Source organism: Eucyclogobius newberryi, unplaced genomic scaffold (genome assembly GCF_026437365.1).
Source record: "Eucyclogobius newberryi isolate DKJ021-1_F unplaced genomic scaffold, fEucNew1.0.hap1 SCAF_19, whole genome shotgun sequence".
NCBI classification, from domain to species: domain Eukaryota; kingdom Metazoa; phylum Chordata; class Actinopteri; order Gobiiformes; family Gobiidae; genus Eucyclogobius; species Eucyclogobius newberryi.
The window spans coordinates 14,726,321-14,941,257 of record NW_027315823.1 but is presented as its reverse complement, the minus strand read 5'-3'; the positions used below and the strand labels follow the sequence as shown (position 1 = coordinate 14,941,257).

General features: G+C 40.7%; 11 protein-coding genes across 14 annotated transcripts; 4 read left to right on the top strand and 7 right to left on the bottom strand.

Annotated features, from left to right (window-relative positions):
- The first annotated feature begins 44,955 nt into the window (after positions 1-44,955).
- On the top strand, positions 44,956-76,006 carry eya2 (EYA transcriptional coactivator and phosphatase 2). 2 transcript variants are annotated; one of them, XM_072451812.1, is made up of 14 exons: positions 44,956-44,998; positions 45,176-45,303; positions 45,388-45,504; positions 51,428-51,504; positions 51,596-51,776; positions 52,549-52,685; positions 52,794-52,877; positions 60,690-60,779; positions 68,896-68,954; positions 71,026-71,186; positions 72,008-72,122; positions 73,083-73,204; positions 74,063-74,163; positions 75,100-76,006. In XM_072451812.1, exons 2-14 carry the CDS (start codon positions 45,201-45,203, stop codon positions 75,178-75,180), a joined length of 1,428 nt encoding a protein of 475 aa, XP_072307913.1. In that variant the 5' UTR covers positions 44,956-44,998; positions 45,176-45,200; the 3' UTR covers positions 75,181-76,006. The 2 variants fall into 2 exon arrangements, with proteins under 2 accessions (XP_072307913.1, XP_072307914.1); XM_072451813.1 differs by having other exon boundaries at positions 44,963-45,002; positions 45,190-45,303.
- A 1,104-nt stretch (positions 76,007-77,110) lies between these two features.
- Positions 77,111-88,279, bottom strand: tgm5l (transglutaminase 5, like). Its single transcript, XM_072451816.1, has 14 exons — positions 88,192-88,279; positions 87,933-88,115; positions 86,622-86,855; positions 85,954-86,072; positions 85,015-85,143; positions 84,005-84,182; positions 82,861-82,996; positions 81,728-81,831; positions 80,943-81,182; positions 80,794-80,856; positions 80,022-80,240; positions 79,115-79,272; positions 78,372-78,508; positions 77,111-77,532 (listed from the first exon to the last, which is right to left on the bottom strand). Exons 1-14 carry the CDS (start codon positions 88,241-88,243, stop codon positions 77,379-77,381), a joined length of 2,106 nt encoding a protein of 701 aa, XP_072307917.1. The 5' UTR covers positions 88,244-88,279; the 3' UTR covers positions 77,111-77,378.
- Positions 88,280-92,319: 4,040 nt separating this feature from the next.
- Positions 92,320-94,315, bottom strand: pxmp4 (peroxisomal membrane protein 4). Its single transcript, XM_072452830.1, has 4 exons — positions 94,137-94,315; positions 93,894-93,956; positions 93,607-93,805; positions 92,320-92,836 (listed from the first exon to the last, which is right to left on the bottom strand). Exons 1-4 carry the CDS (start codon positions 94,247-94,249, stop codon positions 92,573-92,575), a joined length of 639 nt encoding a protein of 212 aa, XP_072308931.1. The 5' UTR covers positions 94,250-94,315; the 3' UTR covers positions 92,320-92,572.
- Positions 94,316-94,663: 348 nt separating this feature from the next.
- LOC140365405 (E3 ubiquitin-protein ligase Itchy-like) lies at positions 94,664-111,812 on the bottom strand. Of its 2 annotated transcripts, none has more exons than XM_072451814.1 (24): positions 111,686-111,812; positions 109,264-109,324; positions 109,031-109,172; positions 108,586-108,710; positions 108,301-108,432; positions 107,440-107,479; positions 107,179-107,357; positions 106,392-106,620; positions 104,191-104,286; positions 103,903-104,077; positions 103,761-103,833; positions 103,595-103,679; positions 103,377-103,505; positions 103,221-103,293; positions 103,072-103,143; positions 102,907-102,995; positions 102,574-102,733; positions 101,382-101,515; positions 99,752-99,892; positions 98,720-98,840; positions 98,478-98,582; positions 97,478-97,574; positions 97,307-97,379; positions 94,664-96,716 (listed from the first exon to the last, which is right to left on the bottom strand). In XM_072451814.1, the coding sequence occupies exons 2-24, from the start codon at positions 109,286-109,288 to the stop codon at positions 96,617-96,619; spliced, it is 2,595 nt and encodes an 864-aa protein (XP_072307915.1). In that variant the 5' UTR covers positions 109,289-109,324; positions 111,686-111,812; the 3' UTR covers positions 94,664-96,616. The 2 variants fall into 2 exon arrangements, with proteins under 2 accessions (XP_072307915.1, XP_072307916.1); XM_072451815.1 differs by having other exon boundaries at positions 103,761-103,827.
- Positions 111,813-112,519: 707 nt separating this feature from the next.
- Positions 112,520-115,054, top strand: bloc1s1 (biogenesis of lysosomal organelles complex-1, subunit 1). The gene is made up of 4 exons (XM_072451827.1): positions 112,520-112,735; positions 113,254-113,326; positions 113,800-113,932; positions 114,825-115,054. The coding sequence occupies exons 1-4, from the start codon at positions 112,669-112,671 to the stop codon at positions 114,933-114,935; spliced, it is 384 nt and encodes a 127-aa protein (XP_072307928.1). The 5' UTR covers positions 112,520-112,668; the 3' UTR covers positions 114,936-115,054.
- Positions 115,055-116,923: 1,869 nt separating this feature from the next.
- On the top strand, positions 116,924-121,419 carry rdh5 (retinol dehydrogenase 5 (11-cis/9-cis)). The gene is made up of 5 exons (XM_072451821.1): positions 116,924-117,070; positions 117,136-117,458; positions 118,291-118,549; positions 120,121-120,284; positions 121,112-121,419. The coding sequence occupies exons 1-5, from the start codon at positions 117,039-117,041 to the stop codon at positions 121,330-121,332; spliced, it is 999 nt and encodes a 332-aa protein (XP_072307922.1). The 5' UTR covers positions 116,924-117,038; the 3' UTR covers positions 121,333-121,419.
- A 1,639-nt stretch (positions 121,420-123,058) lies between these two features.
- gls2b (glutaminase 2b (liver, mitochondrial)) lies at positions 123,059-139,288 on the top strand. Of its 2 annotated transcripts, XM_072451810.1 has the most exons (19): positions 123,059-123,242; positions 123,447-123,682; positions 124,035-124,134; positions 124,224-124,345; positions 126,219-126,348; positions 126,458-126,537; positions 128,048-128,211; positions 128,894-128,952; positions 130,559-130,591; positions 130,670-130,728; positions 131,817-131,883; positions 132,109-132,159; positions 133,169-133,345; positions 133,438-133,569; positions 135,071-135,163; positions 135,236-135,297; positions 135,374-135,450; positions 137,264-137,327; positions 138,621-139,288. In XM_072451810.1, the coding sequence occupies exons 2-19, from the start codon at positions 123,519-123,521 to the stop codon at positions 138,763-138,765; spliced, it is 1,779 nt and encodes a 592-aa protein (XP_072307911.1). In that variant the 5' UTR covers positions 123,059-123,242; positions 123,447-123,518; the 3' UTR covers positions 138,766-139,288. The 2 variants fall into 2 exon arrangements, with proteins under 2 accessions (XP_072307911.1, XP_072307912.1); XM_072451811.1 differs by lacking the exons at positions 123,059-123,242; positions 123,447-123,682 and having other exon boundaries at positions 124,035-124,138; positions 138,621-139,284.
- A 7,327-nt stretch (positions 139,289-146,615) lies between these two features.
- Positions 146,616-150,298, bottom strand: LOC140365413 (elastase-1-like). Its single transcript, XM_072451825.1, has 8 exons — positions 150,198-150,298; positions 148,841-148,941; positions 148,282-148,382; positions 148,066-148,191; positions 147,836-147,972; positions 147,626-147,768; positions 147,245-147,394; positions 146,616-146,704 (listed from the first exon to the last, which is right to left on the bottom strand). The coding sequence occupies exons 1-8, from the start codon at positions 150,235-150,237 to the stop codon at positions 146,693-146,695; spliced, it is 810 nt and encodes a 269-aa protein (XP_072307926.1). The 5' UTR covers positions 150,238-150,298; the 3' UTR covers positions 146,616-146,692.
- Positions 150,299-150,565: 267 nt separating this feature from the next.
- LOC140365414 (elastase-1-like) lies at positions 150,566-154,293 on the bottom strand. Its single transcript, XM_072451826.1, has 8 exons — positions 154,187-154,293; positions 153,740-153,840; positions 153,339-153,439; positions 152,425-152,550; positions 152,214-152,350; positions 151,849-151,991; positions 151,394-151,543; positions 150,566-150,665 (listed from the first exon to the last, which is right to left on the bottom strand). Exons 1-8 carry the CDS (start codon positions 154,224-154,226, stop codon positions 150,654-150,656), a joined length of 810 nt encoding a protein of 269 aa, XP_072307927.1. The 5' UTR covers positions 154,227-154,293; the 3' UTR covers positions 150,566-150,653.
- A 2,702-nt stretch (positions 154,294-156,995) lies between these two features.
- On the bottom strand, positions 156,996-161,796 carry LOC140365412 (elastase-1-like). Its single transcript, XM_072451824.1, has 8 exons — positions 161,657-161,796; positions 161,205-161,302; positions 160,347-160,447; positions 159,873-160,001; positions 158,525-158,661; positions 158,144-158,286; positions 157,191-157,340; positions 156,996-157,100 (listed from the first exon to the last, which is right to left on the bottom strand). Exons 1-8 carry the CDS (start codon positions 161,694-161,696, stop codon positions 157,089-157,091), a joined length of 810 nt encoding a protein of 269 aa, XP_072307925.1. The 5' UTR covers positions 161,697-161,796; the 3' UTR covers positions 156,996-157,088.
- Positions 161,797-163,136: 1,340 nt separating this feature from the next.
- Positions 163,137-169,292, bottom strand: LOC140365402 (elastase-1-like). The gene is made up of 8 exons (XM_072451809.1): positions 169,166-169,292; positions 168,714-168,811; positions 167,846-167,946; positions 165,574-165,702; positions 164,864-165,000; positions 164,290-164,432; positions 163,332-163,481; positions 163,137-163,241 (listed from the first exon to the last, which is right to left on the bottom strand). The coding sequence occupies exons 1-8, from the start codon at positions 169,203-169,205 to the stop codon at positions 163,230-163,232; spliced, it is 810 nt and encodes a 269-aa protein (XP_072307910.1). The 5' UTR covers positions 169,206-169,292; the 3' UTR covers positions 163,137-163,229.
- Between the last annotated feature and the right edge of the window lie 45,645 nt (positions 169,293-214,937).

The following is a 214,937-nucleotide window of genomic DNA, read 5'->3' as shown; positions in this document are numbered from 1 at the left end:
CTCCTCTGTCCTTCCACGCCTCTGTTCCTCCTCTGTCCTTCCATGCCTCTGTTCCTCCTCTGTCCTTCCACACCTCTGTTCCTCCTCTGTCCTTCCACGCCTCTGTTCCTCCTCTGTCCTTCCACGCCTCTGTTCCTCCTCTGTCCTTCCACGCCTCTGTTCCTCCTCTGTCCTTCCACGCCTCTGTTCCTCCTCTGTCCTTCCATGCCTCTGTTCCTCCTCTGTCCTTCCACACCTCTGTTCCTCCTCTGTCCTTCCACGCCTCTGTTCCTCCTCTGTCCTTCCATGCCTCTGTTCCTCCTCTGTCCCTCCGTGGCTCTGTTCCTCTGTCCTTCCTCTGTCCCTCTGTTCCTCCTCTGTCCCTCCAAACACCTCTGTCCCTCCACACACCTCTGTTCCTCCACACACCTCTGTTCCTCCTCTGTCCTTCCACACCTCTGTTCCTCCTCTGTCCTTCCACACCTCTGTTCCTCCTCTGTCCTTCCACACCTCTGTTCCTCCTCTGTCCTTCCATACCTCTGTTCCTCCTCTGTCCCTTCGCTCCTCTGCCCCTCCTCTTTAAACTTGCTCCGCTCCTGATCATTTGACAAAAAAGCCATATCTGAAAAATCTGAGAAGAGAATGCGTGTGCGATCGCTTCCTTTCCGCTTTGATCCCGTGAGCTTTTTAAACGTTAAATGTGAAAGATAAGTGCAGAGGTCAGCACCGCGCAGAAAGCAGTCTGAGTGTGACACTAAAAATAAGTGTCATTTAGCCCGTTTAAACTCGAATTATTTCAGGCTGACTTTATAGTAGCTCAAAGCTTTGGGGATGTGGATACATTTTTATGTTCCAAAGGGGGTGCACCCGAAAAGGTTTGAGAAGCACTATGTTATTGCACTAAAGTCAGGCAAACTCAATGTTTCTTTGTACTAATCTAATATACTTATTAGTATATACTTATAATGGCACGTTAAATGTGTTTTGTGTTTGTATGAGTTGCTGTTGCTGTTGCATGTGACTTTTGTGCGCTCGAACAGATCAACTTGATGCAAATTCGTCTCTGACTCAATTTGGGGAATCACACTGCCAATATATCAGCCTGCTTCCTCTTCATACAACCGTCTCCTCTGTGTTTCAAATGAGGTTGCCCCCGGGAACCCTAAACAGTATTATCCCACTAAGCCCTCACCTCTGTCACCCATTTGCCGTCCCATCACTCCCGTCCTTTGGCTGGATACAGACAGCAGCCGTTCATCACACCAGTCACCTGAGAGCTCCTGTTTTTGTTTGGCTACAGTATCATTCTGTAAAGATGTAGTGTGAGAAGTACGTCCGCGTTCATGTCGCCTCCCAGTACTTTCTTTGAAACAAAAGTATCACAGCCCAGGGACAGGGACCGGCCACTCAGCTCCAGTGTTGTCATATCACAATGCACTGGAAAAAGAGATGTACTTATTGTGCTTCCCTGAATCTATAGTAAAGACAATGTATGAATTACAATGTTGTGTGCATTGTACCACATGACAATTTCAGTTTTGATTGAATTTGTAAGGTATAATTCAGCAATTGTCTTTTTTTTTCATTAAAATGTATTTGGAGTAATATATATCAACCAAAAAAATATGGCTTAAACGTGTTTAAATGAGCACAAATTTCAGATTGTTAGAGTGAAAACATTTTTATTTTTCACCTTAGCCTAAAAGATTATGACTATTGTAGCATTATGTGATTATGAGCAATCTCCCTGATCGTATCAATAACACGGTCAGATTCTTCTTTAGAACAGAATATCTACTTTATACACAAACAAATGTATTCAATATAGAATTAGACATTTAGCAGGCGCTCAATATGTCTGTGTTGTTAGGGGAAAATGAAATAAAAATATACATGGAGCATATGGAGTACATACTTAAGTCTTCTGCTCCCATCGGTGTTACATAAAGTCCAATACATCACACAAATCCTCCCTGTTGTTTTAATGCCCGTCTCATCCATCTCTGTGCCACGTTACAACGATGCATACAAAATTCTTTATCCCTGCTCCCAAATACAAATAAGAGCATGGACAAACCCTGCCGAGTGCGTGGTGAGACTGGCACTAAAGAAAACAGCCAACTTACGCCATGACAAATGCAGGATTATGACCACATCTTGTACTTTTTTCTCACACTTCTCCTCTTTCTGCAATATTACGATCTTCCCGCTGGATACTATTGTTTTGTGGGCACTTCAAGTTTGACAGCAGGTTTATGAGGCCATCGTAACTGCTATTTCTGCTCCTTGGAATCCCATATTGTAAATCACAAATGTGTTGGGAATTAAAAAAAATATCCCTGAAGGAAAAGATGTGTCTGATTGCAACAGGAAAGACTGCTGCAATCAGACAAATCTAATATTTACAACCATTAAAACGTTTTATTGTTGCTGTTATTTTAAGCTGTCGTGGTATAATTTGACACGACACAATTTAAAGGTTATTATGATATAAAATAACCCCAAAGGTAAGTATATTGTTATGGGTTGTGGAGTCTGTGTTCTGTCATCTTTTATTGCAATATAATTCCAGTACTTCACATATGTAAAATAAATGAAAATATATGTTCAGTGGTTTCTGAACTATTGCACCTAGACCCAAAAGTCGCAGCAAGGTTTAAATGTGATTATGAATGCATTATAATGCTAAAAACAGTAAATAAAATAAAGTTGTACTGATAATTTAGAAAAAATACTTTTGGTAGCGTTTGTTTAATATAGTATCCCCTCATGTCAGTAGTGTAGGAATTAACCATAAAATGACTTATTGACACAGTGAGGACTAAAGTCATTTAAATGTTAAAATAGCTGTTCATGTTGAAGTTGCTAATAGTTGGAACAACAATTTAGTAATCACAAAGTAGATTAGCTGCAGTGCCATAATCAGGATGTGTTTGCTTAAGGGGCATGGACTTGAAAAACAAAAAGGAGCTTCACCAGATGACATTAAGAGGTGGAGGTGAACATGCTGAGCTCTGGAGAAAGAGAAAAACAACATATATTTGTGTTTTTATTGTTTTGGTATCTTTTTTTGCTGTCACATTAAGTAGATATCTTATGCTTTTTCAGGTATTGAACTTAGTATTGAAATATAGCAGTTGTAGATCGTCAGTTTACATTTAGTATACTGTATTGTGAAACAGCTTAATAATAGAAACAGGTCTATTGACTTCCTGTTCAAAACTGCGGTACTGATGAGCAGTTTTCAGTCTTCAGAGTGGATATGTGACATATTAGAACCTTATATGTATCACTCGAACCTCAATTTTCAAATAATCATTGGGTGTGGGACAGGGGATGTGGGCGGGGATAGGGGGTAGGTGAAAGCAGGACTATTCCGAACACTCAAATCTCAGTTGTACATCACTCAAACATACATGAATCAAGCAATCAAAATACAACTTTGAGTCGAGAGATGAGGATACACTGTTGTAACAAGGGTAAATGCTCATTAAAGTTGATTTTGCATATGTCCCCTTTAATAATGAGCTATTAGTGTGAAAGAAAAAAAGTGTTCACTCTTGTTTGGTCATGTTGTCAGTAATAACAATGATGTTAATAACATAGCCTAATCATAAAATCTGGATTCTTCTTCTCACAGTAACCGTAACATTTGTAATTGTGACATCTCAATATGCAAAATAACTCAAAACTCAAGAAATGTTTTGGATGGATAAAACAACATGACAAAGTAAGTTTGAGCATTAAACCTCTCGTGTTTTGTGTTCAGATCAGGTCTTCCAGATATTAAAGCACGCCTCTCCCTAAGACTTGCAAAACCATGTCAGGACTCATGTAGTTGTGGCTGCGCTGGCAAGCGTGAGCGTGTCAGAGGAGGCAGGAATAGCAGCGGTGGAAAAGGACTAAATGAAAAAGTGGGCGGTTTTGGGGTTCCCCGTGCATTCTGCATTAAGCTCAGAAAACAAATAGCAGCATAACCGCATGAAGGCCACATACGAACTGTAGTCCAAGACCTCGCTTTCATCTAAGGTAGAGCAAAGGGTGACAAGAAGTGTTGCCATGTTCACACTGGAGAGAAAAGAGTTACAGATACAAACCAGACCATGCACTTGTATGCAAGATGGGGGGAAATAGTTGTGGGACCTATAGGCCAAAGAACTTTTAACTTAGATTATGGACTATAGCGTATGGACTGAGACGTGTCTGTGCTGCATATACGATAGAATGCCTGATGATATCCATTTTTGTTTCACCAGTCTGCCAAGTTTGGACAAACATGTAGATGGTGTGTTTGTCCTCTGTCAGGAACACTCCATGCAAATGTGTGCGTCGCTTGTAAGTATATCAGACAGCAGAGGCCAAAACTACAATGTCAACTTTACAAGACATTTGTTTGTTCTTGTTTGTAGTTTCAGAAGCAATTTCAGTTTGAACTGGGGTTCATTTTAGTCAGGCGTTTTAGGGAAAACCAGCTTGAATGACGAGGGGATTTTGACATTTTCCCTCTGCTTTTGACTCATCTGTCAGGACTACGTCAGTGGGAGGATTTTTCCTTTATGTTGTGTATGTTTTGTGGGTTGATGGGGAAACCAACCCACAAATGTTAATTCATATTTTACAAATTGACTTATAAAAACTTTTATCCATGTTATTATTGTTTTTGCCTCTCATTTAAACACTGAGAGTTGTTTTAGAGTAATTCAAGCATGAAATATCTTGTGACTGTGAATTATCCTAGGATCATGATGACATTGCTCCACAAATTATATTTATATCACTGTATGTATGTATGTATATATATATATATATATATATATATATATATATATATATATATAAAAAATAAAAACATTAGTAATTGTAATAGTTTATTAATATTCCACAGTGAACTGCTGCATGATCTGGGAGAGCAGCACATTTACTTTTTTCATTTACTTTATTTTGATTTAATTTAATTTAATTTATCTATTGGGACAATTTACAAATACATTGAGCATGAAAGGAGAGATATGTGTCTATTGTATAAAGTCATGTTAGATCATATTGTAATTTAGATATCCAAAATACGAAAAAGGAGTCATAGATTTACAACTATATAGCAGACAAAAGCATAACATGTCTTCCTTCACGTCAGTCCTCGGACACTAGGGCTGTGTTCAAAATATCGATACGGCGATATATCGTCACGGGCTCCGAATCGCCGTATCGATACTTTTCAATAACGTTAATGTATTACAAATTGTCCGGGCAGCCGTTTAGAAGCTCCCTCCTGTAGAGGGCGGTAAACAGTGTGGAACTACTGAGACAGACACACACCGTGCACCAGCGTGTACACAGGCCTGAAGAAGAGCTTTTGGCTCGAAACGTCGCTACTGTTACACGGCTCCATTTTCCATTCTATTTGATTTCCTTGTTCATTGATTTCATTCCTTTCACCCCATTATTTTATACAAATTCAACGCAGCCCCGGAGCTAACTTAGCCCCGAGACCGCCATTTTAGCCTCGGAGCTAACACAGCCCCGAGGCCACAACAACAGCCGAACCGGAGGCAAAGAAACCTGACACCACACAGATCTTCCCTACTCTACACTACATAAACCGAACGGTTAAACAATAAAAGCGAGCGGTTAAACAATACAACTATCCAACAGGGCCCCGCTGAGCGCCTGTTAGCGTTAGCCGCGGCCACTTCCGCGCTAGCGTTACTTAGCTTAGTGCCGAGCCCGACCCGAAGAAACGGGATTTTGAGACCAAAACAACAACTAAAAGACACAAACAGAGGGTCAACAGACTCACACACATTACACTCCTGACATACCAGAAGGCTAATTAAGATAGCCATGTTTACATTCATTCAAGTTACTGCTATTATTTATTTTGTTCAGACCTTGCCAATTGTTTGGCAACTTTACTTGAATGTGTTCTTTGCATAAGCTTTGTGGATAAACATGAAAATTCATGCATTTTCTTATCCGGAATAAAGCAAATGCCCATTTGGTAAACTTTTCGGGAAACGTATCGTAATGAGGGAATTGTATCGGGACATACAAGTATCAGGATACGTATCGTATCGCGACCCCTGTATCGGGATACGTATCGTATCGCGAGGGTCTTGGCAATACCCAGCCCTATCGGACACATGCAGGTTTTTGAACAAAAATGCAAAAATCATGCAAAATCACAGACACAACATGCACGCCCATATCTTGAAACACATTGAAAACTCTTGCCTGCTCCCCTTATTGCTGGTGACATGGGCCTGGGACGCTGCAGGAGCCCCTCACCTGACCGAATTATCTCACTGGGGCTCCTTTATTATGAACTCTGCAGGATTATTATTTTTATTATTACCGGCCGCTGTTTTGGTCCCCAGAATGCCAGGCTTCAGTGCTCACAGCTGTTTCTCCTCAGCCCTCATGTTTTCTTTACTTAAGAGGTGCTTTTGCAAAATGCCGCGCACATATTTTTCTTCCTCATCCCCCCTTTCGCCCGCTGCCTATCTTTACAATGAACCGGTTCTGTCTATTTTCTCCTGGATTTGGACAAGTTTAATGACCATGTCTCTAGGTCCAAGTGACGGCCTCATAAAATTATGTTATGTTATGAATGCAGCGGGCCAGATAATCATTAAGGTTAGAGTAATGTAGGTAAGAATAATAAATCCACGTTTGGCTGGTTTGTTTCAAGCAAATTGTCAAAACACAAAATTACTCCACTATTATATGTTTAGGAAGCCAAAAATAGTTATATGTCATTTTTTTCTAGGGCATTTTTAAAACAGGCTTTTCTCCTAATATATAGAATTGCACTTCGTAAATGTTGCCAACTATTATAAATGTAGGATATTTTTTTCATACAGGCAGAATACAAAAAAAATACATTTCCACACTCAAAGTTGCTTTATAGTTTTGGAAATTGGGCAGTTCATTCACTCTGAATACTTTGCACTACTTCAGAAGCCACAGCTGCCCTGGGGTAGACTTTGCCTGGTCAGCCAAGACTAAATACTTTTAGAAAACTTTGAGACGTTCGGATCTGGAACTCTCTCTTTCTTATAGCAGTGATTGAAAAGTAAGATAAGATAAGATAAGATATTCCTTTATTGTCCCACATGGGGAACTTTCATTGGTGCAACGCAGGTAGATACAGAGGTAGATACAGAAGAACAGATCACTTATAGGAAGTATAAGTGATTTAACCAATGATAGAAACGTATTGTCCGTTCGGTCAAAACAATGAGTAATAAAGGGAAAGAAAAAACAACAACAACACACACAGAGAGGATCGAGAAACAGCACGGATTTCTGCAGAATCAACGAGCGAAGCACTGAAAAGAGGTTCAAGGAAGTTCAAAGTAAGTTCAAAAATTATGTTAACATGAAAATACTGTTAATTATGCTAAGGAACTTTGAGCGACAAATGTATATGCTGTACTGTACTAAAAAAAAAAAAACATAATATAAAATATTGAACATGAAAGTGGTTGAATGATTTTGTAAATTGGACTAAGATGATGCTTGGTGAGGATAGGGGTTTATGAAAACAGGGACAGATTCTGTTACTTTTTGCTCATGTAATATAAATTGTATGTGCTAGGACGAATGACAGGAAAATAATTAAACGGTACAGTCCGTGCTACAATTGGAACGTCACAAATAAAGGCAGTTGTTTATGGTCTGGTTCCACATCCTTCTACATTCGAACAGAATGTAGAAGGGACTGGCTGGCCAGGCAAGGATAGACTGAAGGAAGCAACGATGCCGATCTGTGCCAACAGCCTTTGCCCACACTCATGTGTCCACAACCTTTTAAAATGTGTCTCTGCATGTGATTATTTATGTTACAGTCAGTGACCCAGCAGGTTGGAACGGGTTAGACTTAACACACTAAGGATGTAATGTTTTATTTTGTAGTGTATTTTCTATCAAACATTCACCAGTTCTCTGTCACTAAAAGTGCTGTGAAAGAGACATGAGGCTCTCTATACAGCAGAGGGAGTGTGATCAATAACACAGCTCATGTTTCCACTACTGAGGAGCACAGAGTGAAGAAGCAGCTGTGAGCAGCGCCACTGATCACATTTAAGATACGCACAAGTGAGGTCGTCAGGACCAGCCACTCAGCTTCAGAAAGCACTGTTTATTCAACTGTTAACACATTATTTTAAAGCCCTGCACACAATGTTATTACTATACATTTGAATTATTTCGACATCTAAGGTTAAAATGTAGGTAGTTCCTGTTTTCTGCTAATTTCTTGGCAGTTTTTTCCATCTCATTCACCAGTTTAAGGGTAGCTTTCGCATAGTTGTTGGAAAGATGTCTGTGTAAGTGAAGAAGCTACTTGGATGACTGGCAAAATATCTTCACACTTAAAGCTTTTATACTTCCTGAATTTCCTCTTCATTTCATTGTAACAAGAAGAGGATTGTTTTATTTTTGAAAAGGGGCCTACAGGACATTTTAGAACTCTACCTGTCTCATTCGGAATCTAATTTTCCAATGATCAGAGCTAAGTACAGGGATGTGGGCGGGGATAGGTGGTGGGTGGTGAAAACTGGATTTTTCTTGAGTATTCAGGCCTCAAATGCAGGACAATACAGGATTATCTCAAACATGCAGGAATTCATCAATATACAACTTTGAGTAAACTAATTATAAGGAAGCAAGGTTAAGAAATATATATATAGCATCATCTTTCCTCTTTAAGACTGAAAACTGCCTTTCATGCTTCATTAAAAAAAATAAAGCATATAATTTGATGTAGACTCTTAATCGCTCAAACATCTTTTCTGTGTGCGGCCTCTCCACATCACAAAAGAACACATAATATAAAAATATGATCTTTGTCCCACAATGGAAACATTATTGTTGCAACAGCATCCTTCTCTTTCTAGCACCGGAAGTACCTCCATGTCTCTTAACCTCTTTCACAGCTATTTATTACATGCTAACACTTTCATTTGCTCTGTCCAGGTCTTACTTAACAGGCTGATGGTGGTAAGAGTACACTTGGTGAAAAGGAGGCTGGACCATCAGTCACAGAAACACTTAACATCTGTGTGATTGGGCCTCCAGAGACATGGCTCCACTTTCCTTCCTGCTGCTTTATCAATACAGTGATTAGCCTAATAGATAGAACAGGGCCTTTTAAAAGCCTTTATAGTTGTTCGTAATTAAATCAGCCAATAGGCCCACTGTTCCTGATCACGTCCATGCATTATTGATGAGTCTCTGGAAGCGCTGTCCGGTGGGCAATGGTCATCAATTATGCATAAAACAGCCTCTGGATTAATAGATTTAACTTGTCTTCTTCACCGCGTCCCTCTCATTCATGGAATATAACCAATTCTGATTCTGATTGCCCCAAAATAATAAAAGCTAGTCGGAAACACGGTTAACATTATCTTTCTAGTCAAACAAAAAGAGCTAAAACTTGGAAATGTATATAGATATATGAGATGTTTTGGGGTTTTGTTCTCACAAGACCAGAGAAAGAACCATGTTTAAGCAAAAATTGTATTAAACATAAAACAGCATCAAGAGTTGAAGATATTTTGAAGGAATTTACAAAACCATTTACAAAAAAACATTTAAACCGAAGGCCACGAATGGGCCTAGCTGAGATCACTCTTTTGACAGACCACAAATTGGGACAAAGTAAATAGTACATGAATAGAATGCATGTTTGGACTGAGTTGGCCAGAGTTCCCCCCAGTTTTGTGGAGTGTGTCCTTCAAAAGCCATTGTGGGTAATAACAGGGCTGTGTAGTGAGTCAATGCTCTCATTAGCTGTGGTCCTGAGTGCAGACACTGTGCCACTCAAATGCATGCGTGTATTAAGGAGAAAGAGATAAGTAAATCACAGTAACGTTACTTGTGAGAAGGTTTCAAAGTAGTCATCTAGTCCAAAATGTTGCAAATGCCATCCAGAAGTAATTTTCAATCTGAAGGTACTGGTCTGAGAAGCTTAGTTTTACCCTAAGGAAGGAGTTGTATGCTAAAACTGCTCTGCCTTTGCTTACCTGCGAGCTTAGGATCGTTCTAACCTCCATCTTGTAGTAAGTACCCGATTAGCATTTGTCTTACTGTTGTAAACATTTCTGTTCTTTTCCTTTTTTTATGTGTCCTTCATTCCTCTTTCAAGCCATTCCTTCTTCCTGCTGAGAATATTGAAAGTCTGGCGGTAATGCAACACTTGGATGCCAACCGCCATAAAACAGCAACAACAACAACAACAACAACAACAACAACAATATTGAAAGTAAAGTGCTGTGAGGGCAAAATGTTCTGTTTGTGAAATAGTGACAATATACTCAGTTTAGGTTTAATTAGTCTATTTTAAAAGTACACCGGCCTTCACCTTCGGAGTTACAGATCATAACTGTGGAGGGGTGAACCTGCTCACAATACAAATCCATGTTTTTCTTTCTTTGTAATAAAAACCCCTGTAATTGAAAATTGAATAAAATATATAGATGAGTTTAATGTCAACTATTGCATATTGCAATTTCCAAGCAATAGACCTTAGTAATGGACTAGCTCTAGCGACATTACAGCCGCCTTTAACAACCAATTAAAAACGTGTTTTTTCACTATTGCACTGTAAAATGGAAGTGTTTGATTAGGCCACATATTATTACAGTTTTTAATCTATTCCTTCATTTCACAGTGATTTTCTTTTTTTACTTGTCCTGTTTAAAAAAATAAAGATTAAATCATGATATAGCATCATAATGATTTCTAAAATCAAAAGCATCCAGTAAAGGGAAAAAAGCTTTACATTGGAACTTTAAAATATGATCTGACAACAAACTTCCGCCAGCTACTGAAGCGTTAACTCTCTCTTGTTCATGAGGATGAACGTGGGCGGAGTTTTCACACACTTTCGTTGACAGGACAAAGTGCAATAAAAGGTGAGGTGTGCTGAAATCCTGTGCCCGAAGCTAGCACGCAGACGCTAAGGAAGTGAATGTCTCTCCACTTCACCTGGGGTGGAGGTAATCCAAAAGGTCACCTGCGGTCCCCTCCTTTCGGCCCCACCCGCCTTTCACTGCTCCACAGATTATAAAAGAGAGAGAGGGAAACAAGCCTGGGGGAGTTTCTGCTCTGGGGCCTGGGGCAGGTGGAGGGACAGTGTGGGAGTCTGAGAAAACCATAAGGGGTTGTTAAGATGTTTTTTGGATGAGCAAGCAAACATGTGTCTAAAACTGTATTCAATTTGTTTTTAGTAGTCAGTAACAGGTTAATGAAATAAGATTACTGTTTAGAATATCAGTTTATTTCCCCATGTGGGACAATAAAGGATTATCTTATCTTATCTTATATGAAAGGGTACGTTTAGTGAGGTCTTATTCTCAGTAAACATTGGTAATGATGAGCTGGCAAAAAGTTTGATATGTGAATAATACAGAAAATACATTTCAAGGTTTTCCGACTGACACAATTGAGATTTATTAGTATAATTAAAAAAATAAATAAAGTTATTGGTCATTTTTATTTTCCTCATATTGTGCTCTCCTAATTTTAATTTTGCTCCACAGTGATCATTATAACTATGTGCATCTTCCTGCCAACAACAATCATCCTTTGGCTATCTCACACACCACATTCATCGATCATCGAAGAAAAATGCATGTAAATATAAATATATCCTGACATTATAGTTGTGGGATTTCCAGAATAAACCAAATCGGTCACATAAAAAAGCCCCAATCCTGTCCGTTAGCCTCCCCATCCCGTCCATTACATCTCTGTGAGTTTGCGGCTTAAGTTACATCATTCCTGTCTCGTAATTGATTGCTACGATCAATTGTGGGAGAGCCTGGGTGCATTAGGTGGGAGGGGTCACAGGTCAAAGGTCAAGGGTAGGCCGCCCTCCATTTTCATTTGGAGGCAATCAATAGCACAGGAGACAAAACGCAGTGGATTTCAATGGATTTAAAGAAGAAATCCATTGAACAGCGTGTTCCTCATAATGTTTATTGATAAAGATGAGTTGACGTGTTAAAAAGAGAGCCATTGCATTATTTTACCCCATAGTAAAAGGGCTGGAGGAGGTCAAAAAGAATGTGTCACAGTGGTTTCCCTCATATTGATGGATCGCAATTTTTGACTTTGTTTTCCTCATTGAAACCAAATTAAAACAGCTTTCAATATTAATTTCCTGAACAAAAACAAAAAAATACTATTATGATTATGGCTGGAAGAAACAGCACAAAATATCAAATATTGATCACATTCTCACAAAAAAAAAGGTATTTTCTTTCGTTGTCCAATAAGTCCAATAAACTATTCCAACAGCTCTCACTTTTTTTGAAATAATTTAATTTATTCTCATTTTATACCAGTAAAATAGAACTGCCCAAAGTGAATACAGTAGCTTTTGGTCAATACATCTCCAAGCGCTAAGCAAGCACATTCTCCACCACGGGCCGGACGTTTCTTAAATAAAACGGCAAATGCATTTAAAAATCAAACTGCAATGACCAAAGTACACTTATCCCTACTTCCATTCGTCATCACATCATGCCCTTACAATCGTTCAGCTCTTCCTGTTGCCAACAGCGATCAGTGTTGTGCTTGCTTTGCTCTTTTAAGACCCCAGTCACACAGACAAGCAGACACAGGCCGTGTAATAAAGCCTGCTTCCTCCAGCCTCCGAGCCATGGGAAACCAGCTCCAACTACCCAAGTAACGATGACATCATGCAGTGTGGCCATGGCAAAGTTCACACACAGAGCAACGCACTTGAACGGGGATTTGTGCTAGTTTTAATATAGTTTTTGTTTTGTTTTTAATTGAAGACTGTAAGGAAATACCTCCGCCGTGCATGAGGCGTCACGGTTCTATTGTGACAGGTTAACAATACAGAAATATTAAAATGATGACACAATGATTCTTATTTAATTACACTTGGCATTAAGAGTTTGACAATGAGTTGAGTCATGTGGGATCATGTAGAGGTTAACTGTCTGACAATCTTTGCTCGTGATCATTAGGTTGATAAAGTTGAATTATTTTTGTATCCATATTTAGGAGGTTTATATGTTTGAATGTTTTTTTTAATCAATTAAATAAAGTGAATAGTATTTGATTGTAATTGCAACAGATTAGGGCTGTGTGTGGGTCTATAATACGCTTCACAGCAAGAACCTTTCTGTGTGGAGTTTGTAGGTTTCTCGTTGTGTTTGAGTGGAGTTCCTCTCATCAACCCAAAATAACCACAAGACACTTTAAAACGTTGTAAGCAAAACCGTTCCGGAATGGAGGCAACTGGATTCTAAAGTGAAGTGGAACATAAGGTGATTTCAATGGAAAAACTGGGATTAACCTCAGAATATTGCCAAACACGTAACATCAAGGTGTTTTTCAAATGAAAACCACTCAGAAACATGAGTGATATCAGAGCCTGGTCTAAATACATTGTGGTTTATTTAATTGGAGATTATAAAAGACTCTTTTCATTTTGTACGAAGGAAAAACCGTGATTCTTAGGTTTTTAAATTACAAATACTTACACAAACATTGACTTGACAGTAGTTTTTCATTTGAGTTATAGATACATTTCAGACTTTACCACTAATTATACTTCACTTTGTCAAGTTTCAAAACAGTTTTGATGCAAGAAGAAAACTAACTGACATTAGATCTGGTGTCAGTTATTCATTGAAAGTGCATATTGTCCACTTCATTTTGCTTCCAATCACCTCTGTTCAGGAACTTTGAGCATTCTGATGAGCAATCCTCAGCTAAGGTCCGCACCAAAGCCGAGCTCAAGGTCTAGAGACAGGTCCCCGAGCGCTGTACGCAGGTGCTCACTGCTCCTGACAGGGGCCCCAGCAGCATTGAGGGACGTGTCAAATGCAGAGAAAGAATTTCCCCCACGAAAGATTAATGAAGTTCACCTTAAATTAATTAAATACTGAAATCATCATTTGAATTGTGGCCATTATGAACTTGAAACATGCTTTAAAGATAATTTGATCTGCGAAACAACAAAATAAGTGAGTTATGAATGAAAAGAATGGTATTACATAATTTGACAGTTCCTAAGTCAGTCTTCGCTCACATCTTGTATGGTTTTTGAACGGCTCTTCATCTGCCTGGAGGAACTGTCTTGCTAAGCCAGGGGTGTCCAAACTTTTTTCACAGAGGGCCGCATTTTGAAACTTATACGGAGCAGAGGGCCACAAACAACATGATAATGTGAACAGTGAACAGTTCAAAATGTAGCCTCCACTCCTTTAATAAGACTTGGAACATTAATACTAGGCTGGTATAACATAAACATGATTGATTTTTCCCCCCAATTTTACAGTAGTACTACTAATTGTGGTTTGGGCCAACTTGCCTGAGGGCCAACAAAAATTGGTCTGAAGGCCGCATTTGTCCCCCAGGCCGTAGTTTGGAACTACCCTCTCTCCTCCTGAGTGGTTCTGGCTCCACAATCTGTAAATGGAAACATGTCCGCCTGTCCGTCCGTGGGAGCATGATCACTCCTTCACTGTAGTTCTCCCCGAGGTTTATATTCTCTCCCAAAGAGTCTTGTAGTTTTTCCTTGCCGAGGACGGTCTGCGGACACGAGACATTATCCATTTGCGAATTTCCTATGAACACTGTTTAATCTGTTTTTCACTGTCACTCTTCGAGGCAACCGCTTTTCTGATTTTGTGTGTAACAAAAATAATTGAAATTGAAAGTCTTAATGCTGGATGTGTTTAAAAAGGACCTCTGTGTGGTCCTTTTAGGGTACTTCTTAGGGTACTTTTTATCCAAGAACCCTAAGAACAATAAAGCACATTATCAATACGAACAATGAAATTATCATTATTATTACTGCTATTAAAATCTAATTAGCTAATGTGGGGTACGTTAAGACTTTCAAAGACATGCATTGTTATCTTAACAGCTCATAAACACAAGACAGGACTTGTTCTCTGTCGTCTCTGTTGAAAGGGTTAGCTCAGCAATTAAAACCAATTTATCCAAGATTTCCTGACTCATGACCAAAACAAAACAAGCTCCAGTCCGTCTTAAGTGAAGCAATTGAAAGTTTACTTACATAATGTGCATAGCTATCTAATAAGTAAAATTAATTGTTAAAGGGGACATATGCAAAATTAACTTCAATAAGATAAGATGAGATCGGAACAGGAAGTCAATGGACCAATTTTAAGATCAATATAGGAGTTTAAAATTAACACAATCTAAAATGGTGATCATTACATGTTTCAATACGTACCGGGGGGAAAAAAACTAAATCAGTCTCTTTTGATCATGTGTTTGACTGTGTTGAACTCGACATTGACGGCAACTAGAGCAGAAGTTCAAGTTACCAAGCTCGTTGTGAGTATTGGATATTGGATATAGCAATATAACAATATATCTTAAAACAAGGACAAAGTAAAATCTCATCAGAGAAATCTTAATCTCATCAGACATGCATAAAAGTGAATGGACGGTAAAATTGAAACACAAAAGTGCATATAATATATTATATTGATTTTGGGCCTTACAAAAATAAATTGATTTGATTTGATTTGAACACCTAGTTTGGAAAATTACACCACGCTAGTTTTCTGTAATTCTTTTTCTTTTTCCTGTCAACTCTTTTTACATGTTTTTGTCAGTTTGTTACAAAAAAACTATATTCTTTGCATATCATTAAAACTGAAATTCCAATATAATGTAGATTATATTTTGCAGTTCTACTAAAAAGATGCAAACGTTACCACAGAAATATAGTTTCCTTGCAATACACGCTACGCCTACAGCATACAAACTTTAATTTCCATTTTCCCTCTTTTCGTTCTATTCTTGGCCGACAAACTGCAATAGGACCAATATTAACCACAGCAATTTCCAGTCAGTGTAGCATGACAGCCAAACATTGAATTTCTCAGCAAATGATATTGTTTTAACCTATGCTGCACCAACATGAAGTTATGTGAAGTATCTGCAAGAGACACATTGTGCAGTTCTGTGTGAACAGTCAGCAGAAGCCTAGAAAGTGTGAGAGAGTCAGTAAATGTTCTGGAGGTTTTTGAGTTTGAGCAGTTGCTTTGCATTTGTTCATAATTTCCATATGTTTGTGTGTGGATGGTATGTTTATTGCCATCATAAATCAGTTACAGTACTTTATAGTTTGTTATATTATTATTATTAAGACCTACTTCGTGAAATTATACAAATTTATGGTATTCACAATTTCTTTTTCCTTTTTTTAACCACAATTAATTTGGAGATCATAATATGTTTGTCTTATTTTTTTATTTTATTTATTTATTTGGAATGTTACTTTTCTTTGGGAAACAAATCTTTTCCAAAACTACAAAATCTTCACACACAAAAATCCCCCCAAAACTTGTGCATTGTTAGCAAAACAATAGCTTGTGCTGTTGTGAAACTATTTGACTACGGAAAACATTTAAGGGGTGAAACTCGATCCTTGAGACACACCTCGTCTTTGTACAGGGACAGGCACCAATACTGATACTGCTGCAGCCCCGTGGGAAAAAATCACTGCGGAAAAAGTGAACGCAACTCTCGCACATCTGGGACGGAAATGAAAAGAGTACTTGAGAAAGTTGGAAGGTTTGTTTGATATGCTGATTCTCCACATACGATTCAAAATGTGTTTTCTTTCCTTCTGTCAAACCAGGTAGAGTGCATAGACTTAATGCAACAGTGCAACAGTACTCTGTATTTGAGTAAAAAAGTTTTGGTTCCTCTTCCCAGCCTTTAGTGACTAAAGCATTGTTTTTACAATATTAAATTATTTAAACATGAATGTTTCTCATTTTTGCAGTATATTTTTGCAGCACTATCCTTTAAAATACGAGAGTTGGTGCATTTTTTAAAATACAAAATAATTGAATTTGTTCTTTTTTACATTTAATTAAAGGAATATTATAAAAATGTATTTATAATAACAAAAAATCAGCATGTGTAAATTATGCATGTTAAGATGAAATCTTAATCTCTTTTCAAGTGACTGGCAATGTTAAATCTTTCAAAATGTTGTTTTTATTACAATAATTCACTTATTGTAAAAAGCGTTTCACAAATCTCTAAATGGACGGGCAGTACATCCAAATAATTGCAGAATGTTTCCATACAAAACCAATTCAAAGACTCACACATACTTTATCTAAAATGGTACTGAAGTTTCATTTACCCCTGATTGCACTTGCAGTTTGCGATGCCTGAAGTGCATCTACTGTCTTTAACACTGATGTCATTAACTGCTGTTGACTCACTAGACGGCGCAGGAGGAATAGAAATGTGAGCAATTTTCTCACACACTCCTGTTTGTACACCTGAGAAAAAAATCAAGCAGAGTGGAGTGAATACCTGCCCCAAGGATGTTCATATCGATGCATCCGCTCAGACATTCCACAAACTTTAATGTTGCGTTTGGTGCACTTTCTCACGCCTCATTGGAGGAAACAGGTAACAGTCTGACACTGTTAGCTCCTGGCTAAACAGTGAGAGACTGGAATTGATAGTATAAAGGGCTCATATTGGAACATTTGACTATAGGCTGTTGGGAATGTGCTGAGTGCAGAAAATATTTCTGTTCTACAACTGCTTTTATTCTGAAATGTACGTAAAGCAGACTTTATAATAAAATCAGGTTTGGTTTGGTTTGAGTTTGGACGGATCACAGGGCAGTAAAGACTCAAACAAACCAAAACCAACATTACAACGCAGATGGATGTTTCAGCAGCATATAAAATATATATATATATATATATACTTTAAAGAGCAAAGGGAAGTGCTTTGTGAATTTGGGGACACAGATGTCTGTTTTTTGTCTCACCCATATCTAGGTGCTCTGATTATTACTCTAGTCTAAATGTTCCAGATCGTTTCAGCAAGAGCATTCTAGATTAAGAACCTGACTCAAGAGTGTTACATATAGAAATCTTCTGCCAAGTTTCGTGACGCAAGCGGCCATCATCCCCATGTAAAGCAATGATTTCATTTATTTTGTTACATTATACCAGCCATTCCAAGTCTATAAAGCCGCAGGCCCCTCTTATCACTTTGAAGATGACTTTATATGTATTTTCCTGAGCAGTATATTATAACATGTTATTATACATTTCTAAAAAGTTAATTTCAAGATACATTTTCTTTAATGTTGGACAACTTTTAGGGACCCCCTGAAATGCCACAGGCCACGCATTGGGAACTACTGCATTATACAACTCCCAAGGAACAAACTGTTTATTCCTCTGTATGTCTGTGAAATCCCTGGTCCCGGTAGGTTCCATAGCAGAAGAAAATTTAATTCTGTCAAACGGACAAAAGTCACTGCTCTTCAGACACATATTTACGGCAGTGACTCACCAGAACCCAATCAGAGGAACTGAAGTAGGTACTTGGATGAAGGCGAAACATATTCAGTTTTACAACTTTTGTCCAATTGACAGAATTTATATTTTCTTCTGCATGTTTATGGGATTGTTAGAAAAAGCCATGCAGTGAGTTGCACACATGGCGTACAGGTTGGCAATAATGGTGCAGCTACGTATATTATGTACACACTCTTTATACAGTATATAATGTGTTATTTCCTGTATTAACCACATGACACCGTTTAATAGACTCCTAATTTACTGCGATTTTCTTTCATGATTTGCAAAGTTACTGTATCATACTCAAATTTAAGGACCGACCATGATCCACTGACGTAGACGCAACGTGTCACGCCCATCCGTCACAACACACATCTACAGCCACTTCATCCAGTAAATCAAAGCAGCACGCGGCAGCTCCCATGCAGGGGCCGAGGTCTGGGTCCCGCTGAGAAACCCGCTCCGGCGCAGACTCACGGCCCCGAACATCTGTTGTAATTTCTGTCAAATTGAACTTTTACTACCTGATCATTAAAGCGGCGGCGATGGCAAAACCAGATGGCTTCTTGCTGACCTTACAACTGCGCCGTTTTTATGATGTTGGTGAAAATTGAACCAAAGGAAGCCCGGCGCTTTATAAAATTAAGAGCAATCATTCCCACATTCCTGAGACATGGGGGGCACAGAGGAGGGTGGATTGGTAAGGGATAGAATGAAATGTATGGCTGTATTTCCTAACTCTTGGCGTGTGCTTTAAATATATCTGGACTAATGTACATTTAATGGGTAAATTGCTCTGGTGGAATTTAAGTGATATTGCGTAAGTGGTGGTAGTGAGTCGTACAACGTAGTGGTCTTGTAACACATGCTAGTATTTAAGGGACACGATCTATTCATTTTGAGATGAAATGTTTAATCATCAATTGTCAAAGATAAATTGTATGTTAACTATGGAAACAACATGCGATTGTTCTGGGATCAGGAAAGGAATTTGGCAATAAAACAGATAACAACTTTGCTATATTACCGTTTGTTTTGTATTTTATTTGTGGAGAGTAGTAAAAGTACTTTAAGCTAATGCATATGAAGCAAACAGCTAAATTTAAAAACTGTAAAAAACTGGACTGCTATGAAACTTGGGACCATGTTTCATAACTTTAAATATGGTAAACTATGTATGAAAACAACTAAACTGTTGCTTTGAGGTTAAAAGTTGCAAAGATATATTTAATGTAATGATCAACTTTAAAGCAGGAAACAGCACTTCCAGGAGAAGAAGACGAGGGTTGCCCTGACACCCACACGAGTATGGAAAATGCATTGGCTCAGACCCAATCCAGTAAGATAGGGGATTGCCACGAGTAGCCAATACTGATCTGATTGTAGTCTTAGTACTACAAATAGCATGTTATTAGTTTATGATATATGGAAGTAGTTTTAAGGAAAGTAAACTGGTATCGGTTGATATTAGGTATTGGTTGATATTGAGGGGCATCGGTAGATACTCAAAGCCCAAATATTGATATCAGTATCAAAGCTGACAAAGTATATCTACTCAGGACATCACAAGGTAGAACAGAGTCTTGAAAAGTATCTGAATACCGTACATTACAACTTGATGATGCACTATGTAACATTTCTTTTCTGGAGGAAAAATGGTAAACGGTCACATTTACATAGCTCTTTTCTCCCTTCAAGGCAGTGGCGGCCGGTGGTATATTTTTTTGGGGGATGCAACAATTGTGGTAGTGACAATTTTTTTCATGCAAACAGAATATCTAAACTGTCATCAAAAGAGGCCACAGGTTGTAACACCAGTATAACGACTAATGACAGAATGTCATTTTGTCTATGTTGAATTAATCTAAATATTTGGCTCTGTCTAGGGTGCACCAGTTTGTACAACGTTCAGCTTAAAGGGGAGGTTTACGCTATTGCCAGCATCCCCACAACTCAGTCCACCACCAACAACCAGAAACAACACCAGCACAACAGCCACTCACATGAGGCTGCTATAACTACAATAAGAGCAGGAAATCACAACATGAACACATGTCATCAGTGCACTGCAGATTCACACACACACACACACACACACACGCACACGCACACGCACACGCACACACAAAGGTGACGAAGACCTCCAAGAGTTACATAGTGCACCTTTAAGATGAACATATCATGACTCAGTTTAAGTTTGATAAGAAAATGAAAATATAAAAAAGTTGCTGTTGTTTTGTAGAATATATGCCCTTTAAATCTAAGGATTTGGGAAGAACACTTCTTACATTTGGACATGCGTGTGTCCTGGGGCCTCTCACATCAGGGGCCAGGGTGAGTGGGCTGTCCCAGTTAAGTTAAGTTAAGGTCGCTCCATCACTGCTCCCGGTGGGACTTTGGCCTGTTTATGAGCCGTAGAGACGGGAGAAATACACTCAGTTCAATTAATATGAGCAGACTATATCTAACAGAATATAGCAGAATTTTGACTTGAGCTGAGGAATTAGAACCCCACAAAACTGAGCGGTCCAGATGTGCACATTAAATAGTGAGTAGAAGAGTAGAAGGGTATTTTTTTTTACATTTTAAACATGTTCCGGAGCAGTAACATCAAACAAAGAATGTACTATCAACTGCAATAGTAACACCACAATCCCTATGCATTTCAGAATCAGAATCAGAAAGGGGTTTATTGCCAGTGTCAATGAACAAAATTCACAAACATAGGAACTTTTCAGAATGTTTTTTTGATTTTATTAAACTGAAACTGTCCCTCAATTGTCCAGGAATGAGACTTGGGAAAGGGTAGTTCTATGCACATGTTTTCTGTCTCCTCACCACAATCATACGGCGGTGGAGTGTACAATAGGTTGTGTTCACGTACTAGAATTGGGGTCTGTACAACTCTAAGGGAGATTTAATGTTACTGTTTACTGTTATTGAAAGAAATGACGCAGACATGTGGAACCTTATCATTATTTGTTTGGGGATTGGCTCCACAATCCACCAGTATTATACGTGGCTCAAAGTCCTTTCAACTGACAATAATCGTGCTGTGGAGGTTGAATAATGGCACCATTTTCTAGTGCTATTGTGAACAAATTATTTCCCTTTTGTTCATTTCATTTCATATTGACAGCAAAATCACTGCATTTTGTGTCTGTTTTTGCTTCATGTGAACAGGCAGGGCAATTACAGAGACATCAACTATAAAACCAAGTCAACAATCCCACCATATAATTCTGACTGGACGTCCAGCTCAGTTTTAAAGTAAAGGGATTCTCAGACGTCGTAATGTCACGTGAACGCAATCAACTGTATGTGCTGTGACGTTTCCAACAATAATGATTGTTATATGGCACTAGGCTTGTTATGATAATTACTATATTGAATAAATGAGAGATGGAACAATTTCGAGGTCTATATCAATCATGGATATTTTTCCTATTTACCAGTGGATTTCTCTGTACTACAATAAGACAGTTAAATAAATGACTTGTATGGCTCAATCTAACTACTAAAGTGTTTCATTGTGCTATTATATATTTTGATAGCAATATAGTACAGTTAAGGCAAGGCAAGGCAAGTTTATTTGTAGAGCACATTTCATACACAAGGCAATTCAAAGTGCTTCACACAGCAGGAAAAATGCATTGAAATCACAAAGAAATTACAGAAATACAATAAAATTAACTAAATTAAAAATTATCAATCCAACTGATTTTCTAAACTAATAAAATCACAAACAAAAGAGAAGAGTGCAAAGATAAAAATTAACTACAATAAAATTAACTAAATTAAAAATTATCAATCCAACTGATTTTCTAAACTAATAAAATCACAAACAAAAGAGAAGAGTACAAAGAAAAAATCCTTTCAGTCATATGCGCAGGTAAACAAAACTGTTTTTAGCTTAGATTTGAACATTGTCAGAGTAGAAGCCTGTCTCACATCTTCAGGAAGACTATTCCAGATTTTAGCTGCATAAAACTGAAACGCAGATTCCCCATGTTTTGTCCTGACTCTGGGCACCAGCAGGAGGCCGGTCCCTGAGGTCCTCAGAGTCCGAGATGGTTCATATGGCACTAACATATCCAAGATGTACTTTGGTGCTAGGCCATGGAGAGACTTGTACACAAGCAGAGCTGCTTTAAAGTCTATTCTCTGAGCCACAGGGGCCAGTGCAGAGACCTGAGAACAGGACTAATGTGCTCATACTTCCTGGTTCTGGTCAGGACCCGAGCAGCAGCGTTCTGGATGTACTGCAGCTGTTTTACAGCTCGTTTGGAGAGACCAGTGAGCAGGCCGTTACAGTAGTCTAATCTACTGGAGACAAACGCGTGGATAAGTCTCTCTAAATCTGGTTTTGACAGTATATTTTTGATTTTGGCAATGTTTTTTAGATGGTAAAAAGCTGCTGATGTTATTGATTTGACGTGGCTATTAAAGTTCAAGTCTGAGTCCATTATTACCCCCAGATTTCTAATTTGGTTTGTAGGTTTTAGAGCGAGACTCTGGAGGTGACCGCTAACACTTTCTCTTTGTTTCTGTGGGCCAAAAACGATTATTTCAGTCATGTTTGAGTTCAGCTGGAGAAAGTTGTTTTGCATCCACACACTGATCTGTTGGATGCAGTGACAGAGTGACTGGTCCATAGTCACCTGCCGATAGTGAAACATAGATCTGAGTGTCGTCTGCATAATTGTGATAGGACACATTTTCACTGCGTATCAACTGACCCAACGGCAGCATGTAGAGGTTGAACAGAAGGGGACCCAGTACTGACCCTTGGGGCACTCCACAGGTCAGGGTCATGTGGTCTGAGACACAGCTACCAATTTCAACAAAGTACTTCCTGTCTTCCAGATAGGACCTTAACCAGTTTAGGGCAGTGCCAGTGATGCCCACCCAGTCCTCTAGTCTCTGTAAGAGGATCCCATGATCGACAGTGTCAAAAGCAGCACTCAGATCTAACAGAATTAAGACTGAGGCTTTGCCCGTGTCAGTGTTCAGGCGGATGTCATTTGTCTCCTTGACAGGAGCAGTCTCAGTGCTGTGATGAGGTCTAAAACCTGACTGAAAAACATCAAATGAGTTGTTTATTAAGAGGAAATCTGTGAGCTGTTGGTAAACAACCTTTTCAAGCACTTTGCCCCAAAATGGCAGATTAGAGATGGGCCGGTAATGACTCAGTACTGCGGCATCAAGACTGCTCTTCTTTAGGAGAGGCTTTATGACCGCAGTTTTCAAAGACATTGGGAATGTTCCAGATTGAAGCGACATGTTAACTATGTGAGTGAATGGTGCTAACAAACTGTTCAGCACAGACTTTAGACATTTGGTGGGTAACACATCAAGGCAGCATGTAGATGAACTCAGACTGGTGATGATCTCATGGACAGTTTTGTTAGTTACTGGTGCAAAGTGAGTTAGCTCTAAGTGTCTTGGTGGTTTTAGGGTAATTTTTTGCATTGTGGGATTTATAGCATTTTTAATGCCCTGAACTTTGTCATTAAAGAATAATGCAAACTCATTACACTTGGATGTGGAAATGAGTTCTAACGGCAGCTGAGCTGGAGGGTTTGTTAATCTGTTTGCTGTGGCAAACAGGACACGCGAGTTGTCACTGCAGCTTCCAATTATTTCAGAAAAATATCTTTCCCTAGTTCTACATAAGATTAGGTTGTACATGTTCAGCTTTTCTTTGTAAATCTCTTTTTGAACCTGGAGCTTTGACTTGCGCCATTTCCGTTCGGCCCTGCAGCACTCCCTTTTCTGTGCCCTGACCGAATCATCATTTCTCCACGGCGCCTTCTGCTTATTTTTAACCATTTTAGCCTTTATAGGGGCGATGGTGTCCAGAACATTCAAAACACTAGATGTAACAGAGTTCAACAAATCATTTACATTAGAACATTTAGAAAGTTTATCATTTCCATAAACAGTGCACCTGTGCCATCACTTATGTGTCTCCTCTGAACAACTGCAGGACCAACCGGAGGTTTGGGAGAAACAGACAGGTCAAAGAAGACACAGAAATGATCAGACAGAGCAACATCGATCACATTAACATTTGAAATATTTACCCCCTTTGTAATTATGAGATCTAGAGTGTGTCCTTTGCTGTGGGTGGGGCCTCTCACATGCTGAGTAAGACTGAAGGTTTCAAGGACAGCATCAAGCTCTTTAACGTTTCTGTCACAAATATTATCAACATGCACACTGTAATGACCAAACCATCAAAGTCTGTGCATATGACTGAAAGCATCTCAGTAAAATCATCAATAAAACTTTGGCAGTGCTGGGGAGGCTTGTATAAAACAATGAAGAGAATGGATGTAGACCGTTTTAGCTCCATTTTAAAGGATACATACTCAAATGATGAAAACACCCCAAAGGACAACCTACGGGTAATTATTTCATCTCTAAAGACAGCACAGACTCCACCCCCTTTTTTGTTTTCTCGTGTTTCAGATTCAAACTTAAAGTTGGGTGGAGCAGATTCTATCAGAACTACATTTCCTGTGTTTTTGTCAAGCCATGTTTCAGTTAAAAACATAAAATCAAGATTATAAGAAGAAATAAAATTATTAATTAAGAGAGATTTATTACATAAGGATCTTACATTTAGCACAGCAAGTTTCAGACTAGTTTCAGTGAGACTGGGCTTTATCTTTTCACAGGGAATATGAATCACATTTCTCAGATTGGGCCTGACTCGCATTTTGTTTTTCCATCTCTGTGATGATGTGACTACAGAAATAGCACTAGGGGGGGCTCTTTTTACATAGGTGGTTTGATTTTTAATGTGACAATAAGTCCCGGCAACGCTGAGACCCAGTGCATCCTAGCTATGGGAGATACCAGGTGAAAGGCGAGGTTGGATGGGTGGTGGGGCTTTTGTAGCCAAGGAGAGTTTGGGACCAGGTGAGAGGCGAGGGGGGATGGGTGGTGGGGCTTTTGTTGGTGTAGTCGGCTTGTGCAGGGAAGACATAGCCCTTGCTATATTGGGCGTGAGTGGAGCCATCTTAATGCCTGATTTGATCAGACCTTCAAAATGGCTGGGAAGGCCCATGGGTGAGAGTGGAGATGAGAAGGAGAATGATGAATCTTTAGTGGGAGTAGATGTTGCAGGGGGAACCCAGGGCTGGTGTGAAGGCAGGGGCGATGACAGGGATGTTGTTGGGCTTGTCACAGATGGGTCCAAGGCCTTTGAAGATTGTTCCTTTGCTGGAGGCGGTGGAGGTGAATGCGGAGCAGCTGGAGCTGAATCCTTTGCTGGTGGTGGTGGAGCAGCTGCTGATGAATCCTTTGGTGGAGGCTGAGGTTGTGGTGCTTTTGATGTTGAAACATTGGCTCGGTCTCTGGCTGATGGAGCAGGAATTCTTCTCTCATTCCTCTCTTCTCTAACTATCTGCTCAGGATCCTGTCCAGGCCCAGTCCAATGCCTCAGAGCGTGGAGCAGGTTCTCTGTCAGCACCCTCACTCCACCTCTGCATAGGTGGGGGCCATTTCTCTTAAACAGGTCCTCTCGTTTCCAGAATAGATAGAAGTTCTCAATGTAGTGTAGTCCTCTCGGGGAACACTCTTTGGACAGCCATGTGTTCAGCTGAAGAAGCCGGCTAAACTTGTTTATCCTCCTGTCGATGTTTGGAAGAGGTCCACTTATGAATGTTTTGATTTCCATTTTATCAAGCACGTCGAATAACTTCAAGAAGTCTTTTTTCAAAAATTCAGTCTGTTCCCGCCTGCCAGTTAAATTATTTTCTTTTGGGATAAACCTGCTTTACAGTTATTATGTCAGTGGCATAAATTAGTTTCAACTTTCACCAATGTATCGCACTGAAATATGTTATTGTGACAGGCCTACATAGTTCTTTTCTTATCAATAGCAAGCACCGTTCACCTTATTTAACAACAACCTTTCGCTATATGACGGTGTAGTGAAAATATGTGACTGTGAGTAAGAATGTCAGCAGATGTCAGCTGGGAGATGTACAAACAGGGAACTGGGCTGATCGGAGGAAGAGGCAGACAATAGCAGATTTGATTTCAGCGCCACATTTGTTCACACACACACACGCACGCACACACACGCACACGCACACACACGCACACAGAGTCACAAACACCCACACACAAATGCCGTTTGAACCAGAAACAGACTGGTTGATCTCGTCTGGGCCTCGGGACTTCCCAGACATACAGTACACGGTCACCTGGCAAACATTTTCATATTGTCTCACACAGTGCTCCTCTACGGTTGTCTGGTGTGTCAGCGTTCCCCATTAATAGAGGCGACGTTGTTCCCCCCCCTCATTTTACAGATGAGACTATTCACGACTAATGTGAAAACAAAGTGACTCAAATTTCAACCCAAGAAACAATCTCAAAATTACAATCCTTCACATGTTTTTCTCATACTGGATGAGTAAGACGATATGTATCAAAACTAGAATTTAAATATGTCTAAATATGACAACATCTCGTTTTCCCTTCACTTCTGTCTGCTGTTGCATGGCTGAACGACACACGACTTTTCAACACATTTTTTTTACCATTGTAATTTATATTCAGTTTGTAGAAAACGCTGTGGACAGTCCAGAAGCGATAGGGGAGGCTAGAATGCATTGCAGTTGCTACAAGTCATCCCCGCTCTTTGACTGAATGTCATAAATCATTTTCTCAAATGAAAAATGTCCTTTCTTACTTATTGCTGTTGCCATCAATCTAGAGGCTGACGGTTGCCAAAAGCTACAGGTTCAGACACTTTCGTTGGGGAATTTTGGAGAGAGCTCTGTGTAAAGACACCAAGTCATAAGGTAAACTGACTTTATAAACTAACACCTAACAACACTGCTTCAAAGACAATTTCAAAGACACATATACATATAAATGGGAATGATACTTGAATCTACTTTAAACCAATGGTGTCCAAAACCTTTTTCGCCCTGGGCCGCATTGAAACAATGAAGTGAATCATTCAAAATGTTGGATTTGTTAGTTTGACTAAGCCGTGGTGGCTGTAATGAGGCTTTTTTGTTTGTTGTTTATGTTCTGGTCATTTGGGTCATTCAGCAGGAAGCCTACAGGGCTAACACAATTGGTCTGAGGGCTGCATTTGGCCCCTGGGCCATAGTTTTGACACCACTGCTTTAAAATGCTTATTTTTAAAACATTTAGGAGACTTTTTTGCTGTTGATGTTAATAGTGAGCTTAAAGGTGCGTTTTGTAACTTTTATGGTGGAGGCTAGTGTCCATGACAATCAGGTGACAGGCACTTCACCAAAAAGGTTACATAATGCACCTTTAACACAAGAAAAAGATGCATATGTTATCATGTGTTATATAAAATGTTTTACATTTGGACTGCACTAACAAGCTTAACAAGTCTCTCTATGTGCTACACTGAAGTCATTACCATGTTGACTGTTCAGTGTCAAAGCATATGGCTCATAAAGGATGTTATGAAGTGGGTCAGTGATGGGTCTGTGATGCAGCTCTACGTACATGTCATGCACCCTCTGCCCATGACTCAGTCCCACATGGTCTTCCATGCCTTATCCGAGATGTCCAGTTCAGACATGCCAGAGGGCCATCCTGTTGTCCGCAGAACTGCTTTCCTCCAAAAACGTCTGCTTCCAGGGCTGACACACAGCTCCTTAAATTACAGACAACACAGAAAGCAATTGTTCATAGGACGGACATGCTAAGAAAATAATAAAAACACAGGCATCTGACAGGAAGACACTTCCCACATGTCTACATGGTCCTGCACAGTTCCACAAATCTGCATGGTCCTGCACGCTTGCACGGTCCCACATGTCTGCATGGTCCTGCACGGTCCCACACGCCTGCATAGTCCTGCACGGTCCCACAGGTCTGCATGGTCCTGCATGGTCCCACACGCCTGCATAGTCCTGCACGGTCCCACATGTCTGCATGGTCCTGCACGGTTCCACACGCCTGCATAGTCCTGCACGGTCCCACAGGTCTGCATGGTCCTGCACGGTCCCACACGCCTGCATAGTCCTGCACGGTCCCACAGGTCTGCATGGTCCTGCACGGTTCCACACGCCTGCATAGTCCTGCACGGTCCCACAGGTCTGCATGGTCCTGCACGGTCCCACACGCCTGCATAGTCCTGCACGGTCCCACAGGTCTGCATGGTCCTGCACGGTCCCACACGCCTGCATAGTCCTGCACGGTCCCACAGGTCTGCATGGTCCTGCACGGTTCCACACGCCTGCATAGTCCTGCACGGTCCCACAGGTCTGCATGGTCCTGCACGGTCCCACACGCCTGCATAGTCCTGCACGGTCCCACAGGTCTGCATGGTCCTGCACGGTCCCACACGCCTGCATAGTCCTGCACGGTCCCACATGCCTACACGGTCCCACACCCCTACATGGTCCTACACAGGCCCACACTCCTGTACAGTCACGGTCCCAAACGCCTACACGGTTCTGCACAGGCCCACACGCCTACACAGTCCCACACCCCTACATGGTCCTGCACGGGCCCGCACACCTGCACAGTCACGGTCCCAAACGCCTTCACGGTTCTGCATGGCCCTGCATGGTCCTGCACAGGCCCACACGCCTGCACAGTCCCACACCCCTACATGGTCCTGCACGGGCCCGCACACCTGCACAGTCACGGTCCCAAACGCCTTCACGGTTCTGCATGGCCCTGCATGGTCCTGCACAGGCCCACACGCCTGCACAGTCACGGTCCCAAACGCCTTCACGGTCCTGCATGGTCCTGCATGGTCCTGCATGGTCCTGCATGGTCCTGCACGGTCCTGCACAGGCCCACACGCCTTCACAGTCCGACAGCTTAACTCTAGCTTCTCTTAAGTTAATGAAATGATGCCCTGCTGACATTGTCATAATATTAGCCGGATTAAATGTAACATTTATTTATTGATTGGAACTGCAAGAGTTGTATGGAAAATACAATGGTTGTGCAGTATTTTCAATGTTAAGTTAACATTGTCATTGGCTCATCTTGGACAGGGATGAGTCTGTCTACAGGAGGGAGGTGGAGCGGCTGGTGTCCTGGTGCAGCGGTAACAACCTGGAGTTCAACGCCCAGAAGACAGTGGGAATGATCGTGGACTTCAGGAAAGTCACAGTCCCCCAGCCCCCCTCACCATCACAGACTCCCCCATCACCACCGTGGACTCTTTCCACTTCCTCCGCACCACCATCACCCAGGACCTCAAGTGAGAGCCCACCATCAGCTCCCTCATCAAGAAGGTCCAACAGAGGATGTACTTCCTGCGGCAGCTGAGGAAAGCCAAGCTGCCAGCGCAGATGATGGTGCAGTTCTACGGCCATCATTGAGTCCATCCTCACCTCCTCCATCACTGTGTGGTACGCTGGAGCCACAGCCAGGGAGAAATAGAGACTACAGTGCATTGTGCACTCTGCTGAGAAGGTGATCTGCTGCAAACTTCCATCTCTGCGGGACCTGTACGTCTCCAGGGCTCTGGGAAAAGCAGGTCGGATCACAGACATGGACTAAATTTTGATCACTCTTCTCAGGCAGGAGACTACATCTGTCCAGACCAGAACCTCCTGCCACAAGAATAGTTTCTTTCCCTCTGTCGTTGCCTCATGAACACTTCTTAAACACTGCCACTTTAACGCTAATTTAATCCCTCACTGCACTGTTCACTTTCTGTACTACATCTGTGAATTTATCTTGTAGCCTATTTTTATTTGTATTCTATAATTCTATTGTTTTTATTTTTGACTTCATACAGGTTTTGTTTTTTTAATCATTGTTCATTGTTTTATGTTGCACCGAATCACCAAAGCAAGTTCTTATGATTGTGAATTCTGTCCATTGACAATGGCAATAAACCTTTTCTGATTCTGATTCTGAGCATGTGCGTGTGAGTGACTACTGGTGTTGGAAGGCCCATGGCACAGAATGGCAGGCTTCTATCAGTCAACCCCAGGGCAGCTGTAGGAATAGCTCACCATCTCTGCATGTAGAGGTGAATGAACATTACCTTACTCCAGTAGAAGTAAAAACAAGTAGAGAGCCAGATAATGACTCAAGTACAAGTAAACAAGAATTTTAACTACTACTTGACTGAATAACAGTTTGGGTGTGAATCAATCAATCAATCAATCAATAAACAACATCTGAAGGTAATGTGTAAGAAGTGCAAATGTTTGGAAGTTATTCACAGTAAGTAGAGTAACTTAAACTTTTACGCTGGAGTACAGATTACTTCACTACAGATTACTTCAAACTAAATTCAGAAAACTAACACATTTGGGCTGAAACAAATCAATCAATCAGTCGCAAATATTCAATTATTGAAATAATTGTCAAATAATTTCGCAGTCTAATAATCAATATCAAGTCTATATGTGAGTTACCTATTTATTTCTTCTTTCTACATTTAAGTATAGAGCACTACTTAAAACCAAATTAACCTGTATGTTAATGCCATATCATCACTCAGCCCATTGTGTGGCTGTTTGCAGGCGCATTACAGCAGCTCCCACGGAGATAACAAACACGCCTGATAAAACTGTCAATCGCCTTAAGTCATTTCACACACAAACTGAACAAATCCCTCCATCTCCCGCGCGCAGTCGGAGCTCACATCTCCAGTCAGTGAGCCCCACCGTGCAGAAGAAGCACTTAACCAAACACAGGGGGATTATACACCGAAGCAGCATCCGCGGAGTGAGGTCCTTGTTGTGTGGGGATAAAGCAAAAGGAGGAGCCGCAGATAAGCGCACTAAACACTCGAGAAGGAGGAGGAGGAGGAGGAGGAGGAGGAGGAGGAGGAGGGAGAGGAGGAGGAGGGAGAGGAGGAGGAGGGAGAGCAAGAGCGTCCCGCGGGAGGAGAAAGCGCGAGGTGGAGCGGAGGAGGAACCTCGGAATCCTCTTTAACATCACTTCCCCGCGGCCGGGAAACAGAACGCGCCGCGCAAAGCTGCAGAGGAACACGGCAGAGACAATCGACGTGGCTTGAGCGCGATCGGGGTCTGTAGTAGTGTCAAGTCAAGTCGCGTGCGTCTGGACTGTTGTTGTTGTTGTTGTTGTTGTTGTTGTTGTTGTTGTTGTTGTTGTTGTTGTTGTTGTTGTTGTGAGGCAAAGCGCATTCTCTCTCCCAGCGAAGTTGCGCATCTTTTTTTTTTTTTGACTTTTTGCGCGACAACTTTGGTGCGTCTTCGCTGGTCACGCGGGACATGGAGGTCGCGCCGCTGTGAGAGACGATCGGATTTTCCTGCAGTATTCCACTGTCAAGTATGGTGAGTGGACAGTTGACCATTGCGCGTTTGTTTGGTGTTTGATGCCCGATTCTGCGACGATAACAGATTAGCGCATTTTTATTAGCGCATTTTCGTTCTGGTCCGTGCGTAATGTGAAAGTCATTTGAATTCAACGCAATCTGTTTTATTTATGTGTTCGTATTATTCATATTGTGTGCTATTTAACAGTGTGTTTAAGTGTTTAAGTGTGTTTAAGTGTGTTTAAGTGTGTTTGAAGAACAGATTAACACATGTGCGTCCTGGTCCGTGCGTAAAGTCATTTGAATTAACTAGAGCTAAAATTGGTTTGTTTGATTGTAGGTGCTATTTCACTTTTTTTTTTTTAAGGAGAAAGCCATTTGCAACTGTGTTTGATTGTCGTTTTAACTTCAACAGATTAACACATTTTCGTCCTGGTCCGTGCGTAAAAAGTAATTTGAATTCAATGCAGCCCAACTCGTGTTAATAGCCTACTTATTACACAGTGATTTGTTATAAAAATCTATCTCTATCTATCTCTATCGTATTGTATTTACCAGCTCCTCAAGACAAGTTTCAGAAACACAATTAATAGATTTCTGATATTTAGGCCTGTCATGAGGGCAAACTTTGACATGCCATTGCTACCCAAAATATTACGATAAATGGTCATTTTTAAACTGCTCTTGAAATAAATAAATAAAACATGCAGCAAACTGTTTTCTAAATTGAGTATGAGTCCAAAAAGTTACTTATTCGACCCTCTACAGCTCAACAACAAAGAAAGATGATACACCAAAAAGTATTGTTCCACTGATCAGTTATTGAGCAATAAGTTAATATAGTTAGAATTGTGACAGATCTGCTGCTAATGCAAAACTGCTTGGCCTAGTTTACAATGACTTTTATCAGACTCTTACAGAATTAAACATTAAAGCAGGCTCGAAAGCTTCTCTATATGTTGTAACACACACATTACACTTCCCTGATAATGAATGGCCTTTAATACCTTGAATATTGCAATTCAGATTCATCTTCTTTTTTTTAGACTTAACTCTTATTGCGGGCAAATCATCCGGAATTATCAATAAACGTTTAGGATTAGACGTAATCCCCCTCTCCAAATGCATCAAACTGAATGACATGAGTACAAGAATTACCCTCTCTTCAATTCAGGCCCTTTGTTTTTCTTGGTCGTGCTTGAATCATGTGCAACAACCTTTTTTTCCTCCTTTTTCCCCCCAACTTAAGTACAGAAGATTACACCCAAATCACACGGACACTCCCTGGGCAGCCAGAGACCCTCATTAAGTGAAATTAGGGGAGCCTCGCTCAGCATTTTTCAAAGGCTGGTATTCATATTTTTCAAGGACCCCTTCATGGAGTCCAGACTGAGAAACGCACCCCCTGTTTTGCCAACCGTTCAAAGTACATTTAAAGGCTACTTCTGCAAGCTGCACCGTTGGAGACACAGTGGTAAATGACATCCTGTGGTGTTAGAAATCGCAGTATAGGTGGTCATTTATTCTTTTTACTTTATTAGTGCTATGGCTGGCATTATCTAGGTGCATTAGACTAATACTATGCTAGTCAATGTTTCTAAAATTGTATAGAGATGTAGCAAAAAAAGAAAGTAGGAATGTTTCATGGACGGCCCAAAAGTATCTGCAAATAAAAAAAATAAGGTTTTTTTAGAACAATATATTGTTTATAGCAGATTGTCTATTACATATCATACTGTGTTTAAAATTGAAGATATGAATAGTCTAATATATTGAGCTACTATTTGAGTTTGTAGACTGTAGGTGTCGTACAGTGAGTGAATTTAATTTGTATTTATTGTTTGTTGAAAGTTTATGTGTAGTTGCAAAGCTATAGCTGTCTAATACAATGGCTGAATTTATTTTTGACTGATGTAGATAGGGATGTCAAGATTATTCGGTTGATCGATAATTGTGATTATTCTGGTCACATTGTAATTGTAAGAACTGAAAACTAATAATTGTGACTATTATGGTAGCAAAATGAATAGGGATTTTTATGTGGCTGTTTATATCACAATAACTGTACTTTTGCATTCATAAAGTGTGATTTCATACAGCTGGTCACTGCAGTATTGGAGCTAGTATTGGAACTGCAATCCATCAGAATGACTGAAAATTAAGAAAACTGCACTTTTGTTTTATTATGTGTCAATGATCATTATATCGTGATGTTTTATCTCACAATAATCGCGACACTAAAATGAAATATTGTGACATCCCTGGCTGTAGAACTAGCTCCAGTTGATTATTTTCTTCATATTGATCTATCATCATTTTAAATTTGAGTTTATTGTGTCTTTTTAAAAACTAATTTAAGATGGCTCTCAGCGTTAATTTCCTGAAAATAAACAATAATAACATAATTTGAATCATTGTCATTTAACTGAACTCCCCAAGTCCTGATTAAAAATGGAATGGCGTGGTGCCTAAAGTGGTCTGTAGGGCTTTCTGTAGTTTTAATTCTGATCATTTGTGGTCTGAATCCTTTGCTGGCCTGTATTGCATGACATAAAAAAGTTGTTTTCTGACCCACATGAGATAATATTGCTAATCATGTGTACTACTTTATGTGAGAATCTGCACTTCATCATGCAACCGCACAATCAAGTATTTTTTGGCCTTTTCAAAAAAAAATCTCACATACTGTCAATGTTCATTATGCAAAATAAACCAGGGCCGTGCAGCACAATATCAGATTTAGGCCCATGGTGCATTGTAAATCTTCCCAAATCTCCTCTTTACCTGTATTTTAGCCCCCACAAATAACATCCAGGAGCAGCGACCATAAACTTAGGTTGTATTTGATTTAACACTGTGGCCTGTCCCTTAATAACATTATAGACCCCATTTTGCCTTTTTCTCCTCTCGCTTGCACTCTTCTCTCTCTCCTTGGACTTCATGGTTTCTATTACTCGCTCTAATAAATTGTGAATAAGCAGAGGCCCCAAAAGTGCGACGGGGCGGTTCAGAATTCCCCATCCTGTAGCTCAAGGCACCCCTCTTAAGAAAACACAAATTAATTCCAACGCCGTTCGTGGCCAAACGTTTGTGGAATGGTAAATATTTTTGTAGGAAGCTTGGCTTTTCCTGACTTTATCTGCTCACTTTTTATTATTTTGCACCAAACGTCTTAATTTCATCCGCTCCTGTGCCTTTTTCCCTCTTATTTGTCAAGCCTGATTTGCGTAAGACTCAGATAAAGGTGCCGTAATTAATTTAAAACTGTAATGTTAACTTTGAATGTGCACAGCATATTCCAAAAAAAAATAAATACACTATAAAAGGTATCATATTTTGGAGTTTACTTTGCTATAGTGTCATTAGATGGGAAAAATTCCCATCAACTTCTTTGTACAATAAAATGTGCAATGTTCAGCAACTGAACTGTTAAATGACTTCACTGTACACAGTATCCATATCAACGCAGCATAATAGTTTTCATTGTTGAAGTGTCAGTTACAGGGGATGTACATGTCCCGTGCTGGTTTGGGATGACAGAAGCTGTGATCATGTGACACTTCAGACAGGAAGTTATGCTTCAACTGATCAGTTAATTGAATATGCATTACCATCAGCAACAGTATGCTTTGCAATGTTTGTTTTTCCACTCAATTCCAAAGAGAAATGTCTGGGTAACAGAAATAGGGTTTTTTTAATTGAATCTAGATTTTTTTTTTCTTTCTCAATGCTATGTGGAAGGCTGTGTCTCTCTTGCCCTATATATAGTATAGTATCTTGCCATGCGTGTCTAAAGTTGTATTATTTTTGGTGTTTAGCACACACAAACCAAATAATTGGAGATGGAGACACACGCATTTTCCTCCATTGCACTTTGTAGAGTATCAGGTGTCAGCACAGGCCAATGTTTAGTTGTGTGCTGCTCCTAAAGAATACACAGAAAGCTTTAGTTTAACACTTGAGTGCAAAGAGAGGACTGCACAAAACAGAACTACATACTATCTTATTCAGTTTATAGTCAGACAGGGCAGTGGATGAGTTGGTAAGCAATTTGAATTACATCATTTGGGGAGAAATGATCAAAATCTGTCCTACATATCTGTCCAAGGATTTCTTATTACATTACGTTATATTATATCTGTCATTTCATTTTTCTATCCACTACTGGATTATTGAACTTTTGCTGTCATCGTTGCAATAGATCAGCAAACACCTCATTGACTCCGTAATGATAAAGTTGATGGTCTCTGTAGAGTTATTACACTTCCTCCTAAATGTCTTCTCCTCCTCCTGTAATTCCCATAAGCCCCTGGGAGCGCTCGTGGAGGCCTGTGTTAAAGCCAGGCCTGTCAGCAGACAGCAGCTGTCTGTGAGGCCATCTCCGCTCTCCTTATCTCATCCACCCAAACACTGCCACACACAGTGCTGCTCTGTCACCTACAGGCATCATATTTCATATCACGTCTAATCACTTTCTAATCAGTTTTACTGGATACATAATGATTTTTTGGGGGTAATATTTTTTGTATTTTTGCTTTTCTATGTTTTTTACGTTTCTTTCTTTAAAAAAAGAACAAAAAACAAACAGCTCTGCCTGTAGCTCCAGAGAGATGCAATACATACACTCAAGCAGCTATAGTATGCAGTTATATATGTTACCTATTAGGGCAAATTATTTTACAAAAAGAGAACAACAACTGAAAAGAAATTGTACATAGGTTAAAAGGTGAGTACCAAACAATATTGTTCACTCCCTCCTTTATTGAACGATAAGTCGATATATTAATTGTCTTTTCTGCATCTGCACTTGCACTGCTAGCAAAGCATTGTGTTGCAATTCAATTGTTTTGAAAATAGCTTAAAATAACTGTAATAATTATCATTACAACTTAAGGTGAATAAGACAAATGGTCAACTACTAAGTACAGTACAACAACAATGTCAGCTCTAGAGAACATAACAACAAGTTCATTTAAATAGTTACAAGTTACTTTTGAAGCGTTAAGCCTGCAGAGGATAATTAGCATTGGCTGTTTTCAAAGGACTTGTCATGTCCATTGTCTCACAGAAGTGCTTTCAACACAGCCAAAATGCATTTTTACAGTGTAACCAGAGCTGCGTTCATTTACTAATTTGTAGCGTTTGTCCACTGTCTGGCCAGCTGTTAGCAACTAAGGCGGCCTTTTTGTCATCTGCTCCCGGACCCAAACAGGCAGCACTCTCTGGCCTAATGACTAATAAAGCAGGGAGTGTGGGTCCATAGTATTTGGGGGGGGGGGGGGGGGGGGGGGGGGGGGGGTTGTTAGTGGAGGCAGGACTGGTCCGTGCAGTGAGCTGGAGCATGTGTGCGACCACCCGCCCGTCACCCATACCAGATGTTTTTACCTGGAGCCAGACCACCATCTGATGGGGTCAGTCCAGTCCTCCTGCCCAAGTGGAGCTGCTCTGCTGGGAGGTCCGCCAGCTGTCCCTCACCCCATTGTCACTGCGCGCATGGTGGTCGCTCTATGTGGGGCTGCAAAGTGGAATATTTGTGTTAGATTTGATCAAATTAGGTAGGAATGTCAGATATATGAGTTCATGGAGATTGGGAAATCAGGATTTATTACAATTGAAACGAAATCGCAGTTTAAATGGACGAAAATTGCAAATCAAATTTTGAACATCATAATTTTCCACATAAACATCAAAATATCTTATTCTGCATAAAACTGTTAACCCTATAGTTTAGATCTGTTCTGAAATGTTAGTTTATAGGCCTATTTAAGGCTTTTTGTTAATGCTCCTGGTAGCGTTTATAATGTGAACATAATCCTATTATTAAAACATACGTTGTAAATCTAATTGCAATCTAATACATGTCGTCCCCCCACAAAATTGTGCAGCCCTTTGGTAGAATACATTACTAAAGCTACAGTTTTATGGTTAAATCAGTTAAACAATCATAAAAATTGAAGACAAAACTCAGGATAGAAACCAACATGTTCCATTTGTGGATGTGCCAAACGTCCATATAGATTCATTGGGAAAAACAATGTAAAAAGGTTAATAAAAGAGCATTGGAACAACTAGGTTCAACTATGATGGATGAAGTATAGTATTCAGCATCTTAAATTCTCCTTCGCTTTAGGTTGACAACACAATCTCAAGCTCTATTCTGCTGCTTTCAGACTTACACAGAACACTTCCACAAAATTAGTACTACATTTGGACTAGACCAGCACTCAAACAGGACCAAGCCAAGTCTGCATCAGGGACTACTGGTAGTTAAGGTTGTTACACTTTCAAAACCTCCTGATCTCATTTTTGGGAACACAATCCTATTCACTTATCCAAATAAAAGCTTTAAACACAGGGGGAATTTGGCACTGAAGCAGCTTTGTGGCAGAAGTTACTCAAATGGAAAGCAAAGGCCACAAGTCACTGAGGTAAAATTACCTAAAGAGCAAACAACAGGTTCACCTCAACGTTTAACAGGGGCCCCGCAATGAATAGGTTTTGTTTATTTCAGACAGTGACGCCATTGAGTTCAGAGAAGGCGTAATAGATTGATATTTCATGTTGTTGTGCAATATTTATTTTACCATTGGAGAACTTTTATATTTTCCCCTTTTTTGCAGTCTTTAACATTTATGGGCAGATTAATTAACTTCGAAATGGGTTTCTGTAACAGGCCAGGAACCATCGGGGTGCTTTCTGGAGACAAATAAAATAAAAAAGGTTGAGTTTCTTTAAGGCTGTACTCAACATATTGATATGGCTAAGTAACAACCTTCCATGTAACAGTTTGGTGTGTTATTTGCTTAAGATTATATTGCTAGTGAGTTATTGTTGGCAGAAACGTCGGTTGCTGTGGATGCGCTGTGCTGTGCATCATTGGCACAGTTGGCACCGTCATGCTGCAAGAGGAAGAGCAAATGTTTCATTTAGTTGTCTGGGTAACCATTTGTAGGACTCGGTTATCTGATGATGTTGATCTTTAGTAACAACATTTTGCAAGTTTTTACTGTACAATATGTAATCTTTACACTACACACTTTTATTTCATTATATTAAAGAATCACAGTGGGTACGGGAAGTATTCAGACCCTTTAATGTTTCACTCTTTGTTTCATTGCAGGCATTTGCTAAAATAAAAAAAACTCACATCATGGATCTATTAACATTTCATTAACATCTATAACATTTCTGGATAGTGTATTGCTAGCTTAAACCTAACGTGAGTTGGACTAGAAGCCTTAAAACTCCCTATTTTTAATCGTTAGCTTTGATGCGCTGTGCTCCGCTCTAGCAGCTCACGCTATGATTGGTCAGAGCGATCACATGGTGGAGCTCACGTGGTGGAGAAGAACACTACTGCGCATGTTCGGTGGACCGTGAACTACCGGACGTATCATATATAAATTGCCAAGTTATACACTTAAATACCTGCTATATTTTCCAACCGGCATTATTAGTATGAGTAAGCCAATGTTTTCTAAGCTGTCATAACTTCCCAGGCATGTTTCATTACTGCATGATTTCATCCATACTTCTGCCCATTCACAGGGCCGTGGCAGATGTTTCTCCACACATATACGGCTCACAGACTGGGCCCTTGTCCGATGTCCTTTATCAGCGGCAGGGGCCCGTGTGTGCTCCCTCCCTGGGGCCGTTTTAGGCAGATTGTCCCGGGCCAGCTGAGTGCTCCAGGTGGACCTCCATATGGCTCTGTAGTCCACACCGCTTTACCTCGTCGCTCTGTTGATGGAGAGACGATGTTTCAATAAAAGGTTAAAGGCCGTATCAGTGGTCTCAGCTGTAGATAGGCTTGATATGTTGATAGAATTGGCCCCAAAGCATTTTCCATGGAGATAGATCAATTTTTAGTGATTCTTTGAAATGTTAGAGGCAAAGTAAGAACATCTCCATGGAGACAAGCAGGTGGCAGACCCTCCTCTAGAAAAGTTACACGTCAAGTTTGTAGAGAAACAAGCTCCTTCACGACAAGAGTGCATGATTCTCAACTTTTTTCAGTACAATAAAAGCACTTGTAATTAAATAATTGCATTTATTGACTTATAAATCTATTTTTGGCTGAAATCTTACTTTTATTTCAAATACCATTGACCAGATTAAGCTTAAATTACAAGCAAAACCTTTTTCGATAACTAAATTAGTTATTATTCCATTGCTCAATGTTGCGACTGACTTGTTGAAGCCTTTATTGCACTCAAAATTTACCTTTTATCATTATATATCTGATTTTTCTGACCAAAGTGAGGCAAATCCCCATTGACTTATTGCAACTCTCCGGCTGATCAAATAACAGTTCAATTATGGCACAATGCTCCTTCACGTGTTGCGCTCTCTCAGCACACAGGGCATCATCCGATATCCGTGAAAAGCTCCACGCTGCAGCAGAACGTCCAAGCCCGGGTTAGGCTGTCGACCCTGGCCTCCTGCCCCCTCCGCTGCCCCCCTGTGCACCCCCTTTGGTCCTGCTGGGTTTGTTTTAGCTTGTGTTTCACCCCCGGCCGGTGCACATCTCACTCATCCACCTCCGCCGTCCCATCGTTCCCATGGCCTCGTGCGAACTCTTCCAACCACACCCCAAACCAGGAAGTCGTTTTTTTCTTTTTCTTTTACAGTCTATAAAGGTCGGTGTTGGGGTCAAAGGGCTCAAAACAGGCGTCCTGGTCAGTCCACTGCCCCATAGGAAGAGCCACTTCCCTCTGTGCTGTTGGTTTTGTGTAGGTTATTTGAACTACACTTACCAAGGTTGAGTAAAGGTCCTTAAAGGTCTTTGGACAGGCGCACGGGTCACTCAAATCAAAACTCATGAGGTCAGTGGTTTTCAAACTGTGGAAAGAAAGCTGCTTCTTCTGAGCTCGTCCGTAGTTGTTTGTTGTTTACTTTGGACCAGTTTAGTTCAGGTTGTACTTTAAAATCCACGACGCTACCTAAATACTATAGTTAGACATAAGAGTAGCTATTTTTCAGTCTATTTGGACTAAGCAATACCTAGAAATATAAGATTTATTAAGATCAATCATTTTCACCATATATTGTAACAAAAGTAGACCTTCAATGCAGTGTTTAATTTTTTTTATTTTTGGTCATAATTTACAGAAAATTACTCACTTATATGGCTTGAACAAATATTACAATATGATTAAATAAAAAAATCAATAAAATGTTTTTTTTTTAACTAAAATAATATGTTTTGAATGGTCTTTAGTCTAAATTTCATGAACATATACAAGTATTCAAGTAGTATACAAGAATGAAGAAAAACATGTACTATTTGAACTAATGTTTCTTCCATTAAAACCCTAAATGTCTGCTCTGGGACAAGTCGCTCCAGTTTGAGTGTGTCCTGGAGCCTGTTCCACTTTTCGGGAGCATAAACTAGAAGTCTATCTTTCCAACCTCAGAGTTCACTCGAGGGACTGACAATCTATTATGCATTTGCAAGTGTGTCCTATAGTTCCTACAATTGACATTTAGGATAAATAATGGGAAGGTTTGGGCCTTGTAAATAAATAAAAGGCAATGGTGAGTGAGACACCAAAGCGAAAGGCGAAGGCTCTGTGGTGAATGGAATCAAGAACATTTGCAAATAATGTCACAATAATAAAATATGGATATGATCAATAACTCTACAAGACACTTCCTTCTATGAAAGAAAAAACAAGATTTATTCCACACACAAAGACAATTTTGCCCCTCAGTTTCTTGTTATATTCCACATGACAGACAGACTTTTAATCTACACCTCCACAGTTTGAACTCTGCTCCAAACCACGTTTAACTGAGGATTAACTCTTGACCTTTTAATTGACAATACCCAATGGACTAGTGCTTTTTTACTTTTCGTTAAAAAAAAAAATAGCCCTATTTATTACTCACCCAAACCCAAACCTTTCTCCAAACGACATACTTTAACTGACAAAGGATTTGCTGTGCTCTCTGTTAAAAAACCCAGACATGTAATTAAAGTGACGATTCAAAATGACTGACTCTTGATCTCAATCCAAATTCAATTAATTACCCAGCCTTACCATAAAAAAAAAATCAAATAAATGTATCTCAATTTGACTAAAATTCAATCCGTTGCTCGGCCGTCACCTAACATAACGTAAACTGCTTGTCTTTTTCAAAGCTCTCGAGTTTAAAGCGCCCTGAGCCAAAGGGTATTTAAAGTTATTGTACATCAGCTTAACCTGACAGTGCGTGAGATTTACTTCCTCATCTCCTCCGCGTTTGTCCAAATTGCCGTAACACCCACATTATTGCGAGCGCTGTCAGCCAAAAGGTAAAGCTCCCGTTGATGAGAAAACTCCCATAATGACTGTCACATCATTTGCTTCTTTCTTGGACAGGTTTTTAAAGTTTTTTTTTTCTTCCCCCTCCCATAGTTGTTTTTATAATTGTGAACCCATCTGTCTCTGTCTCGGGCTTGTCAGCGGGGCCAGGGGTCAGACAGTTAGCTGCAGTTTTTGCCAGACTGGAATGGCCCCTAGGCACACGGAGAAAGAGAGAGTCGGATTGCCAGGCATCTTTTTGAATAGGCCCATAAATAATAATGATTAATAACCGTAGCCTTAAAAACATCAGGTTTTACTATTAATGTGTTGGTGTTTTCCAAGAAGACTGAAATATAAGACAATGCGAAGCTGGATGCATTTGTCTTACGCTGACAGGGAATATTTGATTTCAAACGACGTGTCAGAATGCGCCGTGATATGAGGGAGTTTTCTGATTTGCCTACTCGTTTGCATTATCGTCTATCAAATAAAGGGACATTTCGGCTCATAATTTGCATACAGAATGAACAGTTAGTACAGCTGGTCAGTCAGAATATTCCATTAAACTGAATAGTTTTAGCTTTTAGATAAAATATGACTTTGAGAAACAGGAAAACTTCAATATCTCAATAAAATTAACATATTCATATTAACGGCCTTTGCGTTTTGCACTGCCTCAGAATTAAAACTTCACTAATGTAATTGAACTACCGTGTTAGCCAACTTATTGGGGTGATATTATTGTGATTCAGTGTCAATATTCCAGTGCATTTTGTGGCTTGTTTGGAAAAAGGTTGTAAAACTGTTTATTTTTTAATTTAGTGCAAAATAGTTGCTGCACAAATGAATACCATGGATGAGTTATTAGTTATTGGCGATATTGGTGGGTTTCTGCAGATTTCCCCAGTCTGTGTGAGCACATGTGTCATTCCCAGTTTGTCCTCAGTGCATCAGATTTGTCTTTTTGAACAGAATCATGAGTGAAAATTGAATTTGACTAAAACATGGCTATAACGTTGCACTTTACAACCATGCAACAGATGATTGCATGTCCAAGGTAAATAAGTTTTGGTATTATTTTTACAAAAGCAAAATGTTCATTTGTGACCTTTTATAACGTAACACAAAGTTGTGGTTCTTTTTGTGGATTTTATGAAATTTTGGTTGGAAAATATATCGCTTATATATCGCTTATCGGCCACAGCAGCAAGACAAATATCAGTATCGGCTTAAAGAATCCATATCGGCGCATCCCTAAGTAATGAGGTATTTCTTTATTGAAAACTCATTGTGCTTTTGCCTTTTGTGTTGTTCTAACCTACGACTCCCGTGGATCATTATGTTGTATTTTGTTCATCTTAACTCTCAATATTGATCCAAAAGTTGAAAAAGAAAGTGTGCTGACCTCAGCGTGTGACCGTTTAAGAAAATCAAATTGCTGAACAAAGCACTTAAAGAGCAGTGGGCGTGACACGGGGAGCAACGGCGTCTTGTCTGCAGGAGAATGAAGATGACTCACTGACTTGAGTTCAATGACAAGGGGAAACAATTATAATATGGTTAAAGACTTTGCATGACAGATCAGCTTCAAACATTATGATTCCTTTCGCAATATATGGATTATCACAGTATTTTGAGGTAATATCAGAGTGTTATCGAATCATTGCTCTAAACTTCAAACCGGCAGCACTTCCATCTCATTAGAAACACTTTTTCTCCATACCTATTCATTTTGTTTGAGCATCCCTCTCAATCTGTTCATCACGTTGACCTCCTCCAGCTCCGTGCTCCAGCCACTTCACGTATCATTGACCTTTTGACCCTTGACTCTCACCCCGCCTCCACCCGTTGTGTTACATCGCTCTTGTTTATTAACGGCACTCATCCTGCACCTTTTATAACCTTTGCGTGAACCTGCGTTGGCGTCGGCTCGATCTTATTTCTCACAACTGTTGCCACACCAGCCGCTTTTCTGCGCCCGGTGCCAGGCAGTGTTGTGAGTGAGTCAGCGCGTAGATGGAAACAATGTCACCTGTCAAGTTTGTGCAGAGTAATCATTTCAGCTGTCAAAAGAGGCAATAATGAGCGCGCTTTTCACATCTTTCTCTCGCACACTGTTTATGTTTTTGGGGCTTTGTACTTTAAAAAAAAAAAAAAAAAGGTAATCCTGTTGAAATCCCACTGGCTTCACCTCAGGGAGTTTTTGGAGTGTCACTCACTAAAATAGCGTGTTTTTTGTTTTCCACAGGACAATTGATGGCTGTAAAGAACTAACTTGAGTGAGAAAGGATAAAGTGGACGAACCCTTCCGTTCAGAGGCAGGTCAGAAAAAGCTGCCATAATATTGTTTGTCTGTTTGTGATTCATCATGGCACGTTTTCTTTTAGATTTGCATATCGTGTAAAGATGGATCATTGCTTTCAAATCACTGCAACTTTGTGTGGCAGTATTAAGATCATGATATCTACCTCTGTATCTACCTGTGTTGCATCAATGAAATTTCCCCATGTGGGACAGTAAAGGATTATCTTATCTTAACTTATCTTATATATCATAACTCATATAAACTGTACTAATGCCTAAAAACTGATATCTGTACAGGGCATTTTACGTATATATTCTGTATTGTATATATGTATTGATATAATTAGCCAAGCAAAAGGAATCACCAATTTCCGAGACAATTGCTGGTGAGGGATGAATAAAAGTCATTCTGATTCTGATTAAATGCTGTAGATCTAATCTTAAGGAACCATAAACTTAGTATTGTGTAGGCTTGTGTTTCTCCAATGTTTCAAACCAAGTACCACCCATGATTGTGTACCACGAGATCTCAACCTGGCCTATATCAGACAAAATTACGGCTAATGTAATCTCAAATCAGACAAAAGCATGGATTATTAGATTTATTATGTACTTCTAAATCATAATTAACCCAAAGGAAGATAAAAACATGAATAGATTTATCGAAAATAATCAAATGAAATACACAGAGGCAACTGTTTGGTCACCAGGGGCCATGTAATATTTCATCATTTTACTGTTTCTTTATAGGGCCTTCTCTTGCCTCACTCCTACAACCTACAACGTCATCACTGCTGGTAAGTAGTATTGCCTGATAATACAGCACACATAAGTTCGTTTTAAACTTTGTTGGGTATCACTACAAGTCAGTCCTTCCCATTTCATTGTATTTTAAATGGATTCGCAACAGAAAAGGAACAAGCGTGTTGTTGATTTCCTCATTTTTCACCACTACTCAATTGTTTCTGCCACAGGGCAGTTTCACAAGGAAGAAGTGTCATGGCTGCCTACGGACAGACGCAGTACAGCCCCGCGATCCAGCCGGCCGGACCCTACACGCCGTACACCCACCATGCTCAAAGTTACAGCGTACCATCGTACAGTGAGTCACAAAGAATAAAAATACATCATCACAACGTGTAGAGGAATAATGCTTTTTATTTTTTTTTATTTTTTTTTGCCGTAGATATCAAAACAGAAGATGGTCTGAGCCACTCTCCGGGACAGACGGGGCTTCTGGGATACTCTAACTTCAACAGCCCTCCTCCCAGCCAAGGTCTCTACAGCTACTCACACTCACATGGTCAGTACCACAAATATTTTGAATTTTTTTGTATGTGCACTTATTTGGGTTGTGAAAAAAAAAAAAGTATCCAGACACTAATAGATACTGAAATGTACATAGATTGTGGACCTTTCCTCAATACTTTTATAATGTTCTTGATCTATAGCTGTAAGAAACTATTTTGTGTTGAAAAGTCTCTGTTTTCTTTATTATCTTCATGGTATCAAACATTTTTCTTGTTTTTTTGTGACTTGTGACTTATACTTGTACTTGGAAATTGTCTTTTGCCTACAATTTCGATCTTTGTACTTAAATAATCCCACAACTTGTAGTAATTGTATGCTAACAGTCTCGTAAAAGTTCTGCGCGCACATAATTGACAACAATGTGTCTACGAAGTCACAACACTGATGTGTGTGACCTGGATGCTTAAATAGTGTAGCCGCAGGAAGGGGCATAAAAGGGGTGTGGTCCTGCTCCCGAACTTAAGATATCAAACGTATCGTCATATAATGATTACATACGTATATCAAAATACCTAGGATAATTTTTATAGTCGACTATCAATTGTTGCAGCTCTGTGACAATCGCGTGATACAGCCACTTCGCTTCATGTTTCCACAACACATTTCCCTTTTTCAATTTTCAAAATGTAAAACAACACAAAACAAACAAACAACAAGAAACAGGACAAGACCCAAAAGAGAGAGAGAGAACAAAATAAATTAAGGAGGAAGAGAGAGGAGAGAGGAGAGAGGACATCTAATGAAAAGAAAATTAAAGCGCACAAAGTCCAAAATCCTGTTTCTCTCATTTCCATTAGAAAAAAATCTATTGAAAAAAATGTATATTAAAGGACCTTTTACTGATCCCTGATGTTATCTAATATCAGGATGTTTTACTGAAAACATCCCTGATATTAGGATCACCAATACATTTCATTCACCAAATGTAACAACAACAAAAAAACAATGCAATTTAGCTTGAAAAGGAGTATGATGAAGTAAATAAACTCATTTCCAGACAAACTGACACGTAAGCCGCGAACGCACAACAATCGATTTTTCGAACTTCATTCACCCACGCATCGGTCACTTCTGCCGGCATCACTCCGTCCGCTGCCTCCCCGTGCCACACCTGTTCCCCATTAGCTGCGGTCTGGACTCCTGGCGTCTCATGTCTCCTCACCCGCCTGTAGTCTCCCCCCCCCCCCCCCCCCCCCCCCCCCCCCCAACGTTCCCCGTTCCCCCATCGCGCTCCGACTCAGACCGACAACACAGCGTGCGTGCCCTCGTCCGCTCGCCGAAGACGCAGGCCAGCCAGTGAGAAAACATACACTGGGGATGGGAAAGTACTGGATACTGGAGGCAGAGAAGGAAAGACGAGCAGAAGGTCGTGGTAAAAACAGCAAATATTTTCAAATTCGATGCATGTGTCGTATTTGGATGTTTTAAGTGGACCGGGGTCGCGCGCATTCCTCAAGTAAGACGGCGCCCGAAGCACGACTCGCTCAGCGTGAATTTATGGCCTTAAAACGCAGCATGAAATTGACCTTGTGAGAGCACGAAGGGAGAGGTCAAGGTGCGGTGCACAGGGGGCTGTAATGTCCCAAATAGAGATAACTAAGTATAGAAAATACCAACGCGGTGCACACGTATGTGAGAGATGTGGCATGTGGCTTTGTGTAGCACTTCAGTTTATCGTAGATATTTCAAAAACGTAAATATCAAGAGGAAAAAGTCAACGTGTATTCATAACTTGTGGTTTATGAAGTAATCCATAGCTTAATAGCCCCCATCATCATTTAATTGTAAAGTCAATCAATGATAATGACAATTCAGCCTTTGAATTCAACTTCAATGCATTATGAACAAATCATTAAATTTGTTGAGAAATGGATTATCAAAAAACGTGAGCAAGAAAACAGTCCTTGTGATGTAAAATACAGAGCATTCGTAGCTAAAAATGTGTTTTTTGATATTGTAGTGGTGTAAAGTTTATTTGACACAGGATATTTTTTACATTTTCTTCACTACATCTGAGACCAGGTATCTGTATATTTTTGAAAAAGACTGAAAAGTAAAGTTATTTTTCATGGTGACATCCTGCCTAAAGGTTTAGAATTCAAGTCTTGGCTTTGAGCAAACTAAATCTACACACTGTATAAAAAGTCTAGCCACATTGAGATTGACTAAAAATCAAGGAAATTCAGAATCATCACATTAACACTTTAATAGACACAAAAAATCTGCACAAAATTCTTTTACGTTTGTTCTTAAATGTACACTTGTATGTGATACTTTTACTTTATTACATGATTTACTCCTGTATCAATCTGTACTTTTTCTTTAAATGACAATGTAATGCTTCTTGTACACATCTTTGACTTCTTTGACTGTTGTTAAGGGGTTCTGGGGTTTAATCAGAAAATAACACCATTAATAAACAGGTAATCATTTGTGTTGGGATTTTCAAGTCCAGTGACTAAAAGTATTGTCATGTATTAGAAGTAATAATAATGCTGATTCTTTTCACTCTAGACTAAACTATATACTGTCTGATTAATACGAACAACAAAAGGCTGTTCATGTCTGTTCATGTCTAAAATTCGATTGCCTTGTGCAGCTTGTTTCACTACATGTGTCACTGTAAAGCACTCTTATGTTCAATGATAAACATAAATTATAACTTGACAAATCATATTAATGTTTGTTGTAACTGTGTAAACTTGGCTCCCATGGAAAATAGGTCTTTAATCTCAACAGGACTCTCCCAATCAAATAAATCTCAAACAAATACATTTAAAACACATTTGACTCCACAAAGTATGGCAGACAGAGGAACAGTTTTGAGATACATTGTCAAACTTCACCCCAGTTGTGTGCCAAATGTTTAATTATCCTGCAGTTTGAATGAAGACAAAAGGTTCCCAAACAAAATGCTGAATTGTTTGAATATTTTTTATCCATATATCATTAGCCCCTGACTTCAAAAACGGCTTTAAAGCGGCCACAACAACCAAACAACCAAATGTTTGTTGCATCGCTGGTTGTTTCCACGTCAGCCATTGTAGCGTGGGGTTCTGTGTTTATCCAAGAGCCTTCTGTATGTTGTTTAGGACATGGAACAGGATTTTGGTTCAAGATTATTTTATTGTGTTTTTATTTCCTTATGAGTCATTGCTCCCTCAATGTGTTGTCTTAAAGGCACATCACAGGGGTTTCTATGGAATTGTTTTTTAATAGACTGACGCATCACTGCAAGTTATTATATTGCTGAACAAATAAATAAATTACATGGCACACCTCCAATGGTTAGAATGATACATAACATGGCACTGACAGTTAGGCTTTAATTGGAAATGAAACCATTTGCCCTTATGGCCGAAGTGATTATATATTTGATAATAGTTAAGGTTTATCTTGGCATTAATGGACCTCTGTTTTATTTCCCAGTTTCCTTCAGAATATCTTTAAAGATTGATTGAATGTTTTTGAATAACAAACACAAATAAAATGCAAAATTAAAACATTGAGTGTGCTTAAAGAGAATAGATTGCGCCCTAAATCTGCAAAAATATCTACATCTGATTCACTTTCCACCTTCTGATATATTAAAAAAAAAGTGTCTCTGGAGAGGTTTTTGAGAAATACACTTTGTTGTTAAACCCTGTGCATATAATGTTATTGATCATTAAAATTAAACTGACTCAATATCATGGGTTTAACGTAAGAGTGTCCTTTTGTTAAACAGTGACCATAATTAAAGACATGATTATGCTTTTTGTGTACTTACTACTTAACTATAATATACGTAGATCATTATTTTATATTTGTTAATTGATAACTGCAGTATTGATCTTTAATGATTTAATAATAGAAACAGGTCCATTAACTGCAAAATCGAGGCCCCCCTCTTCATTGTGACATTTCCCGGCAGCAGGCAGCTGATCAGCCGATAGGCCGATGGCAGTGATCTTGTTCTAAAACAACATTACACTCCATTCCCTCAACATAATACTTATAAAGGCAGATTAAGTTTCTGAAATCCTGCTTTAACCTCCCGTTAAAAATACTGAACACATAATTAAATGAGAGTGCAAACATACAACAGTTATCAAGTTACTGACAGTTGTACTTAGACATGAAATTAGATCTAAAATGTACATCATGTTTATTTTGCATCCACGACAGTAAGTAAGTGGGTATTAAGTACACTTACTTTACGTTTTATTTCCCAGTTTAATTCACAATATTTTCCTTAAATTAAGATATTTATTGGAATTTTTAGATGTTTTAAGTGTATTTTTTAAACAAACATTATAGATATAAAAGAAAAAACAAATTAAAAACGGTGAGGATCCCAAAGCAAATTGAACAGCACAGTACATTGCAAATAGAGGTGGGCAATATAGCAAAATACTGATAATATTGTGATTGCTTTTTTTAAAATATGATAGAAATATCAAAATGCTGTAAAATAAAACTACTCTCTTTCCACGTGTTGACATATACATAAATATTGTATTGTAAAGGAGACGTATTATTCAAGCTGATCTTTTATGAGCTTTTGTGATCTAATCTTAATTACAAGAAGTAACCGTAAAGCTCATCACAATTCAGACTTCTAGAGAACAACTTCAGCCTGGCTGTTGGCACGATGGATTTCCACACCCCCAGCTCGCCAATAAAATATGTACCGATTATAAAACGGTTGCCAAGAGACTGCCCACTGCTGCAGGTAAAGACAGTTAAGTTGCCCGAGAAATAGCTCAACACAACAAAACAAAACAGTTGGGTCTTGGGGCTTAGGCAAAGAGGTGAAGCGGAGGTTAAATTGCTGGAAGGAAGACATTCTTTGGCTTGTTTAGGGTGTGAAAGTTCCCAGTGAAGCAGTAGCATGAGCCGCAGCAGTGGGAAGGCGAGATTCCCACCTGTATTGTAGTGTCAAACATAACTCAAGCGCACGCCCCCTGCAGCAATAACCTGTCAACACTAAGACACTCGACACTCATTATATTCTCCACAAGGCTGAAGAGATGTAATGAGATAATGCAAAGTTAAGCCCAATCATAATCTGTATTATCTGTTACTGTTGCTGGCAGAAGGGTGTTCAAAAGTATCGATACCCAGATGCTAAGTGATACTAAAGTACTAGTATCGAGATATTGAGCGTATAAAAACGACACCGGCAGGACAAATTGAACCTTTCCTGAATGTTTTTAGAAGAGTTAAATTCAGAGTTTGTACGAGACCGCTTGGTAGTACAACAAAAAGTACTATTATTTTGTGCTGAAAGCTGCAATGATGAATGGAGTGATCGTGAATAGGCGACTATAATAAAAGCAATTGTAATGGTGTATGCTTCTCTATTGGCCAATGGCTATTTCCACTTCTTAATGCCGGTAAAATAAACTGTTTTGTTCAACTGCTGCTGTGATTTGGGGGCGTTACAGAAATAATTTGAATCGAAAAATAAACTGAAATAAAAAAAAAAGATATTTTGATCACTGTAATCCAGGGTCTCATTTATAAAACGTAGAATTTGTGCTAAAGGTGTAGGTACGGATAACGCACAAACTCCCACAAACGTGCTAATTTCTTCGTAAAGTTGTCTTTGTATGCTTCACAAATGTAATCTAGAAAGTCGCTCGCTTTATAAATGAAACCGCCAGACTGAAAACATGCTTGTAATTTTAATATTGTCACGACACAGTAGAGTAATCAAAAAATGTATAAACCAATCAAGTTAAACTACTCATTTGAGCTGGTATTGTTACTGAAAAAAGATTAATATTGGGACCTGGACAAATTTGGATTTTCCCTGAACAAGTTAAAAAGAAACAGTGCTAACATTTCAGTTTAAAATGTTAGTACTGCCGGTAACAACTTTAGCAGTATTACACAATTCTCTCTAAACATTTGATTTGGTGATTTTTCAGGTGGCGGTCTCTCATCAGGAATTTTCCAAGGCACCCATGCAATTTCCAGCACTGCTCCATTCAACCCCACCCAGCAAGTAAGCCATTCGATCAGCTCTCATTAAGGATCACGCGTGGCAATATCAACTCGACGGAAAGATTGAACGACTGTCTTGTTTTTTTCGACAGGATTTTTCGTCGTATTCGAGCTACAGTCAAGGCCAGTACTCGTCGTATTACAACTCGCACTACAACAGCCCGTATCTAACCAGTAGCAACATCAGCCCCAGCGCCATCACAGCTCCAGTGGCCTATCAGCATCCAGAGCACTCCGTCATACTGCCCAATCACAGCCCAGAGTCACACGCAGGTAGGAAGTGAACACCTGTATGGTTGATGTCATTAAGAGCAGAACGTCTTCACTCTAAATCCATAAATGTTCCGTATTATCCTGTCGAAAAAAAAACACCTAGTTCATTTTAAACTGCTTACAGCGGTCCAAAGGTGTTTCTTACTTTCTCACATAAGTATTTCAAATAAATCTGAATCAATAATGAGTTTATGAGAACTTTACACAACTTTAAGAGACCAGAGCGAGTTTTGCCGTCACATAAATCACACAACTAACAGAAATAATGAAACACTCTATAATTAGATGCAGACAGCGCACATTGGTCTAATTTTCACCCAAATAAATGCACATATAACAGATTTGACTTTATTACATGTAAAAATCAGGTAGAGCTCCTTTGATTGTTTTCTAAAGGCCTCTCACAATCAAATGTAGAAAATTTGAATGTGGCTATTAACAATTTAAATAACAAATGTTTCTCAAACAAACAAAAAAAGATAATAAATAAATAAAAAAAGAGCTATGCCATGCCAAACTAAGAATGTAGGTCTCTGTAAAATTTTGAAAACCTCAAGATGACAATCCATCACCTGCAGCAATTGATTCAAATTCAAAGTGGCATAAAATGTTCACAAAAACGTTGCGACTGCAGCTGTTTCAAATAACACCGCGCCGAGTCTACCACAAACTGCGGATCACTGAGTTCAAGTGCGACTTTTGCTAAACAAAAGATGGTAACGTTACAAAGGAAAATGTGTAATATTCGTTTATTTCTTATCGACCAACCCAGGAGAGTACCACACACCACCAAGCCCCCCCACCCCGGGCAAGGAGGACGGCGTCCCATCGAGAAGAGCCCAGGACGGAAAGCTGCGGGGCAGGAAGAGAGTGAACGACCCCGCGCCTCTTCTGGACTCGGACATCGAGGTACACACCGCTGCGGCTCTCCGTGTTTGTCTTTCCCAGTGAGGGTCCCTCTCACATAAACGTTTGATGAGGTTAGCGTTACATACTGTCCATGTTATTGCTCTGCAGAGAGTGTTTATCTGGGACCTGGATGAAACCATCATCATTTTCCACTCGCTCCTCACGGGAACCTTCTCCTCACGATTTGGCAAGGTATGAACGGACAGCCCCCCGCCGCCATCCCCACACAAACAGCCCACATGTCAATACAGCAAACAGGCTTTCCACGGCTGCTCCAACGGCCCTGGAAAACCTTCAACGCTGCGCACACAAAACAAAAAGGACAAGTCAAATTTGTTTTTTTCTCTTAGCACAAGGCAAACTAGTGATCAGTATTTCAAAAAATGTACAAGCAGAAGACGAAGGGCTATCTTTAAATGTAATGACTGGTAGATGTAGTTGTTAGGCTACTTTAACTGCGACCTGAAACAAAGTAGCTCATACGATACACAATTTCAATTTGTGCTTTGGGAGATAAGCAATTATGCATGTATTCATTTTCTTTTACGACATTTGAGAGCAGATATTGTAACGTTCTACTTAAATTCTAACTGGAATAAAAATGTGAAAGTTTTTGGTAACACTAAGGAATGATTTATGCTTTGTAACTACCGCAAAAGTCGGGCTATTGAGCGCTCCTGAATATTCTGAATATTGACCACACCAACTAAATTTACAAAGAAAAACCTAATCCTACACATACAGGCCACACCTGTCTGTAAGCCACAGGTGTCCACATAGTAACATGAGTTATTTACACAGGCAGATGATACATGGTAATGATGCAGGTGTCTTTTGGGATGGGTGTCGCGGGCCAAAATATTATCATTTCATTGTGTGACGGGTTAAGAAATGCAGACCTCCTTATCGCAAGTCCACACTCCACCTGTAAGTTTGTATTTGAATTCAGTTTCTCATTAGACTTGTTTTTCTCAGGCCATGTACACACGTAGGCGGATATTTTTTATAAACGCATATCCGCCACCCATTGTATTATAAAAAGTACTGCGTGATAATAATGTTAAATATGTCCATCCACACAAACTTATTCGTGTGGACCGACAAAGAGGTGGAGGTGATTTAAGCCTCGTTTTAGAGTATAAAGACAACAAGACACAAGCAAGTATTTGTACACACTTCCCAAAGGATCCATGTTGTCCACTGTCAAGCTTAAACAAGGACGTATAATGTGATGTGTGTCCATTCATTGTTGCAGATAGTTGTCACTTCTGGCTCTGCTCCTGCACTTGATCAAGAGAGAGAGCTCTTCCTGCTAGAGCGCCCCTAGTGGCCATATTTTTAGCACGTTCATTGTCCCATTCCGTCAAAAGGCTTTGAGTTCTAGCCCTAAGCCTTGAGCAAACAAGTGTAAACATAAAATTCACGAGAAATTGATTGAAATTGCACAACACAATTCTTTATTAAAAGAGAGTGTCTGCAGAGCCGCGGCGCGCGGCCGAAACTGCCATGTTATTTTTGTGCCGCGGCTCCTGAAACTGCGCCGCTATTTGACCGCGTTTTAGCGCCGTTTTAGACCACGCCGGGTTAAGGTTAGGGTTAAGTTAGGGTTAAGGTTAGGGTTAGGGTTAGGGTTAGGGTTAGGGTTAAGGTTAGGGTTAAGGTTAGGGTTAAGGTTAAGGTTAAGGTTAGGGTTAGGGTTAGGGTTAAGGTTAGGGTTAAGGTTAGGGTTAAGGTTAAGGTTAGGGTTAGGGTTAGGGTTAGGGTTAAGGTTAGGGTTAGGGTTAAGGTTAGGGTTAAGGTTAGGGTTAGGGTTAAGGTTAGGGTTAGGGTTAGGGTTAGCCATGAGGCTATAAGGGAAATGCCGCGGTCCCTGAAACTGCGCGGCTATTTGACCGCGCTGCGGCTCTCCAGCCACGGCCTTATTAAAATCACTACATTTAACATGTTAACACTTCTCAAAATCTGTGTGGAATCCTTTACTGTACATAATTAAACTGGTACTTCAAAACTTTTACTTTTACTATGTGCTACTTTCAATTTTACTCAAGTTTTTTTTTTTTTTTTGCCCCTGTATCTGTACATTTACTAAATTACAAACTTGACTAATTCCACCACTGACTGAAAAGTACATAATTGGACCAAACAATGTTTTCAGTTATAACTTATGTTACAAATGTTACCAATTGTTCATATTCAAACTACATTATACAACATGGTACTAAAGTATATTGCAACTATGACATGTCAAACTATCAACATACAAACAAAAAATATATTACTACTATAACTATTCATACACTTCTGTGACAATCGTTCTGTATAATTTTTTCAAAATAATTTTAAGAAGCTAAACCCGACTCCTGCTCTTGCCAATCGTATTCTTCTACCGCGTTGGTCTTATTTGACAAACAGCTGAAGACTTGTCCAACCTCTGCGTCCTGCTCATGACTTTCACACGCTGGCTGTTTTTGCCTCTTTGCCCTCTTGTTTCTTTTCATTCTCTGCTGCGTTTCGCTCGCCTCCGCGTCATGCTGTTTAACTGACGGCGAGCTATCGACCCCGCGCGCTGGGATGCTACCAACACGCTAACAACGGTATATCTCTCGTATTTGTCCAAAGGGGATCCGTGTTGTGAATTCTCACCCCCGCTACTTGGAAATTTGAGAGCGTTTTTTGCCCGGTTTGTTTTTCCTTACGTTGCGCTGTGAAGACGCAGGAAGGCAAAATGCGAGAAAGAGGGTTAGAAAGAGGGAGCAAAAATGTTGAAATTTGACTCATGCGCAAGAAATTCCTGATTCCACCCACATGCCCCCGAACATCGCGCTGCTGAAACCAAAAACTTGGGACATTTTCAGACTTCAAACGCTTCAGACAGGGAGCATAAGAATTAGACAAATGATCGTGGAAAAGAGATTAACGAACCAAAAGCTTTACAAATGTCGTACAAGCTTGTTTCGTTCCCGTCTCACACTGACAGAAATAATCCTTTTTGGCACAAACTAGCCACCACTTTCTCAATTTAGCTTAACTTTTTTTTTTTTACAAGCCAGGTTCTTCCCATTTCTGTCAACAAATTTAGGCCTTACATAAACGATCACTAAGAGCTGCACTTAAAAGCAGGTTGGACTAATGGTGTGTTGAAAGACGGTCGTTTTCAACAGTGTCTTCTTCCACCAAAAGTGAAGCCTTGAGAGCTGCTGGGTTGTAAAGACTCATCCGTTGTCAAATACATCATGTACCAAGCAGTTTTTTCTTGTAAGTCTATTGTGTATTGTGTAATGGAGGTTTAAATGTGCCAGTTTTGTTTAGCATGGATGAGTTATGTTTAATAATGCGTTTGCTGTCACCAAAAATGAGTATAATCAAAAACAAAACATAAAGGACACACTTTTATTTAAAGGTGCACTATTTATATTATTGCTTAGCTGGAATGTTCCACAATATGGCATTAAATGTATCTATCGCCATGAAGATAAGCAATTAGAAACCAAAGCAAAGTTACAGGTCAGGACTGCGGAGAAGCGAGCCCGCTGACTGTAACGATGCATGTTTTTCCAGCAATAACTTCACCTCTAATGTAATAAAAAGGCAAGATGGATACATTTAATGCCAAACTGTGGGCTATTCCAGATGATAATTCCATATTTTGAGAGGTCAAACCTGAAAGAAAATAAATTATTTAGTCTATAGTCACACAGATACTGTATACTTTTTTTTTTTTTAAGTTATTGTTAAATGGACTGAAGCCTTTTTTTATGCAATAAAGTAAAATCAGTTTTTCTCCGGAGCAGACAGAAAAAGCAGCTCTTTGGGTGAAAATGGGACTGCTGTGCGGATGTTTTATTCTCCGCAAACCGTAAACCGTGAAGTGCACTGTTAGCATGTTAATGTTTGTTAGCTTTACTGTGATGGCAGAACTTAGCTCGGAGCTCTGAAAGTTGTGAAAAAGTCCCTATTTACTCAATGCAGTGAATATTTAGGATGCTTGGAATACATTAGGTAAATGAGCAACAGTTTTTAGTGTACTGACTGAATAGTGACTGCTGCAGTTTTTAGGCACAGCACCTTTAAGTTCGCTTGTCATCTGTTTGTGCCCATTGACCAGGCCTGGAACTCCGTAAATGTTCTGCATGTTGTCAGGGGTAAGACTAGCTCTCCATGCAGGGCCGGCCCGTGGCATACATAAACAAAGCAATTGTTTAGCGCCTCACGGTCCGGTGACCAGAGCGTGCCCAACAGAGAGAGCCAGGGAGGGCGATCGAGCATGTCAGCAAAACAAACTCTGTGTCGCTCGTGTTTTGAGGCAGTAAAACCTTGAGGCAACCTGCAACTGTAAAAATATGGCAGGCTCCATTGTGTGATTAATAAGCAGGGCTACGTGTCCCTAATGTGGAGTGGAGTGTGTTGCCCTCTCTCACTCGAGCATGCAACACCAGAAGAGCCACAGGTTCAACACACACACACAGGCTGGTCAGGTGCTGGGACAGTTTCTACGAAAGCACAAGCAGAAAAACACTCTTTATCTGACGAGAAGAAACAGTGAAAAAATGAATAAGCTCCCAAATCCCCCTTTACATCGGCTATTTCTTTGCCTCATTTCAAATAACCAACTTGTAAATGCTGATTAATAAGCGTCTGCCTCACTATGAGTCACTTTTTCTCCCCAGGCCGGCCCTCATTTCGTAATAATAATTGAATTATTAGATAGCGTCTCAAGTCTTTATTTTATTACAGTATGTTCCATTCTTATGTGCATATATTTAATGACTGTGTTTGTCATTTGGAGGGCCACAACCAACATCTTGTTCAGGACCACCAAATGCCTTGAATTTAGATAGCGTCTACCTAGGGCCTTTTAGGGAGTCCTGACCAGGCCTATTCATGGTTTTCAGGCATAAGTATTCCGTCCTAATTTGAGGGATTTGCCATTGCAACGGCCCCCTGTTGTTATAGCAAATCAAAATATATGATCAACGAAAAGAGGCTTCTGGCAATGTGGCTACAAAGTATTAGCATAAGACGGGAGTTGACTCTGGGTCATTGTAGTTTCTTCACAAATACCTGTCTCGAAGCTCGCCTTGTCCCCAACACCACGTTATAAAGCCATCTATTCACAAACATAATGACAGATAATAACTTAATTATCAGGTAGGGTGGCTAAACCGCTGAAACCCTTGACCCCGCCCTCTTCCATTCATTCCTGTTTTTTCGCCCATCACATTTCAACGCCCCGCCTCGCCACGTTAACCTTATGACACCTCGCGCCTTGTTTTTTAGCAAAGATGGCACCGACCAACAGCCGCGGTTTACCGTTGTCAGGCCGTCGTCATTTTAGTGTTGGCTAATCTCCCGCTCACCTTTGGCTGACACTGCCTCAGTCGACCTGCTTTTGTTGCCAACTTTCAAGTCTCTGCTGCCATCAACCCAGTGCGGCGCCCTCACTCGCACACCTGCTTTTGTAGTCTTGCTCAATAGCACGCCTCGATGACCTGATAGTTTTGGGATTTATAGCCTGTGTGAATTATAATTTCGATTTTAGGAAACACAAAATGTTTTTCATAATGATAAAGTAGGTCAGTTTTGGTGAGTTTTTGAGGTGAAACAAAGTTTGGGATTGATTTATTTTGACCGTTTTGGGAGTTAATGCATTGTTTTGATATTTGTCATACCGCATTTTCCGGACTATGAGTCGCACCGGAGTATAAGTCGCACCAGCCAAAAAATGCATAAAAGAGAAAAAAAAAAACATATATAAGTTGAACTGGAGTAAAATGTGAAAATAAATAATATCACAAATAAGTCGCTCTGGAGTAGAAGTAGAAGTATATAAAGTATAAATGTGAGTATAAGTCGCACCCGGGCCAAAACAATGAAAAAGGGTGCGACTTATAGTCAGGAAAGTACAGGTATGTTGATTTGAACCTTTAATTTTTTTTTATTTAATTTTTTTCATATTTTATATATTTTTAACCAATGTTGCCATAATACATTTATTTGTGCAATATTTTCTGTCATTCTTATAATTATTTATATTTATTCAATCTTATTTAGACAATCTTATTTATTTTTTTGTATTGTACATATTATAGTTGTAAGTATCAAAAACCTATTAATCGAAAAAAATAATAATACTCAAAACAAGTATCAAATCAAATCAAATCAATTTATTTTTGTAAGGCCCAAATTCACAACAACAGCTGCCTCTGAGGGCCACAGCGAAAAATGAATCAACAATGTCTGTGGTGGCGAGGGACGATGTCTCAGGGTCCTCTGTCCTTAGACCCTCCTTCTCGGCCAGGAAAAACTACAAAAACCTCCTTGGGAAAAGTTGAAACCTGGAGGAGTTCCAGAGTGAAGGAGAGATCTGACTCTCACAGACGGACAGATGGAAGCGTGGGAGACTGGAGCTGGACCCACTCTTCAGGCAGATGAGGGATCGTCGGAGGCGAGCTGGACCCACTCTTCAGGCAGATGAGGGACCGTCCATACGGGGCAGGGACCACTTCACCAGGAAAGGGGCATCTGGGTCCACAGGTCCTCAGGAGTGAAAAAAAGAAAAAGAAGGCGGTGAACAGTTTGCAAGTGGAATTAAGAAATAAATATTGTTTGATAGAATAATTAGTCAGAAGAAGAGGATAGTGCTCAAGCTGCCATACTAAACGCTCTACCCCCTATAGTACTTTTAGAGACTCTTGGGACCACCAGAAGGCCAGCATTCTGAGAGCGAAGAGCTCTGTTTGGATGATATGGTTCTATAGCATCTTTGAGGTAGGATGGGGCCATGTCATTTATGGCTTTGTAGGTCAAGAGTAGAATTTTAAATTTGATTCTAAACTCGACGGGGAGCCAGTGAAGAGACTTCAGCACTGGCGTAATGTGCTCTCTTCTTTTTGTTCCTGTTAGTAATCTTGCTGCTGCATTTTGAACCAGTTGAAAGCTTTTTATGGAGCTTTTAGGACACGCTGCCAGTAGGGAGTTACAGTAGTCTAATCTAGTCGTTACAAATGCATGGATAAGTTTTTCGGCATCGCTTTTAGGCAGGATTCTTCTGATTTTGGCTATGTTGCGCAAATGGAAATAGGCTGTTTTACAGACTTGATTTATATGAGCTTTAAATGAGAGCTCCTGGTCAAATAAGACTCCGAGGTTTCTTACAGTAGAACTGGAGGCTACACTGATATTGTCCAGTGTGACTATCTGCTCAGATAAAGCGTAAAAAATTATTGTATTTAGCGTATCAAACAAGCGTATCAAAAAAAAAAAAAAAAAAAAAAAAACTCTTAAAAATCAACTTGATCCACATCAGAACTGTCCTAAAATAGTAACATTTAAATCTATTTATTTTGAAATGCGTGCCTAAATGTGGACAAAAATGAAATAATTAGTTGATGTCTGCGTGGCTCAAATTACACGAGGTACGTTCAGGTAGTCTGTTTCCAGTGAAGCATTCTGTTATTGCAAGCCGCAAAAAGCAGTTACCGGCACGATGAAAAAAAAACAATCTTCAACAAATATCACTCTGTCAACATTAGCAACAGTCATGCTTATTTGTAATAAAACAGTCATAGCCTGGTAATAGTTGTGTATGCACTTTCAAAAAGGAAATGGATTCACAAATTTGGATTGCCACCCCCCCTTCTGCACCGCCGTCATGGCAATCAATTTCATCTGTTTTTGAAAGCTGTTTCGAAGGAGACAACACGGCAACGGTGTTGACAGGACACGGCTAACGTGATGGCGTTTGGTAACGATCTGCATGTCCTCAAACCATTATACATTGCCTAATTGACACGGCGCCTGAATGAAAAGGAGGTCAAACCAAAAAGCAGTAGTTTACACATTTGAGTGACGCTTCGGTTGATGGAGAGATATGACATTGTTTTGCCCTTGGGATAGATCAGCTTCAGCAACCACGCGCTGCAAGACCGGGCGAATGCTCACACGCCGAAGTCACTCGTACACACGTACATCGTGTTTTTATAATTTTGTTTGTCTTGTGCATAGGATTCATCGCGTGCCGTTTCGCTTGGTTTGTGGATGGAGGAGATGATTTTCAATTTGGCCGACTCCAGACTCTTCTTCAATGACCTAGAGGTAATGCCTTTTGCTTTTTATAATATTGAAAGGTGCACCAACTATGTGACTGTTCTTGTGAATGGGGCTGCCACCTGCTTGTATCCATGGAGAAATTGTTGCTTTGTCCGGGATATTCCATAGTATGGCTTTATTCAATTACAGGTGTTTTGTTTCTTAAAAAAAAAAAAAATGCCTAAAGAAAGATGCATTCAGTCTGACCTTTGACTTTCCCTGGTGGCGTCACCTCCTAGTCTCCGTGGAGATTACCGTATTTTCCGGACTATAAGTTGCACCGGAGTATCCAAAAAATGCATAATAGAGAAGAAAAAAACAATATTAATATATAAATTGCACTGGAGTGTGAAATGCGGTTGCAAGTGTGAAAATAACAAATAATATCGCTCATTATAAGTCGCTCAGGAGTATAAGTCTGTAAGTATAAATATAAGTCGCACCCCGGCCAAAACTATGAAAAAAGGTGCGACTTATAGTCCGGAAAATACGGTAATAAGTTTACAGCCATACTTTGGAACATTGAAGAGAAGCAAGGTTCCTTCCTCCTGAAAAGTTACATAGTGCACCTTTTACTCACCAGTTAATAACAAAATGACTTGATACTAATCGATTTATATATATTTCCTTTCAACACAAGCCCCGTCAGAGCAGGGATCATTTTTGAAGTGTGTCTGCGTGTTATTAGTCATGTACTATGTATTATAGCATGTACAGGGTGAGGGAGGAGGAGCATTCAGACAATCCACTTCCAAAGGAGGTTTCATCCCCTCTTTTGTTGTCAGAGCGCAGTAAATCTCTCTGCGGTAGTAGTGGGTCTCACAGGGATTACTACGACTTCTTTGCATACTTTCGGTAGTAGTGTCCCTGGTGCCTCATGGTTCAGAGTATTACCACGCCACTGGCTATAATCACTGTTGAAGATTATATTATGGATATGGTGTGTGTGTAACATCCATATCTTATAAATAATACAATGTCATCGAATCGGTTGATTGCAGGATTATAAATATTCTTTTCATATTCTTAAAATGTTTGAAATTGTACGTGTAGGTGTATTTGATCATAAAAGACAGTGATTATTAAAACACTTGAAGAACACACACTACGATTTTTTGAGCTTTAAACCATGTTATCATCAAAACATACCGGAAGACTTATTTTTTTTTTGTCCAGTCTTCTTCTTCTTCTTCTTCTTCTTCTTCTTCTTCTTCTTCTTCTTCTTCTTCTTCTTTTTTCTTTTTTCTTTTTTTTTCCTTCTTTTTTCCCTTCTTTTTTCTTCTTTTTTTTTTTTTTTTTCTTCTTCTTCTTCTTCTTCTTCTTCTTCTTCTTCTTCTTCTTTTTCTTTTTCTTTTTTTCTTCTTTTTTCCCTTCTTTTTTCTTCTTTTTCTTTTTTTCTTCTTTTTCTTTTTTTCTTCTTTTTTCTTTTTTCTTTTTTTTCTTCTTTTTTCTTCTTTTTCTTTTTTCTTTTTTTTCTTCTTTTTTTCTTTTTTTTCTTTTTCTTTCATTAATCCTACTTACAAGCTCGTCTTGCTCCGAGCCTCAGAAAACACTCTTCCCTGCATTGTTGTGTCACAGTTAGAGATCCATAAGTGCTTCAATCAGCGCCAGAATTGTCCTGAAATCGCACCGTGTCGTGTTCATTACAACTGCGCACTCATACCGACATGCCAGTACGCGCGTTTATTATTCCCTGGTTCATTCCCACTGCTGCCAGTAGATGCGCGCGTTAACACCAAGTCCAAGCTTTATTTTGAGTTCTAAACATGAGATGGTAAGGTACCGAAGAGCACGTTTAAAGGCCAATAACAATACAAATAACCATGAATAATATGTCTACTTATAATAATGCATTTGTTATGTTTAATTGGTTATTTATTTTAGAAATCAGCTCAGGCAAATGCAAATTCAAACGTTATATTCAAAATGAGAAAATGACAAAACCGCACAATGTTTTATACCCATTTGAGTGTAGTGTTTTTACTGTTTTAAAGCGTGCAATATTGTAAAATTGCAAAATAGCGTGTGTGATTTTTCTTGCTTTTTCACACAATAACAGAATCTAGTTGCAACGTAAGGCAAGGCAAGGCAAGTTTATTTGTAGAACACATTTCATACACAAGGCAATTCAAAGTGCTTCACAGCAGGAAAAATGCATTCAAATCACAAAGAAATGACAGAAACAGAAATACAATAAAATTAACTAAATTAAAAATTATCAATCCAACTGATTTTCTAAACTAATAAAATCACAAACAAAAGAGAAGAGTGCAAAGAAAAAATCCTTTCAGTCATATGCGCAGCTAAACAAAACAGTTTTTAGCTTAGATTTGAACATTGTCAGAGTAGAAGCCTGTCTCACATCTTCAGGAAGACTGTTCCAGATTTTAGCTGCATAAAACTGAAACGCAGATTCCCCATGTTTTGTCCTGACTCTGGGCACCAGCAGGAGGCCGGTCCCTGAGGTCCTCAGAGTCCGAGATGGTTCATATGGCACTAACATATCCAAGATGTACTTTGGTGCTAGGCCATGGAGAGACTTGTACACAAGCAGAGCTGCTTTAAAGTCTATTCTCTGAGCCACAGGGAGCCAGTGCAGAGACCTGAGAACAGGACTAATGTGATCATACTTCCTGGTTCTAGTCAGGACCCGAGCAGCAGCGTTCTGGATGTACTGCAGCTGTTTTACAACTCGTTTAGAGAGACCAGTGAGCAGGCCGTTACAGTAGTCTAATCTACTGGAGACAAACGCATGGATAAGTCTCTCTAAATCTGGTTTTGACACTATATTTTTGATTTTGGCAATGTTTTTTAGATGGTAAAAAGCTGCTGATGTTATTGATTTGACGTGGCTATTAAAGTTCAAGTCTGAGTCCATTATTACCCCCAGATTTCTAATTTGGTTTGTAGGTTTTAGAGCGAGACTCTGGAGGTGACCGCTAACACTTTCTCTTTGATTCTGTGGGCCAAAAACGATTATTTCAGTCTTGTCTGAGTTCAGCTGGAGAAAGTTGTTTTGCATCCACAAACTGATCTGTTGGATGCAGTGACAGAGTGAATCTACTGGTCCATAGTCACCTGCCGATAGTGAAACATAGATCTGAGTGTCGTCTGCATAATTGTGATAGGACACATTTTCACTGCGTATCAACTGACCTAACGGCAGCATGTAGAGGTTGAACAGAAGGGGACCCAGGACTGACCCTTGGGGCACTCCACAGGTCAGGGTCATGTGGTCTGAGACACAGCTACCAATTTCAACAAAGTACTTCCTGTCTTCCAGATAGGACCTTAACCAGTTTAGGGCAGTGCCAGTGATGCCCACCCAGTCCTCTAGTCTCTGTAAGAGGATCCCATGATCGACAGTGTCAAAAGCAGCACTCAGATCTAACAGAATTAAGACTGAGGCTTTGCCCGTGTCAGTGTTCAGGCGGATGTCATTTGTCACCTTGACAAGAGCAGTCTCAGTGCTGTGATGAGGTCTAAAACCTGACTGAAAAACATCAAATGAGTTGTTTATTAAGAGGAAATCTGTGAGCTGTTGGTAAACAACCTTTTCAAGGACTTTGCCCAAAAATGGCAGATTAGAGATGGGCCGGTAATGACTCAGTACTGCGGCATCAAGACTGCTCTTCTTTTGGAGAGGCTTTATGACCGCAGTTTTCAAAGACATTGGGAATGTTCCAGATTGAAGCGACATGTTAACTATGTGAGTGAATGGTGCTAACAAACTGTTCAGCACAGACTTTAGAAATCTGGTGGGTAACACATCGAGGCAACATGTAGATGAACTCAGACTGGTGATGATCTCATGGACAGTTTTGTCAGTTACTGGTGCAAAGTGAGTTAGCTCTAAGTGTCTTGGTGGTTTTAGGGTAATTTTTTGCATTGTGGGATTTATAGCATTTTTAATGCCCTGAACTTTGTCATTAAAGAATAATGCAAACTCATTACACTTGAATGTGGAAATGAGTTCTAACGGCAGCTGAGCTGGAGGGTTTGTTAATCTGTTTACTGTGGCAAACAGGACACGCGAGTTGTTACTGCAGCTTCCAATTATTTCAGAAAAATATCTTTCCCTAGTTCTACATAAGATTAGGTTGTACATGTTCAGCTTTTCTTTGTAAATCTCTTTTTGAACCTGGAGCTTTGACTTGCGCCATTTCCGTTCGGCCCTGCGGCACTCCCTTTTCTGTGCCCTGACCGAATCATCATTTCTCCACGGCACCTTCTGCTTATTTTTAACCATTTTAGCCTTCATAGGGGCGATGGTGTCCAGAACATTCAAAACACTAGATGTAACAGAGTTCAACAAATCATTTACATTAGAACATGAGACATTTTCAAAGTTTATCATTTCCATAAACAGTGCACCTGTGCCATCACTTATGTGTCTCCTCTGAACAACTGCAGGACCAACCGGAGGTTGGGGAGAAACAGACAGGTCAAAGAAGACACAGAAATGATCAGACAGAGCAACATCGATCACATTAACATTTGAAATATTTACCCCCTTTGTAATTATGAGATCTAGAGTGTGTCCTTTGCTGTGGGTGGGGCCTCTCACATGCTGAGTAAGACTGAAGGTTTCAAGGACAGCATCAAGCTCTTTAGCGTTTCTGTCACAAACATTATCAACATGCACGTTGAAATCACCTGTAATGACCAAACCATCAAAGTCTGTGCATACAACTGAAAGCATCTCAGTAAAATCATCAATAAAACTTTGGCAGTGCTGGGGAGGCTTGTATAAAACAATGAAGAGAATGGATGGAGACCGTTTTAGCTCCATTTTAAAGGATACATACTCAAATGATGAAAACACCCCAAAAGACAACCTGCGGGTAATTATTTCATCTCTAAAGACAGCACAGACTCCACCCCCTTTTTTGTTTTCTCGTGTTTCAGATTCAAATTTAGAACTACATTTCCTGTGTTTTTGTCAAGCCATGTTTCAGTTAAAAACATAAAATCAAGATTATAAGAAGAAATAAAATTATTAATTAAGAGAGATTTGTTACATAAGGATCTGACATTTAGCACAGCAAGTTTCAGACTAGTTTCAGTGGGACTGGGCTTTATCTTTTCACAGGGAATATGAATCACATTTCTCAGATTGGGCCTGACTCGCATTTTGTTTTTCCATCTGTGTGATGATGTGACTACAGAAATAGCACTAGGGGGGGCTCTTTTTACATAGGGCCCCGGGTTGGTTTGATTTTTAATGTGACAATAAGTCCCGGCAACGCTGAGACCCAGTGCATCCTAGCTATGGGAGATACCAGGTAAAAGGCGAGGTTGGATGGGTGGTGGGGCTTTTGTAGCCAAGGAGAGTTTGGGACCAGGTGAGAGGCGAGGGGGGATGGGTGGTGGGGCTTTTGTTGGTGTAGTCGGCATAGCCCTTGCTATATTGGGAGTGAGTGGAGCCATCTTAATGCCTGATTTGATCAGACTTTCAAAATGGCTGGGAAGGCCCATGGGTGAGAGTGGAGATGAGAAGGAGAATGATGAATCTTTAGTGGGAGTAGATGTTGCAGGGGGAACCCAGGGCTGGTGTGAAGGCAGGGGCGATGACAGGGATGTTGTTGGGCTTGTCACAGATGGGTCCAAGGCCTTTGAAGATTGTTCCTTTGCTGGAGGCGGTGGAGGTGAATGTGGAGCAGCTGGAGCTGAATCCTTTGCTGGTGGTGGTGGAGCAGCTGCTGATGAATCCTTTGGTGGAGGCTGAGGTTGTGGTGCTTTTGATGTTGAAACATTGGCTCGGTCTCTGGCTGAGGGAGCAGGAATTCTTCTCTCATTCCTCTCTTCTCTAACTATCTGCTCAGGACCCTGTCCAGGCCCAGTCCAATGCCTCAGAGCGTGGAGCAGGTTCTCTGTCAGCACCCTCACTCCACCTCTGCATAGGTGGGGGCCATTTCTCTTAAACAGGTCCTCTCGTTTCCAGAATAGATAGAAGTTCTCAATGTAGTGTAGTCCTCTCGGGGAGCACTCTTTGGACAGCCATGTGTTCAGCTGAAGAAGCCGGCTAAACTTGTTTATCCTCCTGTCGATGTTTGGAAGAGGTCCACTTATGAAAGTTTTGATTTCCATTTTATCAAGCACGTCGAATAACTTCAAGAAGTCTTTTTTCAAAACTTCAGTCTGTTCCCGCCGCATGTCCACTGCACCCACGTGCACAATCAGCTGTTTAGCTCCTCCATGCTTAGCCTTAATATTTGGAAGGAGTGACGTTATCTCAGAAACAGTGGCGCTTGGAAAAGAATGTGTGTTTATCTTTTCATGTGTCACGTGACTTATCACGCCGTCCCCAACTAAAACAATCTCCGTGACCTTGGCAGATCCTCCTCGCTGTATTTTGGCCACGTCATCTTTCCTTTTTTCATTTAATTCCATCTCTGAAAGTGGTAAAAATCTGTTGGTGAGCTGTATTTTAGGTGACTTCACGTTATCTTTGTATCGTTTAGGCTTTGCTCCAAGTTTGTTCCAAGAAACAGCCTGGTCTTTCTGGTTTTTAGACAGTTTTGGAAACGACAGTCACTGCGGTTTAGGTTGAAAGTAGCAGTTTTTCTTGTAAAAAGTGTGCTCTTCTTACCGTCGGTTGACACCGGAATGGTATCGTGAAGAACTTTTTCAGATTCCAAAACAAATATCCGTGTTTTCAGCTCATTAATTTCTTGTTGATATTTCCGACAGCGTTCACAGTCTTTCTCACTTCTTCTCCCGGACATGTCGCTGGCGTCAGATATGTCGTTAAAACTGGAAAAATGTTCTTAAAATCCTTGGTTTACTTGAAAAAGTCTAAAGCAAAAATGTTTGGAAGACAAAAACTGATTAAAAAGCAAAATAAATAAGGAAAGCAGCGATAGCAAGCGGAGCGAGCAAAAAAGCGTGTGCACTCTTCGGAAGCAGGAACGTAATGTACCAGTAGTTAACCTAGCTTGCTAATTATAGATCACTTTATGAATGCAATAACAAGGCAACGCAAACCTTAATATGGAAGGTTTTCAAATACATAACACCGTGCGTAACCATTGCAGCCGTGTTGTTTTGGAGACGGTTCCGAGTAAAGTTCCGTTTGGGTGATTTTCACGTGAAGCCAGTGGCATCTGAGCAGGCTTTGGGAACAGAGACACGTGCTCGCCGCTGCACAGGGGGGCGATGAGGTAGTGTCTCCGTCGGACTCACAAACTCCATCACCAAGTCATCAAGCCTGAAATATCATCAATAATCTAGAAATGGGAACAAAACTGTGTCGACGGTTTTGCTAAAAAGTTTGCGCTTCTTGGCTGGTGTTGTGGAATTTTATCTGACGGTTGAGTTGTGAATTTATTTGTTGCAACGCTATTTAGCTATAAACAACAACATTACTCATGGATTATAACTATAAGTCATAAATTGATGATCAAAACAATCTATTTTCCAAAGCTTAAATGGACACTGTGTTCTAATGGCGGTCGCTTGGCTCCATGGAGATTGGAGTTTTTGCTGGAATGTTCCACTGTTAGAATAGCCGTTAAACTTGTCCATCGCCATAGTTTAGTGCCGTATCCATCGAGATACACGTCAGATCTGTGGAAAGGCGAGCCTGCTCAAAGTAAGAATGTATGTTTTTCCAGTTTTTTTTTGAGTAGATACAAACACAAGATGGATCAGTTTGGTGCCGCACTGTGGAACATTCCAGACAAACAAAGAAAGTTACGTAATGAACCTTTAAGAGCAGATGTAAATGTGCTATTAAATGCTACATAGATAGAGTAAGAGCAAGCTATTACTAGTTCTATATTTCAAATTGTAAAAGTGTGTGTGGAACTACCAATTGTTAAAAAAGTCGGTTCCATTTATATCTCGAAATGGACTCATAGATAGATATAAAATGACGTTTCTAACACATAAACGCACAACACAAGAACTTTGTCACACTTAAACTACTAGAAGATCTCCGCTTCATTCATAGCCTGTTTTTCCAACGCCTAACTTCCTCCGTCTTCATTTAGGACCTTTTTTCGTTAAATCTGTTCCCCGCTGCGCTTTCCCTCGACTTCCCTCCTTTTTTAAGTGCCCGGACAACCCTGTAAAAGCTCTCCCCCGTACATCCGTTCACTTTTTTCTTTATTTCTCCCAGGAATGCGACCAAGTTCACATCGATGACGTGGCTTCAGACGACAATGGACAAGACCTAAGGTAATTCGTCTTTTTCAAGCCACTTCTCCTGTGTCTCGTGAACCAGACTTGCCCTCTCGGAGTTGTAAAGAAAAACGGAGAGATGAGACGCATGGCGGTTTTATTCCGCGCGGTTGTGTTCGAGTGCGTGCGTCTTTTATTGTACTTCCACAGGCGTATTGTATGTCGCGGGATTAGCCACCCCTCTCAGTTCGCATCAAAATGTCTCTTTATCGTTCCCGGTCCAGACGTTTTATGGCACCAACTTATCCGAGCATTTCGAACTATTTTTCATGGCCAGAAAGAAGCAGACGTTGCTTTTTTACATCGCATTTATTCGGTTGAGTTATTATACGTTTGTCCTTTTCGATAGGCGTATGTTTTTATGCTCAGTTTTGCTGCCGGGTTCTGCGCAGACTACCACGATACGTTTTATTGACAAGTCACAGCTTCTCAGAATATGAATTTTATTGCTCCCTGACATGTTTGCGGTTGTACCAATCGTTTTTAAATATGGGATAACGTTACGGTTTGCAGCCGTGTCTGGACTAGCAGCGTTAGCTTGACTTGCGCACACGAATCATGAAAGGTTCGCTCAAATTCAAAGTAGATTAGATTCATACGATTAGAGTTTGATTTCAGTTCGGGGAAAAGCTCAAAACTAAAAATATTAGTATTTCCTTTATGTGACGTTGTGATCTGGAACTTGTTCTGATTCTAAAACTGTTCAGGAAATGTTATTTTTGCTCTTAAAGCAATTTTTTTTATCATATTTCCTCGTGGCGTGGATAAATCATTAGTCCTGCCACGTATCAATCATAAAACGCACCTACCGCTCACCTGCAGCCGCGTGCGGTTCGTCCCCACGTTTCCGCGTGCCTAAGCGCATTGATCTATCATAATATAGATCCCTCAGTGTACGGGGCAAAATGAAGACGGAGAAAGACAGTTCGAGCTGACGCAGAAGTGGACAGAAATCTACGGGAGACGAGAGATGGGATGCGCTCCGTTGCGCAAATAAACAAACGCACGTGTGTGTTGTATCAGTCCACACGGGGGAGTGGCATGCGCACTTCCGCCTGCGTTCTCAAATCGCAGAAAAATCGTCCATACCACCTTTAATTATGTCACTGTAGTATTGATTCTTGTTCAAATTAGTATCTAGTTTCAATACTAGTTTTAGCATTGATTTGTGCCTGATTTTCGATATTTTTCACAACCCAACTTACAACACAACACTATTGGTATAATCAAAGGTTAAAAATGCTTCTAGATGTTTTTCTGAGGATGTTTTTCTTAAGATTAGATTCATGCGAATGGAGTTTGATTTCAGTTAAGGAAAAAGCTTAAAATTCAAGAACAATTTCATTTCAATGCCATAATACTACCACTAATAAAAAGCACAACACAAAATATTAGTACTTCCTTTATGTGACGTTGTGATCTGGTACTAGTTCTGATTCTAAAACTGTTCAGAAAATGTCAGATTTGTTCTTCATTTAGTCACTTTAGTATTGATTCTTGTTCAAATAAGTATCTAGTTTCGATACTAGCTTTAGCATTGATTTGTGCCTGATTTTCAATACTTTTCAAAACCCTACTCAACACACTATATTGGTATAATTAAAGGTTAAAAATGTTTCTAGAGGTTTTCTTAAGGTAAATGTGGATCATACGCACAGGTTATTTAAATGTGCGCTACGTAACTTTTCTGAAGGTTGCTTGTCCCTCAGTTCACGTGTTGCGATTCAGTTCGACGACGTCATCTGCTTGTGTCCATGGAGATGCGGTAGATGAGGTTTAAAGCCATACTGTGGAACATTCTAAGCAAAACAATGGCATATCTATGGAGTCAAGCAAGTGGCGTACCCTTACCAGAAAAGCTACGCAGTATACTTTTAATTAAGATGTACTTACTTACTCTAACCAATGCAAAATACATATAAAAAAGGATTATTTTTTTCTATAATTGCCATTGGATGTGAGTAACTGTTTTGAAACTATTTTTTCCTTCAACACTGTGCTGGAACATGTTATAATAGAACCTGAGGAGGATTTTCACCTGTGTGCATTCTTTCGTTCCTTCTTGTAGCACTTATAACTTCGGGTCGGACGGCTTCCAGACTCCAGCGGGGGCCGGCTCTCTCTGTCTGGGATCGGGGGTCCATGGAGGGGTGGACTGGATGAGGAAACTGGCCTTTAGGTACCGCCGGGTCAAGGAGATCTACAACACGTACAAGAATAATGTCGGAGGTACGAGCGATTCTTCCACTATTGTCACTTTTGACCACAGTAAACCGTAAAGATGTCTCAAATAGAGGAAACGTAAATACAGCTTTTGATTAGGGGTGGGCAACATTGACAAAAATGAATAAATTGGTATTATTTTGCATTCTCTCGATGACAATATTCAGACAACATTTAAAACAAAATCTAAAATGGGCTTGTAAATGTCTTCATTGAGGTTCAAATATAATACAAAACATGTTAAATGAACCACAAAAGTGCAGAAATGTAACTTTATACCCTTGTTTGGAAGATTACCCAGATTACTCTCTTTATAACTGTTTTTTGCTTGTTTATTATAGACAATATACTCGACATTCTAGTTTTGCCTATCTCCAGTTCAACAAATGCATTACTATCCCGTTTGTCATCCATCTTCCTCTTCAACTTCTGATAATATTGTAATATTTTACTTTACATGTCCACATAAAGAGTGTTGCATAATGGAATAGTTAAACAATTGATCTACGATACTACAAGTACGTATTTCACTAATGCTTTAGCAAAAATAAATAAATGTATCCATTGAAATTCAAGTTGAAACAAAAGTCTAGACAAGAACCACTTTTGAATGTCGCTGCGCCCCAGATTTGTGTTTTTCCCTTTAAATTTCAAACTTGATGCGATGACACTGGCCCGAGCTCGGATCTATAAAGCAGATATGAACACAAACACAGATGTTGCTCTATGTCTTCTACAGCTGTCAGAGTTAAATCGTGGTGTAGATGCGTTTCGTTTTAGGGCCTTATTGTTTCCTCCTGTTGAGCTTTGGCATTTGTGGTTGGCAGGGTTACTAGGCAGTCCCAAGAGGGAGGAGTGGCTTCAGCTGAGGAGAGAGATGGAGGTGCTCACCGACCTGTGGCTCACTCAAGCACTCAAAGCCCTCGCCCTCATCAACTCCAGGTGACTGTTTGAATCATCCCAAAGTGTCTGTGAATGTACAGAACGAGACCAATACCAACATTATAACTGCAATGTAATATTATATAGAGCTGTGCATGTGTTAACAAACTATTTTACATGTCAAATACAGGTCAAAATCTCATATCAGTATAATATAGTGTCGTAGTTCAAGATGTCAATGTCAAAAGTATTAATAAAGCTCATTTTAAACAACCAAAGTGCTGTACAGGCAGTAGTACTAGTAAATAAGAAAATAAGAAAAACACCAATTTAATGACTTCAATAAAACACAATATGATCTGATCCATGCTGAATTAAAAGCCAAAGCAAAAAAAACAAACAAGATTTTACATCAATGTACTCAACAAACTCTTTAAACTAATGTTTGAAGAGAATGTCAAGTTTTCTCACAGCAACACTTGAAGAATTTCAAGTTGTTGTTTTTTTGCTTTTTATTAAATAAACGCACGTTTTTAGTCTCAAATTTAGTATAATTATAATAAATGTATAATTTGTGGTCAAGTTTGTAATGAATAATAAAAATGGTTGGGTCAACTTTTCTCTTAGTATTTATCTGGAAAACATAAAAATCTTGAATAAATCTTCAAAAATGTTATGCTTCCATCATAATTGGAACACACATTATGTAAAATAAAATAGTAAATGTCTTTAAGGCTCTGATATCAGTCACATGTGTCTTTCATTGGACAAAACCACCTTGATTTTTCATATTTTGTGACATTCTGAGACTAATCCAAGTTTCTCCTTTTAAATCACAATATATTCTTCATGTTTGGCTCCATTCTGTCATTTAGAATGTTGTTTTTGTTCTGAAACTTTTAAAGGGTTTAAGTAGGAGGTGGACCAACAGAACTATTGCTTTACAGAGGAAAAAAAGGTTGCAGTTGTTCACTACCTTAAAAGTGTCGATGATCTTAACATTTTTGTGTTTTGTTTCAGGCCGAACTGTGTCAATGTTTTGGTGACCACCACACAACTCATTCCAGCCCTGTCCAAAGTCTTACTCTACGGTTTGGGGGCCGCGTTTCCCATCGAGAACATTTATAGTGCCACTAAAACAGGTAATTACATCATCTGTCTGTGTGTTCCTGCGTTATAGTTTATAGTCCTTGTTTGGACTGGGTTTAGTCTATAGCAGGGGTGGGCAAACTACGGCCCGCGATCCACATGTGGCCCGTTTGCCTTTATAATCCGGCCCGCCAAACATGCCAAGTAATATTAAAAAAAAAAAAAAATTATAATTGTTTTCCTTTTTTGCCCTTAGGTAACTGTCTGCACTTGTATCCGTAATAAATATGACGTGAAATTAATTAAATAATAGATTCAAATAGCCTGTATTTGACAGAAAAGTGATATTTTATTTTATATTAAATGTTTTAGATATTTTTTTTTCACACCAATCATCGGCCCTCCGCTACTTGCCTGGATTTGAATATGGCCCTCGGAGGAAAATAATTGCCCACCCCTGGTCTATAGTCACAATTGCAACCTTCTTTACTTTATTTAGTTCATTTAATTTACGAAAGAGCAAAAGTTTTGGATGGAATTATGTACATTGTAAACTATAACGAACATCTCAATTAGTTTCTTTTCTTTTCATTATCCCGATATCAATATGCAAATGACAAATGTCTTAAAACGTGTCTTTAAACGTAGCAGTTGAGGTTTAATTCTCAGACAAAGCTGCAAAATGACTCGCAAAAGTAGGTATAGCAGGTTTTTGGGGGGGATCAGCTCGTTTTGCTTTCATTTACTATATATACTTTTAACCTTCAACTTTTGCATATTTTCAAAACAAAATTACGCTATATATTGCCAACTTCTATTGTAAACCATCTAAACCTTGCACACTTAGTTATTGTAGAATTATAATACACTTATTTATAACACTCAGTAACATTGTTGTGTTATTTTCCTAGGTAAAGAGAGCTGTTTTGAGCGCATATCTCAGCGTTTCGGGCGGAGGGCGGTGTACGTCGTCATTGGAGACGGCGCAGAGGAGGAAACCGTGGCCAAAAAGGTACGTCTCAATCTTGTGCTTGTGACAGCTGGAGAATTGACCACGACCAATCAGTTTAACCTCGTACAATCCTTTCGATCTGCTCCGGTGCAATAGGCTATGGACAATCGCATTATCAGCACACGCTATATCGTATTTTATGTGCTATCGTGTGTGGAAACTTCTCATCTGTCCTTTATCGCGCATACTTTTTAGGTTTTTTACTTAAGAAAACATATCAAAGCTTTCTAATGTTAAAAAAAATGCATTGGTTTGAAGGAGATTAGAATAATAGCATAGTTAATTACTTTATAGGACAGTAGTGAGCACTAAATGTAGACCAGTGTTGTCTAGAAAGTACAAAAAGTCTTTCTGAGTGTGTAAGTTTGTTCTTTAAAGTGTAGTAGGGCTGCAACGATGAATCTACTAACCCTGACTATTCCAACTACACACATTCTAAAACACACACAAAAGTATCTTTTATGACAAAGACAGTGGCAGTATCAAACCAAAATGTCCAAAGATAATCAAAATATCATTTTTTTTAATCAATAATGCACTTTTTGTAAATATTCTCTATATTGAAGCCTCCAGTCTCAATATTTCTACCTTTATTTGGTATTTAAAAAGTACAATGTGCATGACTTATCTACAAAAGAATCGCCAACTACTAATATATTCATAAGTACAGCTGCAAGTTCCTTTGGGAATATCAAACATTCATATTTTGCTACTCTGTTTTACCCAAACAGACAGAACTGTTTTCTCTTGTAAAAAAAAAGTTAAATTTTCTGTAATCGAGCGCCTGTTTTTGATAATCTTTTTAAAATGTGTATTTTGGACACCGCACTTTTTCTCCATTATATCAAACCTGTTTATGATGATGTGTGTCTTTTGCATGTTTATTAAGTATTTTAATAACAGTCCTTTTCTAAATATCTCTTGCTCCTTTTCTAGAAAAACATGCCTTTCTGGAGAGTGTCCTGTCGGGCCGACCTGGAGGCGCTGAGCCACGCACTAGAGCTGGACTACCTCTAGAGGGCGCCATATCACCACACGTTCATCCCATAATTCAGCTTCTGTGTGCAGCTAGTGGATGGGAAGTCACCACTACAGACTTACTTCAGTTACAAGACTTTGATCCAGACCAAAAGGGAACCCAGGGCGGACAACTTCACTAACACAAAGCATTCTGGGAGATTTTGGATTTTACAGCCGACAGCGTTCATCTAAAATTTGAAGCTATAAAGAAGTTGGACCAAAACTACAAAGGACCAGAGCTTTAAAACGGAATTCTTTTTACATTTTGATTTGTTTCTCCAGTTCATATTGTTTGTGTGTGTGTACATAACAGATCGATGCACTGAATACAACAACATCCCTGTTTTAAATGTAATTAAAAGTACATGAATCGTCATTGAAAATCTTGAATTGACTGCATGATAAATGTGATTTGATTTATTCTATTTCCGCTATCCCTTTGATTATTTAAAACATTAACAAAATTAACAAATAATGCCATGATAGACATAGCCACTATTACGTCTCTATAGTCAGAGGCAATTGAAATAGTTTGTTTTATGATAATGTGACCTATTTATTGTTGCAGCATTCCCTAAGAATCCAAAACGTGCTCTTGTAAAATGTCTCAAAAATGCTGTATGGGTTTAGTGTTGTTTAGTTTGGATTTTTGTTTGTTTTGTTTGTCTCCTGTTCTTTTCCTAATCACGTGTTTTGTAAAATAGACTGGTTAAAATGAGAGTGCATGAGTCCACTTCAGTCAGACTAGCAATGATATGTATATAATGCTTTGTTCTTGATTTATTTTTAGATTAATTCAAATAAATTAATTGGGGAAAACGCGTCTCATTTGTTTGCTGACTAAATGGATTTTTATTTATTTGTATTTATTTATTTTTCAAATTAGATGAAAAAGCTTACAAAGACAATAAAATAGATAATGAAATGCCAGGGGAGTTACAACGACATCAAAAAAGTAAATGCAAGAGAAACTGCATTTATTTGATGAGAAAAAAAAGAAAAGATAACAAAAAAAATAATACATAAATCATTAAATTGAAATAATAATTTAAAAAAGCCAAAACCAAACCAGAATAATAGTAATAATAAGTATAATCTGCTTATGTGACCAGACGTCTAAGGCTTTTAAAGTCTTCATGTTTTGTCTAATAGACTGTAAAGGTTTATGGTTTTTTGGCAATCATTTTGCTAATCGATTATTCTTTTGATTACTGACACTGCTTGAGGTCGTCCTCGTTGAGTACATCACAGATTCAATGTTTTTTTTGATCGAAAATGCTAAAAGTGAAGATGTCCTCGGTCATTTTGATGTGATTGCTTTAAACGAGTCATAAAACGTCTTCTCTCACACACAGGCAGATTTTTGGGAGTCTGTTTATTTATTTCAAAAATCGATTAGTTGCGATTGATCGATGAACTTGTTGTAGCCCTATTGGGTTTGTAGATTTGCAGTTTAACAATAAGTGCGTCCGCCTCAAATTTCCATCATCTTTAATTAAACCAATGATCGCATTCTTATAGAACAAAGAGGAGTGACTATTATCCACAGAAACACAACAAAATGGTTTAAATTCTTTCCAAATGATCTTTGAAATAAATGTGATAACGTTTCAAGTTGTTGGAAGCAAAAAGAACAATTGGGGCCAATGTCAGATTTTAATTCAACCATAAAGTGCTGAACTGGGTAGATTGTTTGCAAAATGTTAAGATATCTTTATTTCAATTCTTTACATCAAGTACTTCTGTGGAAGTAACCAACCCTTTGGCCATGGTTCATATCAACACAACAGCTCCAATAAGATACAGCATAAGGTCTTGTTTCATTTCATTGTGTCTGTGTTGCTTGTCACTTGTTTTATTTAAAAGCGCCTCCTGCTGGTGACAAAATGCCATAACAACAACGTGCATAAAGTGAACGATGCAATTATAATAGTTAACACTGTTTTATTTGGTAAACCACAAAAGCTCCAACAACACATTCAAATATTTCAAGTAGCATCTTGTACATGTATATATATATAAATATAACACACATAAATACATAAATAAATATGTAGATAAAGATATTCACAGTGGTGGTTAGAGAGCAGTATTAAGATCAAGCATAGATGACGGAATCATACCATAATAGACATACAAATGTAAAATACTCGAACATAATTGTATATACACTCAAAATCTTCAAGTAACACAGATTATCTGCTCTGAACAGAAACCATTTTGAATCCTCGGACGGTGCACCGGACGTCTGTGAGCCTGAGGACGGCGTGCAGCATCTTGGATCCGACCATTCGAGGGATAAAGGAGATGGTTTGTTCCACTTTTCCTCCAGCTTTCAGGGGCGGCATCCTACAGAGGAAACGAAGAGGACGGTTTAGTCAAGTGTTTTGTAAATGCAGGCCATTTTTCATTTAGTTTTGAAAATACAGCAGGGGCCTGTCCAGACTTTTTTCATCGTTGTTTAACACTTTTTTTCCACAATAAAATAGTTTAGAATATCAAGAATTATACATATTTATGTCAATTTCCCCTTTGTTATATAATTGAGTAAAATATTGTTAGTAAAATCAATCTAAAATGGTACAAGTTGTGTGTAATTATTAGATATTGTCAGATATAGAAACAACTAAACACTAAACAACAAAAAATGAGAGAATCTACAAAAGCTGTCAATTTTTAAGTCGATTAATCGGTCAATTGTGTCTTGGGTCGATCAAAATTTGTATTAGCTAGTTGACAAATTTCAAAGGATTCATATTCACAACAGCAGAAAGCAGAAAGCAGAAAACATGACGTGAGATGCTGTATCTTTAGATTTGGGAGCGAATTGTGGCTTTATTCTGCCCTTTTTTTTAACCGATAAATACATTGTTTACAAGTAGTCTGCATGAATATTTGTCAAATCATTGAGATATTGAGATATGTCTTTTTTGTTTAGTTATCCCTGTTTAAAGTGTTTGGATTTGTTCAAGAATAAAACTATTGCGTGCTCATACTACACACATAATTAATACAAACTTCGACTCCCAACGCGCATCATCAGGTATGTAACGGCCAGTGAACCGCCTGCATTCTTCTAACTTCTGGAATCTACCGTCACCGGCACGCCTTTTGTTAAATATGCCTCGCGTTTAAAGAAGAATGCATGAGTCATTGGGGTTCTAATTGAAAGACTGAACACCACTGACCTGAAGGTGGCTCTGTCCTGGATGAGCCCTGCCCCAGCGATGATCAGGACGCCACTCACAGGATGAGAAAAGGGGTTTGTGAAGGTTATTGTGGCCGTCTGCTCTCTGTGCGCCGCCACCGACTTTTCATCAGCGATCTGCACCACAAAAAAGATCAGTTAAGAGTGTGCCTTGAAATCAAACAGCATGTAAATATGTGCAGCTAAAGGATACTAGAGCTAAACGAGACTAGACTAACGATAATTTCAGAAGTCGACTAATCAGACCGTATTTTCCGGACTATAAATCACACCTTTTTTCATAGTTTTGGCCGGGGTGCGACTTATATTTATATTTATACTTATACTTATACTCCTGAGCGACTCATATGTGATATAATTTGTTATTTTCGCAACCACATTTCATACTCCAGTGTCACTTATATATGTTTTTTTTCTTCTCTATTATGCATTTTTTGGCTGGTGCGACTTATAGTCCAGAAAATACGGTACATTTCTGCTGTACGTTGAGAATTTTAAAATACATTATCAACTGAAAAAAAGGTTAAAATACGGTGAATGAAGACCTCTAGATAGAGAATATGTACAAATAACGAGTATTATTGATGAAAACCAGAGATAGCTTATTCGTTTTTGATATTTTCATTTAACATTGCCTCTATATTTGTTATAAAAACGTCTCTTCCTATGTGTTTTAGAAGCAATACATAGATATGAAAGAACAGTGGTGGCTTGAATGAATACCTTAATAATAAGTTGTGGGCTGGCGATGTTGAACTCCTCTGACGCCAGGGCCTGCTCGTGTGTGGACATATCCTCCAAAACCACAGCCAGATTGATCAGGTCGTCTCCAACCACGTCTTCATATTGCACCAGCATGATCTTCTGCTGCAGGATTTTAACTGGGGAGGGACAAAAAGGAGAAAACTAAATGTCAACATCAAACGTCAGGCTAACACGGACATTGGATTTAAGCGACGTAACATTAGGGCCGTTTCCAAAGAGTTTTGAATGAACTCCGTGCGACTGAAACCAATGAATATGTATTTAAATAGACACAATATAGACCCTTTACGACACTATGTCTTCAGATTGTTCATCATTCTGGACAAGAGGCAAAGTAAACTGGACCGTAAGACATTTTCAAAGAGTAACCGACGCCAGGTCTGAATGTCTTTACGACAACAAAATAAGAAAGCTTCGAATTTTCAGGGTAAAAGTGTCACTTAGTTTGCTTTTCTATTACAAAAGATGGAAGAAAATACTAATTACTGGAATAAAAGTGCTTTTTCTTGGTTAATTGTGTATTAAATCTGTAGATAAAAAGAGAAAAAAAAGAAGAGTCAACATCTCTTTAAGTATTTGTCTCCAGTTAAACCTAAAAGTCATCGTAATCTCCTTTTAAATAAACAAATAACATAAAATGCAATTGTAAACATGTTAAAACCAGGCTCTGATATGGCTCACATTTATCTTTCACGTCATGTTTTGTGATATTCAACTTTCTCCTTTGAAATCGCACGTTATTCCACTTCACCTTTGCCTCCAGTCCAGAATTTAAATGTATTTTTAGAGGGTCAATTGCGCCGAACACAACAAAACGCACTGGAATGAGGCGTGCTTTGTTCCTCTTTGTGGGCGGTTCTTTTACCTTCTGAGGGGCCCATTTGGACGACCCCGTTGGACTCCCAGAAGGTGTCGGAGGGGCTGTGGTTGTACTCCTTGGCCTGGGCGTTGAGGTGCATTCTGAAGCGTTTGGTCTTCTTCTGCTTGTTGATGATCTTCACAGTGAAGCCGATGGGTTGTCCGGACACGGCCGCTTTGTCTAAAGTCAGGAAGAGCAGGACGCCCGCCGCCGCCGCCGTCGACGCTGCAGCAACAGAGAGACCAAAGGCCATGTTTTTAATGTTACGGATTACGATACTGTATGTAGCTGTATATAGTGTCATCAGAATGTTAATGATCTTATTTACTTTGATTTAATAATCTACCCTACATGTCAAGATTATTTGGTTCATCGTTAATTGTGATCATACAGGTGACAGGTGAAGAGCTAAATAAATAATAATAATCGTGACAATTGTAGAAAAAAATAATTCATGAATCTATATTCTTAAAAGTAAATTAAATAAATTAAATAAATTAAAAGTGCTGTTTAAGCTGACTGTTTTATAACTTAAATTCTTTTTTGTCATTCAAAAAATTGTATTAAATGAATAGTAATCAGTTTGATGCCGTGAAAAGAAGCTGAATTAAGGATTTCACTGTTAATAATTGTGAATTTTGAAATTGTAAAATCCCTTTTCCTGAATTGACATATATAAAGAAGGAAAATATATGATCGCTCCATAATACTATTGAAACTGTGATGTAAAAAAGTTCATAAACAAGGGAATAATTAAAACTTTTAGTGTGATTGTTACCTCTCCTCAGCGTAGAATCATCCGAGCTTCTTGAACTTCTTGACGACAGCGTGGACATTGGACCTACAGAGCACAAACACGAGAACCATAAGCAAAAAAAACATTCACACAAATCTAAACACGTATCAATAACCGAAATGTGTCCATACTTTTGACGAGCTTGTAGTCGCCGGTGATGTTCTGGACTCGGGGGAAGGCCACAGCCTTGGTGCAGACCAGGGTTCCCACTTTCTCCGTGTCCTTGTTCACGCGCAGCACCTGGCCTTGGTCCACAATGATGGTGTGGACATCCGCGTTCACTTCGGCGTACACGAACGGGACGTCGTAAATCAGGTCGACGCGGCGATCTCGGACGGCTTTGACCGGCGCGGGTCCACAGCAAAACACCCCTGATGATGGGACAGAAAGAGAAGAGATTGTTTTAAAGATAAAGCAGTTTAAAACACTGTAAAAAAGTACATTAAAGGTGCATTATAATGTCTGTTGATAGTGCTTTAAAGGAGATGTATTATGTGTTGGTACTTAGCATTGAACTCTAACATGAATAGATCATCCTTTTACATTTTATTAATTGTAAACCACAATATTGATCTAAAACGACTTAGTAATAGCTAACTGATGAGCACTTTTGTTTCGTGTTTTAGCGTGATATTTTAGAACTCTACATTTTATGTATTAACTTGGAGTCTTCATTTTTCAAACAATTACAACTCAATACAGAGATGTGGGCGGAGATAGGGGGTAGGTGGAAACAGGATTTTCCCCCCAAGCACTCGAGCGTCAGTGATAGGACAAAGCACTATTACTCAAACACGCAGGAATCAACAAAGATGCGACTCTGAGTAAACACGTCGTAATTAGATTAAAAAGCTCATTAAAGTTTGAATGGGACGTCTCCTTTAAGGGAAGTCGATTGACAAGTTGAGTGACTAACCTGCGCTTCTCTCCTGAGGGGTGGGGTCTAAAACCTGCCACCCGTCCATGGCTGATCCCAGGTCAGGGCGGGACATCCAGCACTCCACCCACACATGGAAGTTCCTGTAGATGAGAGAGATAATGGGAGAATGATTAGATAGTGTCCTCCTAATGCTATTTAGAGCTTAAAACATATACATTAGTTATGAAGGTAGCAATGAAAATGTTGGGGAAAAAAGACAGCTTCTTCTTAGTGTTTTTGAAAAGAAATTCAGGCTCATTTTAGGAATGGTCCTCCAACAGACAAAGAAACTACTTAATTGAGCCCTAACTGTGGATATGAACTACAGCCACAAGGTGTCGCTATAAACAAACATATCATTTCCGTGGATCATTGTGAGAGACAAGATGAGATACAAGATTGAGTAAAATAATAATATAATAAATTGTGTGATACGGTTGACAATTTTGGCCTCACAATTTAATCATTGAATATTTTGATGTCATTTGACTGTAGAAATGCTTCTACTAAGCTACTCAACATAGAGAACATTCCTACTGATTCTACATTTATTTCATGAAGGTTTTATTTTATTATTTTAAAGTTGTAGTATATTTAGTGTATTTGTTTTTTCTTAGTAAGAATCAGAAAAGGTTTATTGCCATTGTCAATAAACAGAATTCTTGGTGATTCTGTGCAACATAAAACAATGAACAATGATAAAACAACCTGTATAAGTCAAAAAGAGAAACAATTTAAATCTGCTATGGGATTAAAAATAACAATAGGCTATAAGATAGAAAATATGAATTAAAAAAATAGGCTAGTACACAAATTTACAGTTACATTTACAGTGTCTGGAATGCCTGCCAATGTGGTCCGATAAATTTGGATTTGGCTAGGTGTTTTTTATTTAAATTTTGTATTTAGTTAATTTTATTGTATTTCTGTTTCTGTCATTTCTTTGTGATTTTAATGCATTTTTCCTGCTGTGTGAAGCACTTTGAATTACCTTGTGTATGAAATGTGCTCTACAAATAAACTTGCCTTGCCTTGTTTTGCCTTGCCTATGTAGTAGTCTTGGTTAATGTCCTCAAGAGCACAACAAGACTGCACTTTCTCTAACATATACATCATCAATAGTTACTCACCATATGCTGTCTTTGCTGCCGTTGAGCTTGAGCCCAGTTTTGGTGTAGTACTCCTCGATCACCAGGTTGTTGTTGGTGTCGTGAGCCGAGTTGTAGTTGGTGACGACGCGACAGGGAACGCCGAGCACCCTCATCACTGTGACGCAATGGGACAGAAGATCAGGACGATCAGGGCGGAATGTGAAATATGATAATGCCTAGACTAGAGCTGCCTCATGGAAAAGTGAATCATCATGTAAATAACGAACGAATGAGACAACATCTGTATTTTATGTGGAGTGTGACGAAGCATTTGTTCTTCTTTGTTTCGGCAAAAATGTCTATTGATGAAGCAAGACAAAAGAGTACTTCTGATGCTTCTTTAAGTTCAGAGTTTGGTTTTGTAGATGGATCATAGAAATAAGTAGAGAGTAAGTGGAATTCAGTACTCAAAAAGTGGCAAAAGTATTACAGTTACTCACACAAACTTGACTGTAAACGTAAAAGAACCATATGTAGTTTTAAAAAAGGAACTACAATCACAACAGAACCGTGGGTACCAGCTCCTTAACCTGCATTTTAAAATCATGTGTTTAAAAATCTAAATCTTAGGTACAGTTTCTATAGGTTGAAGAACAAATCATCCCATTTACAATAATCTACTAGTACAGCAAGTGGAATTTGATTTTTGAGATTTATTTGCAAGATGTTCTCAAGAAATTGTAGTTGAAGAACAAATTTAAAACAACATCAAAGAACAACTCAAGTATCATGTTTATCTTGCACTAACTGACAGGAATTGACCTTAATTGGATTATGTGAATGTAATGTAGTTCTTTAAATGTTTGAATATGAATCTTTTATACGGACAATACAGGGGAGAGGGAAAACGTATATATATATATATATTCAAAAACACAATGGCAAAATTTAAATATCTGCCATAAAATAAGTGAAAGAACATAGTCTCTCTCCAAAAAACAAAATGGGAGGACATAAAGTACTTATTTAGCCCCACCCCTTTTCTACAGTACAATAAACAAAATTATTCAAACTCTCCCGTTCTTATTGATGTCAATGTAACCACTATTGTATTATACAGTCGTTCGTATTAAGCATCGTGAGCACGTGACATTGCAGTGAGCTGGTCCGAGCTGGTCTTTACCTGTGCACATGACGGCGGCGAACACCCAGCACTGGCCGTACTTGACCGGACTGAAGCCGGACTTGGCCCACTGCCTCAGGATGTCTCCGCTGCCGGTCCATTGAGACGGGTGCACGCCCTGTTTGAAGTCCCCGCTCCAGTTCCCCTTGAGGACCCCCCGGTCGTCCTCACAGTTGATCTGCAACACAAACCATAACGTCAATACTTTTACTTGTTGTTGTGCGTGGTCTAAACTGAAATGGCAAAAATAACACATGCACCGGTAGCGTTTACGGTATTGGAAATGTCGTTAAAAAAAACACATTTGTTAAGTCAGTACAAGCCTTATTTACAATCACTGACAAACGAACATTAACAGAATCAGTTTTATTTATTGTTGTACACTGATCATGAAAAAACGACTTTAATTCTTTATGCATCATGATTTGTGTAGTTTACATGTTCCATTTAGTGAGTAGTAGTGATTTTTTTCTGACTGGTTTGATTTGATTTACATTTAACTATCATATATTATTTTCTTTTTACTTAGTTTCTAGCCTCCCAGTGCTGTTTTCATGCAAAATGTTCTTGAAAATGTAAAAAGAAAAAAGAAAGATACCTCAAACCGCCTTGAAACTATTTTTAAAATGTAGTCACAATAAATAAACCTGATTTGGTCACATCAAAACTAAAAAAATATCCTTTTTTCTGTGTATTTTCTCATTAGTTATACTTGTAAGTGTGTATTTCAGTACTTTAAACTTCTAATATCATGTTGCTTCTTGCTCTCCTCCTTTGCATGTTCAGTCAAATCACTTGCAATGACGCTAAGACTTTTAACTTTCACATATAATTACCGGTACAGTGTTTTCTCAGTCCCCATAACTTTTATAGCTCTTGGCAGATGGCACCGGTTGCGCGGGCAGAGACAACCTGTTTCTCGCTTTTAATCTAAGCTCAATGACGTACTTTTACTGCATCTGTGTACTTTGCATTCACGAGGTGTTGTTGTGTTCTTGTTGTGTTCTCACCATGGCAGACACCACGCGGCCCAGGTACACCGGGTCATTGCGGTTCAGGTGGTCCATCCTCCGGTTTTGCTGGTGCTGGGGGCTCACCTCCAGAAGGTTCAAACAGGCCTCCAACACCCCAGACTCAAACTGTGAAGACGAAAGGAAAGAGTTTGCTGAGATGTTCGGGACATTTTACTCTTATGTTTATTGAGAGAGGAAACATCGCTATTTAAAATGTACAATGTGTCGCCAACATCCTTTATTTGTTTTCATTCAGTGTTTGATAGATCGCTGTTTCTTATGATAATGTCACATACACAGACGCCGGATTAAAAAATGACTTAACATGCAGTCTGACTTTTTTTTTTGAAGAATACTGAAGTGAAATTTGGAAATATAATGATTATTTTTATTTAGTTCTTGCGAATTTCAAATCTCCATTAATGACGCACTTTGTTTGCGTTGGTTGTTAATTCGAGATGAGCTGAACGGTTTAGTGAGTTTGCCCATTGTTTGATTTATTTTCACTATGTTTTTACAACGTCTTGTATTATCGCATTACATTATTGTGCTAAAATATTGTGTGCGGCACTTTGCGTCAGTGATTTCTGTTTGTAAATGCGCTTTATGAATAAACGTATAAATAAGCTCTTGCCGGAGAAAAATCAGTGAATCAGGTAAAAAATAAGAAAATAAGAAAAATTAAAATGTACTTGGTGTATTGTATGTTTGATTTGACAAATTTGCAACAAAAAAAAGAAAATATATATATAAAAACAAAAAAAACACCAATTTGGTTCAAGAACAATGTTTAAAACTATGTAACCTTGTTGTCTCCGTGGAAAGGTCATGGTTATAGGTTTAACATGTCAACATACGAGGGCAATATTTCTACATGAAGCAGACGGATTAGATTAGACTACAATGCATCTAAAATACAATCAAATAAGTTCGTACCTGATCAAAAGACCACGGGAGTGGCACGATGTTCATGGCGGTCCCCATAAACAGCAGCCCCGAGTCATTCAGGACGTACTCCTCTCTCTGGTCCTCAAAAGGGATGAACACTGAATCCTCTGCACCACAACAAGGGAATATATGGAATTACATTAATAATCCTTTGCTAAAACATTGATTAGCCGATTTATTTTATATTCTCATTACACACTTTGTATCAAGCATAATGGTGCTTACATAATGACATCGCTTTTGGGAAATCAATCAATCAATCAATCAAACAAACAAACAAACAAACAATCAGGCAATATAAATGTATGTGTTACATTGCAAAAAACTGAATTATGCAAGAATAGAAACTAGACACAAGATTGGATCCAAAATAATTTAAATAAAATTAATATAATATGTATGTGGTGTAAAATGTTGACAAAACGTATAACAATAAATAACTTAAACTAATAATAATAATATCATGTATTGATACTGATCCTTATATTAATTTATTGTTGAACATTTTAGATAACTTTGTATGCCGATTATTTTGAACAGAAGCAGTAATTGCAGGTGAAAGAAAGAAAAAAACAAGACGAGAACCATCATTAATTGTACAAAATGACGTATGTGTGAAGTACATCGTGACCAAATGGCACGTTGGATCCACTGACCTTGGCACCAGGGGTTGCAGAGCAGGGTGAACTGGCTCACCGTGCAGATCCTCGCTCCGTCTTTAGTGAAGGCACACAACACAAATCTGTACCGTCCGACCGGAGCCGAGGCCGGGGAGCAGATGAGCACCGAGGGCTGCAGCGGGTTCAGCGAGGCCAGGTCCATGTGGGCCGTCCAGCGAGAGGCCGACGGCTTTGGGCTGTTCTTCACCGGCATTATGGCGTACAAACGACCTGGAGGAGGGTTTGAAGGGCATTTAATCACCTGCGCTACTGAGTACTTATGAATCCTGTTTACTTCAATACACTGCGCACACAAGAGAATGTAAAAACAAAAGTGTACCGTACAAATCCCTCTATACAGATCATTTAATGTATTTATTTTTGCATATTTCACTTTTTGTGCCAAACTGGCGTTCGTGGGTATCAGCTTGGAAAAACTGTATCGTGTCAAAATACAATGTACGGTGAATTATGGGTAAAGAGTGACACTTTTTGAATTTTTTTAGTTTTAGTTTTGAATTAAATATCTTAAGTCTAGAATAAGTATAAGTCATTTTTTACATGTTTTTTGCAGGTTTGTTTATTACATTTTAGCCAGTCGTTTTGTATTTCGTAAGACACTTTTTGAAAATTCAGGTTATTTACTTATTTTTAGTTTTAAATGTATGAAGTATTAAAGTCTCCAATGAACATAAAGAATTTGCTTGTTATTAGTGTAGGTTTATTTACAACATTTGAAGTAGTAATTAATTTTCAAAAAATTGTAGGGAGACTCTTGGAAAACGCAGATTCTTTGTTATTTTTAGTCGGGTTTTTTGTTTTGTTTTTTCAGACATAATGAGAATGTTTCGACTGAACATATGGAATTTGCATATGTGTTTGTGTAGGTTTGTTCATTCATTTTTACCTTGTGATCTTTTACAGGCTCAACGTGTCTCCCAAATGCCATATGTCATAAGACTTGCTCACAATCTGAACTCATCTGTCACATTTCAGAAAATAGTCACCAAAAGCACCAATTATTATATATTTTTTTTAATCTACACACATTAATAATAAGGTTAATTGTAAATTATGTGCAGGGATTTTGAAATACAAAGGATCAGACTTGACTGTCCCACTCACATTAATCCATTCAAAACACTGCTTTATTTGACCATCTATTGTATATTAATAGAAGTTATGCTTAAATTTGCTAATTATTTACAATCCCAGTAAATACATTTTGCGGTGCTGTTTTTCTTCTATAATACCACTGCCAAAATACTCTCAGTGGTGCATTCAACAGCCCCTGAGCACCATAATTACCCAGCATGATCTTGATCTTCAGGATGTCCGTGTTGGGGTCGAACGGGCGTCCTCCGAGCTGCAGGCTGATCCTAAACGGGGCCCCTCTGCGCACCACGAGGGCCTTGGAGCCGCTGAACCCATCTGTCCTGTGCCTCGACAGGTTCTCCTCCACCTCTAAGTCAACGCTCTGCAATTTGAATTCTGCAAACGAGAGAAACGCCAGTCAGCACAGGACAATACTGCGACACGATTTCATCTCAGCGGGCGAAAGGCTTACCGTCCATGTACATGTCGTTCGATGTGCTTCTATCTGCTCTGCTCGACTCCATGCGGCGGTTTTATAGTGTATCCCTTTGCCCAACCCTTTGAAAGCATTCCCCAGACAAAAGAGTCACATTTGTAACTGTAACCAAGGGCCACAAGCCATTGAACGCTTGCGAACTTCTGACACACCTCCCAGGCGTTTGCGAGAGAGGTGAGGTGTTGTGGCATGATTAATCCGACTATTTTACCTCATCGAACGAGTACATCTACGTGATTACGTGAGAGAGCTGGGCGTGATGCCACTGAGATAAAGACGAGCATCTTGAAGTAGACTGGATGACAGCCAGAGAAAACAGAAACAACTCAGAGTTACAGTCTGTTGGAAATGAATGCATTGTTCAAATTGGTCATTGAATTGATTTTGGCACTTTGATGCGGTTCTGTGTGTACAAAGGAGAAACTTTGCTCACGTTGCAGGAAGGGAATATAGTACATTTCAGTTGTAAACAGTGGTGGGAGAAGTACTGTGCAGTAAAAGTACAGATACAGCATAAAAAATACTTAAGTAAAAGTGTCAGATAAAAGATCTACTGAAGTAAACGTATTAAAGCACCAATTATTTTTTTTCCTTCTGAGTTAAGTCAAAGTATTTCACTCTGATCACATCTTTCAAAACTTTAAAAATGACATTTAAAGATGAATTAGTCCACAGGCGTTCTCAAAATTCACCCAAACTTCAGTGGAAAAATGATTGTCGCCCTTAAACGTCAGCTCCATATGATTTGTGTGTGTTCAGACTCTGACACGGTCTAAACATGCGAGTCACATTCACCCGACGTTTAGGCCATTTAAATTCTACAGATGCAATAAAACTGGAAAAGGTGGGAAATGAACAGATAACACACCTTCAAATGCAGCGACGCTTATTTCTGTGGATAAACAGTAGCTGCTCTCTTGTTTTGTTTTTGTCTTTTGTTTCATTTTAGAAATTAAGTCGAGCTGTGGAATTTGCCTATTAACTGTTAAATCATGCAAGAAAGAAGAAGAAAGCAACAAATTATAACTTGTGAAGGCAGCGCTAGACTAATGACTGATAATAAATATACGTTTTTTGTTGTCATTTTCTGGGTGGACTGGGAACAGATTGTGTGTATTTTTTTATTTTTTTTTGAAGCATTTATTTGTACATCTGGAAAGGAATGACTTAACTGATCTGGCATGTCCAAACTCACAAATCTCAAGTACGATCCATCACATTCAATCAATTGTTTGACATTAAAATTGGTAAAGTATAAAAGTAGACATCCTTAGACATCCTTACTGTATTGCCGTGGGCTTGGTACACCACGTCCACAATTAACTTTTACCTAGAAAGAGCGTGGGTGTCGGAAACTGGCAACAATTTAGGAGCGTGTAAGTGAAAACAGCAAAGTTGCGTAAGCCATTAAGCTCTCGTCGTGGTATTATGACAGGAATGTGACAAGGGTGTCGAACATTTCTGAGGATTAAAAGTAACATGTAAAAGGTCCATCTGTAACAACCTGTCACTGTCTTGTTTATAAAGTTACAGTCTGCAGAACAAAATGCTAAATATTGTATAATAAACACATTGGCTGTGACAGTGTTGGTATCTTGCATTGGCCTGTTTAACATTCTGGTACCAAACACATACTATTTAGTACATACTAGGGATGAAACGATTATGAGGTTTTAATAGATATTTTCATTCAGGTGACACTATAATTGTAAGAACTAGAAAATTATAATCGGGACAATTTTAGAAGCAAAATTAGATTCTTTTGTTCAATATACACACCAAAAAAATTGACCTAAATGTTAAGAAATGTATTTTATCTGGCTGACCTTATTTCTGTTTGTTTTTTTCCCATTCCTATATGTTTTATTATTTTTGAAGAATTTCTCTATTTTAATCAAATTTTGACTTATTTATTGTATTTCCTTTAATCTGAATGACAACTTTGTGAAATCAGTCACACGTCAGTTGCACAATACTTTACCTTTGCACATCAACGCCACGTCACCCGGCCGGTTAAAAACTTTTTCTTCTCAGTTTTTTTGTATTAGACATATGTAGATAGTTATTATTTTGTTAAATGTAAACTGAAAATAAAACGGCTTAATTATCTAAACAGATTCACTGACTTAAATGGATTAGCCCTGACATTTTTATTTACTATAGATCAGCAGTGGCTTTTCATTTATATGTTTTTATGGTTGAAAAATCAGATGTATGACCCAGAGTCTAAATACTTTTAATAATCACATGTAAATACAGAGAATTTACAATTTGCATATGTCCTCTTCAGTCTCTCACGACTTTTTCTATTTGGCATTTCAGAGAGGTATCTTGACTTCTGTTATTATTCTATGATTTGTATTATTTGCGTCACATTTCAACCCTAACCCTAACCCTAGAAAACCAGAATTTGTGGGATTTTATATTGCTTTGTGTCCAATATATTCATACTCTCAATGAATTGTCTCTTTAACGTTCTTAAAGCTGCACTAATTCACTTTCCCGTTTGGCTACCTGCTTGTTTCCATGGAGATGTTATTGCTTTGCCTGAAATGTTCCAGAGTAAGGCATTAATTGTGTCTATCTCCATGGTGACAAGCAGGTGACACCACCCCCAGGCCGTTACAGATCAGCTCTGTGGAGAGGCGAGCCACTCACAATAAGAATGCATGTTTTTGAATATATTTTTACCTCCAAACACACCTGTATTGGATTTAATGCAAGACACAAAAGTTTAGCGTCACACTGCGCAACATTACTGCAAAGTAATAACATCTCCATGGAGACGAGCGCCACCAAAAACTTTACATGGTGTACCTTTAATACAACAAAGAGTCTGCATTGCTCTCTTTTCTTTAGCAGACAAAATGCAACCGTAATTGAATAGGATTATATGTAATAGAGATGATTATGCAGCACTTGAACTGTCTAACTGGTTTAACTGAAAAAGCAATTACTAATAGCTATATTATATAACACATGCTTATGCTTAAGTCTTCAACTTTTAACAAGCGTAAGTAGCAGGGTTCCATATGCATATTATCTCAAGCGTAGTTCATTTAATTTAATTTCTTCATGAAATTGTACTTCTGACTAGTATTCAAACACCATTACTCTTATTTAAAGGATGTTTTGGCCCGTAGGCTTTATTAGACAGGACAGCGGAGCGTGAAATGTGGATGAGAGAGAAGGAAGGACATGCAGCAAATTATTGGAGCTGTGATTCGAACTCACGACACTGCGGCCGGCTGAACATGGAGCCAGGCATGTGTGCTGCCGCTTTAACCACTCCACCACCGGGCAGAACTCATGGATAATATTTCTTATGTTGACAATATGAAATTATTTGAACATTTGTATTTCTTGCACTAAATCTTGGTACTTTGGAAAAGAATTCATGCATGATATTGTCCTTACTTAAAGGTGGAATGGACGATTTTTTTCAGCAAATTTTTTATCATATTTCCTCGTGGCGTGGATAAATCATTTGTCCTGCCACGTATCAATCATAAAACGCACCTACCGCTCACCTGCAGCCGCGTGTGGCTCGTCCCCAAGTTTCCGCGTGTCTAGTTGCATTGATCTATCATAATATAGTTCCCTCAGTGTACGGGGCAAAATGAAGACGGAGAAAGACAGTTCGAGCTGACACAGAAGTAGACTGAAATCTACGGGAGACGAGCAATGCGATGTGATCCGTTGCGCTAATAAACAAACGCACGTGTGTGTTGTATCAGTCCACACGGGGGAGTGCACATGCGCACTTCCGCCTGCGTTCTCAAATCGCAGAAAAATCGTCCATACCGCCTTTAACCTCAAATAATCAATCACATGTCCCCCCAAACAGCGTTTCTCTTACTGAAGTAGTTAATTTCCCAATATAGAAATCAGTAACTGCATTTGATTCTCTCCTTTATTTTCCGCACTCTGCCCTGCACTGCCTGTGTTTACATTTTTTTTGCAAACAAATTAATTTGGATTACACTCAAAAAGTGATGATTAAGCACATGACTTAACCAAAGTGAATAACTAATATTTTTAACACAAAACACCTCAAAGCTATTTTTGTGTGTGGTTTGAGTAGAATGTTTAATAAAAAAGTGATCTGACACAAGATTATGGAATTATTTTAGTTTTCACTCATCATTAAAAATCAACACTATAATTACATTGCACTGAAAGATGTTATAGACAGACCATTTGGCTTGAGCCGACAATAACAAATCAAATGTACGTAGCAAATAATTTAAATATAGTAATAATAATTAGCTACAGTATTAGTCAAGGCAGAAAACCTCACTGCCAGTGCTGAAGGTCGCTGGTCCATAAGGGGGAAACACATTAATTTTTGTTTTACCTAAGAAGTTGTCCTGGGTTTATTAAAAACTAAAAAGTCTGAGATGTCGTGCCACGTGTTGCTGTCGTGGTAGAGGTAGTCCATGGATGACTGCAGTGAGGGCTGGAGGGTGTGTGGGTAATACTCAAACAGCCACAGGACGATGCCCCACACCAGAGTGGCAAACAGGGGGAAAGGGTCACGTTTGGGCTGGGGTATAACTCCCTTCTCCACCGCCAGACGGGACAACGCAAACAGGATACGGGACAACAGGTACATGTTGATCTGAAGAGGAAAGAACAGATTAGAAACAACAGTATTCCAAGGATGTTGTTAAAAAAACGGCTTATTCAGCTTCCTGTTTATAGATGATAGTTCTCCGACTTGGGTTTTGAAAATAATTGAATTGCTAATTGCTATTGGCAACAGAGCTACATTTTAATTACTCTGAAATCCATGGATCATTTCTGTAAACTTAAAATGGAAATTTTAACCTAATAACCTAATACTGATGTGCAATTTCGTCATATGTGCAATTGCTGTTGGAATTCATGTGCAATCTATGTGCCGTCGTGACATATATTCATGTGCAATTACTGTCATGATCACATGCAATGGTATTGATGTATTTATTTAATTATTTGTCTATGGGAGTTTTTATTTATAGGAGATCTTCTACTGAAAGTGTTTTTCAGACTTCCTATAAGTGATCTGTTCTTCTGTATCTACCTCTGTATCTACCTGCGTTGCACCAATGAAATTTCCCCATGTGGGACAATAAAGGAATATCTTATCTCTTATCTTATCTTAATCATGTAAAATGGAATTCCTAAGCTAAATAAATAGCTTAGACCAGTCCTCAGCCAATCCTCTGTCAGTAAAAGCATGTGGTTTGGAGCGTGGACTTGGGTGAGACATTTGCACATAGGGGGAAATGTTGATTTAAAAGCCCACATACGCAAAATATTAAATAGAAAAGGTAATTTATTAACAACAAACTGTTTTATAGTGCTATACATCATAAAGATGGAGTAAGTCGTCCATTTATTTTGTACCTGACTATTGATGTTATTATTGTCTCCAAACACCAGCCACCCTCCAACACAGGCTGCAAGAAAAGCATGTGACTGAAGGCTCTTCCCCTGCATCTTCTCCTGCAGAGCTCTCAGCCCTTTGTACGTGAACACAAAGTACGCCAAGTTTCTAGAGTGGGTGTACGTGGCCTTTAAAATGGCTTTGAGCTTGTCCTTCAAACTGCAATCACATTAAAAAGGCATGATTAGAAATTGTGTCAAGGGTAATTGGGTAAGTGGGGTAAAGGTGTGACTAGATGCACTTTTACCTGCCATTTCTGAACAGGAACGTCATAACCAAAGCGTGTGGTGCCCTGATTTTAGCCCCGTACCTGAAAAATAAGACAACATCAAGTACATTTCCAAGACAAGAATTAGTGGATTACGACGTATTACCACTTTACTGCACGCTTAATTATTAATAACATCAAGGTGGCACATCCATTGCAGACGTTCAAAAATGCATAATACATGAGCTACACATCTGCAAATAAAATCAAAGTTTTACTCACACAGCGCCATTTCTGAAGCCTTTTATAACCGCTAGAGCTGCTTTGTGCTGTTCTTGTTGAAGAAAGTTATTGATCGTAAAAAGAGCAGTTTGAAACATCTCCGAGCCTGCCATGATATGTGACGGGCTTAGAGGGACACAAATAATCGTTGCACAGCCCAGTGTGCAACAGAGAAATGCCTCCGTGTTGTTGTTGAAGTGTACGGTTCCGTCTGCGAGGTAAGGTCAAGGTGCATGGTAAGGTGGCGCTGCTGGAACTGAGAATAAATAGAATACATAGAATAAATAGAATAAATAGAATAAATAGAATAAATAGAATAAATAGAATAAATAGAATAAAATAAAAATAAAAATAAAAATAAAATAAAAAAAAACACAATGCCATAACAGGGCTAATATTATATTGCCAAACATGTGGAGTAGTTATTATTTTGTTTTTGTTCTTATTTTCATACAGATATCAAATCATTTATATGTTAAAAAAAAGACAAATAAAAATCCAGACAGGGACAATGAAACAATTATGAGTTTATTAATCCAAGGCAGATTATTCCAGTTTGTTGTCAAGCACACAATATTCATGTGAAATGATTATATGAAGCTCAACATGTAGTTTTATCAGCAAAGCCTTAAATAATAAACACCCAACATTATAGTAATTACTTTAATGTTTATGAGACTTTTTATTTGAAAAAGATTCTAGCCTTGTGATAATTATAGATAATTCTAAATCAAATATGGGTATCACGTTAGAATAAGGTATAGATACAAAGCATTTATAAATATTTACAAACAAACAAATCATTTATTAATTATTTACTAGGATTAAGATTAAGGTTAATGTTAGTGTTAGGGCTAGTTAATGTTAATGATTAGTAATGTATAACTAATCAATTACCAAAAATAAACTAAACATTCATGAATGCTTTGTAGATATGCTTTATAGTTATTGATCAGTTAATTTTTGTACATGATTAGTAAATATGAAAAATGTTTTAATGATTAGTTTAATTTTGAGAATAGGTTATGATTAACAAACATTTACAAATGCTTTGTATCTATGCCTTATTCTAAAGTGTTACCCAAATATGCAGTTAGTGAGATAACCATTTGTAACTACCCTTTGGTAATAGTTTCTGCCTGATAACAAGTAATGATCACCAAACATACACATAAGGTACTACTACCCTATAAAACTAGGGCCCAGTTAGTAAAATTTTAGATTTTCTGTCCTCTAAATTTAATGGCCCTCACTGGACATACTGCATCTTTTATACTTTGGTCTATATAATATTTACAAGTTTTATCATTTGTCACAGTTAACAGCAAGATCTCACAATCTCCTTATTGGTCAACAACTTGATATGGAGCTACCATTCAGAGGGATTTGCCCCGCTTCATTGGTAAAAGCTCAATAAGTGTATTTAAAATAGATGTTGTTACAATGGACAAAAAGCAAGTCATTTCACCCTAAACAACAACCCAAAATTTGCATAAATTCTATGCAGAAATAAATCATTAGCAAACTCTACACAAGTTTTAGAAAATGATCGGACGAACCTTGAATGGCTCAGAATTGGCAAAAGTGTTTTCTATAAAAACTATTGCACATAAAAATACAACCTCTTTTAAAAACAAGCCAACGCTCACAGCTCACACATGTGCAAACTAGTCTGAAAAAAGAAAATTATAATTAAAAAGTCAAAGTGAGTTCACATTACATTGATTAGATGCAACACGACTTCTTGCTAGTCCATTGACATTAATTACACTAGAACAAAATAAAACCAAACACCCATTCGATATGCCATGAATCTGAATGCAATGATTTCCCTCGAAACTAAAATGACGTACAGTGCATAGGCCCTTTGGAGGCAGTTTAAGACATTTCTAAAGCAAAGAAACACAGGATGAAACCTTTTCGAAACTGAAGACAGCAGACGTGACTGGGCAAGTACAAAGAAGTATCTAGTTTAAATCTCGCATGAGTCATTCATTTTCTATTTTTTCTGTTCCCGTTGGGGGTCGGGGGTGACTGGAGCCTCAGGCGGGGCACACCCTGGACAGGCCAGCTCGTCGCAAGGTTAACAGAGACATAGACACACATTTACTCTCACATTCATTCAATTCTGCCTAACACATGTCTTTGGACGGTGGGAGGAACCCGGAGAGAACCCGCCGTAACACGGGGAGAACATGCAGACTCCGCCCAGAGAGATCATGTGAAGTTGCTCTGGGAATCAAACCCATGATCTCCTTCTAGAGAGGCAAGAGCGCTAATCTCTGCTCAGCTCTGCCACTGTGCACCGCGCACGGAGTCAATGAGTGATTCAAAGTGACGGCCTTTTTTCTACACATTAAAAGCAGAAATATTTAGAAGTAAAATGCAATTTAAAAATCATCGTGTAGCCCTAGACCAGTCCAGGCTGCAGAAGTGGCATGTAAAAGGAAAAAAAAATGGTCCTGGTTGACTTTAGTGTGTTATTCCTGTCCAAAACCTTCGGTCTCTTCAATAGCGAACATCAGCTTCTCTTTTAGCTGCTCGTAGCTCTTATACGGAGGCAGGTCCAGGCGATTAAAACTGCAGAGAGAAAATAGAAACACCAGTGTTACTTTACAGCACTAAATTGATCACGTTTGTAAAGCTACAGGGGCCACCGCGGCTATTCTATTTCAAAGATTATTATAAAATGGAGAGATATGTATAGAAAAATGTATAATATCACAATTGCACTTTTTGAAAAGGCCGTGGCTGCAGAGCCGCGGCGCGGTCAAATAGCCCAGCTGTTTCAGGAGACGCGGCACGGCCATATAGCCTCATGGCTAACCCTAACCTTAACCCGCCGCGGTCAAATAGCCCAGCAGTTTCAAGAGCCGCGGCGCAAAATAGCCTTGCAGCTTCGGCCGCGCGCCGCGGCTCTGTACACACTCCCTTTTGAAAAATGTTTAAAAAAAAAAAAAACATGATATGAAATTCTAAATGGCTCTACATAAACTATATATAAAAAAAAAAAACTAACAAGCACACCAATGCATACATTTTTCTCACATGGTTCAATAATACAGAAACAGAAAATAACAAAGAGAGGGTTTAAGAAAGTGAATCAGAAATGACTCAAAGGGTTGTGCTGATACTCCCTCTCAGACACAAAGGTAGATCTGTGAACGTACCATGTGTGACTTCGTGGAAGCCAGTTCTCTTTGCCCACTTTTTCAATGCAGAACTTTTGTGGTCCGTTGCTCCCTATAGACAAAACAAAACAATAAGCGTAGGCTGTAAAGTTGTAAATGCATTCGATGAGTAAAAGTGATTTAATAAGTGAGTGCTTGAGGCCTACACACCCATGAGGTCAGCAAATCCACCGACCGGGAGGCGGCAGGTTCCTGTGACAAACTGCAGAAGCCTCATCCTTTTCTCATTGTCCATTTCCTTTACAAACTGTAAAAAAAAAACACAGGTTTGACTTTAGAATAGGTTCTTACACTGAATGCCAAACATATTAGAAACGTACATTAATACATTTTAAAATTCTTAAGTATATAAATGTGGTTAGTGTTGTGCTATAGCAAAAACTGTCCGTGTTCTTTTAAAATGCGTTCCTAACACCATTGTAGCTATAAATCATAAATGAGCTGATTTGCTGCCATCTTGCATGTCATAATTTATGTTAAAAGGGTTAGGCAAAATAAGCGTTAAACTTTGGCAAAAACCCTTTCAGTCTGTTATGTTTGTCATTTTGGCTCTGCCTAATGACCGAAGAAATAAACTAAACTAAGTTACAATACAAAATGGTATTCAATTACAATCGCTTCATAGTAAAATAATAATTTAATTGTTTAATGTAATTTAATGTAATGTCTTTGTGATTTTAATGCATTTTTCCTGTTGTGTGAAGCACTTGAAAAAACACAAATTGCCTTGTGTATTAAATGTGCTCTACAAATAAACTTGCCTTGCCTTGCCTAAAATCATATATTTAAATAGAAATACAGGCATATTTAAAAGTAGAGGTGGGTGTTCACTGTTTCACTCTTAATCAGTTTTTCTCACAATAATCACAACAATAAAATTTGATATTGTGACATCCCTACATCTAAATCATATGTTTAAGTATTTTATAAATTGCAAAACCGGAATAAAGAGGCGAATGCTGAGACTGTGCGATGGCAGCCGGTCTGACAAAAAGCAACGCACCAGAAGATTCATGCACGTGAATATTAACAATGTGCTCAATTTGTGAGAGCTAGGAACGAGTTGGACTGTTTTAAATACCTACTTTCTCTTTGGGTATTTCAGATTAACTTAACAAAACTGTATATGTTTTACGGGTGTTGCACTCACTTGCCAGAACCACATGATCTGCTTGCTATTTCTAGTGTAATGCCTGTAGATGGTGTGTCTCTGCCAGTCCATCAGGTCGATCTCCTGCATACCACACAACATCACCTACAGACGAGAAAAAGAGGCTATAAAAGTAAAGCATGTTTATACCAGAACATTCCACGTGCATTTAAAGGCTCACAGAGGCAACCAACCGTAGCCAGAGCTATAAAGATTAAGGAAAAGAGGTTAGTTTGTTTTACCTCTAACTCCTTGGCATCGAAATACTGCAGATATTGTTGAGGCAAGACTTCATTGAAGCCCTCAAAAAATGCCTGTGTTTGTTCCTCCACACCCCGGGATAATCTCCACTCTGCCACTAATCTGTAAACATAATAAGAGCACAAGAAAGGCATGAGGTATAATGTCTATGTGTGTGCGAGCTTTTATGCCCCGAGTTTAGACATTATATGGAATGCTCGGTATCATCATCAATAATATCTTACAGGAATAATGTGGAATTAGTTACAAAATATTATAGCTTTATGCATGCATTTTTTACACTTATTTTATCATTTAAATACAATAATTTATCCATCAAAAGGGCATTCACTTAGTATTCGCATTAATACTTTCTTACGCTGTATTAGAATTTACTTTAGGTGTGGATCATTCATACTTTCCTACGCTGTATTAGAATTTACTTTAGGTGTGGATCATTCATTCTTTCTTAAATTGTATTAGAATTTACTAACAAAGAAGTCACTTTTTTAACAACTCTTAAAAGACATAGATGAAAAATATAGACCAAAGCCTTGCAGAGGTCCCACACGGGTTATTTGAACACATCATGCACACGCTCATTATTATGTCACTTTTGCTCATTATTCACCATAAACACCAGACCGTGAGCCGCGCTGTACTTATTTCCATGACAACAGGCGTCGAGCAAAAAGAGAATAGACCGTCATGAGCAAAAGTGACATAATAATGAGAGTGCGTGAACGGGACTGATCCAAAAGTGAAGGAAATAGAATGACACTGAATCGCTCCAGGGAAAGCGCCGACATGTGAGAACGACTTATTTGAGAATTACATAAGTGCATGATGTGTTCACGTGTTCATGATTCACCCCACACCATGAGAGGCATCAGCTGACCACCGTACATAGAAACTAAGTACTAAGAAAAAGAGAATACGGCTGACGCGTTCACACTGAGTCGACTTAACTGGTGGCAATGAGGAAACTGCTAAAGAAAGGTATGAACATGTAGACATATCACAGAGAATAGTACCTGATGTATTCCTCCTTGTTTTCCTCCGTCACGAGGATGTTCCCTCCGTCCGGTTTGAGCTCGTGAGTTGTGATTTCCCCCAAAATCTCTTTATCCACGGAAAAGAACATCTCCAGACCGCACTCCTCGATGTTGTTATCCCTAGTGGACAAAGTGAGTGAAAAACAGTTAGTTTTTCCATCAGAAAGTAAGACTCAAGCAGATGTAACTGTGTAATATATGTATAACTATAGTAACATTGCGCTAAGACGTTTGAATTTGTAACCGTCGACTTGAATTTGTACATGAAAATAAATACACATGAGTACAATTTGACTGTTTCGTAACAATTTGCAATCATAAACGGCAGAGTTAACCATGCGCAAAGCCGGGGGCGGGGCTTCCGGGGAAATCATTTGCAAATTCAAATGTTTTGCAACATTTTTCACGTTACGCCATAGCACAGAAAACTAAATGTGATCGACCACGGGAAAAAACGCCACAAGTCGGCCCGGACAAAACTGAGATAAAGCCAAAATAAATTTTTTTTTTCAAATGTGTAATTTTCGTTTTTGCAGAATGTGCTAGTTGAAGTTATGAATAAGCCCCTGTGTGCTTCAGATAACACTATTGGTTGTCTTAAACGTATACATTAAGCTGTTAAAAATGTGTAGTTTTCGGGTCGTTTTCCAGGGCTCCTCGGGGGCGTCACCTTTTTCTAGCCAGCGCATGTTGATCTTTTTCCACCAATCAGCTGCGAACCACATAGCTACAGCTGCGTGCTCTCCGTGTACTCCTCTCATGGACTCCTCTCAGAGACATTATTCAATTCTCCAGACTGTCTCCAGAGCTTACATTCCCTGGACTGCATTGCAATGGAACTGAGGTATTTTTACTCTAAAGTATTGCTTTAACGCTGTGTTTTAAGGTGGTTTCGTGATGTCACTTTAGCCTCGTGCCTCGGCACCGGACCAGACACCTTTTATATTTCATTATGTACATATCATGCCGTTTAGTGCTCAGTGTTCAATGTTTAGCTGTTTGTGTTGCACTGAATCACCTGTGAATTCTGTTTATCGACAAATGGCAATAAACCCTATTCCGATTCCGATTCTGATTCTTGGATTATAAAAGGCCCTGAATAGCATCAAAGTATTTCCATTTCAATATAGTAACTTCTAATTCTGATTCAAGTCCAGTTACCATCAATAACAACACTCCTCTTGAGTCTTCAGTGACAGCTGTAGGGGGAGGTGGTGTCAGTGCGACAGGGGGGAGGGCTTATCTCAATGAGATGCAAATGAGCCCCCCTGTGACTCTGGGCTCACTCCGGTGAGAATCTTTAGAGGCCGTTTTCTCAGTGAATGGGTTTGAGAGTTGTATACATTCAAATGACCACAACTTACTCAAATATTATCAGATGTGCATGAGTGAGACATCATTGTATAGCTTTGAATTCACACTTTCAGAATCTGAATAACTCAAAATGTCTCCGGGTAGACTTGTAACTTGTTTATCCACGGTCAGTCACAAATGTATATGTAAAGGAAACCCAGTACTGCAGCCATGTTAAGCGTTTCAATGTTGGAAAATAGACCAAGTTGACACAAAGTCCAATATTTCCCACAAAATGATGGCACAAAAGACTTACTTGACCCAGATGAGTGAATTGTAAAACTCTGGATCGATGGACTCCAGGTCATTGAGCCCCAGAGGTTTGTTCAGGATACGTTTGTAGAAAGGCAGAGAGAAACCGGTGTCGATGAATTTACTGTGAAATAAGGCCTAGGACACACACAAGACGCGATAAGTACGAGGGTGTGGTGGAAAATAGTACAAAACACATTTAACAAGACAACCAACTTCATGAAATTACCTCTTGAACATCACTGCAGGTTTTCCAAACTTTAAAAACATTATGTGACAAAAGAACATTCTAGTATGTCCTCCATTATTGATAGGAATAAAATAAACACCAGTATTATTTCAACACAAACGTGTTAAATCAGGTTTACCGTATTTTCCGGAATAAAGTTGCACCTTTTTCATAGTTTTGGCCGGACTTATACTTATATACTCACACTTGCAACCGCATTTCACACTCCAGTGCAACTTATATATGTTTTTTTTCTTCTCTATTATGCATTTTTTGGCTGGTACAACTTATACTCCGGAAAATACGGTAATTGTTTTTTCTTTTTAGTTTATTGAGTGTTAGTTTATCGGTGAGTGACCGAATTTCACTAAAATGTTATATTTTCAATTAAAATAAATAAATACAGTTTCATAATTTGTAAGTTGGATTATGAAATAGCTCTAACCAGATCCTGCCTGGAAGGTGAGAAGTCTCAAACATTACATTCAAGTAGAAAACAAAGAGGAGATTATACATCATTAAGCCCTTTGTTTACAGCACCTTGCACAATTTAAAATATGAACTATGTAACATTTCTGGTAGAGGGTGTGCCACCTGCTTGTCTTGCAATTAGTGCATTTATTGAAGAGACATAATTTTCTTTACAAACAACAAAATATCATGTCTAATTCTGCATGAAAAAAACTGATAACTATAGTTTAGATCTGTACAAAATGCCCTGAAATACAGTAAATCTGAGCCTTTTAGTAGTTTGTCAGTTCATAGGTCTATTTCATTATTTAAATGTGTAATTAAATGTGAACTTTGAACAGAATCTATTATCTTAACATAAAAGTGGGCGGGGCTAATTAAAGCGAATCAATTCAAAAGTATATATCATTAATTGGGCGTTGCTCGAAAATGCCTAGAAGAAACTGCATTATTACTGTGAGCTTTTCCACAGAACTGACTTGGAAAATGCTGTTACCATAGCAATAAAGCGCCCGATGAACTTGAAGTACTTGAGGTGATCTGGGTTGATGTAGGAGGCGGGGTTTATCTGTAAGCAGTAGTTGTCCTTGCCAGCGTACTCAAATAAGCAGTACATGGGGTTTAGAACCTCGTGAGAGAGCAAAAAGAACCATTCCCTGGAAAACAAACATCGCACTTAGAGAAAGTTGCATTTCTGGTTTTGAGAGCTCATTTAGCGATAAAAAAAAAAAAGGATTCAGGTCTGGGTGGTTTCAAATGGCACTTGAACACACCTTATGAGTCATAAATAACTGCAACATGTAATTATTAAATACTGTATAAATCTTACCTGGCCACTCCCCCATAGTCCAAACCCTCTTCTCCCGGGAAAATGATCCACAGCCTCCGCCTCAAGTCTTGAGGGTGGAAGCTCATAATCTTTAAAACAAAACAGTTTCAATAGAGCAATTTCAAAGTTTTATTGGTTAAAAATGCTTTCTTCCATGTATTTTACCTGTTGAAATGAATCCTCAAACAATGTTTTACGGGTTACAGTGATCTTTATATGCTGCGGCATTGATAATTGCTGTGGAGAAAAGACAAATATTGCTTTAGTTTAATTTATTAGAAAAGTAGTTAATGATCAACTACAGGGGCACATACCTGACACCAGAACCTGAAATATTGCACTTTGGCTTTAAAATCCCTGACATAAGTTATCTGTGGTCCATTTTCTCTGTTAAAAAAGATGGTAAATAATAATGATTGCTTCTGCAATTCTATTTTTTACAAATACATGTAATAAAATTGATGACCCACAGTGATGATTTTCCAGTGCGGGGGTCTATGTAGGTGGTGGTCCGTCGATTGTGGTCGACAAAGTAAGGAATCCCTTCAACAGTGAACCTCATCTCCCATCCCTCTGGCAAAGGCTTGTCATTCAGGAGCCTGAACACAACAGCGCCACACAGTGGACATAAGACTAAGCTGCACCCACACTGCTTCATTTCTAGAAATGTAAGAGCGTTGATACTCACCCTTGAGTCCTGGGATCCTCCCATTGTGTTGACCGAGTTGGGTGATGAACAAAATACACTCTACCATTCGAGTCAGTTCGCTTTTCTGAAACACAAATGTTACCAATCAGCAACATTTCCAGAAGCATGTTTTTTACTGTAAATACAAGTATTTGTTCATAGTTACCCCAGCCGTGTGGTAGAGGTCCAAGGGGATCAAACTCTTGCTTGTTAGCTGCCGCTGCAATCTGGTCCTGGAACTAAATAGAAAAATAAATGGTTAATGTTAGAAAGAAAAGACGTTATGTTTCACAACACTCCTGAGTTACCCCGTAGATGAACCTCTGGTTGAACTGCTGCATGGCTCCCTGCAGTTGGCTGCGCTGATGCTGCCACTCCTCATAGTTCCTGACCGACTCCACCGTGGGTCTCTGCCACGTGGTTGTGCGAGTGATATGGTCCACAAAATACACCCTCCCCATCGGGTCAACTCTGCGCTCCCACCTGCAGGCACAAATGGACACGATGATTACACTTGATGACACTCGTGTAATTGAATTGACCAGCCACAAGTCTAACAATGAAGGAGCAAATGTAATTAAAGTAATGCTTTGTACCCTGAAGGCAGAGACTCCGGTCTGTCCCATGTGGTCCTTTTCTCTATGTGATCCACGTAGTACACGCGGCCATTTTGATCCACTCTCTGCTCCCACCTGTGGAGAGCATCCAAATGGAGTGAACAAGTTTAATCAAGTAAATACCACTCTATAATTGTCACTGTTATTTTCAAATTAAGACCATTTTCATTCTAGAGGCAAAGTAACAGCTGCCAATTTCCCCAGCACAATAAAACGTTTTACGAGGCTGGAGTAGAACTGAATTCAAATTGGAACACATGGACTAAAGTATGTCAAATGGTTGGATGCACATAAGCATTTTTTGTCAAATGCCTGTCACACAATATACCTTTTATCCAAATATTATGCATAAAAACTAACTACATCAATAAGCCACCAAAGCATCTCACTGTTAAAGCTGCATTACCCAGCTTTATTCACATAAATTAATAAATTCTGTTTTTCACCAAAAAAGTGTACTGTAAAAGCAGAATATTGTGTCAAAAGTCATACCACTACAGGCTGTGTTATTCTCAATAAAAAAGAAAACATGTATCAATTGCAAACTGGTTAGAAAGAGCCATGTGCGTCTTTATCAGCAGCGGCTGGTCAAATTTTTTGTGTCTAAAAACAATATAATTTATTCAGAAATATCTTAAATTCTTATTTGTGTAAATGTGTAAAATAATAATATATATCCATATATATATCTATAAATAGATATAGATTTATACTTTGTTTGCGCACCGCGCGGTCCTCTGCGTGGCACAGCCTGCGTCACTTTTCTACGCAGCCGTGGGGCGGTTTTAAAAGTGCCCCAGAGCCTCATAGAAAAGCAATGGGGATTTTTAGCCAATCAAATCACAATCAAAAGTGACTACATCACTATGGCTTTTGCCATAGGAAAATAGCGACTTTTGAACGTAGAAGTTACGCCATGGAGCTACGCTTTTTACGCTAGAGACATGTGCGCACGCCTACGCGGAAGTGCCACACACGCCGTGTTTTCCGTGTTTACGTCTTAAAACTAAATCTACAGACGTCTGTGTACAAAAGGTACGTCCAAAACGACTCAGAATGAGCTGCTCAACTGTTTGTTGGCTTTATTCGTGTTAAAGTTAAAGCGGCTGATTTCATATTGTTCCGAGCCGAGACATGTGATCTGTCAAACTCCGTGCTTCGTTACCATGACAACATATACACCAAAGGGTGTGGGTTTTTTAGTTTATTAATTGCATAAGATAGAAAGCTATAAATGACAACTTTCCATACAGCAATAATGGCTGTGATGATTAAATATAAACATGTAAAATGTTACACATGTATTTCAAAGTAACTAATACCACTTAGAAGCTGTTTTATGAAACACCAACAACAAACAAAGTTTGTGTTTTTATTTCCTCCTAATGTAGTAATGTCTACTATGCACTATAAGTGACAGTATCACTGAGATTTTAGATTTGCTCTTTTCAATCTGATATTTTATCAGTATCATTAAGTGTAAAATGTAATTTTATGTAAAATGTATTTTCTCACAAATGGCATCTGCCTCTAAGTCATTGTATTATCATTAACAAAAGTGGAAATAAAGTATGTTTACTTCATTAATTCAGGTATAAATGTGGATTCAAAATATGTATCCATACAGTCAATGTTAAATATTCAATTTAAATATTCAAAACAAAAACATGGTCATGTCAAATAGCCCCCCCCCTATATTTTGCACCACCAGCCGCCACTGGTCTTTATATATGAGGCTTTGGAACGAGAGCTGATTGGCTTTGCAAAGGAGATCGAACCTGCTTCACCTTTGTCTGGAAAAGCGGTTCTAAAGCTGTGCCAGCGGGCAAACAATGTGAATTTGGTCTGGGTGATATTGAAAAAAATTATGATATATTGGCATTTTTGTGGCGTATCTCTATAATATATTCAGAAAATATTTTCATGGGCTAAAATACGTCTGGAAATGTCTTGTTGAGGTTAAAGTACAGAACAAAACGTCAATGGATCATACAATTACCCGTAAAAGGGGAGACATTTCACAGAGTGATTACACTTTACACCCTTTTTTGTGCCAGAAACAAGTTCAATTCCTTCCTCCTAAAAAATCACTACATGTGCCTTTTTTACTTCTTTCACTTAAAACAAATTTGGTATTTTTCCTCTAGCTTCAGACTGGTATGACAGAGACCACTGCTTACCCTGGCGGCAAAGGCCCGTTGTTGACAGGGGCAACTCTGGGGGCGGTGGAGCCGGAGGGGGCCGCAGCAGAGGGGGGTGCAGTAGAGGGCCCCGGTTTGGGGTTAGCGGCTGTGGGCTGTGAAGAGGCAGCTCCAGCACCAGCCTCATCATGCTGATCCGAGGCCTGCGACGAGCCGTCAGTCACTGGGGCTTCACTCAACTCACTGGGGGAGGAACTGCTGGAGGAGGCTGCAAAACATGATGTATGCAAGACATTAAAACAACAGATCTTTGGAGGTAAATACAATGTCGGCAATGAAAGTGAAGTGCATTGCATTTTCTTGAGACTATGAGTCAGCCAGACGGGTCAGGGAAGTGTCAGGCATTTAGACATTATAAATGAAGCTGCTTATACATATTAACCAGAAATAAACATGTCTCTAAAATAATTCTGTACAAGAAATGTGGAAATTGCTCACGACAACACCTAAAACAAGAACAAATAGGGTAGAGGACTGTGTGTGCGAGTATTCATCACATTGTGGGGACTAAAATGGAGACTGTATACACACTCAATCCATGGAGACCGTCTCTCTGATGAGGACAAAAATGAGGTCTCGATGGCGTGAATCCTTTATTTTTAGATCAACAACATGATTTAAAGTTAAGATATGAGTTAAATTAGGTCAAGGTTAGGCAGGTCATAACTACTGCCACATTTAAACTGGCTCTGGTCCCCCAGACTGGTTCACCGTCTCTTCATGTAATGCATTGGGTTTGGCTAATGCGAGTCTGTTGTCGTCCTACATGGCGAGGCTGCAGGTCGGGATGAGGAAGGAGCAGATGTCCGTGCTGGTCTTGAAGGTCGCAGGCCACCGGCGGTCGTTGGAGAGCGGGACGGGGAACGAGAGCCGTTTACGGTGCTACTTTTGGGGACAATCACCCATTCATCTGACCCGCTGGACGGAGAGGAGTCTCGGCTCGACCTGAAGACGAGAGCAATGTTATGTTGCTTCGAAGCAGATAAAAGTCTAATAAATATAAAGGATGTACAACAAGATGGGATACCTGTTTCCATTTTGGTTAGCGTTTCCATTTAAAACAGAGGCTGCCATGATGAGAAAGGGTTGACAAGTTAATATATTATAGTTGGCACCATAATAAAAATTTTTATAAAGACAATATTATTTGAAAAAAAGGGTGATTGACGTGTTACATGCCAACAATACAATAAATTTCTTTAGTTAGGAAGCATCCAAATATATTTTAAACTGATGAGCACCAATAGCACTAATATTTATTTTTAAAGAATGAAAGAAGGATGTTTCGGCCAAACCTGGAACAGAAACTGCAATAACAGATATTTGGCGAGCACAAACATAGTTATTTATGTGATGTAAATGGAATATTAAAAGAAAAAAAATCTGTAAAAGGACTCCCATAACTAACAGACCTCAGTGGTGGGGGCAATCCATTAATTTTAATGTAGAAGAGCTGCTTTATCTCCCACTGTTCAACAACTACAAGAGCAAATGGGGACGTGAGGAGATATATTGTGCCAAATTCAAAAATTAAACCATGGAGAAGAATAAAGTGATCCAACAGTGCAAGTTTGTATAAATATCCAAGACTGCTAACGGTATCTGCGGGCTAAATGCTACCGCTTGCTGTATTTTGACATCACAAGTTTACATTTCCGAGGTCATGCTATGTTTACAACTACCATCAAGACGCTATTGTAACTCAACTTGTATTAATTGTGCTAAAAACATGCATAATCCACCAGGAAACGTCATAAAAGAGAGTAAAAGTGGCATTTCCCCTTGAATTAGCAGAGTTTTCACCCGCTCTAGACCACGCCCTCCACAAGGACTCACTGCTAACTGTATATATTAGAGGCTGAACAGAACGGTGTGCGTATCTTCAGACCTGGCTGTCTCTCCGCGTTGGTGAGTGTGTCCGCGTCCACCTGCAGCCCGTCCAGGCACACGCACAGGTCGCCCACCGCCTCCTGAACATCTCTGTCTGAGCTCAGCGGAAGTGTCTGCACCACCTCACACACTGGAAGCACAAAGACCGAACATGGCCGCAGTTTTAATAACCATTTAAAACACAATTCAAACCATAAGCGTATAGCCCAACATACTAGATTATAAAACTTGACTCAACTCATGAAAATATAAACATGACTTATTATTAATAGTGTGAACTCACGTTTCAGGTCATTCGCTTTCAGTGCCTCGTTGATAAGAAGCGAAGTCGTCCCCAAAAGGATGTCTGACTTTAGAGTTTGATGGCTCCAAACACGAAACGTTAGTTTGCTGACAGGGGACACGATTCTGCAGAAAATGGAAAATTATTACAATTTTGAGGCACAAAAGTATGAGAGGAGAGCAAGAGGGGGAGACGGGAGGCAAAGCAAGCTGTAGCAGGGTTATTATTCTATACGGTAACTATTATCACTGTAATGTGTGTGTAATTATGCTTTTGAACCAACTCATGAAATCTAAATTAAGATTGTTTTGACGTGAAGATTATTTGTACTGTAAAATATGTCTACAGGTGGATTAGAAGGATGTAGAGCATGCAGTAGATATGACTAGAATACTAGAATAAAACATTGGAATACATTTGAAAAAACGTATAGATTTGCACTTACACTGTCAATGACTGCTTCCATTTAGGAGCATGTGTGTTAGTGCACTTCTCTGTCCTCTTCGACTGCCCGTCCACTGTTACTTCAACATATGGACTGGGACCAAACCAGTTCTTTTTGTTTTCCTTTAATCTAGCCGAAATCACTAGAAAAACCGAGGTCACAGTGAAATACTTCAATACATGAGACAAAAAGAACCAAATACAATAACAATCCACTTTTGGCACATCTTTTACCTGTGACTTGTAATTGAGCCTTCATGGTTCCTCCATAACACTGCACTGTCACAGAAACTACCTGTACACAAGGGGTGAAACAACAACACATGGTTTAACCTACGAAAGAGTAATTAGGCAACTGGCTATACGTCTTCTTATGCTGCGTTCCATTTGTCCTCAGAGCTCAGAATGTGAACCTTGGAGAAACTTTTTCTCTTAGTTGCTGTGTTCCAGTGTCATTTCAGAAAAACAATGACCAGTGGATTACAGTTTATGTACAGGAACGACTCAAAACAAGTAATACAAACCAGGAAAGTGCTCAAATCAGCCAAAATGCAGATCCAATTAAGTTAATTAATAGCAGTGTCATTACATTCACAGTTTTTAAAGAGTTGTCCGAGTGAATTTTTTGCTTTTGTGGATTTTAGCTGATATTAGCAGGAACAGGTTCACAGACAGCGGAGAGACAGTAAGAGGAACTAAAGGTAAAATAGTACAAGAACTATCAATATTTTAACTGTTGGATGTTAAACTTCATCCACTCGCAGGAAGCAGCCATGTTGGATTGTCTAACTTGGAGAAACTCGAGGTTCTGAAATGTTACCCAAGAAGGTTCCTAAGGTTACTATTTACTGCAGCTGATGTTTTAACAATATTGTACATTTAGAACAGGGTTGAGTGGAATTATCCTCCTTTTGGTGTTTTGTGTTTCATTATACATTTATTTTATTTGTATTTATTTTTTTTTATTGTGAAAGGCCTATGTCTTCATGTTTAAACCTAGGTTGTGCTGAGCTTGTATTGTTACAAAACAAGGCTTGCAGCTGATGCAAGAGTGTCTAGCAAGTGCTAATTTTCCACCGGGTCGTTTTTCGTTAATATACATTATACAATGCAAAATACTTTAAAAGATTCATTCATTTTCTCCTGCTTGTTTGCATTAGGGGTCGCCGGAGCCTATCCCAGTGACTGGTGCACCCTGGACAGGGGCCAGCTCGTCACAGGGTGAATGTACACGTTCATTCACCCTCAATCATTTACAATTGGGTCCATATTAAATACGTGTGAAAAAGGCCTGTATTGAAATAATGCATGCTGCTTTTCCTTCTCATATTACCGCTTCAGATACTGTAGCCAATTAGGTCAGTTCAGGAAGAAGCAAACTAAAGCATTCTTTAAATCACCAATAATTTGTGCTTCTAGTAAAACACTAGGATGACAATTATTAAGATTAATCTTTTTTATTATCATTTTACCATTTGTCTTTGAGTGTTTAGAAGTGCTAAATGTGACCATACCACAAAATGAGTTCAATTAGGGCTGTGCAATTAATCAAACTTGAATCAAGGCCCAGATTCAGTCTAATCTTAAACGATCAGCGTGGGTCTTTTTAATCCAGAGATCTACAGCCAATCCTCTGTCAGTAAAAGCATGTGGTTTGGAGCAGAGTTCCGACTTTGGAAGAAGAAATTAGATTTGGGTCTGAGTGTGTAAAATGATAATGATTAATTGCCTGTCTTGTTTATGTACAGGAAATTATTACTGAAAGCCATTTTATGACAAAAGAAAATTGAAAAGACAATCCTGATTGATCAACGCAAGAAAACCTTGATTATTTTTTGTCACACTGGCCAGTCCTGCTGTGATGATAGAAAACTATAACCTTATAAGATAAGATAAGATAATCCTTTATTGTCCCACATGGGGAAATTTTATTGGTGCAACGCAGGAAGATACGATTATGTGAAACTCATTACAGAGTCAAAACTTGTAAAAGACCATTATAGGCCAAGGCTATTATAAGCCACAGAGCCTATGCCATAACATACAATCCCTGCATTGGCCTAGTAATGTCACTGCTGTTTGACACCAACAACACTATATTATTAACAATCTATTTTAGAGTCAAGGTATTTTTATTACAGAAAGACCTAGGTGGAAGGGCACTGTGGTGGGCAACGTTTATATTTTAATTCCAACGTTAGCTCTCATGATTTTCTTTATTATCATTATCAAACTCTCCAACACTTTTATAGTAATGTTTAAATCTGTAATCCACAAACTGTAAAATAAGACATAAAGCCATTAGTGAAAATCTAAAGCTATTAAGTATTGATGAGTTACTTAGGGATGTTTTGTTATACCTCGGGACAGATCAGTGACGCCTGTAGACACAACGAGACATGAAAGTATCTGATCTGTAACATTACAAATATTTATCATCGCGCTACATTACGTAACTCTGGAAATAGATAAGCAACGTCACGTCAGCACGCACTAACTTGGGACTCAAAGGTTTATCGGCGAGGCTAAGCTAATCATGTAACGTTATCGGGCGACGGAATGGTGCTAACTGCTGCTAACTGCTAATCCGGATTCCAGAGTCATACCTCGGGATCGGTATTGTGATCGTCATACGTAGGTGCGCATACGGCCATACCTGGTCGATCGGCGGGCAAAGTTTAAGGCTGGACGTCAGGGTTGTGAAGATAGTTGAGCATGTTGTTGACAGGTAGTAGCTGCCGCTGTCACCAGATCTGCTGCTACTTCCGCCACAGAGCGAGCGCAAGACTGGCATTTCCGGCTAGTATCTTTCACAATAAAATAGTTTTGAGGGAAATATTATGTTTACTCTATTTACAGGGCGGTTCAACAAAATGATCCCGTTCTATTTAGATAATAACATAACAGCTCTAAGCTCTATCAACTTTGCTCTGCCAAACTGCCAAACGTGTACTCAGAACTAGACTAGAATAGTACCAACCAGGCATGAACCAGGAGGACTAACCCAGAATTAAACCAGGTCTAATCCAGGACCAAACCAACATGGTATTGAATAGGCCTGCTCTACTACTTTATAGGTGGTGTTTTCTTGTGTCATATGGTTATGTATTTGCTTTTTAAACATTGCATGTTTTTGTCTCTTCAATTGGATATTTTTATCTTGCAAATCTCCCACTTTTTCTAGCAGATTTGCATGTCTGAAATTTTGTAATTCTGCGCGCGTGTTTTTTTCTGGCAAAACCATATTGCTACTTAATTTCGTATTGCTAGTTGAAACTCGACAATGCTAGTTGAAACTTGACAATATGCTAGTTGAAACTCGACAATATGCTATCCTATTTTCCCCCTTTCATCCATCAGTGGCACTAATAAAATTCCCTCGTGTGTAAAATTGTTCATTGTTCAAAAATCACAATATATCGATGGAATGTAGTAAAAAAATAAATCCAGCAGATGACGCTCCTATCCTGATCTGTGACAACATGGACACGCCCACTGATGACGTCTGATCCCGTGACACTGTCCATGGTCCCGAGCGTTTCGTTCGTACTGCTGCGGGTATCTGAACGATCTTTGCGGTTTCCTAGTGAAATGATCATCGTCGCTGTTTAAAGGCATTTGCTACACACTGTTTGTCCAATGAAGATGCTGTCCCGTTTACTGAAGGAGCACCAGGCGAAGCAAAACGAGCGGAAAGAGCTGCAAGGTGAAGGGCTAATGCTAATGCTAACTGCACTCCAAAGCTAAAAACAAATCTCGTTTCTCGTGTAAAGTTTGGCCTCTGAGCTTCGATAAGGGGCTTTTATTCTCCCGTGCTCCTATGCTATGTGCTGATTGTATTTCATATTTCAGTGGTGTGTCTGAGGTTAGGGAAATATCTCAACTTAGAGATATCAATTTGAAACTTTTTCTTTAGTTTATGTGTTGAAATTGCCAAAATTGCAATTACACATTTGGGACAGATACATTTGAATGGATAGAGCCAGGTTAAAATGTCTTAATTTAGTTGACATATTACATACACACGAAAATGTATGGAGGGGATTTGGGGTATTTTTGGGTAAACATGCATAATGACCATAAACTTTGTAAATATGATCACAACAGGAGGTTATTGTTATATATGTTATATGTGACCTGTCCTGTGACCATGATCTCTTTATCTAAAGCTCCTGCTGCATAATATCACCCAATCATTTGTTTACAACATGTTTTTTGTTGCAGAAAAACGCAGACGTGAAGCTATAGCAGCAGCCACATGCTTGACAGAAGCCCTGGTTGATCACCTGAATGTTGGGTAATTTCAATAATTATGCTCTCTGTAAAAACTGTGTATTTTCTGTATTCCTGTATTATTGATAAAAATAAAACGTTTTTTATATTTTGCAATTTTGACTACATGAAAAAAACATATTTTTTGCATGTTTTTATAGTCCATATAACAATTACAGTTATCAAAATAAAATTATGATTATTTCAACAGTCATCTCGTCACAATCATTCCAGTTAATCGTGGCAGCCCTACTCATGTGTTAAATATAAAAACTCCTAAAGTTTCGTAAACCTGTGATGCAAGTTTGAAAATCGGCTTATAGATTCTGGTAGAACAAAGATTAATCTGTAAACTGTGGCCATATCTGGAAAGAATTCAAATGGGTTTTATAGTACAACACACTTGCCAAATAATAATACAACATCATCTTGGCATCAATGTACACGTACCGTAGTAGTTTAACAATTCCTTTCTTTGTTTTTGTCTTACTTACCCAGAGTGGCCCAGGCGTATGTGAATCAACGTAAACTGGACCATGAAGTTAAGACACTGCAAGTCCAAGCAGGCCAGTTTTCTAAGCAGACTGCCCAGTGGATCAGCATGGTGGAGGGGTTCAACCAGGCCCTAAAGGTGTGTGATATGGCAAAATACAATGTCTACACTCAACAATACATTCACTCAAACTGCCCTAATAGACCCTTTAAAAGTGTCTGGAATGGACGCAAAAGTGAAGTGGATCAGAAGGTAATTTCAGTGTGAAAAAATTTGGATTAATCACAGCATATCACAAGATAGAAAAGTCAAAAAGGTTTTGGCAAATAAAACATTGATACATGTGAGTGATATCAGAAAAGATGAAAATGTTCAAGTTTTTTTTTTATTTTACTGGACAAATACTCAAAAAATGTAACTACTTATTTTTCAATTTTTTTTCATAAGACTTATTTTTTATTATAATTTATTTTGGAGCTCAAGTACTATGTTTTTGGCAATAAACTTATTTTTCCCTCCTTTGTTATAGAAAAGCAAACAAACTGACTTTTCTACACTGAAAATTCATAATTGTTGCTTATCGTTTTGTTATAAACACTTTTTTTAACCTTTGCCTCCATCCAAGATTCTGATGGCAGCAATTTAAAGGGCCTAAACATGCACAGAAAATACATTTTTTACTCTTCAATGTTCAGCGTAAATTTAGGTAAAAAGGAACAGTTGTTTGTTGAGATAACCAGATAAATCTCATTGAAACCTTGTCACTGGTCAGTCGGTCTGAGAGGATTTGGCTGCTGCAGTCTAATTGAATTTGCAGCGTGACACCAAATTTGCTGGACTGACAATGTTCACATTCATTTAAACCAAATTGCAAAACACTTGTGTCATAAACGTCATGAAAATACAAGTTGGAAGTTGGTGTAAATAAAATGCTATCAGCAAATTTGGATCTCGGAACTGAAATTAACAAAACTTTAAACACATCTTTGTTAAATAATAATCAATTTTTTCTTTGTATTCTTTTGGACAGGAAATTGGCGACGTAGAGAACTGGGCTCGCAGTATTGAAATGGACATGAGAACCATCTCCACGGCGTTGGAGTACGTGCATAAAGGTCAGCTCCAAGCGGCATCCACATAGTGCCGCAAAGAAGAGATGGCGTGAAAAGTTCACTACGAAATGCTCCGGGATGAAATGACAGTACCATCGCTTCTGGGCATTTTGGGAGAATTTGGATTGATTAAACAGGACAGGTTATATTAGGCTTGATATGTCTTACTTATTATATTATTATTATTATTATTATTGTTATGCCAGGTTTTTGTGTTAAATACCATGATCATTGTTGTTTGTTTTGCTAATATTGTTCGTACAGCGAAAGTATTTTTTAAAAGTCATGCTTGAATAAATGTTTACATATTATCTGCCCATTATTGAAATTCAGCAGTAATATATAGAGATTTTACATTCAAAATTACTATTGTGGATGTTGTTTTGAAGATACGCAAAATTTGACTATCAAGTGAACCGTTTGAGATCAAATTGAGAGCTGATTAAAACACAAATAAAAAAACATGTAAACTTTCAAAGAAGGATCTTAGGTGATATTTCTGCACTTTTGTGACTAATTTATGAAACGGGCATTTCACAATTAACCTCAACTAAAACTTTTAAAGACATGTTTTAACGCATTTCTTTTGGATTGACAAAAGAAATACATTAATTTTTGTCAATATTGTTTTCCCCCAATAGAGAGAAGGGTTGTCAAAAACATCAATATCCAGATACTAATCGATACTAAAACGAGATACTAATTTTAACTGATAATGATACTGTTTTACTATTTGCAAAATTATAGCTGTGATAAAAGAAGATTATGACAGGGAAAAAGTTTTTGCAACACATTTTTGTATCCAGACCAACATTTTTTCCGAAAGAGCATGATTTACTGTAGTTGTCTTGCTGCACTTGGTAATTTAATCCACATGTGCATATTTGGCAACTAAACTTCTCTAAAAATGTGATGTGAGGGTTTAAGTATTCAATTTAATTTAGTTTTGCAATTACGATATTATGGAATAATTTTTCTCTACAAGGCCAGGCACAACATAAAGTACAATACATGAGCTGTAATAAAGTGAGGCCATGCAAAACCCCACGTGTGTCCGTCTGTCAGTGCAACTTCAGTCCTGACTTGCACAAACACGGGGAGTTACGGATTGTGGATTACAGTCCGCGGACTTGTCTTAAAGGATCAACCAAAGGGATAAAGGTTCCTGTGGCCCAGCCTCGCGGAGCTAAGGTACAAGAGTGACCACCAGAAAGGGAAAGGTACTAGTGTCAACAAGCATCACCTTACTACAAGGTAGGAACTTTATGTATATTACGTACATTGTATTTACATTTTAAATAGAAAAATAAGTTGTTTTTTTTACGTTACATGTATGTAATTATATTAATTACAATAGAAATAATGTATGCTAATATTGTAAATGAACATTATTGAGATATTCATTTCTGTCAATATTGCTTGCCGTATACAGCGTATGAATTATATGTTAAATATGTTTTTTGTTTTTTTAGTAATTTGAACAAACACATAATCAAGAATTATTTGTTTTTTAATTGATACATCATCGATACATGTTAAAAATCATACAGTTATAATCCGTAGTAATTAATAAAGTTTGCAAAAAAAACATTTACTCTGCCTAACGCCTGAAGCTTTATTAATTCCTTGTAACTTTCTACTACTACTACTACTATAGAACCAAACTACTTACAAGCGCTAACTAACTTAAATAGCTGTGTTCCAGTGACATAGTGTCAGTGGTAAATTTATATGACAATTGTGATATATTTCTGTTGTTTCAAAATATAAATGAAATGGGAGAAAAACACACAATGTGTTTGCTTCTTATTCAATATGAAAAAATAATTGGTCTGAGCCCTGAGCGCTGTAAGCAGCTTTGTCACAGGCATTAAATTTATAGCTCTAAACAATGCAGCCTTTTCCCTGCAGGCCTCCGTCCCCCCCACCATAAGAGCATTAGCGCTCATGTGCCAAATGCAGTTACGTATTCTAACCACCTTTTCAATCAGACTTTATGACATTATGAAATCATGAGTTTTCAATGGGCGTTCCACGAGTTGAAGCTTGTCTTATCTGTGATATTTGCGCAATGTGTTTGTCTAACAGGTCCAGCATTAAAAACCCCATAACATTTGTGCGAGGCGAGCAGCATGGACACTCAGATTATTTATGATCTTTTAGGGTAAGTAAGCAATACATTTACATTCTACTGCGTTTGATAGACTAACAAAATGTCTATTTTTTTAGGGAAAATGCATGCTTGTACATCTTGGGCACGTTCTCTGTCCTGTGGGTCCTTGTCTGGCTCTACAAAGACAGTCTAGAAATTGATAACTTCAGTGAGAAGTATGTTTTTGTGACCGGTTGTGATTCGGGATTCGGGAACCTCCTCTGTAAGAATTTGGATCGTAAAGGGTTCCGCGTGCTGGCTGGGTGTCTGACGGAAAAGGGGGCGGATGATTTGAAGAGAGTTGCTGGGCCCAAACTGAAGACTGTCCTGCTGGACGTGACCAGCCAGGACAGTATACAGAAGGCAATGGAGTGGACCAAGAAGGAAGTGGGAGATAAGGGTAAGACCGATTGCTTTGTACTAGTTCTAAACATGAACCAAAATGGAACACTTGTTGATCCCTTGTTTCATAAACACAAGCGACCCATATCTTTCAAAAGATTTCCATAATTCTGTAAAAAATCTGTCTCACTGAGGAATTAATATGAATAACCCATCCCACTTCACATGTGTGGCATATCAAGATCCTGAGGAGATGGCATGAATATTGCACAGGTGTGCCTTAGGCTGGCCACAATAAGGACCCTCTGAAATGTTCGGTTTTGCTTTATTGGAGGGGTCTGGGTGGGTCTGAAAACCAGTCAGTATCCAAAGTGACCACCACTTGCCTCACGCAGTGTAACACCTCTCCTTCACATAGAGTTGATCAGGTTGTTGATTGTGGCCTGTGGAATGTTGGTCCACTTTTCTTCATTGGTTTGGTGTCTAGCATGTGGCGTCTGGCCTCTGAGCATTTGTCCACTCAAGTCGGTTTCAACAACGAGGTGCAACGAGGTCAGGTCGAGACCCTGATGAGGACGACGAGCTGCAGATGAGCTTCCCTGAGATGGTTCCTGACACTTAGTGCAGACATTCTCTGGTTATCCAAACTGATTGTTGCCGTAGCTGTCCAGGTGCACTGGTCTCAGATGAACTTGGAGATGCTGGATGTGGAGGTCCTGGCCTGGTGTGGTTACACGTGGTGACCGACCACTCCTACTTTGTTTTACTGCGCCACTGTAAAATTTTCGTTGCTTATATGATTTCAAGAGATAGTAAATGACCAGTTGCCAAGTGGAAGGTATGATTTAATAACAGAATAAGCACTTACTCTGTTTTGATGTATGTTTCAGGACTTTGGGGCATTGTAAACAACGCAGGCCGGGCGTTACCGATGGGTCCGTCCGAGTGGATGAGAATAGAGGACTTCCGAGGCACGCTCAAAGTCAACATGGACGGAGTGATCGCCATGACGATAACCTTTCTGCCCCTCATCAAGAAAGCCAGGGGTCGAATTGTGAACGTGGCATCAGTGCTGGGACGGGTGGCAGCTAACGGAGGAGGATACTGCATCTCCAAGTTTGCAATCGAGGGTTTCTCTGACTCTCTCAGGTGTGACTTTATAAAGTGGTGGAATATACTGTTATGATTATTGATGTGTTTGAAAGTCGCCCAATAAGAAACATTATACAGTAATGCTATTTGGAAGTCATTACAGTCCCATTATATATCTCAGGCGTTGAGAGATTGAGTTTTATACCTGAATTCCAATCGAAAAAGGGTTTATTTCCATTATAAGTGAACAGAAACACCAACTAGGAATTTACTTTTGATTATATATTTTGACAAAACTGCTATTTCTACTGATCATTTATCAAACCAAGTTAAAAAGAATAGTTTGTTAGAAATGTGGAGGGTAAACTTTAACCTAATTTTAAAACATGAGGGTAGAATAGTGCTTCTGAGAGTGAAATTAAACTTTTAATGTCTCATATTATGTAAAAACGCTGAAAACTTAGTGCTTAACAAGCTTAGAAAATTAGATAATTGTCACAGAAACTGAAAACTGTTAAATGAATACAAGAATCACATGTGTTACTTTCAAAACAGTTTGAATCCAGCCAGCTTCTCTACTTCTCTCTTCCCTTTGCCAAAACCACTCCCAAACAAATGAGATTCTCTGTGGCTGGAGTAAAACTCTGGAACTCCCTGGACTATCATTTAAAAACATCAACTAATGTCTATATCTTTAAGAAACAATAAAGCAATAACAATCAAATCATATGAATTAAATATGTTTTTTTAAAGGGCTCAACCATTGAAGTGTTGCATGTTATAAATGTAAAACAGTGTATGTAAAATGTAAAAGCAATTGTGTAAACAAGATGAGTTTTTTTGTTGTATGATATTTTTTAAGAAAGGCGCTATCTGCCCCTGCTCCTTTTTGACTGTGATGGTGATTTATGTTAACGTAAATAACACACAGTTGAAAAAAAGAATAATAATAATTTTAAAAAAGTAAGTAGGGCTGCAACAATTATTCGACTTATGTTGTAATTTTTTTTTAATAAGTGTAATTGTTATCTGGACTATACAGACTCTGAAACACAAATGAAAAAACCTTTTATAACAAAGACAAAGGCATCTTTAAATCAAAAAGGTCAATAAAGACTTTCAGATTTTTAATTAAGATATACTTTTTTCATGATATTATCCATCTAGAAGCCTTCGATCACCAGATTTCAACCTTTTTTTGGTTTAAAATCTATCTTAAAATGTTCAATGTACAATATACGTAATGATTTGACTAGTTGACTAATTGAAGGAATAATTGCTGACCAGTCTAAAATACTAAATTAATTGTTAGTTACAGCCCTAGTTTGAAGACGTTTAAACTACTACTGTATAAATTGTGTTTAATCTTGTGGTGAGGGTTAAAACATACTTCTGCCATTATTTTTATCATCCACCAATATTGTCCACTGCATTTTCTTAGGAAGCAATAACTTCTAAGCCACAAAAAAAATCATTTGTGTATTGCTTTTGTGGTAAACTCACCAAACAAGTTGCCGCTCACAAAATTAAATGTAATATCCTTTCATATTGCATGAAAACTGTTGCTCTGTTCTTTATTAAACTCTGCTTTCTATTGTCCACTTCATTTCCTTTCTTCATTTTTGCAGGAGGGATATAAACCACTTTGGAGTGAACGTGTGCATCATTGAACCGGGTTTTTTCAAGACGGCCGTGACCAGTCTGGACCCTCTGGAGAGAGAGCTGCACCGCCTCTGGAACCAGCTCACGCCTGAAGTGAAGGCCAGCTACGGGGACAAGTACCTGGACAAGTGTGAGTACTGCAACTGACACCACGCGCACCAGATGTAGTTATTTAGTCCAGTATCAAGTCATGGATTTATTTTATGATTGTTTCTCTGTGACTGTGGTGAGTTAAGCATTTACCCACTAACCAGAGGGTCAGTGGTTCCAATCTCACCAAGCCCACAGTGTGATTTGTGGTATTGTGTGGCAAGAAATCAATATTTTTTTAATTCATTTAAATCCTTTTTTGGGTAAGTTAATGTAAAGCACTTAGTTAATTGGACTTATTGCTGTAATTAATTGGCATAATCATGACAAATGAAATATTAAAGTGTACTAAAGGGGTATTAAAGGGTACAACTACTAAATTCATTGCTATTGTAGCCAGTAACAGGGCTGTAGTTCTAAATGATTGGATGACACTAAATAAAAGGGGTGTGCTAACATGTCAGTACTGCTATTGTGGGAGGCTGTATCGATATTGATTACCGGTATTTTCTATTTTCATTTTACAAATACAATTCTGTTGCTCGTTTGGCGAAAGGAAAATTGTTTATGCATGTTTGTTTTAATGTACGTGTAATGTGCAATATATTTATTATCGCATATATCGCACAATCATACTGTATCATGAGCCATGTATTGTGTATTGTATTGAATCTAAAGGTCCTTGTGAGATTCCCAGACCTTCTAAATAAATGGAATCGCTCAGACTACAACTTGGAGTAAACTAAAGATGAGGGAACAGCACCGTAACAAGTTTAAAAGCTTGTTAAGTTGATTTGGTCTAATCTGTCCCCTTTAATGATGCAAACACTACTGGAAAACACTCCCATTTTCTAATTTTGTTTCTAGACATCATGGTCCAGCGGTTGATCATGAACGCCGTGTGCGACTCCGACCTGTCCAAAGTGACCAACTGTATGGAGCACGCTGTTACCGCTGCCTATCCCAGGACCAGGTACAGCGCGGGGTGGGACGCCAAGCTCCTCTGGATACCACTCTCCTACATGCCCTCCTTCGTGGTGGACCTGGGACTCAAGCTGGTGCTGCCACGCCCCTCACAAAGTGTCTAAAGTCAATATTTGATTCACAATGTTTAAGTTGTTTCGGTTGCAAACAGAGGTTGAGCTAAAGAATATGCAAAAAATAGTGTTATCCATGTGTATTTATGTCTGTGTAACTCATTACTTTTATTACATACAGTGCCTTCTGCTGTTTGTTACAATGGAACAATGAGGAAATATTAAATGCCTGTATACCTCGTTGGTGCCTTACACATTCTGTTATTCTGTTATTGTATGATGTCAAAATAAAATGGATGAAGATAAGTTATTTCTTCAGACTAAACAAAAACCATGATAGATGGTGCAACACGTTTAGGGTGCATTCACACTTGCACTTTGACCACATTGATCCTGGGACTAAACCAGAACTAATCCCGAAAATAAATAACCTGGACTAGACAGGACCAACCCAAGACCACACCAGGACGAAAATCAAGTGTGACTGCCCCTTTAAAGTGCATATGACAGGTTCTCATGTTTTTCTAATTATTACTGAGCTTTTCCGTTAAATTGCAGTTTGCAAAGTAAAAACAAAGTTGAAAATTACGGAAGTAGTGCTGAGTTCTAAAACCCTCTATGTCATCAAAACGCGACATTCCATCAAAAATTATGGTACAATTTGTTAAAATATATCCATGTTTACACACAAAGAATTTTCTGATACATAATTTAACTAGGGGTGCACGGTGGCAAAGGCGGTTAGCGCTCTTGCCTCCCAAGAAGGAGATCATGGGTTCGATTCCCGGACCAGACCAACATCACATGATCTCTCTGGGTGGAGTCTGCATGTTCTCCCCGTGTTACCGTGGGTTCTCTCCGGGTTCTCCGGCTTCCTCCCACCGTCCAAAGACATGCATGTGTTAGGTAAGATTGGTGACTCTAAATTGGCCCTAGTGAATGAATGTGAGCGTGAACTGTCTGTAATGTCTATGTCTCTGTGTTGGCCCTGTGACGAGTTGGCCACTGTCCAGGATGTACCCCGCCTAAGGCCCGAAGTCACTGGGATAGGCTCCAGTCACCCGCGACCCCGAAAGGGAACAAGCGGTAGAAAATGGATGGATGGATGGATGGATAATTTAACTAAATGGTGTTATCAGGTACAATTTGCCAAGTATGCTTATCTCGCTCACTCTTCCGCTTTCCAACTAGGGAGTAAACGTCATCAAAATAAGGGAAGATAGGGAATTTTTTTATTGCCATGCAATCTTACATATGATCATGTCCACATTGTTAAATTAAGTATGTTGTGGCATAATACATAGCCTCTTTAAATTGAATAGCACTTCACACGGGCTTCACTAGATGGTGCTGTAATTCCCACAATTGTACCACTCAAGCCACCTCAACTTTATAAGCAGCAGTTAAATGATTTGTTAATGTCACCAGACTAGACTTTATATAATCATTAACTAAGTATTTTTATTTAGTGAACAATTCAGGCTCTTCATAATTCATAACCTTCATAATTTAATCAACGAATTACGATTATTATTATTATTATCATTATTATTACTATTATTATTATTATTATTATTACTATTATCACTATTGTCTTATCATTACAATAAGTTGAGTGGGAACAGTGTTGAGCAACTTAAACAGTATCCCATTGGTTGAGCGCATTGTGCAACCATTGGCTTGTAAAGAAAGTGTAATCTAATACTATGGGTCAAAGGCTTTCTTACAGTTGAAATATGGTTTAGGAGTTTGAAACAGGTGTTGGGGAAAAGGGGTCGTTCGAGTTCGTCATGCAGTTGGTTCCAGTGATTGGCCGCGGCGCAGCGTCTGGAGCGGCACATGTTCAATGTTATGGCTCTAGATCTTCAGGTGTCGAAAGAGTCATTCCAGGCGCAGCTGCTGCTTTCTCTGGACGCTGCTAACACTTGTGTCTACTTTACATGCCTACTCTCATTATTAAGGTAGGCGTTATAATAATATAGGCAGGGTTTTTCTTTCACAAACAGTCAACGCTTGTGTCTGTGGAGCCGCGCGTCTTTACGCACATTACGCGCGGCATTCAACACGTTCTTCGCTTGTTATAACGCAAACACGCGTGGCACGTGTGCAGGCCCGGCCGTGTTAAAGGCAGATTCAAATTTCCAAACGTGTACTTTTGACTGTAGGTTCCCTTCTGACCCCTGGCCGCCTGCCGACTGAAATATTTGCCCAGGCTGTTCGTCACTGCCACGGGCGCCATGCACTGCCTGAGAGCGCTGCGCCTCACCAAAAGATCTCAACTCATTTCGAGAAATGTGGACGCCACAAAGAGGGTGCTGCTGGTCCATCCGCGGTGCTGTGAGAGCTCCAACTCGGATGGGTTCCACCAACGAGCCGCTGCACACTTGGATCTGTTCAAACTGTGAGTGTTTATCTGTGGCTTCTCTGAGCTCAGCGGCTACTTCTGCAAATACACCAGTGTCTGTAGTAGATTGGACTGGAGTGAAAATGCTTGTACGAATGCTGTAACTATGCAACTCAAATGGTGATATGGGAATTAAGATGATATATATATTTAAAAAAAAGTAATAGACATAATAGATCCATGAGTAGGCCCCAGCAAGCGAAATAAACATAGTGTGCACACACTATGTTTAATGGAGTTCTTCTGTGTTGTTTAAATGCTTAAATATTGTAGTCTATGTTATTTTTACCAATAATTGTCTATTGTAAGACGTCACAAGAATGTACTTAAACTGTTTTTTTCTCAACAGAAGTGTCCTCACAAAGTCCCCCAGCTCTGGAGTGGAAGACATGCTCTTCTACACCATCACTGGAGGACAAGAGCAAATCCCCATTGCACATTTTAACTCAGTAGGTAGATAAAACCAGAATATCCTTGTACTTTTGGTGATTGTCACATATAGGAAATGAAAACAAAAGCACTTTTTTCCTCTGTTTAGGCCCTGAAAAAGACTGGTCTGCTCCCTTCAGACCCTCGCCTCAGGGAGTGTATGGAGAAACTGCGTCAGGCTGTGAGAGAGTCAGTCGGGGACGTCATGATGGACAGAGACTTGTTCCACAGGTGACACAAATACATACATTTGGGAATTTCAGTTACGGATTTCACAAAGTTCTGCTTCAGCTCTAAATCTGAATGACCAAAATATGACATCAATAAAGGATTATATGTTATAACGTGAAGATTAGGCCTGGTTTATATGGACAATCCAGTCCCATAAAATCTATTTTGCACCAGAACTGGTTTTCTGACAGTTGGCTGTGTCCAGTGCTTCATCACATCCGTCTCTCTCTCTCTTCTTTCCGTCATGTGTCTCTCACTTCCTGTCGAAAGGCATTAAACATACATTACATATGTGCTGACGTGATTTATTAATTCCCATTGCCTGTGAAGAGTTCCCTTACAAATCTGGAGGTCAAGATGAGCTCCACGTGCAGAAAAAGACAAGACATTAAGGTTACCTCGCTTCTGAAAATGTATCAAAGTAGTTACTCTGCCTCCTCCTCTGATGCCGGGGCAAACAGGAGTGGAGCCTTGTCTTTCTCTCTTCTGAACATTTTACAAATCTGTTCAGCCAGATCGTAACAAAGATCACAACTCTTTCTCTGAGGTTTGGCTGCTCCACTGATCCGTTCTAGATTCACCTGGAGCGCGCAGGCCTGAGTTAGGCCCGGGTCTTTCCAAACTTGAGGCTTAAGCTGGAGATGGAGCTAGTTTCAGCCTAGAATTTCAAGGGATACGCCTTGACTAGTGAAGCGATTTTGATGGAATAACCCCATTTTCTTGTTCAATTGTTTACCGTTTATAGCAAGAATGTAACTTAATGCTATAAAGTTAGCACTGCTGAATACCCCAAAGTGTTAGTCTAAACCTGAGTGGAATGAGTTTTCATTGTAAATGGCAGTTTCGGAAAAAGCTCTACATTTATGTCAGTTATGTCATTGTCACCAATGTCTGTGGTTGTGCATTAAGGTATATGCATGTTTGCTTATTTATCTATTTATTATACGGGGGAAGTTGGTTGAGCAAAGGGGCATAGCGATGGCTCTAAAACTCATCGGCCACATCATTGTAAGATAAAATAAGATAAGCTTTATTTGTCCCACAATGGTGAAATTCCATTGTTGCAAGAAATATTAGACAGATTAGGAACAGAAGTATAATAATAAAAACAGATTAAAAAAAACTCTTATAATCTTATTAATAATAATAACAGTCATATTTACAGCTGTATTGCTTCAATAGGAACATCCATAATAATTAAAAAAAAAAAAAAAAGATAAAGGAAAGTCTTAGTTTTATTGTAATTTATTATCATTTATTGTGTTAACATGACCGTTTGTCAGCAGCATGAATACTACAGCTATCTATATCCATTGACTGGATGTATGTACCGGTAGTTGCTGGGTTGTACGATTAGTCACGCTTTTTAAATAACCTTTATAAATACCCTGTAACTGACGTGTGATTTTGCTTTTTTCCATGTGTGGGCATGAGCTGAGCTATTTTAAGCCTGACCTTCAACAAGAATCTATTTTAATAAAGGATTGCGGCCTCTATCTGTCCTGTTGTCTTCCCATTTATCTACAGCATTGGCGACAGAACACTCCCGTCGCCAAGTAAAAAGTACCGTATCTTGTATGATTTTGCACCACTGTACTATATGTTGATGCAAAAACATATTTTCCAAAATCAATTGATAAAAAACAAACAATACAATTTCAACTCAATCAATTATGTTTTATTCCCTCAACTTTCTCTGATAAATGTATTCAGTTGAATTTTGCACAGATCTTGGTCGTAAACAGCCTTTTTAGAGTGTTGCATTTAACCACGCTAGGAATGTAAAACTGCTTTAAAACAGAAAGCAAAATGTTTTGGCCGGTTAAAAGTGTCTGAATGAACCAATAATGTCCATGTCTCTTTGAGTTTCCAGGTGCATGGGCGGAAACATTTTGCTGCTGATACAAGCCTTCAGGAAGAAATTCATTATTCCGGAGTTTGACGTTTTTGCAAAGCAGATAAACAAAATCTACTACAACGTGGAGAAGCAAACCGACGGAAAAGTAAGGCTCAAATGCAACAACAACAACAGGTTCTATTGTACACTGGTCATAGTAATAGTCGTGGATTTGACACACCGCCTTTACCAGCGCCGGTTTTGTCTGTGTTTAGGTGGCAGACTACATTCCGCAGTTGGCCAAGTTCAACCCGGAGCTGTGGGGTGTTTCTCTGTGCACAGTGGATGGTCAGAGGTACAGCAAACACATTTGGAATTTGTGTAGCGTCTTTTACCAATGTTACATCTGTCTCACGCAATAAGAGGCAATGCCAACAGGGCGAGGAGCTATGGAAAAGGGCGCTGCACTGCTTTTCTTAACATAGAGCGTGAGTTATTGAAGCTGGTCTGTATAGTAAGGCATTTCTCCCCTTTTGACATTTGACGTTTCGGTATTAGTCTATTGAGCACTTGCTATTGGAAGCAACTTGCATCATATACTATTTTTAAATTGTAGGAAAGTGTTGAGTCGGTAATAAGTCAAAAAGGTGATATTTACTGTACATTCTTATTCAATTTTGTATTTAAATGTTTTGAGTTGGATTTAAACATGCACTATGTAACTTTTCTGGGGGTCTGCTATATGCTTGTTTCCATGGAGATGTTATTGCTTTGTTTGAAATGTTCCAAAGTATGGGATTTGAGGCTATCTTGCAATTACAAGTGTTTTACTGCTAATGAAATACATTGGGAAAAACTTGCATTCTGGAAGTGCCATCTGCGTGACGGAGATTTAAAACAAGTTTAATGCCATACTGTGGAATATTACAGGCAATAACATCTCCATGAGAGTAGCAGAAAAGTCACTTAGTGCACCTTTAAGGCAAATCCTTTGTTAATGAAGTCAGGTATGATTATTTTAATATTTTTCTGTTATAATGAAAATACGTCATTCACATTTATTGTAGTTTAGTAGCACAGAAATGACTCAGAATCTTTTACCCACAGTGCACTGGAAATCAGCAGTGCATTTTCTTAACTTAAAGCAACAGTATGTAACTTTCTGGAGGTGCATGAGTCCATGGAAATAGAAAGTTGAAACCATACTTCGAAACATTATCCATGGAGATAGACAAGCTTCATGTCATACTGTGGACTTTTATAACCAAAGGAACAACATTTCCACTCACAATTCGATGCAATGCACGATACAGCAATAGATAGTGATAATCAATCTATTGCTCAGGATGTTCTACGATTCTCATCACTATTTTTTAAAGGACCCAATATATTTGAACAATGTTTTTCTTTGTTAAACAGCGACCAGCACAAACTTGAAATGAAATACACCCATTTTAATAATCAAAATAGTTAGCATTAACATTAACAAGTTTACTTTCCTCACAATTGTAGTGCTGACACAAGATAATGTGGGAAGTTATACCAAATATTACTCAAAGTGAAATATCAATACAGCAGCCCACAATATTGATACTGTAGCCTCAAAATGTCATTGTTTTTTGTGCAATAAAAACAGATCAGATTTATCAGTCCTGACTCGTTTTGTAACAACAAACTATCTCTCTTGATAGGTCGCCCCAGCAGCACAGCTTAAATAATCTTCTATAAATAGAACAAATTATATATAAATAAAGATGACCTAACCTGAATAGAATCTCCATCTGTTGGAATAGTCATAAACACACGCACTTTAACATGCTACACTACTTTCCCTCCTTGGACTGATGCTAGTTTCTCCCCCTCAGACACTCGGTGGGCGACACTAAGCAGCCGTTCTGTCTCCAGTCGTGTGTGAAGCCTCTGCAATACGCCATCGCGGTCCACGAGGACGGCACGGACTCAGTGCATCGATATGTGGGGATGGAGCCCAGCGGGGTCAAGTTCAACATGCTCTCGCTCAACGATGAAGGTGGGACTCACTATTGTCTATCGGGCTGAAGAAATAACACACCGAGTAAATGTGCGTCGCCGCGATGAATCATCAGGTTCAACAGTTACAGATTTGACCTATCGAGAGTTTTATTTTTCAGTCTAGAAGAGGTGGTCAAAAAATGTGCAAAAAAAATGATAATATCACAATTTTCTTGGAGCCAGATGGTGATTTAATTTGATCACGATCTATGTAAATTTAGTTTATTGTATTTAGGACGTAAAAACGTTATTGGATACTAAAACTGCATTGCACGATATGAGGATTCAACAAAAATAGTGCATTGTCACATTAATTAAATCACAATTCGATTTTTAGCACCATATTGCCCAGTCTTGGTCTAGAATGTGAAAATTCCAACACATTGCTATATACGGACTTAAAGCTAAATATAATGTAATAGACTGACAAAGGCAAGAAAAACAATCAACCAAAATGACTCCCACACTAAAAAATCACATTCAAGCTTGATTTTTTTAATTTACAATGGCTAAAACAACTATGTATCCAGACTATAATTACCCAATAATCCAACGTGCAGTGTACTAATGCCCAGCTAATACCGGTACTTGGAGAGCTTTGATCATTGCAGACGTTAAACCTTTCTTCCTGTTGTAAGTTGGTAATAAAACAGTATCTTATCGTGGGCTCTTTGTTTCAGATAAACCCCACAATCCCATGGTGAACGCTGGGGCTATAGTGATCAGCTCACTTATCAAGGTAAACACTCTACTCTACATGTACTGTAGTGTGTAAAGCTGAGTCAGCACATGTGCGTGAAGTGTCCCTGTGCTGCCCGTGTGTTCGGTAAATAATGCAAGATGTACAGACATTTTGGATTCATATAGTTATTCCAGCAGCTTCTAGCCAGTAGATAACAGTTGACCAGAACATTAGCAAAGAAAAACAGTTTATTAAGAGTGAATTGATGTTCTTTTGAATGGCTCGTTCAAGGTGTATTAAGTAATTTTTCTGGTGGAGAATCTGCCTTGAAGCTGTGATTGTTTGGCCTTGAATATATAATCGAACTGATCTATTTAGTTATATCATTACAGCTGTTTATATCGTGCAAGAATAAGTTGGAAAACATGCATTCTCCCTGTAAGCGAGGTCGCCTCTCCACATAGAACATTCTTGTCAAAACAACTCTTTTACAGGGAGACAATGAGGTGGCAGACACTTAAAAGTTACATTGTGCACCTTTAAATGAACGGAAAGTAGCTTGTGCTCTTTAAAATGTACTACAATCTCGACTGAAGCTGTGTTGCCAGAGTCTTAACCTGCAGAAGAGACACATCCAAGTGTTTGTCCTTCTGCAGAATCCCAGACTCACTGAGCTGCAGAGGCCAAACTAGCTCTGAGTCATCTTTGGTGCAGGAGCTGAGCTTTAGGTAGTTCACATCAGAGAGAGGACCAGAGGTTTAGACACTCTGGATTTAGGCTTTTAAACTGGCAACACAAAAGAGACTGATGTGAGGTTTATTCTGTTTCCTGAGTGGATAATCAGCTTGAGAACCAAAAACACCAAATAATTACATGGACAGCTCGACCATCATGACCATTGTTTTTTAAGAATAAATCAGCATTACAATTTTTATTAGTAAAAACATTTGAATTCAGAATATTCACCTCATATTTGGAGAAAATAGGGACATTTTTAGAGAATTTAAAATAAAAAACTAGAAAGCTATCATGTCTTAAAAAGAGTCTAATATTTTTTTCTTCTTACTCTTTGATGTGAAAGAATTCCAAACATTTAGCTCCCATTAATTACATCACTAAATAACTATTCTTCCAGAAGCCACTTTGGCAACTTTTTATCTATGATTTGCATCGTCACTGTCTTAATTGTTGAATGCACTTGTAACAAATTAATTTAGATTTGTGTTGAAGTACAGTTAAATATCATCTATATTTTTAATCAACTGTTTTCTACGTTCCTTAAATATAGTAAACCAATATCGAGTTAAGGTAAAAAATATTGAAATAAATATGATGAATACATTTCCAAACGTTATCTTTAATTTACTTTCTTCTTTCTACGTTCTTATAGATTGTATTTCTGTGTAACATGTGACTAAACCTCTTCCTGGGAGTATTTCACATGACCTCTTATCTCCCGCTCGCCGGAGAGCCCTTTTTAGCAGATAAAGGGCTCTAAATTATGCAATCAGCCATATTCATGAACCGCCTCGCTCCGTCTTTGTGTATGATTACTACTGCACAATCCCGTCACTCTTCATTGTCGCGCCGATTGTTTGAAAGCCGTTATTACAATCAGTGTTATTTGTATGCAAGCGAACCACTTTCTGCTCTGTGCCCGCAGCCCTGTGCCAATAAAGCCGAGAGGTTTGACTACGTGAGTACCCTGTTGTGCGGAGCTATGGCGTGACCCGGCGTTGACTTTTGAGTAATGTGTTTGTCTTCTCTGTCCAAGGTTATGGAGTTTGTGAAGAGGATGGCAGGGCAGGAGTATGTGGGCTTTAGTAATGCAACGTGAGGATTCATTCATTTGACTTGACTCTGCGTGTATACAACCTGTTTACTCAAATTAATTGTCCCCCACATCTCCCCTGGGCTGACTGATCTGCCCATTAATGCCCCTCAGACCACCACCAATCATTCATACTACATACACAGACATGCCGGGTGGCTAAACTGCAACTAAAAGTATTAAATGTGCACTGTGTAACATTGTCTCCATAGAAGTCTTATTGCTTTTGGCTGGAATGTTCCATAGTATGGCATAAAATAATATATAAATGCAGTTGTTGTTGTTGTTATTATTGCAAACATATCTTAAAAAACATGCATTGGTTACTGTGAGGCGGCATGCTTTTCCACAGATCTGACTTGTAAAGTGGCCTTTTGGTGTCACCTGCTTCTCTATATAGCGATAGATAAGTTTAATGCCATGCTGTGGAACATTTCAGGCAAAGCAATAACATCACAATGGAGACAAGAAGGTGGAGGAGCCTCTGCTGAAAAATGATAAAACATAAATAAAATAAATAGTTCACACATGAATTTTTATATTTACTCCTGTAAGTGATCATACAGCCTGTTGTTACGTGCGTTCCTATACTGTACTGCTAGAACAGACTGTATTTAATTACAAATAAGTGTGTCTTGTTATAGCATATTTATTTTATCTCCATCGTAAACACAGTTAATCCTATTCTATACATTATCTAGCCATTACTTTTTTGCCTTTTATTGCACACAGAACATAAATAATTGTAAAGATCCCTTCACTGCGATCCTTAATGTACTTTCAAACCTTGAAAGTACGGCTGTGTATTTCTATATATACATCACATTGTGTCAGGTTTGGTCCAGTAATGACATCTCATTGTAATAGCGTAGTTAGTAACATAGCATCGAGCCTACATTACATACTGCTATTGTGTCCTTGGACATTGGGTATTATTCCCTTGTTTACTCTTGCGCTAATTACTACAACCTTGACAACAACATGGTTTTTGCAGTAGCCGTTCCTTGTTCATCAGCGCGTCCTGGATCCCTCCACTGTTGTTTTGCATTATTAATGTTTTAGTATTGACGTGCCTCTGCCTCTGTCTCAGGTTCCAGTCAGAAAAAGAAACGGGCGACAGAAACTTCGCTATCGGATACTACATGAAAGAGAAGAAGGTCAGCAGCTACGGAACATTTTTTGCTATGTACGCACAACAATCATCTTTATTTAATGTCTAGTCAACCGAGAACCGTTTTGGAAATTAAACTGGCGATGTGTGCGATTGAGCGTTTAGGTTCTTGCACTCCACAATTTCGTCGCCCTGATTTGATCCCCGGGGTTGTTGGTTTTGGGAGATCTCAATTTTACAAGTCTGAAGATGATCTTGTTTGTTTCGCCAGTGTTTCCCTCCTGGAGCAGATATGATAGACGCCCTAGACTTCTACTTTCAGGTAAAAGCACATCAAGGCTAACATTAGGAGGTCTGTATTAAAGCATTGAACTTCTGCAGTGGAGGTTGCAATCGAAATCCACAAAAAAAAAAAAAAAATGCAGTTGATAAATGGTATGGATAGATCTTATTTTCATATTTACCTATTTTGTTTATTTTATTTACCGTATTTTCCGCACTAGAAGGCACATTACAATAAGGCACACTTGTCAATGAATGGTCTATTTTCGATCATTTTTCATATATAAGGCGCATTTAGCGAAAACAAAACGTGTACCACACAAAATCGCTTCGAAGTCAGTAAGAACAACCAGAAATAATCCATATATAAGGCGCACTGGATTTTAAAGTGCACTGGATTATAAAGCGTACTTTATTATAAAGCGCATTGTCGTTTTTTGAGAACATTTTAAAAGAAAAGGCTTTTAAGTGCGCCTTATAGTGCGGAAAATACAGTATTTATTTTCCCCAGGTGTTTTTTAATGATTAAAACAAAAAAAAAGAGGTAAATTCGTCTGGATAAAGGAGCAAGATATTAAAGTACGATTTTTCAGACTACGTATTAGTATTAAAACACAGGTCAGCTTTTCCCACAGTACGCCAGAATCAATTATGCCAAGGACTCAATGTGTCATTTGTAACTTTGTGGACGGATTAAATTAGACCTTTTTTCCGGGTATTTACAATATTGATCTAAAATGTCCTTTTGGCGATTTTATGAGCACTCAAGCCTCAAGGTGATAAAAGTGCTTTCCATAAAAATCCATTCCAATCTGTACTTTTCTCTGCACAATTTTAATACTTCATTCATTAATTTTCTACCGCTTTGTCCCGTTAGGGGTTGCGGGTGACTGGAGCCTATCCCAGTGACTTTGGGCCGTAGGCAAATTAATCAATTTAATACTTCATCACAGGCATTTTAACATATTAACTAGTTTGAAAATATCTTCTGAGTCTCCTGTCATACAATAAAAAATACTAATCAGTTCAACCATACTGTCGTCTCTCAGCTCTGCTCCATCGAGGTGAACTGTGAATCAGGAAGCATCATGGCCGCCACGCTCGCCAACGGAGGGATCTGTCCAATCACAGGCGAGCGCGTGCTGAGCGCCGAGGCCGTGAGGAACACCCTAAGCCTCATGTACTCCTGTGGGATGTACGACTTCTCTGGAGAAATGGCCTTCCATGTGAGTGGAAGGTCGCCCTGACTCCAAAACCGCTCCGTCGGTTTGAAAAAGAAAAGCCAATTAAAACTCTTTGTGGTGTGTTTCTCCCTGAGGTGGGGCTGCCAGCTAAATCGGGCGTGTCCGGGGCCATACTTCTGGTGATTCCAAACGTGATGGGAATGTTGTGTTGGTCCCCCCCTCTGGACAGGGTCGGGAACAGCGTCCGGGGGATACATTTCTGTCAGGCAAGCGATACGTTTACTGAACTGTTACTATTCACTCTCTGTAGGCATTTAGCACATCTCCATTCATGATATAGTGTATTATGCAGCATTTATTAGCTCATTTAGACATTTTTTTTTCTACTCGGAGGTTTTTACACATAATTACACATATTTAAACATTGTCTTGTTTATAATACCTTTACCTATACCTTTTGCTGTGTTGAATAAAATCTAGAATGCTCCTTTTTTATTAATTAATGTAGAGATGAGAGTAAGTGCAATTTCAAATTTTGGTGCTGCAATTGAATTTTTTTGGTTGCAATTTATGTTTTAAAATCGAGCTTTATATCTCTGTAGTAGAAAAAGCTTCAGTTGTAGTCATCTTGTAGTCCAGATGACTACAACTGCTTTTTCTACTATGGAACACGCCTGGACGAATGAGGGATTACACCGACTTTATATCTCTGTGCACATTCTAATCTTGTCCAGGAGCATTTAACAGCACACTAAAATACGAACTGCTTAGCTAAAAAAAGAGTCCCATGCATTTCAGAATACTCAGAGCTCAATCTAAACAAAATGTGGCTTTGAGGCCCTTACCACTTCTGTGCCACTCTCAAATGCAGCTATTGATTATTGACCATTTCCTGTTTTGTAATGCATTTAAGTGTGTTCCAGCTTAAGCCAAGTTTGAGTTTCAATTCAAAATTACGTTATTTTGTGTTCAATAAATGCAGAAAGACGTACAATAAATGCGTAAATGATTAGCGGGTGATTAAACGTATAGATAAGCTCATAAAGGCAAATCTATGCATAAATGAGCACATAACTCGTTAATATGAATGCAAGCGCAAGCACATTCACGGATCATTCACGGGTCATTCACGGGTCATTCACGGGTCATTCACGGGTCATTCACGGGTCATTCACGGGTTATTCACGGGTTATTCACGGGTCATTCACGGGTCATTCACGGGTCATTCACGGGTCATTCACGGGTCATTCACGGGTCATTCACGGGTCATTCACTCATCCAGCAAAGGCAAAAAGGAGAAGCTTCTCTTATTATCAACAGTATGTGTTGTGTGCGTAGTTGAACTCGTCGTAGCCTAAAGCTGCAGAGGTACTGGTGCGAGGCAAACACAGCAGACAAACGGGGCATAAACTGTAGTAAATGTACATCTGAGTGTTCGTGAGCGAGGGAGGAGGCCCTGTGGTGTACTGTAGAAGCACTTTCCACCAATAAGAAAGTGATATTTAATTAATTTTTATTTTAGTATAATTGGAATTATTTTGTCAAATAGTTACAAGGGGTAGAGTATTTTAAAATATCTCAAAAATATCGTTATTGCAACACAACAGCAATACAGCATAACATATGGCAAAAAAAAAAAAGTACAGTAACAGAATTTCTGACTTACTAACAAGAGCCATTAACATTGCTTTTTTTTTTTGTTTATTGTGATTAATATTGCAGCTCTAGGTTGAGTTTAGTGTAACGCTGAGTTCTTATCGTTCTTAGGGACTTGTATCACATTTTAACTTCCACAATTATGACAATCTACGGCACTTTGTGAAGAAGGAGGACCCCCGCAGACCACTGGGAGACGACCTGGTCAGTGCTTGGTAACTAGCTATTAATCCATTACTTCTTTACATGTAATCTCCTCTCTCGTTACCACGGCAGAACAAGTCGGTGTTCAGCTTGATGTTTGCAGCTTACAGCGGAGACGTGTCGGCCTTGAGACGGTAGCGTGACTTGCTTATGATTTTATTGAGTCGTTTAACCGTCTTATTTAAATGCATGTGATTCCTTCCTTCTTAGTTTTGCATTATCCTCTATGAATATGGACCAAAAAGACTACGACGCCAGAACAGCCCTTCATATTGCCGCAGCTGAAGGTGAGCTCGACACAAATATGTATTATTTTATACAACTGATAAGATAAATAATAATTGAAGTCTAATATTTAGCTTGGATTAATATTATTTGTTGTGTTTGTTTGCTTGAATACCATTTTATCACAATTTGCAGATACAGTATGTTACATTGTATTTCATGCAAAACTAAATCCACTTTATATGTACTTACTTACTAACTTAAATGTACTTCTACTTACTATAATAACCAGGATAAATATTGTTAAAGACCCTCTGTACCCAATTTATCCCATTTTCAAACAGGATCGTTACCTTAAGGGAGAAAAGAGAAACAAAAAGCTCCACTTGAGTTAAACTTTCTTGTTTAGGATGTGTTCACACTCATGGTATGTTCCAGCCCACTTGTAACTGTCTTTTATTTATTTTATTTTATTTAACGTTTATTTATCCAGGTACTAGTTTGATTGAGAACCAATTCTCATTTATAACGAGGAAGCAGCACAAAGAGCAGAGCAACAATACATACAATACAACACAAAATAACATACAGATACATCTTTAAACTTTTAGAGTATTAGAGTATTTCAATTAAAAGAGTATGAAAGAGCAACTTAAGAGCAGGTGCACTCTTCATTACTTGGAACAAACATTTGGGGGGAAAGCCCTGGAATGCCACTCAAGCTGGTAACTTCAACTTCACATACGAGATCAATTATAACATTTACAATAATGATAATAATCCCAAATAGATTGGTCAACCACCACATAAATAGTGTAATTGTTATTGTTAAAAATAAAATCCAACAAAATAATTTTATTTGACACGTTAGATTAATTTGTTTAACCTTTACATTTCTTTAGCCTACATAATAGCATTTGCCAAAATTTAGAGTTAATTCGGTTGGAACACTCGGAAGTGGGAAATAATGAGATAAAGATCCTTGGTTTAGGCCGAGTTTTGCCCCGATTTTAATGTGATGATTACATGACTGCTTCTCTTTGTTTGTTCCTAGATTTAAACATTTTTTAGACCTTGTAATAGATACACAACATCTACAAAACATATGATTATTATTACTGTATTATTATTACTATCATTATTATTATCACTGTATTATTATCCTGTTGAAAGCTTAGTTATTATAATACCTATGTGCTGATGAAACTGGTATCACAAAAATAACCTGTTTTTTTTTTCTTCATTATTTGTTGTTCTTTATGTCATTCCTCTTTTTCTTTTTAATACTTTTGTCAAACTGACAAATAGGACGCCTGTTTATCTGCAAATGAGAAAGTGAAAATGATCTATCCCACCGCTCACAGCTCTAATCAGTGCGATGCTCCACTCCATTCGTTCTGGTGATAAATGTCGAGACACACTACGTCTGCACTGCGTTAAAGAAAGCACTAATGAGCCCTACACAATGCCATATGCTCATTATTTGTTCACTTTATAAAGTTAAGTCTCCGCAGAGTTGTTAGTCTCCCCTGCAACATCTTTTAAAAAGCCCTGCGAGCTACTCATTTGTTCAAAAGATAACACTGGGAGCAATAATTGTTTGTCTGAAATGATAAAAGCAGTGCCGTGCAGCCCTAAATCCGATTCCACGGAAGATTGTCTGGATATTAAGTTGTATTTTACTGCCTAATGGATTTCCAGACAAATGAAATCTTTTTACAGACACTTTTTGTTACAGGGATTATATGCATTTATTTCCTTTTGGTCCGTTTAGGGAGTTAAACTATTCAATGTGTGTTACACTTTTATTGTCCATATAAATTCTGTTCAGTTCTACATGTTTTTTCTTCTTCTTCTTCTGCTTCTTTCCCCCAGGCCATGTAGATGTGGTTAAGTTTCTCACAGAAACCTGTAAAGTTGATCCATTGACAAAAGACAGGTAAGCAATTTTGTCAGCAATTCTGTGTTTATTTTAGTTTCGAAGCCATACTTTGTGGTGGTTATTTATATTACGTTAATCTGTTAAGAATGTAATTTGTTTATATATATTTATACAATAGTAACTCATTGAAACAAGCTGGTGATGTAAGTTTCAGGTCAGGTCTATGTAGAGGAGACAACGCTCAGAAAGTAAGAATGCATGTTTATTTAAGGCATTTTTGAGCAATAAAAACACAAGACACACTAAATACCAAACTGTGGAATATCTGCAGAGACCAGCAGGAAAGTTACATTGTGCACCTTTAATACAAACAATATGTTACAAAGGCATTTTATTTCTGGACATTTGACTGTAGGATTAAGTAAATTAACAAGTAATTGCACATTTTTAGAGACATTTTGCAATTTTCCGGAGACAATTCGTGTTTTCAAAGCAAGATTCAGTTCACAGTGCACGTTTGAGACACATCCAGAAGCATTAACATGTGAGAAAAGACTGAAATATCAGCTACAAGATCAAAACAAGAGCATGTTTGTTGTAAGGTTGTCAAAAAGTCAATACTCAGATACTAAAACTGTTCATCAAGCGTAACTAGATTTGAATACTGAGGGGGGAAAGATACAGTTTAAGAATGGTCTAAACTATTAAAACCACACGGTAAGACAATTAACACTACTACAAATTATTTTTGTGTTAAAAATAGATTTTATTGTCTAAAAAAAGATCATTGTGGTGTCGAAATCAGTATCAAGCATCAAGCCTTTCTCTAAACATCACCATCAGCAGGTTTTATACATTAGACCCCAAATTGAATACCGTATTTTCCGGACTATAAGTCGCCAAAAAATGCTTAATAGAGAAGAAAAGAAAAAAAAAAAAGAGTTGCACTGGAGTATGAAATGCGTTTGCAAGTGTGAAAATAACAAATAATATCACATATAAGTCGCTCCAGAGTACAAGTATAAGTATATAAGTATAAATATAAGTATAAGTTGCACCCCGGCCAAAACTATGAAAACAGATGCAACTTATGGTCCGAAAAATACAGTAGATATTTTATAGATGTTTTTTCATTTATTTTTTACATAATTAATGGTGGTATTTCTGATTTGCAAGAGAATGATGAAACCAGTCCATATGATACAATTCAGAAATAGCACACACACAAGATTAGAAATGTCGATTGTCAAAGGAAGTCAGCATGATCACATTATAGAGATTTTAGACACTCGAATCAAACAAACAATGTCCGCCGGAAAAACGTCACATGCTCCTGATGTGTTGAACCAGGTGGGGGAACCAGCCCATCGACGACGCCCTGCAGTTCGGACACACGGACGTGGTGGCTTTGTTGAAGGACTACCAGCAGGTCTGCAGCAGGGACCCCCAGTCTGAGCCCTCGCACAAAATGGACGCCATCGAAGACATGGTGTGACGTGTCCAAAGTTAGCCAAAGACTTCTACGAGCCGTCCATCGGTGCAAGGACAAGGTTTAAGAACAGGACATCACATTTAATGGAGATGGAGATGGAATTGGTTGAGGGAACTGGTTCTTGACCCCTTTCTGAGACATCTTTTCATTGTAGAATGTGAAAGTACCAATACCAAATGAAGACAACAATATTGTTCATCGGCAGTATGAGTAGTTCAGATATTGAACTGTAAATTTTGTGTACTTAACTGTAAATTTTGTGTATATAGAAAGCCTATTTTTATCTTATAGTAAATTTAAATAGTTTTTCTTCAATGCATGCAAGCTTTTTGAATCTATACATCTTGTTTTATTATTGTTCATTGTTGTATGTCGCACCGAATCACCAAAGCAAGTTCCTTTGTTTGTGACTTTTGTTCATTGACAATGGAAATAAGCCTGTTCTGGTTTATATCAAAAACCTTTTTACAGAATTAAATATATATTTTTATAAACTTCTGTAATACAACCTGTTTTAGTTGTAGTTTTAGTTTCACATCAACGTGTAATTAAAGGGATAGTTTGTAAAAAACATATTGACTATTTCTTTTTTCTTTACTTACAAATACAAAACAGTAACAGTTGTGAAAACAGCAACAAGGACAAAAGCAGCAGCAGAGAGACATTATATACATACATATTTATTGATACCCTTTTAATTGCCCGGGTGCGACTTATACTTATATTTATACTTATACTTATACTTATATTTATACTCCAAAGTGACTTATATGTGATATTTGTTATTTTCACGCTTGCAACCGCATTTCATACTCCAGTGCAACTTATATGTGTTTTTTTCTTCTCTAGTATGCATTTTTTGGCTGGTGCGACTTATACTCTGGTGCGACTTATAGTCCAGAACATACGGAACTAGAGACACACGTTTGATAACCTCTCCCGCATCATTTCCTTTTTTTTTAGTACTTCATAAACATGACCTCTCTGTGTCCCAGATAGTGTTCAAATCAAATATTGATTTTACAGACAGTCTTTGTGAATGTGATGCTCTTAATCACATTAACATTGAATATAATGTCCAAGTGGTTTATGTTGTGCTTTAGTGTTTTGGTTCTCAAACAGATAATGAGGGTCTTCCATCAAAGTGGCTTGACAAGTCCAGAAATCCTGACATCCTGGGCTCAAACTAGCCTCGTCTCCAGCTTAAGCCTCAAATCGTTCCATGACAGAAATAAGCCTGAGCCTGAGCAAGGCTAATTCAGGCGTGAGGTTTAAACTGCGCCTTGTGCTGCTCTCGGTGAATCTGAGGAGGCCAGAGATCAGTGGAGCAACAAAACCACAGAATCTGAACTGAAAAGAGACGTTAGTTACTGGTGATCTGATTGAACCAGAGCGCCTGGACAGTAGCTTGATTTACAACACAGTGGTATTTTGTTCATTCTGATCTTCGCCCCTCCTTTCTTTTCACTACACCTCTTTTCTCCTGTTTGGCAGTGAGAAGAAGTTTCATGCGTATTTAGTGCAGATTATAAAGTTCCCTGACACTTTTCCTGATGTGCAATAGCCTTGAGGACTTTTTGTGTGGGGCTGAGGCCGCTGCGTGTGAAAGTAAAGTAACGGAACTCTCCACACGTTAAGAGAATTGACCAGTCAGATCTGCGCATATGTGGATGTGTAATGTGCTTCAACAGTGAGCGAGACACACGTGGGAAGAGGGAGAAAGACGAAAGTTCAGAACTGACCGAAAACCAGTTCATCCTCAGAGTCAATCAAAATTGAAGGGCATGTGTAAGATTATTGAATTAAAAAAATGTAGGCCTGCACCAACAATAAAGGACTGGACCGAAATCATAATGGACATACGGAAAATGGAAAAAATCACATATGGACTGAACTTGGAAATGGACAAATTTGACATAAACTGGACGAAATGGGACTCACATTATGGATCAGGTGCTCTAACCTTGTACTTCATTTTCATTTGGATGCATTAATCTAAAAACGGTCATCTCAAACAATACACACTTTGTATTTTCTCTGGTTCCGCCCACTTTATTTCCTTTTTTCTTTTTTCTTTTTCTCTTTTTTTCTTTTTTCTTTTTTCGTTTTTCTTTTTTCTTCTCTTTCTTTTTATTTATTTATTTTTTCTCTTCTTCTTTCTCTTTTTTTTCTCTTGACAATGTTACTGGACTGTATTTTTATTTACACACAAGTTTTGATTGGTCTATGTTTATTCTTTCAATAAAAAAATAATTAAAAAAAATAAAAATGTAGGCATAGGCTGTTATGTTATTTTATACCTATTTTATTGTGTGCAGTGTCCACAGTTGTGTTGCGGCTCGTCAAAATGTCAAGTGAACATGACTCAAAAGTTCTTTTTTAAACTGTATTCAGATGGAGACGAGTCGTTCAACACAAGTGTGAGCGTGCATGAGTAAAGTGTTTCCTTAGACTTTCTTGGAGACAAAAATAAAATCATCTTGACAGTTTAAACCTGGTCTTGACTGTTTGTAACTACGGCAACTCAGAGCCAACTCTGGTAAGACACGTTGGTGGAACGGAACTGAGGATTTGATAAGCCTGGATTACACAAAGGAGCCAGGCTTTAGCTTAATCTTGCTTCATGGAATACCCCATGATAAGAATAAGATCCTCACTTTGGGTTTCCTTTTCTCTAACACTGAAACCAGCTGGAAAATTGGCCCACATATCCTCGTGAGAAGATGCATTTTTTACTTAGAAAATACATGAATAAAACCTCAGTAACCTTGATATTAAAGGCACAATATGTCACTTTCTGGAGGTGGAAAGTTGCATGCATAACTCCATGGAAATAGAAAACAAAAAGCATGTCAGGTCTTTCTCCATGGAGATATTTAACTTTTATGGCATGACGTGGAATATTACAGCCAAAGGAACAACATTTCCATGGAAACAAGCAGGAGGAGGCTCCCAATGCCAAGTACGAGATCCAAGCCATTTTTATACATTTTTAGTTTAAACTTTAAAACGTCAAATAAAAGATACTTTTCTGAATGATTCACAGAACTGTCAAACAGTCAGGGGCCCTACGCTCTATCAATGTTCCAATATGAAAAAAGTTGGACACCGCTGCGTCTGATCTGAATACTCACTACACAACCCCAGCCCCCCATTCATATTACCAATAAGCAAACCTTTATGTCAATTTAGGCACTGGCAACATAAATACTCTAGTTCTTTTTTTAAACCAAAATGCTGTATTTTTGGAGTAATTCTGTTATAGATTTTCACTGTATTTCTTTCTAATAAAACATTTGCATAAACACAAAATCTCTTGAGTAATTAATGTGTAAAATGCATTTGAACCAGTCACCATCTTTTGCCCAAACCTGATTAATGAGTCGACCGTCGCTTTGTTCTGCCATTCATTACATTAGTGGGTGCTTCATTCCGCCTATAATTAGTTATGAAATATTCAGCAGCCTTTAAAAGGGAGAATTCATGATTGAGTGGCAGCAAGGAGAGGAGGAGGTCGATAGTTAATTATCTTTGAAGACATTGTTTTTTTTATTCTGCTAGTGGATGCCAAAAACAACAAAGGCAATTAATACAGGACATCTGAAGGTAATTATGATAAAAGGAGGCTTTTCTTGTAGAGCACAGTCAAAAGGGCAGGCACACATTAGGGCAATTCTCAACGTGTCCACCAGGCGTCGCTGTGTTTCTGCCTGATAAATAACCCAGGGTTATCATGAGCTTGACTAACGCGTCATGTAAACAAGGGGGGCATTAAAGTATAGTAAGGGATCATCTCAAAATGGTTTGAAGCTGAAAAGACTTTACTTTTTTAGTCTCTCTCTGGACCCCCTCCCCCCCAAAGACTTAAGTCTGGCTTCACATAAAATTGTACGCGTTGATAAAACGATAGTAGCTTGACCCTGCTCACCTCTAGTGAACATCCCTGAACATCCTTTGGTAAGTTTATATTTAGAAGTTATGAACTCTCCAAATAATGTCACCTGTCGCGCATGTTTGTTTACTTAAACCACATGGTCCAGGGGCCCTAGGGGCCCTACGGCACATCCCATTCAACCCAAACTGTGAGATGACCACATTGAGTCTCAAGAGGATGAAGAGTGAGAAACTCATGTTTCTTGTCAAAACCTGTAATTGTCAGTTGCCTGAGTTTAGACCTTAGACATGAATAGACATGTCAGAATGACAGAAGCAGAACACGCGCTTTCGTCTCAGTGAGAATCTCACGTCTTCTGTGATTGGCCGAAACCTCATGCGGGTTTGTGTTGGTCCTTCTTCCGGTCTGTGCGTAGCACGTTACTAGAGCCAAATCTCTTGATCATTTGCTGCGCCGCGTCTTGCAGCAAAAAAGCTTTTCCAACTTTTCTGCACCAGCCGCGTTGGCGACGGTGACGCCCCGCCCCGCTCCCTGCTCCCCCGCACGCACCCGCCACGCTCCGCGCACGCACCCGCCGCCTAATGTTGGCCTAATGCTCGTTGCTGAGAGTTTTTTAGCATTTCAAAACAATTACTGCCACAACGATGTATTGAAGCTTCAAAGCAACAAAAAGACGAAATGTCCCTAAGCAACATGGAAAATTAAATAAACACGTAACTGACCGGTTCCTGGACCCCTCATTAACTGTAAAAGTACAAAGTGGCTTGTTTGAAATACAAACTTACATTTCTGGTGTACCTTGGGGTTTTGACACTGTAAAAATAACTCCAAAGGTGTAAATGTGTTGTCAAAAAAAAAAAATAGCAGTAACTCTAACCAGGAAGTTGACAGATCCTCACCTCCTTCTGCCACTGTGTTCATGTGCAAGACACTTTACTTGCGGCCAGGGTTATCCATGGGTTTAAGAGAGATACAAATGAGCATTCTGTATTCATGGTCAAAAGTACTTGCCAACAGCAGGAAACTTAAAATTAAGAAAGCACATTTTGGACTTCTTTGTAAAAGATGTATAATTTATAACTAATCTATTTCAAGTCATTACACGGTATGCTACAGTATGATTTGTAAATATTTTCAGGTGCTGTTTTCAGATATTTTCAGATTAATTCATTGTTTAAAAAAAAAAAGAAGAAAAAAAAAGAAAAAAAAGATTACTCTTGACAAATGAACCTTTCAAATGTTTCCCATAAGTCATTATTATAAGTGATTTGTTATTAACATATGCAATTAGATTTGGGAGATGAAGGCATTATATTAATGAATCAGAAATTATAGAATTGTTATGCCAGTGAATTATTTCTAATTATGTTATAGATTCGACTCTCAAATGACCTTTACACAGGAACATTAGGGAAAATGTCAGTACCCGCTTACGATAATGACCAATTAGCTTCATAATTGTAGTGTAATATTTTAACTTCTTGTTTTTACTTCCTTCTTTCCTTTTTGATTTTGTTAAAGTTTTAATCTTTAGTCGTTAAAGAAAAAGAAGGAACCAAAATACCCGTGCCCAAAAAGAAAGAAGGACCTGGTGGACCAGCCAAAGGTGCGACACCGGCCAACTCAAGGTGATCTTTTCTGCAGGGCCATGCATTGATTCAAATTTAAATCCAAAATGATACCCTGCCATAGGATAATGGAGGCTATTTAAGTTTTCAACCAAGAGTAAACGTAAATCTTTTGAAGACTGATGAAGTTTACAGCTGAGTGAAATCCTCTTTTATACAATACTAAATCTACAGCTTGGATTTTGCTCCTTCTATTTATTTTGGTTTAGTCAACAAACCCATGCACTTTTAGTCATCACTGCAATACTTTTTTATTTTATTTGAAATATAACTTCCTGAGCGAGGTGAATAATTTAAGAGACTGTGAACTGATAATATGTAGGTAAATGTAATGCTGTGCAAAACCAAGGTTGGCTGACTTCACTCTCTGCCCATTCAGCCACTCCCCTTGAAGATGTGTTGGCTTGGATAGAGACACAGTGTAGAGTAAGTGTTAGTGGCGTCCCTTGGGTGCTGTGTGTGTCAGAGGTGGGTGCAGTATTAAGCAACGCTGGCCTTCAGATAGCAGCAGTTTCCATTTATCGCAAACCAAATGTCTTCAATCTCATGCTTATCTCTAGTCAGTTCCATAACTCAGCACTGACATCTGTGCCTGTTTTTACAGGATATTTGGGGATTTTTTGTCTGTTACTTAATTTATCTCACAGACACATATTCCCCTATCTTTTTTTTAATAACTATATCTTAGTGTGACTATTGTGTAAGGCTGGTTCATTCCACTATTACTATTGTGTCAAACTGTAATTGTAGCAGACCCATTTGTAAGGTTTATATTGTTAAAAGCAAATTGTTAGTTCTTGATAATTTATAAAACAATTGTTATTGAAGTCTTTGCAGCGTATTGAAAGTGTGGCTCTTCATGTAGTTTTTTGGTATGATAAAGTATGCAAAGACTCCTGATACTTGGTGATGGGCCAGATGCGTAAAAGCTAGTGTCATGGAGATACAGAACAATTGAGTACAGAGATGGTTAATATAGACTGAGAATAGTTTAGGCCCCAGAACAAACCTACGTGGAACAATATGAGGAACAGGCTTTTGAAATTACAAGGGCAAATTTTACTTATTGTGTTCAGACAGAAAAATACTTGGTGAACCAGGATTTTGAACAGTTAATTTCAATGTCAGCAAGTTTGTTGTCTGAATTGTCATCTTGAACGATCATCTGTACTGAATCTCTTTCCTATACATCATTAGCTATAGATGAATACATCTCTTCCCCAAATAAAGGCCCGATTCACGTTGTGTAAAAGTGCGGATCTTCACCTCTCGTTCCATTCATTCTTTGTGGGAACTAGCTGAGTCTTGCACAAATAAATCAAAATTAAAAAGATCTGACAGCAGAGAGCGAGTTACAGATGGATAATAAATGGCAGCATGTTAAGACTTTTACCTACAATTTTAGTACGTCACCGTTTGTCTAAAACAGTGTCCAGATGACTACAACTGAAGCTACAATGGATCACTCCGGAACAAATGAGGGATTAAAACGTATTAACTTAAATTGATGCATGCAACAACTTAAACTTAAGACAAATTGAGGCAAGGAAGTAAAGTTGAGTGTTTTTGTGAACAGGTTAGTTCAGATTGTGGTGTTAACATTAGCTTGGAGACATAAACACAGATATCTCCAAATATTTACCTGGTACGTAAAGGTCTTAAACTTGCTGCCTGAGATTATCCACCCGTAACTTGCTCTCCGCTTTGTGTTCATTAATTATTGATTTATTTTAGTGAAACTCGGCTAATTCCCCAGGAGGAATGAATGGAACAGGTAGTGGAGCTCAGCCTTTTTAAGGCAAGTGGAACTAGCCGGTCAGTTTTGTAAAAAGGGCTTATTGCCCGATTTTGCCTGATTGTCACACCACAAAACCAGAAGTAGTTAAAAAAAATAATAACGGTGTAACTCGTCCATAGCTCTCACAAACCCTATTGACCATTAATATTCACAAGCTTTCATATTCGGGCACGTGCATGAGTTCTAGAACAGCTTTTTTTCAGTTGACAAAGTGAAACTGGAGTGGATGACCCAAGCACTGCCAGTCAGAGCGCTGCTCTCTTACTTCCAGGCTGTCAAGAAATAAAATACTTTCAGCTTTATTATTAACAGTGCACAGTCTCATTTTGTCACAAAGTGCTGCTTTTACAAAATTATCTTCGGTGGAAAACACAGAATGTTTTAATTTACAATAAAAAGCTACCCGAGCTGTAAGTGCACTTTGCACTTGTAGCCGTAATCATAAATTGTATTTTTTCTTTGTGCAATAATTTTCTTTATCATTTGTCAGTAGTATATATTATAAACTCTTGCTTTAAATAAACAGAAGACATTGTAATTGTACAAATGGTTTTATTCAGATGGAGTTTGACAGAACATGTTTGGTGATGATCTACATGGCTCTTCGGCTTAGCCCATAATCTGTAGAAAAGAGGGAAAAAAATAAATTTTTTTGAGGATTTTTATCCATCCATCCATCCATTTTCTACCGCTTGTTCCCTTTCGGGGTCGCGGGTGACTGGAGCCTATCCCAGTGACTTCGGGCCTTAGGCGGGGTACATCCTGGACAGTGGCCAACTTGTAAGAGGATTTTTATCCATCTATTATTATTATGTTTTTTTAATGAGTAACACCCGATCATGTCTTTAGAACATTTTCTTTTTCAAAATGAAATTGTTTAGTACAAGTACGTTCATCCTGTCAAATTTTTTTAATTTTTTTTACAAAATTACTCCCCCCAAAATTGTTCCACACTTACAGTATATTATAGTGGATTTCTTTCAGAGATTCATTAACTTTTTTAGTTATTAACTTTTTTTTACCTCTTGGCCCCTGCGCTGTGACTGGCCGAGTTTGTAACAGCTAAACCTTCTACTCAGTGGGTGCACACTTTACTCAGTGTTCCACAATCAAATGTTTGACATATTCTTTACTTGTTTACATCCTCCTCGTGACACTTACGCCGTTCATCCAGCTGATGTAGGCAGAAGCTCTGGTGAAGACAGTGGGCTTCCTGTAGGCGTTGCAGCCGGAGGAGGACACAAAGCTGGTCACACCGTGGACAACCCATTGACCACCAACACTGCAGTTCAGAGGGCCGCCAGAGTCACCCTAAAAAAAAAGAATAAGACAAAAATATTTTAGCAAAACATGAATGCATAAACACACCTGTGTAAGATGTAGTCAGGCTCAAGGGCTTTTGTTTATAAGGACATTTTTCATTCATAAAAGCTCCTATTTTACATATTGGTCGGGGGTATGGTGTTAGCAGCCACATTTATTTTATTGTAGCCTGTTTGTGGACTGGGTTCTGTCAACATGCATTTCTTTTCTAATGTGTACCTGGCATCCAGAATCGTTGCCACCTCCAGCACAGACCATGGTGGTCTTGACGGTGCTGCCCCACCAGCCATAGCTGGAGCAGGTCTGGTGATCCACCACAGGAAGGTAGGCCTGTTTGAGCTGGGCAGAGAGCTGACCGCCAGCTACATACAGGGGCAAATGTTACAGAAAGCCTTTTGTCACTATTCCTTATGATGATGCATGTCTTACTCTGGGTGCGTCCCCATCCGGTGATGTAGCAGGGGTTGTTGTTAGGCAGGACCTGGTTAGAGGGTGGCAGGGCTCCCAGCTGCACGTTGTTGTTGAGGGTGGCTTCAGACGACAGGCGCAGCAGGGCGATGTCATAACTTCACAAAGACACACATGTTTTACTCTTACAAACTACATCCGTCTCCCTCACTAGACTATCAGGATCAGATGAACAGGATCAAACCACTGACCCTCCGGCGACACTGTTGGAGTTCCAGTTGGGGTGGATGTAGACGCGGCTCACGCTCATGTACTGCTCGGTGCCCTCGTGGCTGTTGATGTTGTGGTCTCCCAGAACCACACGCCAAGTCCTGGAGCTGAACACACACACATGTCTATTCCTCAACTGTGTGCCCATATAAATGATGCTTCACGACATGATTGTGAAACGGTGATTATGAACGTACCTGTCGACACAGTGGGCGGCGGTCATGACCCATCCTCTCCTGATCAGGGTGCCTCCGCAAGTGTGGTAGAAGCTGGATCCACTCTGGTATTGAAGCGAGATCTAGGGAAATGGAACGACACTCATCATAAGGTAATGTGAAGTGATTTCCAAATGGGGAACTAAAAAGAGTGAAAAGTAATAGCAAAATTGTAGTGGGGCTTGAAATGCAATAGCAGCTGTATTCATAGTAGTGAGAATTTCAACGCCATAGCAATAAAGCACAAATGTTATTGGATTCATAATTTTTCAATCAACGACATGCGTGTTTGCACTTTTAATACTAAAAAAATATTGGGGAAATGTCTTTATGGCAGTTTCTGTTTTATGTTAATATGTATAAAAATGCTTTAACCCTTATTCAGGCTAAAATATCTGTATTTTTACAGTTACAAAACAAACCGAAGAATTCTCAGCTGCTCACCACCTTAATAATATGGGTTGTGTACTATTTCGAAAGTTGTGAATGCAACCTAGTAGTAACAAGGGGTTTGAAATGAAGGTTTTGCAAATGTGTTTACCTGCCAGGGCCAAGAGTTGGGTCTGGCCACCTCTCCTCCAACCACCCTCTCCTCCACGCTCTCCTCCAGATACCTGGGCTGGGGCTCCAGCTCGGCCAGCACTGACAAAGAGGGAAACATGTTCGCACTGTTGCAGGGATGATTGTGTTTTTGGTTGTATTAGTGTAAAGGCATAAAGTAGTCTACACTATCATCGTTCCTCTCGCAATTTTCATGTGTCATACTTTGACATTTGTGATCAAAAAGGGAATGAGATATACAAATTTAAAAATACATATATTTGTGGTCCTGAAAATGTAAAATATTAAAAGAAAGCTTTAACCCACTTATCTTCAAACATCAAACATCAAACATCAAACAAATCAAACATTCTGTAATGAATCAGGTTCAGTTTGTACTCCAAACAAACAAATGAAAATAATGCCCTAAAAAAAAAAATATATATATATATATATATATATATATATATATATATGACTTCTATATGGATTCTGCCTGGACTTTTTAGGTTATTGAAATGAAACGATTTCTCTGTGAAAATAACTTCATGTTGTCAAAACCTAAATGCTCAATCTGCCAGTCCAGACCTCCCAACAGAAACTTCACTCCTTAATATATTTACCAAAGACATTCTAGGGAGGATTTCAAATCTGATTTTCCTCTGGGCAAAGATTGTTTCCACTAATAAGTAAATCAGAGTCTCAGTTTCACAGAGTCAGAGGAGTCCAGGAAATTGTGTTGATTTTAGTCAGGCCTGAGAATAGACTGGAATAATAATGGTATATTATTCTACAAAATCTAACTTCTAGCTTCTAACCTTGTTACAATAGTGTTTCCACACCATTAGTTTCCTAAAAATGTTATTTTCTTTCTTTGTACTCCTCCTACAACTGAGGCTTGAGTGCTTAGAACATTTCTAATTTCACCTAGTCCCTATCCCCTCCCACATCCCTGTACTTCATTGTAAATATCATATCATATGTCACACAGCCACTTTTCAAAAATTAAAATATGTAAATGACAATTCGTTGCTTGTTGCCTATAAAGAGACTTGGTTCTGCTGATTTATTTATTTATTTATTTGTTTGTTTGTTTATTTATTTATAACGATTTTGTTGCCCGTAGGCTTGATTGACAAGAGAGTACAGATTGAAATGGAGGATGAGAGAGAAGGAAGGACATGCAGTAAATTGTCAGAGTCGGGAATCAAACTCATGACACTACGGCTGGCTGCACTTGCACAAACTAGGGTAAATTAAGCTAAATGCATGAGGAAACAACATGATTAAAAGCGTAATATATTTGTAATTTTTTTTTTTTTAAAAGAATGAAATAAGTTGCTTTTCCATTTTCTTACCAAGGGCTGCAAGCGTGGTGAACAGGACAAATCTGAGCATGTCTGTGGTCCGCTGAATGTTCCTCAGTGATGGCTGGTGCCCCCTCACTCTTTTATACAGCCCTATGTGTGTGCGCATGGGGTCCACCTGTGGCACTCTCACGCTTATCACTGCTTCACTATTCTGGGAAAGGCCAGGTCAATAATGTTTCTGTTTTTCCACTTGCATGGATAAAACATACAGATAAAGATACAGAATGTGCTTGTTTGTTCTGCAGTAATTGTGCATGCAATTAAAATACAGATAAGCACAATGAGGATATGCACAATGAATTCTAATATGATTTTATAGTCTTACCCCAGGATAAATAATCCGAGTCTGAATGCACAATGTTAAGAAACTTTATTGGGATAGAGTTTTACAGAGACAGATGGTTTGGTGGTGTCTGGTGTTCCCGTTGGCGTTGACTCTTCCATTTAGCTCATAATCTGAAGAAAGAAGTAAAATGTGGGATTGTGTGATACATTGGATGATAGTTTTTTCTACCCCCCTTTGCGTAACAACCACCATGACTGTGGTTGGATCTATCTATGACAGGCATAATCCAACTGTTACAGAATTTGTCCTTCTCTAACATGATCAGTTTCCTTGGTCAACTCGTCTCACAAAAGTGGTATGTTATGCACTTCTCATTGTAACTCGGTCAGTTTGGCTCCAAGCGGGCCTTCTTAGCTACTATTTAAACCTCTGTGTGTGTTGAGTTGTGTACTTTTTATATTCCACTTGTGAAATATTTAGGCAAGATTATTCCATATAGGGACAAACATGATCATATAAAATAGGCATAAGCATGAACAACATTTCCCCTGGACCAAAATCAATTTGTTGTCAAATTGTAACATTTATATAGTTTTTTTCTACCTTCGAGGCACTCAAAGCGCTTTACACCCAGGAACACAGAGTCAGTATTCAGCTGTGGGTGCTAAGGTCGAACTGCCAATCTGTACCAATGATGTTCATGTCAGGAGCAGGATTCAAACCACTAACCTTCGGATCAAAGGATGGGCACCCAACTGAGCCACAACTGTCCCACAAACTTGTTGGGAGCATGCTTCACCCAATGTGTCACTATATGTTATAACCTATAGCCTAATACTTTACATATTTTTAGTTTGAAGCTATAGTGAGCTCCATGTGGGGTTTTGAGAACACTTACGCCGTTCATCCAGCTGATGTAGGCAGAAGCTCTGGTGAAGACAGTGGGCTTCCTGTTGGCATTGCAGCCGGAGGAGGACACAAAGCTGGTCACACCGTGGACAACCCATTTACCACCAACACTGCAGTTCAGAGGGCCGCCAGAGTCACCCTAAAGGACCAAAGTAGCACACAAATACATTTATTCCACAACACAATCTCAAGCCTGCTTCTCATGGTCCCTCTGTGTTCACGACGGCCTCTTTAGCAGAACATGAGTGCACTAAACTAGACACTTTGTGTGGTTCAAGAAACAGCCTGGCGCACAATGCCTCTGCTGATGCTGCAAGAACCTAGTGTGAAAGTGCACTGCTCCTGAGGATATGCCCCAGTGGACCAGCGGCATTTAGGAACTGTAGTCACACTTGTTACACAATATATTATACTTCCGACCTGCATATTTTCCCCCACATGTACCTGGCATCCAGAATCACTGCCACCTCCGGCACAGACCATGGTGTTCTTGACGGTGCTGCCCCACCAGCCATAGCTGGAGCAGGTCTTGTGATCCACCACGGGGAGATAGGCTTGTTTGAGCTGGGCAGAGAGCTGACCACCAGCTGGACACAGAGTCAAATGTTGTAACCAGAACATTCAATTAGGGTGGGTTCAGTTCCAAAAACATTGTTCCAAAAAATATACATTAGCTACCGTATATATAATAAAATAATACACTATCTGTTGGCTTTTTAGTGATCTGACAGATTTTTTCTAAGATTTTTTCAAAGTTCAAAGTAAATAGTTCCCTCTACTGACTGACTATCACATGAAAGGTGTCTCACTCTGGGTGCGTCCCCATCCGGAGATGTAGCAGGGGTTGTTGTGAGGCAGGACCTGGTCAGAGGGTGGCAGGGCTCCCAGCTGCACGTAGTTGTTGAGGGAAGCCTCAGACGACAGGCGCAGCAGGGCGATGTCATAACTTCAGGCAACATCACAAAGATACATGTTATAAAGATATCTCACTGTGTCTGAACAGGATCAAGCCACACTGACCCTCCGGCGACACTGTTGGAGTTCCATCTGGGGTGCACGTATACGGTGCGCACGCTCATGTACTGCTCACGGCCCTCTTGACTGTTGATGTTGTGGTCTCCCAGAACCACACGCCAAGTCCTGGATCTGAACACAAGTTTATTGTTCAATTTGTACAAATATTTCTACTGTAAAAATGCAAAAAGGCAATTTTATTTGTAGAGCAAAATTTGTAAAACAAATCCCGTGGTCATGGAAAAGACGTCAGTGTGTTTGTCAGGGTCAAATCATTGGCATCAAGCACAGAAAACATCGAAGGAGAAGCAGAAACGAATCTACTACAGATCTGAACCCCAGTGAGAGTGTTTGGGACGAGCTGGAGAAGGCTTTGTGCAGTGGTCACTCTCTCCCATCATCAATACAAGGTCTATCTGTGAAAAATAATGCAACACTGGATGGAAATAAATATTTTGATATTGCAGAAGCTTACTGAAAGATGCCACAGCGACTGTGCGCTGTAATCAAAGCTAAATGTGGTCCTATGAAATGTTTGAGTGTGTGCCTCTTTTAAAAATTTGATGAGCACACAAATATAGTTTTTAAATTATATTTTCTAGGCTACAAAAAGCTTGTGCAGAGACCCAGGAACCACAGGGCTAGTCAGTAGCAGCATTCTGAGATCAGTTATCGTGTGTTTAGCTGGAGAAAGTTGGACGCAATGACCCATGGCCCATATTCACCAATTGTCAGTGAAATATAGATCTGAGTGTCATCTGCATAGCTGTGGGAGCATATGTCATTGCTGCATAATACATGGCCAAACAACAGCATGTAGAGATTGAACAGTAGGGGTCCCAGCATCGACCCCTGGAGAACCCCCAAAGATCAAGGCCATGTAAGATCATGTAAAACACAGGAGATTATTGCTGTGATACCTGTCGACACAGTGGGCAGCAGTCATGACCCATCCTCTCCTGATCAGGGTGCCTCCGCAAGTGTGGTAGAAGCTGGACCCACTCTTGTACTGAAGTGAGATCTATGGAAACCAAATACAAATCTGTTTTGTTATTTCTGTCATGTCTTAAATGTATTTTTGTCCTGTTGTGTGAAGCACTTTAGATTTCCTTGTGCTTTATAAACTTGCCTTGCCTTGTTATTGTGTAAACCAACATTGTGGCAATAGTAGTAGTGATTATTTAAAAGTAATAGTCTGCATTTGTAGTAGTTGTAGTATTGATTTAAAAACTATACATGTTTAATTTTTACAAACATATATTCCTTCATGTTTGCATGACAAGTGTAAGTTAAATGTGTGAACTGCGCATGTTTAATGTACCTGCCAGGGCCAAGAGTGTGGTTTGGCCACCTCTCCCCCAACCACCCTCTCCTCCACACTGTCCTCCAGATACCTGGGCTGGGGCTCCAGCTCGGCCAGCACTGACGGAGAGGAGCAAACATGGCATAAGTATATGTTCTGTTTAAGATTAAGTTTCACACCACATGCTGGACGATTACAGAAAACAAAGATGTCCATTGTTCCTCACATCACGGACTTTGGCGCAAAATCCATTTCAGTATCAGAATATCTTGAAAACTGAACAGATTTGTGCCTTGCAAAGCAGAAAACAAATAGTACTATCTCACACTAACATCTGGACCGATTTTTTTTTTTTTTTTTTACAATGAATGGGAGTGCAATTCAATTTAAACTGAAGGATTAAAGAGCTTTTACTTATAAACAACCAATTGATGAATTCACTAACTACAGGTTAAATTTCCTTACCCAGGGCTGCGAGCGTGGTCAACAGGACAAACTTGAGCATGTCTGTGGTCAATGGTCAGCTGAATGTTCCTCAGTGGTGGCTGCTTTTCCCTCTCTCTTTATATACCAGACTATTGTGTGTATGTACATAATGTTTGTAGGGTCCACCTGCTGCTCTCCCACACTTATCACTGTTATCTGGGTCTGGGAAAGGCTGAGTCAAGCAAATGTATATGATTCGTACTGTATGTACTTCTACTGTATGTTGTGCGTTATCCATGGGTTTCTGAATGATGAGAATCTAGGACCGTTCCCCCATCGATAAACATTTCAAAACTAATATTAAATCTACTGAATGAGGAAAAGGTCTTAAAAGTTTTGCATTTAACAGGAAGCTGAAACCCATAAATGACAAATATATTTAGTTCACAAAGGAAGAGAAACATTCTATATGGTTTGCTTTCAGAGGCTATGATGATGATGTCCTTGTTTTTGTTGCAGGAAGGCGCAATTTCTTTATTGGTTAAGCAAATTTTATTTTACACATGGTAAAAATATCCAATTGAGTAGTGTTTCCTTGTAAATGTAGGGAAATAATGTGCGTAATATAAATCAGAATCAGAATAAAGTTCAGAATCAGAATAAAGTTTATTGCCATTTGTCAATGAGCATAACTCACGGACATAAGAACTTCTCCTGGCGTTTCGGTGCAACACAAACATCAATAGATAGAAATAAGAATTTAATTAACCTGAATGTCTGTAGAAAGTTAATACAGAAATAATACAGAACAGCAGTGCTCAGAAGTGACTTTTTTCATAAAAGAAGCACATGGCACAGCCATATTTCTGTACTTTCTTGACTGTAAAGACTACGTAAATGTTCAGATTGCTTCAAACTTTCATAATTGTATCTCCAACTACACTCCATTAACAGTATTGGAAAGTATTTGTGTTTTTCTTATTTTGAGTAAACACACAGATCTTGAGACAAACACATTCATAATTGGAACAGAAGGCTTTACAGTTCTTTGTACATGTAGCTAAGGGTTCAGATTGACAGGCACTTCCAGATGATATCTGAAACACCTCACTTTCACAAACATTGTCCAGATGACAATCCTTCAAACCTTCACTACTGTGGACCACTCCTGAACAAATAAATACTGATACAGGGCTGTTTCTTTTGAGGCCCTGTATGCAAGATGTTAGGGCCCAATTGAAATGGGAGTAGATAAAATAGTAAAAGGAAAACTCACCCACAACAGTAATGTAACAGTACAAAACATCTTTGATCGTGTAATATTTGTCACTCAAACAACTAGCGTAATCGAAAGCAATACTCTCCTTTACTTTATTAACTGTAACCAAAGACCTTATGGTAAACACAACAACATTCCTCTGATGTGACAGACCATTCACTTTGGTTGGCGGGGCCCTTGGTCTCTGAATGAATACGTTATTATTGTCATTTTTGCCACTTGCGACTTCTGCTCTTACTCCCCAAAATACTCTCAGTTTTCAGAATTAAATGTCAAAAATACCCAATATTTGTAAAGACCTGTCAAAGCATTTGTTTACAATGGGATTTTCACCACAAGTTGACAACTCTTTTAGATCCTCGTTTTGTTCAGTGTTGAAAACCAAAATGTCCTTTCAGTAAAAGATTGTGAAAACAGTCAGTGCTGGAGAGAATCTTGTGCGGAGACAAAGAGTTGAATTATTTTCATATTGCTTTGAAGAAAAATACTTTTGTGACAACGCTGACAAGCTATCGGAACAAAACAAATTGAGAAAACAATTTGGTTCTTTATTACCAGGGAAGTACACAAACCATTATAATTGTAAAAATGTTACAATAGAGTTGGCAGTGAGTAAGTTACAACTACTAGGTCATATTAAAGGTGCACCGCGGAACTTTTTCTGTCTCCCTTGCCTTAACTGGAATGTTCCACAGTATGGCATAAACATTACCTATAGTATTAAACATTGCACACTGCACCTTTGATCGATCTAGGATTTAACATATCAAGTCATATCAATTACCGGTGCACAGCCGTGTAGTTATTCATTCAACATTTGTTTTGTATAGCAGTTTTCAGTTTAAAATTGATTCGACACAAAAAAAATCTATATTTTATTTGGGAAGACTTTATTTAGCCCATCATTCAAAGCTTAAGTGAAGTAGAGCCAGGAGTAACTGAAGAATTGTTCCTTATTTTGTATGTCGGGCCGTGACAATTCTGACTTCAATTTCAATGGTTCTACTCTCACTAGTTTAACAACTCCACATCAATGAGAAGCACCAATTATCCTGCCCCTGAGAACTGACAAAACATGGTTTTTTATGGTAATAACTTATGTAACAACATGACATTCTCCAACAGAGCAGGCTGATTTGTGTGAGACTGGATCACACCTGCAGAGTGACATTTCTAAAATCTGCTCAGAGTCTGTTCTGTCCTCAGCAAAGCACTGGACACACAACAGTCTTTCTCATAAATCATAAGGTAAAGTTGTGGCATTGTATTATGACATAGTGTGAAAGAATTAGATGGTCACACATTTTACATTTAGTCTTAAACATAAAACACTGTACTTTGTGGTACTGTTTGCTTAACATAGAGTTAATTTTATCCAAATTCATGTCCTCGTTTGGGTAAGTCCTTGTTTTAAATGTTCCTTATTTCAAAATAAAACTAACAATGGGATGCAGCTTCTGTCTTGAATTGAATTTACACGCTGCATATGCCACACTACAAAACTTGCTTTGATGCCTCCACAAAAAAATCATAAAAGTCAGATAATTTCAAAAGGAATACAGTCTGGAGTCAGAATTTAAAATGTATTTTAATTTGTCAGCAAGATATTTGTGAAACTGCAGAGAGATGGTCCGGTTTCTATCTCCGAGAATCCGTAACTCTTCATTTCATGATCTGTTGGGAAGAGCAGAAACATTATTTTACCCCGATAACACACTTTATGACTGATCATTCCTCGTGGTTTTACGAGCGCAGTGAACCGACCGAGTCCATCCAGTCGATGTAGGCAGAAACGCGGGTGAAGACGGTGGGCTTCTTGGGGTAGTTACAACCATACCCGGACACAAAGCTAGCGATACCAGTGACCACATATTCGCCGTTGACCAGGCAGTTCAAGGGGCCGCCAGAGTCACCCTGAGAAGAAAACACATACGCTTATCAATTGCACCATCACACCTTGTTGTAACGTATGATTGTTTGGGATTTTTACATCCAGGATCTCATCATTTGCATCTTCATTTTGCATACATTTTGCATCAGATGGTCTGCTTAAAGTAACATTACATTGACCGTCCTCTAAACTCGTGGTTCCCAACCTTTTCTGTCTCGAGTACAGTACCCACTAAGCTTTGTCTCATACTCTGAGTACCTCTTGACTCAGGTACTAGGTATATAAGTCTGTTTATTGCACTAGTATATTGTCAATCATTGCTATAATTGTTTTTTGTTTGAATTAAATTGAGGTCTAAAATCTACCAAATATTCTTGAGGATGTAAAATGTACTACAGAGATTTTTTCCCCCCGAATAATATTCCAAGTGCCCCAGGTCTCCATACCACATACCGTACCCCTGGTTGGGAAAAAGTGCGCTATACAACTGATGTATTTGGAATTTATTTATTTGGTACATATTTTAGTATGTCATCTTTTGGACTAGACTATGAGCCAGCATTTACTCCAGATCTGTCACTTGTTAAAGTAGTGAGCATGAGACTGAGTACAGATGAACTAAGACAACACCATCAGCGCAGGTGCCTCATCAGCTCTTTGTGATATACACTGGTCACTAACCGTAACTACAAAAAATCTGCACTTTTTGAGATGCTGCTTTTCTTAACGCGCTTGTACAGTTTTACTTGTTTGTTAATATATCCCATGCACTCACTAAAGGTGACAGGTGTAAACATTGATTAATGTAAAAAATAAATAGACTTACGTTGCATCCAGACTTTTCTCCACCTCCACCACACACCATGGTGTTCTGCACAGTGCTGCCCCACCAGTCGGGCGCGGTGCACTCCTTGTGACCCACCAGAGGGAGCACGGCCTGCTGAAGGATGTCAGGCAGGGGCCCGCCGGCTGCAAAAGATCAACACAAAATCAATATAATTTCAGTTCAGAGCAGGACAGTCAGTATTCTCAGTTAAATTGCAAACCTAGCTAATACTTTTCCTGCTGCTATAATAACTCAACTCAAAATTAGACATATCACTTTCAATTCTAAAAAGGACTTACTTGCTACATTCGTATTATTGAAATGACTAAAATGAAATGTACTAAATGCGTGTATTGCATGTTTAGTGTCGTAATGACTGACTCATGGTGCGTCCCCAGCCGGTGACGTAGCACAGGTTGTTGTGAGGCAAGATCTGGCCTGCAGGGGGCAGTGTTCCCAGCTTGACGTAGGCGTTCAGGGTGGCATCGGAGGCAAGGCGGAGCAGGGCAATGTCATACCTGAGCACAGCCATATATCATACTCAGACAGGAAGAACAGGAACAAATTTTAGCTACAAAGGGACGTAATGGAATTCTGAGCTAGAGCTAAAAGACAAAGTTTTTAAAAAAAACGAATAAATTATTATGTTATGTTAATGCATAGTTAGTGCTGCTTTTACAAACAAATATTTTACTTAATTACATGAAAAAAATCTGGTGATTGTTTAAGTAGTAGTAGTCTTTGTTTACACTTCATGAAGGTGTTATTATAGAGTGGCATCATCTTTTTTACTTTAGATTTAATGATCCCATAAGAAAATGTGTCCACTGCATTTGTCCCATCCATCAGTGCTGAAGAATAAGAAATGTGCCAGGAGCAGTGGGCAGCAGCAGTAGGCCTACAGCACCCAGGGACCCTTCTCCAGATCTTGAGCTGAGCTTGCTTTTATTTGTTTTTTTATTTTTTATTTTTCTATGTTCTTGTTCTGCCAGGACTCGTTTAGGAAACCTGTCTTAAAATCCTAACCTGGGCGGGATTTTGCCATACTTGGAACGGACCTTTAAGCTCCATCTACTGGCTGCATTGGGAATTTCACAGAAGAGAGAAACAAATGCTACCCAGCCACACAGTTGTAATGAATTATTGTATGATTTATGGACTTAAAAACAGAGCAGACGACCTGGGAGCCATGTCATTGGTAGGCTATGACATCATTAAGGAAATTCAGAATGGAGTGTTTTTGACGCTCGGAGGGGAGGGATGGATCAAAACAGGATTCATAAAACTAGCGTTAATGAAACTAAACTCAACTCCAGCTGTGTTTTTGATGGGGAAACAATGTTATAACATGTCGGTGTAATCCCTCATTCGTCCAGGAGTGTTCTATTGTAGAAAAAGATTCAGTTGTAGTCATCTGGACTGTTTTTTTTAAAACAAACTTTTTCTACAATGTTATAACATGGTTTAAAGTTAAAATAAGTACATTTTGCATAACATGTGTTATGAACTGTTCCTGAATTGAACCCTAACCCTGGCCTTAACCTGATTGTGTAAAAATAAAACTTTATTAGGATGGCCATGAATGCAAAGCTGTGGTTGTGTGGGAGATTTTAGTTGTGATTTTTTTTTAATGAATTATCTAGCTGGGGGATTAACCTGCTGTATGTTAGCAGATGAGGAACTAACGTGCTAACTTCTTGTGTTGAGCTAATGTGTGAAAAGAACTCACCCATTGGCAACACTGGAGGAGTCCCATCCGGCGTGGATGAAGATCTGTTCCACTGCCTTGATCTGCTCTCTGCCGCTGTTGTCGCTCAGGCTGTGATCTCCCATGACAACACGGTAAACCATACCATCCCTGGGAAACAAAATGCACCAAGTGATTATTCAGGGCAAAATAGATAAATATATGAAAAATAATAACATGAATGCTAGTCTGCGCCCTTGCCCCTATGACTAATTGTACATTTTCAAGGTGGTATGGACAGCAGTAACTCATTTGTAAAGTGTTTCCCCACAAGACAAAGAGGTTAGCGGGTCAATCCAAGCGTACACTGCAGTTGTATTCTGGGTGTGACACTTCAACCGCCTTGCCAAAATGGTTGGAGGGGTCTGACACTGATGCGCAGCCACACTTCCATGGCTATTTATTAAAAACAATGCTGCGGTGCTTATAAATTGTCTTGTAAAATTAGAGCAGTACCTGTCAACACAGTGGGCAGCGGTCATGACCCAGCCAGGAGTGATCAGGGTGCCCCCGCAGGTGTGGTAATATCTGGAGCCAGATTGGTACTGAAGAGAGATCTGTAAGGAAAAGCACATTTAAGTAGGGACAAATATAGTTTCTTGCTAAATTTTCTGTATAATCTATATAAAATATGAGATTGGAAACAACTCCCACTCATGTGTCATCATGTTTGTTTATTCTCTTTGGAGCTCAACAGTCCAAGCATTTTCCATCAATTTGTGCCCTAGACATAGACAATTGAAATATTTAGAATTTATAGGAGACATATTATGCTTTTTCTCTTGAATTTACTATTAAACTACAACAAAAAATGGTCACCATTTTACATTTAGTTAATTGTTAACTGCAATATTAATTTAAACAGCTTAGTTATAGAAACAGGTCCATTTACTTCCTGTTAAAAACTGCAGATCTGATAAGCCCCGCCTCTTCATGATGGCCTTTCACTGAAGGCAGGGGAATTTTTATTTTATGTTTGTCCAATTGAAATAATCACAACTAAATGCTGGGATGTGGGATGTGTGGATAGAGGAGGTTAGGTGAATTTTCTGAGGACTCAAATACATGATTACTCAAACATGCATCAATCATTCAAAATGCAATTTTGAGTAATAAACGAATGATGAGGAAAGACAATTATAACAAGGTTAAAGAGAGGGAGGCTAAGACAATAAGCAATCTAACATCCTAGTTTGTTTCAATCCAAAAACCTAAAATAGGGTTTGGTTGCTAGTTAGACAACATAAACTGTCACTGTTGAGCTTCATAATTTCAAGGTGCACTTTTTATTAGATGTTTCATGTTTTTGATTACCTGCCAGGGCCAGGAGTTGGGCTTGGCATCCTCTCCACCCACCACCCTTCCATTTATGTCCTCCATGAACCTGGGCTCGGGCCTCAGCTGCGCCAGCGCTGAAATCCCACAGAGCAAACAAACAGCTCAATGAAGATGATTTGTGAATTTGTTTACTTGTGGAGAAGTTGGAGATGGAAAATGGAAAGAAATTCAGATGTAATTGACTTGTGCACATCATTTTAGTTTTGAAAGAAGGCTCAAAAAGTTAGGGTGATACTGTACAATACAGACAAGAGAAAGTTATTTTTCTTTTTCCAACAAACTAAAGCAATAATGTATTTAATTTGTTCAGATTCTGCTTCTAGTTCACCGGTAATTCAACAAATATATTTATGTGTCAAATGTTGTCAACAATGTTTAGATGATAAGAAAGGTTGTCAGAGAAAGTAATTACATTTTGTCGTTCTTACCCATGGCGGCGAGGCTTGTCAACAACAGGAACCTGAGCATGTCTGAACCGTGTCAAAAATACTTCAACTAAGAGCAAAAATGGCCCGTGCACCATTTTATACCTGAGCCCGACCTTGAAAACATGGGGGGAAATGCAGGTGGAGTGTGCACCTGTGTTCGGTCTCACACTCTTATCGTGCAGCACCAAAACTGGCAAGAGTATCAATAAGCAATATATTTTAGTCTGAAGTGTCAATGACTGCAGTGAACTAGAACTCTTACATATCAGAAAATAGTCAGAGGTCAGTAGTACAACATTTACTCAAGTACATGTGGTGGAGCATTAATGTTTAATAAATTACTTCTCTGATTAGTGTTTAACACGATATTTGACAATTGTTCTGTGTAACATTCCCACTCTGAGTGTGTGACTAATAAGAGACAAAAGCCCTATGTTGAAAATATTAATTACATTGCACGTTTGTGTTTCTTACACCACTCCTTAAAATACCAGATGTTGTGCATACTGTTGTTGGTTTTGTCTTTCCAATTGCATAATCTCCAATTACCCTCTCTCCAAACACTTACTCTTCTCACTAGTTTAACAACTCCACATCAATGAGAAGCACCAATTATCCTGCCCCTGCAAACTGACAAAACATGTTTTTTTTATGGTAATAACTTATGTAACAACATGACATTCTCCAACAGAGCAAGCTGATTTGTATGAGACTGGATCACACCTGCAGAGTGACATTTCTAAAATCTGCTTTGAGTCTGTTCTGTCCTCAGCAAAGCACTGGACACACAACAGTCTTTCTCATAAATCATAAGGTAAAGTTGTGGCATTGTATTATGACATAGTGTGAAAGAATTAGATGGTCACACATTTTACATTTAGTCTTAAACATAAAACACTGTACTTTGTGGTACTGTTTTCTTTCCATAGAGTTAATTTTATCCACATTCATGTCCTCGTTTGGGAAAGTCCTTGTTTTAAATGTTCCTTATTTTCAAGGCCGTGGCTGCAGAGCCGCGGCGCGGTCAAATGGCCGAGCAGTTTCAGGAACCGCGGCACTGCCATATAGCCTCATGGCTAACCCTGACCCTAACCCTGACCCTAACCCTGACCCTAACCTTAACCCTAACCCTAACCCTAACCCTAACCCTAACCCTAACCTTAACCCTAACCCTAACCCTAACCTTAACCTTAACCCTAACCCTAACTTAACCCGGCGCGGTCTAAAACGGCGCTAAAACGCTGTCAAATAGAGCAGCAGTTTCAGGAGCCGCGGCGCGCGGCTGGCACAAAATAACATGGCAGTTTCGGCCGCGCGCCGCGGCTCTGCAGACACTCTCTTTAAAATAACACTAACAATGCTTCTGTCTTGAATTGAATTTACAAGCTGCATATGCCACACTACAAAATTTGCTTTCAACACATGCCTCCACAAAAAAATCATAAAAGTCAGATAATTTCAAAAGGAATACAGTCTGGAGTCAGAATTTAAAATGTATTTTAATTCGTCAGCAAGATATTTGTGAAACTGCAGAGAGATGGTCCGGTTTCTATCTCCGAGAATCCGTAACTCTTCATTTCATGATCTGTTGGGAAGAGCAGAAACATTATTTTACCCCGATAACACACTTTATGACTGATCATTCCTCGTGGTTTTACGAGCGCAGTGAACCGACCGAGTCCATCCAGTCGATGTAGGCAGAAACGCGGGTGAAGACGGTGGGCTTCTTGGGGTAGTTACAACCATACCCGGACACGAAGCTAGCGATACCAGTGACCACATATTCGCCGTTGACCAGGCAGTTCAAGGGGCCGCCAGAGTCACCCTGAGAAGAAAACACATACGCTTATCAATTGCACCATCACACCTTGTTGTAATGTATGATTGTTTGGGATTTTTACATCCAGGATCTCATCATTTGCATCTTCATTTTCCATACATTTTGCATCAGATGGTCTACTTAAAGTAACATTACATTGACCGTCCTCTAAACTCGTGGTTCCCAACCTTTTCTGTCTCGAGTACAGTACCCACTAAGCTTTGTCTCATACTCTGAGTACCTCTTGACTCAGGTACCAGGTATATAAGTCTGTTTATTGCACTAGTATATTGTCAATCATTGCTATAATTGTTTTGTGTTTGAATTAAATTGAGGTCTAAAATCTACCAAATATTCTTTAGGATGTGAAATTTACTACAGATATTTTTTTCCTCAAATAAGATTACTTTTTTAAGCCATTCCAAGTGCCCCAGGTCTCCATACCACATACCGTACCCATGGTTGGGAAACAGTGCGCTATACAACTGATGTATTTGGTATTTATGTATATTTTAGTACTTTCTGTCATCTTTTGGACTAGACTATGGGCCAGCATTTACTCCAGATCTATCACTTGTTAAAGTAGTGAGCATGAGACTGAGTACAGATGAACTAAGACAACACCATCAGCGCAGGCGCCTCATCAGCTCTTTGTGATATACACTGGTCACTAACTGTAATTACAAAAAATCTGCACTTTTTGAGATGCTCCTCAACATGCTTATGCAGTTTTATATCTTGTTAATACACCCCATGCATCCACTAACAGGTTTTAATGTAAAAAATGATTAATGCAAAAAATAAATAGACTTACGTTGCATCCAGCCTTGTCTCCACCTCCACCACACACCATGGTGTCCTTCACAGTGCTGCCCCACCAGTCGGGCGCGGTGCACTCCTTGTGACCCACCAGAGGGAGCACGGCCTGCTGAAGGATGTCAGGCAGGGGCCCGCCGGCTGCAAAAGATCAACACAAAATCAATATAATTTCAGTTCAGAGCTGGACAGTCAGTATTCCCTGTTAAATCTACTTCCTAATACTTTTTCCTTGGGTGAATCTGCAAATGCTCTACCTTGACAATTTGAGACATGTGAATGATTTAGTTTTTCTCTTGATCTGTTTTTTAGAATAGTCATCAATGAATATGTTTTCATCATTGTAGAGTACAGCTGTAGCTTCACATCGGGAAAGACATACGGCAAACGGTCGAAGCTGAGGAGCAACCCTAGCTAATACTTTTCCTGCTGCTATAATAACTCAACTCAAAATCAGACATAACACTTTCAATTCTAAAAAAGGACTTACTTGCTACATGTGTATTATTGAAATGACTTAAATGAAATGTACTAAATGCGTGTATTGCATGTTTAGTGTCGTAATGACTGACTCATGGTGCGTCCCCAGCCGGTGACGTAGCACAGGTTGTCGTGAGGCAAGATCTGGCCTGCAGGGGGCAGTGTTCCCAGCTTGACGTAGGCGTTCAGGGTGGCATCGGAGGCAAGGCGGAGCAGGGCAATGTCATACCTGAGCACAGCCATATATCATACTCAGACAGGAAGAACAGGAACAAATTTTAGCCACAAAGGGACGTAATGGAATTCTGAGGCAGTCCTTCAGCTAAGAGCTAAAGGACAAAGTAAAGAGTAAAGAAAAAAAACTATAGGGGGTTTACTATATCACTCTTTTATTTTGCCATGCTAGGAACAGACCTTTAAGCTCCATCTACTGGCTGCATTGAGAATTTCACAGAAGAGAGAAACAAATGCTACCTAGCCACACAGTTGTAATGAATTATTGTATGATTTATGGACTTAGAAACAGAGCAGACGACGTGGGAGCCATGTCATTGGTAGGCTATGGCATCATTAAGGAAATTCAGAATGGAGTGTTTTTGACGCTCGGAGGGGAGAGATGGATCTAAACAGGATTCATAAAACTAGCGTTAATGAAACTAAACTCAACTGCAGCTGTGTTCTTGATGGGGAAACAATGTTATAACATGGTTTGAATTTCAAAGAGGTACATTTTGCACAACATGTGTTATGAACTGTAACCTGGTAACTTCTTGCGTTAAGCTAATGTGTGAAAAGAACTCACCCATTAGAGACTCTGTAGGAGTCCCATCTGGGGTGGATGAAGATCTGTTCCACTGCCTTGATCTGCTCTGTGCCGCTGTTGTCGCTCAGGCTGTGATCTCCCATGACAACACGGTAAACTCTACCAGCACTGGAGAAACAAAATGCACCAAGTGATTATTCAGGGCAAAATAGATAAATATATGAAAATAATAACATGAATGCTAGTCTGCGCCCTTGCCCCTATGACTCATTGTACATTTTCAAGGTGGTATGGACAGCAGTAACTCATTTGTAAAGTAGTAGAAAAAGCTTCAGTTGTAGTCATCTGGACTCAGTTTGCAAAAATTGACGTTTCGACTCTCATCCAAGAGTCATTGTCAATAACAGAATTTAGGTCGAGAACTCCGATATTAATACTGTTCTGTGGTAAGACCCGCCCATTGGGAGGAGCCTTCCTGAAGTAGAAAGAGTTGTTTGTTTCAACAGAAACTCCCCCCTTGTATCTACCGAGCTAGCCTATTCAGAATCTTAATGGGCTATTAGAAACCTCTTTGTCTTTGTGAGACCCTGGCTCAACCACCCTGAGTACCTGATTAGCATCTGAATGTCCTCTACCTTTCCAGGGGTTCAGTAACCCATTATAAATAACAGGAAGATTAAACCTTAGCCCTCCATTTCTGTTTAAAGAAGGTCTTTCTTTTTTAACAAAAATAGCTTCCTTGACTCCTCTTTCAAACCATCTTTTCTCCCTGCTTAAAACCTTCACCTCACCGTCTTCAAACAAGTGATTAGAGGCTTCAAGATGGAGATGCACGGCGCTCTGTGGTCCTGAACTAGTATTTCTTGTGTAGAGGCTGTTTCGTCTCACCTATGTAACGTTCTTTACAACTTTCTTCACTGCATTGGATCGAATAAACTACATTGCTCTGTTTTTGAGTCGGCTTATTTGGAGTATATAGGATCAGAGGAGAGGACGGGAAACTCCAAATAGAAGTATATAGGAAACCTACACACACGGACCAGTATCTGCTCTTTGGTTCCAACCACCCACTACAGCACAAGCTGGGGGTGATCAGAACCTTACAACACAGAGCTCAAGGTGTGCCCACCAGCTCAGAGGGCAAGAAGAAAGAGAAAAAACATGTCCGTAATGCCCTCTCAGCCTGTGGTTACCCCGCTTGGGCTCTCAACAGAGTGAAGAGAACCAAGAAGCAGGAGAAAAGGGAAACTGAACAGAGAAGGAAGGGTGTCTCTATCCCTTATGTGTCTGGCCTCTCGGAAAAACTGCAGAGAATTTTTAGACAACACGAAGTCCCTGTTTATTTTAAACCAGGAAACACTTTAAGACAAAAACTGGTTTACCCAAAGGACAAGTTGCCGACTCAAAAACAGAGCAATGTAGTTTATTCGATCCAATGCAGTGAAGAAAGTTACACAGGTACAGGAAAGTACATAGGTGAGACGAAACAGCCTCTACACAAGAGGCTTTATCAGCACAGAAGAAATTCTAGTTCAGGACCACAGAGCGCCGTGCATCTCCATCTTGAAGCCTCTAATCACTCGTTTGAAGACGGTGATGTGAAGGTTTTAAGCAGGGAGAAAAGATGGTTTGAAAGAGGAGTTAAGGAAGCTATTTTTGTTAAAAAAGAAAGACCTTCTTTAAACAGAAATGGAGGGCTAAGGTTTAATCTTCCTGTTATTTATAATGGGTTACTGAACCCCTGGAAAGGTAGAGGACATTCAGATGCTAATCAGGTACTCAGGGTGGTTGAGCCAGGGTGTCACAAAGACAAAGAGGATTCTAATAGCCCATTAAGATTCTGAATAGGCTAGCTCGGTAGATACAAGGGGGGAGTTTCTGTTGAAACAAACAACTCTTTCTACTTCAGGAAGGCTCCTCCCAATGGGTGGGTCTTACCACAGAACAGTATTAATATCGGAGTTCTCGACCTAAATTCTGTTATTGACAATGACTCTTGGATGAGAGTCGAAACGTCTATTTTTGCAAACTGAGTCCAGATGACTACAACTGAAGCTTTTTCTACTATGGAACACGCCTGGACGAATGAGGGATTACACCGACTCATTTGTAAAGTGTTTCCCCACAAGACAAAGAGGTTAGCGGGTCAATCCAAGCGTACACTGCAGTTGTATTCTGGGTGTGACACTTCAACCGCCTTGCCAAAATGGTTGGAGGGGTCTGACACTGATGCGCAGCCACACTTCCATGGCTATTTATTAAAAACAATGCTGCGGTGCTTATAAATTGTCTTGTAAAATTAGAGCAGTACCTGTCAACACAGTGGGCAGCGGTCATGACCCAGCCAGGAGTGATCAGGGTGCCCCCGCAGGTGTGGTAATATCTGGAGCCAGATTGGTACTGAAGAGAGATCTGTTAGGAAAAGCACATTTTAAGTAGGGACAAATATAGTTTCTTGCTAAATTTTCTGTATAATCTATATACAATATGAGATTGGAAACAACTCCCACTCATGTGTCATCATGTTTGTTTATTCTCTTTGGAGCTCAACAGTCCAAGCGTGTACATTTTCCATAAATTTTCCCCATAGACATATAGACAAATTTAAATATTTAGAATTTATAGGAGACATATTATGATTTTTCTCTTGAATTTACTATCAAACTACAACAAAAATTGGTCACCATTTTACATTTTGTTAATTGTTAACTGCAATATTAATTTAAACAGCTTAGTTATAGAAACAGGTCCATTTACTTCCTGTTAAAAACTGCAGACCTGATAAGCCCCGCCTCTTCATGATGGCCTTTCACTGAAGGCAGGGGAATTTTTATTTTATGTTTGTCCAATTGAAATAATCACAACTAAATGCTGGGATGTGGGATGTGTGGATAGAGGAGGTTAGGTGAATTTTCTGAGGACTCAAATACATGATTACTCAAACATGCATCAATCATTCAAAATGCAATTTTGAGTAATAAACGAATGATGAGGAAAGACAACTATAACAAGGTTAAAGAGAGGGAGGCTAAGACGATAAGCAATCTAACATCCTAGTTTGTTTCAATCCAAAAACCTAAAATAGGGTTTGGTTGCTAGTTAGACAACATAAACTGTCACTGTTGAGCTTCATAATTTCAAGGTGCACTTTTTATTAGATGTTTCATGTTTTTGATTACCTGCCAGGGCCAGGAGTTGGGCTTGGCATCCTCTCCACCCACCACCCTTCCATTTATGTCCTCCATGAACCTGGGCTCGGGCCTCAGCTGCGCCAGCGCTGAAATCCCACAGAGCAAACAAACAGCTCAATGAAGATGATTTGTGAATTTGTTTACTTGTGGAGAAGTTGGAGATGGAAAATGGAAAGAAATTCAGATGTAATTGACTTGTGCACATCATTTTAGTTTTGAAAGAAGGCTCAAAAAGTTAGGGTGATACTGTACAATACAGACAAGAGAAAGTTATTTTTCTTTTTCCAACAAACTAAAGCAATAATGTATTTAATTTGTTCAGATTCTGCTTCTAGTTCACCGGTAATTCAACAAAAATATTTATGTGTCAAATGTAGTCAACAATGTTTAGATGATAAGAAAGGTTGTCAGAGAAAGTAATTACATTTTGTCGTTCTTACCCATGGCGGCGAGGCTTGTCAACAACAGGAACCTGAGCATGTCTGAACCGTGTCAAAAATACTTCAACTAAGAGCAAAAATGGCCCGTGCACCATTTTATACCTGAGCCCGACCTTGAAAACATGGGGGGAAATGCAGGTGGAGTGTGCACCTGTGTTCGGTCTCACACTCTTATCGTGCAGCACCAAAACTGGCAAGAGTATCAATAAGCAATATATTTTAGTCTGAAGTGTCAATGACTGCAGTGAACTAGAACTCTTACCATCCATCCATTTATCCATCTTCTGCCGCTTTATCCGGGGCCGGGTCGCGGGGGCAGCAGTCTGAGCAGGGACTCCCAGACTTCCTCCTCCCCAGACACTTCCTCTAACTCCTCCGGGGGGATCCCGAGGCGTTCCCAGGCCAGCCAAGAGACATAGTCTCTCCAGCGTGTCCTGGGTCTTCCCCGGGGCCTCTTCCCAGTGGGACATGCCTGAACCACCTCCCCAGGGAGGCGCCCAGGAGGCATCCGGAACAGATGCCCGAGCCACCTCAGCTGGCTCCTCTCGACGTGGAGAAGCAGCGGCTCTACTCCGAGCTCCCCCCGTGTGGCCGAGCTCCTCACCTTATCTCTAAGGGAGCGCCCAGCCACACGGCGGAGGAAACTCATTTCGACCGCTTGTATCCGCGATCTTGTTCTTTCGGTCACTACCCAAAGCTCATGACCATAGGTGAGGGTAGGAACGTAGACGACCGGTAAATAGAGAGCTTTGCCTTTCGGCTCAGCTCCCTCTTCACCACAACGGTCCGATGCAGTGACTGCATCACTGCAGCCGCTGCACCGATCCGCCTGTTGATCTCACGCTCCATCCTTCTCTCACTCGTGAACAAGACCCCGAGATACTTGAACTCCTCCACTTGGGGCAAGGACACCCCACCCACCTGGAGAGGGCAAGCCACCTTTTTCCGGTCGAGAACCATGGCCTCGGATTTGGAGGTGCTGATTCTCATCCCAGCCGCTTCACACTCGGCTGCAAACCGTCCCAGTGCATGTTGCAGGTCCGGGTTTGATGGAGCCATCAGGACAACATCGTCTGCAAACAGCAGAGATGAGATCTTGTCGTCCCCAAACCGGACACCCTCCGACCCCTGACTGCGCCTAGAAATTCTGTCCATAAAAATTATGAACAGAACCGGTGACACAGGGCAGCCCTGGCGGAGTCCAACATGCACTGGGAACAGGTCTGACTTACTGCCGGCAATGCGGACACAGCTCCTGCTCCGGTCATACAGGGACCGGACAGCCCTGAGCAAAGGGCCCCGGACCCCGTACTCCCGGAGCACCCCCCAAAGGACACCCCGAGGGACACGGTCGAAAGCCTTCTCCAGATCCACAAAGCACATGTGGACTGGTTGGGCAAACTCCCATGAACCCTCGAGCACCTGATGGAGGGTATAGAGCTTGTCCAGTGTTCCACGACCGGGACGAAAACCACTCTGCTCCTCCTGAATCCGAGGTTCGACTATCGGTCGGATTCTCCTCTCCAGTACCTTGGAATAGACCTTACCCGGGAGGCTGAGGAGTGTGATCCCTCTGTAGTTGGAACACACCCTCCGGTCCCCCTTCTTGAACAGAGGGACCACCACCCCGGTCTGCCAGTCCAGAGGCACGGTCCCCGAACGCCACGCGATGTTGCAGAGATGTGTCAACCAAGACAGTCCTACAACATCCAGATACTTTAGGTACTCAGGGCGGATCTCATCCACCCCCGGAGCCCTGCCACCGAGGAGTTTGCGAACAACCTCAGTGACTTCAGCTTGGGTGATGGATGAGCCAGCCTCCGAGTCCCCGGTCTCTACTTCCTCTTCGGAAGACGTGACTGAGGGATTAAGGAGATCCTCAAAGTATTCCTTCCACCGTCCGACGACATCCCCAGTCGAGGTCAGCAGGCCTCCACCCGCACCGTAAACGGTGTTGGTGAGACACTGCTTCCCCCTCCTGAGGCGCCGGACGGTTTGCCAGAATTTCTTTGGTGCCGACCGATAGTCCTCCTCCATGGCCTCCCCGAACTCCTCCCAGGCCCGGGTTTTTGCCTCTGCGACAGCACGAGCCGCGGCCCGCTTGGCCTCCGGAGGTCATCATGCCAGAGTGGCCTGATAGGCCTCCTTCTTCAGTCTGACGGCATCCCTTACTTCCGGTGTCCACCACCGGGTTCGGGGGTTGCCGCCACGACAGGCACCGGAGACCTTGCGACCACAGCTCCGAGCAGCCGCATCAACAATAGAGGCGGAGAACATGGTCCACTCGGACTCAATGTCCCCAGCCTCCCCCGGGACATGAGAGAAGCTCTCCCGGAGGTGCGAGTTGAATACCATACTGACAGAGGGCTCCACTAGACGTTCCCAACAGACCCTCACAATGCGATCACCCCTCTCCAGGTGTCACTGTCATTGCCCACGTGGGCGTTGAAGTCCCCCAGTAGAACAACTGAGTCCCCGGTCGGTGCACTGTCCAGTACCCCTCCCAAGGACTCCAAGAAGGCCGGGTACTCTGCACTGCTGTTCGGCCCGTAGGCCGCCACAACAGTGAGAGACCTGTCCCCCACCCGAAGGCGGAGGGACGTGACCCTCTCGTTCACCGGGGTAAACTCCAACACGTGGCGGCTGAGCTGAGGGGCTATCGGCAAGCCCACACCAGCCCGCCGCCTCTCCCCGCGGGCAACACCAGAGAAGTGGAGCGTCCAGCCCCTCTCGAGGAGATGGGTTCCAAAGCCCAAACTGTGCGTGGAGGTGAGGCCGACTATATCTAGTTGGTATCGCTCAACCTCCCGCACAAGCTCAGGCTCTTTCCCCCCCAGCGAGGTGACATTCCATGTCCCTAGAGTTAGTCTCTGTGTCTGGAGATCTGGTCGCCGAGGCCCCTGCCGTCGACTGCCGCCCAGATCTCTCTGCACCGGCCCCTTATGGATCCTCCTGCGGGTGGTGGGCCCACGGGAGGGCGGCCCCACGTCGCTCTTTCGGGCTGTGCCCGGCCGGGCCCCGTGGGGTAAGACCCGGCCACCAGGCGCTCGCCATGGAGCACCCATCCCAGGCCTGGCTCCAGGATGGGGCCCCGGTGACGCCGATCCGGGCGACGTAAACTGCCTTGTTCGTGTTGTCATCATAGGGGGCTTCTGAACCGATCTTTGTCTGACCCGTCACCTAGGACCTGTTTGCCTTGGGAGACCCTACCAGGGGCATGAAGCCCCCGACAACATAGCTCCCGGGATCATTCGGGCACTCAAACCCCTCCACCACGTTAAGAAAATAGTCAGAGGTCAGTAGTACAACATTTACTCAAGTACATGTGGTGGAGCATAAACTTTTAATAAATTATTTCTCTGATTAGTGTTTAACACTATATTTGACAATTTTTCTGTGTAACATTCCCACTCTGAGTGTGTGACTAATAAGAGACAAAAGCCCTATGTTGACAATATTAATTACATTGCACGTTTGTGTTTCTTACACCACCAGATGTTGTGCATACTGTTGTTCAGTTTTGTTGTTTCAATTACATAATATTACCCTCTCTCCTCTCTAAACCAGGTGGATGGGGTGTCCTTGCCCCAAGTGGAGGAGTTCAAGTATCTCGGGGTCTTGTTCACGAGTGAGGGAAGGATGGAGCGTGAGATCGACAGGCGGATCGGTGCAGCGGCTGCAGTGATGCAGTCGCTGCATCGGACCGTTGTGGTAAAGAGGGAGCTGAGCCGAAAGGCAAAGCTCTCTATTTACCGGTCGTCTACGTTCCTACCCTCACCTATGGTCATGAGCTTTGGGTAGTGACCGAAAGAACAAGATCGCGGATACAAGCGGTCGAAATGAGTTTCCTCCGCCGTGTGGCTGGGCGCTCCCTTAGAGATAGGATGAGGAGCTCGGCCACACGGGGGGAGCTCGGAGTAGAGCCGCTGCTCCTCCACGTCGAGAGGAGCCAGCTGAGGTGGCTCGGGCATCTGTTTCGGATGCCTCCTGGGCGCCTCCCTCGAGGTGTTTCAGGCATGTCCCACCGGGAAGAGGCCCCGGGGAAGACCCAGGACACGCTGGAGAGACTATGTCTCTCGGCTGGCCTGGGAACGCCTCGGGATCCCCCCGGAGGAGTTAGAGGAAGTGTCTGGGGAGGAGGAAGTCTGGGAGTCCCTGCTCAGACTGCTGCCCCCGAGACCCGGCCCCGGATAAAGCGGCAGAACATGGATGGATGGATGGATATCCTCTCTCCAAACACTTACTCTTTCTTACTTATGGACCCACACTTTTACTTGAGTATTATTCTGAACATTTTGAAAGTGGCAGAGTTACATTTTTGGCAACTCTACCAATCACAGGCCAAACGTTTCAAACTTTAAAAAGCTTGATATCGATTTTGATACTGTTTTAGAAAATATTATGTAATCCTCAATAAAGAATATTCATAGTTTTTTTGTTTGTTTTTTAACTATTCAGTCAGCCGCTCTATTTTTCTTTTTCCCCACCTTCTTTTTTAAAGAGGACCTTTTTTTGTTATTCCATAGGCTTTATTGAACTAGACCAGGGGTGGGCAAACTTTTTGACTTGAGGGCCACATTGGTTTCTAAAATTTGATCGAGGGGTCAGGAAAATATGGATGGTGTGTTTGTGTGAACTAATGAATTACTATAAATTACACGTAATATTTGACCTGTAACTTGTAACAAAGCAACAAATGCAAGGCTCAATGTGTAAATTGTTTTCCAAATGCATTAAATAATGATCAATTTAATTACATTTCAGTTGAATAAACACAGCAGGAAAACTGACCTTCAATTTCAGTAGGAACAGTGTTGTTGATCTCCCTGTTTTGCATCAAAGTCTGGTGTAAGTTTTGTTGTGGCAATTCTCAGGATCGATCCTTTGGTGTTGATCAGTGAAGCTGAATCTGTGACGGGCTTTGTTCATGTTCATGACACTGAATGTCTCACATATGCAGGTCGAGCCAAACAAGACCAGCATCTTCTGTACGTCCTCCGGAGGTTTGGAAACGTGGTTTTGTTAAGTGAAGCATAAAAGTCGTTAAGTTTAAAAGTGTTGAACCGTTTTTTTTATTCGCATTTCTTCTAACCATAAATTATCTAATAGTAAAAGCATGTAATGATTAATATCCATAAATAAAACATTTTAATAAATGTCTCAGAATATGCAAACATTTTGACTTTAATTTTACATTTTTGCACGTCTGTCGTTCTCACTTTTCCAGTGGTTGGACACTTTGTCCAGGTTGATGCTGCGTTTGCTTCTTGCTTTGACTTTATGCTCATCAGCTGCTCCAAATGTGCCATTTCAAGACCACTTCTGGATGATATCATTCATGAAACTAACAGGGTCGCACCTGTCATAAACCGCTTTAGAAGAAATTACAGCTGTCTCTAGTGTCCCCTCTGTCCTTGTTGACTCTATGTGAGCTGATTTACCTGCGTCTTCACATCTGGTTCATCTGCTCCTGAGCTCGTACTCATTGAGTGAGTGTTGTGTTGTAACATGAGATATAGAAATATGGTCCAGAGTAATGATGCACATGTCGTCTTTCGACCCATGAGTCAGGTCTGGCCAAGAAAGTTTAATTTACACAATAGTGACACGCCACAGTCGTCTTTTGAACGCGCCCGCGGTCCGCGCTGCGCTGCGGGACTAATAAGACCAATTTCTCAATAAATATGATTCTGATTGTAATAAAACACACAGCGTTTTGAAACTAAAAATATAGAGAACACGACGTGTCCCTGGACAGTGCTTCTACTGTCCACAAGAGTCTTCTTCAGTGTGTCAAACACTTGCGCTTTCTGCTTGATTGCCCCCGGTGGCCGTTTGTGGTGAATTTTATTTTCTGCGCGCCATAGATTTTCTTGTGCGCGCCCTGTGTGCGAGCAGTGCGCAATTGCGCAGGCGCGCAGCTTAGAGGGAACAGTGGCCATCTTTTGGGGAAATGTGGGCATTACAGGTGAAAGGTAAAATGAACGGCCAGCCGCAGTATCTGAGTTCGAATCCCGACTCCGACATTTGCTGCATGTCCTCCTTTCTCTCTCATTCCCCCTCCTTTCTTTCTCATTCCATCTACTGTCTAATAAAGCCTACGGCCCAAAAAAATAAATAAAATAATATTTTAATATAATTTGGACAAGCTTGACGGGCCGGATTGAAAGGCCCAACGGGCCGGATGTGGCCTGCGGGCCATAGTTTGCCCACCCCTGAACTAGACTGTGTAGCAAGAAATGGGGATGAGAGCGGGAATGACATTCAGCAAACTGTTCAAGTTCACAGCTGTCCGAGTCGAGCGGCACACCTGCTCAAATTCAATTAATGTGACTTATCTTAGTCTGTAAAGTTTAGATCTTTCTTTGATAGACCGTATATCAAACTCATTATGTTTAGCAACCGAAAAATGTAAGTAAATGCTTTGTATCACAAGAAGACTAACTTACAATAACTTTTTTATAGCTTTAATAAACTTTGTTCACTAAACATAAAAAACATAACCATGGTTCACATGGTTATGGTTGTAAATTTGTGGAATAAGCTTTATCGGATGGATACTGATATCTGAAAATATACCACAGTTTACTGGTCTGGACAAACATATTTTGCAGTATAATTGATACAGCTGTTATGAGTAGCAGTAGTCTGTAGAAAAAAACGAGTAATACTAGTAATGATGCAATATCTTTCAAGCGCACGTATACAACTGCTTCTCCTGGTGATTACTGCCTCTTCTCTACAATGGAAAATGCCAGTCTGATGTAATTATATGCAACTTCTTCTGAACATTCCTATCACAGTCTGATCATGTGTGGATGAGGAGCATGAATGCGGAGGAGGCGTGGGAACCGCACTGCTGTCGCCTCTTCTGTGTCAGGGGAACACGCTCCATGGTCAACACTGTGGCTGTAAACAGAAATAGTCTCTTATGCCAGGAGATAGTGGAGACCTTGGCTCGCATTCTATTCCATACTTTTTTCTACAAAACACATTGCTTTTGTCTTTATAATTCCCAGGCTAGAGGAACCAAATCTGGTCCCAATAAAAAGCTTAAATTATAATTGAAGAATACTTAGTGATGATAAGATCTTCAGTTCATTTGCAAGTAAGTGCCTTTCGATAAACATATTGATTACTAACAATTTACTTTTTGGTGTGTTAAGTCAAATACATTTTTGTGCAGTAAAAATATTATTTCAGTTCTTCTTGAGCAAATCCCCTCAACTATACTGTTAATAATATGTGTAGAAAATGGTATGGAAAAACAAACAAATGAGCACTCCTTTCTATAACATCTTTATTAATACTAAAATAATCATTTTCTTTCCTTTTAAGACAGCATCTTTTCAGATAGGAGAAGGATGTTTGAGTCACCAGGGTGTCCCTGGTTCAACAGGGCTAACTGGGAGAAAAGGTTCGAAGAAACCATTTTAAACTTCATGTGCACTTACACAGATCTCCGTCCCAACACTAGGTGGGGCTAAAGTCTAATACTACTCTCCCACAGACTTACAAGGCCTTATTTACCAGCTCTGCCTCTGACTCCGTCTCTAATGGTCAACATGAATTCCATCCATGAGATTTTAATTTTAATATAAGCAAAACAATCCATTCATCCTGATGGATTCTGAGCTGAAAAGAGGGATAGAGAGACCGTCTCGCTGCATCTTTGGAAATGAAAATATGCAAATCTACTGTGAGAACTGCCTGAGAGGAAATTTCTCTTGACCCTTCAACATTGGACAATAGATTACTGAAGATACGTGCAAGCTAAAACATTTTCCTTATGAAAGCGCTTCACTGGTCCTTTGTGATATAGTTAAAACAATAACCCACTGAACAAAGGAGGGAAGCCATGATGTGCCCATCGCCTTTAAAAGCGCTTAATTAGTGGGAAAGTCATTAAATGTGTATGGATTTTGGATTATTGCCTTATCGGGCTATTAGAGAGATAGCCACGCAGACTTGTAATTGAGCTGGTCCCAAGGCACAGAGCTAAAAGTCCTTATGCAGCAGCCTTAGGTCCAGTATTCTCTCTGTTCATCGAAGACTCGTTTTATTTATGTCATCTTTTTGCTTTTGATTATTTTACCTTGGTCCAAAGCAAATTTGGGATTTTAAAGGGGAGATAATGGAGTTTGAGCTGGAGTGGTTGAGGAGAGAGCGTGTCGATCGGATGTCTAAAGCACGTGGAGCGCGAGAGAAGAGATACTTAAAAAAATCAGAGGAATAGAAAGGACCAGTCTTCCTTGAGAGAAACTTGTAAAAATGTGAATTGTGATAAAACATGTGGTTGGAATGATTTCTGTGACGAGAAAGTAAGTAAGTAAGTACATTTTATTTGTATAGCACCTTTCACAGACAGAAGGCTCAAAATGCTTCACAAAACACAAAATAAAACGATAAAAACACAAAAAACTTATAGTGAGATATACATATACCACAAAGGACAGAGTTTTCAATGATTCATGTGAAGTGGGAAGATTTGTTAGTCAGGTGGTGGGGAATGTGAAGTCAGTCAGGATTACAAGGAGTAGAATGGTGATTATTGACTGAACAAATAAAGATCAGAGAGATATCGCCCAGAAGATCGAGAGCTATGGAACTGCTGGTGTGAGGTGTTTTGATCTGGATGGAAAAACGAGAATGAAAGGTGTACTAAGTGGTGTCTGTACTTTGTTGGATGAAAAGATGTTTTTGAAAGCGCTCCACTCCGTTGTTCCTCCTGTCAGGAATATGGTCATGTGGCCGCAGTGTGTAGAACATAGGTGTCAAACTCCAAATCTGGCTCGCCAGACGTTTTAATCTGGCCCGCCGAACATTTAAAATTTATATTTAAAAAAAAAAAAAAAAATATATATATATATATATATATATATATATATATATATATTTTTTTTTTTTTTTAATCGATTCACAGAACCGTAGTTACATCCGTAACCGTTTTTATCGCTAAAACTACGCGTCCCATAATGCCGCCGGTGGCCACCCCTCCCCCACGGGGCTCTGCTGCACTGCTGTGTGAGCCGCAGAGGGAGAAGTGCACTTCAAGCACTTTTGAGCAGAAGTTTGGTGGTGTGTCAGTTCAGGTGTACAGAGAACTACACAGACGTGGAAATGTTAGTTAGTACATTTGAAAGTTTTCTTAGATCTTGAGAAGTTTATTTTGTTGTAAAGTCAAATGTTTATCTGTGTGTAGAACTGTAGATCATCTCTGAAGTTGTAATGCACATAAACTGAAGCACAGTATTGGTGAAATTACACTTTTCTAAATACATTTCAGTTTATGAGAACAAAAGTTTTGTAATTTTTTTTATCGATCCAGTAATTGCTTCAAAACAGTGTAGGCTATATAAAGCTATTTATTTCTTATATTTTTAATATTTTTATGTTTTACGTTATGTTCAGCCCGCGACCTAGCCTGAGCGTCGAAATTCGGCCCGAAAGAATGATTGTGAATTTGAGAAGTGTGCGGAAGTGAAAAGTGATATAAAATGTTTGCGCTGCAATGGGAACCATCGTGTGGGAACTATGAGCTATCCGAGGAAAAAAAATTGAGGGAAAAGTGAATAGCGTGAGGTCCGAAAACAAACTGTCATATGCTGAAGCTGTGAAGAAAGTAAAATGGTGATGTACCGGTTCTTGTATACTTATGGTATAGTTTAATACCAAGTACCTGAGGAAAGAGCACAATGTCTCCTGTAAAGGTTCTTTTCTGGTGGACAGTCTGTTATTGCTTTGTCTGGAATGTTCCACAGTATGCCATAATCAAATCTACCTTGCATTGTTTCAATTATAACTGTTTTCATTGCTGAAAAAACATGCGTTCTTACTGTGAGTGGGCTTGCCTCGCCACAGATCTGACCCATAACTTGGCCTGGTCATTTCTGGCAATGCAATAACAATTCCAATCGAGAGGTAGCGAACCCTCCACTAGTAACGTTACATAGTGAAGCTTTAATTTAATCTACTTTAATTATATACTTATTTTTTTCTGCAATTCATTTCTGTATTTATTTAGTTTTAGATTTATAAATCAAACAAATCTAAGTTTTAGAAAATCACATAATAACAATACATACTTGAGTAATGCTTTTTTTTCCTTTTTGCTTGACACACTTTGTTTATGTTGTTGAAAGTTGTGTAAAATAGAAAAGGAAAAAATATGGATTGCAACAAAGACAAATTGACTTAATTGCCTAAATTGTAATTAGCTGAGCAGATTTAGCGACCTGACTCGAACTCTTTCTCTTCCACCTTCAAGAAGCTGCATTCAAATCAGATATGGGGCAGATGCAGAGTCCGGAAGTTCCGTAGATGTGTTAATTAGTGATGTTGCTTGATGAGCTGGTGGAAAGTTGATTTGAGTTAGGATGAAGATGTCACGCTGGGTCAGGAAATTGAGCTCCCCCCAAAAAAATTAATAGGATGCACTGATTGGATCTGTGGAAGTCGTGGGGTTATCAAAGACGCGACGATTCAGTCTTTTAAGCAGCCTTAAATTTAGCAGCTGACAGTAGGAAGTGGTGTTGTTGACAAGTGTTTACAGATGCACATCTCTTGAACCCAGACTATCAGAGCGCAGTGGATTTCCAAGAAGGATTGGCAGAGCATTTAATATTTTTTTTTATTTTATATGTAATTATTCTTTTGTTAATCAGGCCACATTGGGTCCCAGGTCAGAGTGCTTGCTGATGAATATGCAAATCACTCCATATCTGGAGGCAGATATTTTTGCTGTTACAAAGGGAAACCTTAAAAGATGAAGATTTTATGTTTGGATTTTTAAAAAGTTGCCGTAGTTTATATTCCAGTGGCCTTGTGAAAACGGTTCAACTGAAGTTACGTTTGAACACAAATGGACTGCCAAAAAATTCAATGATTTGCTCTTGCTATATCCTACTTATTATTTTACTTTATTTTCTTCTGCAGTAGCTACATACGTGGGTGCAGAGAGAGGTAAAACCCCAGGGCTAAATAAATACATAAACTTATTATAGACGGGCATAAATAGAAAATTACATTTACAAGTTTTAATAAATTAAAACATAGATGAAAATGCAATATAATATCAAAGATAAACCTTTTTTAAAAGACAATTTGGATATCATTATCCAGATGCAAAACATACTAGGTACCAGCTCAATGTTGTCATGGTATGAATGTATACAACCAATCATTAAACTCAAATGATTTGTGAACCATATCAACCATTAAGCATTTAACTGGACTATCACTATCACCATTCTCATGTGGAGGATTTTAGTTATGCAACAAAACAACTTTTCTTACTATTCCAAGAACTCTTCTGAAATTGTTGGCGCTGCTTCCACCAAATATAAGGCAGTGGAGGGCCAAACTAAACACAAGTGTTCTTTCTGAAGAAACATCTGTGGGTCAAAGAACGTTAAGACAACGCATTTCATAACCATAATAAATGTTGTATTTACATGCACACACACCACATCAAAACCTAGTTTTAGTCAGACAAACCATTCCCACTTCTACTGCAGTGCAAAACCAAGTCTACATCGGGTCTAAACTGCACTCAAACCAGGACCAAACCAAACAAACATAAGTATAAAAATAAGTTATTAGTTCAAAAATTAACATTGGGATGTTTTTTTCTATTCCAAACCATCAGGTTTGCAGGGAGAAAAGATGGTTTGAAAGAGGAGTTAAGGAAGCTATTTTTGTTTAAAAAAAAGAAAGACCTTCTTTAAACAGGAATGGAGGGCTAAGATTCAATCTTCCTGGTATCTATAATGGTATACTGAACCCCTGGAGAGGTAGAAGACCAGGACCAGGACATTTAGATGCTAATCAGGTACTCAGGGTGTTTGAGCCAGGGTCTCACAAAGACAAAGGGGAGACTAATAGCCCAGTAAAGGGTTGAATAGGCTCAAGGGGGGAGTTTCTGTTGAAACAAACAACTCTTTCCACTTCAGGAAGGCTCCTCCCAATGGGCTGGACTTACCACAGAATAGTACAAATATCGGAGTTCTCGACCTAAATTCTAGTCCAGATGACTGCAACTGAAGCTTTTTCTACAATGGAACACGCCTGGACGAATGAGGGATTACACCGACATTCCAAAGCAGGAATAATTCAACCAAAAGCAGGTCATAAATTGCAGCCTCGCCTCACCAAGAGCTACCTGGCACCATGGATCCCAGTGTGCCCGTACACAGCGTGAAAATCCCCATCGTTTGCAGCCCATGGTGGCACTAATCCCCAGTAGTCTACAGGGAGTACTGGAGTATTCGCTGTTCTCTCCGTGTGCCCCGCTGCGTGACAGAAGCGAAACTGATCCACTGAGCTGTTTGCAACCTTTAATTGCCACCACACCACAGTGAAAACAATCAATACATTACAGCCACTGCAGCCCAGGCACGGCTCCAAAACTCCTCTTTCAAAATGACTTCCGCGCTCCCGTTTCCCCGCTCGCGCTGCACGCCGGCATCTGGCAAAATGGTGGCACGACGCAGCTGGTGATGGAGACACGCGGGACGGAGGAGAGAGAGGAAAGTGGTGGATGTGGTTTTGATCTGGAGCAACTGTAGCTACTAAATAACAATACCAACAGAACGGTTTAATACATTTGAAATACAAACAGTGGTTTATGAGGAGTGTTACCAGAGGATTGAACGTTTAAATCACTTGCTGGGCCCTTAGGCAAGATATTGGTTGTGTTGTGCCTGAACGTTCATAATTTTGGTGAACGTGAACTGAACGCACTGTATTACTGCAGACGAACGGAACTGTGGACGCGTTCTTTCTGGTGTCTGTGAACGGCACGTTCATTCTTTTTAATTTTGTTCAATAAGCTGTCAGATTTCTAGAGACTTACCGGCGAAAAACACACCTTATGTTGCCCAAAAAGAGCCTATGCCTGGCAAGTGTGAGAGCTCCGAAGTTGCAGAGGCCGATAGCGCAGACAGAGATTTTGCGTGTCGCACCGCGCTGCGCATGCGCATCAAAACAAAAAGTAGCATGGACGCGACAGCAACAGAGCAGCAGGAGTCGCCCTACGACCAGTTACATGAGTTTTATGATAAGGTCGTGAGGATGGGAACAATCTGCATTTCTGTGCAAACTTTGCCTCTGGGGAAGTCTGTCCCTTCAATGTGAATGTAAATCCTGGGTAAGGATTCAACATTTGAATCAAGATATGAAGATGAAATCTGACACATAGTTTCAGCAATAAACTAATAAAATAATTGCTGCCTGTGGTTGTATTTGGGCTGTGGAAATAATTTAGAAACAGTTTTGCAGAATATTGAAAAAAAGAACTGAACTAGTTAATTTTTTGGAGCTGTGAACTTAGTTCAACATTATGAATTATGAACTATGAACTGAACTAGTTCATGTAAAAAGTGAACTTTCCCAACACTGACTATTCTCATGTGGAGGATTTTAGTTATGCAACAAAACAACCTTTCTTACTATTCCCAGAACTCTTCTGAAATTGTTGGCGCTGCTTCCACCAAAAAAAAGGCAGTGGAGGGTCAAACTAAACACAAGTGTTCTTTCTGAAGAAACATCTGTGGGTCAAAGAACGTTCAATGAACGGTCAAAGAAAGACTATGCATTTCATAACCATAATAAATGTTGTAAATGCATGCACACACATCACATCAAACCCTCTTCAGCGCGAGATGAGAGAGCGCAGACAGGTGAAATCAAGACAACAGATATAAACAGAAAGTCATATTTTCTCATCAAACGCGGCCTTGATCTTGTGATAAACCGTTGTTTTATCCAGTGATAGCGCACGTTAGCATCAGCTGTTTCCTGTTTATCAACGCACGGCACTCAAGACCCAAAAGATTATATTTGCAGCACATAATGCGTCTAACACTATTCAAACACAACGCATCACATAAAGAGACATAAAACATAATGTAGATATGCCACAAGCTTAAAAATGATAAAAGCCTGAGATTGGCCTCATGATTAAAAAGTAATTCAGAAGAGTTTATTTATCAAGAAAACATTTATTATGGAGACGCCTCTGCTGTCTCCTTTCACTGACTACATCTAGTCTTAGTCTAGGTTATTTCTAGTTTCTTTGCTTAAAAATAGAAAAACATGTGCAATACAGCATATTGCCATCAAACTGTGAAAACATATAAACATCCGCAAGTGTTTTATGTTTATTGAAGTCATTTATTTTAGAGACCTGTTTTTGCTTTTTTGTTTTTTTTCAAATAAGAACAAAGAAGTTGAACACTTTAGACAGTTTATCCAAAAGAATGAGTGGGAGGGCCTCAAACCCGTTTCACCCAGATACTACTAGCAGGATTACTCTTGCAACAACACATCACCAGTAGAGTAAAACTAACCTGTCTCACGACGGTCTAAACCAGGGGTGGGCAATTATTTTCCTCCGAGGGCCATATTCGAATCCAGGCAAGTAGCAGAGGGCCGGCCCGCGATTATTGGTGTGGGGGGAAAAAAATCCCAAAAATTAAATATCAAATAAAATATAACTTTTCTGTGAAATATAGGCTATTGAATCTATTATTTAATTCATTACAGTTCATATTTATTATGGGTTGAAGTGAAGACAGATGCCTGAGGGCAATTTTTTTTTTTTTTTTTTTTTAATTTATTTATTTTTCTTTTTTAATATTACTTGGACAAGCTTGGCGGGCCGGATTGAAAGCCGCTGCGGGCCGGATTTGGCCCGCGGGTCGTAGTTTGCCCACCCCTGGTCTAAACCCAGCTCACGTTCCCTATTAGTGGGTTTATACTACACACAGACCGACACCTCATCCACTTCGTCACATCAACATGTATTTCCCTCACACGCTGCCATCACACCTAAACATACCGGACGTAGATGTTAATTTGTGAACATCTTCACATCACTTCCATGTCTTGATGTGACACCAGCAGTTAAGTTGATTTATGACAACCACTACAGTCTTGACATGGGACAATTAACCCCCCTGTTATTAAAAATTCAATGACTTTTCAGAGTAGCTCACGTGTGTGGACAACATCTCTGATGATCAATGATCCATGACAAATAATAATGTCTGCAAACGTTTTACAACACAAGTGTTAAGTAACACAACACATCGTGACTCGAAAGGTGTCACATGAGACATGGAAGCAAATTGTTTTCCCAGTTGTTGTAGCCTCAAAACATCATTATGCTCGCTTCTACACACTTTATTCGTCAGCGAAGTTATGCAGGAGGCACTCAGAAAAAGGGAGAAATCGCACTTTTGATAACTGATGACAAGATTGTATACGAGTTAGTATAATATACGGTCTAGGTTTAGGTATGCGGCATAAAGCAAACTAGTTTTGGATGTATGAATTCAGTTCAAACATCACAGGCAGTTATTGCATGTCTACCTGGGAGAGGTGGGACTGAGGCCCACCCACTTACTCTTTTGGATAATCTGTCCAAAGTGTCATATTAAATGACACAACATGGTTTATGTGCAATTTTAAGCCTTTACTTTATCATGTCAGACACAAGTTTGACTGGAGTCAGCATTGTTCTTATCGAATCGGCAGAGGAAAACAGCACGTCAGTTACTGCGTGCATATGCCTGATACAGCCTGATAAAATATACGGTACATACAAATCATAATGTGACATTATCACTCTGAGAACTGAAACATTGTCATTGTAATGATACCAAAAAACTACTATCATGATAACAGCAAACTTCTTGTTTCTTGATAAGCCATAAAAACACAAAATAATTTGATGCACACAGCGGTCTTATTTTGACCTAACAAATTTTGCTCAACTACGTGGATAGAAATAGTGAACAGCCACTAAAACTTAAAGGGGACATACAGTACTATGCAAACCCAACTTTAATTGGTTTTTAACCTTGTTACAACTGTATTAGTTTACTCAAAGTTGTATTTTGATTCAATCCCTCACATTTGAGTAATCCTGTATTGTCCTGCAATTGAACCTCGAGTGTTCAGAAAAGTCCTGTTTCCCCTGTACCTACAATATTGCAATTTACAATGAATAAAGTGCACAATGATGATTAATGTAATAGTGCAATACTAAACACCTGGAAAAAAGCACGATATGTCTCCTTTAAAGCTCAAATCCCAACCAAAATTTGCCGTTCTCTGTACATTTCCCCCTGAACTTCTAATAGAATGACTTTGTGCAGTTCTTCTTCTCACCCTCTTTATCACAGCAGCAGTAGCACTCGAGTTGCTGTTACTACTAGAGAAAGATGGGGTGCCGTTCCTGGAGTGGCTGATTGATCCTGTGCAGTGCTGTGTTCATCCATCTCCCTCCTCCAGTGGCCCACGCTGCAGCTGCTCTCTTGCCCAGCCTCGTCGCAGCGCTCTGGGCCACAGCTGCCGGCCCGCTGCAGGGTCCTGGCCCTCAGCGCCTCTCGTAAGGTCTACTGGAGTGGAAAAGGACTCTTCAGAGGCAAACAGACTCAGTAGGTTGTAATGCAGATGGGGATAGTGGTTAGGAATTTTACTGGTGTGTTTTTATTTCCTTGTAAAATAAATTCTGTGATGTACTTACTGGTTAATTGACTAGACGTATATTAGAGTGAAGGAAAGTTAGAGAGTTCTGAGGAAATGTGAATGTTTCAATACTTTACCAGATTTAGTCCTGCTTTAGTCCTGTTTTTGTCCTTGGTCAAGACCTGGTTTGGTCTTGCTTTCGTCCTGGTTTTATCCCTGCTTAGTCCTGGATTAGTCTTGCTTTCGTCCTGGTTTTGTCCCTGCTTAGTCCTGGATTAGTCTTGCTTTCGTCCTGGTTTTGTCTCTGCTTAGTCCTGGATTAGTTTTACCTTTGTCCTGGTTTTGTCCCTGCTTAGTCCTTGATTTGTCTTGCTTTCGTCCTGGTTTTATCCCTGCTTAGTCCTGGATGTGTCTTGCTTTCGTCCTGGTTTTGTCCCTGCTTAGTCCTGGATTAGTTTTGCTTTCGTCCTGGTTTTGTCTCTGCTTAGTCCTGGATTAGTTTTACCTTTGTCCTGGTTTTGTCCCTGCTTAGTCCTGGATTAGTCTTGCTTTTGTCCTGGTTTTGTCCCTGCTTAGTCCTGGATTAGTTTTACCTTCGTCCTGGTTTTGTCCCTGCTTAGTCCTGGATTAGTCTTGCTTTCGTCCTGGTTTTGTCCCTGCTTAGTCCTGGATTAGTTTTACCTTTGTCCTGGTTTTGTCCCTGCTTAGTCCTGGATTAGTCTTGCTTTCATCCTGGTTTTGTCCCTGCTTAGTCCTGGATTAGTTTTACCTTCGTCCTGGTTTTGTCCCTGTTTAGTCCTGGATTAGTCTTGCTTGTCAATACAACAGAAATGTGTCCAAATGTGTCTCTAAATGTATTGGTTGAAATTTAAGTATCAGACCAATGTGATACTTAAATTGTAAGATCACCCACAAAAAAATAAGAAATATCACTTTATAATCTTGTTTGAAAGATTACAATTGTATTTGTTTTAAATTTGCTGGATTTGTTTTGTTTCATATAAATAATATGCAGAATGTTAACATTTTCTTTCTTCAAAACAACGTTTGTGATATTATAAATAGTTTAGATTTTTGTTTTATTTGTTAAAAATAAACATAACTTCAGACTAGCCTCTATACAGAGCTGAGCTGTGGCATCACTTGCTTGTCTCCATGGAGACAGGTGTTCAGTGCTTTAAAGGTGAAGCAACAACAATTCCATGAAGATGTCAATTTCATAATGCACCTTTAAACAGGCCAAAACCTTTGCAAGGCTTGAGTTGGACTATTGGTACGATGCCAGAGCAGGTTGAGAGAGTGACTTTGGTGTATTTGCTTTACACACAGTCACAATTAATGTATTATTCATTTTTCAGTTTGTTTTGCTCCAAAGGTGCAGCTTTGTTCCACTGCTTAAATACTCAAAATGTGAGATTCACATATCTGAGTGGTGGTGAGAAGACAAATTACAGTGACTGCTCTTGTCCCTTGAGCCCATGATAAATTTGAATCATTTCAGGATAGACTTTTTTCTTCACTCTTCACTTTAACATAGCAATTCGGAGTCATAGCACATGCATTTGTAAGTGATCCCGTGTCCCTAAATTGCCCATAATCGATCTAAATGTGAGTATATTTCAGCAGTGAGACTACCTGGCTGTGATCCAAGGTGCACGCTGTGTCAGACCTCATTATGCCGTATTTGGGAATAGCTCCAATCTTTAGCAACCTGCAAGCAGAAGCAATATAAGACCATTTCATAAATGACGTTGTCCTATTAATGATCCTGCTGTATATATCTGGCTTTTGACAAAACACAAACTCCCACAGAGTAGCTGTCTCAGACCATGTCTGAAAACACACAGGTGTAGGGTTTAGACTGCATATTTTCCAAGTATAGATCACAAACATAACGTGTAAAGTCACATATGTATGCATTTTTGTTCGTAAGCACCCTTTATGAATGTGACCCTGTGCTTCACTTAGGATACTTTTTACTTTTGCTTTTCTACATTTTAAATCAGATCTTACTAAGATCAGAGTACAGATATCTGAGATCATCTTAGATAGCTGTACTTTCCACTATGTCACTTTTAAGTGACATATTGCTTACATTTTTAGAGTGCCATGTCCCGACTTTGAGCAAACAAAGTAACACAAGTTGCTTGTGTTTGTTGTGTGATCAAGCTCTCAAATTGTAACTTAAACAGTTCTCAAAATCACTGTGAATTACTTTTACTTTTTAGTCCTTAAAGAATACATATTATTTGAGCTTTTAACCATTTATTAACCGTTTAATGTTCCCTCATCAAAAACGTGCGATTAGCTTCAGTCACATTGATGAAACCACAATCATTACAACTGCGTGGCTGCAATAGTATGTCGGGAGTAAGCTAGCATTTTGTTTATCTAACCTGTGTAATTCCCTCTAAAGCAATAGATGGTTGGGAAACGCCAGAGTGACAGGATGTCATTAAGTTTTTTCTTTTCAAATTTTAGTTTTAGTTCTAAAAAACGACCAGTGCCAAACTAAAGGTATTTACGTTCATGTTTTAAGGCCTATAACAATACAATGATGCATAATATTTGTCCTTGAAAGTACATTTTGAAAGGTGTACTTTATTTTATTTTTGTAGATTTTGAAGTAGTAGTTCTTCACTCCTGTATCTGTATTTTTACTTTATTTTGTATTTTCACTACTTAGTTCATCTTCCACCATTGAAATTAGCAATTTGAGCACTGAAATGAAAAGAACAAGTTTAGTGAAGCAGCTCACAAACATATGTAAATGACAAAACTCTATGCGTTTATTAGAAAAAACTTTAACTCGGTAAATCGCTCCAAAACTTTAAAATAATATATACGCCCTTAAAATACAATCATACAAAAACATGCTTTGTTGCCAGCATTATTGTGAGAAAAATAATTAATCCTCTTTTGCACACAGCATGCGGAGCCACTGCAGCTGTTTGGTAACCCGTGTTTTCAGAGCGCTGCACATTCATACCTGCCACTGACTGTCAGCCTAATTATTCCCCCGAGGAGTGCAGGCAAAACTATGTGTCAATTAGCATGGCATGGTAACAACAAGAGTGTCTTTCTGCACAGATGTGTGGGAAGAGACGGCTAATGGCTTACAAATTGAGAGTAAATGTCTTCAATTATATCCTTCGCAAAAATGTATCTTTCTGTCTTTTTGCCGTCCATTTTGGAGTCGTCGCTGCGATGCCTACTGCTAATTTGCCGACGTAAAGCTGCGCATTCCCACTTTGTCTGGTTTTTCATAATCCAGTCCAGGTTTAGACCAAGTTAGATCAGAAATGTGGTGTGTGCAAGTTTGAATGCAGCCTTTTCCTTTCATTTTTCAGCGCATAAAGGCACAATGGCAGTATGTAATGCCCGTTCAAATTGCCAGCTGAGTGGAAACGTCAGTTGGCAAAATCGTCCCCTTTGAATAAAAATATTTTGTCTGCGTTCTGACCATAGAACATCATGGAACAGAAACAATGTTTTTTTTTGTCCATGTAAACAAAAGAAAATGCACAAAAAATTACAAAATCTTGACAAATAGTACATGGTTTAAAAAAGAAAGGAAATAAAAAGATGAATAACTACGTTTTGAAAAATATGTCGAACCTTATAATAATAACCCTGGAATTAATGATGTCCTTCTCTCAAATGGGGCCTTTAATTTAACCAGGAAGTCTCACTGAGAGTCAGAAACGTTTTTACAAGAAGGACCTGGCCAAGGCAGCAACACAATCAACACAGAAAGTCACAAAACTCTCAAAAAAAGCATATACTCTTTTTACAAGTGCGGTGACTGAGAAATAAAAACAATTACCCTACGTGGTTTGTGGTTCTTTATATCAATACAGGAGTGTAGCGTGAAATTCTGGAGCGTACATGATTTGTGAGGGGCCCTTCATGCTCTGGTGAAGTGAGTTAAAACGTTCTTGTGGTGTTTCTTTATTTTTTGTTATCATTTCTACTGGTTTTAACAGTTATAATAAAGTTGACTGGGTTTTATCAATACATTTGGCATTAATGTTTTTTAATGGCACTTTTAGTTTTTACAAAATAGCTCTTCTAATATGCTTTGGTCTTTAGAAATGAACATTCTGAACATTCTGAGCTGCTTAACCTTATGTAACTGCTTTGTCTGGAATGCTCCATAGTAAATGCATCTGCCTATTGTAGCATCCACCTTCAAGTACTGGCGTTTTATTGCTTGAATAAATTACGGCTACACAGTCTTTCATATCACGTTTAGAATGATTAAAGAAATGAGGATGGAATGGACCGCTTGAAGGGTAAAAACACAATACATTTCGACAACTTTTATTAGACAAGACCCTTCATTGATGATTGCATTGTGTCTTCTTGGTTTCACCCTGAATAAAAAATAAAACCAAATACCTCAATTTAACAGTCAGTGCTACTTTCAAGTCTGACAACTGTCTTCCTGGTGTGATAAGGTCAAGAAACACGCCTCCTATGATGTTTTATTTGCAGAATGGCAGTGTTTTAGTCCAAATAATGGGTTGGATAAGAGAGCCACTGCAGAGAGGAGCGTGTTGTGTAATGAGACAGTTCTTTCACAGACTGGCAGCAGATCAATGCACAAACCTACACCTCCACTCAGTTATGTAGAGGGCCCTTAACCTTTTTGGTGCGGTACTATAAAGGATGGGTCCACGGATCAGGAGATGACCACGAATACTCCACGTGGAAAAGAAGACTGAAACAATCCCAGGAACATCGTGATTACTGATCATGGCATTGTATTATGGTAGTTAGAAGAAGTTAATAGTGTGTACTTCCTCATCAGTGCAGGATTTCATGACGGAAATGAAGCTTTAACCACATCATATTCACACATTTAAATAGGCAGAAGAAATTGGATGTGTGATTTATTCCTTTTTCTTTCAAGCTATTTTTAAACTGCAAAAGGAGGACGGATGTATTTAAATCTATATCTAACTAGTTCCTTCTTTTTGCACATCGTGTAACAGCTTCTTTCAGATAGGGAAGTGAAACATGGTGGACTGCTAATGCTAAGTCAATCAGTGCCACTTACGGTTCTTCATTATCTTCATTTGTATTATTATGTGCAGGGGTCTGATTCCGTCACAAAGTGCTTAAACTCTTAAACACAAAATGTACTCATTTACAAGTCGTCTTGTTTTTCTTTTCAACTTATTATTTCCATTGTTTGTGCAACTCTCTTCTTAAAAAAATGAGAATAGAAAGCCCAGAGGCTGTTTCCAGTGTGTCGTCCGCTCCTTTTCATTGGTCACTGGGCTCTGTGTTTGTGGAGGTCTCAGTGAACAGTCTGCTGGACCGGAGCACGGGCAAAATCAGCTTTATTACATGTCTGAATGACTGCAACTGGACTTTAGTCATGTCTTTCACACTTTGAAATTCAGACGCAGGTCCAGTTGTAACAGCTCCACAACGAGACTGAGGCCGCTGCGACTGTCTTCAACTAGAGATGACTGGGACTGACTAGGCAAGACTGAAAATCAGAGGAAAATCTGGCTAAAAATGTGTCCTCAGCTCTAAACAAGAAAAACAGTTGTTTAATTGATAGCTTTTTGCCACCCAGTACAAAAAGAATGTGATGTCACTGAGGATGGTCTACATAAAAGTATCAAGCAGTAATATAGCATCGTCTAATCACTCTTTTCATAGGATAAGAGATGTGGCTTTCAATTTATTATGTCAACTGACTCTCCAACACCACAAATAGACAAAATAGTTTTTAGCTTAGATTTGAACATTGTCAGAAGTAGAAGCCTGTCTCACATCTTCAGGAAGACTGTTCCAGATTTTAGCTGCATAAAACTGAAACGCAGATTCCACATGTTTAGTCCTGACTCTGGCACCAGCACGAGGCCGGTCCATGTTTAATCCTGACTCTGGCACCAGCAGGAGGCCGGCCCATGTTTAGTCTTGACTCTGGCACCAGCAGGAGGCCGGTCAATGTTTAATCCTGACTCTGGGCACCAGCAGGAGGCCGGTCCATGTTTAGTCTTGACTCTGGCACCAGCAGGAGGCCGGTCCATGTTTAGTCCTGACTCTGGCACCAGCAGGAGGCCAGTCCATATTTTGTCCTGACTCTGGCACCAGCACGAGGCCGGTCCATGTTTAATCCTGACTCTGGCACCAGCAGGAGACCGGTCCATGTGTAGTCCTGACTCTGGCACCAGCAGGAGACCGGTCCATATTTTGTCCTGACTCTGGCACCAGCAGGAGGCCAGTCCATGCTTAGTCCTGACTCTGGCACCAGCAGGAGGCCAGCCCATGTTTAGTCTTGACTCTGGCACCAGCAGGAGGCCGGTCCGTGTTTAGTCCTGACTCTGGCACCAGCAGGAGGCCGGTCCATGTTTAATCCTGACTCTGGCACCAGCAGGAGGCCGGTCCATGTTTGATCCTGACTCTGGCACCAGCAGGAGGCCGGTCCATGTTTAATCCTGACTCTGGGCACCAGCAGGAAGCCGGTCCATGTTTAGTCCTGACTCTGGCACCAGCAGGAGGCCGGTCCATGTTTAATCCTGACTCTGGCACCAGCAGGAGGCCGGTCCATGTTTAGTCCTGACTCTGGCACCAGCAGGAGGCCGGTCCATGTTTAATCCTGACTCTGGCACCAGCAGGAGACCGGTCCATGTTTAATCCTGACTCTGGCACCAGCAGGAGGCCGGTCCATGTTTAATCCTGACTCTGGCACCAGCAGGAGGTCGGTCCATGTTTAATCCTGACTCTGGCACCAGCAGGAGACCGGTCCATGTTTAATCCTGACTCTGGCACCAGCAGGCGGCCGGTCCATGTTTAGTCCTGACTCTGGGCACCAGCAGGAGGCCGGTCCATGTTTAGTCTTGACTCTGGCACCAGCAGGAGGCCGGTCCATGTTTAATCCTGACTCTGGCACCAGCAGGAGGCCGGTCCATGTTTAATCCTGACTCTGGCACCAGCAGGGAGCCGGTCCATGTTTAGTCCTGACTCTGGCACCAGCAGGAGGCCGGTCCATGTTTAGTCCTGACTCTGGCACCAGCAGGAGGCCGGTCCATGTGTAGTCCTGACTCTGGCACCTGCAGGAGACCGGTCCATATTTAGTCCTGACTCTGGCACCAGCAGGAGGCCAGTCCATGCTTAGTCCTGACTCTGGCACCAGCAGGAGGCCGGCCCATGTTTAGTCTTGACTCTGGCACCAGCAGGAGGTCGGTCCATGTTTAGTCTTGACTCTGGCACCAGCAGGAGGCCGGTCCATGTTTAATCCTGACTCTGGCACCAGCAGGAGGCCGGTCCATGTTTAATCCTGACTCTGGCACCAGCAGGGAGCAGGTCCATGTTTAGTCCTGACTCTGGCACCAGCAGGAGGCCGGTCCATGTGTAGTCCTGACTCTGGCACCTGCAGGAGACCGGTCCATATTTAGTCCTGACTCTGGCACCAGCAGGAGGCCAGTCCATGCTTAGTCCTGACTCTGGCACCAGCAGGAGGCCGGCCCATGTTTAGTCTTGACTCTGGCACCAGCAGGAGGTCGGTCCATGGTTAGTCTTGACTCTGGCACCAGCAGGAGGCCGGTCCATGTTTAATCCTGACACTGGTACCAGCAGCAGGCCGGTCCATGTTTAATCCTGACTCTGGCACCAGCAGGGGGCCGGTCCGTGTTTAGTCCTGACTCTGGCACCAGCACGAGGCCGGTCCATGTTTAATCCTGACTCTGGCACCAGCAGGAGGCCGGTCCATGTTTAGTCCTGACTCTGGCACCAGCAGGAGACCGGTCCATATTTAGTCCTGACTCTTGCACCAGCACGAGGCCGGTCCATGTTTAATCCTGACTCTGGCACCAGCAGGAGGTCGGTCCATGTTTAGTCCTGACTCTGGCACCAGCAGGAGACCGGTCCATATTTAGTCCTGACTCTGGCACCAGCACGAGGCCGGTCCATGTTTAATCCTCACTCTGGCACCAGCAGGAGGCCGGTCCATGTTTAGTCCTAAATGGAAACAGCAGGAGGCCGGTCCATGTTTAATCCTGACTCTGGCACCAGCACGAGGCCGGTCCATGTTTAGTCCTGACTCTGGGCACCAGCAGGAAGCCGGTCCATGTTTAGTCTTGACTCTGGCACCAGCAGGAGGCCGGTCCATGTTTAATCCTGACTCTGGCACCAGCAGGAGGCCGGTCCATGTTTAGTCCTGACTCTGGCACCAGCAGGAGGCCGGTCCATGTTTAATCTTGACTCTGGCACCAGCAGGAGACCGGTCCATGTTTAATCCTGACTCTGGCACCAGCAGGAGGCCGGTCCATGTTTAATCCTGACTCTGGCACCAGCAGGAGGTCGGTCCATGTTTAATCCTGACTCTGGCACCAGCAGGAGACCAGTCCATGTTTAATCCTGACTCTGGCACCAGCAGGAGGCCGGTCCATGTTTAGTCCTGACTCTGGGCACCAGCAGGAGGCCGGTCCATGTTTAGTCTTGACTCTGGCACCAGCAGGAGGCCGGTCCATGTTTAATCCTGACTCTGGCACCAGCAGGAGGCCGGTCCATGTTTAATCCTGACTCTGGGCACCAGCAGGAGGCCGGTCCATGTTTAATCCTGACTCTGGCACCAGCAGGAGGCCGGTCCATATTTAGTCCTGACTCTGGCACCAGCACGAGGCCGGTCCATGTTTAATCCTGACTCTGGCACCAGCAGGAGACCGGTCCATGTGTAGTCCTGACTCTGGCACAAGCAGGAGGCCTGTCCATGCTTAGTCCTGACTCTGGGCACCAGCAGGAGGCCGGCCCATGTTTAGTCTTGACTCTGGCACCAGCAGGAGGCCGGTCCATGTTTAATCCCATCTCTGGCACCAGCAGGAGGCCGGTCCATGTTTAATCCTGACTCTGGCACCAGCAGGGAGCCGGTCCATATTTTGTCCTGACTCTGGCACCAGCACGAGGCCGGTCCATGTTTAATCCTGACTCTGGCACCAGCAGTAGACCGGTCCATGTGTAGTCCTGACTCTGGCACCAGCAGGAGACCGGTCCATATTTAGTCCTGACTCTGGCACCAGCAGGAGGCCAGTCCATGCTTAGTCCTGACTCTGGCACCAGCAGGAGGCCGGCCCATGTTTAGTCTTGACTCTGGCACCAGCAGGAGGCCGGTCCGTGTTTAGTTCTGACTCTGGCACCAGCAGGAGGCCGGTCCATGTTTAATCCTGACTCTGGCACCAGCAGGAGGCCGGTCCATGTTTGATCCTGACTCTGGCACCAGCAGGAGGCCGGTCCATGTTTAATCCTGACTCTGGCACCAGCAGGAGGCCGGTCCATGTTTAGTCTTGACTCTGGCACCAGCAGGAGGCCGGTCCATGTTTAATCCTGACTCTGGCAACAGAGGAGGCCGGCCCATGTTTAGTCTTGACTCTGGCACCAGCAGGAGGCTGGTCAATGTTTAATCCTGACTCTGGGCACCAGCAGGAGGCCGGTCCATGTTTAGTCTTGACTCTGGCACCAGCAGGAGGCCGGTCCATGTTTAATCCTGACTCTGGCACCAGCAGGGAGCCGGTCCATGTTTCGTCCTGACTCTGGCACCAGCAGGAGGCCGGTCCATGTTTAGTCCTGACTCTGGCACCAGCAGGTGACCGGTCCATATTTAGTCCTGACTCTGGCACCAGCACGAGGCCAGTCCATGTTTAATCCTGACTCTGGCACCAGCAGGAGGCCGGTCCATGTGTAGTCCTGACTCTGGCACCAGCAGGAGACCGGTCCATATTTAGGCCTGACTCTGGCACCAGCAGGAGGCCAGTCCATGCTTAGTCCTGACTCTGGCACCAGCAGGAGGCCGGCCCATGTTTAGTCCTGACTCTGGCACCAGCAGGAGGCCGGTCCATGTTTAGTCTTGACTCTGGCACCAGCAGGAGGCCGGTCCATGTTTAATCCTGACTCTGGCACCAGCAGGGAGCCGGTCCAAGTTTAGTCCTGACTCTGGCACCAGCAGGAGGCCGGTCCATGTTTAGTCCTGACTCTGGCACCAGCAGGAGACCGGTCCATATTTAGTCCTGACTCTGGCACCAGCACAAGGCTGGTCCATGTTTAATCCTGACTCTGGCACCAGCAGGAGGCCGGTCCATGTTTAGTCCTGACTCTGGCAACAGCAGGAGGCCGGTCCATGTTTAATCCTGACTCTGGCACCAGCAGGGGGCCGGTCCATGTTTAGTCCTGACTCTGGCACCAGCACGAGGCCGGTCCATGTTTAATCCTGACTCTGGAACCAGCAGGAGGCCGGTCCATGTTTAGTCCTGACTCTGGCACCAGCAGGAGACCGGTCCATATTTAGTCCTGACTCTTGCACCAGCACGAGGCCGGTCCATGTTTAATCCTGACTCTGGCACCAGCAGGAGGTCGGTCCATGTTTAGTCCTGACTCTGGCACCAGCAAGAGACCGGTCCATATTTAGTCCTGACTCTGGCACCAGCACGAGGCCGGTCCATGTTTAATCCTCACTCTGGCACCAGCAGGAGGCCGGTCCATGTTTAGTCCTAAATGGAAACAGCAGGAGGCCGGTCCATGTTTAATCCTGACTCTGGCACCAGCACGAGGCCGGTCCATGTTTAGTCCTAACTCTGGGCACCAGCAGGAAGCCGGTCCATGTTTAGTCTTGACTCTGGCACCAGCAGGAGGCCGGTCCATGTTTAATCCTGACTCTGGGACCAGCAGGAGGCCGGTCCATGTTTAGTCCTGACTCTGGCACCAGCAGGAGGCCGGTCCATGTTTAATCCTGACTCTGGCACCAGCAGGAGACCAGTCCATGTTTAATCCTGACTCTGGCACCAGCAGGAGGCCGGTCCATGTTTAATCCTGACTCTGGCACCAGCAGGAGGTCGGTCCATGTTTAATCCTGACTCTGGCACCAGCAGGAGACCGGTCCATGTTTAATCCTGACTCTGGCACCAGCAGGAGGCCGGTCCATGTTTAGTCCTGACTCTGGGCACCAGCAGGAGGCCGGTCCATGTTTAGTCTTGACTCTGGCACCAGCAGGAGGCCGGTCCATGTTTAATCCTGACTCTGGCACCAGCAGGAGGCCGGTCCATGTTTAATCCTGACTCTGGGCACCAGCAGGAGGCCGGTCCATGTTTAATCCTGACTCTGGCACCAGCAGGAGGCCGGTCCATATTTAGTCCTGACTCTGGCACCAGCACGAGGCCGGTCCATGTTTAATCCTGACTCTGGCACCAGCAGGAGGCCGGTCCATGTTTGATCCTGACTCTGGCACCAGCAGGAGGCCGGTCCATGTTTAATCCTGACTCTGGGCACCAGCAGGAAGCCGGTCCATGTTTAGTCCTGACTCTGGCACCAGCAGGAGGCCGGTCCATGTTTAATCCTGACTCTGGCACCAGCAGGAGGCCGGTCCATGTTTAGTCCTGACTCTGGCACCAGCAGGAGGCCGGTCCATGTTTAATCCTGACTCTGGCACCAGCAGGAGGCCGGTCCATGTTTAATCCTGACTCTGGGCACCAGCAGGAGGCCGGTCCATGTTTAATCCTGACTCTGGCACCAGCAGGAGGCCGGTCCATATTTAGTCCTGACTCTGGCACCAGCACGAGGCCGGTCCATGTTTAATCCTGACTCTGGCACCAGCAGGAGGCCGGTCCATGTTTGATCCTGACTCTGGCACCAGCAGGAGGCCGGTCCATGTTTAATCCTGACTCTGGGCACCAGCAGGAAGCCGGTCCATGTTTAGTCCTGACTCTGGCACCAGCAGGAGGCCGGTCCATGTTTAATCCTGACTCTGGCACCAGCAGGAGGCCGGTCCATGTTTAGTCCTGACTCTGGCACCAGCAGGAGGCCGGTCCATGTTTAATCCTGACTCTGGCACCAGCAGGAGACCGGTCCATGTTTAATCCTGACTCTGGCACCAGCAGGAGGCCGGTCCATGTTTAATCCTGACTCTGGCACCAGCAGGAGGTCGGTCCATGTTTAATCCTGACTCTGGCACCAGCAGGAGACCGGTCCATGTTTAATCCTGACTCTGGCACCAGCAGGCGGCCGGTCCATGTTTAGTCCTGACTCTGGGCACCAGCAGGAGGCCGGTCCATGTTTAGTCTTGACTCTGGCACCAGCAGGAGGCCGGTCCATGTTTAATCCTGACTCTGGCACCAGCAGGAGGCCGGTCCATGTTTAATCCTGACTCTGGCACCAGCAGGGAGCCGGTCCATGTTTAGTCCTGACTCTGGCACCAGCAGGAGGCCGGTCCATGTTTAGTCCTGACTCTGGCACCAGCAGGAGGCCGGTCCATGTGTAGTCCTGACTCTGGCACCTGCAGGAGACCGGTCCATATTTAGTCCTGACTCTGGCACCAGCAGGAGGCCAGTCCATGCTTAGTCCTGACTCTGGCACCAGCAGGAGGCCGGCCCATGTTTAGTCTTGACTCTGGCACCAGCAGGAGGTCGGTCCATGTTTAGTCTTGACTCTGGCACCAGCAGGAGGCCGGTCCATGTTTAATCCTGACTCTGGCACCAGCAGGAGGCCGGTCCATGTTTAATCCTGACTCTGGCACCAGCAGGGAGCAGGTCCATGTTTAGTCCTGACTCTGGCACCAGCAGGAGGCCGGTCTATGTGTAGTCCTGACTCTGGCACCTGCAGGAGACCGGTCCATATTTAGTCCTGACTCTGGCACCAGCAGGAGGCCAGTCCATGCTTAGTCCTGACTCTGGCACCAGCAGGAGGCCGGCCCATGTTTAGTCTTGACTCTGGCACCAGCAGGAGGTCGGTCCATGGTTAGTCTTGACTCTGGCACCAGCAGGAGGCCGGTCCATGTTTAATCCTGACACTGGTACCAGCAGCAGGCCGGTCCATGTTTAATCCTGACTCTGGCACCAGCAGGGGGCCGGTCCGTGTTTAGTCCTGACTCTGGCACCAGCACGAGGCCGGTCCATGTTTAATCCTGACTCTGGCACCAGCAGGAGGCCGGTCCATGTTTAGTCCTGACTCTGGCACCAGCAGGAGACCGGTCCATATTTAGTCCTGACTCTTGCACCAGCACGAGGCCGGTCCATGTTTAATCCTGACTCTGGCACCAGCAGGAGGTCGGTCCATGTTTAGTCCTGACTCTGGCACCAGCAGGAGACCGGTCCATATTTAGTCCTGACTCTGGCACCAGCACGAGGCCGGTCCATGTTTAATCCTCACTCTGGCACCAGCAGGAGGCCGGTCCATGTTTAGTCCTAAATGGAAACAGCAGGAGGCCGGTCCATGTTTAATCCTGACTCTGGCACCAGCACGAGGCCGGTCCATGTTTAGTCCTGACTCTGGGCACCAGCAGGAAGCCGGTCCATGTTTAGTCTTGACTCTGGCACCAGCAGGAGGCCGGTCCATGTTTAATCCTGACTCTGGCACCAGCAGGAGGCCGGTCCATGTTTAGTCCTGACTCTGGCACCAGCAGGAGGCCGGTCCATGTTTAATCTTGACTCTGGCACCAGCAGGAGACCGGTCCATGTTTAATCCTGACTCTGGCACCAGCAGGAGGCCGGTCCATGTTTAATCCTGACTCTGGCACCAGCAGGAGGTCGGTCCATGTTTAATCCTGACTCTGGCACCAGCAGGAGACCAGTCCATGTTTAATCCTGACTCTGGCACCAGCAGGAGGCCGGTCCATGTTTAGTCCTGACTCTGGGCACCAGCAGGAGGCCGGTCCATGTTTAGTCTTGACTCTGGCACCAGCAGGAGGCCGGTCCATGTTTAATCCTGACTCTGGCACCAGCAGGAGGCCGGTCCATGTTTAATCCTGACTCTGGGCACCAGCAGGAGGCCGGTCCATGTTTAATCCTGACTCTGGCACCAGCAGGAGGCCGGTCCATATTTAGTCCTGACTCTGGCACCAGCACGAGGCCGGTCCATGTTTAATCCTGACTCTGGCACCAGCAGGAGACCGGTCCATGTGTAGTCCTGACTCTGGCACAAGCAGGAGGCCTGTCCATGCTTAGTCCTGACTCTGGGCACCAGCAGGAGGCCGGCCCATGTTTAGTCTTGACTCTGGCACCAGCAGGAGGCCGGTCCATGTTTAATCCCATCTCTGGCACCAGCAGGAGGCCGGTCCATGTTTAATCCTGACTCTGGCACCAGCAGGGAGCCGGTCCATATTTTGTCCTGACTCTGGCACCAGCACGAGGCCGGTCCATGTTTAATCCTGACTCTGGCACCAGCAGTAGACCGGTCCATGTGTAGTCCTGACTCTGGCACCAGCAGGAGACCGGTCCATATTTAGTCCTGACTCTGGCACCAGCAGGAGGCCAGTCCATGCTTAGTCCTGACTCTGGCACCAGCAGGAGGCCGGCCCATGTTTAGTCTTGACTCTGGCACCAGCAGGAGGCCGGTCCGTGTTTAGTTCTGACTCTGGCACCAGCAGGAGGCCGGTCCATGTTTAATCCTGACTCTGGCACCAGCAGGAGGCCGGTCCATGTTTGATCCTGACTCTGGCACCAGCAGGAGGCCGGTCCATGTTTAATCCTGACTCTGGCACCAGCAGGAGGCCGGTCCATGTTTAGTCTTGACTCTGGCACCAGCAGGAGGCCGGTCCATGTTTAATCCTGACTCTGGCAACAGAGGAGGCCGGCCCATGTTTAGTCTTGACTCTGGCACCAGCAGGAGGCTGGTCAATGTTTAATCCTGACTCTGGGCACCAGCAGGAGGCCGGTCCATGTTTAGTCTTGACTCTGGCACCAGCAGGAGGCCGGTCCATGTTTAATCCTGACTCTGGCACCAGCAGGGAGCCGGTCCATGTTTCGTCCTGACTCTGGCACCAGCAGGAGGCCGGTCCATGTTTAGTCCTGACTCTGGCACCAGCAGGTGACCGGTCCATATTTAGTCCTGACTCTGGCACCAGCACGAGGCCAGTCCATGTTTAATCCTGACTCTGGCACCAGCAGGAGGCCGGTCCATGTGTAGTCCTGACTCTGGCACCAGCAGGAGACCGGTCCATATTTAGGCCTGACTCTGGCACCAGCAGGAGGCCAGTCCATGCTTAGTCCTGACTCTGGCACCAGCAGGAGGCCGGCCCATGTTTAGTCCTGACTCTGGCACCAGCAGGAGGCCGGTCCATGTTTAGTCTTGACTCTGGCACCAGCAGGAGGCCGGTCCATGTTTAATCCTGACTCTGGCACCAGCAGGGAGCCGGTCCAAGTTTAGTCCTGACTCTGGCACCAGCAGGAGGCCGGTCCATGTTTAGTCCTGACTCTGGCACCAGCAGGAGACCGGTCCATATTTAGTCCTGACTCTGGCACCAGCACAAGGCTGGTCCATGTTTAATCCTGACTCTGGCACCAGCAGGAGGCCGGTCCATGTTTAGTCCTGACTCTGGCAACAGCAGGAGGCCGGTCCATGTTTAATCCTGACTCTGGCACCAGCAGGGGGCCGGTCCATGTTTAGTCCTGACTCTGGCACCAGCACGAGGCCGGTCCATGTTTAATCCTGACTCTGGAACCAGCAGGAGGCCGGTCCATGTTTAGTCCTGACTCTGGCACCAGCAGGAGACCGGTCCATATTTAGTCCTGACTCTTGCACCAGCACGAGGCCGGTCCATGTTTAATCCTGACTCTGGCACCAGCAGGAGGTCGGTCCATGTTTAGTCCTGACTCTGGCACCAGCAAGAGACCGGTCCATATTTAGTCCTGACTCTGGCACCAGCACGAGGCCGGTCCATGTTTAATCCTCACTCTGGCACCAGCAGGAGGCCGGTCCATGTTTAGTCCTAAATGGAAACAGCAGGAGGCCGGTCCATGTTTAATCCTGACTCTGGCACCAGCACGAGGCCGGTCCATGTTTAGTCCTAACTCTGGGCACCAGCAGGAAGCCGGTCCATGTTTAGTCTTGACTCTGGCACCAGCAGGAGGCCGGTCCATGTTTAATCCTGACTCTGGGACCAGCAGGAGGCCGGTCCATGTTTAGTCCTGACTCTGGCACCAGCAGGAGGCCGGTCCATGTTTAATCCTGACTCTGGCACCAGCAGGAGACCAGTCCATGTTTAATCCTGACTCTGGCACCAGCAGGAGGCCGGTCCATGTTTAATCCTGACTCTGGCACCAGCAGGAGGTCGGTCCATGTTTAATCCTGACTCTGGCACCAGCAGGAGACCGGTCCATGTTTAATCCTGACTCTGGCACCAGCAGGAGGCCGGTCCATGTTTAGTCCTGACTCTGGGCACCAGCAGGAGGCCGGTCCATGTTTAGTCTTGACTCTGGCACCAGCAGGAGGCCGGTCCATGTTTAATCCTGACTCTGGCACCAGCAGGAGGCCGGTCCATGTTTAATCCTGACTCTGGGCACCAGCAGGAGGCCGGTCCATGTTTAATCCTGACTCTGGCACCAGCAGGAGGCCGGTCCATATTTAGTCCTGACTCTGGCACCAGCACGAGGCCGGTCCATGTTTAATCCTGACTCTGGCACCAGCAGGAGACCGGTCCATGTGTAGTCCTGACTCTGGCACAAGCAGGAGGCCTGTCCATGCTTAGTCCTGACTCTGGGCACCAGCAGGAGGCCGGCCCATGTTTAATCCTGACTCTGGCACCAGCAGGAGGCCGGTCCATGTTTAATCCTGGCTCTGGCACCAGCAGGAGGCCGGTCCATGTTTAATCCTGACTCTGGCACCAGCAGGGAGCCGGTCCATATTTTGTCCTGACTCTGGCACCAGCACGAGGCCGGTCCATGTTTAATCCTGACTCTGGCACCAGCAGGAGACCGGTCCATGTGTAGTCCTGACTCTGGCACCAGCAGGAGACCGGTCCATATTTAGTCCTGACTCTGGCACCAGCAGGAGGCCAGTCCATGCTTAGTCCTGACTCTGGCACCAGCAGGAGTCCGGCCCATGTTTAGTCTTGACTCTGGCACCAGCAGGAGGCCGGTCCGTGTTTAGTTCTGACTCTGGCACCAGCAGGAGGCCGGTCCATGTTTAATCCTGACTCTGGCACCAGCAGGAGGCCGGTCCATGTTTGATCCTGACTCTGGCACCAGCAGGAGGCCGGTCCATGTTTAATCCTGACTCTGGCACCAGCAGGAGACCAGTCCATGTTTAATCCTGACTCTGGCACCAGCAGGAGGCCGGTCCATGTTTAGTCCTGACTCTGGCAACAGAGGAGGCCGGCCCATGTTTAGTCTTGACTCTGGCACCAGCAGGAGGCTGGTCAATGTTTAATCCTGACTCTGGGCACCAGCAGGAGGCCGGTCCATGTTTAGTCTTGACTCTGGCACCAGCAGGAGGCCGGTCCATGTTTAATCCTGACTCTGGCACCAGCAGGGAGCCGGTCCATGTTTAGTCCTGACTCTGGCACCAGCAGGAGGCCGGTCCATGTTTAGTCCTGACTCTGGCACCAGCAGGAGACCGGTCCATATTTAGTCCTGACTCTGGCACCAGCACGAGGCCAGTCCATGTTTAATCCTGACTCTGGCACCAGCAGGAGGCCGGTCCATGTGTAGTCCTGACTCTGGCACCAGCAGGAGACCGGTCCATATTTAGGCCTGACTCTGGCACCAGCAGGAGGCCGGTCCATGCTTAGTCCTGACTCTGGCACCAGCAGGAGGCCGGCCCATGTTTAGTCTTGACTCTGGCACCAGCAGGAGGCCGGTCCATGTTTAGTCTTGACTCTGGCACCAGCAGGAGGCCGGTCCATGTTTAATCCTGACTCTGGCACCAGCAGGAGGCCGGTCCATGTTTAATCCTGACTCTGGCACCAGCAGGAGGCCGGTCCATGTTTAATCCTGACTCTGGCACCAGCAGGAGGCCGGTCCATGTTTGATCCTGACTCTGGCACCAGCAGGAGGCCGGTCCATGTTTAATCCTGACTCTGGCACCAGCAGGAGACCAGTCCATGTTTAATCCTGACTCTGGCACCAGCAGGAGGCCGGTCCATGTTTAGTCCTGACTCTGGCAACAGAGGAGGCCGGCCCATGTTTAGTCTTGACTCTGGCACCAGCAGGAGGCTGGTCAATGTTTAATCCTGACTCTGGGCACCAGCAGGAGGCCGGTCCATGTTTAGTCTTGACTCTGGCACCAGCAGGAGGCCGGTCCATGTTTAATCCTGACTCTGGCACCAGCAGGGAGCCGGTCCATGTTTAGTCCTGACTCTGGCACCAGCAGGAGGCCGGTCCATGTTTAGTCCTGATTCTGGCACCAGCAGGAGACCGGTCCATATTTAGTCCTGACTCTGGCACCAGCACGAGGCCAGTCCATGTTTAATCCTGACTCTGGCACCAGCAGGAGGCCGGTCCATGTGTAGTCCTGACTCTGGCACCAGCAGGAGACCGGTCCATATTTAGGCCTGACTCTGGCACCAGCAGGAGGCCAGTCCAGGCTTAGTCCTGACTCTGGCACCAGCAGGAGGCCGGCCCATGTTTAGTCTTGACTCTGGCACCAGCAGGAGGCCGGTCCATGTTTAGTCTTGACTCTGGCACCAGCAGGAGGCCGGTCCATGTTTAATCCTGACTCTGGCACCAGCAGGAGGCCGGTCCATGTTTAATCCTGACTCTGGCACCAGCAGGGAGCCGGTCCATGTTTAGTCCTGACTCTGGCACCAGCAGGAGGCCGGTCCATGTTTAGTCCTGACTCTGGCACCAGCAGGAGACCGGTCCATATTTAGTCCTGACTCTGGCACCAGCACAAGGCTGGTCCATGTTTAATCCTGACTCTGGCACCAGCAGGAGGCCGGTCCATGTTTAGTCCTGACTCTGGCAACAGCAGGAGGCCGGTCCATGTTTAATCCTGACTCTGGGCACCAGCAGGAGGCCGGTCCATGTTTAATCCTGACTCTGGCACCAGCAGGAGGCCGGTCCATATTTAGTCCTGACTCTGGCACCAGCACGAGGCCGGTCCATGTTTAATCCTGACTCTGGCACCAGCAGGAGACCGGTCCATGTGTAGTCCTGACTCTTGCACCAGCAGGAGACCGGTCCATATTTAGTCCTGACTCTGGCACAAGCAGGAGGCCTGTCCATGCTTAGTCCTGACTCTGGGCACCAGCAGGAGGCCGGCCCATGTTTAGTCTTGACTCTGGCACCAGCAGGAGGCCGGTCCATGTTTAATCCTGGCTCTGGCACCAGCAGGAGGCCGGTCCATGTTTAATCCTGACTCTGGCACCAGCAGGGAGCCGGTCCATGTTTAGTCCTGACTCTGGCACCAGCAGGAGGCCGGTCCATGTTTAGTCCTGACTCTGGCACCAGCAGGAGGCCGGTCCATGTGTAGTCCTGACTCTGGCACCAGCAGGAGACCGGTCCATATTTAGTCCTGACTCTGGCACCAGCACAAGGCTGGTCCATGTTTAATCCTGACTCTGGCACCAGCAGGAGGCCGGTCCATGTTTAGTCCTGACTCTGGCAACAGCAGGAGGCCGGTCCATGTTTAATCCTGACTCTGGGCACCAGCAGGAGGCCGGTCCATGTTTAATCCTGACTCTGGCACCAGCAGGAGGCCGGTCCATATTTAGTCCTGACTCTGGCACCAGCACGAGGCCGGTCCATGTTTAATCCTGACTCTGGCACCAGCAGGAGACCGGTCCATGTGTAGTCCTGACTCTTGCACCAGCAGGAGACCGGTCCATATTTAGTCCTGACTCTGGCACAAGCAGGAGGACTGTCCATGCTTAGTCCTGACTCTGGGCACCAGCAGGAGGCCGGCCCATGTTTAGTCTTGACTCTGGCACCAGCAGGAGGCCGGTCCATGTTTAATCCTGGCTCTGGCACCAGCAGGAGGCCGGTCCATGTTTAATCCTGACTCTGGCACCAGCAGGGAGCCGGTCCATGTTTAGTCCTGACTCTGGCACCAGCAGGAGGCCGGTCCATGTTTAGTCCTGACTCTGGCACCAGCAGGAGGCCGGTCCATGTGTAGTCCTGACTCTGGCACCTGCAGGAGACCGGTCCATATTTAGTCCTGACTCTGGCACCAGCAGGAGGCCAGTCCATGCTTAGTCCTGACTCTGGCACCAGCAGGAGGCCGGCCCATGTTTAGTCTTGACTCTGGCACCAGCAGGAGGTCGGTCCATGTTTAGTCTTGACTCTGGCACCAGCAGGAGGCCGGTCCATGTTTAATCCTGACTCTGGCACCAGCAGGAGGCCGGTCCATGTTTAATCCTGACTCTGGCACCAGCAGGGAGCAGGTCCATGTTTAGTCCTGACTCTGGCACCAGCAGGAGGCCGGTCCATGTGTAGTCCTGACTCTGGCACCTGCAGGAGACCGGTCCATATTTAGTCCTGACTCTGGCACCAGCAGGAGGCCGGCCCATGTTTAGTCTTGACTCTGGCACCAGCAGGAGGTCGGTCCATGTTTAGTCTTGACTCTGGCACCAGCAGGAGGCCGGTCCATGTTTAATCCTGACACTGGTACCAGCAGCAGGCCGGTCCATGTTTAATCCTGACTCTGGCACCAGCAGGGGGCCGGTCCATGTTTAGTCCTGACTCTGGCACCAGCACGAGGCCGGTCCATGTTTAATCCTGACTCTGGCACCAGCAGGAGGCCGGTCCATGTTTAGTCCTGACTCTGGCACCAGCAGGAGACCGGTCCATATTTAGTCCTGACTCTTGCACCAGCACGAGGCCGGTCCATGTTTAATCCTGACTCTGGCACCAGCAGGAGGTCGGTCCATGTTTAGTCCTGACTCTGGCACCAGCAGGAGACCGGTCCATATTTAGTCCTGACTCTGGCACCAGCACGAGGCCGGTCCATGTTTAATCCTCACTCTGGCACCAGCAGGAGGCCGGTCCATGTTTAGTCCTCACTCTGGAAACAGCAGGAGGCCGGTCCATGTTTAATCCTGACTCTGGCACCAGCACGAGGCCGGTCCATGTTTAGTCCTGACTCTGGGCACCAGCAGGAAGCCGGTCCATGTTTAGTCTTGACTCTGGCACCAGCAGGAGGCCGGTCCATGTTTAATCCTGACTCTGGCACCAGCAGGAGGCCGGTCCATGTTTAGTCCTGACTCTGGCACCAGCAGGAGGCCGGTCCATGTTTAATCCTGACTCTGGCACCAGCAGGAGACCGGTCCATGTTTAATCCTGACTCTGGCACCAGCAGGAGGCCGGTCCATGTTTAATCCTGACTCTGGCACCAGCAGGAGGTCGGTCCATGTTTAATCCTGACTCTGGCACCAGCAGGAGACCGGTCCATGTTTAATCCTGACTCTGGCACCAGCAGGAGGCCGGTCCATGTTTAGTCCTGACTCTGGGCACCAGCAGGAGGCCGGTCCATGTTTAGTCTTGACTCTGGCACCAGCAGGAGGCCGGTCCATGTTTAATCCTGACTCTGGCACCAGCAGGAGGCCGGTCCATGTTTAATCTTGACTCTGGCACCAGCAGGAGACCGTCCATGTTTAATCCTGACTCTGGCACCAGCAGGAGACCGGTCCATGTTTAATCCTGACTCTGGCACCAGCAGGAGGCCGGTCCATGTTTAGTCCTGACTCTGGCACCAGCAGGAGTTCGGTCCATGTTTAATCCTGACTCTGGCACCAGCAGGAGGCCGGTCCATGTTTAATCCTGACTCTGGCACCAGCAGGAGGCCGGTTCCTGAGGTCCTCAGAGATCAAGATGGTTCCGTTACCTTGTTCTAACCTACTGAAGATAAATACATGGATAAGTCTCTCCAAGTGTGGTTCATACAAAATATTATACATTATACAGATTTTGCATCCACACACTGATCTGTTGGATGCAGTGACAGAGTGAATCCACATGGACACATTTTCACTGCGTATCATCTGACCTAACGACAGCATGTAGAGGTTGAACAGAATGGGTCCGAGGACTGATCCTTGGGGCACCCCACAGGTCAGGGGAATGTGATCTGAGACACAGTTACCAATTTCAACAAAGTACTTCCTGTTTTCCAGATAGGACCTTAACCAGTTTAGGGCAGTGCCAGTGATGCCCACCCAGTCCTCTAGTCTCTGTAAGAGGATCCCATGATCGACAGTGTCAAAAGCAGCACTCAGATCTAACAGAATTAAGACTGAGGCTTTGCCCGTGTCAGTGTTCAGGCGGATGTCATTTGTCACCTTGACAAGAGCAGTCTCAGTGCTGTGATGAGGTCTAAAACCTGACTGTAAAACATCAAATGAGTTGTTTATTAAGAGGAAATCAAAGAGCTGTTGGTAAACAACCTTTTCAAGGGCTTTGTCCCAAAATGGTAGATTAGAGATGGGCCGGTAATGACTCAGTACTGCGGCATCAAGACTGCTCTTCTTTAGGAGAGGCTTTATGACCGCAGTTTTCAAAGACATTGGGAATGTTCCAGATTGAAGCGACATGTTAACTATGTGAGTGAATGGTGCTAACAAACTGTTCAGCACAGACTTTAGAAATCTGGTGCTTTTCACAAGGCTGGTGATGATCTCCTGGACAGTTTTGTCAGTTACAGGTGCAAATTGAGTTAGCTTTAACTGTCTAGGTGGTTTTAGGATTATTACTTGTGTTGCAGAATTTATAGAATTTTGAATGCATGTTTTGTGTGGCAAAAAGGACAAGCGAGTTGCAGCTTCCAATTATTTCAGAAAAAAAATCACCTTGGAGCGTTAATCCAAGGGGCAAACTTTTGATTATCAGACAATCACTCAACCAAAAGAGTACCGTAGTATTAGAGTATTCATACGTAATAAAGGGATTTAGTGCTATTATAGTTATTGTAAATTAGCTGTACAATGTTGTTAGAACTGACAGCAGTAATAGTGAAATTAGCAAAGCCATTAAGCCATTTGACTAATATCACAGTAGAAAATTACCTTCTACATTACTGGTGCAGTGGCCCACCAATGAACTAACACTGCAGTGGTTGAAAACGAGCTTAAGATGTTAGAGAGATGCATGCATTTGAATTCTTAATTGGCTTTAAATGAGAAACGTCATTAGGATTAATTCTCTTACAGCTAATCCCCATATTTTTTTATGAGAATAGATGACTTTACACACAGGATTACGAGGTGAACTCCCCTCGCACCACTCGCTCCACTTGCGGACAATACCCAATCACTCACAACAGACAAAATATCCAGAATCATATTCTCATTACCTGCTAATGAAATGCAAAAAATAGCCATATTTCTCCAAGCTTCACTAGATAGCTGTGAGGCAAAACACTCGCTACAGCATATTAAAACCTTTTAACACTTTTGCCTGCCACCTCAATTTGTTCAAATGTCAACACCATTAAGTGCAAAGTGTAAAGGTCTGGCGTTTAGCACTTTTCCAACTATCTGATGAACAGTCAACGCTTGGGGCCTCGAGGCGGTGGGAAGAGCGAGCCTGTAAAATTGAGCAGAATCAGTCTTGCAGGAGTAGCGCAAATGAGAATATAGGAAAAGTTCAACGCAAGGGAGCAATACAAAGGAAATGGTGCTATGTAAGTGTCTATTCAAACTGTATGCCTTTGTGATTTTGTAATGGTGGAGTTGAATATTTATGTTCATGTGTGAAGAATGAGATTCAAACTGACTGAGTGGCTAACTTACTATTAGGAAGATGTGGTACTTACAAAACTTTATTGACCCACAAAGAAATGGACAAAGTTTCTCCAAAAATAAACCGAAGGCCCCACAAGACTAGTGGTTCTCAAAGTGGGAGTGTTCGCTAAGCATGAGCTGTGGGTCGTGAGATTATTTCAAGATGTAATATTACAATTATTTTAATGTTAAAATTATGATATGTTTAATATCTTTTGATTGGAAACAGTCAGCTTTAGTGAGATTGGGTCGGATGACAAAAAAAAAAAAAAATTATATTTCAAACTTGAAATTATTTTTAAAATGTATTTACTTTGGCTGTGGGGCCCTGAGTCGGTTTCAAGGTTATTTTGAGGGCCCCGGTTTTGGAATCTATTTGTCAAACTTTTAGATATTTTGGTGCTTTAATTTATATACATTATTATTATTATGCATTATTGTGGCTTTAATTGACTTTAAAACATGTTTTCGATCACATTGGCGTGTTTCCTAACTTTAAAAATAATATATGTTTGGAAAATATACTTTACAAACTACAATTTCATTTCCAATGCAGTGTTTAGAGCGCTGAAGTTGCCTCTGTTGTCAGCGGTTGGAATGAACAATAGGCACCTTACGCAACATGAATGCTATGCTAATAGATCCATGCGTTCGTTGAAAACACAATTTGATTGCAGAATGTGTCCGGTGATCGTTTATTGTTGCAGAAGGTTTAATTTTTAGCTGTGACTCAACAAACTGGGGGAGACTCAAATGGGGATGTCTGAGGCTCAGACAGGCCACTTACAAGCGTAAATGAAACGAACTTATACAGTAAATTTAGCATATGCGTCCTTCAAGTCACTATAGAATTTGGTGCTTTCTTCATTTACTCAAGGGTATTTTATTCACAACTGTAGGTCAGGACAAGCCATTATTGGGGGCAGATGGACAGAAATGTTATTTACTATACATTGTGCTCTTGTACATGCCCCGTTTGTGCATCACTCAAAAAAAAGCAAAAATCTGTAGCTTAGCCACGAGTAGCCTACTCCTACACTCACTTGACTCACTGTTATTGTGCAGTTTTTTCCAAATTTCATTCATCAGTAAATTGACTTTATGCTTTAAAGAGATAGTGATAAAGGATTTGCTGTATTGATGATTGATTCCTGTGACATCAATATGTCTGTGCTTGACTGATACGGACCATCCCTAAACAACTGTGAACATTTATCTCCCTTTGGACCTACAGTCATTATTACTTTCATTACATTTGTCTATGAAGACCTTGCCTGCCAACTTTTGATGATGTCATTTCTATGACACCTAAGGGAAGTGTTGACATAGTTTGTCCCCTCTAAGAGTCTTTCTATTTGTATGTTTGTGTCTGGAACAGTCCTCCAAATCAAAATGACATAAAAAACAAGGGAGTGTCTACAGAGGCTCCTGAAACTGCTGTGCCATTTGACCGCGCCGGGTTAAGGTTAAGGTTAGGGTCAGGGTCAGGGTCAGGGTTAGGGTTAGGGTTAAGGTTGAGGTTGAGGTTAAGGTTAAGGTTAGGGTCAGGGTCAGGGTTAGGGTTAGGGTTAGGGTTGAGGTTGAGGTTGAGGTTAAGGTTAGGGTCAGGGTCAGGGTTAGGGTTAGGGTTAAGGTTAAGGTTAAGGTTAAGGTTGAGGTTAGGGTCAGGGTCAGGGTTAGGGTCAGGGTCAAGTTTAGGGTCAGGGTTAGGGTTAGCCATGAGGCTATATGGCCGTGCCGCGGCTCCTGAAACTGCTGGGCTATTTGACCGCGCCGCGGCTTTGCAGCCACGGCCATAAAACAATGCAGATTTTGTACAGTAGTCTGTGATGTCACTTCCTGTCAGGACATTAAAAATACAGAGGATTTTAACACTACATTTTTGAGCAGCATGAGTGGCAGGTTTCATCAGGAAATGCGTTGGACATTGAGCAAATCTGTAATCTCCACAAATCTTTTTGACGTCTCACATACTTGAGTGTAATTTAAGAACCTACAGGGGCGCTGTTTTGACACAAGATACGACTCCAAAAAAAACAATGATGTCGTCTTAGGTGTGGTTAGTCTGGTTTGTATCATTGTAAATGTTTGTAAAGCGGCAAGAACATCCACTTTAAGTATGACTGATATCACTCACGTAAGAGTAATGTACTTTGTGAAAATGCTAGTCTGTCCTCACCTAAAACGACATAATTGGCCGTTTTGTTAGACGATCAATTGTGTCTAACAAATAAACCATAATGGAAATCCATGAATTCTTGGATTTCAAAAATGAATACAAAAAAATCATGTTTGAAAAGAAGAAAACAAAAAAGCCTGATTGTGTGAATGGTTTCTAACTCTACAGACTCCACACTCCTGACACAAAGAATGGTTTACAACATGGGGGTCCTATTAAGGCAGGTTTATACTCAAGCATCAGATCAACATGGCTGTGCTGCTCTGAGATGCACCTGACAGCCAAATAAAAAGCTTGTGATACTTGCAGTGCTGTGGATTGGCTGTGTACGTGCACTTCTGTCAAAAAGTCATTCAGTATCAAAGTTATTGGCGTGATTGACAAATATTCTATGGAAAACATATTAAAATAATCTGGAAGGGCTTAAGTTTGACACTGAAATGTCTCCACACAAGCTTTAGTGTGATTGTTTATCACTCTAGTAAATAAACTCCCAAATAAATACACAAGTACATATAGATACATAAATACACAAATGCATAGTTCCCACAACGCTTCTGGATCCTGATTAGCTCGGTTGAAGCTGAAACAGTTCTGAACGACACTTAAAGCGTTGAGTATAAAACCACCGTTACCTGCAAAAATGTAATCATCTGCTTTCTTTCTTTTCTAAACAATTAACACAGAAATGCGTGAGTATGAGTTTATTGTCCAAGTTGTGGTTTACCTTCATCTGCTTGAAGCCAACATTTGATCGAAAAGTTCTGAATACTCTCTGTATATAGCTGTTCTAGCAGTTGAAATATCTGTCTCTGAGAAAAACAGCAGAGAGTTGGCATTTACCCCAGGTTTACTTTTAAAGGGCTTATTTCAACTTAAAAATAAATGGCTGACTGACCGTTGTATTGGACTTCTTAAAGGGAGACTATTGATTCTAGCCCAAAGTGCATTTGATATGAGAATTGAAAGACACAAGGTAAAGACACATCTTTTTTGACAGTTAGCTGCTGGGCAATAGAATATAATACCTTGGGAGGAAAAATACTTGAGATATACTGTGTTCTCTATGATATGCTATTTAATTTGACTTGCCCTGGTCCCTTGTACTTACTGTTTATGCTTGACAGTAACAGGCTCTTCACTTGTTGTTGCAAATAACTCAGAGACAGAGCATTCTAACCAGTTTGAAATAGTAAATTGACTATAAATAAATGTCTTTATGTTCAAATCATCAGCCACAACTGCTGTGGCGCTGACTTCTGCTGTGTCAAACTGGTCTTAATGACAAATGAAAAGTTAAAGATACACTGTGTAACTTTTCTGGTGTAGTGACCATGATAGAGAAATGTATGCGTTAAATAAAATACCAAGACAAGGCTCTGAAAATTATAGAAGACTGTTTAATTTCTTGATCAAAGGAACAGTTTTACACATGTTAATTGCAAAAATGTTCAAAGATACAATGGAGAGTAGTCAATACAGCAAGAGAGGTTATCTAAAACACTTTATTTATATAGGGCGAGTTGATATGATTGAATGTCTTCAGGTCCGGACAAGCCATCATTCCATTATCTTTTTAAAATTATTACGATTTTTCCAACAGTCCGTACCTGCTTCTTTCCATGGAGATAATTTTCCACATAATGGTATTACATTTATATCTCCATGGAGATAAACAGGTGGCGTCACCAACCTGACTCACAGTAACAGGCTGTTTTTCACTGCATTCTGCTCCACTGTTCAGAACGCACTGAACAGGAAAGAGAAGTGAACATTATCTGGATTTGCAACTCCGCACTTACTTTATGTAATCAGGAATTTCATCAGAACATTTTTTATTCTAATTAGCCTTGTGGTGGAGAAAAAGCATCAGAATCATAATTGACTTTATTGTGCCTTGAGTACAAACAGCTTGCCTGACCCGCCAGCCCCGCCCACATTCTGTTCCAATGCGTAAGGGTCTGGAATCGGAGTCAGAGCCAATGAAATCGTCGGTAATCCATTTACCTATCCAATCCCAGTCGGAGGTTTTAACGTTTTAAGGTCACACTGTGATACGGAAGTAGCGCTTTCCACCCCCGTTCCAAAACATTCAAGATGGCGGACCCGGCTCGTGACCGAGTGTTTACTTCTGCTCTCGCTTCAGTTTGAACAATCAGGAAAGTCCGCTCTACTTGCCATGATGAACGTGCGTTAGATGTGGTTATACGAAGGGCGTCATCATGATTCAGGAGACATTTTCTGCGTTCTGGGATGGATAACACAGAACACGCCTTATTGACATGGGCTACGTAACATCCGGTTAAGCGTGTCGCGTTTTTTGCGTCACTTCCTGGTTTATGTGATTGGTTCTGTCTCTGCTCTAAACTCCGCACTAGAAATTGAAACGCAGCGGTCGAGCCCCAGAGCCACACACAGTTTTGATAAGTAGTTTACCAAAACGTGTTGGGAATGGCTGGTCAGGCAATGGACTAATGGACTACTAGGCTGATGGAATAAATGAGTTTTTTATGCGTAAACTGCACTTCTGCTTTGAATGAATTGTTGTTTTGGTCTAATTTTTTTTACAAACTTGTGGTCTCTGTTCATGCTCTTCTAAAGCTTCAAGATTCTGAAGCTCATATCATATAACGTATCTATGGAAACAAGCAGACCTCCAGAAATGTTACAAAGTTCATCGGTTGTTGTTTTATGGAAATACTGCCCTATCGGACGTCAGCGCGCCTTTCCAGGAGTCCACTACAACAAAACATCGACTAAGCACGCCGTACGTCCCTGCATCACCCCGGTCATTCAATCCCCCCTGTAATATCAACCCCACATGTGTCACCACACTGCACCATTCCTACCCAGAATCCTTTGCAGCCAAGAAGAAGACGCTCCGGCATGCCTCATCTCTTTCCCGGCACCGCTGATCAATAGGAGATGCAGATATTACAGATGACTACCACATTGTCACAGTCAATACTATGGCAAATTGCAATTATGTACGCATTATGGACAATTTCATGGTTGAGCTAGCGTAGCCTCTTGGCAATTGAGGTCTCAGTGACAGATCTGGCAGTACCTATCTGGCGAGGCATCTGCCTTATTGCCTTATTGCCAGCGCATGGCTCACTTACTCAGGTTGACGTGTTTGGAGGTGTAATTCAGTTAGCTAAAAGAGAAGTGGACAGGGAGGAGAAATGATTGGTTTGGGGATTTCTGTGGACTGTATTTGCGAGCATTTCTGGCAGGTTGACGACACATATAAGCTGCATAATGTAAAGGAAAAATGGCAATCTACATGGAAATTGCAGTGAGTCGAGTATGCTGCGTGCAGGAGTCTCTTATCAAATAGGTTTTGATTCCCATTTGATAAAAACACAAATCAGGACTCAAGTGAGAGTACTGTCACTTCAAAGTAATACTACATAACTCAGAAGTACAAAGTGGTGGTCCCATACATTACTCAAGTAAAATGAAGTACTTGAGAAATGTACAACTCCAGGAAGAGTAACTGTCTAGACATGTCGCCCTGATCAAGCCCATTGCTCAAGATCTGCAGAAGTGAGTCATTTCCTCCACTTCTCAAACCACTAACTAACTTCACAACATCCATCCTTTGTTGCTCTCTCCGCTACATATGTTCAATGTCTCATAGAAAAAGGGTAAAGTCATTATAACCCTTGTTGGATGTATGATTT

Excerpts from the sequence above, each read along its gene's own strand:
- gls2b (XM_072451810.1), top strand. The coding sequence starts at position 123,519 with ATGCACTGCCTGAGAGCGCTGCGCCTCACCAAAAGATCTCAACTCATT. Across the intron at positions 123,683-124,034 it reads CACTTGGATCTGTTCAAACT|AAGTGTCCTCACAAAGTCCC; the intron begins GTGAGTGTTTAT and ends TTTTCTCAACAG. Across the intron at positions 137,328-138,620 it reads GATCCATTGACAAAAGACAG|GTGGGGGAACCAGCCCATCG; the intron begins GTAAGCAATTTT and ends GTGTTGAACCAG.
- LOC140365402 (XM_072451809.1), bottom strand. The coding sequence starts at position 169,205 with ATGCTCAGGTTCCTGTTGTTGACAAGCCTCGCCGCCATGG. Across the intron at positions 167,947-168,713 it reads CCAACTCCTGGCCCTGGCAG|ATCTCTCTTCAGTACCAATC; the intron begins GTAATCAAAAAC and ends TTTTCCTAACAG. Across the intron at positions 165,703-167,845 it reads GCTGCCCACTGTGTTGACAG|TGCTGGTAGAGTTTACCGTG; the intron begins GTACTGCTCTAA and ends TTGTTTCTCCAG.
- tgm5l (XM_072451816.1), bottom strand. The coding sequence starts at position 88,243 with ATGGAGTCGAGCAGAGCAGATAGAAGCACATCGAACGACATGTACATG. Across the intron at positions 86,856-87,932 it reads GAAGATCAAGATCATGCTGG|GTCGTTTGTACGCCATAATG; the intron begins GTAATTATGGTG and ends ACCCTCCTCCAG. Across the intron at positions 80,241-80,793 it reads TGATTCTACGCTGAGGAGAG|CGTCGACGGCGGCGGCGGCG; the intron begins GTAACAATCACA and ends CTGTTGCTGCAG.
- LOC140365413 (XM_072451825.1), bottom strand. The coding sequence starts at position 150,237 with ATGCTCAGATTTGTCCTGTTCACCACGCTTGCAGCCCTTG. Across the intron at positions 148,942-150,197 it reads CACCACGCTTGCAGCCCTTG|TGCTGGCCGAGCTGGAGCCC; the intron begins GTAAGAAAATGG and ends CCTCTTTGTCAG. Across the intron at positions 147,769-147,835 it reads CGGATGGGGACGCACCCAGA|CTGGCGGTCAGCTCTCTGCC; the intron begins GTAAGACATGCA and ends CCCTGTATGTAG.
- rdh5 (XM_072451821.1), top strand. The coding sequence starts at position 117,039 with ATGGACACTCAGATTATTTATGATCTTTTAGG. Across the intron at positions 117,071-117,135 it reads ATTATTTATGATCTTTTAGG|GGAAAATGCATGCTTGTACA; the intron begins GTAAGTAAGCAA and ends CTATTTTTTTAG. Across the intron at positions 117,459-118,290 it reads GAAGGAAGTGGGAGATAAGG|GACTTTGGGGCATTGTAAAC; the intron begins GTAAGACCGATT and ends TGTATGTTTCAG.
- LOC140365412 (XM_072451824.1), bottom strand. The coding sequence starts at position 161,696 with ATGCTCAGGTTCCTGTTGTTGACAAGCCTCGCCGCCATGG. Across the intron at positions 160,002-160,346 it reads GCTGCCCACTGTGTTGACAG|GGATGGTATGGTTTACCGTG; the intron begins GTACTGCTCTAA and ends TTTGTTTCCCAG. Across the intron at positions 157,341-158,143 it reads GAGAAAAGTCTGGATGCAAC|GGTGACTCTGGCGGCCCCTT; the intron begins GTAAGTCTATTT and ends TTTTCTTCTCAG.
- pxmp4 (XM_072452830.1), bottom strand. The coding sequence starts at position 94,249 with ATGGCAGGCTCGGAGATGTTTCAAACTGCTCTTTTTACGATCAATAAC. Across the intron at positions 93,806-93,893 it reads TTCCTGTTCAGAAATGGCAG|TTTGAAGGACAAGCTCAAAG; the intron begins GTAAAAGTGCAT and ends ATGTGATTGCAG. Across the intron at positions 92,837-93,606 it reads ATAATAACATCAATAGTCAG|ATCAACATGTACCTGTTGTC; the intron begins GTACAAAATAAA and ends TTTCCTCTTCAG.
- LOC140365414 (XM_072451826.1), bottom strand. The coding sequence starts at position 154,226 with ATGCTCAAGTTTGTCCTGTTGACCACGCTCGCAGCCCTGG. Across the intron at positions 152,351-152,424 it reads TCCAACAGTGTCGCCGGAGG|TTATGACATCGCCCTGCTGC; the intron begins GTCAGTGTGGCT and ends TGTTGCCTGAAG. Across the intron at positions 151,544-151,848 it reads GCAGTGATTCTGGATGCCAG|GGTGACTCTGGCGGCCCTCT; the intron begins GTACATGTGGGG and ends TTGGTCCTTTAG.
- bloc1s1 (XM_072451827.1), top strand. The coding sequence starts at position 112,669 with ATGAAGATGCTGTCCCGTTTACTGAAGGAGCACCAGGCGAAGCAAAAC. Across the intron at positions 112,736-113,253 it reads CGAGCGGAAAGAGCTGCAAG|AAAAACGCAGACGTGAAGCT; the intron begins GTGAAGGGCTAA and ends TTTTTGTTGCAG. Across the intron at positions 113,933-114,824 it reads GGTTCAACCAGGCCCTAAAG|GAAATTGGCGACGTAGAGAA; the intron begins GTGTGTGATATG and ends TCTTTTGGACAG.
- LOC140365405 (XM_072451814.1), bottom strand. The coding sequence starts at position 109,288 with ATGAAGGCTCAATTACAAGTCACAG. Across the intron at positions 107,358-107,439 it reads GCTAACCAAAATGGAAACAG|GTCGAGCCGAGACTCCTCTC; the intron begins GTATCCCATCTT and ends TCTCGTCTTCAG. Across the intron at positions 106,621-107,178 it reads CCGACCTGCAGCCTCGCCAT|CCTCCTCCAGCAGTTCCTCC; the intron begins GTAGGACGACAA and ends CATGTTTTGCAG.
- eya2 (XM_072451812.1), top strand. The coding sequence starts at position 45,201 with ATGGCTGCCTACGGACAGACGCAGTACAGCCCCGCGATCCAGCCGGCC. Across the intron at positions 52,878-60,689 it reads TCTCCTCACGATTTGGCAAG|GATTCATCGCGTGCCGTTTC; the intron begins GTATGAACGGAC and ends TCTTGTGCATAG. Across the intron at positions 60,780-68,895 it reads TCTTCTTCAATGACCTAGAG|GAATGCGACCAAGTTCACAT; the intron begins GTAATGCCTTTT and ends TATTTCTCCCAG.